The sequence below is a fragment of the Scedosporium apiospermum genome, assembly GCF_000732125.1.
Source record: "Scedosporium apiospermum strain IHEM 14462 chromosome Unknown SEQ_SAPIO_0154, whole genome shotgun sequence".
NCBI lineage: Eukaryota > Fungi > Ascomycota > Sordariomycetes > Microascales > Microascaceae > Scedosporium > Scedosporium apiospermum.
Genome location: NW_015971855.1, coordinates 1,112,564 through 1,354,710, shown reverse-complemented (window position 1 = coordinate 1,354,710; position 242,147 = coordinate 1,112,564). Strand labels below are relative to the sequence as shown.

Below are 242,147 nucleotides of genomic sequence, written 5' to 3'. Positions count from 1 at the left end.
CGATGGAGAGGACCGACGGACTGTGCCGCGAGCCCCTTCCCGGTTCCTTGGCCTGGCCTGGCCTGGCCTGACCTGATCCCGCTTAGTTTGCCTCTTCCCCTTGGAACCAGAGCAGAGCATGCTTCAATCAAGGGCCAAACCAAGCTGTTTCTTTCATCCATGTTTGTTGAGGGCGGGGAGGAGAAGAGAAAAATAATAAAAGTAATGGAAAGATAGGCCGAAGGCATGCAGGCCGGGGAACATGGGTATGCAGCTACCCGTCGCCACAACCCAGCCCAGGCGGGGGAAGGGACAGGGCGAAAAAAGAAAGAAAAAATGAGAGAGAAAATTCAATCCCTCTTTTGGCGTTCCAACCTTGCGTTCGTGTGTTTGGTTTACGACAGAAGAACCCTCATATAATACCCAATATTAGAGCGTCTTACGTCTGGTCCGGGACGGGATGGTTCCCCACTTCCTGCTATAATTGAAGTGTTTGTCCCATCCATCGATTGCGTTTTATTAGTTTACCAGTTCTTGACGGGACGGGCACGGGATGGCTGGCGATCCTGGACCATGGGAACGCTAAGGGTTCTACTGACCCGTGGTCTTGGAGACCAAACGAGAGCCGAGATCGACGGGATCCTAGCCTTTTGGCGTTGGCCCCTCCCCCTGTTGAGCCCAACTCATTAAAATCACAGGAGTTAGAAGAGCCAGCCTGGCCGTGGGTGGAAGAACGCAGTATGCTGGGCGAGAGTCCGGGTTGTGTAGGAGAACCCTGAAACTTAAGGCCCGCCTTCTGCCCCCCCCCCCCCCCCCCCCCCCGGGAGATTACAATTGCGGCTGCAACATCCAGATTTGGGATAACTGGATGCCGGGACACCGAGATGCCCATGTATTATCAGGTGAGATAGACCTTGACGACTTTCAAGGATGAGCTCGGCTTATTGGGCATCGCTCCTCTCACTGCGGGAAGAGACTCTCTCTTAGTTTTAATGAGTTTAAAACAGGCGGGGAATGTTGCAATCAAGGAGACAGGACGCGTCAATGTGCCCTCTATTTCGCATCAAACGGTTTTCTCCAATTCCTCCGTCCATCCCGAGGCCAAGCAAGCAAGCAAGCAGAAGCATAACAGGGTAGTAGTGCCAAATGGGACCGGAGCAGGGGCAGCCAAGGAAAATTTCTTGCATAAGGATCAAGTGTGGATGGATGGGCAGCATCCAGTCTGTGATGTACATGGCATCAACGGATGTGTTCGGGATGGGATAAACACACTACACAGCGCACGAACTTCGCAACGTTCACCCCATTCCGCTCACAAACACCATCCAAACCCCACCTGATCATATCAACGACTAGCGAGTTCAAGGCATGGACCACTTCGGTCTCGAGAACTGCTCCTTGGAAATTGGTTCGCAGCTCGCCCGCCCGGCCCTTTATGCCTCGAGAACCGGGCATGAAAGGGCGAGGATGATGGGCACGAGCACGGACACTTGCACGCCAGGACGAGCACAGGCACAATGCGATCCTTTCTTCGTTTGAAGTATTAATAAGTATCTGGCATCTCCGATGGCTCAAGACCTTGAGTATCATCCGTCGTAGGAACCCCGAGCTTGTACTACGAGGCAGGAACAAATCAGTGATATTGCATCCGTGCGCGACGTCGTTAATCTCGGCGTTGGTGAAGATGAACAGCAAGCGTGATATAAAAAGTGGAACTTTGTCGATATGTCTCCGGTTCAGAAAGACGGCGAAGACGTCATCTCAAGCGTCGCCTGGCTATGTAGATATCTTACGTTACATACGACGTACTTTAAAGGCTGCCTCGGGTAGAGCTGCATGGCGTATCGGTATCAATATCAATATCTCCAAGTCATGCCATGAAACCCCGCCAGATAAACCGAGGTCCGGTCCTGATGCTCGTATGCTCCCGCAAGAAGTGACTTGCCGGGCCTTTTTTTTTTTTTTTTTTTGGTTGGGGGGGGTTAGATGAAAATATCCTCGTCCTTTCGAGCTTGACTTGAATCTCTCTGGTTTAGTCAACTTCGTACGGCACTTGCACTTACTCCCAGACCGACACCGACAAAGGCGGTCCGGCTATCGCCAAGATAGGTCCGTTGAGGAAGGCCCTCCTTCGCAATTAAGTCAGCAGATGCAATGCAGCCGGGGATGCTAATATTAGGAGACCATATTCTGCGAGTGTGAGCTGTCCAGTCCCAGCGGGACTTCTGTCGACGCTTCAGGGCTATGTCTGTACCCATGCCCATGCATCACCACATGGATCGAATGTCTTAGGGGACAGATGTGAGGAAAATACTACTATGGACAAAGTAAGATGTATTACTTGTCGGCGGGCAGATATGGAGGAGGGCCTGAACTCTCTCATGTTTGCAACCCTGCTTTGCATCTCTACGAGTTGGTTCCCTCAGATGTGCCCTATTGCTTGCCAAGGCCAGTTCTCCATGTTGCATTACACCTCCTCGTTCCCGCCTATCTCCTTGTCCTTCAAAGACCGCTAGCTATTAATTGCCTCTCGTTATTACCATCTCCACTCCCTGCACTCACTTAATCCGCTACATCGAACATGCCTGCTCTGCGCTCCCTGGCCAACCCCTGCTCATCAACGCCCCACCTCTTCCCCCTCATCTATTAAGTGTATTGGTGATGAGGAGAGCCGTTAATGCAGGGCATACATCTAAATGTACGGAGGGTCCCCTCTCCTTGAATGTGGGGCACCGCTGCGACCCGTCGAGTTTCTAGACTGATGGTTGCAACAGCCCAGTCTCTCTGATATTGAAGGAGAGGGCTTAGGATATACAGGGGGCGTGCGAACAATAAGAAGAAAAAGAGGGGCTTATGCAACGGCGAAGTGCGGTGGGAGAAGGGGACATGAAGAAAACAGAAGGACTCAAACACTCTCGTCACGATTATCACTCGAGGCGCATAAACACATATTGAATGATGAGCTGGCGGGATGAAGGAAACACCCGTTGGTATCTTGCATGAACAAACGGCAACGGAAACAACAAACAGGTTGCTTGGCGAGCGACCCCATCTATCGTTCGTTTCGGGAGCTAACCTTGAAATGACCCCGTCTTCAGTCCTGCATAGCTTGCTTCTTCTTGTGCGAAGTACATTCAAAGTATTACAAAGTAATGCCGTCAAATCTGTCGGGCGTTTTCTTCCCTAGGCCTGGCGTGCCCCGATTTGACACTCGTCGTTTCTCGTTGGCTCCCCCAGTCTGTATCCCATTTGACGAAAAGTGCCTTTTTGTAAACTAAACAAAAAGAGGCGTTTTGATCTGCCACGGAGACTAAAACTAGTATTCCTAGAATGGTGGATAGGCAACTGCATTCCCGGAAGCGGGTGCCTCCTTTGCCGTCTTCCGGTTGGATTGATTCAAAAACCGCAACTTCGTGAGCAGCACGACGGGATGCACGCTGGATGCACGCTGGATGCAAGAACGAAGAGAACCACTCTGCCTCTGATAGGACTGGACCCTCCATAACCATCCGTCTCCATTCCGTTTCGCCCACAAACGTTCCTATTCCATCCTTGAAAGATCATGCCTCTTTCCGCGCATTATTGAGGCTAGTCGTATCTGAGAAGGGTGGCGGGCTGCCCACGGGTTTGATTCCGTCAAGAAATCGAGAAACGTTGGCAGTGTAAGTGGGGCCTGGATTTAGTCGATTTAGTCCAGTCCACCAGGAGAGGAACAGCACACGGAGAGAAGCATCGCGTTTCTTGGCCCTGCAGAGTTCGAACGTTTCCCAGGCCTTTTAGTGCGCAGCGTTATGTCGGCAGTCAGACCAGAAAATGTTCGATTGATGGTGACATTTCCCCATGCCATGGTGCTCTATATTTCGCTTTGTTTCCAATTACTCCACAGGTATCAAGGGTTCGAGGTCCCATGAGGGGGGCATGTATCATTCTCCGCGTCGAGATTGGCACAAAAGGTTGCAATACTAGTGTAGTACGCAGCAGATAATGCGAAGAACAAGCCTGTCCTTGACACCCGGAGTGGACCGGGTATCATTCCCCCCAGCCTCGAATACTAAGGACAGGTTTTAGGCGTTGGAGAATGTAGGATTCGATCCATTGCCATGTCGCGGATGTCCAAGGTCTCCACACTCCCGCAGGCAAGGGACGAGGAATGAGCCCACAATGGCATTAGCATCATTTGGCATGATTTTGACAGCTTATTAGCAGCTCTCCAGCTAGTTTACTTCACACGTACACTAACTACCTGTGGGCGTTTGCGTTTTTATTGTGAGATGATCGACTGTTCAAGGTACCGAGACAAGGGCTCTCTGCCAGTCTTCGGAGCAGATGCTCCTACGGACTAGCTGCATGCGACCAAGGCCAGCACTGCCCAGTTACGTCCTGGACTCTCTCCGAATCAGCGCCAAAAGGATTCGAATCACGTCCAACAAATGCACGTCTGTCGGGCTTGCTTGTACAACTCGAACGCTAGAAAACCCCCGGCCCGCGTAATTTTCCGTAGACCAATTCCTTCGCGCTCGGAGAGAGAATCGCCCCAAATCACAAAAGATATCCTGTTCTCGCGACGAACCAAACCATCGTTGTTTCTCCAGGAAGTTAAAGAACGAGAGAGAGAGACTCTGTCCAGATAAGATTGTCGTTTGTTTCAAAGTAGGTAGTATTAAGAAGAGAACAGGCCTAGAGCCTATCTTGGTTAGACTTGCGAAGCTAGAGCAAGAAAGTCAGTGCCCTTGGGTCTTGGGGTTCCCTTGAAGGGCGCACGGCTGTGCTCTGTGCTTCTCATCTCCTGTTTGCGGCCCAGAGATGCCGTGCCGAACCGGGTCCCCGTTCTCGGTGCGTGTGCCTGTCTCGGAGAATCAAAGGTATTCGGGGGAGGAGATGAAAGGGCTCAAGCTCAAGCTAAGCTCAAGCTCAAGCTAAGCTCAAGCTCAAGCTTCCCTCCTTGTCTCGTCCTATCCGTGGGCGCCATTGGCGTCGCCATCGTATCCTCCAAGCTAATTGCTCCAACACTACGAAGTACCACTGGGTACACTATTAAGTGCCTCGTACAGCGTGCGGGGCTGGAAGAATGTCCACAATTTTACCAATAATTGGGGACAAGATTCTCTACCAGGGCCCTGGCCATTGCCATCAACAGCAATGTACTTCGTAAACTACACTGTGTAATGTAGTATGTATTGTCTGAGGATTGGGATTGGTTCTTGGTTGCACGTGCAATTTCACGAGGTAGTGTACATTCCAATGTCCCATCAAACAAGGGCCCCTGGACCTCAGTACGATGACACTCAGTCAGACACTGTGAACTTGAACCACCCCCAAGCCAAGGGCACTTGATGCCAGGCTGCTGGGTACGAACGCCTCCGTAGGAAGTCATTCAGTCCGATCATTCATTAAGTTGATCGATTCCACCCCTGCCAGGCTGCTCGTCCACTAAGACGATAGCAATTACGAAGCAAACATGGCCTGGTCAGGCCTCGTGGAGTTGATAATGAGCTGGACAAGGCCCTGGAGTGCCCCGTGCTGTCGATGGTTCAACTTGAAATGCCCCAATCACGATCGCAAGTACTTGGAGATCAATCCAATTTCTCGCGCAACATTCACCACCCACCCCGGGCTACTGGGCCCCCCTCAAATCTCCTCCCGAATAATCATACGTCGGGGCGTGATAGCTTCATCTCGTGCATGTTTGATTGATCGGTCCCGCCCCAGATAGCGCAACTCTAGGCCTATAATTAAACTAGTTTAGCGTTAGTCCCGCCCACTAAAATAAGGCACTCTCAACGGCGGACGTCCATCTCATGGCTTCAAGGTTGGAACTAACACCCAACGCAGCACAGACCTCGCGAGCTTAATGATGCTAACGTCCGGAGGAGATTGGCTTCAGAACTTTAATCTCTTGATGATGATACCCTTGACGGAAAGAGCGTGCCAGTGTCAACCAACCGTCCATCATCGCGAGACCTAGTGTACTACATCACTTCGTAAAAGTCCTGCCAAAGATAAAGGAAATACAATGAGCATTGACCGCGCCGGATGGAGGCGTCCGGCACCATCGGCCAATGTATTCTTAGACGACTCGATATATTGGGATATTACGTCCGTAAGCTCGATGTTCAATACCAAGGACTGAAAGCTGCGGCTCTCACCATCGCTGACGACACCAATCTATAAAGTACGAAGTACAACTAGTACAAACTCCGGCGGTGATTAGAGAGAGATCACGTTGATCAAAGTCGGCGATAAGGCAGCAGGGGTTGCGGTGGGCTCCGATGTCACCTGGTGTTGGGTCGAGTGAGAAAGACGCGCAGACATCGCCGACCATCTCGAACTACCATTTCGTACTGTTTGCTACAAGTTGAGGCTTTTCTTCAAGGGACCCATGCCAGTGTTGGAGGGTTTGGGACAGGGCCTGGTGCCCTAAATTAAGAAACCCGGTGTGGACTTGATGTGTCCGATCCATCAACAACTTTCGGACAAGCATAACTTAGGCCCTGGGCAAATTCTCAATATCCCTGGGAGGGCAGCAAGGAGAGAGTGATCGACCCTTGCCCTTGCTCTTGCGCTGCTTTGCATATGCCCCCTGGACTTTGGGCTGGAAGCAAAGTAAAATGTGCAGAGTAGTACGAAGAAGTACGAAACCCCAGCCACGATTACCTTCGTCTGTTGGTGAGGAGCAGTGGTCGAAGTCATACTAATACTTCATAATAACCAACCACATATTCTGGAGTCCTTGGATGTATTCTGGACCTCTTTATCCGGCCGCAAATCACAGATCTCAAAGCTTGCTTCGACGTGCCTCAACAGGCTAGTGTCGACACTAGTCTCGATGCAAATACCTCCTTCACACTCGAGGAGGGTGAAAGCAAGGCACAGACAGGCTCACATCATACTAGAGAGGACTAGAAACGCAGTGTTGGCTGCTTAGCTGCTTGCTGAGCACCATCGACGGACGGCATTCACAAGCAGGTAAGCAACCTCCAAGAAGAGCATGGATGCTCTGTCCTCGCCCCTCCATCAGGCAGAGCAGCCAATCAGGCAGGGGGTTTACCCGATTTTCTGGGGGAGGGATGTCAAGGTCTCCAAGGGGGGAGGGGGAGATCCAATGCCATTGGCAGAGGAGATATTCGAATCTGGAGTAGTCTTGTGTGACACGAGCTTGTTGGGACAGCAGGGGGGATGGGAAAGGGAGGGTAAGAAAGCAAGAGAGAATCCGGTGATATGGGCATGGAAAATATTGTTCCAAGGTGGCGTTTCTGTTTCTTTTTTGTCCATCCTGGATACCTCGCAGTTTTTCCCCCAACCCAGGTAGTTGGAGGGTTGGTGGTGGCTCGTGGACAGGGTATTACGACTAGACCCACGATCGTGCGAACCACCCTCCTAATAAACTAAAAAAACTTTATGCAACCACGCGACGAAACCTCGTTGGCTGAAGCCAGTTGTGTTTTTCTCGCTCGTTGGATATTTTTGATTTTGTGGTGGTATAACATTGCAGATGCTGGCTTATGGCACCGAAATCCTGGTCCAGTAAATGTGATCGAGAATGCGTCAAATACTTCGTACTCGACTCTCGATGATTCGAAGCACGACTGGGTGATGTCAGAAATCCTTCGGCAAACTTGGTCCTGGATTATTGTTGTGGTAGTTGACAGTAAGCCGCAGCCATCCCACATGCCAATATGCAGCATCTGGAAAATCACGGCTTTATCTCTCAATATCGATCATTTGCTTCCCATCTTTTTTAAAACATTGCTCCAATCCTTCTTTTCCTGTCTTGGAAGGATTCCATGGTACAAGACGACACGAGGAGGGTGTGAAGAGAGCTGGGTGGCATTGCCCAATCGATGCAGTTTCTGGCTTTATTGAAGAAGTTCATGTCATGCGCAGTCATTGCAGAATTTCCTTGTTTCCCTGTTCTACCTCGCCCGCCCTGTCTTGGCTAGCATAGTTCAGTTTGCCTCGTGTGGTTGTACGAAGCACGGAGTACATCTTTGACAAGCGGCACGAACTTGATATCCTTGACCTACGATCCCGAGCAATCCCACATCCTTGTCGTGTCGTCCGTCGTCTTTTGGTTTGCGCATCGGACCCCGGTCCGGCTAAAGCCCGCCATTCAATAGGCATGCGCGTAGTGTACGAGGTAGTGTACGAAATACTGGTCATATCAAGGTGTTCCTCATCCAATGCAAGTTGAAAGGGCTGAAAGAGCCACCCGACCATCACCGCTAGTTTAAGCTTGGGCCATGGACTTTTTGCGCAAGCTAAGATATCAATATTGAGCTATGCCCCCCGCCCTCCCCCGGAAGAACAGCTTTACGTAGTAGGAACAAGGGTTCGTTGAAACAGCAATCGCTCGAAGCTGTCTCTCGAGGGCCCCGAATTGGGGGTAATTAAGTCGCCATGCTAGCGCACCGTGAGTTACGAAGGAGCAAACGAGGATGAGTCTCGGCTCTTAGCTGGCGGAGTCTTACCCCGTTCAAACACGCAAACCGGTAACTTACCTGATCCTGGTTAACAGGGCGGGCCTGTGCGGCGGTAGCAAATGCATGAGACCTTCAATTGTGGGCGAGGGAAGAGGGAAGGGAAAAAAGAGTGGAGAATCCCGAGGCCGGGACGATACGTGAATACCCAAATGGCAAGGTACGAGGTACTTCGCAGTGTACTTTGTACTTCGTACCTCATCTTCTGTGTCAGCTTGTAGCTTACATTCTTCACCGTACTACTTCGTAGTATTGAAGGAACAGTGCGGAGAAAAAGTTATGGTCGAGTCTAAGTCGCTCTTGCGATGGAGGTGGACAAGACGAAAAGCAAGAAGCACTTGGCTGCAGCGTGCGCCCGAAACCATTTGATGCTCGACGCAAATCGTACAGTAAACTAGCTTTAATTGGTTGCACTGTTTTAGCACGAAGCAGAGATCCTGCGCCTTCCCTGCAAAATATGCGTGGCAGGTGCGATGCACTTGGTAAGAGCTGGCAAAAGTGGTCGAGGTTCCAAACATCGCTGCAGAAAAATGAGGCACAGGGGGGACTGGACAGACGAAAAAAAGTTCGGACGCGAGAACAGTCTAACGATGCAGGAGGAAAACCACTGAACTCCGGATTCGAGTACAGGTTACAGCCAAGCCCAGATAATCCACCAGTCTTCTGCTTGTCCAGGTACCAACCCAAAGCATCACCGACAAACGCAAGATGCGCGCAAACTACTGGCGAAATTGAAATTTTTCTGCATCTGAATGGTGGTTTAGATCAAACTGATGCAATAATGTGGTGGAGGCCAGAAATGAGGGGAAAAAAAGTCTGTGAGCTCCGCGTCCCTCTTCAGCCCGAATCCCTGGCTTTCCCTTGTTTCTTTGTTGAGGATTGGGGCGACCGAGAAGCGGGCGGATGGCGGGCGGGCGGTCGCGGCACCTTTGATGAGGTTCTATGGTACTGGTAAAAGGGAAGCAGAACTGGTTTTTGGGACTCTTTTCTCCTTGCACCCCCTTCTTTCAAACATGCGGGAAGAGTCGGTGGTTGGGATCTTTTTTTGTGGTATCTCTTCTGTGGGAACATGAAGGGGGAAGGGAAGGGTGATCGACGGCATCCGTTCCAGAGCATTGCGCGTCTGGTTTGACATGCAGACGTATATTATATATCATTGGAGGTATATAATGGCGGAGATCTATGCCCTTTTCTCCAAATGTCAAGACAATTTTTGAATGAATTAGAAATCAGTCTACACTTTTGTCCTGTCACTGCTGATCTCGATATCAATTCGAGTGTGACAGGCGAGATCTGAAAGGGAACACTAGAAAGGCCTCAGTCTAAGCGTCAAAGAACGTCTGATCTCATCAAAAGATGGGACCCACCCCTTCGCAATACACACTTCGTCGTCCGCAACGAGGAGCTAGAGAGGAGAGTCAAACTTGGCATTGGCAAAAGTTGAAAAGATCAACGGGTGATGCCCAAGTCCAAAGCAAGGCAGAAAAAAAAAATCACCGATGCTTTAACTGCAAAGTTCCGTGCCGTTTTGTTGCTTGTCAAACGGGCACTAACATTACAAGGGAATTGCTTGTAATCGAACGAGAGGGTCTGGCGATCCCCGCGGAAGAACCGGGTATGTCAAGGCGGCTGGTCCCTCCGACCCGTATGGGTCAAACCGGTTATTCTAGGGTGTGAGGGAGGAGGAGGATAGATCAATGTCGAGTCTCGTTCTGTTTCCTACTCAGATTCGTGCACAAACACTACCGGGCGAAGTAAGAAAGTAAGACGATGATATCCTCTAGCGTGCCCCATAATCATATACTTGAAGCAATCCGCCAGTTGGCGATGCTATCGAGACCTTGGACCAACACATCAAATTACGTACTTCGTAGACATGGTGCACGAGGCAATGTGGAGCGTGGTGTAGGAAAGTCGAGGCATTTTTGCCAAGATCCAGGTCCCGTGCGTTGGAGGCTTAGAGCCTTCGAGACAAGGGTTGATGAGATTGGGAGATGGTTCGGAAACAGTACCAAACAGTCCAAACAGTAACAGGTTGCCTCAGCAGTAGATCCCGCGGAAGAACAAGGAGGAAAAAGACAAGGAGACTCAACTCGAAACTAGTGTGGATGTGTCAAGGAATTGGAGATTTTGGGCATTTTCTTGGGTCGACGACCGTGACACTCGCCGAGCACATTGCAGCCACAAGCAGGGACCATCGTTCGTATCCAATTCTCAAATGTTCCGTGTGTTTTATTTTACTTTCTTGATGACGGGGAACTTTTCTCGCTTTCCATGCCGGACGGGACCGAGCTGCACGCACACCCATCTCGCTTGTAGTAATTTGTTTCCGCCAATGTGTCCCGTGTAGCTCAAGAAAAGGACCTTGTCGATCTGGTTCTTGATAGGGAAAGCAGAAGATCAAATGCCATCTCGCCGAGTCAAGAGTCGTCGTCAGTCCACTACAAAGGACAAGAAGAGGCTTCATGGGAACCCCATTTCTACTCGACTCTGGTCCAGTCTCTATTTCAACAGGGCATTGGATTAATATGCCAGTCCCTCTTGTTCGTGCAACTTCTCGGCGACGGGACATTTAAGAGCGGTGTTAATGGCGTGTCCAGTCTGCTGCACGTCGTCGTCCTGTTGGTGGGTCGCACATTCGCTACGGCACGGAGATGGGTGTGAAGGAAGTGGAGTTGATCGAATTGTGGACGCTTCCTTTGATCAGGGACGACCTGGCTCGGCTGCATGGCATCCATCAGCTCCATGTGAAAGGAAACCATTACTATTGTGCCGGGAGTGGCTAAGTATTATTAGTTTACATGTTCATTGTTTGAGAGTCTTATGCCCCCATTGCCTGGCATCCTCGATGTGCTTCGCTCGCTCCTGCTACCGAAAACGTGAGCCCCATCTCAAAGGATTGATGCGTTTGCGATGCATTTGTATTGATTGATTTGGCACCTTGTCCCTGCGCGTGCCCGTCATCGATGGAGTACTCGTAGTGCCCAAGACGAGGCCGCATACTCTTACTCTGAGATCTCTTATACATTTGGCTGGCATAATAAGCCTGACATCACTTTCCAGAATTCTTGTTTATTCGTTCAGTTTGAATAAATGGGCATAGTTATTGCTAAATGCCGGGCCACCATAATTCAATCCGACATCAATGGGCAACATCAAATATAACAATGACAAATACGTCCATGACGCCCACGGCGCCCGCCCTCGTCGCTGTCGTACGAGCTTGGATCTTTCGGCTTGGCTGTGAGCTTGTACGATCCACAATAAGAAGGCGACGGAGTCAAGCGATCAATCATCAGATTCCTTTTGGTCCTGGCCCTGTTCATTGGGCTAAGAAAGAACACTCGCACTGCTCAACACTAGCGATCGAGTTTTGCAACGTGTGTTCTGATTCAATGGGCCATTCTGATCCTTTTTCTTTCCGTTCTCTCGCCACTCTCGGGAAGGGTTTTCCCACTCCTCATCCTATAACGTCGTCGGTGTGATCTACTAATAATATGTCAATGTAATAATAATCCGTCGCAACAATAATACTGGTCCTATAGCCCTGGCCCGCCAGCCCAGGCCGGTCCAGCCAGGTCGACGTTAGCGGGTACCACACCTCGATACCACAGATCAATCAATGTTCCTTGTTGTCAACTACATTGACACTCCTCTCGCTGTTATTATTAGTGCGTCTTGGAGGAGTTACAGCATCGATATGCCTCATTTGATTGATCCTGCCTCCTTCCCTTCCCCTCCCTTCCCCGCCCTCCACTTTAAGGTCCCGTAGTGTCCGCCCCAAGAAAATCGTCCCTAGGGACTGTCCGTCGTCCGTACTGGTCGCTGGTCACTGGTCTGGGGTTGTATTGGAGGAACAGACCTGGTCTCAAGTGTCACCCCAGCTGGATGCCAGAGGTTACAGGCGTGATTCTTCTGTGCGAGGACGATGGCCTCAAGACACTAGGAAGTAGAAACCGACCAGGTCCAGTCCAGTCCGGCCCAGTCCAATGTCCCCTTCAACATACGAAGCAAGTATCAATGTATGTAGTCTGGTGTAGTTTATGTACACTCTCCACTCGCTGGATTCATACAAGTGCGAGGAAGAGGAGAACTGACGCTTCTGCGGCCTGTGTCCCTGTCGAATTGATTGTCGAATTGATTGATGTACGAAGTACACTACCAGACCATCCGTCTCGCCGCGTCCGGCACGATTTCATATAACCTTGTCCCCTGTAGCCACACTCCCTCTTCTTCCCGTGCGTGCGTGCTCTTCCCTGCAGGCCGTATTTTTTTTCTGTTATTACTCCCACAAAATTCTGCGTCTTTCCTGCATTCCCGCCTCTGACCGTCTTCTCTCTTGTCTCTTTTCCCTCTCTCTCGCTCCCTCTTCCTCTCTCACCCACTGCTACCTCGAAAAGAGTTCATCCATTTTTCTCGACTTCCTTTTCATCTGCCTTCTCTCACCCTCTTTCTATTGTTTTTATTGCGAATCCTCGCTTTTCGCTGGTCGTCGTGTCTCGACATTCTCTCGCTGTCCAAAATCCTGTGTTGCTCTTAATACTGCGCACGTATTGAATCCCTGCCTGCTTCCGAATCCCGTGCTCTTCCGGTTTGCCGACCAACCCGCCAGGCCAGACCTACACTCACCTACACACTCACCTACACACACACGCCCATCGCCCGTCGGCCAATCCGAAGCACAATTGAGAATTTCGGATCCCCAGCTCACAGCCAACACCCGACGAAAAATCCCGTCGATCGCACATAAATACACTTCGAATAATAGCTGTTCTGGAGTCGATTTTCTGAGCTTTAGGTGGAATTTATACCTGGAAAAAGAAAAGGAAGGGGATACCGTGGGAGCTTTCGGCGCTTACAATTACGAGTACAAGGAACTTGTGGGTAAAGTAACCGAGCTTTGAGCCGTCAAATTGCTTGTGAAGGAGTCGCACCTGCCCGAACGACAGACAGCCTAGTCTAGCCGACTCCAACTTGGAAAGCGCAACCGCGATACCTACACGAGTTTCGGAAGGAGCCACGTTTTCTTCGAGCTAGCTTCAAGTCACGCCTCTCGACGAAACCTTCGCGCTTGCTGTACAGATCGACCACGAGGAGACCCCGTTGCCCGAATCGCCAACCGGTGGAGACATTTCGAAGCTCCGGACAATAGCAATTGTGCACGATTGCAGCATCTTGTTGATCGCTTACCAGCTTACCAGAGCGGAGACGATCCAGTCCTAAACCATCAAATTCGACCGGGAGAGAAATCCGTGGAAGGGGAAAATAAAGGACGCCGTAGGAGGTATCGTCTCGGCGAGTCAAATGAGCAATCCGGCCCACATCTCGACATCGATATCCTCAGCCGCTCGGACATTGTCCCTGTCCATAACCCAGATCTAAACCCGGTGCCAGTACCAGTGCCAGAAGGGGCAGCTCGGTTTCCGTGCCATTCATTGTCTGCACTTGCAACCATCTATCTCTGCGCGCTGTATTTGCCTCGGACAGTAAATTCGGCTACAGCTTCCCGCCAGTGCTCCGATCGCATTTGCACATCGATTGTCGCCAGGGGAGTCTCGTTTTCTTTTTTCCTTCCCGTCTCTGGACCGGCGACTGCAGCCATCCGTTGCGCAGCGCGTCTGTCCTGTGTCGGTTGACTTTTTCCCCGCCTCGTATATTTCCTTTTTCTGACGCACCTTCCCTGCCAAATCCGTTCTTCTTTTTTTTCCCTTCAATTCCACCACCTCCCGGCCTCCGGACAAAGGAGAGAGAAAAAGGAAAGGAAGAAAAGGAAAGGAAGGTAAAAAGAGAGGAGAAAAGAAGAGAAACACAAGAAGAAGAAAAAAAACAAAAACAAAACAGAAACAAAGAAGAAAATCGAAGCGGAAATGTTTCAACCGCAGCCGACGCCGTTCGCTGCTTCGTACTTCAACTCGTATGGTGGAGTCGCGGATTTCTCCTTCCCTCTGACGCTGCAGAGCCTACAGGGGGCCAGTGCTGGTTCCGTGTCTCCAGACTCAGTGTCTGGACACTCCCACGCGGGCTCTGCTACCGGCAACGCCAGTGTCAACGCCAACACCAACGCCGGCCGCAGCCACTCGCAACAACCTCCTCTTTCCCACCCTCTCTCCGCTCACCACCACACACATCCTCAAGGCCACCCTCATCCTCATCCTCACGGGCACGCCCGCGCCTCCCACAACCCTCACGCCCATAGCCATCTCTCCCATTCTACTCCCCAATCATTACTCTATTCCAACTCTCCTCACGCTTCCACTTCGGCCTCGGTTTCTCCTGTCGCGTCTTCGCATGGTCACCTTAGCCCCGCATCTCATTCCGTCCCCTCGCCTTTCGGTTCAACCACTTCCAAAATGGACCAGAACCAAATCCTCCAGGACGAGCTTGCCGCGCAAGAGGCTGCAGCTCGAGAATACCATCCTCGGTTAGAAGTAAGTCTGCCCCGGTCTTTTTTCTTTTCTTCTTTTTTTCACGATGCATTCCCCTTTGCTACATTCATACCAATCTTCGTATTTTTATTCCCAATTTGTGTGCTTTGGTGTTCGAGAGAATTAGCTGCAGGTAGCAGATGCGCTTGGTCGCGACTTCTCATCTTATGTTTTCACAAATTTTCAGCACTTCAAAGCTCATCAATTAAGTGAACCATCACTAACAACTCTTTCATAGGGACCACTTGTTGGTGAGAAGACTTTAAGCACAGCAATCTCCAATGAATATGCGAAAGCAGATCCTGTTTACGTGGAGAAGACTTCGGTAAATACTTGGTCCCTTGTTGATTTGATCCTTTCAATGAAAGAGTATACTAATTTGCTTCTTTTTTTTTTCTCCCCTACCTAGGCGCTCCCAAACATGTATTCGCATTATCGTCCCATCCAAGGTGATGGCAATTGTGGGTGGCGAGGTGAGTTTTTCGCTATGACATCTTCAATACACCCTCTGCGTAGCTCTCTAAGGCTACTTCGGCACACCTCTTCGTCGGATCGACTCCCCATCAGAGTTGCGAGTCGAGGATTTGTTGGCTGTCTCGTGGCTTCCCGTCGAGCCGAATAGATCATACTGGCCTTACTCTCTCATATCTTGCTTACTTGGTGGACAAAACGTAACTGACAACTCTTACTAGCGATTGGATTCGGCTATTTCGAAACCCTAATACAGAACGGCGATCGGAATGATGTCGAGGCTGAAGTCGCCAGGATAACAAGTCTCAACCAAGTGCTAATATCCGTCGGCTATGACAGGTTTCTGTTCGAGGACATGGTCGAGGAGACGATACGTCTTCTCAAGGATATTGCGGCTCACATGGTGGATCCGAACGCGGCCATGGCTATCCTGACGGATCGGTTCAACGACAGGGATTGCTCCAACGCCATCATCTACCACCTCAGACTCCTTGCCTGCTCCTGTCTGAAAACGTATCCCGCCCCTTACGAGCCGTTTATCCCTGAGGGCCTTGGCGTAACCGGCTATTGTTCCGAAGTCATTGAGAGGGTGGATCGTGAGATTGAGCATTTGGGCATTACCCTCCTCGTCAACGTTCTCCTGAAGCCCATCAACTTCGTTCTCGAAATTGCCTACCTTGACCGGAGCCCGGGAAGCCAGGTCAACATCTACCGATTCCCCGATGGTGTGGAGAGTCAGGATCCCTCGCTTGGCTCTGTGATTTACCTCCTCTATCGCCCGGACCATTACGATCTCCTCTACAGGACCCCGATCAACATTCAAATCAACCGAGCCATGTCCTTTACTCATCAAGGAATCGATGCGCACCAACGCCTCGACACTTTCTCGTCCGTCGACTTTGAATCGCTGGCTGTACTCCCTGGTTTCTCGTATGCCGCAACCTCGATGGCGCCGCTCGATTCTCAGTCGTTAGCACCGACCATGGCCGGCAGTTTCGTGCCGGTCCCACCGCAGCCCCAATGGATGCCGCCGCCCGCTGCGTTCACTGCCACCGTGCCCTCACATACGGTTCCTCCCCGGCAGGCACCAGTACCCCCCAGCGCGCCACCCGTCGAGCCTGCGCCACTTCCCTCGCGACCCTCCCACGTATCCGGCTCGCTTGCGCCTCCTCACACGTCGGTTCCGAGCCCTCAAACGACGTATCATTTACGATTCAGCCAGGAGTACTACAAGCTTGAAAACTCGACGTTTCCCGAGCCGAATTTCACCACGGCCATGTTCAAAAACAGCCATTATAACAAAGCACATTACAATAACCCCGACTTCCACCCCGAAGAATGGACTCCAGACGACGACTGTTTAGAGAGAAGTGGTGGAAGTGGAGGGAGAGCTAAGAAGTCGCGGCATAGGCATGATTGACCCGTGGTTTTAGGCCACCTAGGGAACCTTTGTAGGCGAAAAATGCAGGGTGCTGCTGGTGTGGATCAAAGCTGGTGACAATGCTGATTTGGTAGTGTCCGAGCAACCGAAGGCACTCTTTTTCTGCATTTTATTTCGTTCCCTTTTTCTTTTCATGCGGAGTTACTGCCCATATCTAGCTGCATAACCCCGTCATTTCTTTTCCCTTTTACCTCGATCGTTGGGCTCCTAAAAAACACCGGCGTGGGGATGGGGAGCAAAACTCTGGGAATTGCTTTTTATGTCTCAAAGGGATACCACATGTATTGATTGGCTTCGGAGGGTATGATGATGATGTACGTTATCCTTTCTTTTCTTACTTCTTTCTGTCTTCCTTTTCTTCAATTTTCTTTCTTTTTTTCCTCCTTAACGGGAAGACAGAACATGAAATGATATGTGAGGGGACGTCTTACTTTTTTCAACTCCCTACTTGCTTCTTTTGCCTTGGACTCGACTTTGGTGCCTGCCTCGTTGCCTTGGGATTTTTCTCTAATGTTGGACATCGCAAAAGGGGGGGGGTTTCAAAGGGTAAATGATGGCGGCTATCTGAATGTTCTTTTTTTTCCTGTTCTTTTGCCATTTTTTTGATATCAGATCACATTACGGCCTCTTGCTGGTTTGTGCTCTTTCTTTTCGTTTCTTCACGAGGAAATACCACCTGGTTTTCGGTTTTAACGCCAGGACAGACGGATTCATAGCACCGGCGTTTTTCGCTCCCACTATCGTCACATCTTTTTTCTACCACCTCCGACCTTCTTTTCACTCATTCGAGGTCGCTGAGGAGTTTACATCGATACCTTTTTCCCTTTTCTTGTTTTCTTTGTTCTTCTTTTTCATGCCTCTCGTTTTTTTCCTGGGTTGAAGTGGACAAAAGGCAGTCCACGATTTTTGAAGGGAATTAATAGGGATTACGCTTTATTCTATGATTTAATTCCATCTCCACTCGGCTGTCTCCCATTCCGTGAGGTCTATCATTGAGATTTACACGTATTCGTACAAGGTGTCCGTATATAGACGAAGGAAAAGATATAAGTCATCCACGATCTATCAGACGTTGGGGAGATGCCATCATCCTCCCGCCTCTAACCTCCTCTTAAACTCGGCACACCACGCCCCCGCAATAACTTCCAGATCCAGCTCCCTCCTCACATCCTCCGTCGCGTCAGGACTTAAATCAGCCCCAATCTCCGCCGCAACGCTCGTCACATCCCGATCCGGAATCCCGCAAGGCGTAAACCGCGCCCAGGGATTAACCCCCGCGTCCCCGCTCGTAGGCACGGTAATATTAAGCGCCAATCCCAGGGTAGTGATATGCCTCCTCAGATGGATGCCCAATGCGGCAATCTTGCGATCGGGCGGTCCCTGACGCGTATTTCCGCGAACCCACACTCCGGGGTTTTCCTCGTCGCGGAAGGTGGATATGCCGAACCGTTCGCGGAGCACGGAGGCGGTTGTATCTTCGAGGAGGGAGGCGTATGCGCGGACGGAGAGGTGCTGGTGGTGGGGGGAGCGGAGGTCGATGATGGGCCAGAGGACGAGTTGGCCGGGGCCGTGGTAGGTGGTTAGGCCGCCGCGGAGGGAATGGTGGATTTCGGGGGTGAAGAGCAAAGGCTGTCGTTGTTTAGCAGGAGAGAGGAAGGGATCGTGGACGGAGAGAGGCGCCGAGAGGGTCGTGAGCTGGGAGGCGGGCAGGGAGCGTTGGCGGCGGCCGAGGGTGTAGGTTGGCGTTGGGGTGAAGGAGAGCAGGATCGCGTTGGGGGCGGGTGTTGTTGTGGGTGAGGCTTTGTGGGCGTGGTGAGGGGCTGCGAGGGTGGTTTGGAGGGACGAGGCGAGGAGGTAGGGGGTGTAGGTTGGCCATTGGGTTGGGAGGTGGACGTGGTGGATGTGGAGGTGGCGCCGGCGGGCGCGGGGGGTTGTCGTCCGAGGTTTGGGAAGTGGTCGGCGGGGGAAGGGGCCGCGCATCGGGAAGGGGTTCGGGGGGAGCTTGGGAGCTCCGCGTCGGAATCCTCTTCTGGGTTGGGGGGTTCGGCGTCGGGAATGGTGCGGCTCGGGGTGGGAGGTGCGGCTCGGGGTAGGTGGTGCGGCGTAGGAATGCGATCTAGGGCGACACGGTGTTTTTCTCTGGGACTGGGATTACGTTCGAAAAAGGTAGCTCGGGCCGGCGGGACGAGACTTGAAAGTGACAGCAGGTGGCAGGTCAAGGTTGGACCCTGACATCAAGGACATGACATCATTATTTTATTTTTATTTTGCCTTCATTTTTCTTCTTCTTTTTTTATTTTTATTTTTCACTTCCTTTTGGACAAGCACTACGAAGTAGATCGTGGACAATTGGATGTACTTGTAAATTCTTGGCAATTCTCACTGGGGATCTACGTGTTTTGAAATGCCGTGCCGATTAGGTCTGTAGAGCCAGGATGAAGGAGCGGGCCGCGGCGTCGTGGGGAAAATGACCACGCGGTTTGGCGGGAAGGTGTGCCAATGTGCGCTTGCAGTGCGCTTCCCTGGGCAAGAACGAGAAGTGGCTGGGCAAAGGAGGACACGTCATCTTGGGGAATTGCTGAGTGAGGATTCAATGTTGTGTAATGGTCGCGGCGATGCTGGATCGGAGAGATCAATCGTAATGGTGGTGGTGGTGGGGAGGTGAAAATGTGGGGTAATGATGAGAAGCTTGGGTGATCCTGGATTATCTCTGCTCTGGAGGCATGGGCGGATGGGAGATGCAAAGAGCTGGCGATTAGCGCTTAGTCACATTACCAAGCGCTAGGCAAATTGATTTCTGTCTCTATCCCATATTACCTTTTCTCCAAAAGGGACTTCTCGCCTCGTAAAGTTTATTCTTGCTAGTTTTTGGCCTGGACCCTAAGGTGGGAGGGGAGACCGGTACTTCTCTCAAGAGTCGGAGGGAGTTGGTTTACATTCAGTCCGTTCCAGCATCGAGCATCTGGAATCGGGCATAGAGAAACGGGGAGCATTGGGAGAAGACAGCGGGAGACAGTGGCTCGCGTCGTGTGCCTGGCTGGCCGATGAGTTTCGTGGAGGGGCTCTTGTTGATGGAAATCGGTATCCGGCATGCGGGTGGGTATGTGGGCATGTTCGAGCCCGGCGTTATTTCCTGCCCTTCAGGGACCATTCGAGGACATCCTTTTTTTTCTCTCTTTTTCTATTTTATTTTATTTTAATTTTTTTATTCCAATTTAGTTTTTTTTCCCTCCAGAGGTCGGGTACACCCAACCTACCGAACGCAGGAATTGTCCGGTTTTTGACAGAACTCAATCCCCAGTTCTGTTGCCGCAAAGTTATCGTCAATTCGGCAAGGAAGCAGAAGATGTCAAGAAACCCATTGAGACATGACAAGGTCGGTGACTCGGCTGATTAGATCCATTGGTGGATCAATAGAGTGATGACGACTTGAAGAGGTCCAGCCACAGCCACGTACACGCAAAGTTTACTCTGGTATCGACCCAGACGACATGGAGGAGACTATAGCTCTCTTGAGTTCCTAGCCAATCGCTAGCCCCATGGACTTTAAACCACATCCTGCATCCTCGCAGCTCTTCGCTTCCCAGCTCCATGTCGATCGATCTTGGTCTCCCGCCACCTTCGTCATGTGCCGAGTTTTTTCAAGTCGCCTGCTCTCCACCCACACGCCACCATTTCTACCTCACCACACCACTACGAAGAAACAGACAGACCTATTGGCAGTTGTGTACCCCGTAGTGTACTCCGACGGGTCGATTTCTTGGGAATGCGGATACTTGGTAGACGATAACATAGAGAAAAGAGCAAAGCCCCGGATATGCGTGGCACACGTCAGTCATCGTCGTAATGTACCCCATCAAACACACTTGTAGTACATCATGGTCTCAATAGTTTAGACTATCGTGAGGACGTCGTGCAATCGCCCAGTCGCGCGGTGTCCCTGTTAGACCAGACCCTGCGTACCGACGACTAGTACTCGTAGACTCTAGGCCCGTGTTCGCCATGTTCCTCGTTGACCCCTCCCAGAGACTTTTCTGTCGAGATGCAACAAGGTGACTCGACGAGAACTGTTGCATCATCAACCTAACCTTAAGAATACTCGCTTCTGTCCACAGTCGTCTTCGGTCGATATCTGCATTCTCTTCATACGTAATGCTTTTCTTAGCTTTTACGCTGCCTTCACCTACTTGGTACATTTCCCTGTCAATTTTGCATTTTCTATAGCTCTTAAACCGAGACCTCGATCTTCGATATAATTCGCCTTGTTTTCCTCCTCCCCTCTATCAAACCAATTTCTCAAGCTTTGGAGGAAACTCTGCACACGAGACTGAACCCTTTGTCTCACTTGATCCCCTCGTACCTTTTTCTTTCCCCTTCCCTGCCACGCACTTTTTTCAAGGTAAGTTTCGGCGTTCGCGATCACCTTAAGCTTTGGGTCGAGGGCTTGTCTCACCTGGCTCGACCCTGTTGGATGAGCTCATGGTCTATCCTGAGTCAGGCAATTGCTGGCGCGATGCCACAAGACAGATCTTATACCGCGACATGTCCAAACGAGGCTGACACTCTTTTCTTTGTTCTCTCTTCTCTCTAGTGCTTCTCGGTTACCGCCCTCATCTCTGCGAAATCTAACCGTCGCGAGATTGAACTAGCTGTGATACGAAATCCAAGAGCCAGAGCCCGCAAAACCACTGCAACCATGCGTCGTATGTCCAACTCTCTACTCGACTTTTGTACAAGATAAATTGAAATGGCGAAAGAGAAAATAAAATATAAAAAATAATAAAAGCTAACAAACCATTTCCCCCCGAAGGCGCCCCCTTAGGCCTCGCTGGTCTCCTCCTCACCGCCACCGCCCTCCTCTTCCTCTTCTTCCTCATCCTCTCCGGCGTCACCAACAGCACGCCCCTCAACAAGACCTACTTCCTCCAGGCCGACACCAGCGGCATCACCGGCGCCCGCGATGTCACCCGCTGGACCTACTTTTACATGTGCGGCGAGGAGAATGCCAACTGCGGCAAGGCGAGGCCCGCGCCGCCGTTTGGCAAGGCCTGGGATGCTAATGCGCAGAATGTTCCCCAGGAGTTGATGGGGTGTGTTAATCTTTTTCGTTATAATTTTTTTTCCCCGTCTTTCCCATCTGCTATCTTCTTCGTTTCTTTCCACTAGCTGCCGAAGATGTCTGGAGGAATACTAACACGATGGATATAGCTCACACGGAGGCGACACCACCTCGAGCTACTACTTTTACATGTGGCGCTTCGGCTGGGTCTTCTTCCTCATCGCCCTCTTCTTCACAACGCTCGCCTTCCTCTCCAGTTTCCTCGCCTGCTGCGGCCGCATCGGCTCGCTCCTCGCCAGTCTCGCCGCGCTAACCGCGCTGATCTTCTGGACCATTGCCGCCGTCCTCATGACGTACGTTCTCCAACCCCCCATCCGCCCTACACATTTTTTTCTATCAGGCCATTTATTAACAAGAACGCTAGTGTCACCTTCGTCAAGGCCCGCGACGTCTTCCGCCGAAACGGCCGCGACGCACACATCGGCACATACGCATTCGCCTGGACCTGGGCCGGCTGGACGGCCCTCCTCCTCGCCACCCTGCTCTTCTGCGCCGGCATCCGGAAGAAGAAGGAGAATCGCGTGCGTGCCGCCGATGATGGCTTGGCCTACGGTGGCGCCACGTACGATGCGGCGCCTCGTCATAAGAGGTGGGGGAGGAAGTCGAAGGCGCGTGATTCTAGGAGGGTGAAGAATGAATATAATTAGGCCATCTTTTTGAAAATTTTTCTTTTTTCTGCTTCTCGCGCTTGAAATTGAGTCTAAGTTGTGAAGGATGAGAAGGGGTGAGCATCTCGTACGTTGCGGGACGGGAGGATCTCGAGCTTTTCGATCCGTTTCCCTGATATGGACGGTGTTGGTCGATGGCGATGTATGGATAATGTATTTGATGGACACTCTTTAATGTCTATTCTCCTTCTTTTCTCCTTCTTTTCTTAAGAAATATTAATCCAAGAATGACTCAGATTTTTTCTGCCTTGTTCGATAGGGACGATGATAAACTGCATCCAGTCCCGCACATCGAGAGTCGCGAGTGCAGGATAACGCGACTTTTTACTCCCGCTGCTATGCCCCTCAAAAGGCATAAAGGGGAAATGGACATGGTCACTTAGACTATTCCTCAATATCCATACAATCATTTCCACGCTCTCCAACTTCGATGGAATACTCGCGGCTATACTCGCTATCGCTTGCGGAATCACTATCGTCCTCGCCCTGCGACGAGACTTGGGCATCATGCCACCTTAATAACGCTAGGACATGGCAAAGCGCGGCTCGTCTGCCTTCGCTCGACTGGAGGTTAAACCACCTCGTGCTGCGCATATAGGCGAATGCTTCATTCTCTTCATCCTCGACGATTTCCTTTTGCGCCGCCTCGCCCCTAGCATCTAGGTACTCTAGATAGTCGCGGCCAAATCTGAAGTGGATGAAGCGTACGAAGGTACTGGTTGCTGCGATGAGGAAGATACTATCAAGAGCATAAGTTAGCGCCATCCGGATGGGCTTGATTGGGTGCAAGTGCATTACTCGTTTGGTAGCAACGTCCGGTTTTCTTTCCACGTTATGACTGCCTCGCCCAAATATTGGGCTAAGCTCTCATTTGAAACAACAGGAATATATCTCTCCGTTTTCTCATCGAAATAGAGAGATTTAAAAGCTCTCTTTGCTTCAAGTAGAGCGAGGTATGGATGTTCGATACCCCAGCCATCCCTAAGCCAACGCATTCTGCAGATGCCTCCATCGTCCTCAGCAGCAACGAAACTTCCTCCAGCAATGTGAGTAGTGGTCAACTTGCGCTCCACCCGTGGCCGCACCTCCCTATTGGCAACCACGCCAGCCGAGTATTGCAGGAGACAAAGGTGCAGTGCATGTTGGAGGAAACAAGTGATGAGATGAACGGTGACTTCTTCCGGTTTGCTTCGTCGAGCCTCATGCCCATCCTCATCGACATCATTATTTATATCGGCATCAAATTCTGACGAAGAATAGTGGTCGATTGGAGAAGAGGACCCTTGAATCGCAGTTGCGGAACTGACATAGCCCCTTCGATCCACCTGTTTCCTCTCACGTTGAGGGTATACTCTCTCCTCCTCAGCGGGGTCTACACGAGCGGCCCGCGCAAGTGCAACCCAGAAGAAACCATCTGGTAACTGCATGAGCTCGCCTTCAGTCTTTGTGTAGAGGCGGCTCGGGTTTTCTCCAATAAGACTTTCAGTCCAGGAATGGCTGAGCTTCTGGTGGGAAGAGAACTGGTCCTGTTTACACAAAGGACAGCGGTCGCCGTGATCATCTTCGAGAACTGGTAGGAAGACCGCCTCCTCTTCGCGGAGGAGAAGTCGATAGGTAATCAAATGACGAAAATTCCAGCGACTCGCAGGGCTCCTCAATTCTTTCGGATCTAGCTGCGAAATGACTTGTATGTCTCCGTGCTGTGTGGATAAAGTCTTCAAATCCGCGGAGGTCTGGGCAGAGTACAACTTATATTCCATCATGAATGAAATAAAGATATACCGAGGTGTATCTAGTCAAACAATTTTAAACGAAGGGGCAGGCGATAGAGACATCACGATGAGGAAACTAGACTCGGATTAAATGCTCGCCTGGGAGGCAAAAACCGTCAATGATCAAATGTTGGGCAGGATTCTACCGGCACCCAAAGACTATTATTCTTCGCCTGCCTGACGGGATGGAGCTTCGTGAACACCATCCATCGCCCATGTAGACAGGCTAATGGCTACATTCTGGCCGGAACTGATCACTGGAATATGCATACTCATCCCTTTTCACTCCCTTAGGTTTCCTCGGTTCAATTCCTGTGGATGAGGGAGGAAATGCTTTCTTGCGCAATTCGATAATATCTCCTGAACTTGAACCGAACGATGTTGTGTTCGACGCTAAATTCAGGTACGCCTTTTAATGGACCCTCTGTGTCGGTTAAAAGAATAACTTATCAACTGGAGATAATTCACCCGCATAAACTTGGAATCGATAATATTTACTTATCCGAATTTTGATCTCATTTCAGGAGTACTCGGTGCACGCGAACCAAGCGGCCTTCGACACGACCATCAACCAAATAGTAGTCTTATAACCACCCCCCCAATCTCCCCCCTCCCCCTACAGGCATGTCCTCGTCTTCCATGGGTTTTGAATCTAACGCGAAACGAAAGGCGGAAGAAGAGCTTCCTTGCCCTTGGCTGCGGCAGTATCGACTTGATTCGCCCAGCTGCTTATCACCAACGCCCCAGGAAGTAGCTCTGCCAACCTCGTCATCGATCAACAACATCATCCGACAACATCCCCGAGTCCGTTTATATGTCACACCATTACACTGGCAAATGCGCCATTTGGAGCTTCTAGGCTGCCAGTTTGTTCCCGAGAAAGCCCGACGAAGACAGAATGGGGTCAAATCGGCTCCTGAACGGAGATGTAGATACAGCAACGCAAAGGAAACCCGCTCCTGTAGTGAGATAGTGTCGCCTAGACATCAGCAGCAGAGCGACGCTGCGACCTCCTCGACCGAGCCGGCCATTCGTGCGGCAGATCACCTACTTCACTCACACTGGAACAAATTTAAGACTTTAGCAGTTCATGACCTCCTCAACGACTACGAAATCCGACGCATTGGGTAAGTGGCGGGTTGAGGTGTTTTGTATTTGAATGCTTTGTTAATTCCCCTTCATCATGTCAGCTTCGACCTATCCTTCTGCTTCAATCGTCGCAAGGTTGCTGCTCTTCGAACAGACGGCATTTTCCACTCCTCATCTGACTCCGCCGACCCACCAACTCTTGCTTTTCTGGACCTTGAGGCTGTGGGATCGCGCCGTGATATGTCAGTTAGGATTTCAAGCTGCAACAGAGTGAATCTTCCGGTCGATAATCTCCGGTGGAAACACCAGCAGCGTCTCCGACCAACCAAGGAGATAGAGGACCCATACATCGCCGCCGTGCTGATCGCCTTAGCCCAACAGCGGCGGTGCACACAGAGCGCAGGCGCAAAGGCGAACGGGGCTATTCCAGAGGTACACGTGGAATACATTTCCCCTACGGGGCCCCCGCCGATTCCTCCACGATTGCCAGGCGATATCGCGATAGGCCAACAGGCTGTGACGGACGCTAAAGTTCATGTTCTGGCTCTTCCCGCAACGGATGAACGAAGCCTTTACTTCTACACAGCTCTCATCCCTTCTGCTTTCCTGAACCGACTTGACAGGCCGTCGCAATGGTTCTCAAGTAGTCCTGTTCTCATTTCGTACTACCGAATTCCTCTCAAGCCGAGGGAGAAGATGATACGTGCAGTCAACAGAGCGCTGTCTGCGGTACGCAACAAGACACCGTGATTTCCACATGTCTCGTCTGAGGCATACGTCTTTGACCTCCGACTCCAGCGAAACGGGCTCGGGGTGCATGAAAACGAGCTTGTTATCCACCTAATTCATGATCTCTTGGTCTTCCGCGGGCTTGTGGTCATACGAACCAGGATGAGCAAAGTACCCGTACTCACCCTTCAGATGTTGTAGAGAGCATTGAACGAGGGGAGCCCACCAGACGTTTACTATCACATTGACAACCTACTAATCCTAAAGCGGCACGCGTGTTTGGATTCCGAGGTTTTAAAAACAACTCTTATTCTCACAACCTTATGAGTCTCGTGTTCGTTCATTGAACAAGGCGCTGTCAAGAAAAACGAAAGCGGCCCGCTGGCCGGACCAGGTTGATCATGGATCATCGTCCCCCCTTAGAATCAGTGGATGGAGGGGCTGGCGGGCCAAAGTGAACTGGCCCTTGAAATATTGGGATCCATTGCTGACCTAGCCCAGTGTTGATACATTGAACCCCGTCTCTGGAATTCACGTTCTGGGGTCCCGAGCCATAGTTGATTATCGTGAAGGATCCTCGAGCCTGGTTTGGAAGTGACGGGGGAATTTGCCGCACTTCATCGAGGGCATTTTGCAGCTCTTTGATGTGGGCTTTGGTCGCATGGCCGAAGTTCTGTACTATATCGATAACAGCTTCGAGAAGCTCCATCGTCACAGCTTCGACTCCCCCTCCATTTCGAGCGGTAGCCTTGGCGTATCGACTGGTCGCTGGCTCATCGGATTTGTGGGCAACGCTTGAAAATAGCCGGCGCAGGCAGAGAACTTGGCTCTGGCAGTACTTGAGGGGATTGAGGATATATTGGGAAGATCCGTGTTGAAGGTTAGGGTTCGATTTCATGCCGTTGAAAGTCGCAATGAGGGTGAGCAGCTGTTTCGCGACATCCCCAAAAGCTGGCGGCGGATGGCCTTGACCGTCGCCATCGCCTTCGCCAAGCTTGTTTGAAATTTTCCGAAGTAGATCGAGCTCAACGCCTATCTGGCCGACGATGGACTCAATTTCGTAGCATTCGACTCCAGGGACATCCATGACGAGATTGTTAATGGAGTTTGATTTTGGCAATGGTTGGGTAACGAGATTACTTCTGGAAGGCGAGTGGCATGGCTCTTCACGGGAAATATATATCGACGACGACTACCCCTAAACTATGAAGATAACCTCCGGCGTTGACATACGTCCTGTTACAGTGAAGGAGAAGGCACTAGACGAATATCGCAACAGCTCCTTGCTTCATAGATTGACGACCCCATGTTCCAGAGACTCGGGGGGTGAGGTAGCGCCACCGACTAGAATCTAGAATTATCTCCCGTTGATTTAAAGCTGATGCCTCAGTCGATACCCAGATTGCACGCATAAATGTCACATTGGAAGGGCGGTTACGCAGACCGACGGCAATCTGTATTGTATTGGCCTCATTGCCAGGCCATGCAAGGCAAGGGCTATTGGCCTGGCGGAACATCGAAACATGGAGTTGGGTAGTGAGGACGTTTCAAAGAGAATGACGGGAAAGAAAAGAAACAGGAAACAACGAGAAGACAAGACAAGACAGAAATCGAGCCAAGTTAAGTCTGTTCTTTGTTCGAACCAGCATCTCAAGTTGGACTTGGGTGAGAGTGTTTGATAGGGAGGGGGAAAAAAGAGGAAACAGGAAACAGGAAACAAAGGAAAGACAAGACAAGACAAAAATTCGAACCAAGCTAGGTCTGCTTTTCGCTCAAGCTGGACTTGGACGAGAGAGCTTGATATCTCAACCCGATTAACCAAATCTTAAGACCAGTAATCTCAATCCGACTCGCTAGCCATCATCACTCTCTCCCACTCTTCCTCACAACGAAAGCTCCACGAAAATCACTTCTCCTCTGCCACGAAACCCGCCAGGCTCGCCGCGTTCTAATCGGTCTTACACCGGTCAAGCGATGTCCGGTGCAGAGATCGTCGGCATCATCGCGGGGATTTTTACCCTATTAGATGCTTGCGCCCGGGTTCACAACGCCGGTAAGAAAAACAGCGGCCTTCCATCAGTGCTCGGCGACATGGCCGGGAGGATTAAACTCATCCAAGACACGCTCCGCACGGCTGAAGAGGGCCTGACGGAACACAGGCAAGACAATGACATGGAGACGGTGGTAATGCCTACTCTACAGGCTTGCAAGAAGAAAGCGGAAAATTTAGAGTGTCTCCTCAGGGAGGTTGCCGCGCGAGAGGGGACGTCATGGTTCGGGAGATGTTGCCTAGCAATTCGGGCCCTTCGGAAGAAGAGGGCAGCTGAGCGTCTCATGAGAGGGATACGATATGACGTGGATCTCCTCACCGGCAATTATACCGTCAAGGCCCTAACCGGGAATAACACCGGGCAGCCCTCGGAGTCGACAGAAGAAGCTGCATATTCTCCATTACCGCCTCCATGCCCGGGAAATGGTGCTACTATCGGAGGCGTTTACAACTACGGCACCGGCCCCCAGAATATTCATTCGGGGAGTGGAACCCAGATTAACAACAACGGCTCTGGCTCCCTGTTCAGCGGCACTTTCCAGGCGCCATTTCACTTTGCCCTTCCACCATAGCCACCTGCGCCCCGTTGACTGGAATGAAAAAGGAAAACAAGGACGGGTTTCCTATCTCATCTTTCTTATGTCTGGACACGCATCGAGAACGTCATGTACTGTTACCATCCATAAATGCCTCCGTCTGTGTAACAAATATTATACAACCGAGGTCCTGTCGCGTTTTCCTTCATTTCCTAGCCACCCCTCTCTGTATTCAGGCCTAAAGTTAAATGGTCTCCTACCTCATGTGGTGTCTCCATGCGTTCCGAGGATGTGGTCGGTGATGTGTTGAATCGCCGATCCATGTCGTCTAGGTGATCAATGGGGGTTGAGAGATCTACCTCCGTGATGCTGCACCAAAAGACCCACACCAGGATAACAGCCAGGAAAGTGAACAGAGTCTCGAATAGAGCCCCGTCCATTCTTCCCGCAGTGCCATTACATATGTGCGGGCTAATCGTGTAATTGAAAACCTGACCCAACGCAAAGAGAAGCGCGGTGCCGGATAGGGGCAACAGGGGTACAATCCACCGTAGAACACCTAGAACAAGAATCACGTTCAAGATGTAAAACGTGACGATGAATACCAGTGGCGCGAGCCGGTATAAAATGTAAAGTGCCATGTGTCGGTTCGGCGGGCTGTTAACTTTGCACCCACGGTGCGTACCCCGACCATCCGAAACCAGTGTCCATGGTTATATAGCCGGTAATAATCAGAAGAACGAGAGCAGAGGGAATAATCATGATTTTTACCGAGAGACAAGTTATACACTTAGCGATCTGTCACCAGACCACAGAATTAAGGAGGAGGACCCAGGAAATGGCAATGGTGAAGCCAAGGTGCAAACTTGTGAACAACTGGCTTGCCTGTAAGCATAGGAGACAAGATACAGACCGGCAATCTCCAAGTAGAGAGAGAAGAGAAAAAATATCAAGCATAGTTTTGCTTACCATTCGGGTAGTACTACCTACTGGCAATCCCCACTGAAAAGATTTCGCAGAATGAAGTGAGCGAGTAGCCGACTAAGAAGAGCCGCATCTCGCTGTTTCCAAATCAGCACAACAACCTACAGATTTGCATTTCCATCAATGAGAAAGCCGATTACTGACGGCCGGAGGCCACCGATCTCATAAAAGAACGTTTATATAAGTGTGTGGAGGCGGCGATGGCGATTCCACATAACAATATAGTGCCTTCACAACAGTCGGTATTGGCGCTTGAGCTTGACATGGGGTCAATGGCGATTCAACCTATATCCCCCAAGCGTCTACCACCAGGTAAAGGTATTCCGCTCAATTCACAGCCTCCCCATGGCCCAGTTTGATTGTAATGTATAGATAAGACCTTAAGATGAAGTTGTTAGCAACGAAGCACAGAACACGCTGCCAGTGATATTGCAAGCAGTCGTCCCCAGGAAATGGCCACACCTTGGGAATCATAAACGTACATTGCACACAGGAAGGGTGGAATCTCGGCAGAGGTCCTACGATCCCAAGGAATTAGTCCCACGTTATAGAGAGGCCCAGTTGCCCAGCGGCGCGTAGCTTGCGACCCACAAAGAAGTTACCAAAGTTCGTAGACCCCATTGGAACTAACTAGATATGCGGCTGGAAAATGATCATGAGAATGCCTCACCGAAAGTTGGTTCCCAATAATAATAAGGCAATTTGAAGACACAATACCAAGACTAGATCGTCCGTTTTAGTACCGTGCCTTCCTCCTCTACAGCTTGGCAGCCAGATGGGGGATGAAGAAGCGGTCATAGGGAATGAAGTTGATCTGTCAGAGATATGTTAGCAGTCAGTCGTGTAGTGAGGTGTTCTATAGCTTCCTAGGCAAGCCAACGCCCTTGCCGAGGAATACAATCCCCAAGGAGAATGGAATGATCGTTCGTAACAAGACTTCGAAATTCCAAACCAAAACAGGAAATGTAGCACCGGTAATATATACAATCTCATTCCATAATCCTATTATCAGGGCCAATCTACCAACTGGGCAAGATAGTGTAAAGCTGCCATGCTTCCTCACTATCGCTCCGTAGCCGCCTGAGCCTACTTTGACTATGTTCATCACAAGGAAGCTATTTTTGTAAGCTTTATAGTAGATCCATTCTTGATGTTACAGAATACTGAAAAAAATACTTTTAGAATAAGATACAGGTATATTGCGAGGTTTAAGGATAAGCAATGACAGTTCAGACTCTTACAGTCCAGGCAAATAAGGCCACAAAGCGGTTCCTTGTCCTGGCCTCCCTGAAACGTCCAAAGAAGGGAGAATAACCCAACAATAACGAAGCTAGAGCACAAAAGAGCTATGGAATGGTAGCTTGAGAGTTGTTATAAATCATGTTCCTATTTCCACATCGATGCGCAAAGACTTAGGTTGAGAAGAAAGCTGCAGCTCAGGAAGATAAAACCATATCTTTCCATAGAATGATTCAGCTAAAGAAGACATTAAACTACCTAGAAATAGCTATCATATATATATATATATATATATAGGCCAGATAGCTAGCAAGGAAGGATAAGGGTTGGCTTCGACCTACCTCATACATCGAGGTTATATTAATATCCTAACTCACTTATAAAGCATCAACACTCATTAAAAACGAAAACACCCCTTTCCCCATTCATACCACAGCCAACTCCACCTACTTTAGAGTCTGGGAAACTACAGAAGTCGACGATAACGGAGAAGTGAGCCGAGGACAAGCCAACTGCAGCTTTCATCCCTCCCTCCCACGCGAGCACGCACACAATCGAAAATGGAGCAATCTAGAGAAAGATCTGCGGCCAACCGCACTTCGCAATCCCCAAGGGAGGCAACATCCCCTGTTGGAGACCAGGCTGGGTATGTGAGGCAAGACAGGTTTACGATTGTGAGAAACTTCGGTTCCGGAGCTCAAAATGTGAACACTGGATCAGGTATTCAGAATATTAATACTGGTGGAGGTACCCAGCACATCGCCTGCATCATTGGTAACACAATGCACTTTCACAGAGACCAGGCTGAGGATGTGGGGCAAGCTGGGTTTACTATTGTAAGAAACTTCAGTTCTGGGGCTCAAAATGTGTATGCCAGACCGGGCATTCAGATTATTGCTGCTGGTGGAAGTTCCCAGCACGACGAACATTCCATACAGATATCAGCACCTCCAAACGAACTGACATCAGTGCTACCTCGGCGTGAACTCTCTGATCTAACATCTGACTGCTTGGCCAAGCTGTGGTTCGCCGGGATCGACAATAGAACCGATGGTATAGAGTCAGCTGGGACATGTGAATGGATTCTTGACCACCAGGCATATAAGGACTGGACCGACAGCGATCGAGCCTTGCTCTGGATCAAGGGGAAAGCCGGCCTGGGGAAGTCAACATTGATGGATTTCATCTTAAACTACCAGTCAAGAAATGATTCGCTGCCAGAGGGGCTGGATTTCGCCTTATTCTTCTTCTTCCAAGACCAGGGAAACCCTCTTCAGAAGAAGTCGTTTGAACTCCTCCGGTCTCTTCTCTTCCAGATCCTTTCGCGGCTTCCTGGCATGCTGCGTAACTTCGTCACGGATTTTGGCACCCAGTATGCTGCTGCGGAGAGGGCTGGCGAGGGCTGGCATTGGTATCTAACAGATTTGCAGGATGCTTTCGAGTCATCGCTCTGTGAGATCTTAAAAACCTACTCGGTCTGGTTATTCATCGATGGGTTGGACCAATGTAGTGAGAGGGACAGAGCTGATCTATTCGAAATGCTGAAACATGTCATCGAAAAGCTCTCTCCTCAAGCCAGCAATTACAGGCTCCACATTGCCATAGCCTCGCGTGAAGATGCGCTTCCCCTGCCGATAAGCAAATTCGAAATTTTCCTCGACGAGATGAATCGCAATAGCATCTCGGCCGACGCAGGACGCAAGCTATCCGGAAGAGAGAATCTCGACGGCCATACGTTGGGCGGAGGAAACCAGCCACGGGGCCGTGGTAAATCTCCTCGCACCGCTTGAGCCATGGTAAGCCCGCTGATCACTTTTATGGCTCCGCCATGTTTGCAGTACGAGAACGTTTGGAGCCTCATAGAGTTCTCAGCCAAGCAGACGGCTGATACGTTTGGGTGACCCAAGTAGATGGGGGCCCAGTTGATAGATATCAGATAGGGCACAGATTGTCATGGATTTCTTTTATTTCGTGATAAGCAGAGGGGGTTTCTGGATATAGACGGCATCTATGTTGTACTCTCAATGTTCGAGTTTCTGGTGCATCGGAACATGCGCCAGCTGGCCTAGTGGCTTCGAGTAAATGCGAGCGTAGTCTTGGTGCTAATTGATTTGTATTTGCTACCCCGCCAAAGATATCATCACCAAAATTTTGAAGAATTTCTAATGCCCCGCATTGCTGCTTCCAAATCTGAAAATTTACCTCCCTCCAATTGTTCCTTCCTCAGCGTCGGTCCTGATTACCAAGCAACAACTTATTGCCCCGACTCTCCAACCGCTCCTTCCTCGTGCGTACCTCCTACGGTATAGAGCCGAGGACTAGGAGAATATATATCACCGCTGTTGGGCTTCTGCGTCGCTCAGTCCTCCTCCCACAGAACATCTCGACGTCATACTCCAACCCCGCCATCAACTATCCATCCCACCTTTTCGCGAAATCTCACCTCCTCCCACAACCACCCACCATGTCCTCCAGCCGCGACAACGACCCCAACCACCCCGACGATGACCCCATTCTCGCCCAAGATGAAGTCGACGAAGAAATCGCCCTCGAAGACGACGGCGACGTAGCCATGGACTCCGACGCCGACTCCGACGCCGAAGAACTCATCCTCCAAAACGACTCCATCGCCTACTTCGATCGCCACAGGGACTCCGTCTTCGCCATCGCCCAGCACCCCGTCTACCCTTCCCTCATCGCTACGGGAGGCTCCGAGGGCGAAGACGACGATGCCCCCGGGAAGGGCTACGTCATCGACACCTCTGCCGCGCCACAGCGTCCCGTCCTCCCTGCCAGCTACAATGCTGATCCTTCCGATCCAACCGCGGGCGAACGCCCAGGCCTTGAAGCCCTTTTCGAGATTGATGGACATACGGATTCGATATCAGCGTTGGCGTTTACTCTGCCCAAGGGCGAGGTGTTGGTCTCGGGCGGCATGGACGGAAAGTTGCGCGCGTACGCCGTGGACGTCAAGCCCGGCCGACCCTGCAAATTTACCCTTTTGGGCGAGACGCAGGAGGTTCCCGAGGTGAATTGGATCGCTCCCTGCCCTTCGCCCGAATACCCCAACACCGTGGCCCTCGGCGCCGTCGACGGTTCCGTCTGGGTATACACCATCGACCCCTCCGACTCCGCGAATCCCCTCCAGATCACCCAGTCCTACTTCCTCCACACGGGCTCCTGCACAGCAGGCGCATGGACCCCCGACGGCGCCCTCCTCGTCACCGTCTCCGAGGACGTGACCCTCTACGTCTGGGACGTCTGGGGCCTCGTGGCCGCCAAGGGCCTAGGTAGCGACAACGGCACCGCCGTGTCCCTCACGGGTGCGGATCAGCGCTTCGCCGTCGAGGGCGGGTTCTACTCCCTTGCCATCGAGCCCAAAGGTGCGTACGTAGCCGTCGGTGGCGTGGGCGGCGCCATCCGCATCATCAGCCTTCCGCGCCTCTCGCAACAACCTCAAGCTCGCTCAGGAGGCGCGGGGGGTAAACAAAAAGCCAGAGGGGCGGCAGGCGGGGGTGAATCTTCCGCCGGCGGTCAGATCCTCGCATCCATCCAAACACAAACGGACACCATCGAGACCCTCGCCTTTTCTACGCTGTCTTCTGGTGCTGCTGGCGCGGCTGCCCAAACTACCCTGCTTGCTGCGGGAAGCGTCGACGGAAGCATCGCCGTCTTCGACGCGTCGAGACGCTTCGCCGTACGGCGACACATCCAGCACGCGCACGGCGAACACGCCGTCGTGAAAGTCGACTTCGTAAAGGGCCAGTGGCAGCTCACCTCGTGCGGCATGGACGGCGTCGTGAGGAGGTGGGATCTTAGGGCAGGTGGCTCCGCGGCCGGTGCTGCGGGTGCTGATGGTGGTTTGATCAAGGAGTGGAAGGGTCACAGGGGAGATGGCGAGGGCGGTGGTGTTTTGGGTTTCGTGCAGGGGGAGACTGGGGAGAGGGTCGTTACTGCGGGTGATGATTCGGTTGTGCTTGTTTTTGAGGCGTGATTTTTAGGTTTTGTTTGTTTCGGGATGAGATGTCTTTGGTTGATTAGAATAGAGGGCCAAGGGAATAAAAATTTGTCTTGTTTGTGATACCACATCCTCTTTTCACGCATGCTCTTTTGGTAAGAGAGAACCACACTTCTGGTAATCAAATATGATGAAGTCTATTCTGTAGAGGATCTGTATCTTATTTTCCTCTATTTAATATCAACTACAAGAATCCCCCGTTTTCGAGGGTCTAGGAATGTCCGGTTGAAGCATGGATCGATCGTTTCCCAAGACCATAATTTTTCCCCTTCTTTCTTCTAAAGAATCATTTCCCAAAAAAAACCAAAACCCAATGATGATGAAATCAGAAAAGCAGATAGTAATAGTGTAAAAATGCCCCAGGGACGCCGGAAGTTGAATTCTGTGTCGGTCCAGAATGGGTTGACGAAAGAATATGCCGTAATATCAAGCCAAGATCATTTCCAAAAAGCGACTCATCATGCTCTCTTGTCGAGGTTATGTGAGTTCAAACAAGGACGTCGGGTCTACTGTTTCGTGGTGTCCTCGACCGGAGGGCAAGTGCAGAAGAGGTTCAGATCGCCATAGGCTAAGACGCAGTCAGTCGGTCAATCCACACCGAAAAAATGATCTCACAAGTTTGAACTCACTATCATCCACCCTGGCAACGCTAGGCCAGAACTTCTTCTCCTTAAGCCACGCCACAGGATACGCAGCCTGCTCCCGCGAGTAAGGCCTATCCCACTTGCCTTGTCCATCGCCCTCCACGATATCCGACATGGGATGCGGCGCCATCTTCAAAACGTTACCCTCCCTCGGCACCTTGCCCTCCTCGACGTCGCGAATCTCCTGCCTAATCGCCACCAACGCGTCGACGAACCGGTCGAGCTCCTCCTTGCTTTCGCTCTCCGTCGGCTCGATCATGAGTGTGTTGGCGACGGGCCAGCTCATGGTCGGGGCGTGGAAGCCGAAATCTTGGAGACGCTTGGCGATGTCGATAGCCTCGACGCCGGCGGATTCCTTGAAGGGCCGGGCGTCGAGGATGAACTCGTGAGCGCAGCGGCCGTGCTCGTTGGTGTAAAGGACCTTGTAATGGGGCTTTAGGCGGGCGAGGAGGTAGTTGGCGTTGAGGAGAGTGAACTTGGTGGCCTTGCGAAGACCGTCGGTGCCTATTATTTTAGTTAGTATTAGCGGATTGGGGGCAGGGGGGACGGCGAAGGGTAGGAGAAGGAGACATACCCATAAGCTTGTTGTAAGCCCAGCTGATGGGCAGAATGCTGGCGCTACCATAGGGCGCGCTGCTAACCATCGGCTGATCCGCCTGAGGAGACTTGGCAGGCAGGAAAGGAACAAGATGTTTCTTAACACAGATTGGGCCAACACCGGGACCACCGCCACCGTGGGGAATACAAAAGGTCTTGTGAAGGTTGAGATGGCAGACATCGGCACCAATCTCGCCGGGCGAGCTGAGACCAATCTGGGCATTCATGTTGGCGCCGTCCATGTACACGAGACCGCCGTACTGGTGCACAATCTCGCAGACCTTCTTGACTTCGGGCTCGAACACACCGTACGTGCTGGGGTAAGTGATCATCATGGCGCCGAGTTCCTCGGCGTGCTTCTTGCACTTGGCCTCGAGATCCGCGAGATCTAGGTTACCAGTGGTGGCGTTGCACTTAACGGGGACCACGCGCATTCCCGCCATGGCCGCCGAAGCGGGATTCGTTCCGTGGGCAGAGACGGGGATAAGGCAGATGTCACGCTTGGGGCCGGGCTGCGTCTCGTGGTACTTTCGGATGACGCGGAGACCGGCGAATTCTCCCTGAGCGCCCGAGTTGGGCTGAATGGAGGTGCCGTCCATACCGGTAATGGTGGCCAGCTGCTCCTCCAACTCGCCAATCAGACGCTGGTAGCCGCGGTTCTGCTCGGCAGGGCTGTAAGGATGCTGGTTGGCAAATCCGGGGAGGGTAATGATTTCCATCTCGGTCGTTCCGTTAAGCTTCATCGTGCACGATCCTAGAGGAATCATAGAGTGGACAAGCGACAGATCCTTGGATTCGAGGTGGTAGATGTAACGGAGGAGCTCGGTCTCGCTGTGATAGGTGTTGAAGACGGGGTGGGTCAAGAATTCGGAGGTACGCTTGACAACAGAGGGTATTTGGATTGACGAGGACTCGCCAACCTCCTGGACAGCCTGCTCGAACGCCTCCTCATAGGAGACGGACTGGTTCTTGGTAGCAGACTCCTTGAGGACCTTCTCGAGGAGAACTTGAAGATCCTGCGGCGTCAGCTGCTCATTCACACTGATTCCGACATCGCCATTGCCAAAGTCTCGCAGGTTACAGCGCACCTGGCGAGCCCTCTCAAGAATAGCCTGAGCTTGCTCGCCAGCCTTGAGCACAACGGTGTCGAAGAGGACGCGGCCCTGCGGGTCAAGCGAGCTCTTCTCGGTCTCGATGCCGTAGAATTCAGCTACGGCCTGTACAAGACGAGCCCAGGTCGTAAGCTTCTCGGCCTGCGCCTTGAGGCCGCCAGGACCGTGGTAGATAGCGTACATGGCATTCATATTGGCGAGGAGCGCCTGAGCAGTGCACACATTGCTCGTCGCCTTTTCTCGCCTAATGTGCTGCTCACGGGTTTGCAGAGCCAACCTCAAGGCGGGGTTTCCAAGGCGGTCCTTCGAGATACCAATCAATCGTCCAGGCATCCTTCGCTTGAGGTGTTCCTGGACCGAGAAGAAAGCAGCGTGGGGACCACCAAAGCCTAGAGGAATACCGAAGCGCTGGGCGCTGCCGAGGGCGATGTCAGCACCCCACTCGCCAGGAGGCGCGAGGGTCGTGAGGGCGAGGAGGTCGGTAGCGGCGCTGAGAAGGGCGCCCTGCTCATGAACGGCATCGGCGAGGTTCTTGAAATCGTGGACGTGGCCCCTCGTGTCGGGGTACTGGACCAAAACACCAACCAAATCCTGACCCAGGGCCTTGATGGTCTCGAGCGCCTCAGCCGAAGATACATCTACAACCTTGAGATCCAGCTTGAAACCCTCGGCTCGGCTCTTCATCACAGCAAGGGTCTGGGGATGGACACGGTCGGAGACGACATACGTCTTGCCGGGACGCTTCTGGCGAGACGCGGGCAGGGCGTGAAGCGACATGGTCATGGCCTCTCCGGCGGCGGTACCCTCGTCAAGAAGACTGGCGTTTGCGACGGGAAGTCCAGTAAGATCCGACACAACAGTCTGGTAGTTCAAAAGACTCTCGAGACGGCCCTGGCTGATCTCGGCCTGGTAGGGCGTGTAACTCGTGTACCAAGCGGGGTTCTGGAGAATGTTCCTTGCAATGACTCCGGGCGTGATGGTCGGTGAGTATCCAGCGCCAATGAAGTTTGTGAAAGTCTCGTTGCTCTCGGCCATCTCAATCGCCTGACGGGCGACATCTCGTTCATCCAGAGGACGGCTCTTGGCCTGAGAATCCTGGTTGAGCAGCTCTCGAGACGTAGACAGAATGTTGGCGGGGATGACCTGAGCGATGAACTCATCAAAAGACTGGGCAGGCGGGGAGAGCGCCTTGAGCATCTCCACGGCCTCTCCATCATCCGGGCCAATGTGCCTGCGGGGGAACGTATCCGACTCAGTTACCATGAGCGGCCTCACGCGCTCAGTGAAGACGGCGGCTCCATTGCGAGTCGACGTCGACAGGTACGCCGCGGACCTCAGAACCGGGGAAGGGCATAGCCTTGTCGTGTAAGTTGCGAGGCGCGGGGCCTTTGGCAATCGCCGCAATGTCAATCGTCGCATCGCCATTGTAGTGATGAGGCGGCTTCAATGAGCTTCCTCCGAATTGTGCTGAAGAAGCACGTGGCCGTATATCTAGGGTCTTTCTCTTTAGAAAATGAGTTTTTGCTCGTTGAGGAAGCCCGAGATCGGATCACCTCGGCTTACTTCGAGTGGGTGGTGGGGAGTTTCAACAAGAAAAAAAAAGGGCCCGCAAGACCTCGAGTTACTCACACCCGAGACGAATCAATTCAAGGCCACCGCAACAACACCATCCGGGGTAATGATGCGTGCTGGAGAACTGGGGCGAAAACAGAGAGCAATTGATAAAATAAGGTGGACAAGAGACGTCTGGGCCCAGACAACCAAGCTCTGTGTTTGGATCTGGTTCCTGGAGAAGAGGGATGGAACGTTGGAAGTCAATTGATTCTTCTAGTGCAGATGACTCCAAGCATATTTACTCCGACGTTGAATGCTAGCAAAAGGTCTAGACCGCCTGAGGATGAATACATTACAAAAAAGCTTCTTATCTCCGCTGCTGTTCCTTGTCCCTTCCCAGCGGATGTGGACCCCGATTTCTCTTCGTTCCAGGCCCGCGTCCAGTGCTCTTGCCGCTTTTTGTGCGTGATGTGGGGACTTCGATGGTGTAAGTAGTGTAACGAAGTACTGGGTAGACTCGGCTGATTCCGGGTACCGGATATTGGATATCGTCACAATTCGCCAGCACAAATCATATCAAATTCCGCGATATGTTCGCATATGAAAATATGCAGCGGCAAGCGTCGGTTTATCTTCGGCTGAACCTTGCCACTCCCATGCAAGGTACGTCACTCGCGGGTTTTTGGGTTTGTGAAGAAGTAGTTCACTTTGCTGAAATTTTTCCAAGCTAAAACCAGAGCAAGGCGAATATCAACCACGACTTTTTATCAATCGCGAACCGCTGCATACCGAGATCCCAATTCCCCGATAACTCCTTCTAATCTAATACTACCGCCAAAATGTTCGGAGGATGTATGTGATGACTCACAAATGCTGAGGAGAGAGGAAATCTCCGAGGGATACAGAACCAGTGACTGACAGCTCTTTCTTTCGCAGTTGCGCCCCCCCAGATCTCCGAGGAGGAGATGAAGCACTTCGAGGCCGAGGCTTCCTTCACCGTCCAGCGCTCCCTCGCCGCCGCTGTCTTCCTATACCTATGTATGATTTCCTACGTGGATAAATCGGACCTTGTATCGCGGACGCCGCATGCTGCAGGCAGCACAGCTAACCTCTTTCCTTCTCCCTAGCTCCATACGCCATCGATGCCGTAAAGATGATGTTCTAACCATCCGGTCGTTGAATATACTCGAGGGGCGAGAATACGACCTGGCTACAAACGGCGACTCCCAAAACCTCCATATCGATGGACGGCTTAAGTACTCCAGCGCTAGGGAGCCGCATCTAATAGGCTGCCCAATGGCAAAGGAACGAATCCATCCACTTTACGAACCAACCATTTCTTAAACTTCGAAATTCGTGTATTACTGGCATGTAGGAACATAGTTCACGGCTACAACGGGGAATCAATAGAGGCGATAATGTACATTACATAGCGTTGATGGACAAAAAAGTCCGGTTATCATTTAAAACCATCCAGCTCTTTTTTTTCTAACACATAACTCAACGCACACGGAAAACGCCTTTTCAAGTGGTGATATCTGTCATCCGCTCGGTTGGTTAATTAGAATGCGTAGTGCTTCCCCCTCGAGCAAGAAATTGTAGTCATCGCAATAAGTAAACTCTAAGGGGGTTGGTGCGGTTTAAACACAGAATTCCCCGTCCCGTACATCATCACGAGGTTGAGTCGCGATCCTTCTCCCACTGCTCAAAGTCGTTCTTGATCGTCTCGACCTCCTTCTTTAGGTGAAGAAGCTGCTTCTCATAGTCCTCCAGCACCTGCATAAACCAGTTAGCACACTTTCCATCTTGGCTGAGGGATCACGAAACATACCTTCTTAGCCTTGATTTCGGTCTCTTCATCAAGTTGTTCCTCATCCCTCGATGCAGGCTTGTTAATCTCCTGCGTCAAGCGCTCGGCATATCCCCTAATGACAATAAGCCTGCTCCACAACTCCTCCTCCTTGGCACTCAGCGCAGGGTCCTGAATCGAAGCCTCCAAAGCCTTAAGCTTAAGCCGGAGGTGGTCCTCATCTCCACTTAGAGCATATCCCCGATTCCGCAGCACCTGAACCTTGGCAGCCAATCCTATACAGCGCTCCTGCAGCACCGTGTGACGCCGCCTGGCAGCGGCCGCTCTAACGCTAGTCTGGAGATCGTGTCGGGAAAGAATCGCGTCGAGAGCGCCGTTAATCTGATGTAGCCTCGTGTTAAGATCGGCAACGGCTCGCTTCTGCGTCTTTAGACGATCGGATAGACCCGTAAAACCGGCGCACATGACGGGGATGAAGCCCGGCGCGGGTTTCTTCTGTAGCGCCTCCTCCCATTCGCGGGGGTTCTCGTGAGGTAAGGGCTTGTAGAAGGGGATGTTAGACTCGTCGACTTTGTTGTAGAAGTAGTGCTTGAACACGCAGTTGGGGTTCGCGGGGTCCCATTTTTCCATGAGTTGCTGGATCTGTTCGGTTAAAGGTTTTTGAACTGTCGCGTATATCCGTTAGTATCCCTAGGGTGGAGGGAGCTTGACTGCGGGAGGATGGATCGAAACATACGGGGAGTCTCCTTCACCGGCTGCCAGAGTGAGCTGGACAATTGCGCTTGAGATTGAGCCAAAGTGGGAAGCTGCGGCGCCTGCTGCTGTGGTTGTTGGACGGAGGCAGCCAGAGGGGCGGCCTGGCCAAAGATAGAACCCTGCGCAGGGGCGGCCTGTTGTTGTTGCTGCTGCTGCTGGGACGCTCCAAATATCGACTGGCCCGCGGGCCTCGCAAATATAGACGACATCGTGGATGAAGGTGTGAAGGGGTTGGGTGGAGGGGGATGTTTATTTTGATGGCCGTGGTCGTGTCGTGGAGAAAGAGCCGCCGAGATGCAGCGACTAGATTAGCTTGGGGAGAGCTTCATGTACTGGACTTCGGATATCTCCGACCAGTATTTGGAAAATGTAAACAGACGTCGTTGGCGTCGCGGTCGGAGGGGATATGGAGGGGAAGATGGTGTCTGGGTTGGAGTGGATGGCAGTCGGGAGCTCCAGGTCCAGAGCTACGCGAATTTTGAGGAAGGCTGAACTGGTGCGAATTTCCCGTGCCTGGGCTGCACCTTGACGACGATCTCCCAGTCAAAGTCAAACTCTCACTCCAAGAAATTCAGAAGTTAAACCTTCTATAAATGAGATAGGCTTTCGAATTGATTAACGTCTATGAATTTCTAGAAATATTCTGATAATTCATGAAATTTCTCTCATCTTGCACTTGACTGTGGGAATGGTCGAGCTTAAGTGACGAAATACGCACTGTGCTATCACACGAAATTCGGCCCCGTCTCTACAGTGTCTTTCTTTCAAATTGAAGTCTTCTCACACTGCCAAGCAGCCTCATAGAATCCGACCAATCAAAGGTCGCTTATACAATATTCACCCTCCAAAGTTCCCGACATCATCCAAAAGCTTCATCAATCCAATCCGAAAAGCCTCAGGACAACCCCAGCAGCCCTCGGTCAACATGGCGTCCCGACAGACTCAGTAAGCCCTTCCCCAATTAGCGAGACTGGTCCACATGTCAATTGGCGTCATTCTCCCCGCCCAGACGCCCCCAACCGCCGGCCAGCCGACTCCCGAATCCCCGTGAGCGAAAAGGCTAATCTTTCCATCTCCCTCGCAGGTTCAACCAGCAGGTGCTCATCGACACCACCCCTCTCCCCGCGTCGATCCCCCCGGTCAAGGAGATTGGCGCCACCTCTGCCCCTCTTCTCTCGGCGGCTTTCTTCATCGGCGCCCGGTGCCGCGACTACAACGATGACTACATGCAGTGCAAGACCGAGAAGCCCGGCCGTGGCGAGCTTGAGTGCTTGAAGGAGGGTCGAAGGGTCACCAGATGTGCCGCTAGCGTGTATGGAATCCCTTTCCACCGTATTTTCCGATGCCGGTCGCTGCTTGCCGTTCATTGGCAATGTCAGACCCGCAGGGTTGGGCGATGGTTTGCCGGGGCCCTGATTCGATGCGAAAGGCTAACGGTTTCTTGGGATGACTAGACTTAAGGATATTAACACACACTGCCTGAACGAGTTCCGCAGGCATTGGATGTGTCTCGAGGAGGGAAATCAGCAGCTCTGGCAGTGCCGCCCGGAGGAGTGGAAGTTGAACAAATGCGTCTACGAGAACCTTGTATGTGCCTCGGGAATCACCTCAATCAACCGAAAGAACAAAGAAAAAGAAAGAAATGCTAACCCCGTCCCAGAAACTTGAAAAGGTCGTTCCCGACCAGCCCAAGAACTCCACACCCGTCCACCTCAGGACGAGGCAAGTCCTTGCCGATTTCCCCCTCCTTCGGTCCCAAGGAGAACCCTTTGTTCCCCCTAAGGCCGATTCCAAGGACTCTTCGTAACGGAGAGCCAATTTGTCTCACTACTACTACTACCTTTCCATCATTTGACATAGACGTCGAACTTTGATGTGTTTGTTATACATACATGTAGCTTGTGGCGGGGCGGGTATGGATATGTACATAGGTCCATCCAGCTCTGGCTCTTAGTCTCGAAAATTAAGGTTTCGCTTTAGAATTCATTTGTACTCTCCTACTTTCGGTGAGGCATCTGAATATGTCAATATGTGAACCCCGGGCCCTACCACCCGCTTACCAGAATCTCGTGCTCGCGGGAAGTATCGCGGGCGTCATGAACCCATGTAGGCAAGCGGCTTCTCCGGGAGGAAGCAGGGCACTTAGATATTCCACTAATGACCGACACTTCTACGGAGTCCGGCGGTATTAACGGCACGCAGTATCAGCATTAGGACAGGTGCCTACCCGGCCCGGGTGCGTGACTGGTCCATCACCAAGCACTTCCCAGGCACCTGCCTTTGTTTTCCCTGCCGAGTCATTACGATGATGCCTTTCGATTCTCCTGGATCCGATAGTGACGACGATGGTTTTGGATAACAGTGACTCACCGAACCATTGCCATTGTTTTATTCTCACGCCATATCAAGTAGAGATCTTTTCACATCTTCTTTAAGATCCTAGCTCTTCAGTCTAGGGACCTCTATCAACCCACGTCCCATACGCCATCCTCAAAGATTAAAACATAAGCCGAAATATGTCATGTCGTTTCTGAGAAACCAATCCATTAAAAACAGGAGTCGACAAGGTCTAAAACGCCGCTTTAAAGGAGCTGTCTAAGATGCTTTCAAAACGTACTCCATCCATACTCTCGCCTCAGAGTTAGCATCAGCATTGACGGAACATCAGGCTTTCGGGACAAACCCCTGTCCGAACTCATTCGTCGTCGGACACGGTTACGCCTTGACAGAATCGCTCCTCTTCTAACAAGCACGAGGGAGATGACGAAACAGGAAGATTCGGATTCAATTTATACAAACGGATACTTGCTGAAGAGGAGACAATATTGGTGGATCCGTCCAGGGTGACGGAATGGTACATACCCGGACGCCGTGCGATCGGAAGGAAAACAAGAAAATCAACGGGTTTCCGTATATTAACATAGTAACTCAAGACCAATCCATTCTTCCAGACTACCGCGTTTCGTCCTGAATTTGTGGCGTTGTCTTTTGGAAGCACAGCTTGGATTTTTTTTTTTTTCTTTATCCTTCCAGTGCATATCAACTGCCTAGAACGACAGGGAAGCCTTGAGAGTTTCTATCAGGGTTACATACACTCTTTTCTAGTACCTGTTACCCCAAAGATTTTCATTCCTCTCACATCTCCTAATCTCCGTCCTGTTATGCCATCCGGGCGGAGACGGTTAACACGCCGAACTGAGGCAGCTTGGGAAGAAAGATACTCATAGAACTTATCACAATGGAAAGAGCAAACCCGCGACAGTAGCTCTGGAGGAGGCAATATATGCCAAACATGGCATGTTTCCACCCCGTGAGACATTGGAGGAGGATGGAGCTCTCTCTCTCTCCCCTTCATATAAAATCGTCACTCACGATGCCTCGAAGCTGAGTGGGAGGCTGCATACAAAGAGCCACAACAGCTGGGAGCAGCATTAAGTTCAAAAGGCATGACTCCCCCACGTTCCTTTACTCAAAGTCAGTATGAGCTGGCTCACTCTACTGAGGAAATGGGCTGGCCGGGCGCGACAGCGGGGGTAGATAGATGCATGGATACCTGTGGCGTGGCATGGGCTTGAGCGCCTTGAGTGAATCTCCGACATTCAACGAAGCCTACGCAGAGCTGGAGTCTCCGCTTATTTGTTCGTCCCTTATCCGCAAGAAGTACTCCGTAGATCAAGAGACCTTGAGATTCCGCAGGCTCCCTCCATCTTAACAAGCTAGGTGAGGATCTTAACTCGCCCAGCGCTGGAAGTTCAGACGACTCGGCCCTTCAGCCCGTTGGGAGAAACCTGAAGACTGGGGCTCCCGAAAGACAGTTTCTGCCCTTGGGCCCGTTAAAAAACCATATCTCTGGGTTTCAGGTGTACTTAATTCGAGTTAGAGGGATCATTCCAATGCGTAAATGTCCTTCAGGGTCCAAATCATCAGTCTGCGACGGAGACCCGCTCCGCTCCTTTGCAACTGACTGCATGTCGGCCGTTTGGGGAGTAGGAGATGACATGGTGCGGCTGCTGCGGATTATCGGATAGTGCAGGACGACATGCCCGCGGGGGACGATCCAGATGCCGCCATTAAGGTCAGGAATCTCCGGATGTGCGATGAGTATCGACAGATAGTTCAGTATACAGATGTCCCTGAAAGGTCTAGGGTCTTACGCCCCTCTCCATCTCGACCAAACAAGCGGTGCTGAGAGGAAACACCCCCAGGGCCTTCAAACGCTGATTCCCCTACGAAGTAAACACCAACCCGACTGACGTTCAACAACCGAGAGACAGTCCACGGAAAGGACTCCCTTCCGAAACTAGCTGAACCCCGCATCTAGGGCACAACGAGAGGCCCGCAGCTCCGTGGTATCTCTCAGCACCACAAAATCGCCTCACCGACACTAAATGACAGCTGATATCAAACCCTCTGTTTCAAATTTTTGTGGCTACCTCGATCACTTACACCAGGCGAGAGAGAGAGAGAATCAAATGTTCCTACACCCGCTTCCAAGACAGTGTCGTTGTTTTCTGCTTAATAAACTTGGCGGCTCTCAGCGTTATGGTTGGACGCCAGACCATCAGATCTGATCTGATAAAAGAGCGCAAGAGGGGAAGGGGCCTGGCTCGAGGAGTGCAGGTCGCGATGGGACGCTGGACAAGACCCGACGGAGGTCTCATTGGTGGAGAGCTATCCGGGCTGCGACATTGAGTCGGCGAGAAAGAATCAGTAACAGCTGTTATTGAATTCCCTTTTTTCCCTGTCTTGTTTAAACCCGGGAACGAACTGTCATCCCTGCAAACCGTCTCATCTCATGAAACTGTTTGTCCCTTGTTCTTTGTTTCTCAGGCAAAAATCCCCCAAGAAGTGGAGAACGGAAAAGTCAAGTGTCAAGTATTAACCTGAGCATTCCGCCCCTCCATGAGATCAGATGAGATGAGAATCAGAAACAAGGAGGCAAAAAGCAGGCAGGGCAGTTATTGCCGGTTATTATTCCCCGCCCGAAATATTACTGCGAGTATCTACCCGGAAATAAGTGAGGATAGCAGACGATCCTAGTCGGGGGCGGGTGCGGGGAGGATCAATTGATGTTACTTGGGATTAGATAGACAGAATATCGAAGCTGTAGTCTACTCCTTCATACATGGTGAGTATAGAATACTAATAGAATACTACATATCGGCAGTAGGGGTTGATGAAGGGCGAAATGGCCTGGGATGAGGAGCATCATATTTGCAAGTTGAAAAAGCTAAAGATCTCTGCGTCTTTTCTGGTTGTATTTCTTACACACGAGATGATGGGTTTAATCCCAACTCCTCCTGCTGGGTACATGCAGACACCTAAATATTCGCCAACGAGGAAAATAACAAAATGGAGCTCTAGACATGCACGGGTGACGGCATGCAAAAGACGGGATCCAAGTTCCCAGGTGACTCCCAGCGGACATGGGCGATATTGGCGATAGCCATTCCACCCAGGTATGTGGCCCATACGTGAAATGGAGGGCTCGGCATTTCTTGGATGGGTTTCTTCCAATGAGAAAATACCCGGCCGCTTAGATTTGATATCACAATCTATGAAGATGGGCTCTGGTATCTGTTGTCCGTCGCGTGGGTTGATTGGCCTTCGCAATAAATTGTCAAATGCATCCGTAGTGTTACAGCATATCTCCAAGTCCCGCGAAGAGGCGGTAATACATTTATCCCCCAAGAAGACGTAGCATTTGCGACATTCTTAAGAAAGACTCCCCTCATCCATAGTCAAGAGATGCAGGGCAAGCTTGATGCTTCAAACAGCGTACCCGAGGAAATGGAACAGCTTGCCGGCCAGGTGAGCTAACTCCTTACTCCGTTGTCTCACCATCTGTGGGCTCATTGGAATTTTTTGAGATTAGCCCGCTCAAGGCATTCCCAACTTTGCTTTTCAACCCCGCTTCGCGTGTTTCGGAAAGGATCTAGAGAAGGAACAAAACAGAAACAGAAAACTTAGGGGACCTGATCACCCGATAGGAAAAGTGAGAGACAATGCGAGGATTTTTTTTTTTTTTTGTGACGCATCAGGCAGGAAAACAGGAAACAACCAACTACTGCCTGCCGGTCGTGAGCCTAACGCCACGCACTTATAGCCAACCCAGGTTCCTGGAAAATCGGAGCACCGTGATGGGTCCACGTCTGTCTGACGTGGTCTTCGATTCCGTAGTCTGAGCAGGCTAACCTTCCTCTTGCGCTGCATGCAGTATTAGAACGAGCAGCAGGATAATACGTTTTGAGCAGGAAGAGCCCCGAATGAATGTCTTGTCCAATGTCTGAGATCCGAGAGAGACAGGGGCAGCAGTGGCAACAAGAAGGGCTACAGGCTTGTAAATCGCTCAGCACGCCTCGCGGAAGAGTGTGCTAGGGCATTCAGACGGCGTCGTAAACTTAAATCTCATCTGCAAGGCGTCGAGAACTCAACGAAGTTTATACAAGTAGATGGAAAATATCGGACGCTGCAAACACGGAACACCGTGCCATCGAATCATTGATAATACCAATGAATGGAGCGCTTTGTACACTAATATGGGCGAGTCCAGGCGGCGACCGGTTCCAAGGGGGCTTTCGTCAGCGCCGACGTTCAAAGTCCTCGGCGCTTCGACTGAACAAGCCAGAAGCGCCGTGGTTTCAAAGTCGGTCATTAGAGACCACTCGGAGGACCAGCGTCCTCAGACATGGTGGATACCCTGAGCCAGAGAGCAATAAGGGTTCCCATAAAAAAATTGAGATGACGGAGTTTCGAGACAAATTGGAACAGCGGCAGCTGGGGTGAGTTGCTCCAATTTTCAAACGGGTGTTCGCGACTTTTCTGTGATGGATGATGCCTCGAAATGAGAGGCTCATTTTCCGTAAAATCCTTCATCCTCGCGGACCAGGGTTTCCTGTGTTATCGTATCCCTGGCCCGGCGTACTGGGGGGCAACGACAAGGAAGCACAGCGGGATCGTGGGATCGTGGATCAGCCAACGCTAAAAATCATCAGAGAAAGGGAGGAACGCCCACACTAATCTGGGTCGTCGATTGACTCTGGAGACAGCGAAATTAGAGCTGTTTCAGGATCAACTGGGATGATCTGCGCCTGTGTGGGGAAATTCGCAGGTGGACTTGGAAGATGGTCGCTCCTTCTCCCATTGGCTCGTGGGGTTCCTGTTCTGCAAGGAACCGGCCCAGATCATTGGATGGAATCATGATGAAGGCCTAATTTGGCCCCTTCCGTCCCTGGACTGGCGGTTCAGAAGGGGAAGGAGAACAAGGCCGGGGAGTGTGGCAAGATGAAGGAAGGGGTGGTTGTATTGAGATGACCACACCGACACTAAAATCAGGGGGAAGGCGCCAGCGACTTCGTTGTCCGAAGAGTATTCATGTACCATTTGGAGACGAAGGTCCCATTTCTGGGAGCATCCTGGCTCATTTTATCACTATTGATATCGCCGCCCATATCGGGAGCGAGCCTGGATTCATAGAATTGACGACCTTTTCCATATTCAAGGTGTTGAATGTTGCTGTCCACGGCTCACATCCTTCAATTACGCATTCGCATTGGCGGCATCAGAAGTATCAATCCTCATGGAGATAGAAATTTCGTCGAATCCATAAGATGAGAAGATGCCAGGACCGGTGTAGATTGAATGTCTGCCCCATGCCGACGCTAAAATTCTCACTGCAGCAGGATCTCCTTCGTACGCAGCGATGGATCAATATGCTCAATGTCCTTCGTCGGCGTTGACTTAGCACTTTCACCAATTAAACCCACTCTAGGGGTTTCTAATCGGCTGTTGCTGTTGGGCGGACATGATTGCCCCTTCCTTCGTCCGTGCCGTCTCTCTTGAATTGGAGGGGGATTTAAGGAAGATGGACCCGGTTCGTCTGGTAATTGTCGAGATGGGTAGAGATTGCCAATTTTACAGCGTAGCAGGGACTCGTTGGTTTAGACTCAAACGCCCTTGTATTCACGCACTCGTAATCGCCCTACCGGTACATCAGTAAACTGGGCGGTATCTGGGCACGGGGGAGCGGTCAGGGGTTGGATTGCATGCAGGTACCATTGAGCATTGGGCAATTCACGATGTTGCCTCGATCAATTCGTACTCACGAAGTAGTCTTTCTTGATGTACACAGGTAATTAGCATTACTACTGAAGTATTTCGCCAACATTCAGACCACCTGTTCTACAATCATAACCAAAGACTCCTCCATTCGTTTTCAGCTCCAGCAAACCCCGAAGGCGAGAAAGGGGTCCTTGCGAAGCTGCTGTGTCAAGTGAGATCCGGATCCGGACACACCTGCACTATTGACACTGCCAAGCATAAATCCAAGACGCGAGATCAACATAAGGTCCGAGATATTGGTGATAAAATAACATCAAGACCAGTTTCCTTCTTAGTATAATACTTCGGACAAGTCAATGGGCTAGTGGTGCTCTGGGAAGGTTCAATGTTGCCCCTCTACGAAGTAAAACCCTGTTGCTGGCGCTTGATCAAGTCCCACGCTCGATTTCCAAGGGTGCGTCTCCCTTCCACGACCCTTTCATCAAAGGCCCTAGCGCCCCAAGCTTCAAGGCACAAAGTAGACTTGACCAGAGGATCGTCCAAGTAATTGTTGCTGACAATGCTCCTTCATTTTCTGAAGAGTATGTTGTACCTTCGTAGTATCTACTTATTTCTAGTAGCGAATACACAGAGTTCTCGAGTACCATATACCAGAGGGTGTAGTCGTACGCCCCATTTCCGAATCCACACCCCCCTGGCCATCAACCATCAACAATGTTAGTTCAAAGTACACAGTTCCAGCCCGTGTTGTGCCTTCCATTTCGTCTTCTCTGGATGGACCCCAGCAACCTTGAACCCCCTCTAATAGTCGCGGCTTGGACACCGCACCTCTCTCCTCAAATACTAAACGGGCCTGAGACCACCTCGACCGGCCTAGTTTTTGTCTCTTCTTCTCTTCTCTCCTCCAACCGTCTGGTTTTCCCTTCCCGTGGTCCTCACACGCCAATATTCTTTTTTGTGTCCAGTCGAGTCACTCCTTTCTTAGACAGGCACAGTCCATTCCTTTTTTATATTCACTTCGTCTCCCATCCCTCCATATCCCTCTCGCCGGCTTTTTCGAGTTGAACAAGGCACTCCCGACTTCGGTGTAGTGAAAAGACAAGGCAGGATCTAGCATCCCCAGTGATATCGGAGCCCGGAGCCTTCCCTTCCACCACCATATCCACGACTTTAGTCGAATCTCCAAACGACCAAGGTACCTTGAAGGACCTGTCATTTTCTGTGATATCAGCAGTGCTGTCGATCCCCAGCTGGAACTGAAAGCAAACCGTGCGACTCCAATTCGCCGAGCATCCCTTTTACGTCAGGACAAAGACTTCATTCGACTTAACTTCGAACATTATCAAAGGTAAGCCGACAATGGAGTAGACGTCGTGCGGAGGACGTGTGGAACAGAGCATTCAAGCACGGCGGGGGGCAATGAACTGGTCAAAATATAAAAATGTGTCGAGGGATTGGCCCACCCCGGCAGATGTCATGGGGAGAGATGCAATGATACAAATGTGAGGAAGATACTCACATACAGAAACAGGTTTATATATCAGACCTGAAATCGTTCAAGATGAAGGCTTCTCTCGCTCTTGCCGTGGCCAATGCCATGCTTGCTCTCGCCAGCCCCGTCCACAAGCGTCTCTACGTCACCGATCTCGACATTAAGACCGTCACGGTCTTCGTCTACCCCGACGGTTCCCCTGCTACTCACCTTGGCCCTCAGCCCACCGACAAGGCTTTCGTTGTCTTCGAGAACATCGCGAACCCCCAACCTACCCCCGAACCCCAGCCCGAGCCCACTCCTGCTCCTGCCCCCGAGCCTGAACCGGAGCCGGCGCCCGTTGCTGAGCCCGAGCCTGCTCCCGTCGTCGAGACCCCTGTCGAGCAACCCACCGCCGAACAGCCCCAGGCGCAGCCTGAGCCCGTCCAGGCTGCTCCTGCTGGCAGCGCCCAGGAAGCCTCGCTCAATGCCCACAACGTCCACCGCTCCAACCACTCCGCCCCCGCCGTGACCTGGGATAGCAACCTTGCTTCGTACGCCCAGCAGCTCGCCAACACTTGCAACTACGGCCATGACACGTAAGCCATCCTGCTCTCTTCGCTTTTCCCCATCCTCGGTCAGCTGCTAATTTGAATCTAGTAAAATTGGTGGCGGTGGTTATGGCCAGAACATTGCCATGTCCGCTTCTACTGGCGATCTCCCCGGTGACGCCGATGCCCTCCAGCGCGCCATCACTGGTCTCTGGTACAACGACGAGTTCAGCTTGTACCCCAGCTTCGGTGCCAACCCCGACATGACCAACTTCGAGAAGTGGGGCCACCTTTCTCAGATTGTCTGGGCCAGCACCACGACCATCGGCTGCGCTATCTCCTACTGCGAAGCCGGCCAGCTTGCTAGCGGCATGCGTGGCTGGTTCGCCGTCTGCAACTACGGCCCTGCCGGTATGCATATCCCTCCCCTCTGTGACTAGTATTTGGAAATTATCCCTAACTCATTTGATAGGAAACGTTCCTGGCGCGTACGCCGAGAACGTCAAGGTTCCCCTCGGCAACCCCACCGTCCTTGCGTAAGAAGGAGCATTTCATGGAAGAAATAAGAAATGAACGAAAGTAGGCATTGGAGGGTCTTCCAATGCCTACGCAGATCGGCGGCACATGAACCGGTCTCTGCATGTTAAAAGACCTCTTGTTATGATGTTCACTTCTGAGATGTAGTTTACGTACCTGCCGTACTTAGCGACGTCGCATTTTTTCGATTCTTCCGCTTTTTACATGCTTCGTCCAACTTTTTGCTGTTTGCTCGGCGGTGAGCCCCATCAAGGGTGGTCGAAACAATGTGGCGCACATGAATGTGCCCCGTGATAAAAAAGGAGGGGACGAGGTTGTTTTCTTTCCTCGACCCCGAACTTTTTTATTCTATTTCTTTTCTTTGTCTACGGACCCTCTTATTTTTCTCATTTTTCAAATTGCATTTTGCATTTTATCAGATTTGATGTCTGCATATTTCTTTGTTCCAGCTGGTTCATGGGTTTAAAAAGGTTTTGAGATTTAAAAATGGGAGTGTTTGGAGTTTTTACACGACGAGTTGTGGTGTCGTATGGATCGTGAAGCTGTCCGAGGCGAGGTCTTAATCGTGTCGTAAGGAAGTAAGGGCGAGGCCTAAGATGGTGTAGAGATCGTGATGTGGGCTTGTGGGTGGCCTGGAGTCCGATTTGCAGGATTCCGAATGTGTTGCCTTGAAGCATCACGCCGCAGTAAAACATGGAGACGTCCAACAGTTTCTCCGAGCCGGAATCGGCCTCTTCCGGCTCCGTTTCCCCAACCGACGCCGGAAACAAGCTCCGGGGACTACGAAGTGGTTTTCTAAATTCTTAGGTGGGATGCTCAATCCTCTTATCGGCCGGGGGCAATCATACCACCGCGTTTGAAAGAGTTTGGGGTTCGTTAGCAGTTCAAGATCTTTTTTTTAGCGGCGATCCGCTACGGCTTTGGAACTTGGAATTTCTAGTCGTTGAAGGCTTAGTCTAGGCCCATCTGGTTCTTCAAGAGGCCGATTCTCTCATCTTTGAATACCACCCCCCAAACATCGGACGCTCGAGGGAATGAAGAAATTGATGACTAGTTTCTAGTTAAATGGCGGTAAGCGCGGGCTCCAATGAAAACAAAGTGTAAGCCAGTGAGAAATGTTGCAGCTACGAAATCGGCAATCGAGGATTCTAGTTTGATGGGGGCTGTGATAGCCTCATCGTCAAATATATGGGCGGAGCTGCACAGGTGCTCTAGTTGCTCGGCGACTCCCCACACTGGACCCAGGCGGCGACGTGGAACCCGTTCTAGTTAAGCCGTGTCGGGAAGGCAAAGGGAAAGGTCGAATGGCGAGAGCGGCCGACAAGGCGTAAGGTTCTTTGGTGATAGATACTCTTGAGATGATGTAAAGGCTGTCTCGGGCGATGCTTGGAGGCTCACGGGAGCGTCTCCACCTCCACGTTGGCCACTAGATAGGTTCGCCAAGATATATTGCACAATGGTCGCATACTGCTGTGCTGAATGGAGAAAGTGGTGGGAGCATAACGGCTTGGCAACTCTTCGAGGATCATCAGCAGAAGCGATTATCCTTAGTTCTCCCCAGGATAAGCACCCGCAGCGACAGGATTGAGGATTCCGCAGGGTAAGCATCCTATCGCTCGTTACACGACATCCCTCCAATACCAAGGGCGGAGGAACATTCCAGGACGACGCAGGAAAATCGACCGATTCTGCAGGTTTGAAATTCCAGAATGGTTTGTTGTCTTGAGGGTAAGGATGACTCGAATACTCAAGGTTTAGTTCTATTATTATTCCATTGACGGCAGGTCGGAGCAGTCAATTTGACCGTTTCATCCGCCATCAAACCATTCATTGGTCGCCGATGCGCCAAAGTCCCCGATGGCCGGGCTCTTCACTCCGGGGATGTCAAGCCACCATCGACCGGGACCCAAGTCCTGTATGTCGCACTCCATTCCCTCACCTGGACCGAGCATACATCAATAACTGGCTTGAGCCCGACTTGGCGCAGCTTGATAGCGTCGATAATTTTGTTTTGTCGTGCTCATGTCGCGCCAACGAGGGTATTATTAGAGAATAATGATACATCTAACCAATAAGTTATCCCTCTCTCGTCTAGGCTAGGAGAAAGGGGAAAAAACCGAGCCATACGAAGATATTGTTAGGCATAAAAGCCTGTAAAACTGGTGATGCAAGTCGGAGCTGCGGGCTGATAGTCCATCCGAGAAGGAGTGGGGAGTCGCTCCGTGGGGGCCATTTTTTCCCCAGACTCGGGGTATTCCTGTTTTTTCAATTTCCAATTTTTAATATATTACTTACTCCCTTGATATCGGGATTTTTACCACAGCTTGGTGCTTGTGAATGGGAAGGAAGGAAGCAGCTGGTAAAGTGGTATTTGAGTGGGCTTAAATGGTGAGATTCCGGGCAGGATGAGGCTGGGCATGATGGGGACAGCTGACCTTGACAAACAAACTCGGGGTTGTATTATTCCTTGTGGAACCGAGGCTTGGTATGGGGTCCCATGCTTTTGGAACCTTAGCCAAGATGAGGAATGAGTGTTAATGAAGGTTGTAACGGCACTCATATATGGGCCAACTTTCCTCTCGACGTGGAGCAATGGGTCGTCTTTTCTTTCTTCACATCCTGGTATGTACACATTGCAGACTCCGGAGCATACTATCTCCGAGTGGAGGGGGCATAACGCGATCGAGGAGACTGAAAACGAACTTAGACGCTTACAAGCATCAGCATTGGTGGTGATCCGCGCATACAACACCATCCCCGTCCATGCAGACTGGCTGGATGCTTATGCTTTTAATACGGTTGAAATTGTCGATCATATAGTTTTTCGACTTTGCCCTTAATAATCTCGAGGTTGCAACCGGATACTACAAGTTAAAAAGGTTTATCTCCTGCTATTTTTGTGCGCAGGCCAAGGACGTTTCTGCGCTTCCACCCAAATCTGTTTACACGCCTTTGCGCTCTTATAGCCTCAACATGAGCACCTCATCTCCATACTCCAGCCGAGTAACTAAACGCAAAGACGGACGAACAAAACCTACCAGCGACTGGGAAACCAACTGGCTCATCACAATATCCGCCGACTTCAGCAAGCTTCCCGACGCCTCTCGGGCCCGCCACCACGACGGCTGGCAAACCATGACCAGTCCCGTATCCGAAGTGATGGAGGATGCGCCTCCATCTCACATCCCCACGCCGCCACCTTCATCGACGATGTCCACGGCACACGATGTCGAGATGGAAACCATCATGAGGGCTAGGCTGGGCGTGCCGTATCCAGAGCTGTTGTTGCCGATTCCGACTCTGGAGCTTGACTTTCGGTTGGCTGTCAAGTTGAGGAAGGCCCGGTGTATGGTTAACTCAGGCGACGGAGCTGCGAAGGAGTTAACCGTTGTGGAGAGTGGAACATGGGCTGGATCATTTGGCAAGGGGGTTGTTAGAGTGAGTACTCCCACCCTCCTGGGTGAGGATGTGAAAAGAGAGTTCCAAGTCGACGTGGACCCCTTCATACTAACGGGGAGACATAGGTCGGCGGGCACGATTTACAACCTTCACAGCTAGCTGAGAAGACGAGGGCGAGACTCGACACCGCTTTTGAGCTTGTCACGGACGACGAGCCACCTGCGAAGTAAGTTTCTAATGCCCCTGGAGATAATGGAGATGATAAATATCCCTATTTATCTTGGCTAACGAATTTGGCAGGTTGGAGTTGCGAACGCGGGGCTACATCTCCTATCTTCCCGGCGCCCTAGAGACTATCCTTCAAGGCAACATCGACGACACGAAGAGCTACACTTTCCGCATGGTCATGTCACTTCGGACGCAGGATCCGAGATATGCCGAGACTGTAAACCTGGGACTATGGATCGGATCTGGAGTATGGAAGGACGATGAGCTGATATTGGAGTGAGATGCTTTTCTTCCCCCCTCCCCCCTCCTTGTTGGTCTCCCCTCCCTGGCTGTCTGTTAAACTAACTTTTATCTACAGTTCATATCGAGTTTCTTAAGGTCGCTTCTTGTTTTTTTCATTTATCGTTTTGCATAGCAGAGGTGTCCGGAGTTGATGTCGAGTTATCTTCACAAACTCCTCTTCCGGTCTACTATACCAAGAAAGTCATCTTCCATTCTAAGTCGGGCACTTTTTCTCACTTGGAGAAAATATTGTTGTTGAAACAAAGCATTTATTTTATACTGCTAGTTGGAAAAGTCGTCAATTCGTTTGAAATATTTTCTATCGCATCCAAACCTTCCCATCCTGTCTCGCTGATGCTCTCCTTCTCAGAATGCAGCTTATTCCCATTCCTCTTTACACTTTCATGCAGATATGAATTTCTTTCCTTCCCATTTTCATGTAAACCAATCACACATTCTGTCGTCGGGGAGCACCAACGCTAGGATGCTCCACCCTATCGGTCCAAAGCTTGCGCGATGCACTGAAAGAGAAAGATGTCAGTCCCATAGTCAAAGATCAGAAAACGAAAGCACCGCAAGCCGGCGCAAGAACAAACTTACCATCCGGTGATACGCGCCCCTCATAGCCAGCAACTCCACATGCGTCCCCCTCTCAACAACCTGACCCTCACTGAGCACGAAGATAACATCAGCATTCTGCACCGTCGCCAACCTATGCGCGACAACAACCATCGTCCTCGCCCCCTTCATCCTCTCAAACACCTTCTGAATCGCCCTCTCCACCTCAGAGTCCAAACTCGCCGTCGCCTCATCCAGCAGCAAAAGCTTCGGCCGGCGGACGAGAGCCCGCGCGATGGCGATGCGCTGCCTCTGCCCGCCCGAGAGCAGGACGCCCTTTTGGCCGACGCGCGTCTCGTAGCCTTCGGGGAGGGAGATGATGAAGTCGTGCATCTCGACGGAGGTGCAGACTTCGTGGAGAGTGGATTCGGAGATGGTGGACGGGTCGGGGACGCCTGCGAGGATGTTTTCGCGGATGGTGCCGCTGAAGAGGTTGGATTCTTGGGCGACGAGGGAGATGCTTTGGCGGTAGGTTTGGAGGGGGATGGTGGAGATGTCGGTGTCGTTGAGGTATATGGCACCGGCGTTGACCGAGTAGAATCTGGTTCCGTGTTAGTTGATATGCGGGAGCTTGTGCGAGGAGAAGTGAGGGGGATTTCGAAGACACCTTTCGAGGAGAGAGACGATGCTCGTTTTCCCGGCTCCTGCATGGTTTCTGGTTAGGGTCTGGCCTGGCCGTGAAGAGATAACTTGCTTATTAGCAGGCAACTTACCGGAAGCCCCTACGATAGCAGCAAATTGCCCTTGTTTTATCTATTGCGCAAAAGGTTAGCATCGAGCTATCGTAGACAGGTGTGATGATGTTCTTACAGTAAGATTAAGGCCATTGAGAACAGGCGCATCTCTAGTGGGATACCGGAACCAGACGTTTAAAAACTCAACCCTCACGCCCCTCTGCGAGTCACTATCCACGCCCGCCTCGAAACTCTTGTCCTCATCCTTGCCCTTCCGGGAGACTTGTTTCTCGACGGTCCCCTGTCTCGGGGGTCTTGAGGCAAGGATGCGATTCGCGGCTGCTGTGGCCTGTGCGATATTAGGCGCGTAGCTGAGCCATTGTCCCGCAGCCATGCCGCCTTGCATGACCGCGATGTAGACGACGAGATACTGGAAGGTTACGTACTCGCCTTCAGCGAGGAGCTTTCCGCCATACCTAAAGAGAGTTATCAGCATTGCAAGGCCTCATTTATAAGTAAACTTGTTCGAATCCCCCCTCAAGAAAGGAGAACTTACCAAAGCATGAAGGCCATGCACAAGAGCTGCATCCCATCACTCGCCGCAAACACTAATGTCGAATACTTTGCCTTGTGCCACGCCTTATCCAAATGCCTATTTAGCAAATCCTCATACCGATCCAAAATCCCCTCCTCCATCGTAAACGCCGTCACCGTCCTTGCCGCCCCAACAGCCTCGGTCGAAAACCTCGCACTCTCTCCAAACACCGTCCTGTTGGTCTTTTCAAACTTCGACTCGTACCGGATGCGGTAGAAACCGGCTGCGAGGACAAGGGGCAGGGAGCCTCCGAGGGCGGCAAGGGCGAGTTTCCAGCCGAAGTAGAAGGAAAGGATGATGCAGCCCGTTACGGCGAGGACGGAGATGAGAGCGAAGCCCATGTTTGTGCCGAGGAGCTGTTGGAGTTGGGAGGGATCTGTGGCGATGAGGGCGGTTAGGGCGCCGGGGGAGTGGTCGTCGGTGTCGAAGAAGGAGATTGGTTTTGAGATTATGTTTTTGAAATATTCTTTGCGGTAAGTTGCCGTGATTTTCTAAGTGACTGTGTTAGTTGAAGAAGAAGACGAACGACTGGAACGGAGGAAGCTTGAAGTCACTTACAAAGGCGAGAGTTGTCGCCGATCCGCCTAGGATGCAATAGCCGAGCCCAACAGCGCCTGCTAGGGCTGTAAACATGAGACACCAGAAGTTGATGTGGGCTCGGAGAGCTTCCCCCCAGAGGTAGAATCCGGTGAGTGCATTGGCAAAGAGGAAAGCCTGAATCGGAGTGCAAGCTGAGAGAGGAAGTAAATAAGTTAGTAGCTCTCAACAAGAGGTGGAGGGACAGCGACAAAGAGGAAGAAAGTAATAAACTGGAAAGGACCTAGGGACTTACCTCCCGCAATGAGAGCCCCGAAAAGCAGAGCCGTATACCAAGGCCACTTCTTACCCTGCTCAACAATCAAGGTACCAAAGCTGCCGAAGAATCCCTTGGGCACATACTCCCCTTCACCCCCATCCTTGGTCTCGCCGCTAGTAGTTGTCGCATCCGACTCCATAAGATCCATGCTCTTGTGCTTATCCCCCAGAATCAGCATCTCCGCCAAACTGACCCTCTCCAAACTCCTCACCCACTTATACTTATCCTCCTCATCCTCATCCTCCCCAAGATTCATCTTCTGCGCCGTCGCAAGCTTCCAATAAGCACCGCCAACTTGGGCCATTAACTGCTCATGCGTGCCCTGCTGCACGACCTTGCCCTTGGCCAAGACGACGATGTTGTCGGCCTTGCGCACCGTTGAGAGACGGTGGGCGATAGTGATGGTCGTGCGGCCTTGGGATGCCCGTTCGAGTGCCGCTTGGACGATTTGTTCACTGCGCACATCGATTGCGCTCGTCGCTTCGTCGAGGATGAGGATTTTAGGGCTACGGATGAGGGCACGGGCGATGGCAAGGCGTTGGCGTTGGCCACCGCTTAGTTTGATGCCGCCGTCTCCCACTTGAGTTTGAAAGCCCTTGATGGAACATTACGAATGTTAGATGTTATGTTCGGAGTGTGCCTAGGCTTGGAGGAAGAGGGTTTAAACCAATTTACCTCTGGCAGCCGAGAGATGAACTCATCGGCAAAGGCTTCACGACAGGCTTTCTTCACGAGGGTGGTTTTCTTCTCTTGAGGTGCGTCTTCCCAAATTGTTCCGACGAGACCGTACTCGATGTTCTTTTGGATGGTGTCGTTAAAGAGGAAGGGCTCCTGCTGGACGAGCCCGATTTGCGATCGCCACCATCGGAGGTCCATTTCTTTCAGGTCGACACCTCCGCAAGTTATCCTTCCGTTTCGGAAGTAGTACGTCTGTATCCCATCTCAAATTAGCAAGAACTGGCCATGAATCATCGTTTGACTTTCTTATTGTTCCATTCTTACCTTTAAGTTCGTCTTCCAGTCCCCATCAAGCTCATACCATCTCTCAATTAGCCCCACAATCGTACTCTTCCCGGACCCCGAAGGCCCAACAATGGCCGTCGTCTTGCCCGCAGGAATCCTGAGATTGACTGTGATGAGAACCTTCCTGTCGTGGCGCGCGGGATACGTGAAATTGACGTTGGTGAGCACGATGTCTCCCCTCGCCGAGACTTCGGGGGCTTTCTTTCCTCCGAGATGGGGTTTGGGAATGTCGATGCCATTGAAGAGAGCTTTGGCGGCTATTGAAGATCTAATTGCTGCCGAGATGGGCGCAGCTAGGCCGCTGACAGAGGCGATGATCATCATTGTACACATGAGGACACTCCATGGAAAGACATGCATGTTAGAAGTGGCGAGGGATGGATTAGAGAGAGGGGCTTCCCTGCACTTACATGACGAGGGTTCCAACGCTGGGTATCTCAAAGTTGAGATACATCTTGATGGCGAAGTAGAAGGTAAGCGCATATGTCCTGTAGATCCGCGTTAGTCTAGAAAGAACTAATGAGGCTCCTCCCTCCGGTAAATATATCCACACTTACGCATATATCGTAAAGAAGACTATCGCCATGGTTAGAAAAGTTGTCTCATATTGAAAGCGTAAATTTTATCGTCTCAGGGGATATGGAGAAACTCACCAATAGCCTGCTGGATAGCCACAATCTTTGCCATCCCCGCTCCTCTCTTCCTCGACTCCCTCACCCAACCGGCATACCTCTCCGCCATCTTCGCTTCAGCACCGCAAGCCGCCACCATCCTGACCGAGTTTAGCGCCTCCCCCGCTATACTCGAAGCGGCCATATCCGACTCCTCGACGCTCTTCAGCTTCCGAATCATGAACGGCATCGTAGTCCCATACGTGATGGCAATCACGACCAATCCGCTAGCGGACACTAAAGTCAACTTCCAACTGTGGGACAAGGCGATAGTAAGGGCGATTATGACAAGAGATAGGGCCGTTACTAGGGAACCAAGCTTTTCGCCAATGCCGAGCTGGACGGTGTTGGCTGTGTTGGTGAGGATAGCTGTCATACGGCCTGCCGGTAAAGCATCGAGCATGGAGATGGGTTGTGGGAGGACCGAGGTGAGGTAGGTGAGGCGGAGGTTGGCGGAGATGCGGAGGGAGTTCATTCGGAAGCCGAGCTTGGTTTTTGTTAGTATGGAGTCCCCGGAGGAGGGGGTGACGATTGGGAATGGACCCGATGGCCCTCTTTCCTTACCATTGAGCAGTATGAAAGGACGAATTTGCCGATGAAGAGATAGACCATGTATAACCTGATCTTGTCAGTAGGCACCCAGAATCTTTCGATTAGTAGCCCAGGAAGATAGAGAAATGACTTACACGCATTCTCGCACTTCATTTTTGAATAGTTCTCGATGTCTTTCCGTTGACGCTGTTGGGTCATAAGCCGTCGCGGCAGTTACAAGTCGCCCTTTGAATAAACGTGTTAGTACCAAGGGCATCCTGTTCGGACGTCGCCCAGATTCTGGAGGACCTACCAAACACGATGCTCGCCAAGGGCATGATACAACCGGCTGCCATGGCGGCGAAAACAGCGAAGGCAAGCCATATCCTATCCCTCGTCGACGTGAAAGTAAATAACCTCTAGAAGCCGCCCATCAGTTTTCATTCTTTAACAGAATAGCTCATAAGTAACATACCCAAAAAGTAAAGAACCGCTTCTTATACTCATCCACCTTTGTCGGCGCCTTCTTAGTCTCGGCCGGTTTTGCGACAACCTTCTCATCCACCTTCCCAGGACCGACTGCCACCGCTGGCGCAGCGGCAGCTATTCCAGCCCCAGAACCAGCCGATCCCGCGGGCGCAACACTAGCCTGAGACTGAGAAGCGCTCTGAGGTCCCTTGAATATCGCGCCCCACTTCTTCAACGAACTGGGCGACCTGGGACTCTCAGGTAAATCCGCCAAGGTAGGCTTCACTGCGGCAGTTGTCCCACTGGCTCCAGCTATCGGGGCCGCAGCCCCCACGAGTCCCTTTGTCGAGGCGAGGGAGGCATATGATGGTTTCTGGGAGACCCCGGCGCTTGGCGGGAGGGACTCCGTTGTTGTTTGTATGGATGTGTAGGAGGTTTTGGGAGCGAGCGGGCCTGGGTTTAGGGACGCGCCGGCCGGTGATGGGGTTGGTGTCGGGGCCGGAGGTGGGAGGGAGAAAGAGGCTGTGGGCGGAGTGGAAGGGGTTGTGGTAGTGATGGCCGGGGGAGGCACTGGGGCCTCGGAGGGGGAGGGTTTGGAGTTATCCATTGTTAGGCACGAGAGCCTTGGGTAGCGGAATGAAGCTACAGCCAAGAGAAGTCACGTACACGATGGGGGTATCTTGAGATGAAAGAGTGAATGGCGGCACTACCTGCCGAGCGCAAAGGGAAAAAACAAATAAGTTGAGAGAGGAAAACGAGCGAGGCTTGATGGGATGGGAGAAGATGCTGGAGAGACCAGCGCGCTAGAGTCTTCTTGCCTCCATCACCGTTCAACAACTTTCTCTTCTTGTTTCTCTCGACTTGAGATTGGACTTTGTGGCAAGGCACCGAAGCAAAAGTGACTACTGTTTCTAGAAGGCGGATAGAATGCGAAGGACAGGCTGGTTGATAGATAATTCTGTAGTAGCCTCAGCAGCGTGGGTGTGCAGAGCTAGCAGAGCTATCTCTTGCACTGGCTACTACCGGGAATCTAGCCTTAGAATTCTACTCTGTTTACATCGTTTTTCCAAATTCTCGTGGGGACATACGTACATGAAAAGAGTGCAAGTGCGCCAGTACCGCGAAGGATGGGAGCAAAGATGTTGTTGGGGTTGGGAAATCAGGCAACGTGAGCAACGAAGCTCTTTCGGCCGAGCAGGTTCTACAGATCTTTCGATTCGGCACTGTTTCTTTAGAAATGGAAGACCTCGGAGTGCCGGAACAAAGCGAGCTCAGAGGCAAGGGTGCTGACCCTGGATTAGGCCCGGAGAAGTGGACGCTCAATTAATTCTTGAGCCTTTCCAACCTCGCCTGTCAGATGGCGTTCGGATGACACAGGCCGAGAGAACCGGATGATGGGCGGCGTAGTTGCTTTGCAGACATTACGCAGCATCCAAAGAGTCAAAAAGATATACAAGCTATTGGTGAGTTGAAAACAGTATTACAGCAATATGCATGGCCGTATAGAGAGCAGGAGGCGTCTTCTAAAGAGAGTGTGGATTAACCCGGGCAATACCAGGCACCATCAAGGGGCACGAAATTCGGATCAGATCTAGTTATGGCAAAAAAGGTACGATGTGGTGTGCAACCGGCTCATATGTCATATAGATGACTTGTATGCTTCGACCAGAATCTCCTTGTCCTCTTCACCTGCTAGTGCTGGCTCATCACTCATATTGCCCTTTTTGGTGTGGTCCGTCCCGGCATGCCACTCGGTGTTATAGCCCGTGTTATAGGTGTTCCCCGGAAGCGGGCGCGAAGAAGGCAAAACTCGCTTCCCTCCCATTTCGAACGTGAGAATCAGACCGAGGGGAGAAGGAAAGAAGAAAGGCGATGGAACGGCTTCCGTCAAGCATCAAGGCACCAAGCCAGACACGCGTTCATAGATAGCAATCTCTCTTCACTTTCAAGAGTTTGCCCATTCCCTAGGCCACGGGCTGAGAGTGTTATGATGTGGCTGGGCCTACGTACGACTCGACTTCGGAGGTTCTTTGTAACGAAAATGTATATATCTTTTTATCTTTCGATATTAAATCAAGTCATTTACAAGCAAGAGGTCCGATGACCCTTCTTCTTTTTCGCCGCCCCATAGATATACTTTGTCCTTTCAACTGCAGACTGGGAGTAGCCCCGTAGTCCAGATCTGCTTAGGGTTAATTAATTTATACAGAACATCACCCAATTCCCGCTTCCACTGCCATGCGCCGCCCCGGCTGTGGTCTTCGGCTCATTTCATCTCTTTCTCGACCTTGAGCGGGTTTCAAGGGAAGTTCTAAACGTGGCATTAAAAATTGGGAAATTCAATGGAGTGGAGGGCTGGTCTTTTCAGCCTGAATGATATCAACACACCTTGACTGATCCGTATAAATGGGATTGATGTACGAAGTAGAGCTGTCAGTATGGAGGAAGGGGAGGATCAATACCTTAATCGTACACCTCATACCCTTGTCAAATCTCTCTATTGTTCTCCTTTATTCTTCTCCATTGCCTTTTGTCTCTGGGAGCAGGAAAATGAAAGACTGCTTATCTGAGGAACAGATCCGCGACGGGGAGGACTGCGTGGGTCGGACGCGTGTCTTTTCCTGTAAGATTGATTTCTTCCCTTTCGCCCTCTTTTCATATGCATTCCCGCTTCGGGTAGTCGTCGCGGTAGTTGCGTTGGCTCATTTATATTCTCGCCTGCTTAAAACCGCCCTAGGAGGAGGCTGAAAAACGAGACAGCAAACGTCGATGGCGACAATGGTGAACCCGCCGGGATGAAAGCGGCATCTCATCCGGGTCCTGCATACGCAAGCACCGTTTAATGGCCCCCGCTCTCTCTCCGGCCAGTTGTAGCTCGCCATCCTGAGTCTATATGGCCTCTTTCCCAATGTGCTCTATTCCAAGTATCACAAGCTGTACAAATTGACTATCGCTCTCGGGGTGAACGAAGCTCATCCCGAAGGTGAGCTGCCGTAACGCCAAATACGTTCGTCCGCATTCAGGCGAGCTTCATTCCCTTCCACATGTCCCAAGAGGGCGACCCCCAATCGGCAGGCCTTACCGGTTTTTCCCCCTTTCCCGTTACAAGTCCCGGACGAGGTGGTCCCAACTCTTAGGCTGCTTTCCCCCGCGTATCTACTTTTTGCTTAATTTGAAAGTGCCAAGCCGACGGAAGATTTACCTACTGAGCCGACCTGTCAGGACATTCTCCGCGGTATTATATTATTTCAGTCCTCATCTAATGCATAAACCGGGGAGAGTAGCTCTCCGATGAGGGGTCCCAGGTCAGGGATAGCTTCTCTTTTTGGGGTACTCTCAGGAGCCTTCTGCGCATGTATCATGGGGAGCTTGGGAACCCATGTTCCGATTTTACGGGCAAAAGGCCTTTTGGATATTTATAACTCTATTGATACCTTTAAAAGTGACAGAAAGGGGCTGCGTGGTCGTGAAGAGCGAGACAGTTGAGAAGAACTGGCTCTGAAAAAGGAAGGCGGAAAACGAAGGAGTATTTTATAAGAGCGCAAGCTAGTCGAATCGAAGATGTGAAGTGAAACCGTGGAAGAAGAAGAGAAGTTATAAACTTATAAACAACGAATCGAAATCTGAGGCGGAAAGAAAAAGAACATTGAAAAAAAGAAACCGAGGGGGAAAACATCATAGGTCTAATGCAGTGATTCGATCCATCCATCTACTGAACCTGAGCCATCATGTTCCTGAGTGTATCGCCCAACTCCTTTACCAACGTCTTCTCTCTTGGGAGAGTATGTCCTTTTGCCGTGTCAAAGATGTAAGCCGTGTCCGCGTCGCAAACGTTGTAAAGCGCCATAGATCCATCGAGATAGGGATCGAGCGAACCGACTAGCATGACAGACTTATCAGCAACATTGTTTGGTTTTACTAGGTAACAAGGAAGATTAAAAAGTGAAAACAAGAAGAAAAGACTCACTGATGTGCGTCGTCGGAACCTCAATCATCAAATCCGCCTCATCAGCAAGCACCAAGGTCAAAGTCTTAGGATGCAATGGCGGCCAACCCATAAAGAAAACGCCACACTTCAGCATCGGCTCAATACCAAACTCCTTCTTCCGTACTTGCTCGAACAGCAACAAAGTCGCCGCCAACATGGCACCCTCGGAGTATCCGATCACGCCGTCAAAGGGCCCGCTCTTTTCCATGATCTCGTAAAGGTACTGGATGGCTCTCACGGTGCTGCGCCGGCAGTCGGCGACGCCCTCGCGCATGAGCTCGCGCATAGTGTCCTCGGGGGTTTCACATTCGGGGAAGTCGCGGATGCGGGAGAGAACGTCGGCGCCTTCGACGATGTCTGGGTCATCGGGCTCGATGAAGCGGTGGTAGGGCGGCTGGCCGAAGAATTCTTCGAAGCCTTCTGGTGGCATGGCTTCGCAGTTGCCGTTGATGAAGTGGAATGTTGCGGATTCATCGGAGGTGAGCTCTGTTACGATGGGGGCTGGGAAATTGGGGATGCATGTAAGTTTCTCGTGTACAGTAACGTAGTGGAGAGAGAGAGCTTTTGTCTGGTTAAGGTGGACATGAAGCGAGCACTGGGGAAGCCATATCCGTACCGAGTTGAACCTGGAATTTCTTCGGAGGTTGTTAGTATTTGCGATTCCTCAGTTCAACAGCCAGTGCTCTTCTTTTCGATCCATTATTCCACCTGAGCGACACGCAGTGGCCCCCCCACTCAAGGCGAGAATGGTAGCTCCATCGCATTCCCACTTGCGGTGGCAAACCTGTACACCCCGACACTCTAAAGTGGGAAAGACATCATCTCAACTTACATCCGAGCTCCCGTAAGAACCGGGAAGACACAAGAACCTCATCTTGACTGTCGAAGCTGAAGCCGAGACCCGAACTGAAGGTGAAGAAGAAGAGAAAATACTAGGCCCCTGCTACCAAGCAATGGAAGATCGGCACCGACGTGTGAGGTCAGAGGTGACCTCCGATGGGATGATGCCGCGGCTGGTGCGGGGGAGGGGCAAAGGGGTGATAGAGGGGTGACGGAAGACTCAACCTCTCCCTCAGGAGGTGTGGGAGGAGAAAAGCAGAGGAGGAAGAAAGGAGGAAGTTAACAGGATCAGGTCAAGCTACGTTGGAGTAGATCGTAGTCACAAGAAACGGGTGACTATGTAGGCTGAGGCTCTCTGGGGTCGGGATGCAAAAACGGAAACTAAGAAGTGGTGTGGAGGGTGCGGACCAGGTACTGATAGAGATACGGGAGGGATGCGAACGAGGTTCAGATCCGGAAGATCATGCTCTTGGGGAGGTACAATGCCTCAGAACCAGCGAAGCAATGAGAAGGATATAAAACAGGGAGGCCAATCTGCTGAAATGTGCCCTGGGAGATAGAAGCGAAAGGGGAGATCAGACTTGTCAAAAATAGAGCTCGTTTCGTGTAAATATGACTGGAATCAGAAACGAGCCAGGGAATCTGTAATGCCTGCCCTAAAAAATACGAGGCTGATTCAAGGAAAACGGAGTTGGCGAAGCAGCAAAAGTTATATCAAGTATAAAAAGGAAAAGAGGGGAAAAAAAAAAGGTGGGAGGGCTAACGGGTTGCATAGACGAGCGATGAGAACAGAATATCACCGACTCAAGAGAAAGAAGGCTTCAGGAGAGACTATGGGAGGGGGGCTAGGAGTTTCCACGATGGCACCGAAAAGCAGAGACGAGGTTGAGATTTTAAGACACGACGGGCGGATGAAGTAGTCAAGACCCGCAAGGCGGCAAAAGAGAAGCACCCGCACATAAAATAGCGTCACCTATAGTTCGTGAAGGGAATTAAGGGAACGAGAAGGAAAAAAAGAAGAAAAAAAGGCAGTGAGGCTACAGCATTTGACACCTTAATTCAGGAATCAGATACTATCATACTGACAGAAGTCTAGCAAATCCACCTTGCTCTGTAGTAAAATAGCCCTTCAGTCATCCGTAAGGCGCGGAATATCTATTCTGAAATACTCATTCGGATTTTACCCCGGGTTGTGACCTTCCCAGCTGGGCAAGGTGGACTCGAATGGCTGGCGTTGGATATGGGGAGGACAGACAAGGCTATAGCAGACATGGCTATAGAAAACTGTACAGAAGAGGTCTCGTATATTATCGATGATATCCAATGTAGGTCCCAGACAGGCAAGAATTAAGGCGGAATTCGACATGTAGATCCCGACGTTATTAAAGCCCGCATTTCGCCGCTTCATGGCGACGAATCGTGAGCAAGAGGTGGACAAGAGAGTCGACTGAAGGAGATGAAGAGATGAATACATGTAGCCTGATGACCCGAAAGCTGGAACAGGTACTTAAGCTACTGTCATATTGTATGGCATGGGTATGGTATGAAAGAGGGAAACTCACTCTCTCTATCGGTATGCCGTCTACTACATGCTCAAGAAAAGTAGCCTACCGGTTCTCTTCAGAGAGCGCCCGCTCTCTCTTTACATTTCTGGCAGTACTCCGTATTCCTGATTTCGCCGTCCGCCGGTTCTACGAATTGGGCTCAATGTAACCCCCATCCCAATTGCCACCTCGGCGTGCCAGTCTCCACCCCTCCCGGCCAACCAGAAACTTCATCGGAGACAGCACGCGGCGCGGAGAAGGCGAGGCACGGACAAGAGCCAGAAGGCGAAGAATCTGGGCAATATCGGCCAAAAGCTTGATTATTCCTGGTCATCTGAGACCTAAATCCGTTTCTCTTTTCATCACTTTCCTTATGCGATCTGTGACATTTCGCCTAGCCAAGGCCTTGTATCAGACAGAGTGGATGCCCTCCCTCTTTCTCTCATATTGAGGTTTTAAGGTGGCGATCAGGAATATGCAAGCTCATGCCGATCCGTAGTTTGAGTCTTATCCGTGGTGAGCAGATTTCCTGGTCCAATGTCCAGATTGTAGAGGTTCCTCGAGAAGAGTAATGCGGGGAAAGAGGAAAGATCGGGACTTTGACCGAGAACGAACCTGACCGTGATGGCGGGACGAACAAACATAAGCACGAGCACAAGTCTCGTCCTTTTACCTGGCTTGGTTGCCGCTGCAGGGTCTCGACGTGATGATGGATGCCAAGCTGCTTTTCCTTCTTACGATTTCTACGTCTTCTTTCAGGCTCACTCGCATCCTGTCCTGTCGTGTCTCGTTTTACCGACATCTCAGATCCGGTTGACCCGCAATAGATAATCGCGGGCAAGTGCACTTAGTCTGCCTACGTCAGTCTCAGAGAGAGGTTACGACAACAGGTTGACGACATCGGAGCAGCAGTTAACAGGAGCAGAAAAAGAAAGAGAGAAGATAAGGGGAGAAGACTTGAGCCCTGTCGATGCGTCTTTGTGCATCCTCTCTTCAACATCCGGGTCCGGAGAAGTCGATCCCGCTGTCAACGTCATCCTCCAAAGTTCCTTCCCACTCTACTATCTATCTGTTGCTGCATGTGGTGATGGAAAATTTGCGCGGAGCGCTCCGAGTCGGCTCAACGTTCCGCCAACATCGAATGAAGAAAAAGCAAGAGACGAAAGAGGGCGCACCGGTAAAAGAAGCGGGAAGCAAGAAGATGCTTTCTTCGTGTGGGAAGGGGAAGATATGAGAGTGAGAATAATAGAAAGGAACGGTAGGTTAATGTACGTGCGTAATTGGGCTGTCTGTTCCTGACGCGTAATAACCGCAGCCGAGAAGAGAGATGCCATGCCATAACGAATTTATCTGGATTCGCAATATATAGATTGGGTCTGGCGAGTGTGAGTATGATTTTATCGTGCGGCGGCATCCTTGCCCCCAAAATCGTCTTCTCCTCATATTAGCAGTTCGAATTCGCCCTCGGAATTCTCGCGGTGTATTCCTCGAGGGGAAAGTATGGAACCATGTATCAAGACATCTATTTGGCTCCCCTCAAAAAGGAGCAAGAATATTGGGCAAAAACAAACCCGCAACGAAATGAGATATAGCCGAGTGGCATGTAAGACAGGAAATGTTTGACGGCGCAGCCGAGATATGACCAGCGATCAAGAGCGAGCATGCAGAGCACTAAAGATCAATGCGAATCAAGCATTTACGAAGATCCAGATCTCAGTTGCTTGGCAATTGTGATTAGTAAATACAAAATTCAAGATTGAAGACAATTGCATGACGGGTTTCTATAGAACGATGATCACTATAGCCACTATAGCCCAACACCTATACTTCGTAGACCTCGCGGACAATCGCTATAGACAGCAATGGATCGCTATATCCAGACCACCTCCCTTGGCCGAGTCAATCATCCATTTTGCTTCTCATTCTGCATTCTGCCAGCCATCCAATGGATTGATCCCATCAGTCTCTTTTCCCCGGATCAAATTTATGCAAAACAGAGATCATCGCGGACTCTGCCTCCATCATCACAGACTTTGACAGCCAGCAATATATTGATTCTCGGCTACAATCCCACTCCAATGAGTGACTCCATCGTTGCCTCCATTGTATTGATACAATGGAATTGTACGACACGAATACTTCTGAGCTTATAACCGCAAGTGCGAATGCCCGGTCCCGTTCACGGTTCACGGACGGTTCTCGCCCGCTAGGATATGCGCGACTCCAGTTCGTCGTGCTTGGGACACGTATGTGCACTCGTACGCCTCAATCCACTCGATTATTCCTCTTGCCCAGCGAGAGCGTTGCCCTGTCAGACGAAGCTCCTGGCTCCATCCCATGATGTCGACGCTCTCTCCCCGTCCACGTTCCCAGTCCCACCTTTGTACACCAATATCGTCTTCTTCCAACTCTACCCCCATTTAGGAACCCGGCCGCATCCCCATTTGTCCGGAACAGCCGTCCGGCAAGCAAGGTACGAACGCATGCTCCGCGTCCCACTCCCACTACCACCACACCCCCTCAGGTCCGGTTCCCTTCTCTACGCTTCTCTAACCTCGTTTCCTTTCTCTTCCTTTAAGCTTCTCTTCGGTCCTTGATCCGAGCTGGGCACTTCCGTATTAACACTTCCTCCCCACTGCCCGATGTGGGCCCGGACAACAGAACCTAGGGGATTTTTCTTTATTCTTTATATATATTTTTTTTTTACTGTGCCTTTTTGGTCTAGCCAGCCTTTCTGACATGTAACTCGTGTAAGTTCCAAATGCCCGAGTCATAAAACCATTGAAGCTTGAAAAGATTCACGCCCCCCTTGATCCAACCACCCTGTCAACCCCGGATCGACTGTATGACACCTCGCGAGATTTTCTGGAAGACCAACGGTGTATCATCAAGGATTCACGCAACCATTCCTTTCTCCCAATTACGCGTTCGTCGGGGAAGCTGATGAGCTAGCGCCATCGACATGGGCGATCACGAATCTCTTTTCTGTGTAGATCTCATCTATCGCATCACATATTTTTTTTTACCCGACAAACGGAAACGCAGCAAGAGGGGACCCAACATACAGACAGTACCCAGACTCGATGGGCCTGGCTAGGCTCGGATATCGTCTGGGTTCATTGCATATCTCTCATCCCTTACTCACGATACTGGATGTAGACATACAGCATTTTTCCTTCCCTTCCCCCTTCCCATTCCATGTTCTCCGTCCCCTTTGCCCCTCTAAGAAACCGAGTGTCGTCAGCTCATTTGGGATTTATATTAATCCCACGATCCCCACACACACACCCACACGCATGCGAACACTCACGCTCACGCTTCGCACATTCACGCACACGCAACCCCGAACTACAAGCAGCACGTCCAGTAACCCTCTCAGAGAACAAGGAGTCTGTCCGAGTTGCTGGTTTCCCTCCGTTCCAGTAAGCTCCACTCACCGCATCTCCCCTTGACCCTTCTAAAACGTACCACTCTGTGCCTAACACTTTCTGTCTCCCCAAAACTACCCACTTACACGCCCACTCCCCTCTACCTGTCAGAATCTTCCTCCACCCCCCCTCCCTGGCTTCCCGTCTCCGCGTTCATTTGCCGCGTCTTCCATGGAAAGCCCACCAAGTAACTACACTATGTCTGCAGGACCCACGTCGGTCATGATCGGCGCCGTCCTTGTAATACGTAGAATGGACAAGGCGGAGGGCAGAATCGACCCCACGAGGGCGGATATGCCCCAGCTAGCGTGGCCCCAATATGTTCTCCATTCGACATGCAGCTTGACACCTGGAGCCCCCTTGTTTAAAATATCCGTATGCTGAGGGTAACGTCCCTTCCGGATTATGGTGATAACGTGGCTTGCTGCTTGCTGGGTTCTCGTTTTTTCCCTTTTAACCCAAGTTAGATGAGGCTGGAAATTCAGAAAGACGTAAACCCAGGGTAAAGACGACGACAGCCAAATGAGGAGCAGAAATGGGAGAAAATAATAGGGCCGCTCTTCGGAAACGAACTCCGTCCACGTCTCCCCCTTTGGCCCGTGTAAGGCGCGGCCTTGTATATGGTCCATAAAGGGAAATAGTCATAGTCGAACAAGAAGAACTCCCTCGTCGCTCCACTACTTTCCCAGTTCCAGTTCCAGTTCCAGTTCCAGACCCAGTCTCAATTCGATCTTTATAACCTTGGGTTTCGAATATTAGATTCCACACTTTCCCACGCCTTTCCCCCGAGTACCCCAAGTTAGACTACGCATACGCATCCAAGAAGAGCTCGTTTCCGCCCGACATCAGATGTGTCAATAAGAGCGGCGAGCTAGCATTGTGCAGTTGCTGCCCTTCATATATCTTCTTCACATCCCATTTATCAAAACTGGCCCTTATTCTTCCAGACTTCTTTAAAAAGAATCAAAAAGTCTTGGCAAAAGGGAGCTTCCACTTCCTTTCCTTCCCTTTCCTTTCCTTGCCACACACACCTCTATTTTTCATTTCTTTTTCTTATTTTATCTCTTGACCCTTTTTATTATTGCTCTGCCAATTGCCAAGTTCTACATGCACCCCGAATTGAAAAGCTTTGTCATGTCTGTCTTGGCCTGAAGAATAGAACTGCTTGGTTCTCCCTCGCGCCGGGGAGTATTCTTCTCAAAACCTTCAAACGCCTCTTCCCTCCTTTCTCCTCCTTCTCTTCCCCAACCCGCCTGTCAAAGAGAGTCTTTTGTGTCCCTCGCAAGGACATAGCTGCCTGCCTCTTCGCCCCCTCGGCTCTTGGTCAGACAAAATCCCACGACCATGTCTCCGGCAGCAGACTCTACTCCTCCAACGCCGGTCAATGGCAATGGAAACACCAATTGGCAGGATGACTATAGCTTCCTGACCAGCCTCGAGGGTCTCCTCGGTGGCCCCGTCGGAGGTAGCACCATCCCCGGTGCCTACCCCATCACCATTCCCGATGGGTTTGAGCCTTTAACCCCTACAGACAACAATGGCGGCATCTCCAGCGCCCACGGCTTCTCGGGCGTTGCCGATTGGAGATTCGCCAACGGTCACACAAACGGCAACGGCACCACCGCCCATACAACCTACCCCAGCGCGCCGTTCACCAACGGCGTCCGAGCTCCGCCAGCGGTCAACCCTCCCACCCCCGCTGCCGCCAACAGCACGACCACCAGCACCGGTCCCCACAAAGTCATGCCCATAGCCATCATCGGCATGTCCTGCCGCCTCCCCGGCAGCATCTCCAGCCCCGCCGAGTTCTGGGAACTCATCGCTCGAGCCCGCGGCACCTGGTCCCCCATCCCCGAGAACCGCTTCAACATGGCGCCCTTCCAGCACCCCAACCCGGGCAAGGCCGGCACCCATAACCCCGTGGGCGGGTGCTTCCTCAACACTGATTTCAAGGCCTTCGACGCGCCGTTTTTCAGCTTGACCGAGAAGGAGGCCATTTCGCTCGATCCCCAGCAGAGGCTGCTTCTTGAGTGCTCGTTCGAGGCGCTTGAAAATGCTGGCGTGCCGAAGCAGAATATTGTGGGCAAGGATGTTGGTGTGTTCATTGGTGGTTCGTTCCCGGAGTATGAGTCGGCGTTATTTAGAGATACAGATACCATTCCCATGCATCAAGCGACCGGTAAGAACAGCCTCCATTCTCCTATTTCCTTCGTCTTTTTTATCTCGATATGCTGACATGTTTTATTGCCGTAGGTTGTGCATATGCCATGCAATCAAACAGAATTTCTCACTTCTTCGACCTCAGAGGTCCTAGTTTCACAACAGACACTGCATGCTCCTCGAGTTTGGTCGCCCTCCACACTGCCTGCCAGAGCTTGAGGGCCGGCGAGTCTAGCATGGCTTTGGTTGGTGGATGCCATCTTAACATGCTCCCGGAGTTTTGGATTTCATTTTCAAAGTCTAGGTAAGAATAACTCATGATCCGTGTAAGCCTCCGGGTTCTAACGGGATGATTGTGTTGGTATATAGACTTTTCTCCGACCACGGTCGGTCAATTTCTTTCGATGCTAGAGGAACAGGTTTCGGCCGTGGTGAAGGCTGTGCCATCCTCATTCTCAAGCCTCTGGATCAGGCTATCAAAGACCGCGACTCCATCAGAGCCGTCATTGTCGGCAGCGGCATCAACCAGGACGGAAAGACTCCGGGTATCACTATGCCCAATGGGGAAGCCCAGGGTAAGTTACTCCCCGGGAACACTTTTTCCCCGGATAATTACCAGGACTAACGAGATATCAGAGGCCCTCATGAGGCAAGTCTACACCAACTCCGGCCTAGACCCTAACGACTGCGGCTACGTCGAAGCCCACGGAACCGGCACTAAAGTCGGCGACCCCATCGAAGCCCGCGCCATCCACAACGTTCTCGCCCAGAAGCGCTCGCCCCGCGACCCCCTCCTCATCGGCTCCGTAAAGTCAAACATTGGCCATCTCGAGGGCGCCTCGGGCATCGTGGCCGTGATGAAGGCGGCGCTGATGCTCGAGCGCGGCTTCATCATCCCCAATCACGACTTCAAGATTCCAAATCCCAAGATCCCTTTCGCCGAGTGGGGGATCAAGGTCCCGCCGGGTCAGAGGCCCTGGCCCCGGAACAAGAAGTATGTTAGCGTGAATAACTTTGGATTCGGTGGAACCAACGCCCACGTCGTGCTGGAGAGGGGCCCGTTCCTGGCTCAGAGGGGCCGAGACCGGTTGTTCGTCGATAGCAAGCACGCGTTTTCCACAAACGGCCGGAAGCTCTTCATCTTCTCTGCCAATGACAAGGCTTCCCTGCAAAAGGTCACTAAGGAGCTAGTCATCTACCTCGAGCAGCGGCCCGAGATGTTCGAGTTGGACCTCATGGCCAACGTGGCCTACACCATCTGCCAGAGGCGCTCTATTCTCCAGTGGCGCCTGGCCGTCCCCGCCTCCAACTCTTTCGAGCTGGTGGAGCAGCTCTCGAAGGAGCAGTTCACCCCCGGAAAGGAGACCGAGCCGCTTCGGATCGGGTTCATCTTCACCGGCCAGGGCGCTCAGTGGTGGGCCATGGGTCGCGAGCTGTACTTCGACTACCCCGTCTTCCGGGACAGCCTTGACCGCGCCGATACGTGCATGACCTCCATGGGTGCCAATTGGTCCCTCATCGAGGAGCTCGGAAAGGACGCTGCTACTTCTCAGGTTAACCAGGCACATATCAGCCAGCCAGCGTGCACAGCTATCCAGCTTGCCTTGACCGACCTGCTCCGATCTTGGGGTATCGAGCCGTACGCGGTAGCCGGTCACTCCAGCGGAGAGATCGCCGCCGCATACGCCGCTGGTATCTTGACCTTTGATGCCTGCATGACCATCGCGTACCACCGAGGTCGCTTGATCCCCGTCCTCAAGAGCAAGCACCCCGACCTCCGCGGCGCCATGATGGCCGTCGGCGGAAGCAAGGAGGAGTTTGCCCCGCTCCTCGCTGACCTCAAGACCGGGGAGGCGAGAATCGCTTGCTTCAACAGCCCGTCGAGCTTGACCATTTCCGGTGATGAGCCCGCAATTACCGAGTTGGAGAAGGTCGTCCAAGAGAAGGGCTTGTTCAACCGTCGCCTCCAGGTCGACGTTGCCTACCACTCTCACCACATGAACCTCGTAGCCAAGGAATATCAGCAGGCGCTCCGCAACGTCGAGCGTCCTGTATCCACAAAGGTCAAGTTCCACTCTTCTCTGCTCGGCAGGCTCGCCGATGGCACTGAGCTGGAACCAAGCTACTGGGTCCAGAACTTGACCTGTTCTGTGCGTTTCGCCGAGGCTGTGGATGACATGGTCCAGCCCTTCGGCGAATACAAGACCGGCGTCAACATGCTCGTCGAACTCGGTCCACACTCCGCCCTTCAGGGCCCCGTAAAGCAGATCCTTAAGGTCGCGGGCGCCAACGCCGCCAAAATCCCTTACGCGTCTGCACTCGTGCGAAAGAGAGATGCCGTGGAAACCGCTCTCGAGCTGGCGGCCAACGTCTGGATGAAGGGCGCCACTCTGAATTTCGAGGCCATCAATTTCCCCAAGCCTCCCGCAAAGCCACCTGTGCTGCTTACGGACCTGCCGCGCTATCCCTGGAACTACCAGACGGAATACTGGCACCGTTCGCGCATGTGGGAGAAGCACGCCTCCCGAAGCGCCCCGCGAACCGATATTCTCGGGACTCTTGCCAACTACTCCAACGACCTGGAGCCCACCTGGAGGAACATCGTTCGCTTGGATGACCTTCCTTGGCTGCGTCATCACCAGATCCAATCCCTCACCATCTTCCCTCTGGCTGGATACATTACCATGGCTTTGGAGGCCGCAACCCAAAGGGCTCAAGAGTCGGACATCGCCTTCGACAAGTTTGAACTTCAAAATGTCACTGTGTCCGCTCCCTTGGTACTTCCAGACGAAGATGTGGAGATGAATATCACCATCCGGACCGTCGAGGAGAACGTCTGGGACGAGTTCCGCATCTGCTCCTGGACCGCGAGCCAGGGCTGGAAGGACCACTGCAAGGGCCTCATCGGTCTGCGGACCAAGGAAGTAAACAGCGTGAACGGTGACAAGTTGACCCAAGATACCGAAGCAACTCTAAGGGCATCGATTGCCGAGATTGATGCTGCTGCCCAGAAGACCATCGACACCACCAAGATGTACGACAATCTCTGGACGCTCGGTGTCGCCTACGGCCCGACCTTCCAAGGCATCGAGAGCTGCAAGGCCGCATCCGGGTACTCGTCCGGAACCCTCAAGGTCGCAGATGTCGCCAAGGAGATGCCCAACGGCCATCTCGTCAGCCCCATTATCAACCCTTCCTTCTTGGAGTCCCTTATCGAGATGTACTGGCCCATCCTCGCTTCGGAGACGTCATCCGCTCTCGATACCATTTACTTGCCTTCTTCCATCGGACGGATGACTTTTTCGAAGGACGTGATCCCGCTCATCAAGGAACCTAACAGCACTCTCCAGGCGTACTGCCGTGGAAGCATTTCTGCCTCCAATCCCAAACCCGCCAAGGTTTCCATGTTCGCAACCATCGCCGATGCGAAGGAACCTCTTATTACCTTGGAAGATCTGACGGTGGCCCCCATCTTGGATCGTAAATCTCAATCCAACGGAAACGCCGCGAGGGAACTTTGCTATAAGATGGAGTGGGAACCTATCCTGAACCCCATCCACCCCACGGATGACTTCGAGATGGTTGAGCCGCTAGAGTCCAAGCACACGACGGAGGACATCGTCATCATCCACGGCGATTCCGACCTCCAAAAGGACACCGCCGCGAAGCTTGCCGCGGACCTTGAAGAGGCCACCGGCAAGAGGCCCGAGCTCGGCACCCTCTTCGAGAACAATGCCAGCGGGAAGATTTGCATCTTCCTCAACGAACTTGACCAGTCTGTCCTCACTACCGTCACTCCGGAGCAATTCACCGCCATACAGAAGATTATCACGTCCGTCCAGGGTATTCTGTGGGTTATCCGGGGCGCTCTCAGCGGGTGCGAGAACCCGGATGCGAACATGGTTGTCGGCATGAGCCGCAGCATCCGATCTGAGACTCTCCTTCGCTTCGCAACTCTCGATCTTGACTCCAAGACGAGGCTCTCCGATGCCGACTCCTGCAAGGCTATCCTCGAGGTTTTCAAGTCCGCGTTCGGGTGTCGCGCTAGTGCCAGTAGCGAGCTTGAGTTCATGGAGCGTGGAGGTGCTTTCTTTACGCCTCGTATTGTTAACGATCCCGAGATGAACGAGTTCGTTCACAGACAGACCAAAGAAGGTGTCCTTGAGCCGACCGCTTTCGGACAGGAAGGTCGTCCCTTGAAGATGGTTGTCGGTGCAACCGGCGTCCTCGAGAGCCTCCATTTTGTCGATGACCAGATGCGAAACTCCGATCTCGCTGAAGACGAGATCGAGATTGAGGTCAAGGCCATCGGCATGAACCATAGGGACGTCCTCGCCGTGACTGGCAAGCTTCCCAATGAAGAGTTCGGGCAAGAGGCAAGCGGTATCGTGACTGCCGTGGGAGCCGCCGTGACCGATATCCACATCGGCGACCGCGTGGCCGCCCTAGCCAGTAACGCCCTTGCAAGTTACGCTCGCACCAAGTCTCATCTCATTCTCAAGATACCTTCGGAGATGACTTTCGAGTCCGCTGCCTCTCTCCCAGTCGCTTATTGCACCGCGTACTACAGCGTCATTGAGCTCGCCCGACTCTCCGAAGGTGAGAAGATTCTCATTCATGCTGCAGCTGGAGCTGTCGGTCAGGCAGCCATCGCGATAGCGCAGATGGTCGGCGCAGAAGTCTTCGCGACCGTCGGCTCGGCAGAGAAGAAAGAGCATTTGATCTCGAAATTCGGCGTTCCGGAAAGCCACATCTACTACAGTCGCGACGCCAGCTTCGTAGATGCCCTCCGCCACCAGACCGGCAACAAGGGCGTCGATGTTGTTCTGAATAGTCTGCGCGGCCCAGTAGCGAGGGAATCCTGGCGATGCTTGGATAAGTTCGGCCGCTACATCGAGCTTGTCAAACAGGACGGTGCTAACACCGTCAACGTCGAGATGACGCGCCTCCAAGAGAACATCACCTTCGTCACCGTTGACATGTTCTCCGTCATCTCTGAAAGACCCAAGCTTATCAAGAAGCTAGTGAGCGAAGTCAACAAACTCCTTCAAGAAGGAAAGGCTAAGACCCCGTCGCCGGCCAATACATTCTCCATTTCTCAGACCGACGAAGCTTTCAAGACCCTTCAGGAGGGCAGCTTCTTCGGAAAGGTTGTTATCGCTCCCAAGGCTGACGACACTGTCCAAGCTCCAGCCCAAAAGTTGAGCCAGCTCCTTCGGCCCGATGCCACCTACGTCCTCATCGGCGGTACTGGTGGATTGGGTCGTGGCCTAGCAAAGTGGATGATCGGCCAAGGAGCCAAGAGCCTTGTCCTCGTTTCGCGCAGCGGAACCTCGACAGGAAAGGTTGCCGAACTGATCGAAGACGCCAAGAAAGTTGGCGCGACCGTCACAGTCCGCGCTTGCAATGTTGTTGACCGCGCTTCGGTCGACACGCTCCTGTCCACCGGTGTTGAGGGGCTCCCACCAGTACGGGGTGTCGTTCATGGATCCATGGTTCTCCGCGATGTCCTGTTCGAGAAGATGACCCACGCGGAGTGGGTTGACGTCATGGAATCCAAGGTGCACGGCGCCTGGAACTTCCACCGTGCTCTAGCTAACCAACCTCTTGACTTCTTCATTACCTTCTCCTCCGTTGCTGCGTCGGTAGGTAACAGAGGTCAAGCAGCGTATGCTGCTGCCAACGCCTTCTTGAACGCATTCGTGCAGTACAGGAGGGCTCTCGGTCTTGCAGCATCCTCCATCGACCCTACGGCAATCTCGGACATCGGATACCTCGCAGAGAATGCCGAGGCAGCCGCAGAAGTGGCCAAGAACTTGGGAAGTGACATGATCTGCGAAGCCGAGGTACTGGCCCTTGCCGGTGCCGCCATTAACGGCCAGCTGGAGAAGGCATGCAACAGCCATGTTATCACCGGCGTCCGCATGACCCCAAGCATGCAGCCGTTCTGGACGCAAGATGCCAAGTTCAAGCACCTCCGGGAAGTCATGGAGGCGCAAGCAGCCGCGGAGGCGACGGCTTCGTCGTCAACGGCCATCTCCTATAGCGCCGCGCTCAAGGCGGCCAAGACACCCGAGGAGAGGGAGGAGGTTGTCTGCAAGGGATTGGTTTTCAAGATTGCGTCTGTGCTGATGATGGAAGAGGAGGAGCTTGACATTACGCGGTCGCTTTCTCACTACCCGCTTGATTCCCTCGTCGCTATCGAGATTCGTAACTTTATCACGAGGGAGTTCGAGGCCAACCTACAGGTCCTGGAACTGCTGTCGAGCGGGTCGATTCAAACGCTGTCCAAGGGAGTTTGCGGGAAGAGCAAGTTGATTGTCGTGTAAGCAGTGGCGAGGAGACGAGGGGACGATGTGATTGTGTACGATGAGGAGGCTGCATTTTTCTGTTGGAGTTTTCCTTTTTTTTTTTCTTTTTATCTTTTCTTTTTTGTTAAATAAATTTCTCTGCGTGAAATCCTAGATTTCAACGCAAACTAGACTGTTTACTTTGGGATAGGTTTTCAATGGCATTAGATATTGGCATTTTACACCGTCGAATCGTATTCCTAGTGTGTCGTAACGATCGGTTGTGACCTTCCAGAGAGTTGTTAGCAGAGCCCAACTTTTCCTCGGGAGAGTTTGCATGGCCTTACAGGAAAGTTCGAGAGTGGTTCCTCAATCGAAACATTGCAGAGCCTTCCTAGACGGCATGAGCCAAGCCGGTCCAGTCGCCCTGTGCGCTGAGCCTAGCCTTCCTGCACCGCCGCAAGCTAGGACGATGTGAGGCCTGGATGAGGAGACAAGATGCTCTCTCATGATCGGTAGTTATAATAATCTTTTCCCTCCCCCCACTCAACGTAGTTTAATCGTGATCTCCAAACAACTGAGCTTCCTCACACGGCTCTCATCCTCAGCCTCAGCCTCATCTCCGGCCACAATATCATCGACAGTACCAACAGTCTTCGTCTTAATCGAGACCGCACAGTCCTTCTCCTCAGAGAACCAACTCGCCACCTTTAGTGTCTTCTCAACAGCCTTCCCCGTACCTAACACAACGACCTCCGCACCACTACCTTTGGTTCCGTCCGTCTTCTTCAGGGCTTCTACCCTCGCGCTAAGGTGCATCCTCTTGTTGGGTGGCTTAGAGCCGCCGACGGCAGCTTTATCCAGCCGCTTGCGAACACGTTTCACCACCGCCATGAAGCGGGTTGAAGAAGACACGTAGATGAGACGAGAATTTGATGAGGCGGGCTGTTGCTGGCGCACGAGCGGTCTCTTTTGAACCTTGCAGCCTACGATGATGATGAGCAGTGAGAACGGGTACGGGGGGCAGGGGTGACGCTGGTGAGCTTACCCTTGGGGACGGGCGCAAGTTTAGTTTTAGGAGCCGGTGTCATCTTGACAGATTCTCCTCGAGCATGCGTCTTTAGCTCTCTTTGAAATGAGTCCTATCCTTGCCTGCCAGGCAGACGTATAAACGGTGTCGTGTCAATGGGTAGCGGCTGATTGGACTTGAACCGACGACTTGAAAAGCCACTAAGTCTTTGCGGAGACTGGGAACTCGATTCTAGAATAGGGTTTATGGATGCCACTCAAGTTAGGGTATGAGTTTTTCGTACGAATATATTGCGTACGGAGAGTGTTGCTGCGCGTGGCTCTCTCAGCGATGGTGAGATTAGATTTTCGCGAACTTCAAGGCAATGAAGAGGGTCGCTTCAGCGGGCGGGCATCTGCTGTCAATTGATCAATTCGATGTTTTGGCTGGCAAAATTGCACATGCTCGGAGGTACATACGTCACTGTCAAGTCTGTCCGTCCCACCACCTGCAGGCACCAGAATAGCCAGCTGTAACCCCCCAAGCTCCCTTAACAGCTGCACTGGCGCGAAGGAGCACCCGAGCTCCCCAGGTACCTCCAAGCTGCATCATGCAACTAAATGTCGAGCCTGTGACTTCCCCACTCGAACAACATCCCACATCGCAGCTCTTCAACAACCTCGCCGCCGCGCTCGCAAAACCCCCATAAATGGTTGCCTACAGTCATTTCCAACATCCCTAGGCACATCTATAGCCCCAATATACGTAGCCAGCCATGTCTCTAGGACCTTTCCCCTATCCGCCCATGACGGACGAGGAGCGGGAGGAAAAGATAAAAGAGACCAAGGTATGCCCTCACGGTCGTTCTCTATGCCTTTGCCTAGCTCCCAAGCCTCCCCCGTCGAAGCCCTCTCCCCAATATCAATCATATATTTTTTTTCCAGTTCCTCTTTCCTGGTTCAGCAATGCTGATCAAGGTCGTAACCGACCAACAGCGGAACCACGTTCCATGGCTCATCAACTACATCCGCGAACGAGAGCTCCCGCCCATAAAACAAACCCTCGACGAATGCTACGCGCTGCTTGCCCCCGTATTGCCAGGAACTACTCTTGTCCTCAGTACACGTCGTAACGAGCTTGTTAAGGGCACCGTGACACGAGTCGGCACCCGCATTGTCAAGGCCGTATGTTTTCCGTCACATCTAACGTCTCTTGGAGAGAGATATAAAGTGCAGAGCAGAAGCACATGGATCCGACTAACACTCTCACCCCCGCTTCCGTAGAACGTCCACCTCCACCTCCAAACCCAGCACCCCCAAACCATAACCCTCAACTCCGAAATCCACATCTCCCAACTCGACACCCTAAGCCGCCAAATCGACGACGCCATCCGCGCCATCTCCGTAACCCTCACCCTGCCCCCCGACCCCCAATTCATAAAAGCCCAGCTCCGCGCCCTCTCCCAGCTCGTCTCCGACTCCGCAGCCATCCTCAAGGGTCCCCCCCGCGAAATCCCCGACACGGCATGGACGACGCGGTCCTGCGCCCCGGAACACTTTGACCCGGACCCGGGGAGCCAGATGAGCTGGTACTTTGGGCTTCAGGACTCTTTCATCGTCCTGTGGATTCGCATACTTGAGCCTGTTAACGCACCCGTGCATCTGGGTACGAAATTGGGCCTTGCTATCGGTACGGTTAAGCGCTTGGAACACGACGAGACGGGCCTTATTTACGATTACGTCTATAATCGCAAGGATGCCGACGGGAGGACGCCGAAGCCAAATCTACCCCCGAGGTCACCTACCGATCCCGTGCCCCCCGAGGTCGTGCGCCCGGCTGCGTCTCCTTCTTCAGATCCGTCGAGTTCGGCCTCCTCCAGCGGCCAGCCCTACGAGGTCATCGTGCCGGGCGAGTATACCCCCGTCTACGTCCGCGAAAAGGTCCGGGTCGAGACGGCGGATCCTAGGCTGATGTCGCTCTCTGCCAAGCTCCTCTCGGTGAAGGCGACCCTCGCGCGAATCGAGTCGAACCTCGAAGTAGTGCTTGCCAATCTACCCAAAGAGTGAAGTTGCCATGGGCTCTGCATGGAGTTGGAGCTCTCTTTTATTTTTACGTCTTGTTTTCCTTGCTTGGTCATTATTCGTGGGAGTTCCTGGGGGGATGGGAGGGCGTTCTGCTTACGGGATCTATTTAGGGAAAAGGTGTACGGGCGTCTTATAAGGAGCAGCCAGTGCTTTTTGGCGTCAATCAACGATGGTGTATTTGAACCAGCGAGAGGTCAATTGGGTAAGCGAAGTCTACTGTCTGTTTACTGCCCTTCGCCTCGCATTATTTGGGAATACAATTAGAACACGACGTAGCGACAGGGGTGTCACAATTATAAGCGCCGAATAGCAGATTCATATATGTATCAGTTGATGTTCATGTATCAGTTGATGCCTTTATTCTCATTGGGGTTTCTGTAAAGTATGGAAATCGATATGTGCAGAAAAGGCATACACCCTAATAACCTCGCCTGAGCGAGTCCGCAAACGCCGCAATCACCGTCGCCTTATAGTAGAGTTCCCTGAACAACTTGTTGAAAAACAGAAGGAAACGAAAAAGAACCATGCAAGGCAATGACAAGGCCAAGAAAGAAAGAAAAAGAGAAACAACTGGTCGAATTTGAAACAAAGAAAAAAGCAAGCCGTAGTCCTGGACCGCAGAACATGCTCCGTTAAGTCGAGTTGATAAAGAGGCGATCAGGAACACATCGATGCTGGTCGTCTCGTAGCTGCCGCAAATGTAATCGTTGTCTGCTCGGCATCGTTCAAGCTTCAAGAATCAGGACCTCTCTAGGCAACTCCGTAGAAAACGGCCTCTGTGAGGACACTGCGTCGATGACTTAAGAAACGGGCGACCACGGCATAGGGATCAAGATCCTAGACTTCATCGTCTGGATCAAAGGAACAGTCTTGTGAACCGTCTCGCTCCAGCCTTCTATGCTCCAACTCTGCTCACGGCGGACCTTGCGTTCCTCAAGGTTGGCAAACTGCCAGAGGTGGTGGACCGTGTTGAGGTCGCCAATCTGCACGAACCAGGCGCCGACACCCTCCATGACCTCACGACGAGCCTTGAGACCACGTCGCCAGTGGGTCTCCCACTCAAGCAGGTTGCCGGGGTGCAGGGTATACGATCGGAGCTCGAACACGCCGCCGAGCTTTCGGGGAGGGGTCGTGGGCCAGAAGGAGAACTCCTGCATGAGCGAGGTATTCTGGCTTTTGATCAAGGTTCGAAGCTTCTCTTTGAAAGCGGGGTACTCGGGGTGGGACGCGATGAGGTGTCGAGATTCGTGGTATCCTTGATATCGCTGATATTCCCAAATGTGGACTGGTAACAAAAACAGAAATCAGTTAGCTTAGTTGACGCAGAGAGTGCCGGGTATCAAGATTGGCAGGACTTACCAAAGGTATCGCAATCGCCAACTTCAGTCCTCCAGCTTCCGACCAGGTGAACCTTGTTATTCTCCACGCCGGCCATCTTGGGGTACCATTTGCCGACGAGCTCAACATATTCGTCAACCTTGTCAGGGTAAACCTCGTGAAAGACAATGGAGTGGACGTATTTGCCTCGGGCCAGAACAGCGCTGAAGCTGGCCTCGATCTGGGCGTCCATCTCCCTGCCCTCCTTAGTACCGTAAATAAGGTTGGTCAAGCGACCCGACTTTCGGTGCGACTCCTTCTGAGCGAGCTCCGCAGCTTTCTCTGTAGCAGCGGTACTTAGTGAGCCGAGGCCCTGGGTGGTGAGACCAGGAATATGCTCCTCATCTTCGGCGTCATGGGGGGGTAACTGATGCTTCAACGCACCTGCATCTCGCAACTTCCTCGCCTCTATGAGCTTCTCCCGGAACTGCTTTTGCCTTTGATTGAACTCTTCGACGCTTTCGTGGGTAGGGTTGATGTCGCCCATGGACGGGGTCCTGCTGCTGGCACGAACTGCCGACGTCGACAGGCATCGAACGCCGGAGCTCGTGCTAGCTCTAAAAAGCTTTCCGCTAAGCATGGTAGCGATGATAGGGAAACGAATTGGATAATGCCGAATTTGACGGGAAAAGGAATATCGCTGTAGTTGAACCGCGACACGACCTCTCCTCAGAAACGGAGTGAATCGCTAGCCAAGGAGAATAACAAAAACAAACCAAGGCTAGGAAACACGACCCGAGCCGTGAGGGGTTTGAGGAGGAGTTTCCTTTGTTGTAATTCGGAGCGTTTGGATTGGACTGTTGGGCGGCAGCGGAGCGGCGAAAGAGTTCCAAGAGAGGCAATGGGCAACGGCAAGCAGTTATACTGTGTTCAGCAGCAGATATACAGGAGAAGCTTATAGAGAGAGGCCTGAGACGAGATGCGCAGTATGGCAGTATGCGGATGTGTATGCTGCCTTGGGTTTGGAGGAGCACGGGGATGCGGAGTGTAACTGTAGAAGTCCAGTGAATAGGAGGGCAGGTGTAGTTGCTAATTGGATAGAAAGCTTGAGAGAGGCAATGCAACAACTTGCCGATGGGTTGTCACCCCGCACTTTGTGATGTAGGAATGGACGGATGGAGAAAGGAGAATCTGATGTTGTACCACAACGGACCAGGGAATTGGCAATGGCAAAGGAGGGGGTTGCTTTGAGGAGAAGCAGAGGGCGGGAAGAGTCAATGGTGAGCTGATGGTGTCAAGGGGAGGGGGGAAGAAGGGGGAGAAGGTCTTTATCAATGGAAATGGGAACAGGGATAGGAATGGGAATAGGAATGGAAACGGGGCAAGAGCTATGGAGAAGGGGGAGAGAAGGTAGTTTAGGTCAAAGGTGACAGTGCCTGCCCCGAGTCAGCAATGAGCAACGAGCATCAGTGTCAGAAACTCTCGTGGAAACAAATCCTGGTCTGGTGGAGCAAGGCGCCCCCAATCTACGTATATGCTACGACCACTACCGCAGCAGTTCGCTCTCTGTTTGGCTCTTCGAAGCTGGGGGTGGCAACGCTAAAATGGGGAACACGGGGTTGGCTGTGGCTATTACAGGCTATGATTGTATGGGCGGGCAACCAGGCATCAATTGGATGCATCATGGATGTGCTCTGGCTGGTGGATGGTCATAGCTTGGAGCTGATAAGGGACATGCGAGATGCCAGAACGGGAGCTTGCTCCAAAGGTACCTCCCCACAATTGCAGTTTCCCAACTCTAACTTGTCGCTGGGGGACAAATACCGCTACCGCTGTAACATGATGTAATGGAGTCTCGTGATTTCCACGAATCCCCACTTCGATGAGCTCGTGTGAAAGGGCTGGTCGAGCCGAAACTGAGTCACATGATAATGGACCTAGCTCAGGCCAGTCCGGAACCGGTGCCGTCGCAGCTTCGCACGATGTCCAATCAACAGGCCCACACTGTCTCATTTGCCGTCTTCCACTGTTCCCTGGCGGAATGCTGACTCATCCTCCCAATTCTTCCAATTGACGCCTGGTTTGCAAGGAATCAACAGACTGCCTCGCGGTCTTTGCCGGCAGCCGAATCATCAAAAACAGCTCGTCCAAGAAACAATCCTCCGTCGACCCTTCAAGCCAACAACTACGTATCCTTCGTTTCTAGTCGGACACCCCCCCAATAAGAAAGTCAAGATGTTCTGGTTCGGTGCCAACCCCATTAAGAAGTTCTCCACGCCTATCGGTATGTCAATTACGTCCGCCACGACGGGAGCGAATTTTTCCCCTTGGCCCATCTTTGAGGAATATGAAGCTAATCCGCATCCCCCGGAAACAGTCAGGCCGATGGCTCCCTTCTTCATTGCCGGTACGCGATAAACTTTTCGAACGGATCGAACGGAATCCTCGCGGATGTTCTCTACCAGGGATGGATGCTAACTTGGGACGTTCAAGGTCTCGTTGTCGCCTACGGAATCAATGCCGCGCAAAACTCCATGATGCAGGGTACGCAGTAAACGCCGCCTTCCAGGACACACACACACACGCATTCGCCGACGACCAGATCTAACCCTGAGAATAGGTGCCGAGTGGAAGAACGACCCCCGCAACCCCCACGCGAAGCCCTCCCACTAAAGCGAAGGATATTCTGCCGGAAATGCATTAGACTACTCTTGACCCTCTGGTTTGCTAAGGGTCCATGGACCGGGGAGGGATTGTATCATAGACGCAAATATCCGCAGCTTGCTGCCAATTGACTTGGCTTCACCGGCCAATTGCACATATCCCGTCCGGAAACCAGAAACCTCACCGTCGGTTTGATCTCGATCTTACGTTCTTGTTGAGACCCAATGCTACTCGTGATTGGAATCTGCAGCTGTCCCTCGATTACCACGGCTTCTTCAGCAGGTATCTAGCTAGTTATGGGCGAACGGCCTGCGCTGCTGCCCTGTCTACCTACTGTCGTTAAATCCCCCCCGAAACTTCTCCCATCCTCCGCCCCGAGCCTCACGGCGTTTCGGAACCTCGGCGTATCTCACGTGACTTGGAGGAATAATTCAACTGCCGTAAACGTCAATCTTAGTGCCTCTTCCAACCACGCCCTTCAGTCTCACTGAGTGAAAAGCGGGTTGCTACTTACTTTCCTTCTTACGTCCTTTTCGACCTGTTTTGCTATTTGTAAGGATCGGGGGCGAGTTCGTAGATCATCAATCTCGCTCACATTCGCTCACCCTGCCCGTAAGTGCGTAAAAAGCACCACTCTCCGATGCAATTTATAATATCAAACCTCCCCCCACTTCCGCTAACAATATCTCAGGACCACATAATATCGGCGAAGAGCCCTCAAGGCCAACTGAAGGAAGGGATCCTTCGTTAATGTTTTTGCTCAGCCTCTGTGTACGGAGGCTGACCCGCGCATCCACACCTAGTTTTACCCAAACCTTCATCAGACGCGCAAGCACCATGTCCGAGTCTGCGACGCCGACGCCAACCCCGTCCGAGAGCGGGCCTTCCCGTCCTGCCTCGACGCAGCCCCAGGTCGGGAAGAAGGGGAACCAAAAAGCGCCTAAACCGCCCAAGAAGGAACTCAAGGTCCTCATGCTTCATGGTGCGTAACCTTATCCCGTCACATCTCAGACCAACACCCGTTCAACCCAACATCTTACCTCAACCACCCCCCTTCACATGAACCACAAACACACCTAACATCACTCAAAGGCTACACCCAATCCGGCCCCCTCTTCCGCGCAAAAACCCGCGCCCTCGAAAAACTCCTAACAAAGGCCCTAACCCCCCTCTCCACAACCCTCACCTTCCTCTACCCCACGGCTCCCATCCGTCTCCGCCCCTCCGAAATCCCCGGCTTCACACCCTCCTCCCCCACCCTGGACCCCTCCGACGCCGACGACCAGCTCGATAGCTGGGCGTGGTTCCGCCGCGATCCGACCTCCCCCGTGGTCCACGGCCTAGACGCCGGAATGTCGGCCGTCGCGGACGCCATCCGCGAGGCGCAAGGGGTTGATGGAGTGGTTGGGTTTTCTCAGGGCGGTGCGCTGGCGGCTATGGTCGCCGCCGCGATGGAAGAGCCGAGGAGGACGCCTCCCGAGGGCGCGAAGGGTTGGGCTGAGAAGTTGAAGGGGGCGAATGGTGGGAGGCCGTTGAAGTTTACGGTTGTTTATTCGGGGTTTTATATGCCTGTTGAGGAGGTCAAGTGGATGTATGAGCCGAGTATACGGACGCCGACGTTGCATTATATTGGGGGGTTGGATACCGTTGTGGAGGAGTCGAGGAGTCGGGGGTTGATTGAGAGGTGTGAGGATCCTGTGGTGGCGGTGCATCCTGGTGGGCATTATGTGCCGGTTTCGAGGGAGTGGATGATGCCCATTATCGGATTTATTAGGAAGTTTGCGGAGGAGGCTGAGCCGAAGGAGAGTGAGCCTAAGGAGAGTGCGAGACTCGCATAGACAACTATAGACATACACGTAATAGACATAGAGATACACAAGACGGGAGGGCCATTCAATATGCCTGAGAAGGTCGAGACTTTACATATGCACGGCACATCTATAAAAGTGCTTCACAGTAGTGAACAGAACGAGACACACAAGTCGAGACCATATCTATGAATGGTACATATCAGTCCAGACGGAGGACCGCCTCTAGCCTGTAATACTAGTACACACACGTTTTTAAGACGACTCCTAGGAGGGACAGGCCCAATTCGCCCCATCCATCCCTACCATGCGCCTAACCCCTCAAGACCCCCAACTCTGGAGATATCACTTTACCTTGCCTTTCTTGACTTTGCCTGGATATTAGCCATCATCTCCTCCTTGGTGATGAGGTGGTCGATCCTCTCAAGCAAGCCCAGCAAGCTCTTCATGTTGTAGCTCCACTCGTTAAGGATATCATCAGCATCCCGCGGCTTAGCGAAGCTAACGATGCGCGCGGGCCTGTCAATCTTAGCGTGGACCGTCTTCGACGTAACCAACTCGCTAATGTACTTCTCCGTCTCGTCCTCAGCGAGATCGAGGAGCTCGGTAAGACGGCCCATCTGGATGCGGGTGTAATACTTGGCCACGACGCGCACGTTGTGCTCGATGACTCGCTTTCTCAGATCCTTCCATCGCTGGTGAGCCTTCTCGTCGGACGACTGGCCTTCTTCGGCGTCGAAGACGTCGGTGCTGCAGAGATGGGGGCCAAACTTCTTGGCCACCTCGGGCCAGCGCATAAGCTCGTGAACGGTGAAGAGTTTGAGAAGCTCGGCATCGAGGGGAACTTGGGAGTTTCGTGTGTCTCGGAGAATTCGTTGGAGGAGGTCGTGTTGCTCGTTATCATAAGGAGCCAGAATGACAAAGTAGATGATTCGTTGGAGGACCTGACGGAACGAGCAGAGTTAGTTTGGCGCCAGGCCAAATAGCAACAGGGAGAAAACGACATCAACATACGGGATGAAGCTTGGCCGGGTCTTCCTCAACGGCCTCCGTATCCAAGACCTGCCTGTAGTGCTTGCAGACGTCAAGATACTTGTCGTCATGCTTGGCCAGGATGATCTGCTGCTCGTAGTAACGGAGCTTAAGATCCGTCACATCATCCTCGACCTCTTCGGCCACCTCTTCTCCCCTAGCCTTCTTCTTCTCCCTCTCCTTCTTTTCCTTCTCAAGCTGCTCGGCAGTCTTCTTTGGCCTTCTCGCAAGGTACTTGGTGCTAATCTTGCGACTCAAAATACCAGCCTGGGTCCAGTCTCCAGTCTCGATGCAGAGAGCAACCTGTGCCAGGATGAATTCGACCTTTTCCCTCCTGTCCATGGACCCGAAGGTCTCAACCTGTAGCTCACAGAGAACCTCCGTGGCGCCCTTGACGTCGCCCTGCGCCTTCTTGATATCGGAGAGAATCTTGGTTACTCGCGCGCGCTCGACTTCGACGAAGATCTTGCCCTCGGTGACGGTGCGCAGGGCCTCGATGACGGATAGCTTCGTTTCTAGGTTGGGCGTCTCGTCGAGGAAGCCCATGACGGTTTGGACCATACGGGTAATGGCCTGCTTAAGCTGACTGTGCTTCTTAGAGAGAACAAGGACTTGATCGTTCATCAAGCTCCAGTCGCCTTTGTTTTTGCATATCGTAACGATTCCAACTAGTACTCGGGACGTAGACGCAAGATCGGATGCCTAGAAGTGATGAATGTTAGGTTCGATCTCGAGTATGTATCGACGAAGACGTCGTCACGGTAGAGGAGAGGCGGAGCTAACCTGTCGGGTTTGTTTCTCGAGGGCAGTGAGTTTCTCAATGGCACCTTGAAGATCGGACTAGAACACAGATATCAGCAAATCCGCTCTGGGATAAGCGCCAACGAATGCCGAGCCCTACCTGGGCAAGTTCTTCAGCCTTGGGAAGTAGCTCATCGACCTGCTTGGAGAAGTCCTTCTCCGGCTTGAGAGCAGCTTCGGCCATGGCGACAACGGGTGGGGGTGAGAAAATGGGAATATATCAGAGATGCTGATTGGGTGAATGGGGGAGATACGAGTCGAAGGGCGATGGCGATATGGGATGTGTCGGGTATGGTTGGTAATTTGTGAGGTTTGGATGATGCTTGTTGATGGTTGGAGCAACAGGAGCTCGAAGGTGGGAGGCTGCTGTTGTCGTAACCAAAGCTCTGCCTTGTCTAGATTAGATTCGCAGGTGGTGACGGCTGTCAATTTTCCGACAGGTGCCCACTCCCTTCTTCCTCGGTGAGCCAAGCCCGGTCAACAAGACCCTGTGGCTTTCCACCTCTACGATGTAGAGTTGCTGATAAAAAATGATAAACTACACTCCAAGAAGAGGACAAATACTTCCGAGTCATGGGCTATTAATGTCACAGGGCCTAACAAGAATATGGGCACGGGGGACTTCTTCATAGATTACTTAGGCCACGTCCTGAGAATCGTTAGTATGGAGTTTCGAAAGCTCTGAAGTGCACGGTCAACTATGCTTCATAATATCTAGCAAGGCCAAAATCGCAAAGATCAATTTCATAAGTTCTGTATATGGTATAATATGCTCCTCAAGTTGTGTGCCCAAGACGTATATGTTCTGTTCGTCGGAAGAAATCCCAATCAAAAACGCCGATCCCTTGAAGTCCGTCCGAAGAAAAATCCAAATGGGGTTTTCTAAAGTAGATATTTCTAGTAACAAGAAAAGCAAAACAAGAAAGAACGGACAAGGAAGACTCGGGAACATAAAATTTAACACTTGTTCCTCCAGTTATCCTTGACCCAGTGGGCCAGGAGCTCGGTAAAGGTCTCCTTCGTGTATGACCCGACATCCTCATTGGTGTAATCGCCACCGGCAAACTTGAGGGCAACAAGAACCCACGGAGTGATGAACTCAATAAAGACAAGGTCAACTTTCTCCGGAGTGGAGTCCACCGGGAATGCAATCTCACTTTGAATGCAGTTCGGGATGTTAAAGTACGGGACAGGCGCGTGGAGAGTATCATCGCCATCCTTGCCAAAGTCGTCCTCAGTCGTGTAACCCTCAGTTCGCGTCCGCCGGTCCGTGTCCTTGTCCTTGTCATCGGTATTGTCGCCAGCCAGCCTGTATTGCTCCGCTGCACCTGGCAACTCGAGTCCGGGACCCGGAATGACGGGCAGCATGCCCAAGTCCTTGCCGGACCACTTCTCCGGTACGGACAAGTACCTAGGATCGAGGCCACGGTCGGTGAAGATGTTCCCGCCACTGTTCAGCAAGGTGATAACCTTGCTCGCGATTTCGTACGGAACATCGGGGATATACTTCAGGGTGCTAACAAAGGGGCTCACGAGAAACGTGCTATCTCGCGTGAAGGCGCCCTTGAAGACGTCGAACCGAATACCCCCGGTGTTGAGAATTGCAAGTCTCGGGATGTCAGCTCTCTCCTTATTAGTGGCCACGCCGGGAAGGACCTCGTTTCCGATCCAGGTGAATATGCTATCTTCGGCGTCGTGAGGAGTGCGGGTCAGCCAGAGATCCTTGGGAGCACAGCCGTACTTGTGGTCCAACTTCAGGATCTTTCGAGCCCTCGTGATTTGTTGACTGACGGCTTGGCCCTTTTCCGTATGGAAAGTAGCGTTGTCGAGACCGGTATGGTGGTACATGCCGTAGAGATTGTTGTCGATATACCTGCGGTGGACCTTGAAGCTGGAGCTAATGGAAGGGTCTTCAGTCTTCTCCTTCTCCTTCTCCTTGATCTTGAGGCCGTCAACGGACATCCAGCCAATAGTCTCGAAATATCGGCCACTTGCAATGCCAGCCGCCTTGGAGTCAAAGTTGACGGCGTCACGGACATGGGCATGGCCGCCGAAGAAAAGAATTGGGCTATTCCAGTTGGCTTGGCGGATAGCTTTATGGATAATTCTGAACTCATCCATCCTCAATCCCACATGGCCAATAACTACGAAGAGATCGACGTCTTCGCGGATCGCCTTCTGGAACCATTCCTCCTTGACAGCCTGCTTCACTGGTATAACGACGGTGTTATTGTCGTTTCCGGTGAAGTCGAAGAGGAATCCAAATGCGGCGATATCTATGCCTTGATTCTTGGTCTTGAATCTTCTATATCGTCGGGCCATGGGCTCCTGCTTCCCAGTCTTGGGATCGATGTAGTCGAGATTGGAGGAAATATATTGTCCCTTGAAGTTGGGGATATTGCGCGTGACCTCCTGCCGGGCTGTTTCCGCGACGTAAAGCTCGTGATTCCCGCTGCATATGATGTCGATGTCTTGCCCCTTGACGATGTCATATGTGAAAAGACCCTTGGGATCGGACGCATCGTAGAGGCCGTTGCCATCTACCCGATCGCCGGTGTCAACAAGGAGGAGGTCGGCGCCACGTTCATCAGCCTTTCGTCGCATGTGATGGGCGAACGAGACATAGTCTCCCCAATCGGCGGAATACTGGGCTCTGTTGAACACCAAGGTATACGTTAGTCTTGGGCTCCCTCAAAGTCGCCGCTGCTGCCTAGAAGAGGGTACTGGTAGTGGGAAAAAGAAGCATATCCGCCTTCTTCTCAGTTTGTTCGACTATACGTACTCTTGAAGATGACCTGCATGCCAGCCATGCGTATCCGTAGTATGAAGGAAGTTGAGCTGACCCCAGTGCAGGTCACGAAGCTCAGCTTTCTCAGGCTTCGCTGCTCCGGGCTGCTCCGCCTGAACCTGCAGGATGCCGGCGACGGCACCGCAGAGAAGGGTGCCGTACTTGCGCAGCATGATGCTCAACAGTCTCGAAGGTGTATTTGCGTGTCGATATAGAAGAAGACTCGGAAGGGATATGTAGACCTTGGTGGTGAAGAGGCGAAGTAGTTAAAGTTAAAGCATATCCACGAGCGGCTCGCTGATAACGATCGATGACGCTAACACGGAGAGAATGACGGTGGTTGGCGGAAACAGTCAGAACAAGGACATGCACTGTGCCATCCCGTGACACACGTGACAGACCACCGTTTCTGGAGGGACAAGGGTGGGGAGGTACATTGCTGACACAGTGTAAATGGAAGACCATCAGGGTGTCTGGAGCCTGTTGCCGAAAAGCGGCCCCAGGAACAAGTCCAGGCCTTTGCAGATATCGAATCATGAGCCCAACAGCGAGGCACTCGAGGAACAGCACCCTCCAAGAGGACGATGGAAATACACTCGTCATTTTACATTGGAAGTAAAGACGAAGAACTCTTGTGCTATTAAGCAAATTATTTCGGAATGTTTTTCCACAAAAAGTCTCAGGACCTTCTCTTCCAGCCGATAGGTTTCTACCAACGAGGTGTAATCGCGCTCGAAACTGTTAGTCTTGCAAGGTGCTGCTGTCACGCAATGACGAAATCGAGTCTTGGACCATGGTCTTTTTCATTGGGCGAGGCACTTGAAAGGTAAATGAGCAATGTGGAAAAGATAATTGTTTCGGACTTTTCTCCATATACTCTTACCTCTGCTCGCCAACAATCTTAACGTTATTTTGCGTTGAGAGGGCCGGAGTTGATCTCACAGACTCTGAGAGAGAAAGAATAAAAGAAGAAAAGGCCTCAGGCCCCCAAGTCATCAACAACAACACAGCATCACCTCAGAACAACGTGGCACACATAGATGGACATGTCACTGGCTTTTCCGGCTTCCCCAACCTTACCCCGAAGCTCTGCCTCAACACAATGTATATGGATGACAGAACATCGACGGCTGAGCCAATACCGTCCTCACGCACTCATCGCTTTAGACACAATTCCCTTTACTCTACGCTGCCTTAACTTCTCGAATGCCTTCCCGGGGTGAGTTATTGACAGCCAGAACCAGGTTTTACTCTCAGACGCTACAGATGTCGAAGCCATCTAGCACAGACAGTGTTAGTCTTGGGAGGCCATCAGGTAAAATCGTGGATTCAAATACATATCTCAGCTGGAGTCCCACTTGTTTCTTACGGCTCTCAACGCGCTGATATTCTGCCTTATATTGTCTGTCATACCTCAAACAGGGCTATGCTTTATTTGTACGATCAGCTAGATAATACTTCGCTCGCGATCTAACACAGAGTGAACGCGGGTGACGAAGCGACCTCTCTATTTCACTAAAAATAGCCCCGTCATCAGAGAGACGCGACTGTCGTAGTTCCTGAAAACTCCTCATTCAACGTCCCTCAATATTCCCGGCAATATCCAAAGCATTTCAATGTGCCCGAGTGCTAAGGAGTTTGTCCGGAGTCGAGATCATCAGCTGTGACGTCCCATCTCTGGGCGTTCGCCTCCTTCCAGCGCGGTCCCGTCTAAACCATCTATCACCAAGTCGCGCCCCCAAAATCTTCGCGTGTTAGTTCTCTTGTTTTCGTCATTAGACGGACAGTCCATCAAAACCTCACAACACCATGGACTTATTTCCCGCGCATGGCTTTCGGTCTCTCAAATACCATACAAGAAATGTGTTCCCTTCGAGGCGGAAATACGTCCGGTGTAAGTGTTAGCCGCCATTCTTGAAAGGAAAGAAAAAAATGGGAACGTCCCTGGCTAACTTCGCTTGGAAACTACTACTTAGTGCCCGACGATCCGTACGCCGAAGCCAACGCACTATCCGTTTTGAAGAAGGTAGCTCGCATGACGGCTAAAGGCCTTTGCTGCTTGTTTCTACAAGCGAGGTATCTTGTTCCAATGGAGGCAGAGGCTGTCGATTGTTGGATGGTATTCTGAGAGGGGACCGAGGAAAGGATGGATGTTTGCGCACACTTAGACCTCCAAGATATCTTGTTGTAAATAATACGATTATCCTAATGTCGTTTTCCTGGGCGGCCGCAGACCAGGAGAGCGATTCAAGTTCGATTGTTGCAGGCTGGCCACGCTTGATGCAGGCTGGCCACGCTTGATGCAGGCTGGATCCGTCGAACCAAAGAACCATGAATAAATATATGTCGAACAACACTAGAAATATAGAGGATAAAGGATAAAAATAGAGATGTAAGAAGCAAAAGAAAAAGAAAAAGGAAAAGATGAGAAAAAGGAAGCAAATGGCAAAAGATTAATTGAAGGTGATGCCCACACCTGGGATCGAACCAGGGACCTCATCATTCACCAGCTATACTAGTGATGCGCTCTACCACTGAGCTATACGGGCTTTGGTCACCGAATGTGCTTGTTGGATGGGGCCGATCGAAGTGGCTTGTTATAGCAACGGCGGGTTACATGGGCGCAGAAAATCCCGTGCGACATATTGAATCCAGGTTTCGAGGCTCAAGAAATCCAAAGTTTTGATGGATACAGTTGATCGACAGATACCCCAATTGCTCTTTCCTTATTAATCCACCTACGAAGGTACAGACACCTCGAGAACAAGATTGTGGAAGGGAGTGCTGAAGAAGGAAATATGCAAGTCCGCCTATGACAACTCCTATTTTCAGCGTCTTGTCATGCCCTTGGACTGGCTGGTTCGGTTGCTATCATCGACTTTGAGTTGCGCATTGCGTGTAAAACGGCAGGGATATAGAAGCCCGCCAGGACCCGGAGTTGAGAATCGAAGAGGACTGAAAAGTTGAACTTGAGAATTCTCCAAGAGTTCCCCCAATACAACACTGAACTCTCCGATCATTCAGAAAGGGCCCTCCTATCCTGTCGTATGGATGGATGCCTTGCTAACCTAGGGAATCGAGAAGGTAACTCGACTCTCGAAGGCTGCTTGCGGAAGAAAGGACATTTTTCGGTCTACGGTTTATTGAAACAGCTAAATATAACCCCTAGGAGTAACACTCCTTTGTCCTCCGGCTCGCGCATGAATATCGTTCTAGCCTCTGACAACATCCTTAATCTCGGATCTTCGAAGGTCACGAAACTGCTCCTCGACCAGGTCCCAGGGGGCGCATTCGTGACCCAGTTTGTTCTCGGACCTGCAATGGTGTCGTTCCACACAAAAGGAAAAAGTCGGGAGCCGGCGATGGAAATGCGCATGTAATTAACACATCAATAAATAATAAATACAGGACCGCGAGTCTTGAATGTCTTTGTTTTATATTAGTTGGCGTGCTTACTCCGTGTCGAGCGAGGGACGAGGAAAAAGCAAAAAGGAAGGGCAGAAATTCCAGACGATTTTGGAATCCTCGAAAAGGAAGCCAAAAAAAGAAATGAACTTGTCAAACGACCCCGGTAGGATTCGAACCCACAATCTTTAGAGCCGAAATCTAACGCCTTACCATTAGGCCACAAGGCCGTGAATGACTGAGTTCCATTGGTTTAGACCCTCTCAGGAGGGACCAGATATGGGATCCGACGAGTCCGTCTCGAAAATTTGAAAAAGAGAGGGGCAAAAAAGTATGAGAGGAATAAAAGAAGAGCCTGAAGAGACGGGCAAAAATGAAGATCACTGCCCACACCTGGGATCGAACCAGGGACCTCATCATCTCACTAGCTCTACTAGTGATGCGCTCTACCACTGAGCTATACGGGCCGAAGTGCTTAATCTCTTGTTTAGCTGAGCTGTTATTGGTCTATAACAAGGTCACAGAGAGGGTTCAATGTTGGAGATAAGTTGCGGATTTGTGGTGTGGGTCGTTTGCTCCTGCACAATGCACTTGGTCGAGTCTTGGTAGGGTCTACGAAGTATCTAAACTATGATTAGTCCGTCCTTGTCCAGTGAGTCGTGCGACAGAAGGTGTTAGCCAAGCCCAGCCCAGACCCCAGGGGAATTTTTACTGGTGGAGCCACCAATTGTCAGAGCGGACGTCATTGCATTGAACCAAGCTGGAAGTGACTTTTCGTTGCAGCCATCCACCATCGTCTCATCACACCTCTCTTCCTTCGAGTTCGGCCCAACATTCACTCGTCAAGGCCAATTGCGCATGGCCACATGATTCCCACCCGTCTTCGCGTTTTCCGCGCGCCGGCGCAATTATGCCGACCCTCCTCTCTTCCCCTCCGACAATGGCGCGCACTCTCCACAAACCACTTCGTCCATAAGAGTATGGCCCCGTCCCTCTTAACACCACCATGTCTCCCGTCCTTTCCCTCCAGCTCCTGAATACTAAATACACCGCGCAACAGTCCCGCCAGAACTCCAACCCGCCTCCTCCACCTTCAAGTTCGCCGTAAAAGACAACATCGCCACCCTCGGCTCCCCAACAACATGCGCCTCTCCGTTCCTCTTCACCTACCAATCCCCGTTCGAAGCCACCATCGTCCGCCAGCTCCGGTCCCGCGGCGGCGCCCTCGTCGGCAAGACCAACATGGACGAATTCGGCATGGGCTCGCACTCCCTTAACTCCGTCCACGGCCCCGTGGCCAATCCCAATTTTGCTTCGGTCGGCCCGCCCCGGTCGGCAGGCGGTAGCTCGGGAGGCAGCGCCGTAGCTGTGAGGTTAAACGAAGCCGACGTGGCGCTGGGTACGGATACGGGGGGTTCGATTCGCTTGCCGGCTGCCTATACGGGGACTGTGGGGTTTAAGCCCTCTTATGGCATGGTCTCGAGGTTTGGGGTTGTGCCGTATGCGAATTCGCTGGATACTGTGGGGTTACTTACAAGGGATGTGAGGAGCATATATGATCTCGTCATCGGTTCCGGGCTGATTCGCGAGCATGACCCCAGCGATCCCACTTCCTTAACGGAGGAATCTCGAAAACGATGCGCCGAGACGCATGGCCACAACAACGATCCCACCCCCCTAGACAACCACTTCAAGTCCCCCCGCTCCCGCGCCGCCATCACCATCGGTATTCCCAAAGAATACTGCATCAAGGAACTCGACCCCCTCATCCACGCCGCCTGGAAAGAAGCCGAGTCCCTCCTCAAAGAATGGGGCGCCACCATCGCTCCCGTCAGCCTACCCACCACCGAAGTCGCCCTACCAGCCTACTACGTCCTCGCACCGGCAGAAGCCTCCTCCAACCTCGCCAAGTACGACGGCGTGCGCTACGGAACGCGTGGGGAAGCGAGTGACGGCGCCGGGGAGGTCCTCTACTCGCACACTCGCGGGGAAGGGTTCGGCGACGAGGTCAAGCGCCGCATTCTCCTAGGCACGTACAGTCTCAGCTCCGAGAAGATGGACAACTTCTTTATCCAGGCGCAAAAGGTGCGCAGGCTCGTACAGAGGGACTTTGATAGGGCGTTTAAGTTGCCAAACCCCCTCTACGAGAACGACGAGCCGTTTGATCTGAGCGACATGGATGATGACGTCGCGTTGATGGATAAGAAGGGGCCGGCGCAGGTGGACTTTTTGCTCTGTCCCACGGCGCCGACTTTCCCGCCGTTGATTGGGGATATTCAGCACCAGACAGCCGTGGATTCGTACATGAATGATGTGTTCACCGTGCCCGCTAGTCTTGCTGGCTTGCCTGCCATTAGCATTCCTGTTCCTGTGAAAGGAGCGACGCCGGAAACCGGCCCGGTTGCTGGGTTGCAGTTGATTGGGCAGTATTGGGATGACGCGAGGGTCCTTGCTATTGCTCACGAGCTGTCGCAGCGTCTACCTGTAAAGATATAGATGTATGTTACAATATCGCGATCGGAGATGAACGGAGTTTGGCATCGCAAGATAGATGGCAGATCTCCTTGTATATATATTTATGTATGGGTATCATTAAAGAAAAGCATGGCTCTTGTAATAGACAACAGCGGAGCTCTCAGGATATTGTCCTAGCTATTTTCTGTGCCTCTTGTCTTGACCTAGACTCTTCAGATGATGTGACCGCCTTGCGAAGTCCGGTAGTCGAAGTGTCACCTTCACAGGCTCCCCCTAGATGTACGGCCATCCTTCGCTTTCTGGCCCCGGTACGAAAGAGCATCGCCAGAGTGAGGATTATTTTCAAGAGCCGGTAAACCGGGTCCCGCAGCACCCATTTCACGAGGGACTGCGACTGCGGTTCCGACTCCACGATCTCGATCTCGGACCTCGATCCATATCCCTGTCGCCCCGGTCCGAGCCCCTATCTGAAACCTCACCCTCCGACGTAGAATCCCTCCCATTCCTCTTCCTCTCCTCCTCTTCCCTTTCTTCTTCTTCTTCCTCCTCCTCCTCCTCCTCCAGCATCGCCTCCACGTCACTCATCGACCTCGGTTCCAAAAGCTCCAAATCCTCCAACACCTCCCTCCTCGGCATCTTCCACAAACTCGTCCCACAAACCCTCTCTTTATTCAACAAATCATCCACAAACTCATCCATATACGTCAATGCGGCCCCCTGCCTTCCCTTCCTCCTCAGCTTCCTATAATCCTCCAAATACGGCTCCAGCGCCAAATACACATCCTTCGCCTGTCTCGTCAACCTTACGTAAAACAGCGCCAACGCCCTCAGGTACTTGAACTCTTCCCCGCCTAGACCAATGTACTCGGCTAGTATCTCGTCCGAAGGGGCAAGCTGCAGAAGCTTGAACGCGAGGCACAGGAAGGGCGTGGGTTTTTGCGAGGTGCCGTACGTGCCGCCGATGAAGGACACGTGCTCGACCACGCGGTCGACGATGTCGGCTTCGTTGAGCGCGAAGCATTGCTCTTTGTAGAAATAGGAGTCGATTATGCGGTCGCGGACGGCTTTTTCCATTATGGTGGAGGGGTTGAGGCCGTTGGGGGCGAGGGCGGCGGAGGAGCCGCGTTCGTCGATGAAGCGGCGCTCGTCGGCGTCGACGGTTTCGCGTCGTTTGGACATGGTTGACGGATGTTAGGGTGTGTGCTGCTTTTTATGGGCTTATTTCTGGATTGTTTTGTAAAACTCTCGATTAATTCGGACAGCTCTGGCTTCTGGGTGTAATCGAGGGAGGGAGTTGTAAAATGCTTGAAGCTCTCAAAGCTTCCAATTGTCCTGGATTCTTAGATTGGTGGGGTTGGACTTTCGTCTCTGTGGCTTATCGATAGTTGCCCCGCGAACCAAGTAAACAGGGACTTATGCCCGTCAACACTCCTCATGTCTCGTAAATGCGTCATGGGACGACACCCCTCGAGGAATACAAGTACGACACTTCTAATCCATTGATTCGCATCGACAAAAAGCGCCTGTATCGAGATTCAGAAAGAAGATTTCATCGCGGCCCTTTGTCAAACAAAAGTCCCCGTCGCAAACGGCACAGAAAATGTATCAACCCAGATACCCCAGCGCAAGGCGAGGGAAGCCGCATCCATGGCGAACCCTCCTCTTCACGTCCTCGCAAGCAACTATCCTCCTCACATCCGCAATGTGTTCGTACAAACTAATCCCCACTCTTTCAATCTCCCGGAATTTTTTGTTTGCAAAAACAAAATGCCGTGTTTTCTTTTCGATGCGGCTTCCCGTTTTCGCAAACAGAACAAGCCCCGTATTACTCGTGAGATGTTGGTTTAGAAAAGCTAACATGAAAGGTCCCTCGTTTCTTTTGCCAACCTAGTCCTGCTGTTTACTAGCATCCTCTTCATCAGCGGCTGTGTGATCCAGCAACGAACACTGCGAGATATACGTCAGGGTATCAAGATGCCGAAACCCTCGCCCAAGATTTACCTGCCCGACAGGTTCAAGCATACGACGACAGAGCTGGAGGACGGTACCATTGTTATTCTGGCGGACGACCACGTTGTACCGATACAAGAGAGGAGCAGGCCAGCAGCTGTTGTCGAGATAAGACCCACCGAAGAGGTCGTTCCCGAAACAACACCTTCCCGGGGAGAAGATAGCCCTGCTGAAGTGGAAGTGGAGGTGGATGTATTTGGCCCCCTGCGAAAGGGAGAGACAAGACGGCCACCGGAACCGGAGGAGCCTCTCACGGAGAGGGAAAGAAACCTACAGCAGCAGCTCGAGAAGAACCAAAAGAACCCCGATCCCCTCGCGGATGACCAGAGTCTCGTCAGTAGGGCTGAGCGCAGGCGGCTGATCAAGGAGGAGATTAAGAGGCTGTCCCACGTTGAGGGCCCGGCGTATCAGCGCCGACTTTGGTGAAACTACTATCTAGTAGTACACAGAACGGTTATCGACCATCTCCGATTCGGACTGAATCAACCATCTTCGGATCGTCGATCTAGGACTACTCCCTTGGCCCGTCTTGGGCGAGTGGAGAATGCATAGGGTATATATATTATGGGCGGAGTTTATTTGTTTTAGGGAATATTGGCACACGAAATGAACAATATGAAGACTAAGTCGATTCACTAGTCAGATCAGGCATCAAGAGGAACGGTGATGATTGGTTTCACAGGTCAGGAAAGAAGGGTAGCAGTCAGGTCCTTATCACAGAAACATCAAAGGTGGATTGGGACCACAACCGATGGAGGGATTTACAGCAAGTGTTGCAGAAGAAATCTCGAGATCAACAGATATTATGTTGCGAGAAATATCAATGTCCATTAAAAAGATATCAAATGCGTGTATGACCATGACCATTAGTTACAATTAGAATAATGTATCCCCCCCAAAATGGATGCGCCAAATGCAAGAGATCAATCATAAAAAGATAGAAAAAAAAAAAAAAAGGAACCAACCGTCCGTCCGTCCGTCCTGTCCATTTCCCGTGGTTTGTCCCGTCGTTCCCTTTCGGCAGTGTCCCGCACTTTTTCGACTCGTCATTTGAGTTGTGATGTTTCCTTTCAACCCGACTTGACACAACCGCTCCCCTTCTTCGTCCTCAGCCCGACCAAGTCCCTGCCTAAATTCTTGGGTCTTCTCCTTCTCTTTTCGCCGTAGTCCGCATTTCACCGGTCCATCCATCGGCTCATGCAGCTTACTTCACCATCCTCCTCTCTTCCCCTCTTCTGGTTCGATCGTTTACCTGATCCCTGTTGGCGCTCTTGGTTTCATGCATCCCGCCATTGGACATGTCGTCGGGTAGCAAGCCGTAGCTCATCGACGCACCGACTCTCATCACCTGATTTGAGTGAAAAGAAAAGAAGAATTTGGTTACTATTTCTGTATCTCAATTTTTTTTTCGGAAGGGGACAGGGGGTTGGAGAGGAGGGAGGGTTGTTCCCTTGCCATCTCGACGCTTTTGGAAGAAGCAGCAGGATGATGGAGGAGGGGTGCAGCATTGAGAGGGGAGGAAACTAAAGATGGCGACTTACAGTGCAGAGCTTGCATCGATCTCCGAACCTGGTCACCGTCGTACGGCATTGGATGGAGCCCTATATGTAGGCATCAATGCAAGTGTCAGACACGGTCAACGTCGTTGATAAGCTCGGGGAAGGGTTGATGGATGCGATAGCCGCCCGTACATAGTAGTTGGAGCAGTAGTATGTCATTGTCTCGATCTTAAGACGTAGAGGTCTTCTCTTTCAAATCGAATTGATGAAGAAGAGAAGAGAAAGAAGGGCAAGAGGCACTTGGGGACCCCCCGAGGAGTATTCTTGAAGACACAGAATAGCTTTCTTTGATAGAAAGTCAAGAGAGGCTGATTACCCTCAATTGCATCAGAGATAATAAAAGAGCTGTCTGCGAATAGCAAAGCTGCGCCGAGGGGGAGTAGCTTGGGACGTAATCGATTAGAGGCAAGCTAACACGAGGAAGAAGAGGGGAAATATGGAGAAATCCAAAGCTTAAAAAAAGGGGGAGGCGTTGTCTTTTCTGGTCTAGAGAGAGCTTGTGATCTACTGTAGAGGAACTATACCCGGGAAAGAGGAGGACGAAAGGGGGAAGAAGAAGCTATGATATTTATAATAGTTTGGGTGAGTGAATCGCGCACCGAACGACGACAAGAAGGCCAGTGGGCACCGAGTTGGGCAAAGCGTTCGGATTCTCGGTTTTTAGCAGGATTGACTTGACAGATATGACTGATTGTGAAAACCACTGCTGCTGCGGTTACGAACGCAGATGCATATCCTTGACAGGAACCCACACACCCTTTTTTCATCCGTGGACAGGAGGAGCAACAGGAGAAAACGAGAGGGAGTGGAGGGGAGTGGATGGGGAGGATGCATAACCGAAGGGTGTGGGAATTGATTGCGGGAAATCCAAGAAACAGGAACACGCCATGTGGAAACAAACCATATCCATGGGAGGGTTGGCAAGGTCTCTCCTCGTACGAAGTGGTGTAGTTGTTATAAGCACGTATGAGCTTAGCTAGGATCTTTGACAGAAAGCAGAACCACAGACAGCTTGTAGAAAGAGGGGAACCAGGGTAGAGGGTAGGGTAGCTTCAACCGGCACCTTCACCGATGCGGTTCCGGCCCACCATCTCCAGGATCCTGAATCGTAAGTCTAGTCGAGATATAGCTAGCTGTGCCAATAAGTTACGCCCAAAAAAAACCAAGCTAAGATAACCAGCGTTGAGCATCGACCCGGACGGCATCACAGATCCGGACGGGTCCCCAGATTTGGCTAAGACAAGAAAGAACTAGGTAATACCTTTTATCGTCCCTCCGGATTTCTGTAACGTATTAGTAGCCGCATTCCTGGTTGTTATGAGCACTCGCTTTGCCGGTGTTGACGTTTCGAAACAAGAGTCGCAGCTGTGGAGGCGGTCGTGTTAAAGTCGTGTTACGAAGGAGTTGGCATGGGCTCGCCCGTGGAACTGGGTCGTATTGATGGGCGTGGACGGCACATTCTGGGAGAGGGGGTGGTACAAGCCGCTGCCAACCAGCCAGAACTTGATGATCTCTTACGCTACTTCGCACACGCCCAACAAGCTCACCCGTGCTTCAACCTAGCAGTCTTCTCTGTGCGAAGTTTCCCCGCAGACACGGACCCCGCTCCAGTCCCCTCAAGCTAGATAACAAGGGCGCTATCGATATCAACGGCGAAGTACGAAGTCGGAAAGGTGCAACAGGAGGAGGAGCTGGGACAAGTCGCAACATTGAACTGATAATAGACTGGAGCATAAAGTCCGAGCTATCAGTGATGGGTATCAATTGATCCTGGACGCTTAGGCACACTCTCCCCCTTCCCAACCCTCCCAAGCTGCAGCTCGTCCCGAGTCCGTATCCCTGTACGGATGAATATCGCTCGTCCCTCATGCAGGTGCGCATCAGCCCAGCCCTTTTCGAATGTTCTTCGCTCGTCGCCGACATTTCCGTCGGAGCCTGGCGGTCGTCGTAAGCTGCAGGTATGATCTGCTGTACGAGCTAACATATGATTTCTTTGGACGAGGTTTGGGAGAGCGCATTAGGATCTCATTCGGGCAACACAGCATGTAACTAACTGATCAAGGCATTGAGGTAAGCTTCAAGCAAGCTACAAGCCTTGCAGACACTTTTACACACAGCAATCAGGTAAGCCCAACTGAAGAGGTTTGTTGCCCTCTTTCATCGATTCCGTCGTTCATCGGCTTTTCTTGTGCCAAAACGGGTGCTCCCCTTCTTCATAGCCATCGCCCTATTGCATTGGAAGGATCTGCAGCGTGCTTTGGCTTCTTGATTGCATCGATGGTGAGGGTGGATCAATTTGATGATCTGGAACCGAGGCAGCGCCCCCTGCTCTTCATTGTCCTGGGGCGCCCAAGCTGTGGTTCTCGTGTTAGAATTGTCAGGCAGCCGCTGCAACCGTAAATCGGCACTGTTCTATGATCTGCATTTAGCGTCTCTGGTTGGTTGGATGTCTCCAACTCCCTGCTATGGCCACTACCGGAAACAGCTCTTTACACGGTGTTTAAACACAATTCCCACATGATACTCCACTCGACCCAGCTTCTCTGGTTTTACTCTGTGACGTGAGTACGAAGTAATCGCAGCTGTGATGAAGTGAACTACCTTTTGACTTGTACTCGCCCCACTTGCCCAGTACAGAGTACTAATTTTGGGAGCCAAACGGAAAACGCTTCATCGAATCACCAGATTTCCGAATCCCAAGCAAAACCAACGTCGATCCCGCGTCCCAATTGATCAGTCCACGAACAAACCGACCAAAAAGCTCACGGCGTCCTTGGCTTTTCGTGTTCTCGAAACAGACCACCACCCAATCAACCTCACACGCCGCCTCCCGTCTGCTCTCAAATATTGGTTCAATTATCAAACAAGAACCAAAAAGGTTTTATTGCCTTCTGAACCGAAGCTACCTACCCTGAGGGATCGAAGAGAGGGAAAGAAAGATATGGCCGTTTTCACTTCCAAAAAGTACCGGTCTGCCGCCGACCTCAACTCCGGCGCCGCCAAGTACCGTCGCGCCATCGCCAAACACCCCTTCCTCACCTTCGGCCTGCCGTTTCTGACTATCATCATTGCCGGGTCGTTTGTGCTGACCCGTGCCACGGCCATTCGGTACGAGAAGCACGATAGGAGGGTGAAGCAGATGACGAGGGACGAGGAGTTGAATGTGCGCAAGAACCCGCGCAAGGTGGATTGGAGGGATGAGTACCAGGTAAGGAACAACGGCTCACCTCTGTTTTTTTTTGGGTTCTGTGGCCTTGTCTCCTCGCGGAGATGCGTGAGAAAACTCTGGGCTAAATATGTGTAATGTTGCAGAGATTGAGAGCGGACAAGGACCTCGATGATTGGCAGCAGAAGAGAGCCGAGCGTCTTCCCGGTGAACCCGATGGTACGATGTAAGAGCGAGGTTAGCTGTCGCTATGGGGATACTACAGGGGAGGACGACGTATCAACCTTACAACAAACCGTCCTTTCCCCGATTCCCCACGGGGTTGACAGGCCGGGCTTCAGGGCGGCTGGCTGACCGCATACTGAGGAGATGTTGAGGACCCTCGAAGCCGACCTTGGCTAACATCGCTCACTTCTGACCGAACTCCTCTCCCCGCTCACCCTCCCTTTCAGCATAACGTTGATGGTATTCGGTCTTTCATTTTTACACTCTTTTTTTCGGGGGTTGCGGGGAAGCTTTGAGAATACCCATTCGTTGGATGATTGCCAACGCCTCCGCCCGATTGATAGCCTGGTCATGTACGGCATGGATGGCCCATATCTGCCCGCCGGCCGGCTCTGGGGCAGCTGCAGGTCTGGGGTGATGCAATGGCAGACTAAGACAGACTGGGACATTGATTTAGCGAAAGAAGAGGACGTATATCCTCGGTTGTTGGGTGTGGTGGTCATGTATTGACCAAGATCTAGGGTCATACATGAGCCCATCTAGAAGATGGCAGCAAGAACTTTGGGCCTCATCATGGTTAGGTCCCATGAGCTCGTTTGGATGCATGGTATAACCGGACGGGGAGAGGAAGGAGGCTATCATCGGCTACTGTACGATTAGTTGTACAATACTGTTAGTATTAAAAAAAAGAAACAAAGCCATGTACGATATCGCACCAAAGCACTTTGCGCCTGTTTTCGTGACCATGTGGAGTGTAAGCTCCAGCCTCCAAGACGGACCTTTCGTTCGGAAAACCGACGGCCTCCGTTGGAGATGGGTTATATCAGCATGTCGACCTCAGAACCGGCATCCCTTCCGCCAGTGTTGGACTGAAATGGCTGAATCCCCGGCGGCTTCTGTCCAACACCGCGTCCGGATAAGCTGTAACCCACCATTACCTCCTATTACCTATGGGACGAATGAAGTGTTCAAGGCCAGGGAGTAAATCTTGCCACCTCCTGAACCCCTCGATGCGAATGACGTCAGAGAGATCATAGTAGAGCGTGTGTTGGCTGGCAAAGTGGCGCGCCCTTCAAACGAGCTCACATCCTGCATCTCCGAAGCCAGGCATGGAGCGGTCACAGGCAAACATGGCATTTCGATGCGGAGAGAGGAACGTCACATTGGACACAAAGAAGAGATTTGAAGCTATATTTCCACTGCCGACTACCTGTCAGCATCACACAAGCATTAACTCGTCCTGAAACACTGGGAACCACACCAGTGACGTACAAGGCGTGAGATTCCAACGTCTCGTCACCACACCCATTCATCGCCGTAAGCAAAGACAGTACATCCAGCCTTTTTGGCTTGCCCGGTTTTACGGGCACCTGCATTCTTGCTATTTACGGGTAGCAACATACTAGAGATTTGGAGTTGGTGTGTTAAGTTGGTGTCCTGTATGTACTCTCCTCTGTCTAAGTTTATCAACTACGGCAAGGTTTGCGATTTCGTCGTTTCAGATGGCGTGGAGATGCTCCAACTTTCAGCTGGGAACCTCCCCAGATTCCTCCGACTCGTGTGCTCTAGATGGCAAATATAGGGACCAAGGAAGGTCCAAGTATCCTCTACCGGTAGGAATTTCCCCACAACGTTCACGATACAATGGATACATGGAGCTGGTTTACCTCCCATGTGGAGGGGGGGTTGAAGGGGGTTGAATCGAGGATCAGCTTGCTACGTCGGATGGTAATCCACTTCGAAAACCTTATGTGTTGAGCCGTATATCCTGTATTGTAACCTCGTTCGAACTTTAAAAGCATAACCTTCACAGCGGGCGCTGGTATGGAGCAGGTGAAACGAAAAGAGCTGATAAGCATAAAATCGTCACCTCTAAGAAACGCCGAACACTAACCTACGTGTTCCCACAACGAGCCAGAGAGTCCAATAGTAGGGAGTCACCCCTTCACGCTCCCATTAAGAGGGTTGGATTCTCAGCCCAGCAAGGAGACTCCACCACAACCTTAAAGCCTCCATCTCCACCTCGACCCTTTTGGCCCTCCCCTCTCCTCCTCCACTATCTTTGTGCTCCGCTGATGAGTCGAGGCTCGACCCAGATAGCGAGGAAACGGTTCGAGTTTAAATTTCCCAAATCGGACGACCTCACGGCTAAAGAGGGCCGTCCAGGGAGGGCGGTGAGCCGAGCTTGGGAGTTGTAAGTCCGGGGAAAGAGGGGGCAATGTCCCACCGCCCCGCGCGTCGTTGTGCCGGTAGCCGTTGGCTCGACCTCCGGCCTTTACTTGGATGGGGACACTCTTCATGGATTGGGATAAGCGTGGAGGCAATACGTAATACTAGGAGTTATGGGGCCAGATCTGAACCATGCCACTTGATGATGGAAGCAAAGTGTCCGTGATGCTGGCAGAACGCCCGTGCCGTCTGTCCCACCTTCTCTGATGATGGGAACGCCATCTGGTATTTTGTGGATAGATGTCAGAGGGCACTGACTTTGGGAGGGTTACATGGGATTGCAAGACAAGCTCCGGAGCGGGCAAGGCGCTCGATGATGGTGTAGGACTTTTGTAAGCAGGCACACTCGACAGGTCCGTGAAGAAGAGCTATCGTTACCAACTGATGCTGTGTAGTAGAGCAAACGGCCCTCTTAGTGTGGATGCGGACTTACGTCGTTGGAGTGCTGCTCGATGCGTGAGAGCCGTCTGGTCCCTCCCCCTCACCCTCCCCCCTCCTACACTTTTCACTAGTCTCCACCAAATCAGGAACTACTTGGACGAACATAGTAATGGAGTTCATTCCCGCTGCTGGCGATAGGACGACGTATGTGCCTTGCGGAGAATGGTGCGTGGGCAAGCGTAGCATCTTTGGGAATCTCCCCACGATAAGCGAGTCAAAAAGGAAAGAACATATCGGGGAAGGAAGAAGCAACGCGGGATTTACACCGACATCCGCTAATCGTTTCCCCAGGAAAGTCATGAGTGGGCAAGGAGCTTGACATCGTGGCATGGAATCACCTCTTTGCATTTTGGGTTTTTGCTTTTTCATAAGTCACTCTCTCATCTCAGTGTCGCCGCCCTCCCCTCCCTAAGCGGCGGTCTGTATTCTATCATGAATCTGGCAATTTTTCCATGCAGATGTGCGAAATTACCGTCCAAGACATGCATTCCCTCGTCGAGAGAAAACCACGCACGCTATTAATGTACTGTAAGTTAAAGTGCTGGTATCAGTCTCACGATGCATCTTCGAGACATGCCAATTTGCAAGAAGCGGAGTTTCTCAAGATGCGAAGCTTTTCGCTCTGTACTTCATACTTCGTACTTCGCAGTCCAAGTCTAAACTTAGATCGACTGCTTTCGTATTGTGCACGAATAAGGCTTTGATATTCAGGACTTGAATTTGACGATCAATTCTGTTTTCGGGAGGACTCTTGAATGCTGTGGCTTTAAAGTGAGGAGCTAACATGAGAGAAGTACACAAACTACACACTACACACTCCACCACATTTGCAGCTTGTGTGTCCGTCCTTGCTGTTGCCCTGCGCTAGCCAGCATACTTTGATGCATCCACATCATCCACATCCATATGCACCTACTTTGTACGCTTAAACACTTTATTATTAGCGAGATGCATGGAGATGGCGAAAGTGAGGGGTATTTTACGGATCACGGAGCAAGTCGGCGCCTATTCATCTCTCCCTCAGAACTTGGAAGGGATCATCGCTCTCGTTTTCTCTTGATGTAACACACACGCACTCCACAGAGTCCACACACTCTCTCTATCTCTCTATCTCACACTCACCCTTTGTTCGTCGAAGAGGGGCAGGTTGATCAACGCTTCCCCGCAGCCATACTAGTAAGCTCATCAGTTGATCCGTCTCTCGACCGGTGTCTGGTCCGTCCATGTCTGACCCGGCTAGCCTTGAACTTGATCGCCATCATTAGCCCTTTCTCGTCACACATTCCAAAACCACAAGCAGCTGGCAAGTTTGACCAGGCGGGAAGCAAGGACCAGACCCGAAACTCTATTCACTCCCTGCTGCGTTGATGTGGGGAAAACATACAAACCCCCCGGAAAAGATGCTTCGGTGGTACATGGGGTGGGCACGCTTCGTAGATGGCATACTTCTTACTTCAGAGTTCGCACGTACATCGGGATTGTGATGACGGGCGAACTGTGATGAGCGCTGTGATGACCGGCCACTCGGTACCATGAGGATGGAATGAACAGGTCCGGCCCCCATGGTACACCTCAAGCTTCAAGCCCAACTCTGGCCCTGCAGTGAGACTCCACAAAATACAGTTGAGCTTGAGAAAGAGGAGGCGAGACGACCCCTCTTCAGAGTCCAGACCCTGTGGAAATGCTCATCTTACTGGAGGTCAGCTGGAGATAATTTGAATTTCCGGTTACCAATGCAAGTTGAGGAAGAAACCCCTCAACCCAATGGATCATGGGGTACTTCGTACATCGCCTCGAATTCAAATTCCCAAAATCGTCAACAAGACATTTGTCAAGTCCCATGTATAGTGTCCACAGCAAGCTCCTGGCCCCTGGAGGTGCCTGCAGGGCCTAAACTATCATGCATGCAGGTACAGCAAGGGCCAAAAGTCTAGCCTTTTAGGCAAGCCAAAGTTAGATCCTTCGTAACGCAGGACGAAAAGACGAGGGAGTAAATTTGATCCATCAGTGTGCATCGTGCCCTGCAGTAGTTGGACTTGTTCGTCCTGCAAGTCTTACAAATTGCCAACTGCAACATTGGGAGTGTGCATGACAGACTGGGAATTGAGGAATTGCCCTTTCCGCAATCGATCATGGGTGCATCTGCTTGTACTCGTGACGCCTGCGATTGAGGCACTTAGTTTACTTCGTGCTTCTGCCCCTGTAAATGCTCCGAAGAGTAGATATCCAGGCCCAGCATCGGATTCAGTGCCACCAACGCAATGAGAAAAGCCTAAACCGGGGTTTCTTGCAAGACCGCTGTCGTTGATGCCCCCCCGGACCTATCCGTCGCAGGGTGTCAAAATCTGGTAATATTTGACTGATCGGCTGATCAACATATCCCGGCCAATCGAGCAGGGGGGCCCGACCGCCGTCACACAAAGATGGTGGACGTCCACTACCCAGTTTGTATTGACATTGGGTGGGTTCAATGGTGTTCGGCGATAAGCTCTTTACGAAGCAGGCTTGAAGAGGAGAAGGCGAACTCCGTGGTCCCGAGATCCCCAAAAAGGACCGCCCCTCCCCTCCAACACCGAGACCCGCGGATGGCCGAGAATACGGGGATGGACTTGGTGAATATACGAACGGGGGTGTACGGATTTAGCTTGCGAAGTACGGTGGAAGCTCCTATCACGACACAACGTTTCCCACCTGACACCTGCGTGCTTGTGTATTCACCGCGCAATACTCACCAAGTCCGTGGTTACATATCGACTCTTTACGCAACATTCCATTCCGTACGTCTGTTGTGCTTTTTCCAGGGGAAATGGCCAATCCCTCGTGCATCGGGCTTAAAAAAAAGAAAGAAAGAAAAGAAAATCCAAACGCCTCCAGATTCGAGATCGCCCTCGACCGTGCGGTATCCGACATCCTCAATTCGCATCGAGGGGGTGCGGATAGGTCACAATATCCGGTCTGTAGTTCCCCCTCCTCCCTTCCCAACATCCGGCGCTGTGCTCAACAAGTGAACATGTTCACGAACGGAGATATACCATTAAACCATCTTAGCGTCGAGGCCAAGCCCACTCCCGCGCCTGCCACAATTTTTTGGTTTGATAGCCAGTTGATATGTTGATGGCGATTTGCGGGGACGGCGACGCTAGATACTCGAACTGAGTTAGTAGTGTATTACGAAGTACGAAGTAAACCACGACGGCGTTGAAGCAGAGGGGAGATGGCTTTTTCGTGATGCCTTTGGGCTGGTGCCGCTAGTCCAACTTTGTCTAAAGAGGTCGACAATATTCATTGCGCGAGCACCAAGTCCAGTCTAGCCTGCCTCTTGCCCGCTCCTTGCACCCCTGGTCCAGCTGGGCTGTGGGTTTCTTGGTCGACCAGGAGGCGGTGAGGCTGGGTGCATACTTGGTAGCGTACTTGGTATGCGTAGTTGTGCTCCAATCAGGACGTGAGGGAGAGGCACTCCTACACTCCTACGCTGGGCCTACGCAGGTCCACACACCCTTTGCGATTTTTTTTTCTTGCTCTTAGTTAAACTGCCAAGCCCACTCCCTCGATGCAGGGCGATATCGAGGCAAGGGGAAATGGAGTGCAAGACTTGATCTTTTTCTCTCCGGCAAATCCTGTTGCAGGCATTAGTAGATGATGGTAATATGTCAATGATACGGCGGAAAGAAAGTTGCAGGCATTAGGTTTAACTCGCTGTCAGACATTTGATATTAGAGCTGGAGGTCCCTCGTCCATAATTCCTGGTTTATACCGAATATCCGCCCGGTCCCTTCACGCCACCGACCCAAGCGGCAGCACCCAAACCCAATGCCACATCTGCAATTCCTAATCATCATCGTGAGCCTCCTTGCTGGCTGGCGGATATATGGAAGTATGTGAGAGCAGCCCGTTTCAAAATAGCACAATGCAAGGCGAGGACAATGCGTGGATCGTGAGTTTGCTTCAGATTGCTGCACGAAAGCACGGAAATGTGCCGAGTCACATTCCATCCGAATTTTTTCTTATTTTCTTAAATTCTTTTTTTAGTCGATACGACCGTTGTTCCGCAGATGAACGGTTGTGTTTACCAAGTCATGACTGATGATCGACAAGAGGGCATCAAATTAACGATGACTGGCAAGCAAGGTTCTGGTCTAGGCGTGCTGAAACACCCTTGTAAAAGGTAAGTTGGGGCGAGCTGCGCTGCGTACGGAAAAAAGGCACTGACAACGGAATTTTGTCCACACCAGGCTGTATTTGGGTCGAGGTACGATGAAAAGAGCATACCAAGATTCCAATTCTGTTACAAGGCGCGAGTGAAGCGGCAAAAGTATCGATCAAATTATATGAAGCTGCCAACTTACCTCGTACGGAGGTACAATAGTTAAATCTTGGCCTCTTGGCCTTTTTGATACTCAATCCTGCGGCATCTTTGAAGCAAATCGCCAGGTCCACATTTCAAGCCGCGGTTATTAGTCAGAAAGGGTCGCTGATGAATGATATTGGAGCGAAGTAACGAGGTACCCATCCCGAGACCCGGTCGTTCCTGATTGTGAAGGCCCCGGATCCCCTGTATGACGTAGAAAGTACGGATCACAGGCGTGACTGACCACGACTGACCAAGGACGAAGTATCGTCAGTGATTAACTTCGCACTATCGTAGTACTAAATGTGAAGAGGACCAGAGCTCAGACCATAAACCGTCACAACCAGTATTGAACCTTCTGACGAATGTGATTAACGGTATCGTGATCAACCCCAGCCCGGACGGCACAATGTCGCAGCCTTAGGGGTCACCAGACCGACCGGACCAAACATCACATCCGTTGTCTCATCACAATATTCTTTCCAGAAGCGATCGAAGCGGTCTGCAATTAATCTCGAGCCGCCCGTAACAACGGCCTAATACCCGTAACACTGGGATTTTTCTGTAATTTAACTCTCGATATTTCGCGCCATGTGTCTCAGTTCTGACTTCACTTCTTTGCACGATTTGCTTAGTTTTTCCCTTCCGTCGCATGCCACTACCGTTGCTTCTTCCTTCGTTGCCTGTCCTCTCATGAGACATCAATGTGCAAAGTGACAAAAATACAAGTCCGATATTCCGCTCCGCGGCCGCTACGTCTATGTACTTCGTAGCGTTTAATGTCTCCCGTCCCACTAAAAACCGGTCCAAAGATCAAGGGGTGGTTCAGGCTCGCCTGCCATCGGAAATACCGTTCGCCTTCAATCCAGGTACCAAGCGGCAGAGGACAGCTTTCCAACACACAGCGACGCCTGGACCAAATGTTCACATCAAATCTCGGCGTTGTGAAAAGTGCCCTGGCTTTACTAATGCTGCCAATACCGGCCAGCCGCTCGTTAGTTGCTTAGATTTACCGGTCTAGGCCTGTGAAGCGTAATTAGCATTGGACTACGAAGTGCTAATATATCCGTTCAGCTTGCTTCAAACAGAGTTTATTCCATGGATTATGTATTAGAGCCGAGAGAGCCCCAGCACGGGTGGGTATTGGACTCTGTGTACCTGAGAGAAACACGTTTGGTTTAGACTGAAAACGGCAAGAAAAGCGACTTGCAGAAGGCTGATCTGTGAAAGCTGTAGGCAGGTACCCTGTACGGCTGTCGGTCCACCTGGAATGAACCTCTACCTGGGGCCTGGAAGTAAAAAATCTCGTAGCCTGGTGACATGAGCGGAGAAAGGGCTGGACTCGCTCATCCACCAGGAAGATCGACGCAGGGTGAAAGGATGGGAAGTACCGACGACCTCGGGACACCAGGGCCAGTGGGGCTTGGCACAAGTAAGGTACCATCAGGGACCCATCTTGAGTCAGTCATGAATATTTTTGATCCCATGTGCACTCTTGTTCACGGCTGCCGGAGACTGTGGTGGAGACCGACCCCGGGGGGTAGGAATGTACGAATGTACCTCAGTACACTTCTACAGCGAGCCCTGGCTCCACACACCTGCGCAGCACGTAATATTGCAGCCCCCAAGTACCCTTTGTGGAGGGAAGTCCGCTCTTACAGCTAGCCCAGGCTATGATGTATTGATGTACGTACTCCATACACGAACAGACACCCCTGCAAGAAGGAACATCGCACATGTACCTTTTTTTCTGCCCCTGCCTGATAGCCTCGAACATGATGTACGTACTTCGGGTCCGGCAGCATCGGTGGCCCATCCACATGTTATACATCTATATATCCTTCCTCACCCACCCCTCCTTCCTCACAGCCTTCACGATTCCTCTCGAATATCAGACAAGGTCGTGATATATCTAATATATATACACCGGGCAAAGACCCTTTTCTCTCTCACACATATCCTCCTTGATCTTCCACTATAACAACGAGCTCAATTCGCTGCCCTCATACAGCAGCTTACTCTTCCACATCACCACCACATAACCACCAACCACACCAGAACGATGATGTTCCGGAAATCCCACGAAAAGACACACCAAACAACACCAACAGAAGAGAACACCATGACTTGCCGATTCCGCGTCCGGAAGCCCAAGTCTCTCGAGTCCGTCTCGAGCGCTGACACGGCCTCGACGGTGTCGATGCCTCGCACGCCCGTCTCCCCCACCAGCACCCACCACCGCCGCTCCCGCGTCGTCGAATTCGATCCCCTCAACCTCCACCCCACATTCAAGGCACCCCCCAGGCTCGCCGACAGGCCCTTCATCCACGTCGTCGACCACGATGAGCCTCGGTACCACGCGCCCCAACCCCGAAGGATAGCTCCCAAGTTCAGCGAACTCGAGCTTCCGTGCGCCACCGATTCTCTCCGAACCGATCACGATAGGGACGGCGACGCCGAGGAGGAGGTTGAGGAGGTCCCCGATTACTTCGCTCTTAAGCTTGCCATGCTCCAGAGACCTACTCTGGTTAGGAGTCGCTGGTCCGAGTCCACCATCAACACCACTGTCAGCAGCGACGACGAGGAGGAGACCGAAGAAGATGAAGAGGTCGAGCTCACCACCGAGTCTGACTCCGAGGCCGAAGAACAAGTCATGACGCCTACCACCGCCACGGCGCCTCCTCTCGAGTACATGTTCAATGAGGAGCGCGATGTGAAGCCTGCTGCCGCTCAATGGCAAAACTTTTCTTACAAACGCAACACCGTCAACATTACCAGGCGGAGACCGCTTGGCGAGTCGGACAACAGCATCGACAACTATGTCAAGCGTGGAGGCTGGAAGCGACGAGGCATCGTCTTCCAGGCTCACGTTTCCTCTGACTGCATGATTGAGAGGCTGTCGGCGCAGACCGTCGGCTGAAAGCCATGCCCTCTCTCACTTACACTCACTCAACTCTTATCACATTCCTCCTCATCAGTCTTTCTTTCCTCTCTCTCTTACTCTATCACTCTCTCTACAAGCCTATTCTCTTACATCGGCAAATCACACCTTATCTCACACAAGCTGATCGGCACCGACTTATACGAGGCTCAGCCACGACCACCCATTTCCTAAAAGTACAACATTGATATTATACCCACCACTATTTTTTTTTTCAGCTTAGCCCGGCGTTCCCGTTGGATTTTTTATTAACACATCTCACTGGCGCAACACTATTTTCTTACGACACTCATGTATCACGATTTCCTTTCTTCTACTTTTTCTCCTTACTTCACTTTTAACTATTAGATTGGAAGCCTTCACTGGCCACATCCGTTTACCACTACTTCTATTTCTTATCATATGTATTTGATGTTTCCGATTGATATGGGAACACTTGAAAATAGGGAAGGACAAAAGAGGTCTTTTTATTTTCCTGTCCTGTTAATTTTTGGCATAATCCTCCTGTACGATATACATCCGCGAAGGAAAAGAACAAAAATATTCGAAGAATACAATTTAAAAAAGAAGCCGTATTCAAAGCCTCAAAAACTTTTCGTTCCCAATTTTGATAAAAAAAGTGACTATGTGTGTGCCAAGACTGGAGTTGGTCGCGGGGCTAATGCTTCGTAACAGAGCAAGAGCCCACTCGTCCTCATCTCGTATCAAGCTCAGCCCACACGATGCAAATAGATGGGGAAACCTCGTGGATGTGGGACGAAATTAGCGGTGCCGCTGCAGCGGCTGTTTTAGAGCCGAGGACCACGAGGCCCGTGGAGCCTCGCCAAAAAAAAAAAAAAAAAAAGTCCCGGATTGCCATATGCACCGAGAAGATAGTATGTTAATAAACTACTTCTTAAAGGGTTTGGGGAAACAGTCCGTTGCGTCTCGTGAATGTGATGATGAACACACCACTTGGGTGCTATACATGGAGGTTATCAGATGGTGACCTCGGGGAGACGGGAGATCGTGAATACACAGGAAATCGGCCATTGCTTTCACACCGCCAGATGGACGGCACAGTGAACGAGACATCTACTTCGGCAGAGTATCTACTTCGTAACGTCTGTCCATCAAGGCGGGAGAGCAGCTTCTTCGGGACAGGTACGGTACGGACTCTCGTCGAATCACAGCAAGAGACGATCAGTTTTGGATTGAAGCTAGCTTAGTTTCCCAGCCCTCTCCAATGTATTGGGAGTGAACCGGGGACATCCCAGAACGTCAGGGCTAGGAACATCGTGAGAGGAAGAAAAAAAAAGAGAAAATGAAAAAGAGAAAAAAGCAGATCCTTTGCTCCACATGACCTTCATTCCGCGGTCGGTGTTCCAATTTCTCTAGACGTGGTGTTTTTTTTTCGTTTTCGAGGATTCGGCGTCGTGGAAAGTCTCCTGCTCCTTGCAGGACCCTTACTTCGTACTTCTGCGTCTAAAAGTAGAATATGTACGAAGTAGTAGCTGGGGCAATCCAGGCACACAAAATAAGAGCGCTGGAATTTGCGATATTTCCAACGCAACCTCGAAAAGGAAAAAGGCCGATATCCGTCCTCTTACAACAAAGTACTGGAGACTCTCCCAGGCCACACAAGTACGGAGTAGTTTATTACCTCGTCTGAAAAAGAAGAGAAAAGAAGCCAAAGACAAACCCCGGCTCTGGCAACTCTTGGAAGCTGTCCACATGACGCCGTGTCTTGGCCGACGTAGGATCTGCTCCCAGCCTCGAAAAGAAGGAAAAAAGACAAGGGTTGAAGAACATATTGGACTTGGCATATTGTCCCCAGACCCCACTGATTTTCAGGATTTTGGCCAGGCCATCAATCATTAGGTACTACCGATGCTAGGCCACTAGGCTAGGCTAGCCAATGGCGAGCAATTGGTCATCTTCGATCATGGAAGTCCCTTGCAGGTTTGGTATCTCCGAGGAACGAACATCGTGAAAAAAGGACGCGATGAGAAGCTAGAGGCTGATGGTTCCCGAAGCTAACGGCGACTGCAAATTTTCTCTTCAAGGTTTTGAATGTCTTGAACGGGAAATGAGAAAAACAAGCAAATTTTTTTTCTACTCTCTCTTTCAAAGCAAGTCGAGATGCGGAAGTGATCAAATCCCTGTCCTTCAGGTCCGAGAAAATCCCCGCCGGACATTCTCTGGGTCCGAATCGGCGCTCGTCCGGAGTTTACTAAATCCATCCAACTTGTTTTCTTCCTCTCTTCAACAAAATTGATATCGAGCAAACTCCGGATGCGCTGGATGCACTGAAACTCGAAGAATGACGCACATGGTTGATTCTGATACAGATTCGTAAACCTTTTGATGTCGGTGGCAAACATCAATCTAGGCAGGTTTTTGTTTGCCTCAATGACAGCATTGATGTTTCACGTTTAAGTTGGTTTCCAAGATTGACCAAAGAAAACCAACATTCATGGAAACATCAATTCTTCCCAGATGATCCGAAGGGAAAGACCCCACACGGGCTCCATTTGGATGTTCTGGCCGATGGATCTTCCTGATTTTTTTTTTTATTTCCTTCCTCTCCACGATCGACCTCTTCGGAGACTCCATTCGTTAGCCACAATACTGCTTGGTATCCAATCCGAGGACAAAGGCAGCTTCGAGGCCTCAGTTCGGGGTTTTCTTTGTTAATGCAGCTGATATCCCACGCGCTAGGAACTTTTTTTAATTTTTCTATCGCCTACACCGGTAATTGTAGATTTCTTTCCTCTCCGTTCTGGTAGGCCAGCCCGATCTTCCAATTACCGCTACCACATTTGCATTACATTCCTTTTTCTCTGTTTCTTCTTCGTGATTACCATATATTTTCTTCACCGCTCAGTGTTGGTTCCCGCCAACCTCGATAGTGTGGGGGGTCTCACCTCCCTCCAACTCCAGAAGAGACTAAAAAAAAACCATCTCTCCCCGTTGGTGGTTTTTCCAAAAATCTTCGCTGCAAGGGCTTCTCGCAATGGGATAGGCTCGGAATGCGTTAAACCCGACCTCGGAGAGACAGAAAAAGAAGAAAATGTGCGTGCACCAACGCACCCCTCATGACCTCACGATAACTTTTGGGGATGGTGTCGTTGATTTCCAAGACCCCTTGCAGAAGTGCGGTAAAGGACGAAGGTAGCTAAAGTAGAGGATACTTTGCCCCGCGATGGAGTGCAGGGGGACCCAGTCTGAGGTTGTACCCAGTGACTTGTTGAAGGTCATCGTCATTGAAGTTCTCGTGAGTCTTGGCGTAGGCCAAGTTTAGGTGACATTGACGATTATAAATTGGAAAATGGTAGAGAGTGCGATTACCAACGCCACACGATTTGCAATCTTCAATTTCTAATGTACCACACCGTAGGCTGCTGCTTTCCCTAGGGCGAGCCATAACTCAGTGCCTCAGATTTATTGCCTGCTCGAGCGAGATATCCTACTGCCTAGCCAGCCACTGGAAACATCAACGTTGATAGACTGCCGCCTACGAAAGGAATCGTGTCATAAGAGGGTCCACGAAAAATATGGAGCCGTGATGGATCCCACAAGGCGATTGAAAGTTTCAGATCTCCGATACGGGATGCTTCGTACGAAGTTATTTCGTAAGGCGCAGGTTAAAAAATACGAATGACGCGGACGCCGGACTTGCAGGGTTGGTTTCCTTGACACAACGGCAACGGGTAACGGTGTGGGGAGAGGTGGATATATCGAATATGACAGGTCGAAACTTCGTTGGTGTCTTTTCTCCCCTTCACTCTTCGTTTCCTCAGTCCACAAAATGCACGGGCCTGCGAGAGAAAGAAGAACAGCCAGCCTAGCGAACGGGGACCAAAGAAAGTCTCTCATGGCTCACATCGGCGTTTACCGACTTTAAACGACTTCAATATGGTACGAGGCCCACGAGGTAACATCATCGGGCTACGGACCCAGATTTTTGTTTCCTCCGCCGCCCGCTGCCCGCTGCCGTCTCGTCTCCACGTCCCCACGTGCTACTCGCAAGGTTGGAGTTTACCGATGCCAGGCGTTTGTTCACTGATCCGATTCCTCCGGCGAGAGAAAAAGTGTGATATTGATAGAGTCAGGCCAGTGTCGCAGAGGACCTCTCCGCTCTCCGACACCCAACGGTCTTCCGAAGTCTGGCCGCGGAGTTATGTCTCCCTCCAGCGTGGCAGTCGAACTAGAGGCAGGCACTACTTCGTACAAAATGACATCAACACACCTCACCGAGGTAGATCTCACAAGAGGTTGCATATCGACCCCATCAACTCCATCGTATTTGACATCATCGCCGTCCTTTAGCGTACGCGGCGGCTTCCCTCTTCGAGCTTTAGTGCAGCTCTTTCCAACCCGTCTTATTCTGCCCCTTGGGAACACCTCGTTTTAAATGATCTGCACCACGAGAACTGACATCATGGTTAAGAGTCAGCACATTGTGCTTATCACAGTCGTCGCAGTCACCTCGACTTCGTCAAAACCCAAAAATAAATGGTGCCAACAAACCCAAGGTTTTTCCTCGTCCCTTGCATGATTTAGTCACAACCACGCCATCGCGTGCCGTTTCAGGGACGGGTGGTTCCTGATCAGAACTCAACTTTCTTGACATTTGTTCCTGTTCATAGCCTGGCATGTAATGTACGCATAGTTTATGTATCTGTATGTATGCGTATGCAGTTTATGTACGAAGTAGGCGATATGTATCTGCATCCACTTTATCACAGGCGCATCCAAATTGTCCAGTTCGACCCATTCGGCGACCACCTACGTCAGTGCGTTCTCATCTCCTTTGCGGGCGCTCCCACCGCCAAACGCCTGGGCAGCTTCCGACTCTACGACTGGACAGTGCTACGAACCTGCGCATTCTGGCCTCCATTCTAAGGGCTCATGAGGGAGGCATTCAAGACATGCAGGTGATGGAATTAAATATATTCGCTGGCAATGCCTTGCATTAATGCCCTTCTCCCACACGTTTAACCCGTTGAAGGTGCCCAATAGCTGGCATGAGACATTTGGTCATGCTGCCCTTGGGAATAAGACACTCTGCAAGGCACCAGGCGCTAATTTTGTCCCAGGTGAGTTGGCTTCGGGATCACGATCACGGCAGGGCTTGAAGGAAAAGTATCGATCGCTTCTCGACCTGGCGATCGTGGTGGAAGCTAGGGCTGGGGGATGAGGTTGACCATCACCCGAGGTATCGCTTCTGGAAAAAAAAGGTATCATACGAGATTTTGAAAATTTTCTTTTTTTTCCTCCCTTCTCGATTGACCTTCCCAGAACACTAGTTTACTTCGCTGGTTGGAAAAAGATCAATGATTGATCCAAGCGTTCGTTGTTAGTTACGAGATTCGTTCGGATGCCGGACGCCGAACTTTGGCAAGAGACTTGCCTCCAGGCCCCGGCTTTTCTAGAAAAGCAAAGGTAAGCCCTAGCACTCCGTATACTCCGTACGCCATAGAACAGAGAATAACAGGTGACGCGTCGTTAAAAGTCCAGCCTCCTCTATGTCTATATGGGTGCATAATTCGTCCGAAGATCTACGAAGCAGTTGCCTTTGTAGGCGCAGGTAGGCAGCACCCATTTCATCAAGCCCCATCGACGGAACAAGGCCGGAAACTCCTCCGAAGTACTTAGTAGGCAGCAAGTGCCCTTCACACCTCGGTACTTGCCTGCCAGACGGATATTGACGTCATATAATTATATTTAGGATTGGCCTGTGAAGCGCCATGGAATCCTTCAGCCTTGGTGTGGGGTGTTCGACTCGTGATATTGAATGTGGCATTGGGCAAGTCGATCAATGTTAGCAGAGCATGCTAGGGCCTGTGCACGAACTATGCTCAGTTTACCCTCGGGCCTCAAAGCTTTATGAAGTCTTCACTGCCTTGATCTTATGAAGGACAAGTCCCGAGGTAATCTGGAAGAAGCTAGCATACAAACTTGGAGAGGTCAGCCGAGACCAAGAGGACCAAACACAGAGTGTTAAGGTGGAGGTCCGGCTTGGGTGTTGTAATAAAGTCGAGCTGGAAAGGTTCATTGAGGATGAGTGCTCTACGATATAAAATCTAAGAAATATGAAATGCAAGCCGTTACGGAAATCGAAACGCTCCAGCTCTTGTTGAGACCGCCCGCCCCTTCTATGTAGATTCCTCTTGCCCATCGTAATACTCCAAAACTGCATCAATACATCTCCACAGCCGCGCCTCTGCCACAAATCGCGGGTTCATCTTGGATGCCAAAACTACCTTGCGCGTTATTGCCAGTCTCCTGACCCCAACTACATCAAAGTACTCCTTCTCCTCCTTCTGAATCTTGCTTTCAGGCTCGTCATCGGCTGCGAGTTCGCTGGCTAGCACGTGGGCTTCCCGCGTCGTGCTTCGCGTTGCCAAAGTAGCAGCTAGGGTATTGGTGTCGTCTCCTTCATCTCCAGGAGTTATAAGTTCCCGAGTGCGTGCCCAGAGTGCCTCCAAGTGGTGGTAATCTTGTAAAGCGTCCAGCTTCACCAGGGTCGTGAATCGCGATACCATCTGGCCAACCTTCCAGTCATCGGACTCGATTACACCCTTCTTATTCTCACCCTCGAAGCCGGAGCGGAAGGCGATTACCAGGGGTAAATCTAACACCAAATCCCTGGGATGTGGGAGGCCTGGGGTGGCGAGCAGCTGGGCCGGCGGAACAGTAGAAGAGAACGCCCAGTCAATGACACAAGTGATGTTCAAGTCCTCATCAACGAAGAGGTTCTGGATGCTGATATCGTGGTGGTAGAGGGGGAAGCCGGGGGACAACTGGTCGGTAGGACGGATCATATGGGGGATAATGGAGTCGCGAAGGACGTCGCTCGCGAGGCAATATTGCAATCGATTTACGCTCGATTCTACTATCCCTTCAAGGGTCGCGAAATCATTCCAGCGATCGGTCGCGGTGTAGTATTTGGCGTAGGTGGGATATTCTTGCGGGACGGGGATGGGCGCACGAAGGACATGGTGGCCCATTGGAAGTTCTTCGGCATGTCGCCGAAGCGCTGTGGCGAGAGAGAGGTAATAATCCTCTTCACTAGAGAATGGGCCACGCGGGAGATTCTCAATCGTTTCGCGGGACGAGAGGACGTGTCCCGGGGAAAGACATTCGCCGATGTAATAGCCCTCATCACCCTCAAACAGTGATCCTATTGAAGGGAAACGAAGGCTAAATAGCTGGCGAGCGTAGCGCCCAAGCTGTCGCAGAATCTTTTCTTTCTCCTCTGTTGACAAAACTCGTTCCGGCGTCGAAAACCCTTTCGCCTTGGGGAGTTCATGGGTATGTGTTCGCCAGTCGAACGTCCCAAGGGGATGGCCACAGGCCTTGCTCATTAGGATATATGGAATTCCGATATCATTTTCGTGGGAGGCGCTGTCAGCTGTTAGCTCAAGACACTACATGTAGCCTAAGGCTTGAATAAAATACCAGTAATGGAAAACCTCCGGTACAGGAATAGAGGTGTGCTCCCGGATGTATTTCAAGGTAGCGGCCTCACTAGCCAGAAGACGGCCAGCGGCATCCCCTTGAAGAGCAGCAGCATATCTTGAGGACGGAGCCCGAAACCCCCACTCTACGCCATCATCGAACTCAAGAAATATCACAAAGTTGAACGCTCCTGATTTGGGTGATTGAGACTCGTTACAGGTGCACCCTCGACCTCGGAGCCGTTCCGCTAATTTGAGAAGGTGCCGAAGGTTGAAGTCGGCATGGAAGTAGATGTCTCTCTTCCGGCGCGAAGAAGCCATTTCCGATTTATACCATCCAGCCTTATGGGGCTAAGAGACCCTCTGCTTCCCGCACAGATTCAGGTAGCCCCCTTCCAGAAACTTAGCCAGGACATAGGCCAGGTAAGACGGTCTAGGAGTTGGTGACATTCGGGCTCTGTGAAGAAAAAAAACGGGGGTGGAAGAAGAAGAAAAGGAGGGAAGCATCAAAAGGAGGTATCCCTTTCCTGCCCAAGTCGTTTATTGTGGCTGGGAAGTCGAGAGAGCGGCTGCCCAATGAGCACTCGAAGACTGTTGCCTAGGGTAATGTTGCACAAACGGGGTTCAAACGCGGATCGCATGGGCCATACTGGGATTTCTTCATCCCGAATTTCTTTTCGAAAGTCAGCTTTGGTAGGAATTCGTATTTTAATCTAGGAACGTCTAATGCAGCATAGGTCTTGATGCAGAAGCTCGATCATCTCAGCGCGGAAATCCGTCAACTCCTGCCTTTACAGTACCTAAGTACTGATCATACGTAGCATGTCGTCGGAAAATCTGTTCTCTACCCCGACTTTTCCCTTTGGCTCCAGTTTGATATCAGAAATGATATCTTTACCGTCCCCACTCTCTGTCTCACTCCAGGGGCCATCCTCGTCGAGATCAATATCGTTATCATCATCGGATGACGGAAAGGCACTCTCATCTTGTGTTGTATCATCTGTGCCACGCTTTCTCTTCTTCCCTCGCGCGGAGACAGAACGCCGCCCGCCACCGCCGTAAAGACGTCGAAGTTCCGTCGTAGTGAGCCTCTCGATGTTGTACTCCGCCTCGCCTTTATCGTTGAAGGAAAGACGAATAACTTTTCGCGCAGGGCCGGAGGTGACGAACGGTTTGACCTTCAACAGTACAGCCCAGGCAAAACGAGCGAAAAGGTGAGGGCGGGAGCGTGGGTGGAGATGCCGTACAATAATGTTATGGTAGGTAGGCCACAGTTGAGCTGCCGGCATAGAAAGAATACACGACACGTATGGAGAGGCCGCCTCCTCGCTGCCGGTTTCGACGATATCAGGGACAAAAGCAAACCACTTATCGTCAAAACATTTGTGCAGATCTTTTCTCAGCGGGAGGATGTTTGCCTCATCGTCAATGTTCTTTTCGGCTCCATATCGCACCATGCCATTGTTGGCAAACCAATCTTCTTCCTCTTTTGGAATGAGATGCGCCCTCTTAATGGCGTAAGAAACATTGGTTATGCCACAGCGACTGGTCGTGCGATCATCCGATCCCAAGGTGTCTGTCCATGAGTCCGGGATACGGTGATGCGGAAATTGCCAATCTTGGAAGCTTGGGACGATGGGGTATTCGTCTAATAACAAAAAATTAGCAAAAAATGCGCGAACTTATTGACCGGCTACTTTACGTACCAAGATCGGGGATTCTAAAATAATACTTGCTCTCCGTCAACAAACCGTCCGGGCTTGTGGTCACACGGTGCCGGCCATCTCTGTCCAATGTCAAGTAACCAGCATCAAAGGAGTTTCCGGCCACTATCTGACACGCGAGCAGGATCACCCAATGGCGCACACCCAATGCGTCCGAATCCCTTACTTTTTCGACCCGGGGAAAGGACAGCAGATTGTTTGAGTACTCGGGGTAACCTGGGTGATGAATCCAGATTTCATCTATTGAGAGTTTAGCAGGCGGCAACTCCGCAAGGAGTCGGGGAGAAACGTCCACGGCCATGCCGTATGCTGAGTCTTGTGGTGGATGCGTGTATTCTGATTGAGAGGACGGCCAGGATGGCAAATATTGATGGAAGTATGAGGAATGAGGATAGGGTGTGTGGAAGGGAGGGGAGCATGAAGAACCTGGAGGAAGAAGGCTAAAGATAAACTCTGGAATGCATCATTGATGTTTCGAAACTTCGACCGAGGAAAGAGCTCCCACGCCATGATCGCTCCTTCTCCATTACTTCACACTTTCACTTTGAGGGAACAACATGGAGTCACTCTCTTCGACTGAAATAATAAGTCCGGAAAAAAAAAATCCAGAGATAAATAATGTCCGGTGCGTACACAGGGAAGTAAATAAATAGTAAAACCAGAAGAAAATACAACCAGAATGATAATAGTAATAACTCCGAGAAACAGTAAACTTTCAAACTGAGGTGTTGACTTAACTTAGAAATGCTTGGAGTAGAAGAAAGTGTCGTCCATGAGATAATCTCTCGTCAGCGGATCACGTGCAATCTCTGGACATCAAAGTCTCCTCATAATTGCAATTAACCCCACTACAACGCAACCCGCAGCACATGTCAACCTCACATATCGCAAGGAACACAAAGTTACTTCGGCTCAAAATGCCTTCAAAAGTAATTATTATTACGGGCGCCAGTCGAGGCATCGGACTAGCAGTCGCTAAATGGCTATTAAACTCATCCCACCGCGTAGTGGTTACAGCACGATCCCGGGACCCCTTGGAATCGCTCAAGGCAGATTACCCGGGTCGTGTTGAATTTGTAGCCGGTGACATTACAGACCCAGAGGCAAGAAGAAACGACACTCCTGAGAGATTGCTCCCGTCCGCTCCGTCGTAGCGTCTACCACGACCGACAACACTAACAAGTAGCGTAGATTGGTAGGAAACTGACCTCGCTCGCCGTCGACGCATTCGGCCAGCTCGACGGCTTGGTGGTGAACCACGGAGTCCTAGCTCCTATTGCCCGAGTCGAGGACGCTAGCCTGGAGGAATGGAAGAAGCTCTACGACATCAACTTCTTCAGCGCACTAGGGCTAGTATGTCCTCTCCAAGTCCCGCTTCCGCTTGGAAGACACTAACAGCCGGTTCACAGCTCAAAGAAGCAATTCCTGAACTGCGCAAGTCCAAGGGTTGTGTGGCATGGGTATCCTCGGGAGCAGCGGTATCCTGCTACACGGCATGGGGTGCGTATGGAAGCTCCAAGGCCGCCCTCCATTCCTTGACTGGACACCTTGCGGTGGAGGAGCCCGATATTACGAGCGTCAGCTTCAGCCCCGGGAGAGTCGATACCGACATGCAGCGTTTAATCCGCGAGGCCGGCGATGCGATGAAGCCCAGAGACTTGCAAGGCTTTAAGGATGCCTTCGAGAAGGGCGACTTGTTGAAACCAGAGGTGCCTGGGCATACGATAGCCCGCTTTGTGGTCAACCCGCGGCGGGATTTTACCGGAAAGTTCTTAAAGTGCGTCGTCCCACCGACAGTCCCAGATGCTTAGATGCGCGGATCACGCACGCCTGCTAACAACAAGAATAGGGTGACGGGGCCAGAGCTGGCTCCCTACAGAGACGAATAAATATCTATTACAGACTTTGCACGAGTTAGTTTTGGTCTTTATGACATAGTTTGGAAAGACAAGAGTAAGACGAAGAATAGGGGGTCAAGTCAGACGAAAGATGAAAAGCTCGATTTTTTAATCCACACGTGGATTTCAGTATTAGCATGGAAATCGGGTTGCATCATGAACCAAATATATCAATAGACAGAAAGAGAGCCAGTTTTTGCCCTACCTTACTTGAAGATGAAAGAGTTTCCATGATCAGCGTCGAGTCTTCCATGGAGCCCACCGGGTCTTGAGCAGGATCATCATGACACCACTATTTGAGACCAGAATTAGTATCGAAGATTTCTTTTGGATGGTCCATTGAAAACTCGTGGCAGCCGGAAGAGGTTGATCAGGCTTCATGAATCCGTCATCAAATAATCGGTATTTGATAGCACATTGAAGAATTCTTCGACATCATGTGGTTTCCGGCTGTGAGACGTAGAAAGACCGGGAGACGCTTACAGGAACAGGCCGCCGTCAAAGGCTTCGTTCTGGGAACTTGAAACGAGTTAGCTTTATCCTCGTAGCGTATCCGGTTACAATGACAGGGTTCGAGAGCACCATCAGAAACGTCTGTTTGGCTTGACAAGTCGATCACCACAGAGGCCGCAGCCTCGTAAGCCTGGGGCGACAACATATCTCATCATGTAGTGCGTCGAGTATAGAGTAAGGGAATCTGGAAGGATTGCCTGCCTACCTGAATGAGGCTCCCAGGAGCTTGCAAGGATAGCAGCCGGTTAGCGGGAATGCTACGAGTAGCAAACAAATAAACGAGCCATCCTTTTAAATGATACACGGACGGAAGCCGCGCGAGCAAAGAATTGGGTTCTCTTTCGAGCACACCGTTGAAGGGAAAGCTTTGAGGCTCTGCTATGGAGGCGAAGGAAGAAGAAAAAATTGGCCTCCAAGAAAAAAAGCTGCGACGAAATCTCTTTTATTGGACTGGAGACCCTTGTGGCCCGTGCGCGATCACCTCTGAGGCTCTCTTCCCACCAACATTTTCATCTTAGCCACTTGACGCCACCTGAAAACAGGCAAACAGGTCACACAGACCAGGCAGCCGTTCCAAAATCTCTCCCAATGAGTCCCAAGGTCTTGGAGCCCCTTTGTAGTTTGTACATTGTAGCCGGGGGGTTGCCCAAATTGATCTGAAGGCGTCTCCAACTTTAAAAGCTCGGGGCCCCTCACACACATTTTCGCGAGTCTGATAGCTCCCCTCGAATCTCGTTTCCTGTATTACATCAATAACCTTTTCCGACATCTCATCAGAGCAACCGGACGCGTCCTGGCCGACATAATATCGAATCATTGCGTTCTTCACTAACAAAGCGAAAAGAAGAAGAAAAGAAAAGGAAAAACAAAAGGAGGTTTTTTTTATTCTTGTCGAGGGAGCTTGTTGGGAATTCGGGGACCGTTTTTTTCCAAAGGAGTGCATATTATTTTTCTTTTTTTACTCCTCCCAGTGCCTCTGACCCGAAGGTCCCTTTCTTCACCCACACCCACGGATCCTTGCTATTTCGCGTCGCCCGAGGACACTACAGGCCCCGCAGTCGACGCTACCCAATAGTGTTGTCCTCTGGGAAGCTACCGACAACCACTACGACGACCAGAGACCGTTGCTGGAATCCTTTATGATGTCTGATCACGAGTTTACCGGTATGTATGATGTTTGATGTTTAATGTTTCTCTTATCTGTTGTTGTCGTCATTAGTCTACGCGTGGCTATTGAGGGTTGGGCCTTCTTGAACTCAGGCCATGCCGTTGGGCCGCCAGTGGAAGTGGCAGTGGCAGTGGCAGTGGCCGTGGCACTTGCGCAGTTGCGCTACGTTCCAGGGCTAGCTAGTGCGGCTCATTATTTAATGATCTTGGCTCCACTTCCACTTACACTTACACCCTGCATTGCTCCCTTTCCTGCGCTGCAGCACAGCTCTGTCTCTGCCTTGTCCTCTATAGCCATGTTCAAATTGGCTGCACTGGTCGGGGATGGTTTTGTGCTTTCAAAGTGCAAGATGGAGCTCTTTTCCAATCCATCATTCAGCCTGACCTGATCCAAACGCGAAAGGTGGCGTCGGGTGACTCCCTACCGTCCTCATTCACACACTTGCTACTGCATAGGCGTCTAAGAAGGTACTCAATACTAAATACTAACTTTAAATCTCCTAGCAAACGACGAGCTCAGCCTTCCCAAGGGTAAGTCAAGCACCTTGCCTCTCCCTATAACGACTTCCATCCGCTAAATCTATCTAGCTACCGTCCAAAAAATCGTCACAGAAATTCTCCCACCTTCCAGCGGCTGCAGCTTCTCCAAGGAAGCTCGCGATCTCCTCATAGAATGCTGTGTCGAATTCATCACCCTCATCTCCTCCGAAGCCAACGAGATCTCCGAAAAGGAGGCCAAGAAGACGATTGCCTGCGACCACATCACCAAAGCACTCGAGCAACTTGGCTTCTCCGATTATGTGCCCGCCGTCGTCGAGGCGGCGGCTGAGCACAAGGAAGTCCAAAAGGTATGCTTCCCCCCCTCCTTCTTTTACTGGGATTTTTCGGATCTTTTGCCATTGTCGATTATCATATGCTAACTTGGATTCATAGGGCCGTGAGAAGAGGGGTGATAAACTCGCACAGAGCGGGTTGTCGCTGGAAGAACTGGAGAGGATACAGGCGGAGCAGTTTGCACAGGCAGCAGCACGACACAGCTAGGCGCATTAGGGCTTGACAGATGGCTCGGAGGGAAATCCAAAAAGACAAACAAATGAAAAATTCTTCTACGGTTTTTTGTGGGGGCAATACGGGGCGTCAAGGGGGTCGTTTGCAGGTTTTCGGAGTGTTTTCATCCTTTCTTTGTTCCAAGGCATATATAGCTCTTTTACATTATGGCACGGCGTTGGAAGATGCCTCGTTTTTGGGAGACGAGAGCTTTGTGGATTACCTACCTAGTTGATGCCTGGTCATGAATTTATGAAGTTTAAGTCTCGAGTCTGCGGACTTGGGTCTGTCGACTTGAATGTTTCTATTCTCTCACCCTTGGCCAAGGCTTGTGATGATCTGTGTACAGCTTATCAATGACACTGGTGAGTTTGGCTTAGAATGAACCTTGGCAAGATCAATTGAGGCATGCCCTCAAAGTAAGCCTAGATTTAAATTGGAGCAATTGAAGACCCTCCCCATTTCCACTGTCTCGCGACTCTTCCTCGCCGGGACGTCCGAATCCAACATCGGATCCAACTGCCCAAATCGCTTCAGCGGCAGCAGCGCGTTTTCCACTTTCGGCGCGGGGCACTTTTTACCCCACCATCAATGACTGAACTTCAAGCTTCACGTTTCCTTATCTGGCTTCTCTCATTTTCAACAACACCGGAGGTATTTTATTCCAAGCCAGAAAAGAAAAAAAAAATGTCCCTCTCAAATTCCAAAGTCACGGAGCGCGAGCCCCTCGTAAGTTTCTCGATCTAAAAGACCAATAACGAAGACCGCAATTGAAGCTGAATTGACCATACCCCGCGCCGCAGCCCGAGAAGGACGCCGTATGGACAAAGTTGGTCAGGTACGTAGCATTGGGCTCCGAACCGACTCATCAGCGAGACAAGAAGCTCAATTGCCTCCTTGGATACCTTTAGGATCAAGTATCAAGACGCCCATGGCCAGCCCCGGACGTGGGAATCAGCCGAGCGCACGACGCGTCCTCAAGGCAGCGATATTGATGGCGTTGGCATCGTCGCGATCCTAGAGAAGCCTACAGGTTAGCAGAAGAGTAACAACTCTTCCATATTTCTTTCCCATTCTTGTTACTCATTTTGTGCGTCCCGCGTCCTTCTCCATAGGCCCCGAGATTATCCTCCAGAAACAGTTCCGTCCCCCCGTTGAAAAAGTCACCATCGAAGTCCCCGCCGGCCTCATCGACCCATCCGAAACCGCCGAAGAATGCGCCATCAGGGAACTAAAAGAAGAAACGGGATACGTCGGCGTTCCCATCGCCACCTCTCCCATCATGTTCAACGGCAAGTCCATTCCCCCCCCCTTTTTAAACCTCCCCAGAAACTGTAGCTCATAACGTGTTCCTTTTCATTCGGTTTGCCTCCCCATGTAGACCCCGGTTTCTGTAACACGAATCTACGCATGGTCCACCTCACCGTCGACATGTCCCTCCCCGAGAACCAGAACCCCAAACCGGCGCTCGAGGAGGACGAGTTCATCGAGGTCTTCGTGGTGCCTCTGTCGAAGCTCTGGGAGGAATGTAAGCGTCTCGAGGCCGAGGGCTGTGCCATTGATGCGCGGGTGGGCACTCTCGCTGAGGGGGTCGAGTTGGCCAAGAAGTTTAGACTTTAGAAAATGCACTTTTAGAAACAATTGTTTAAAATGTATGTATTGCCTAGACACATTTATGGGACTAAGAGAGAATATGCCTCCGTCTACGCGGCCGTCGCGGCCTCTCATAAGATCTCATCATTTCGTAAACACTAGAGTCTTCACAGCTTACCCTCCCTCCGCAGACCCTCCCACAAGGCCACAGCACAAAGAGCCTTAGCATCCCTCGAAGCCTCCCGCCAAAGATCCCTCATCGGCACGAGCTTCAACGTAATCTTCTCCCCCTCATCCCTCAAACCCGTCAACTTGCCGCTCCACTCCTTCAACTGATGCCGCGCAACACGCTTCTCATGCATAAAGATGGTGATATGCTCGTCGCAAGCCCCCGGCGAAGGAAACATCGCCAAAGGCAACGCCTCCTCTCCGGAGTCCGCAGGTTTCGCAAGATCGCTGAGACAGGTGAGCTCAGACTCTGGGATCTCGATACCAAGCTCCTCCTGGATCTCCTTCGCCGCGGCGCCAGAGAAAGATCCGTCATCGACCATTCCCGCGGGTAGCTCCACCATAGCCAAGGATCCGGCCGCTGCGCGCGGCTGAACCGTCAGCACAGCATACCGCTCATCGGACTCGGGTGGCGCGTCATCGGGCACGAGGAGGACGAGCATGGCGACGCTGGGTCCGCGGAGGAACACGGCGCTAGGCAGCTTTTCGCCGGCAGCGTTGGCGAGGGTGGCGGCGAGTTTGACGAAGCCGAGGCGGTTTTTGGCGAAGCGGTCGACGGCTTGGATGGTGATGGAGTGCAGGGTGTAGGGGTCTGCGTGGAAGGGGTGGTTGGGGTTTGTGCTTTGGAGCTTGAGGGAGTTGGTGAGCGTCGTGAGCCAGTTCTGGAGTGAAGTTAGCAGTTAGATTTCATACATGCACTAAGTGTAAGTCTTGGTTACTGGTCAGGTAACGTTGGGATTGTGATTCGTTCAGAGACTAATTAAATTTCTTAATTTGAAGTGGGAGATTTACATTGAATGGTTTAAAGGTCGAGATCTCAGTCTCTGTAAGGCCCTCGGGAAGGGTTACGGGTATATCGAGCTGCTTATGCGTAAAGGTCGTCATCGTCGCGATGTTGGGGCGTACTCGGTGTGAAAGCCTTTGGAAAGATGAACAATGATTGAAAACTCGGAAAGGATTTGGGTTCGCTCTGCTTTGGCTGGGTGAGCTTAGAATTCCAATTCCACGGGCAAACCTCGACGACATCCTCTGCTATTTATGCAGGGAGAAGGATGGCCAGACGCTCTTTCCTTCTTTCCCGCAGCCCAGTCTAGGGAGATAAAGAAGACAAAAGGAAAAAAGTTGAAATAATAGTCGGCTGTGATTCTGGAATGGGTTGGTGACGCAAACGGCCGTCATCGATCCACATCATGGATAGTCGAGGCCAGAATCACGGCCGTCTCAATTGATGATGCTGGTTCTGTCGACGGTTGTAATAGTGTAGAGTGGTGTAAATAGCGCCTCGCTCCAGGCGCCAACGGTGTAACTCGTGCTGCAGGTGCCTGTATCAGGTGAGGCTTATTAAGGCGCGTGGTGCATGAAACGCCAGGCTGCTGGCTCTCGATCAGGTCTGGCTTGGAGCTGGTCGCTGGTCGCTGGGAACAATTGATCAATCAATTGATCTCAGTCCATGCGGGTTTGTCCAGTTCCATTTCTAGTTCCTGCAGGCGCTACAACTGCGCCCACACACCGTTGCACAATTTCCACTTCTTCTCCTCCTTGCACTCGCCGCAAGGCTCATTCAGCTTCTTCGAGCCGAGGACGGCTTTCCGTGGTTGGCCGCCGCACCTTTTATCATGAGATGCCTCTGCGACGGCGCAGAACGTCTTGAAGCATTCGGTGTCGAGCAGTTGTTGCGGGTGGCCGCAGAGGAAGACGCGGTTTGCCGACCACTCGGCGCAGCCTTGTTGACTATTTTTGTTTTAAATCGATCTGTGTTAGGAGCTTGGCAGAATAGTTTGTGAGGATCTCGGGATGGAGAGGCGGATATGCATACCATAAGACTGACATCTTTGTACGCGAAGTAATGGAGTATTATATCAAGGGGCGCTGAGAGTTCGTTCCTCTTTGAAACAGTGAAAGTCAATGTTCTGTAGCTGGGAAATGTCGAAAAAGAGACTAGAAACCAAGTCAATACTGGCTTGTTGATATTTACTCCAAAAAGGGGATGTTGGTGCCTAGGTCGAGGGAGTTAGTTTGAGTCCGATATGTGCGGTTTCTCTGCATTCCAGTCACTCGTGCACTTGTGCACCTGAAGCATTGCGCCACCACGCGATTCAGATTGATTGATTGAATTGATCTTTTGACAATGGTCGCGTACCCCGAGCGACCCTTGCTCCATCGACGTCAGCTCAACATAATATTTGTATGACTTGGGAAACTGCGAAGTGGAATTATTGACGTTCACGTGAGAAGTCCTGAACTGGCATTAGATCCCATTGTAATTCAGAAATAGGGGGATGACGATCATGAGGATCACCTCGAGCTTGAATATTAACATCCCAGGCGAGCATGCTTATACACGAGAGTTGCCTACGCCATTGTGTAAAAAAAATGTATTGGAATAAACCTCCCATGCGAGGAATATCGGTATCAACGCTAATGGCATCAAACACCCCAACGCCCTGTCAATAATACAACGCTATCCGGCTCTCGCCCCTCAGTCATGGCCGTGGAAACGACCATGGCCATGTCACAATCCCCAACCTACACCGCCCAGTACACATCAACCTTGACGCTGTAGACATTGTTCACCCACCCCGGAAACCTCGTCTTGGCCCACACAGTAATGACATCCCCGACCTTCAAATTCCTCACGAACTCCCCGTCGCCCGTCTCCTTCCCCCTTCCGAACAACACTAGATCGTCGGCCTCGTCAGACTTGGGATCGATGTCATCGAGCCAGCTCCACGTAATGGTGTGCGTCATCGGCGATCGACCCGCGACCTTGTTGCACTGGATGAGGTGCTTGGAGTCCGGCAGAAGCGGGTGGTGGAGGTGGATTCGGCCGTCGACCATAAGTGCCGGCTCGGGGTATACCGATCTGAGCTTGCAGTATGGAAGGAAATGGTCCGGCTTGTCGACTGGGCGGTGGCTGCATGCTTTTCCCTCTTCCTCGTCGATGCCTAAAAGAATAGTCAAAATAAGCGTTCTTGCCGGAAAGCTCAACTGGTCACAGCAACTGACATTTGCCTTCAGGGTCGAACCGCTCCAGCCCGGCTTCGAACCAAGTGTACGACCCGTGATACGTAGCGCCATTGGCTCCGCCGCCCCAGCCTTGATCGCGGCTCTTGATGGTAAACACAATCTTCCGAACGGGGTTCCTTAGAAGAGGCATGGCTTCGCCGAGACTCTGCTCAAAATGCTTAGGTTCGCACTCCTTCCTCATGACCTCTGCCGGGATAGTTCCGTCAGTCGCATAACGGTCCGTTAACGGGTTACGGAATCCAACGGGTGGTGTGCGGATCTAAAAACAATAAAACAAAGAAGACGGCTCCAATTAGTTTTCATTACAAGTCAGATCGAGGGACGAAGAGGAGGGCCCCGGGAGAGGGACGCACCAGCATGGTATTAGCATCCTGTCTAAACGCCTTGGACTCGTGGCCCGTAACGGGATTGCGATAGTCGACGTAGCTATGCGAGCATGGCCAGTACTCTGCGAACTCGACGATGCTATCGACGATTTCGGGAGGCAGGACCCTAGCTTTTTGGATCATAGCCTTGAGGACGAGAACATCAATCGGCGACGGCTCAAAAGGTCCGTCCTGCTTCGGGCTCGAGAGACTCATGGCTTCGATTTGGTGGAGGATGTAGTCGTATGCTTGTTTGAACATCGGGGCTTGGCGAGATGCGAGCTCTGGTGATCTCCAAGGATTGGGCAGTTGAAGGTGAGTGAGGGAGATGTTGGGAGCAAGCAAGATAAGTAATTACTGGGTGTGTAGCACGGAATCTACGAGACGAGGGCGCGGGGGACGTTATTGAGCAATCGCTGTATCATCCCAATTGGTAGTGCCTGATGCTGGTGATAAGACAGGATCACAAACTACGTTGAAGTAGCTCGGGAATGAGGTGTGATGTTGTTACCTATTGAAATGGGACTTTTGTAGCACATGCGAACGTTACCAGAAACGCACCACTCTGCCGATACAAGTAATTAGAACCCTCATAGGAATGCGAATAACCGTACCTGACGGCATTTTGGTTCCTACTTGTATGGCCCAATACCTCATACAGTTCATGATAATGGCATCGAGCATCAGTATCATTGGATACCGGCAGCGGGACGATTCCACATTTGGCGGCCGCGATTGCTAGCGTCATGACCTTCTTCTGGTTCGGTTGCTATTTCTGAAGCATGTTGGACAGCTCTTTCCGACATTATCACCAACCACGTCACTCTTCGCTGGCGACTTACGTCATGCCCGAACAATCGGATTATGTCATCAGCTACATTCCATTGTCAAACAAGCCAATGGCGTCTTAGCCTGCATTGCGCACAATGAAGCGCCCCACCCGCTTAAACCTGCAGTCCGATAAGAGAAATCCCACCATCCTTATCGCCACGTGAAAGCACATCATCGCCCAGGTTCCCCATCTTTTCTAAGCATCCCGTGTCAATGGGCAGGGGCAGCCCTCGAAACGGTAAAATGCCTCCCCAGCTCGTGTAATTTCTTTCCCTTGTGATTTCTAAGCTGTTTTTGAAGTTTCTCTCGAAGGTCATGTCCTCGAGGGTTGGTGTTTTGTGATTGTAATTGCCTCTTCATGCTCCCTTCTTGTTTGAACGAGTGCTTCCATCTTCCTCGACTTACACGAGCAACCCCTACACACGCGACCACTTAAAGAACCACTCCCAAACACAGCCAACTCCATTCCCATGAAGGGGCAGAGGCTTCTACAATCCGCCGTGCGCGGCGCCCGATCTCGGCGACAGCCTCTCTCAATTCCCTCCCAACACAATCTCACTCACAATGCCCCCATATCAACTTCCTCTGCCCGGGCCTCTGCTGCCCGCCGCCCCATCACCACCCAAGCCGTCCGCAGCGGCGTCGCAAGCCCCAGCATAGCATCCAACCCCGCCATGGCCTTCCCCTGCCTAGACAAAATCGAATCCCGTTCCGCCAACCTCGAAGCAAGCCGCAGCTCCAGCGGGCCCGAACCCTCCTACACCTCCGGCGCGGCCCTCAAGTACCACTGCGACCAGCCGCTCCTCCTCGACTGGGGCGGTGTGCTGCCCGAATTCGACATCGCCTACGAGACGTGGGGCGAGATGAACGCCGACAAGTCCAACGTCATACTCCTGCACACGGGCTTATCGGCGTCTTCGCACGCGCACTCGACGAAAGTGAATCCCAAGCCGGGCTGGTGGGAAAAGTTCATCGGTCCCGGTTTGAGTCTAGACACGGACAAGTACCATGTCATCTGCACCAACGTCATTGGCGGGTGCTATGGTTCGACGGGACCCTGTAGCATCGACCCGGCTGATGGGGACCACTACGCCACGCGGTTTCCCATCTTGACCATGGAAGACATGGTGCGTGCCCAATTCCGCCTTCTCGATTTCCTAGGCATCGAGAAGCTCTACGCCAGCGTCGGTTCTAGCATGGGCGGCATGCAGTCTCTCGCCGCCGGGGCGCTCTTCCCCGATCGCGTCTCCCGCATCGCTACCATTAGCGGTTGCGCCCGGAGCCACCCCTATAGCATCGCCATGCGTCACACCCAGCGCCAGGTCCTCATGATGGATCCCAACTGGAACCGCGGCTTCTACTACGGGAAAGTGCCACCCCATGCGGGCATGAAGCTCGCTAGGCAGATCGCCACCGTGACGTATCGATCGGGTCCGGAGTGGGAACAGCGCTTCGGTCGGAGGCGCGCGGATCCTAGCAAGCCGCCCGCCCTCTGCCCGGATTTCCTCATCGAGACTTACCTTGACTACGCGGGGGAGAAGTTCTGCCTCACGTATGATCCTAACAGTCTCTTGTACGTTAGCAAAGCGATGGATCTCTTCGATTTGGGAATCGAGAACCAAATCGCGACCCGCAACCGCCGCGCCGCTCGTGAGGGCCTCCTCCGAGCTGGTGTCTACTCCCCATCTTCTTCCTCCGACCTCCAGTGCACCCTCACCCTCCCCGACAAGCCCTACGAGGAAACACAAGAACAATTCCTCACCAACCATAACGCCGACCAACACTCCTCCCCGAACCCCACAGTCGAACCGCAGGGCTCGAGACCCCCGGACGACTTAATCCGCGGCCTCGCCCCCCTCCGCAACATCCCCACCCTCGTCATGGGCGTCGCGAGCGACATCCTCTTCCCCGCCTGGCAGCAGAGGGAGATCGCCGACGCGTTGACCCTGGCGGGGAATAGGCGCGTGACTCATTATGAGCTTAGCGAGGAGGCGAGCATGTTTGGGCATGATACGTTTTTGTTGGATTTGGAGATCATTGGGGGGAACTTGAAGAAGTTCTTGGGTTGAGGATTGAGGTGTGTCGTCTTAAGAAAGCGGTGTAGCGAGGTGGAGTGGAGGTGGGAAGGGTGAGGTTTTTCCTGGGCCTGGAAAGGTTAGCTTGGGGTCTGGGGAAGGTGGGCCTCTGTGTTTGATTGCATTGCCAGCGATATCTTCAGCAGCACTTTGCGTATGTGGGAGCATCAACCTTTTTTTTTTTTTCTTTTTCTCTTTTTTTCTCTTTTTTTTCTACTTCTATTCGGTCATGTCAAAGCGACAAGGAAATTTGGTTTATACGGAGGAATTGTGTTTAGATATTTGCATAGAAATGGAGTTACGGCTCATTGGTCATACCATCAATACCGAGGTATATACATTTGATCTTCTCTTGTCTTTCTAATCTTGTTGACAATCTACGCGGAATCCTCCACTTTTACTATGTGTCTCCATACTTTCGAAAATCGATTCCCAGAGAGGGATAAGAAAAGAAAAGGGGGGAAAAAAAGTTAAGTCTGAATAGTTCAAACAAGTCGCTCAATCTGTTCCGTTTACCGATCCATGGCATGCCCCGTTGAGTGTCCCGTTCCTGCCGTCAACAACGCCATTCTCACCAGGCTTGCAACAGCCGACGAGCACACTGGCTTCGTTCTTGGAAGAAGGGACATCGATGGCCGGGTTCGACGTAAAGAAGTCGGCTGGCTTGAGAATCATCTGGTGGATCTCGACAGGCCTACTCGAATCGTCAGTCCACCACGACGTAAGTTAAGAACGGGCGCGTGAGACGGAGGAAGCAAACTTACATCACCGGCCAATCCTCCATCCTCGGGTTATGTGTCAATCCAAACACAGCCCATACAACCGGTCCACACCGATTCCTCGCTCCCGCCATCGCGCTGCCCTCCTCGCCATTCTGACCGACATCCGCAAGGACATCACCCGTCCTCGCCGCCATATCCACAACACCTCCCGTCTCATTCCGGCTCTGATTCGTAAACTCCCCACCCGCCCAGAGCTCGCCATCCCTGTACCCGGTTATCCAGACGTGTCTCGACGCAAACCCAGCTCTCCTCGCCTGGATACTCCCCTCTTGGGCGAGAAGAAGCTGCGTCGGTGACGGAACGAGCTTGTAGCCCACATTCCTGCTCGTGATGGGATTCTTGATACGCGCGTTCTCAAGGCGTACGATTCTGTTGTTGCGTGGCTCGGCGATGATTCCCGTTGGTTTCGATACCACAGTTCGTTCGATAATATACAGGTTCCCCTGGGGATTTGTCTGCGGGTCTTGAGGTCGGGCTAGCGTCTCTTCCTGGATGATGACGGTGTCCGTCTCGGCGTACGAATCAATGGCTGGGTCGATCCGCACGGCGAAGACATGCTGGTGGTTCTGCGCGAGGACACCAGGACCGACGAGGGCGCCATATGGAGCAGTCTTGATATTCGGGTCGACGGCCACGACGCTGACTACACCGGTCGCCCGGGTCTCGATGGTGATGTTCCCAGCTACGTCGAGCTTAAAGGCAAAGATGTACTCGTAGTTCGCGAGCGTCGCGATAAACTGCACGACTAGCTCCCGTAACCTTGCAACGACAGCGCGAGACGTTCGGAAATTCGTGTGCTTCCATCCAATGCCATTGTCTTGCTCATGGAGACAAACTACCGACCGCGAGACCTCTGGCGTCCCATCCGGTTGGCCTACAAGCAATGCGTCGAAGTAGTGAATGGCACCAAGGCAGTCGCAGCCAAGCTCGAGATTGTTAGCAGCGCGGCCGACGCCGCCATCGCCCAGATCAAAAGCTTGCTTCCTGTGAAAAGGATAACGGGGATCGGAGTAGGGAACGGCCATCTCGCTGTAGCTAAGGCGGTAGAGTACGGGACGCCCGTCGTAGCATAGGTCGTGGAGCACGGCGCCTTCGCGAGCAGTGAAGCCTAGGCGGAAGCGCCACTTCTGCCACTCTACAAGATTGTCCTCGTGGACGGTAAACGAGGCGCCCTGGGGCTGAGTGATGTTGATAGGCTTCATATCCTTGCGGAGAGGCGGATCGAGAAGCTCCGGGACGTACTCGGACGGCTTATTGGCCTCAAAGAGCTTGATGGGAGGGTCATCTTTGCGCCGCGGGGAGGCGAATATCGTACCTGGTTCGACGCTCGTGGCGAGTCTGTCGACCCGCACGATCTCCTTCGTTACCCAATTCATGACTGGGATGATTGGAATCGGATAGGCATAGTGGTTGGCATCGGGATTCCCGCTCGAGTCGTCGCGTGCAAAGACTAATCCTTGCATATACCGGTCGGACGGGTCTGAGTCGTCAGGTCCACCATATGGCCAAGGGTCAATGGCGAGGGAGAAGTTTGGGGGAAGCTCAAACTCGGACATGGCCGCCTGAAAGAGGGAAGACTGGACACACAAATCGTAAAAAGCCGCAAATTCGCTCCTAATGAGAAAAACAAAATTATCGCGTGTGAGACTAACAATCTCTCAAAGGAGAGCAGCGGCTCTTTCGCTCAAATTCTCTCTCCCTCCGTCTCCTTCAAACTCCGATTAAAGCAACGTACACTGTGAAAGAAGGATTGCTCCCGACAGGAGACTCTTCTCTGCTAAGCTCACGACTAGAACTCAAGTCCACGATGGACTGTGTGTACTGAAAAAAGGTGATCCCGTTCTCCCTCTTAACAACATCGTACTGTATTCTTGCCAGCCGAGGCGGCTTAAGTGTCTGGTCTGAAAGATTTCCAGCATGCTCGGCGACGAGATAAGGAACCAGATCTGCCTTTTTCGGTTCCTCGAGCTGTATAGTTCGGAAGTAGAGTGCGCCGGGGTCGTCATGGCTGGCAAGTAGAATATCTCGTGCCCTATGGAACTCGGGCTCGGTGAGCGGCGCCAGAGGGTGCCGAAATTTATCTGCAACCGCGGACCTCGCGTCCGCTAGCCTCGTGCTGCTCATGGTTGGGGTGATAACGACTGATAACCCGCTGAGGCCACAAGCGTCCACATTCGTCAAGGGTAGGGAAATCTCATAACATCTGTTTCAAGCTCTCACAAGGTCACGGAGCAAAAAGAGTTGATCCAGGGAGTAACACGCAAAAAATTGATGTAAACTCTAGCAGAAAGATGCAGGAGGATGTTAAAAGGTGTTATTTATGACCGCCCACGCTTTTGCTTTCGCTCTTCGCTCGGCTTTTCACTCGGCAGGAGTGCTTGGATGATCCAATCTCCAACCATTGTTCCTCGGGTTCTGCATCAAAGTCCCGTTCCTTGACCGCGAACCAACTCGGTTAGCTCAACCTGAGGCCTCCGATAGCACTTACTCTGTTGGATTTCCCATTCCCGCGCCAGCTCATCTAGCATCAAAAATGCAACAATTGAACCATGGATGCGGGACGGAGGAGAAACTTTTCTAGGTGCGTGCACGGCATGTGAGGTGGAAAAAAATCTAGGTGCGCAGAAGTCCTGGATAGTTTCCTAGGGCTTGGCGACTGGGAGCCAATGGGGACGAGGGATTGTGCAGAAAGAGAAGAAAATGTGAAATTTTGGCGTTGAGGTCAAACAGAAAGAGGTAGCTCTACGCAAGGTAGTAGCAGCTCGGCAAGCTCGAGGTCTCGAGCCAACGCCTTATGCGGGAGGGCCAGCCTGGATCTCGGGCGGAGACAAGGAGGGGGACAAGTCAGATGGCATCCCGACTGATGCCACATTCAATCAACGGTCAACGGGAAAGCGGAGGCGCGAAGGAGGTAAAGGCGGGGTTCAAGATAATAGTAGTAGATTTTGGCCGCTGTGCCCTGGCCTAGGTCAACGACGATCCCGGAGGGAGGGAGGGATGGTGGATGCTGTCGGAGCATGTACGAGGCCACCATTGAGGGGGGAGACCAGATGTGTGTGACCGCATATCGGTACCGGAGAACGCATCTCAACAAGATGTGGCATCCTGTATCAGTACAGCCTGGTGGCAGAGAGTTGTCTTTCAACATTTTCTGGACAATGGCAAAAGATCCGGATTTGGGTGCAGGGCAATGGTGTTCAACGCGGTCAGCGGGTTAATTGATGGCGAAGGTAAATGGCTAGACCTGATGAGGGAAGTCCTGCCGATTAGCTCTGCCAGATGACCGCTCCATTGCACCACGCTCACACTTTCATCCCTTCACACTGAAGCTGTAGCCCTTGCCTATTTGTTGGTTTGCTGGCGATTAGATTCTCTGATCCATTATCATGTGCGCCATGGTAGGAGCGAGCCAGCACGTATGTGCTAGCTAGCCTGGCTACTGCACGCTGTATGTATCCTGTAAGCTGGGGTCTTGCCCTGGGTCAATGTATGACAGAAGCACATAACGCATAATACCGTAACAGTCGGATGGGCGGTAGGACCATTCTTGATATGATAGGTGAATAAGTTAGACAGTAGACAGTTGGACAGTTAGACAGTTAGACAGGTGCACCGGGTGGGCGGAAGCGAAGGTATTGAGGGAAAGCAGACACAATCATTTAGCGAAGGCAGAGCGGAAATGTTGAGGGCTCAAATTGCATCATGATTGAGCATCGAGGTCAAGATCGAGATATCCCAATGCTGAGTAATCCCTCTACTACAATTGCATCACGGGTTGCTCAACAAGTTGTGTGGAGGAAAGAGGTCTTCTCAACCCGCTCCTTCCTCTGAATCCTGTGCTGGCAAATGGGCTCAAAGACGCTGCTACCTCGAAGAACGTTGAACGTGTGCCAAGTGATGTCAGCTCGACATTCTGACCAAGAATCTCCGATTCGAAAGGATGGATACAACTATCCCCATCTTTAATGGAACCAACCGGCCTCGACCCATTCTAGCCAAGCCCGAAAGTCGGATTATCACCAAGACATCAATCAAATGCAGTAAAAAGCTAGCCATGCGCCTGTCGTGTACCGGACTGCCTGGGTCTCTGTTTTAAAGACAAGGAAAAAAATCTCTCAATGGCGACTTAGACACTGGCTGGCCCCGGCATGGCGGGAGTTCCGACATGGGAACGTTCTCGGACTTTTTGTTCCGAATTCTCGTTTGAAGCGGCTGTTCTAGAGTGACCCGTCGTTGACTGGACGCCGCACCTCCACCATGACACCTCTTTGGCATTGAAGCTGCACCCGGTTACCTGCAGATGTTCCGACATCAGACATGGAGTGAGCTTGCGGGACACACACACACAGGCATTTATATCGCTCGGTTCCGAGCGAATTGCACCCCCCCGTGCAGGATCCTTCCGAGTCGTGCAGAAGGCTACGGTAACAGCAATAGTCACATCATGATATCAAGAGAAGCCTTCCCAAAGGAGAAGCGAAAATAACTACAAGAGGATGCTTCGGACATTCGAAGAGTTGGCACTTAGCTTGCCCTCATGGTAATATCCGGATGCCATTTTCTATATTCATTACGTTATTTTCTTTTCTTCCCCTCCTCGTCCGCCTCGTATTCCGTCGACTTGAAGATGTCTTCAAAAACCTCAATGGAAACAAGATACCGGAACCTCATGTGGGGATGTTGAGACAAAGACAGACGCCACCACCTAACCCGAAAACAAGAAATACCAAGTGTGTAAGTCTGCACGGCCTGGATCCGGGCAATTAGCTTTCCATCCGGGTGTTTTGTTCGGGCTGTGGTCGATTCAAGGAAGGTTCCGCATCTTGAAACCATGGGAAATTCTATTTTAACACAATTGAACCCAGTTCCGGCCAGTTGTCCAGTCCGCGCCAATAATATCTGTATTCCCGGAAGGCCACAGAGTGAAACGCCAAACAGACCAGTTCCGTGTCCGGGTGCTTTCCCCGCCACATCCATGGGGCGACATTAGCTGATGCAGCGCCTCTATCGGGTGGGTAAGGGCAACACGGCTGACTGTTACCACCCAAAGATCTTTCCATCTTCTGTCATCACGGAGCAGGACCGCTGGCACTTCCCACCAACCCGTAACGAGTAAGATGTTGCGGGGATGAAGCGGAGGCGTTTGGGTGGGCTGGTGCCGCGTCACGGCAATGGCGTGGGCTCAGCTTGCTGGAAATCGCGGGGCGCGGAGCGTAGGGTCTTGGAAATATCGGTATCCTTTCTAGAGAGTTTTGTGCCAATGTGTCAGAGTGAGCTCCCTTCTCTTCGCCATCTACTGATTGCGAAACGTGAGCATCGAAGCTTACGCGGCGGGGAGAGAGATAAGGTTGTAGAACACGTGGGATGCTTCTTGGTGGACTCGCGTGTCGGACGACACATGGAAAAGAAGAGATCATCTTAGTTAAAACGCAGTCAGAATGGAGAAGGGTCACTAGGATTTACACTAGATATCATCAACTCCAGAAGCCTCGATCTGCTCGTCTCACTAAGAACCAATATTTTCATCCGACCTCCCTTCGGCCGGGCTGAGGTCTGAAACATGGACGGACAACACAGCTTCCCGCCTCAGCGCAGTTGCCAAACAAAAATCGTTCGGACGGAGTCGATATCTCACGAGTATCTGGTCTTTGGTCGTCCGTTTGATATGAGCAGCACTGAGACATACAGCTACTAGAGATATTGCGAAACTGCACGAGGTTAAAAAAAAAAAAAAAAAAAAAAAAAAAAAAAAAAATTCGTGCTGCGAATTTTAGGCAGTTGGAATCATGTTTTGAAATTCAGGAATGGATCACCCTCCCGCCATGCTCCCTTTGCTTCGGGCGATCCTCCCGGGCGGGTGTGGTTGCCGTGAAGATCCATATCATCACAACCAGGCAAAGAATTGAAATCTCCCTCAGAGTCTCATCGCCATCCCACTCCCGACTATGTGAGACGAGTAATAGTGTGCGCAAGGCGGCTCCCAAGTAAGAGCGGTTATGGTACTTGTATAATGAGGATCTACGAGCAAAAACTTGGAAGAGCTAGAAGTGCGGTTGAAAAATCGGAGATTTGGAAGGTGGATTTACAGCGTAGTCTGTGAGCGGACGTTTCAGATATCAGATCGGCCTTGTTGGGTGGGTGTCAAAGAGATTGATGAAATGGGGTACGAAATGACTCGAGGCCTATCTCCAAGACCCGCTGTTGTGGTCGATGGCACTGACGAATGACAACTTGCTGTCACAGATCTAATTTTGGAAGCAGGTTTCGAACTGAAGGGACGAGCCACTCGTGTGGACTTTGAGATGATGGCTTGGTCTGCCACTGTTTTCAACGTCGATTTGCAGGGCGTGCTTTCGCGACGACAGGTGCAGGAACTGGGGAACGAGATTCAAGATTCGTAACGACGATTACGAAGTACTTTTTCATCTTTGTCCGCTTCGTTTGAGAACAGAACCCTTGTCGATGACGAAAGATCTCATTTTGAAAATGGATCAAGTCGGGGGGACGTTTCGGAGCCAATTCCACATCCTTGTGGATACATGCGGGTTTATGAGATTTTGAACATCCATTTTTGTATGAAGCAGAGGTCAATACGAATGAGCTACTCCACAGAAGCCCGTATCGTCAATACGAGGAGAAGTCACTCGGGAGATTGACACTCTGTGGTCTACACTAGGTTGGTGCTTGTCTGATAACGGAAAATGGACACAAAGTCCACTAGGGTTATAACAGGATGCTTGCCCTGTACCAAAAAAATCCCATCGAGATGCCCTTATCAAAGGGGGTTGAGCGTTGGGCGTTGAGCACTGATGCAGTTGAACTGCAAGGGAGGGCGAAGTAATATTATCAAGGACGTGGGGGAGGACTGGGGACGAGGCAAGACGAGCAATTCATCATTGGTACCCCTTCCCCTGAACACTAATTAGCACTTGACGTTTCGACTGACTATCTTAACACGTCTGCCAATATCACCTTCAAGCCCTGTTGCAGGGTCAATCTTACTTTAATGTTCATGTTCCTTCTTGCACATTGGTGCTGACCTGCTCAATCTCCATCTCTCACCATGTCGCTCTCTGGGCGGCTCCCCAACTTTAACCAATAGGACGGGTCGAGTTCGGTGTTTGCCTCTAGCTTCGCAGAGCCCGCTAAATCGGGTGCGGATTGTTTGGCGGGGAGAATGCTTCGTCACGACTAAGACTTCGTACTCACACGAGACGGCAACGCCGTTTCCTGGGAGTAATACGGGTTAGCCACAAGTAAAAGATTACTTTATACCTCAGTAGGGTCCACTAATACTGTTTCCGTGTCCTATTAATACTTGACCTCGTCCGTTGATTTGATTGATCTTGATACGGTTGATGTAATAATGCGTCGATAGTGCTGTGCTGTTTGCTGGACGGCCGAGTAGTGTACTTTGTACCTTGTTTCAGCGTCCCGTCGGTTTCTAGTTTCCAGTTTGCAGTTTGAGCCCCCAAACTCAGATTGATTTTTGCTAGTGCTCAGTGCCACATGCAACCTGCAGCAGAGGCAGGACTAGGAAGAGGAAGACTAGGGAGCACTAGAGCGTAGTGTTCATCTTAGTCCGCCCAATCCCAGCTGAACGAAACAATCAAAATCAGGGAAAAAGTTAGTCGTCACCAGGGGACGACTCGGCGTCTTGGATTTCGTCTTCTCGTGTTTTTCTTTCTCACCGTCAACGCTCCCTTCTGTTAATTTCTTCTGTTCTGTTCTTTCTCTTTGGTTTTCTATTTTATTTTTATTTTTCTTCTTCTTCTTTATCGAATCCGTCCTTCGTGGTCTCGGTCCTTTTATTTTCTTCTTGCTTTCATCATGGTTATCTGCATGGTGTAATTCGATAGCAGACGACCGACCATTTTCCCGGTTTACCCCCTTCCTCGCGGGCAGCTAGCCTTCTGTCTTGCAACTCTTCTTCGACGATTCACGAGCATCGCTGTTTCTCGTCTCGTTGAGGGTTACTGGGCAACCTTTTGCTTCTCTGCCGGATTCGCTTTTATCGGTGCTCGCGGATTCAGCCTTTTCCACCCCACGACCTATCTCCTAGAACCCCCCCCCCCCCCTTCTCATTGACAAGCGTAACGAACCCGAAGAGGAGCACGCGAACGGGGACGACACGGACTCCGAGATACAGACACAATGCCCTCCTTCCGCCGGGCCCTCGTGGCCGCCGCCTTCCTCCTAACCCTCCTCTTTCTCCTTACGAGATCCCACGAAACCGAGGCCTCCTTAGCAGCCACCAAGCCCTCCACCGCCAACGGCGCCGAATCCTCCCAGAAGAAGCCCGTAGCCTCTTCCCAAGCAGCAGGCACCACCGCCAGCCAGCCTGACAACGAGCCGCCCTCCACCCAAAAACCCATGATCGACCTCTCAACATTACCCCTACGCGAGCAGCTCGCATACCAATACCCCTACAACCTCCAGTCCAAGTTCCCCGCCTACATCTGGCAAACGTGGAAGCGCACGCCGCAAGACCCCGACTTCGAGTTCCGCGACCAGGAAGCTAGCTGGACTGACGAACACCCGGGCTTCATCCACGAGGTCATCACCGACGACGTGGCCCTCGCACTCCTCAGCCTCCTCTACGCCTCCGTCCCCGACGTGCTCGACGCTTACAAGTCCCTCCCGCTACCTGTCCTCCGCGCTGATTTCTTCCGTTACCTCATCCTCTACGCCCGCGGAGGAATCTACTCTGACATTGACACTTTCGCCCTCCGGAGCGCCCTCGAGTGGGTGCCCACCACCATCCCCCGGAAGTCCGTCGGCCTCGTCATCGGTATCGAGGCTGACCCGGACCGCGAGGACTGGGCTGAGTGGTATAGTCGCCGCATCCAGTTCTGCCAATGGACTATCCAGGCGAAGCCCGGCCACCCCGCCCTGCGCGAGGTCATTGCTCGCATCACCGAGGAGACGCTCAAGAGGAAGCGCGACGGCACGCTCTTGAAGACGATGGATAAGAACGTCATCGAGTTTACAGGCCCAGCTGTGTGGACCGACGTGCTCTTTGATTACTTTAACGATAAGAAGTTCTTTGACATCAAGGCCACTGGCGCCGTTGTGGATTGGCGCAACTTTACGGGTATGGAGGTGCCGAAGAAGGTTGGCGATGTTGTGGTCTTGCCTATTACTGGGTTTTCTCCTGGTGTGAGGCAGATGGGGGCTAAGGATTATGAGGATCCGCAGGCCATGGTGAGGCACGATTTTGAAGGTAACTGTCCTCTCTTCCTAGAATGAATTCCTGTCTCAGGAGGCACCCTTTTGTGCTGTCTGTTGCTAACGGCTTATATATATAGGCACCTGGAAACCGGAAAACGAGCGCCATATTGGTGAAATCTTTGAAGACTAAATCCTTTTCCCTCGACAAAAACTAAAACCACCCGTTTGCGTTCTTGTATTATTCTTTTTTATCCCGTCCTCTTTTGTTTTATATACATATTCTACTGGGCTTGAAGCGGACACCACCAGCTCGCCCTAATGACGCGCCACGAAGCTGTCGAAGTACACGCATAACACATCCGCACCACCACCTCCACACACACCTCTTCCACCGAAAATCAGACGTGGTAGTCTCCAGAGACTCGCCATGATTTTCGGAAAACCCCCCTTCCACGAGATAGGGGGCATTGTATTACGTCAAGAAGGGCCCCTAAAAACCCACGAAGCAGGGCATAGCTATCCGCGAGAGAAGCGGATCTTTAACGCGGCCTTCTACTTCTTGTTGACTTTTTTTCCTCTTGTTCTTTTTCCTGGAAATTTAGATTTTTTTTTTATAGAACAGGGGCAAAGGGGGCGCATGATTGTTTCATCTGTTTTCTTCTTATTGTCCCGGCATTATTTTGCGTGAGGAGTAGAAATACCGTTAGGATATCCCCTTCAAAAAAGGGATGATGTGTGAGATATCATGGGGTCGAGAGATGAGGTTGGAGACCCTTGCTTTTGGACGAGGGTTAGTGAATGAAAAGAGTTGAAAAATTGTACTTCTTGATTCTTGTAAACTCATTTGATGTTGGCTGTATCAATGACCGTCGATACTTCCCGATGACATTCGCGATCTTTTCTCACGAGGTGTAGGTTCCCAGCACGACGAATGATAAACTAAGTTCTGAGTCACAAACGCGAAGCTCGACGCCATGATATCCAATAATCACATTCATGTCTACGTATTCTCCCTTTCCATTAACTCATTTTCTCTCCTGCCGTCTTTATAGCCCTAGTTTTTTATATGCTGAAAACCGCCCAGAAGGAATATCGAGATCCAGTCTGTTCACCTCGTCATTTTCCTTTCCCCCCCGTCGTTTCCTCTCCGCAGCATTAATTACCTCTGGTCTCGTATTCCCTTCCTGTCTTTAAAGGGCAAGTTCTGTATCGCTTCTCCACCCAAGCAAGCCTGGAACCTCGAAATCGCAAGGCCCTGCGGTATTAGAAAAAAGAAAAAGCAAAGGACCTCATTAATCACCCTCATTAATCACCCTCATTAATCGCCCACCACCCCTAATTAATCCACCTGCTTCTCGCAGCCAATCCTCCCTAAAAGCTCCTTCCTATCGCTATGCCCGGGCAGGCTCACGCCAGAAGACGTAGCCTGCCTCTTAACGCGCTTCCTCCTCTCCCACCCCTTGAGATCGAGATCCTCCACGCCGACCTCCTCCTCCAGCGGCTCGAGGACCTCGACTTCCCCATCCTCGTGCTTCTCGCCACCCTCATCGTCGCTCCTCACGTCCTCGGCCGAGCCGCCGCTAACGACGCGCACAGCAACGCGCACAATCATGAAGAACCATAGGATGGTAAGGACCTGCAGGGCGAGGAGGGAGCCGAGGAAGGCCCACCTGACGGCGGGGGTGAAGCAGACGCGGCCCTCGGGGTTCAGGAAGGGTTCAATGAGGTAGGCGTAGTCGGCGGGGGTGTCGTTGGGGCCGGTCAGGGTCTTGGCGCTACCCTCGAAGCATCCGCCGGGGATGAGGTCGGGGGTGTGGGCGTAGATGGACCAGCAGACCATGAGGTAGAAGATGTGGCGGGCGAAGACCCAGGAGACCATGAAGACGCCGAACATGATGTCGCAGATTGTGGTGTAGCCAGTGTACTTGAGGCACTTGGCAAGCTGAGGAGCAGAGACAGATCAGTAACTGGGTAGCTAGACTGGCAAATGAGCACGTGAGACGCCTACCGGAAGGAAAATGTCAACAACATCCATGAGGACGAGGACAAGGTTGCCCACGCGGGTATGATGGTAGAAGTAGGAGGAGCACAGCAAGCCGATGGTAATAAAGTGGTGGGTTAGCATCTGGTTGTGATCCTTCCGTCGCTCCTCCATGTAGATGACAAGGATCTGCTGCAGCCAAAAGGCCCATTGAGCCAGCACGTAGCCCTTAATCAGGCCGGGCAGTTCCCTCTGGGGCCAGTCAGTCCAGAGCTCGTGGAGGTTGAGCCAGTATTTCGAGTTGTAGTAGATATACTGCAGGAAGTTAGAAAGGAGAGGCTAAGCATTGCTCGGGGTGTGAGGAATCTCAAACATACCACGCCGAGGGGCCAGAAGATGGTATAATACACGAGTAGCCAGGCCTGCTCGCTGAATCGCGCCAAGTCCTTCCTCTTGGAAACACCACCTAGCTTCGCGATGGGAGCGAGGATGTACTCCATGACGCTGGCACGCAGGCCGGTGAAGAGGATGATGCAGAAGGTGATAAAGTAGCCATCGTCGAAGCCAACGCCGTACTTTCCAGTGTCAGGATTAAAGTACGAGTATGTGACGAACTTGGAGGTAACGGGTCTCGCCTTGGGGATGAAGGCGTGGGCGAGGAGGAGGAGAGCAATGAGGTTGAAGGCGAGGCCTGCAGGAGAGAACGCGAGCGTTGTTAGTGTTTTCTGTCATCTCGGGGCAAGACGAGAGAAACAAGGCTATTATTTTGGAACAGAATGCTTCCAGAACGTCAAGCGAGACACCGATGGTTGGAATTGTGAGTTGGGGAGACAGTGGTGGGGTTCGAGACCCGAAGTGGCTGCGCCAAAAGCTTCATCCAAATGTCGAGATGCCCTGAAAGCTTAAATAAAAGCTAAGGCCAGGCCCAGGAACAGCCATCTCCCATCTCGGTTTTCGCGACAAGGGGGTAGCGCTAGCCATTGACTGGAGAGCGACAATGCATTGCAATGAAACCAAAAAGAAAAAAAAGGAGAGGAAAAAAAATCTCCAAGGTGTCCGAACATACCGATCTGATTCTCAACAAACAGGCGCGCTAATAGCCTGAAGCTGCTTTCATCCTTCCTCTTGACTCTCCTGACCAGAACGTTCGTCCTCTGCTTGTAAAGGGGCCCGTACATGTATTCCCAGGCCGCGCGAGGGGTCACCGTCGCCGCCTGCGGTCGTCGCGAAGACGTCGCCATTGTCGTTATGGTGCGTGAATCGTGTCTGTTTCGTAGAAATCGCGTTGAGGGGAGTGTTTTCGGAGTATATTTAGAAGCAGTCTTTCGTTTCTGTCGTCGTTAAGAAAAAGGGATTTCGTTAAATTATCAGCCCCGAACCTCGGTCTTCCCCTGGCTTTCTGTTGCTCTTTTCTTTTTCTTTTTTTGCTCCAGAAGTTGTTGCGCTAGAGTGTTGGAGCGATCGCAATACTTTTTAAGTATGGCGGGTCAAGTAACTTCGGAAATCGAAAGTACTTGTACGAGCTGGGGTTGGCCTGGCCTGGTGCTAAAAGGGGGGCAAGACACAGCAGCGAAGGAGGACGCCCAGAGAAATTGGTGCGAAGCAATTGGAGGAGACGAGGTCGGATGAGAAGATCACGGGGAGAGCAAAGATAAAGAGCAGAATGAAGAATGGAGAAGAACAATTGAAATCAGAAGATCGAACCAGCTCCTGCGGGCGGGTCCGAAGAACAGCGACGGCAGGGGAGGCGAGGAAACATCAAAATCGAACAATGGATTTTGAATTGGGGGGGAGCGGGATTCGAGGATGAGGAAGTTCCAAGTTCATTTGGACATTTGGTGTTGCCTTTTTGCTGCTCGAATTCTCGTGCTGCATCAAAGAAGGCGGTCAGGGGTTACTTGCAGTTCTGATGTGGACGGAGGAGCTTGGCTTGGAACCGCTTGAGATGTTGCGCTCTCTCCTATTACGAGGTACCGCCCGAGCTTAATAATAATTTTTTTTTTTTTTTTTTTTCCTTCCTGCTTTTCAACAGTCTTTTTTTCTCGTCTTGTCTTTTCCCTGTCTTTTCCATTGATTTTGTTGCTCTTTGTCGGTCTGTTGCTATGGTTTGCTGCTGCCCCTGTTCTCCCTCCTGACAGGGGCCCTTCTGCTTGCATTTGTACTTGTACATCCAAGATCAAGCATTGAGGAATTTCCAAGGGTCGCCAGACCGTGCCGCCTGCTTGACTAGGGACGAAGTACCTCATAACATCGAGTCCCTTCAGCACCTCGGAGCCGTGCTAAGGGCGATGTACACTCGGCCCGTCAGTTCCCTATCGTCCCTAATAATTGATCAGTCTACCTTTCTCTCAAGTGTTGATGGACCCCAAAAATTCAACATTGAACTTCACCCCTCCTCAAATTAGCTCTAGTAAAACCCGTCCCAGTTTTTAATTCTGTTGCCTGTTGCCCAGTGCCCACCGTCCCTCAAATGCCAGCCCCATGGGCTATGGACCATGTCGCATTAACCCGACCCGCGCAATTGCCGACGCTGCTATTCGTCGGTCCATCTTGCTTCCTCTCGATCCAGCAAGTAGCAGCACCCCAATCGGACACGCACCTGATCTTGGCCCCTGGACACGGACAACGGGGCGTCTGGATAAACCGAGCAGTCCGTGGAGATCAGATTATCCCAATTCCTTTGATCATTCCATCATTTGCACTTTCCTGTTCTTGGTCTCTAACCTGCGAGACCAGAGCTGGCACTCCTAAATCTATCTTCTGATCTGTTTTCTGTATTTATTAAACCACGGTCCTTTTTGGATTCATTGTAAATTAAAACCGACGGACTATTTGATGTAAGGGTTCAAAGCCCAGGCTCGAAATAGCAGCTTTGCGCCTCCATGTCCTATCCCGGGACTTTCCATGCTGAAATCTATTCTCCTTCTCGAGGCTTCCGGCCCAATCTGTCAGTAATGCATCGGGAGGGAGTAGCTATGCCTGCGGTCAGCTTGAAGACGTGCATTTCAATGCCACATATTGACCTTCAGCACACCAATCAGGTCCATCACCCTGGAGAACCTTGAGTGTTAACGACTGGGGAAGCTTGGGGATCTTACACCGCACTATCATGTCGTGTGGAGAATACGCCAAAGGTATGGAATAGCCATGGCATGGAAGACCTCGCACGCCTCAGTACCGGATTCTTCAAGTTTCATTTATTACTTTGTGGATCGTTAGTCGTATTTTATACTTGCGTACGAAGCTCTCTCCAACTGACAGGGCGGAATTGACGTGTCACAACATCGAAGAATCGAAGATGGTGATCAAATCAATGACAATGGACGGCGAACTGTATTATGTAATACACCTCCCATTTCAATGCCCAATGTCTTAACGACAATAAGTTTATAAGGCGACCAAGTAAACATCGAGGAATCGCGTCGACCTCTCTCGCGTTGCTCCTTTCGTTTAGGAGGGAAATGGCCGAAAACACACCCCAGACTCTCGCCATCCCCCCGGGAGAGAAAGAACGCAGACAGAAGTTGCGTCTTTCGGACTTGAAGGCCCTAAAGGTTCTACGGAAGGAACTCCAAGTTATCGGCAAGGAGTCGTGCATTATCACGGCTGACTTCCTCGAGCGGCATCAAATCGAGGTGCTGGATCCCTTGGACCTCGACGATGAACTTGGCTTGGGAGACCGACACCCTCGATTCTTCGCACCGATCCCCATCCGTGAAGCCAGCCGAGCCGTCCGACGGTACCGCAGGAAATACCCGAGAGATTGGCCCAAACCCTGCACGTATAGCCCTGAAGACCATTTTCGGAACGGTCTCGCGTCCTGCTCCTTTGACATAGACGCCTATCAACGCTGTCATTACTTGGTGGGGTCATCCTTGATGCTGGATTCTCGCCCTTGGAAGTCAACGTTGGTGTCAACCCGAGTTCTGCCTTGCTGGAGAAAGTTGTACTCTAAGAGATGATTAACTATGTTCTAGGTATCTCAACGAGGATGTGAAGCTTCTAACTGAGGCGTGCATTCCTAGCCCGCACGATTTATGTCCTTTCTCAGTGGTCCGTTGTTGTCGTCTTGCTGATGATTCTGCGCCGCATATGATCGGGATCTCCCACGAAGGCTACCTCCCAACAGAAGAAATGCATGTGGGCGAGATACTGTTTGCAGTCACACTACTTCGAGATATACTTAAGCGTCAGGTTCTCGAGAATCATTACACAATACCTGTGGGTTTATTCTTTCAAGAACAGCTTGAAAATCGGGAATCTGTGTTGACTAGAAGACTTGCACCTTGCCGCGGCTAGGTTCTGATTGCCAATTTTCTACACGGATGCGTCCGCATCTCCCAATTTCATTTCAGAGGAGGTAGATTACTTGTCCGACAATCAAAATATCTGGAATATCATTGCGACAAGGCTAGACACGAAGTTTACAAGACGTTGAGTTGGTTGGCGGGAGTTGCAATAGGGTCAACACGATATAATCCCCTCGCAACTTGCGAGCCCCCTACCAGCAAGCCAGCGTGCTTGCCCAGCTCTGCTCTCTCCATGCCGCCTATGGCCAGATCATAAGGATTACTCTGGTTTCCACCATACCATCATCCCTTTTGCAGGTATAGGTCTTGTTTTTTCTTCTATGTTCACTTTTGTTTCTTTTCTTCCCCTCCTTTTCCCTCTTATTTTTCTCTCTCTTTTCATGGAAGCTAAGGCTTTCTCGGCTAGTGGAGTCGGAGGAGACAGCCCAGCTTAGAGTCCAGACTCTAGAGTCCTAATCCTTCTGTCATCCCCGAGGCAGGCAGCTCAAGATGTCATTTGTCGGAGAAGCGCCGGTTTCCTCCATGGGCGGGTAGGTGGGTCACATAAGGCGAGGCCAGTCTCAGGTAGTGGACCTAAAATAAGTACTCGCAGCCCGGAACCGGTTGGGCTCGGAGTACATCAGGCCGTGTCATCTCGCATCAGTTGTGCCAGAACACAATGAAAGGAATTGTTTGGATCGTTGGTAGTATTATTTCCCCACTCCCAGATCCAACCTCCATGGGTCGCCTAATGGGCCATCCTATGCCTCAAGGAACCATTCCATCCGAGGGCTCTTGACCGCGTTCGATGTCGGCGGCAACGTCCCCCGCCCCGGATGGCAGCAGCGAGCTTTGCGCCTCGCCAATCGCGCGTCTGGGTAACCGCCGAACAGCGACATCCGTCGGTTTGCCAAGGCCGAGATTCAAAGAGGCCGACGTCACCAATCCCCGCCCCAAAGATACGCGCCGTAGGAGCCGCCCTGAAACGCAACGCATCAATTGTTGGTGTCATCACCGAGACGCCATTACCCAATCGCTCGATGATGGCCCGGCTAGTTTTAGCACGCATACCCACCATCAATTGAGAAAGACAGTCAATATTTTCGAAGCGCCAACACTTCGTTACATACACGCAATGGCTGTGTTGGGGCTGGAGGATGACGCATCTTCTTGCTCGAAGCCAGCATCTAGAAAATGCATATAATAATCGACAGATCCTTGACATGGAGTTATGTATGAAGGATGCTACAAAAAGTTCTACTCACTACAGCAGCTCCCACTCTTATTGCCTTCCCGCTTCCATTATTCTTGCCTTGCCTTTATTTTTGGTCTTTTTAGTGTCCCTTCCTACATCGTTGCCTCCGTCAAGCCTTGCACCATCGCCAAACATCATGGCTCGAGCAAGTGGTATCCCCGGAAACTCGACAGAGTGGGAGGATTGCATGCATGACGAGGGCCTAGATTCCGGGGAAATCAAGGTTTCGGATATATCCTATAGGTCGGCGTCAAAGCTAGATTCGCGAATGTTTCTCTGCCTGAAAATCTTAGTGGGGAGATATCACCCCAGCCAGCTGAACGTGCAGGCCATCGTCGACGCATCCTATGAGCCGCCGGATTTCGAGCTTTTGAAAGACGTTATCGACAAGTGCGACGGGCAAGGAGACCCCTTCTGGGTAAAGGGCCTTAAGCCGAATTTGTTCAGCCTCCACCAGTACTTGACACATCTTGTCATGAACTCGGAGAAGATCGAACCTGATGATGAGGCTTCCAAACTCACAATCTTCCAACAGTACCTGCAAAAGAAGAATGAGAAGAAGGCGATAGCAGCAATGAAGGCACTCAGCGTCAGCAGCCCCCCTCCCGGGAGTACCGCATCAACTTCGCCGCCAAGTGCGTCATCGACTTCATCGTCAAGTGCCTCCCCCGTCGTAGCCGCCTCGCCTTCGTCGAACCCTCAGGCTCAATACGAGGCTGTAGTGAACATGTCTCTCGTCGTCTTTCTTTCCAGCATTAGGCTCCACTCTACCGAGCTGGAGTCCGCCTGGGTAGCCCACTGGCATCCGGATCCCAAGGCCTTCGTGCTGAAGAATTCTCAGGGTCAACAATTGCTTCAGGCCCGAGTGGACGGCTATCTCTCCCGGAAGGGCTCGAGGGATGCCTTTGCAATCCTCGAGACGAAACCGTTTGTCCGCGAGGCCAAGCGCGACGACATAGAAAGACAAGAAGGCGCCCAGATGGCGGCCTGGATTGCGTCTGACCCCAGATCCAAAGCACCTGGCGTCCTTAGGAAAGCTAACGAGCGTGATATTCGACGGTATGTTGTTTCCTACCCTTGGCCCCCTAGCCAAACCACAATCATCTGGTCTTAACCTCGATGGGGAAAGACACGACTACAGAGGCCTTTACGCTAACCATCATTCTTTGCTATTAGTCGGGTCCTGATTTCTCAGGATAGGCACGAGATATATGTAACCATTGCAGAGTATGACGTCGACTATGTCGAGTACATCACGGATGAGAGGGTCGGTGGGCTTGCAGGCCGCAAAACTCCTCCCTCGCCGTCGCGCCCGCCGGTTAAGAAGAGAGCAAATTCAGACTCTTCGTCGGAGTCGGGTGCGTCATCTCATGCATCGTCCCACCCGCCGTCCCATGCGTCGTCCCATGCGTCGTCTAAGGGCTCTTCGCACGGTCGTGGACCGGACGCGGGCTTCCTGAAGATGAACGTGTACGGCCCTTTCCGCATCAATCATGCAAGAGAAATGAAGAATCTTGCGCAAATTGTTACACATCTCTGCGTAGCTCTTCTTGCCTGAGCTTCTTCTTGCCTTTAAAAAAGGTGGAACGTGATGGTCGTCTTTGCGGTCTCGAAGTCGGGGGGCATAGGAGATATTTGTGGCAAAGGACTCAAGATTGACGCTCCCCCTTGGCAATCCCTTTCCTACCAGGCGCCATCGCCCGCGTTTGTCTCCTCGTTTGTCTGCTCGTTTGTTGGTTTTGTCTAGTTTGCCTCCTCGTTCATCCGCTTGTTTTGTCTACTCATTTATCGACTGCCAAAACTTGGAGGAGGTGGTGGCCTGTTGTTGTGGGCGGGCAAATTTATTGATTGTCATTCTCAGTATTACTCTCATTACTCCCTTGCTTGTAAAAGTTTAGCCCTAGCTGTTTCATTCATGCTATCTCCATCCAAGACTCGAAATGAAAGGAAATAAAACAGCACGGAACTCTGGATCCATCAGCAGAAGAAATCCCCCGACCACCACTGTCGGCTCCGAGAACGGTGAATGACTCGAGCTCCGGAACCACAGGTGAGAGCCAACCAATGATATTGATGCCTCAGTCGTCAGATACAGTGCGAAAGTAATCCGGTTTTGGTGCCAAACAGTGCCCAAACGTGCTCCATTCAGGGCCAAGGAACGGGCCAGGTCAGCCACTCACACTGTACGTAGATTACTCGCATCGGAGCTAGTATTTACTGTGTACTTCGTATACAGCGCCGATTTCCGACTTACTAAGTTTAACAACCACATGACGCCAGCATTTCATTGTTCAGAGGAAGCTGCCTTCCATGTCCCCACCTAGTTTACCTCATCCTCCAACATCATCCTCAAACAAGGCCTCAGCCTCCTCCTCAGCAACAAACAACCCCTCATACGTGATCCCTCGCAGACCGAGTGTATAACTATCGATCCGGCTCTTGCAATCGGAAAGACAGCAGGTCTTCCTTTTCTATTTTTTTCCGACATAGAAACAACTAGTCGCTTCCACGAAGCAGATTCGCCATGTCGAACGCAAAGTACACGCCTGCCCCGACGCAGGACCCCGATGACTTTACCCAAGCGCCCCCGGGCTATCAGGCCGAGGCGAGCTCATCCACCAGCGCCACCCCGCTCTTCGCCGGTCCGCGCTCAAGCGAGGACAATATTCCCGATGACTTCAAGGTGAGATTAAAAATATTTCCATTTCACTTACTTCCCGAAGCTTCTCTCTTCCCCCTCTGGGAGCTTCTAGGCTGACGTGACGATCTCTTTGCGCGACAGTTCGGAGGATCCGTAGCCGAAGCCACCATCGACATCCGCAACCAATTCGTCCGCAAAGTCTACGCTATCCTCTCTGCCCAACTCATCGCGACCACCGCCCTCTCCGCCGTCTCGTTCTTCTCCACCTCGTACAAGTCGTGGATCCAGTCCAACCCGCTCCTCCTCTGGATCTCCGTCATCGGGTCTTTCGTCTTCCTCGGCCTCACCTACTGGAAGCGCAAGTCGTATCCCACGAACCTCGCCTTCCTGGCCCTGTTTACCGCTGCCGAGGCGTACACCATCTCCGTCGTTGTGTCATTCTATGATGTCTCTATTGTGCTTAACGCACTCATCATCACTGCTGGCATCTTCGTCTTCTTGACTGCTTTCGCTTGCCAGACGAAGTATGACTTCACGAGCTGGATCCCCTACGCTTTCGGCGCGCTCTGGGGCCTCGTCATCTTCGGCTTCATCTACATCTTCCTGCCCTACTCCAAGACGGCCGATCTTATCTACGGCGGCGTCGCTGCTCTCATCTTCAGCGTCTACATCCTCATTGACACTCAGCTCGTCATGAGGAAGCTCCACGTCGAGGAGGAGATCGCCGCCGCTATCAGCTTGTACTTGGACATCATTAACTTGTTCCTCGCCATTCTTCGAATCCTTAACAACCAGAACAACTAAAATCCGCCGGGTCGCCGCCTGCCGGTTTTCTGTACCAACAAGACAAGCCATCCAAAAATAGGGCCAGTTGCGACCAGAAGAAAGCAGCACCCTCCCCATCGTTAAGATAAGAAGAAGGACATGAATCAAGGTCGAAAAAATGGCTGGCCGATGTTGGTGCTATGATTTGAGAGTTTCTTACGACTTCCCAACATCGTCTTTTTGCTATCGTCATCGCCAAAATCTATACCTGTCTGGCTGATCGCTTCATGCGCAGCCATACATCCCCTACAGAGACATCCCCACCCCTTCATTCCAGGACAGTCGTTTTGCTTTCAATATTTTGCAAGCGCTTTTGTATTTTCAGGGAATCACATGGGGAAGCTAATTCGAGCGTGTCACGCTCAAAGATCCAAACGTCAGAGTCGGATCATGGTGGGGGAAACCCCTCCCAGCCACTTCCTTAACATGGGTTCAAAGCTTGCAATCGGTTTCTGGAGTCTTTTTTTGCTTTTATTTGACCTGTCAGAGAACCTGTAGTCTAGCTGAATCAAATCATGTTTATCAAGTCGATGAGGATACATTGATGTGGCTTGAATCATCGTGATACCAAATCAACCCCGATCAATCACAGGGATATCTTTGAGACAAGTTATGTCCCTTGAATTGCGAAACTCGGAAAAGGTCTTCATTGGCATTAAAGAAAAGTAAATAAAGGAATAAGAAAGGACTAAGCTAGGAGGGCATTTGTAGTTTTGTACCAGTATTAATCCCCTCGAAATGAGGCAGGATCTAGACCACAGGACGAGGACAAAGGCTTTGAGGCTAGCTTCTGCTTCCATAACATGTAGCATACGCGACGACGACCTAGATCCCGAAGAGTCGGAAACCATCCGGAGAAGACAAGCCGGTAACCCGCAATCAGAGCGAAATCCACCTTTTCATCCTCCATCTCCAAAGTCTCACCAAACTCTCGCAAGATCCCCCATTGCTGAGGCAGGTTGTGCACCATAGATAGATATAGTACTGATTCATCTAATCCTGCAGCCTCCCATCTAGTCAACTACTCTTTCGTCGTCATCGCAGCTCCATCTCCAAGAGAAACAAACCTCTTGACGGGGCTGCATTTTTTGAATCGTTCGGTATCCATTGACTGAATAAGCTGAAAAGGGGAGAAGGTGACAAATAATACGAACAGAAGCTTGGAAAAAAAAAAATAAAAACGGAGCAGCAGGGGGAATATTGTAACCTCATCTCACTTTCTTGGGAATCGGGAGGGCAAGAAAAACCAACGCCAGTATAGGAAAGATAGACCAACGTCGCACGATTTTTCCGGGGACACAAGAAAACTCCGGATAGCGCATACAACACTATCGTGGAAATTAGTTGCCGTCGCCGTTGGCTTCGTGTTGGTTGGCAGACGCCGCGGCAGCAGCAGCAGCGGCTTCCCGTTGCATGCGCGCCTCGATCTCCCTGAGCTGAGACTCCCTGGCCAAGAGTTCCTGTCGCTTCTCGTTGATCTCGCGTTGTACCTTGACCTCGATCTCGCGGAGCTTCTCTTCCTCGCGGCGAAGCTGTTCCTCCTTGAGGCGGACAGACTGGGAAGCAAGGTCCTCGGGGTTCATAGAGGAGTCACTATCATCACAGTTAGTTTCATTGTCAGGAATTAATGATGCAGCAAACAGTAGAGATCGAGAACGGAAAGGAAACATACGCTCCAGCACCACCCTCGACGCTCTTGCTAAGCTTCTCGGTACGGTAGTTCTCGTAAAGGAAGTCGTGGGTGATTTCCTTGAGATCGGCGAGATGGCTGTGGAGGAGGGCGGATCGGATGGCGAGGAAGTCGGAGTGGCGGGGATTGTCAACCTCGACAACACCCCAGGGGTACTGGCGGGCACGGACGGTTCGGCCGCCGATCTCGACAATATCCTCAGATCCGACGATAGCGAATGGCATGAGGCCTCGAAGTTCGGCGTTCTCCTCGACGGTGTCCTCGTCGTCCTCCTCAATATCGTAGGGGAAGTTATAGACGGGGATTCTGTAGTGCTCGATATCCTCCATGACAAGCTTCTTGGACTCGGCAAGCTCGTGTGGGGTGAGAGAGTCGGCGCGGCCGATAACGGGGATAACGTTGACACGGGGGGCAAGGCGCTTCATCAGCTCAATATCGAGCTCACGGAGGCTATAAACCCACACAGTTAGCAGCTAAACTTTTGTCATTTGTTGAAGACGCGCAACGTACCCATGGCCGGTGGGGGTGATAAAGTAGAGCAGAGCATGGACTCGGTTATCTCTGAATCGGGGATTACGCTTAATCCTTGACTCCTCGGCCAAAATGTCATCATATTGGCGCTCGAGATAGCCAACAATCTCCGAAAAGCTATAGTTCAAAGCAAGTTAGGGGACAGCAACAGACAGGGGCGCGGCCCGAGAACCGGAAAAGTGCATGCTACATACCTGGCCTCATTGTCGATCTGATCGCCGAAGCCAGGAGTGTCGACAATGGTCAGCGAGATACGAGTACCCTCCTCGTCGAGTTCTATTTTATCCCTAGTCAATTGATATCCCTAGAATGGCTGATAATTCGGAGGGGAGACGTGGCAGACGAACCAACAGTGATGGGCTTGATCTTGACACCATCCTCAATGTGGGCAGAGTTGGGGTCGTCGCTCTCCTTGTGAGTGAGGACACTCTTATCGCAGAGGGTGTTGACGAAGGTAGTTCTGCCTGTAGAACCCGGGTGAGTTAGATAAACAATGCCCATAGGGATGCATAGAGCTTAGATAGTGACGGGTATGGAGGGTGGGCGGTCAACGTACCTGTGCCCGAAGCACCGCATACCATAAGGCAGAACTGGATACCCTTCTTGACGTTCTTCTTTCTTCGGATCATTTTCTGAGGATGGTGAGCTCGTAGATTAGCTGATGTTTTAAGCTGCAATGGAGTGGCAGTTGTGTCGAGGTGGAGAATCACGAAGCCCGGTCACGGAAAAAGGAGGCCAAGTCGCGGTGAGGAGAGGTGTTGCACGAGGCACCGTCTGAAGGGGAGCGGTGCAGGACAAAACAAGTTGGCGAAGGGGAAGGTCTCTAGTAACATACGATAGTCGAAGACATCAAGTTTGTAGAATACTAACAAATAAGTTTGTAGGCGACGAGCGGAGCTTCGACGTCTACGGGTATCAGATGAGGATGTTGCGCAACGGCAGGGGGAACCACAGCAACACGGCGTGGGGAGAGGTTGGGGATATGTGTACAGAAGGTGGTACACACACGCAAAAGTTAAGGGAGGGAGGTAATTCGGACTCTGTCAATCGAACCCCCCGACGATGATGACTCGACGACGGCAGAAAGACAAAGGGGAAGAAGAATTGATGATGGTGGAGGTGTTGAAGTTGAGTTGTTGATCTGGGGTGGAACTTGGGAGAGTCGAGAGGATCCAAAGGGGGAAAGGAGGATGGAGAGAAAAACGGCGCTGGGAACTTTCAAGCAATTTTACACAAAATGTTGCGGCAGGACCAATTGCGTCTGGTCACTGTCGGTGGCAGGCTGGGAGATTCAGGGGTGAGGGGAGATGGGGCCTGGCTTGGGCTAAGGGGGAAGGCGGACCTTTACTGGGCTAGCCACTGATGGAAGGCGCTGGCTGCTGGACTGGGGAAGGCCAGATTATGGATAGCACGAGATTGATGCTCAGACCGTTCTCAACTGTATTATTGATGTAGTGTACTTCGTACTTAATGGAGGACGGAGATATTCTCTGTACCTGACCACTGACACTTGTGTGGATGGTTAGGTACCTGGAGGAATTACCATCCGCTGTACCAGTACCGCCCCCGTGAGCTGTGACCGCTGCAAGAAGCGCAACATTCGTGACAGTTAATGTACAGTACAGTCCCATCGAAGAAACAATCTCCCAGGGTCCAGGGATGAGACCTCAGTACCGAACTGACCACGATCAATGTTTCCGTCTCATGTATTAATTAATTTCCTCAGATGGAAGAGCAAAAAAAACAGCAGAAGATGAAAAAGAAAAGATTCCACCCATTGTGCCTTTCTTAATCTTTACGAAGTATTTTGGAGCTTCTCTTATACGAAGTAAACTCGAATCTATTCAACAAAGTATTCATCACTAGATTCTTGGTGACATGTTGACCCTCTAAGTGTGCCGATTCCCCCTGAAGAGTACTTCGTACTCCAATTAGCTCTAATCTCCTTGTTTGATCCCAATCTGCCGGTTTCACCTCGGTTAAATTACAGAGACAACACAGACCGCTTTTGACAAGCGGCAATCGGGTGTCTGGCAGCTGCGGAAGACAAGGTCGGCTGGCAGTTGGGAGACAGTATGAAGTTGTCGTACGATCAGAGTGGACACAGTATACAAAGGTACGGGATACATGAATGATCAAGGTCCATCCATAAAATCCACTTGCCCCCGGGAAAACCGTTTTAGCGCATCCCCAGTGTAGCTAGACCTACAACATCGAACTGCAGGTTGCCATTCCCGTCTCTATCAAATTGATTGATCGCCCCAAAAGAATGAATCCGCCGTCACCAGTGCCTTGATCCGAGTATTAAGGACCATCCATCATCGAGCTTTTTTTTTTTTTTTATTAATAAGAGCTCGGGATTCTCATATAGACTGTTTCTCCAGCATCCAGAAACAATATGAGCACCGGTGTTGGGTAAACAACAGCTTGAGACATTGGTGCTTAAATTCAACATTCTCTTTCAGCGCTCTCTTCACTGCAGCAACAACGCTGCCCCAAGCAATCGTCAGGCTGTGGACAGACAGCTTGAACGCAGTACTTAATTCGTGGCAGTAACTCCGCGACCTTGCATTGCATTTGATCCCAGCTCCACTTCCATCATCGATATCGTCTGCCTACAGCTCCCCCTGTCAAATCGACATCGTGTAAATCTTGGAAGCACAACCCGTTTGCAACAGCGGGAAAGGAAAGGGTCGTCGTTTCTCTCGTTTCCACTATGATTCTTACCATGCTGCCTGGATAGCACCGGAATACCTCAAGTGCAACAGCGCCCATCTTGCCTTCCTCGCATCTTCTTACCACCACCGACTCTCACCTCTCACTCTCACTCTCAATCTCACTTCCCCTCACAACCGAACCAGCTCCGACACGAGATAAACGATCCCTCAAGAAGGGTATTCGTCACCGCCATCATGAATACCCGCCCGAATATCGAGTCGCCCAACACAACCCAGGTCCTCTCCGTGTCCTTTAATAATGACTCGAGTTGTTTCGCTGTTGGTTTGAATACGGGCATATGTGGTGCGTCCAATCTCAGCCTCGCATCGTCACATAAACCCTTCGCCTCACGACCTTTTATCTAACCTCACCTGCTTCTAGTTTTCCAATCCAAGACATGTCTCCTCAAGTCCACGAGAGGTATGCTTGCCGACCCATGATGCTGCTTAATTATAGCTAGCTCGCCTCCCATCTTCCATGCTGACGGCAGGGGCCAGACTTTAACGCAGGTGTTGGCCTGGTGCAGATGATGGGCACAACCAACTACCTTGCGCTTGTCGGAGGCGGCAAGTTTCCCAAGTTCGCAAGCAACAAGGTACGTGTGAACCCGCAAACCAGAACGATGATCCAAGTGTTAACTTGGACCCAGGCGATCATCTGGGACGATCTGGGTGGCAAGGTCGCGATAGAGATATCCACCCTCGCTACCGTCCGAGGTGTCCAGCTGTCGCGAAGCAGAATCGCCATCGCGCTCCAGAACAGCATTCGTCTCTATAGTTTCGAGAAACCTCCTAACCTCATCTCCGTCTATGAAACGGCGGACAACCTACTAGGTCTGTGCTGTCTGACGGACAAGTTTCTGGCATTTCCAGGCCAAACTCCAGGACAGATTCAGGTCGTGAATGTGATTACTGGTAATATCAGCATCATCCCAACGCACTCTTCGGCTTTGAGGGCCATTCAAATCAGTCCAGATGGAGAGCTGCTCGCGACTGCCAGCGAAACAGTGAGTACCTCTTTATCTTTCCTTTGTGTCCCATTAACATGTGAATATCTAACATCTACGCAGGGAACTATCGTCCGAGTGTTTACAACAAGTAGCTTTGCCAAAGTCGCTGAACTCCGCCGGGGCATCGATCCCGCTACCATTTTCTCTCTCGCCTTCAATCCCTCTGGAACCCTTCTCGCCTGCACTTCAGACAAGTCCACTCTTCACATATTCGACGTCCCCCATCCCAAGAAACCGCCGAAGAAGCCCGCAAATCCAGTCCCTGCACCGAGCACCGTGCTGCCTGGAGCCGGCGACGGCGACGGCAGAGGAAAATGGGGCATCCTCGGGAAGATCCCCCTCATGCCCAGGCTCTTTTCGGACGTGTACTCGTTTGCGTCTGCGCCCTTCGCCGCGGGAGACGAGACTCTTATCGGAGGACTGCCGCTCTCGGAGAATACGACGCCCGGCACCGCGCGACCTGCCAAGGGTATCATCGGATGGATTACCGAGGAGAGTCTAGTTGTCGTTGGTGCGGGCAGAGACGCACGGTGGGAGAAGTTCGTGATCGTAGTGGGTGAGGATGGGAGGAGGTACTGTGTGCGTGAGGGATGGAAGAAGTATCTAGGAAACGGCTAGTAGAAGTCCCACTACTTGTTCCTTTTTTTTCTTCCATTGTATGAGGTACGGAAGTTATTGTGGATTATGGGTTGGGATATGGGTGATTTGGCGTTAGGATATGGGACATGGTTTGGAGGCTAGGTTGGGAACGGCGTTTTACTGTGATTTTAGCGAACCATTACAATTGCAACTAGAGGATTTGTTTTCTCTCTTCTTCTCTTCTTTCTTTTTTCCTCTATTTCCTTACGCAGAACATGAATGCTGTTAGGTGGGTATTCTTCCTCTCGGGGGTGGATTTGGGAGGATATATTAGTTTAGGGTGATCTACTCCTGCTTCTCCTCCTCTCCCTATGATGCCGTTTCTCATCCCTCTCTCGTCGGCGGTCCAGTGAGCCATCCCTTTCTTTCCGTCGCTTTCGCCGATCTATTGACTCCGCATCACCCTCTTGGTCGTCCTGCCGCCTCTCCTTCTCCTTTTCTCTTCTTCTCCGTTCACGCTCCTCGGCGTAGGGATCTTTACAAGACCCTTCCTCTCCCGGGCTCCTCCGCCTCTCTCGATCCCTCCTCCTCGAGTCTCGGGTATCTGGGCTACCATCACGTCTCCTCCTGTCCTCTCTCTTATCCCTCGCGCGCGATTCCTCATCCTCGTCGCCGTCATCTCTCCTAGACCTATGCTTCCGGTGTCTGTGCCTATCCTTATCCCTCCTCGACTTCTTCTCATACCGCTCCCTCGCCTCCTTTATCTCCTTCTTCTTCTCCTCAATCAAAAAAGCCTTCATCGGATCATCCTCATCATGCTCCCTCATCAACTTCTCCAACTCCCTCTCCTCCTCCAACATCGGTCTCCCCCCATCCTCCTCCTCCTCCCCTTCCCCCTCACTACTCTCCTCCGCATTCTTCCCCTCCATCCTCAACATCGACCGCCAATCCACCTTTCCCTCCTCCGGATCCTCATCATCCCTCGGCTTATACCGCGCGTGATCCACGTGCATCACGCGCCCTAATATCTTAGCCCCGCCGAGGTTATCCACCGCCAGTTCCGTGCTGCGCTGGTCTTGGTACTTGAGCCAGCCGAAGCCGCGCGACTTGCCCGTTTCCTTGTCACGCGCGAGCTTGATGAATACGGGCTCGCCGTATTGCGAGAATATTATTATTATGTCACCTTCGGAGAGTTCGCTGGGGAGGCCGCCGAAGTAGATGAAGGCGGTGTCGCGGTAGTCGGCGTGCCAGGAGGCTTCTGGACGGCTGTTGGTTTTTGAGTTAGTATTAGCTCCGGGAGGAGAGGGCGGTTTGGGGGGATGTGGATAACTTACATTCCATTTTCTAGTTCCCTTTTATTTAGGGCTTGTATTGATCGGATCTTGTTCATGGTGGAGTGAGTTTCCTTTCTTCCTTCTTGGGAGAATAGAAATGGAAATGCAAGGCTACCAAGATTACCTGCGAGGCTGGAAAGGCTCTCCAAATTATGAGGCGCAGATGTCATTCCTAGTGATGCGTGGCGAAATATGCGTTTATGGAGGAAGTGTAGGCAGTTATGTATGCAATTGCATGTACTGAGGTACCTCACTCATTTTGAAAGGAATCTGGACGACAATATCCTATCCTGCCAGTTACCAACCATACTCCCACCGGACAGCACAACCCATCCAGACCCGAGTTTCACGCTGGAAATATCCTCCCCGAAGAGAAGCAAACGAGCCTTTTTAGATTTCGTCCCAAAGAAAGACCAGTAGATTATTCACTACAGCTTTTATCTTCTAGATCGGCGACGGCGATGGCCTCTTCAAAACTAGAAGTATCTATCGAGGGGATCAAGCACTAGTGTGCCAACTTTGAGCTTGGATCTGGTACTCGGGACAGCATACTTGGCCGTGGGATGTGTATCCAATTCCTCCGAGGCTCGCTGGTGCCGCGCAATTGAGGAATATCTCGTCTTTGAAGGAATATTCTTCTCCTTCCGGCTCTTGGGCGCCATTCTTGAGCCCGTGCAAACTCAAATTATGTCTAAGTTGGTTCGGCGATGGCCCGGGGAAGGAGAGTCCTAGTCCTTGCGGGCGTCATACATGAGGTTGGGTAAGCCTCCTTTCTGAAAACCTCATTGCAATTGTGCAGATAGGTGTTGTTCGCGATCTAGTTCAGATCTCTGTAATGAGGGTCCTCTGTGACATTCCAAAACGGCTCACCTGAATCTAGAGCGGCATCTAACCGTGTGACTGGTATGGCGTTTCAACTCGTCATCAGAGGCAGAGCAAACCCATCAGGGTCACGGCTGCATCTCATCTCTGGCGCCGACCTACTGTGCCTCCTCGAGCCGAGGCAATTTTCTAGGCGTAAAGATCGCAATTTCGACAGTCGCGTTTCTGCCAGTCCGATCCAACACGCCCTCCATCACGTCGAACACCCTCTTCAGTCGGAGTAGGCGTTGCAAGCTGAGTGATATCTTCACTAACATGGGTCGTCCTCTGCGCTCGTGTTTGCAAAGACTTCGATAACTTCGCACAAGTGCCCTCGGCCTGCGCTTTGGAAATTGCACTGTTCATGAGGCGAAACCTGCTGATCTATGAAGGAGCGATGGGCATTCTCTCGGGCTGACTGACATGACGTCGCTGGCTGCTCGATGGCCATTTGACTTGGCCAGATGATTTGTCCCAGACAGACAAGAAATGCGACGGGCTCAGAACGATTATTTGCCAACAACTTGCGTAGGTAGATCCTGCGATTGCCGCTATTTTTTCGACTTTTGCCTCGTACACACGGCGAAAGTGTATGTGTACACCTCAGTCGGTGGTCAAGCAACCCGTTAAGTCGGTCGATTCTGGCTTCAGAGTCAAAGAAACTACCGCGTGTATCCTCCGCCAACCCGCACGTGGCCAGAGCGAGGACCGGTTCGTGAGTTACGTGGGCTCCTGACGGTCAAAAAAGTAAAAAAGAAGGAGAAGTGGGGGAAAAAAAAAATCAACAGATAATAGTCGAGGAGTGGGCGGTGCCATGGTCGCTTAATAGGAGACCGTGGCTCAGATATTTGACGAGGCACGAAACGTGTAAACAGTTAAAGCTGCGGCGGGAAGTGGTCGTGTGTCCCAAGAACAACGTGTTTCAGCCTCCGAATGACAGACCGACAGGCAGTCAAGCAGCAGGTTCACAAAATCTATTTATCGACAGCATGAACTCCTAATTTGCGGAGGGGCGGTGCTGGTGAGCATTTGGTATTGGTGCGTTGGATGTCGGTCCGAAGGTGCCTGTCTTGGGCGCCTTGCCTTCAATGCATTGGACCTGCTTCTAGGGCCAGCCAATAACGAAACTGTCACCCACGACTGCCAACATCATGGCTTGGCGAGGCTAGCTTTATCACACGACGACGGCGAACACCTTCCAGTGATTTGGGTATGTTGTTCGATCTGGCGCAGCCCACACGGTCCTTTCCGTGGGCTTCCAGGCACCAAGACCCTATTTTACTTTCAACATTCTATTGGCCGATGATCGCGGATGCAGTTCGTCCATCATTTGGCTATAGAATAATGAGGCGACTGCCATTTCATCAATGCTCATGTTTGGGCCCCGCTGGCCCCCACCGGCCCCCAACATCGTGAATATCCACTTCAGTTTCCCGAGATACATACATTTCATTACTTGTGACAAGCTTGATGCTCTATTCTCTGCCTTGTGGCCCCCGGTCTGCCTTTCTTTCGGATGGGAGCCATTCTTGACTAAGGTAAAGCTCGAGCAGGCACCGCCTCCATGATGCCCAACGCGCGGGCTTCGGCTTCTTGTGATGAGATATTTCACGGGGCGTTTTCTGGGTCTCTTCGAACGGCCGAGTGATGCCTGAACTCGTGCTGGTATGCTCTGGTTAACAGCGCTGCTAGCATCATCAATGAACTAACTCGACATTCTAAGGAAGAAGACACTCCGACTCTGAGTCAATATAAGAACCTCGTGAATTCCGATGGTTTGCCGTAAATGTTCTTGGGAAGCATCCCAGCCATCTACATCCTTCAGTCTTCACGTTCTAGCACGAGCAATCCACCTCCACCTCACAGCATCTTTGTTCTGACTTAGACCGATCACTCGTCCTGCCTTCGTCCCAAACACCCAAACAAGCCCGATAGCCTTGGAATCCCCATTGAATAACGATTGTTCAAGGCCGAGTCCCGTCCGAGTCCCGTACTCATACTCTGGTTAGTTCAAACCCCTGGTTTCGAGGAGAAATCAAGATCGTGTAAAACAAGGTGTTTAACCAAGTATACATAGATACACCAGACAGCATGTGTGTCCATACTGTTTACATCCACCGGGTCTGCCGCTGCGTTGATGCGGTCTACACACGGCCAACAAATTGTGATGGGGACTGCACACGGACGCCAAGTAACACTGTTGTCAAGTACTCTGATGCAGCATGCCCGAATCACCCACGCCCGCGATGATAGCTTCAACATCACATGGTATCAACCCATCAGAGTTGTGGGGATGTCATAAAGAGAGTCAAGGCTACATATACGCCTGGGAAGGTGAAGGGGACTGTTTTCTGGCTATAGGATATGTAGAATTGTGGGATATGAGATGTTAGAGAGGATAGCACAGGTGGAGAGGACTGTTGTATGGTGAAGGAATATAGGATATGGGATATTGGAGAGTGGGTAACACAATATACAGTCATTCCTCTTTAGATAGACAAATGTGCTTCTACAGTCATTCTTTACAGCACTTTCAAATATCGCTTATTTCTTTCCTTGATAAAATATGGCTCCTATGAAATAACCGCAGAAAGGATAGTCTACTGGGTGTCTGCAACATCAGTATCCTCTCCGTTATTTATGATATAATTGGCATTTTCTCTCCCAGCCCTATCCAACTGCACAGCGTGAAACACCACCGCGTTGTTGACAACCTCCTCGGCTGTTTTAAGCTCAAGCACTGGCGGGTCTCTATTTCCAAACTCAACGTTATATTCATAATAAAACCCCACCCATTTATCTCGAATTTGCGGGGTATCATACGTCGGCCACGACATAGAAGCAGAAGAACGAGGCCAGTATGAACCGAAGAGCTTGGTGCTCAGCTCTTGGTGGACCTTTGCCAAGGCGGGTCGTCCTTTTCGTAGGATGCGCGTGAAGCCGTCCGTATCTAATACGGGCTCCATGAAGGGGTCGATGTGACGGAGTACATTCCGATCTACCTTCACCACGACCCGTATTGGTGCCTTGGGAAGAGGGAGGGTAATGTCAGAGAGAATAGAGATGGGCATCTCGAACTGTCTAAGATATTGGTCAGTTGGCAGCGAGGACAAATGAGAAAGAGGTCACTTACATGAATTTTCATAACTGTAATCTAAAATAGAGCTCGAGTTCAGCGAAGAGGTGATGAGAGAAAAAGTACTTCGCGGGTCTCTAAGGGGGTGCGGGCTCAAGCCAAACTGGCAGGCAGCCTTGCTCTCTCCTAGGAAGATGAGGCAACCGTCACTGGGTGTGGCTACCCCTCATGTATGAAGCAGGAGCCAATCATCGTCCTCACAGTTTGGCGTTGGTTGTTACACGAAGCAGGATGCAGGGGAATCTACTCTTTCCTACGAAGGAACTAACTGGGAGAATCATGACAGTTCCATTCCAGAGCCATGGTATCGTCCCTTCTGATCGTTCTGGTCAGATTCTCTCGGCCACCCAATCATCCCCTCTATCGTAATTCTCTTCGCCCGTTGGGTTTCGCAGCTTTGAAGCGGCGGAGACAAAGAGTAGCATCCCAAGGCGTGTCGCCGCCGCAAGACGATTCAATAGCTTATTCTTAATGAAAGCTTCTTCGAGGATAGTAAATGGTCGTTGCGATCAACCGGAATATGCGCCGTGCAAGGTTGTCTGCAGGAGCTGCACGAGCCATGGGTCGCTCAGGGTCACCGAGCTGGGCTCTCTGAGCTTTGTAAGATCATGGATGCTTCAAGTGTCACTGCCAGCGGCACTTGACTTTAAGCAGCTGTAATATCATCGACGAATTATTACCTTCTATATATACATATATATCTTTTTTTAAAAAAAAAATTTAATAAATAAATTTAAATTTAATTATTTAAAATAGTTATAAATTTATATAAAATTATAAAATTTCTTAAATAATTAGTAAATTTTTCGATATATAAATTATATAATACTGGGTCTTTGCGCACCAGGTTCTGCTCGGAGGCGTGCTATCCTGAGGTTCTGAAATTAGCCCCCCTTTGGCCCCAAAGGTACTTCTGACTTTGTAATTCTGACAGCTGCAGACGGCTTTTGTAACAGGGCAGGACAGAACCGAAATCTCGACAAAGGAATCTTCTCCAGAAATCGGTCCATCTTTCATGAGAGGAACCCAACGGCCGAATCAATTCGAAAGAGACGAACCTCGCCATCATTATACTTGCCATTCCCTTCCACCGTAGTCTTGAATATACTCTCTCCCTCTAGTAGAACCCGCCCCCGACGAAGATGATCCAACATCTTTTCATCTAGAAGAAACATTCCCCAAACCAGCCTTACTCTCGTCCTCCCCGCCTAGCGCGACTGCAACGCGTTTTCTCCCGGATCTCTCCATCAGATCGTCGATGCGAAGGAGATTATCAGTCGTGCTGGTTTCCTTGCCCCTTCGATTACCTACAACCGCTTCGGCCCTGAGTTAAGGTCTACATGTTGCCATTATCAGAGGAGCCGCAAACATGACCGCAACGGCGAACCGCATCTCGACTTATACTTCCACCTCTGCCTTGTCAGACGGGCGCAATGGGGAGCAGAAGAAAGATTTATGGACATCCATGCTCGATTCGGTCGCGAGTGGGAAGCGGTTACCCGAGAAGAATATCCTAGTCTTTGGTATGTAGCTTCCCCTTGGACTCACGGCATTTCCTGCGAAACCGGCTGTCCCCTAACTTTGCTCAACCTCTCAGGTGGCTCCCCCGAATCCCAAAGAGAATTCCTCGACTCCCTTTCCAATAGCGACCCAAGGCGGTTGATCGACCGGCAGCGTATTCCCCCCATCGCTAACAACTTTGCCCTCGGATACACCTACTACGACGTTCTCGACTCCGACCAAGAGGGTTCGTCGCCTTTGCTCCCCAACCCCTGAGAGAACCGAGCCCAAGCTAACCTAACCTATTCCTCTCAAAACAGACACCCTCGCTCGCATATCCCTCTACCTCCTCTCGACGCCCTCGCCGTCCTTCACCTCCCTCATCAAACCCCTCCTCACACCCGAAACCATACCAAACACCCTGATAGTCGTCCTCCTTGACTGGAGCCAACCACACCTATGGCTGCGCCAACTGCGAGAATGGATCCTCATGCTACGCGATATCCTTCAGTCTCTGGATTCGAACTGCGTCGACGCTATGCAGGACGTTATGATGTCGTGGAGAGATCGCGGAAGGGGAGGCGGCTCGGTGAATCTTGATGGGACGGGCGTGGCGGCGGCGGACGATGACGCTGCTCTGCCTTTGGGCCCTAGTGAATGGGACGATGGCTTGGGTTTGCCTCTATGCGTCGTCTGCCAAAACGTAAGATTTTATCTTCCAACTGTTACTTGGTCCTGGAAAACCCCAGATCGCTAACCCAAACCAGGCCGATAGAATGGAGGTCCTAGAAAAGAGCCAGGGGTGGAAAGAAGCAGACTTTGACCAAATCCTCCAATATCTACGAACCATTCTCCTAAGACGTACGCCCCAACCCTCCCCCAACCAAAAAACGACCTTTGATCCGCAAAGTACTAACTAACTTCTCACTCCCAGACGGCGCATCCCTCATCTACACAACCCCCCACCTCCCCTCCCCCCTCCGATCCCTCATCCACGCCAGCCTAGGCATAACATCCCTCATAAAGCGCGAACCCCTCCGCCACAACGTCATCGACCGCGATAAGATCCTCGTGCCGCCCAACTGGGACTCGTGGGGCAAGATCCGCGTGCTCCGCGAAGGTTTTGACGTCGAGACTGTCAGCAACGGCTGGTCCGAGGACATCCACCAGGACTGGCCGCTTCCCAACTCCTCAACCGCCCGCGACCCGTTCCGAGACGAAGAACCAGAATCTCACCAGAACCAGCTGTCGGCCCTGTTCCACTACGAGGACTGGGTTCCTGATGCGAGCGCGGGCGCACTCCAGCTTGCGGGGCCGGAACCCTCGGATCCTACGAAGTTGGAGGTCGTTTCGGATGATCCGCAGAGGTTTTTGGCTGATCAGGGGAGGCTGCTCGAGATGATGAGGGAGAAGACGGAGGAGTTGGAGAAGAAGGAAAGGGCTGCCGCCGCTGCCGGGAACACGCCTACGAGGGGGGGAAGGAAACCGTTGGAGGATCTGGACCTTGTTAAGGCGGGCATGGGGGGCAGTGTGGTTTCGGATCATATTGGGCCGGTGCAGTTTAATATGGGTGGTATTCAGGTGGACGCTGATGACATGGTCCAGAGGCTGAAGGTATGGGACACAGCGCGCCCGGTTTCTTTTTCCTGCTTCCTTGCTTCCCCCCCCCCTCCCCCCCCTTTTTATTGGGCCAAAAAGAAGAACTATTGCTAACGGAACGGCCAACAGGACCGCCAGGATTATGGCTCCGACCCGACCACCCCGCCTGCCGACGGCGTCCCTCCTTCACTCGACAATACCGCCGGCCTGGAGGCCTTCTTCCTGAACCTCACGAAACGGAAGCCTGGTGCTAGTGTGACGGGGAGTCCAGCCAGGGATCATTGAAACTAAGAAAGAATGTCGTTCTCGTCGTTCTCTAGAAGGAGTTTTGGTCGTCGGTTCTTTTTGTTCTTTGGTTCCTGGGGCGGGGTCTAAGTCGAGGGGAGTAGGGGGAAACAAAAAAACGTGGTAGGGTTTTGGAGATTAAGGGGGAGGGGGAAGGAGGGTTCAAAACACTGCGTTTATTCCCCGAGAGGAGAGAGAGAGGAGGGAAGCAGAGGAAGAAGAAAAAGAAGAAGCATAAGAGGAAGATGAAGAAGGGGAACAACCCAAAACTTTTTTTTTAAACTGATACCCGTCTTATAGAGGCGACTTTACTTTTTTTTTTTTTTTTTTCAGGCCCTCGTAACCAATTCACATTCGCATGTTCCCATTTGTTCAAAGAAAGGAATCTCCCGAGGCTAAGGGAGTAGATATAAGAATCTATTATACCATTCCAACAAAAGCTTGTATCCAAACCAACACCAACACGCCAAACTACTATGTCCTGGAGTTCGCGAGATACTGTTGAAGAGTAAATTCATCCATTCTATCAGTAAACTAGCCCTCCGGCAGGTTAAAATGAAGATAAACACCAGGGTAAAACACATAGATATACCACATTTCAAAAAAAAAAAAAAAAAAAAAAAAAAAAAAAAACACAAGGATATATAGAAGAGGAGGAAAAATGCCAATCCACCGACACCAAAATACCAATGGAGTGGAAAACAGAAGCGAACCAAGAATAGAAGACGGGGAGAGGGGTATTCAAAAATGCTTGCTACCAATCTGTCCTTCCCGCGCCATGATCGAGCCCGCCGCCGTGAAGCAAATGGCCTGTTTAAAAAAAAAGTAAGGAAAACTCCAGATATGACAAAATATTGAGGAGTGTGTTCAACCTAGATCCAAGGAAGTGGGAGACCACGCTTGCAATCAGCTCTGTCGAGTGAAGGAACTTAGATCTTTGGACGTGAATGGCCTAAACTCCTCTCCCTCAAGGCAGTAGATCCCGTCCTTGCCCTCCGCCAGTTTCTTCAGAGCTGGATTCTTTTCCAAGACCCACGAATCTTTCCCGCTGATCACCGAAAAGGCCTTGAGACCCCCGCTCGGAGCGCTATTGAGAGCTTTGAAAAAGTCGTCAAAACTAACACTGCCCGAGGCGACACCAGCAGACTCCTTGTTCTGGCGCAAAACCACAAAGTTCAGACCACCGAGCCGTAATATGGTGATTCCGGTGAGGAGCCCAGGGAAGAGCCAAGGATATTGCAGGATCTCTGCTTCGAAAGCATTGACCGTCTCCTTCGCAAGCAATGTATAGGTCTCGTTGGCGGTTATGGAACCAAGCCGGAAGAGATTAGATGCGCTCACGGCATTGATTGAAGGCAACGACGTGTCCATGCCATCCTTGAGTCGGAGAATGGCCTGCGCTGAGTCGGCTTCGGTCGAATAGAATGCTCCGCAGGATGCTTGCAATGCGGCGTCGATCGTAGTGGCATTTTCATCCACTTTCGGGGCATCGTAGAAGAGAACCAGCTGGATTTCTAAAGAGAGGAAAGCCGGGTTAGTATGTAGCGTGTTATGGAAGGTAGAACAAACAAGATGAGACAACTTACGCTGGAGTTCGTCCGCCCACTTCAGCCACTGGTCGTCGAGCGTGGCCTGATAAAGGTCAAAGAGCCCCTCGATCAGGTAGGCGTAGTCTTCGGCAAGACCCTTGGTATCACCCCTACTACCATCGCGATACACCCGGTAGAGAACGCCCTCCTTAGCATCCCAAAGCTTTTCCTTGATCAAGACGGCCGCCTTCCGTGCAGCATCCAGGTATTTGGCGTGATCTACGCCCTCGACGTATTGCAAGCTCGCGGCGGCCCTCGACAAAGCAGATATAACGAGTCCATTCCAGGACGTGATAACTTTGTCATCGACGAAGGGCCGGACGCGGTGCTTCTCTCGGTGCGCGCTAAGTTTGGCCTTGGCACTTTTGATGATAGATTTTACTTCCTCAATTGGGACCTTGAACTGCTTGCTCAGATCTGTTACATCTTTCCCGATGTAGAGGACGTTTCGGTTGATGAAGGCGTCATGGGGGTCCTGATCCGGTTCTACGTTTCCATGTTCCAGAACGTTCCAGTACGCCGCAGCGATGGCGCTATCGTGGCTATCGCCAATCACCGAGTCGAATTCTCTCCTCGTCCAAACCTGGTAGGCGCCTTCCCGCAGATGCGTGTCTCCCTGTCTATAGTACGAGTCGGCAGCTTCGCTGGACACAAACCCTCCTTCGGGCAGGGAAATCGGCGCGCTCGATAAGTACTCGGCCAGCTCAATCACAATCTCGAAAAACTCATCCTGCTTAGACAAGCCAGAACTAAGCCATGCGTCGAGGAAGGCGGACAGTAGAAGCGCATTGTCGACTACTAACTTTTCAAAGTGGGGGATACTCCAGTCGGACGTGACCGAGTACCGGGCAAGACCCTGGCCGCCGACATGGTCGCGCAATGCGCCGTCGCGGATTTTACGGAGGGTGAAGAGTGCCATCTCGCGAGCATGAGCGCACTGGGTTGACCCGACGACGTCCTGAACCTCAGTGGGTAGCTGCGAAAGCTTAAGCAGGAACAACAATTTCGCCGGGGTCGGGAACTTGGGGGCGATGCCAAAACCGCCGTATATGGGGTCAAACGTGCCGGCAATATGCCTGTAAGCCTCCTCAAGTTGATCGATATCGAGTTCAGTCGAATCATCAGGTTGTGAGGAGGCAGCTAACGCAGCCTCCACGTGCATACCGAGAGCAGCGCTTGGCGGGGCCATGATGGCGGGGAACGATGCCCTGTGTTCGATTGTGCGACCAAGGGTTCCCTCTGCAGCAAACTCGCGAAGCTGCGCTAACACGTCCTTGGCCTCCGTACGGCACCTTGTCTCCTGCTCCAACCAAACTTTCCTGAGCTTCTTGAGTATGATCAGGAAGTCCAGGCCATCCTCGCCTTCAGTCTCTATGCTTCCCGAGTCCGAGTCCGTGCCTGGGCCAGGACCAGGCCAATAAGTACCCCCAAATACCGGCGCAAGCTCAGGGGTGAGGAAGAGGTTGAGAGGCCAGCCGCCGGCTCCGTTTACGGCCTGCACGTAGTTCATGTAAATGGTATCGACGTCTGGACGCTCCTCTCGGTCGACAATGACAGGAATGAAATAAGAGTTCAACAACTCAGCACACTGGGGGTGTGCGAAAGCTTCGGTCATCATTAGGCGGCAGTCTAGACAATAAAGGTAGAAAGTCAGCTCCCTCTGCATCTCCAAGGGGACAACGATAGTCGAGACGACGTTTAGACCCATAAGTTCACGGGTGAAAGAGAGCTCAGTTCAAGGAAGGCGCAGGAGGTCTTACTTACAATGGCATGCACTATAACCGATGTTTAAGAAGACCATCTTATTCTCAGCCTTGGCTCTGGAAACAGCCTCATCGTCTAGCAGCTGCCAGGCGACGCGGCTGTTGGCCTGTGCCGAGACATAGGGACTCTTAGAGGCCGCGGCACGGTTCTTGAGTGGCTCTGTCTTCGGCTTGTCCATGGTGCCAGTACTGACGGCGGAGTGAAGCTGATCGGGTTGTCAGACGTCGATGGCCCCTTCTTGGGTAACAACGAGGTTGAAAATAAGTGAGTTGCGCGGGCCAGAAATAAGATCCAAAGCTGAAAGGACCGGTTATGAGCGGCCAGGAGGAGCTCGATGGTGAGATGCCGCTAAGAGAGATGAGTGGATTCTGGGTTCATTTATCCTCTCCCAGTATTTCGGTAATGGGCCGCTTCGAAAGAAACGGGTTGGGTGTTAAGGCTGGAAGGCAGACAAACCAGCAAGTCGAGTGGAAAGCTCGATGCGACAGGTTTCCGAAGGGAAAGTTTTGTGACCTTGGAGGGGTCGACAGCAGGTTGGTGGGCGAGGGGAGAAGAATATAGAACAATAGAACAAACTATGTGGGGGGTGGAAGATGATACGTCTTGGCAACAGGGATGGGATAGAATAGAACGGGGGGGGAGGGGCAGAAGCGAAGACCAGAACCTGCTTGGTCGCTGCCGGTGGGCACGGATTGGCAATGACACTACGAAGTAAAGTGCATAGGCTGGTGGCATCAATGCGCTAGTGTCGTGTAGAATTTGTTAGATCGTTCAGGTGAGTGAGGCTAAGATCGTCGCCGACAGCATGAAATGGCACGGGTTCCACAGGTTTTTTGAGAAGACTGAAATCCTGCTATGCGATGTCACCGACGCCGGACGAACTTCGCATTTTGTGTGCCTGAATCAGGGAGTGGTGGAGGAGACTCTGACGTAAAGCGAACTTTAACATCCAAGATTCGAATGCACTTACACCGACCAGATCCAACAAAAGCAAGGAGAAAACCGATCATCTGGTTCGACAGTTAGATGAACATCTCCTACGAAGTAAGCCGCGATAAGCTGGGGAAACACATCCTCTCCCGCAAGACAGAGACACCTTCCTTCCCTGGAATTGATAGACACCCTCGGGGACTCTTGCCGCCCCTCTCCGGGACTGTGGCGGCTTCGGGTGCTCATTCCCCAAACGACCAGACTCATCGAGTAGCTCTTGCCTCACCGAGCATTTTTGCTCTCACTAAACTACTGTTCAGCATGAACGGTTCCAACGTCTTTTTGCAGATCAATTAAATACGGTGGGGTCATAGACAGATAGCCTTATCGCTGAGAGGAGGTACGAAGTAGTACAGTAGGCGCCTTCTAAGTTTTCTCTTTAGTTTTCTCTTTTTTTCCTCTTTTTTTCTTTTTCCTCCCCCACATGAAGCTTCTGAAGAACACGCACTGTGAGACTGCGTCATCGCGGCTGCTACCGAATATCCAGGCTATGACGGAAGAGAACGTTGAACCTTTTCCCCATCCTACGAAGTACTGCATGCGCACCACAATCTTGGAAAGTACAGGTTTTTGACGTACCAAAACCGGTCATGCTTTATAGTTCGTGCCGGCTGCCGAACAAGCGTAGCGCAGCACTTGTCATAGAGTAAGCAGCGCTCAAAGCTAATCCTCGAGTACTTTGCTGGCTCCGTTGATGTCTTGATGGGTACTCAGTTATCGAGGTTTGTCAGATTGGTAATGTGAGCGTCGACAAGTTGGGTCGGCCGGTATGAACTCGACACTTCTTCACCGCGTCACGCCCCGGCAAAGGTACCCGTATCTCCGCGGTTTCCCCAGGATATTCCGGCACCCGATCACTGGAACGCGGCTGGTACAAAGAAGAACCGCCTATCATTTCCACTCGATAACTCTCGTTAAATATTAATACTGCTCAGATATCCTGGGTTTTTCCCCTTTCCTTCACAGTTCCCCCACGTAATTCATCACCGCCTTCTGCTTCCTCCTTCCTACAACATGTGTAACCTTGCCAGTAAAGCCTCAAGCGAGAACGCTCACCGATATAATCAGACCAAAGCAATGCAGCAATGGTGAGAGCAGACTGTCAACGTGGCCAGGCTCTGATATCATACACTCACCGGTCCACCAAACGGATCAAATCCTTTTCAACTTCTAATGTTGTCTGTAATGTGATATATACACAGGACATTTCCTCGTCTCGCTCTCACAAACTCGTATTTCACCACTCAAACTCAAGTGCATTGAAATGAAATCTCTTTTCAGAATACGCAATGTGAATGTGACGGGATGCATTATTTCTCAAGCTCATTCGATGATGGACGCACTACAATGTGGAGAGAGGTTGAAAAAAATAGAAAGACCTCCATCTCCCGAGGAAATTCATAAGTAAAAAGAGTCTCGAGCTGATAAACCACGCGAGCGGAAAACAAAGGCCAGAATAAAATAACCTTAAACAAGAACAAGAGGGATGCATCGGACACGAGAATAGAGGAAAGAAAAACATATTTAAAAACTGGGCTCCAGGATGGGGGGAACCTTGTTTAAAAGAAGAAGAAAGCCTCGAGAAAAAAGTATGTCCTCCACGTTCAAAACACGGGCCCATTATTTCATTTCCCAACTAATACACATGGAACATTTGAAAAAAAGAACAAGAAGAAACTGGACGAGGAAAACACACATGGCGCCACGGGGCCTTGGTTCCTCCTCCACCTTCTCACGTTTCCCCCCATCCGAGCTTGCCGAGCAGAGTCGGAGCATTGTCCGAACTCTATGGCGAGCCAGGTACCGGCAGGAGTTCTGACCGTCTATTATTACTCTTCCAGAAGTCAATTGATTCGATGATATCCCCACCCCTCTCGTCTTCGTATGCAAACAAAATCTGTGGGGAAGATGTCAGTTAGTAACGCTCCTGCCGGATCCAACAATAGAAGAAGATGGTGAAGAAACTCACTTCATGAGTGCTGCTGTGAAGCATCCTAATATTCTTGTGAGGCACAATATGCACCGCACCGCTCTCAATATCCCTAAGCTCAATAAAATTGGGCTCGAAACCGAGGATCCAGGGATAGCTGAGCGCAAAGCTCTGCGGCGATCCCTCCCAGTCGATCCTCCACTCCGGCCTCGCTCGCCAACCGTGTTTGTTGACGAAGAACGAGAACTCCGAGTAGTTGAGCAAGAACTCTCCGTTGAGACGCTCGATGTGGATGGGCCTGACGCCTTCCTTGCGGGCCACAAAGTCGAGAGACGTGTCGGCCTGGTCGAGGAGGGACTGCGTCTCCAGCGTCTCCAGCGAGACGACCTCGAAGCCCTTGGGGCAGGCCACGCATAGCTTGGACTTGAGGAAGTGTATCGACGACGATTCGGCGGGGATGTAGCACTCCTTGAATGGCCGTAGCTCGTCTTGGCCGCCGCCAAACATCTTCCCGAGACCCTTCTGCTTCTTCGTCTTCGCCATCGCGTCGTTGGGCTCGTAGACCTTGACCGTGGTCGACAGCGCCGAGGACTTGACAACGCACACGAGGTGCCGTCCCAGGCAGATGCCCGCCTTGAAAAAGTTGCAGTGGCTCTGAATCTTCTTGGGCCGCCTCGCGAGCGCCGGCTCGTTGGGGTCGAGAGCTGAGAGGCTGTACGAGAGGAGAGACTTGTTCGACAAAACAAGGAGAAGCTGGTATTCCTCCAGGATCTCAACCTGTGTCACGCTCGGCACTTCTAGCACCCTCTTAGGAGCAGCATCCCCGGCCCTGCGGTCTAATACGTAGATACCGTTATTCGTGCCGATAATGAGCTTCCTTGAGCCATCTACAAAAATTTCATGTTAGTTACTAAATAGACTGTGTTTCCTACGCGACGCCTAAGCGCCGTATGTGGGAGAAAACTTACCAAACGGCGTAACACAGTTGACCTGGTTCGTGGCCACAAAGTAACCGCTCGAGACATCCGCCGTGTTAAAGAAGTCGGCACGAGCCCGCAGCCGTTGTTGCGAGTTGTCGATATACTCGAGCCACTTCTTACGCGCTGCCTGGTTCGAGGCATAGAGTGTAAGCTCGTAGCCATTCTTGCCGAGATGGCGGAATGTGATGGGCCAGCCTTCTCCCTTCTTGGAGTCCGTATTGTTGGTTCGTATCGACGGTATCAAGCTCGAAGAGGAGCGCTTGACGGCGCCCTGCTGCGGGATGACTTCATCCATTTCCTTGATGTCCAGGAGCTCCAATGGAATTGGCTATCACATTGGTTTTCGTTAGTTGATAAATTGCAACATGATTAAATGACAAGAACTAGGGAGAGTTCTGCTTACCCTTCGATACGCCTTGATCTCCTCGCCCTTGCCAGCCTGCTTGATGCGCACCAGTAACACGGCATGGTCGAACAAAAACGCCGTAATCTCCGTAGGGTCAGTAGGCGACTTCTTAAACTGGCTCTTAAACACAAGTTCGCGCCCTTCCTCGGTAAGCCGAAGGTCGACCTTCTCGTTCGGCCGGAACCGGAGTTGTTCATGGAGACGTCGCAGGTTGAAGCGATTCTCGGCCTTTCCGGATTCCTTGTTAACACGGCTGAGAAGGTCTCGAATCATCGTCAGCACCTTGGGGATGTCGTCCTTATCCGGGTTGTCCGGCTCCGTGTACTTAAGCACGTTCTCCAGAAGTAGCGGATAACGCGCCAACCTGGTCGTGGGTTTCGTCAGGTAACCGTTGAGCTCTAGCTTCCTCGACTCCTTCCTCCTCTCGATCTCGTCGACGAATTTGGCAAAGTACGTGTTACATGACCGCTCATTCTCAAACTCGAACTTAGCCTCCAGCTGTCTCGAGCCGTACACGATGAAAGGCTCGAAGTACGGGACAAACTCGAGGAAGATGTCGGCGATATTGCGTACGACGGGGTTCTTTTGTTGCCTCTCCGTCAGAGCCTTGGCGAAGCGGGAACTGACCGTGTGAAGACTGGGATGGTCGATGATGTTGCTGAAGATGAGTTTCACCACCTTATCACGGCGAGCGATCGGAATAGGAGACACCTTGGACCGCAATGGAGCAATCCAGAAGTCGCGGAGATACTCCAGGTCCTTGACGAAGTCTCGCTCCGTGTAGCAAATCTCGGAAATAACCTCCTGCCTCTTCTTCTCCCGCTCTCCCACGCTCTCGGCAATCTCCTTGGGCACCGAGTTGATCCATAACTTCTGCTCGTCCGTTTGATCCACGTCATCCAGGTTGGCATGGTCCTTCCTCAGACCGGGCTGGATCTTGAGGTTCAACCTAGAAACTTGCTCCAGTCTCCTAGGGCAGGCGATCGAATAGCACAGTTGATCTCGTGTACACGTAGGCGAGTAGCACTCCGACAGAAGGACAAAAACACCATTCACTGGAGGCTTATCCTCGGGCTCTTCCATCAAGGTCTCTCGGAACTGGTAGATTTCATTAGACGAATCTCGGAGTCGGTGCTCGTACGTAACGTCGTGGAAGAACTTTTGCGCGTCGAGGGAGCGACCGAGCAGGAGCGCGAGGTTGCGATCGGTCGTTCTGATAATATAGGACAAGACATCTACAGCCTCAGCACCGCTGAAGGCATTCTTATATGTAAGTTCGTTCTTCGTTCGGTCCCCAACCATGATCTTTCGTCGGAAGCATTCGGCAACTCGGGAGAGGAGGGCTGGGTAAACGAGAGGGGCTCGGATCTTCGCCGTGGGGGGACGTTCGCTATCAATGGACTTGCTAGCGGATGATCGGCTGTGCTGGTGCTGTGGTTGAGAAGGGGCGGTTGGCGTGGAAGAAGTAGAAGTCCGCGTCGGTGTGGTCGCAATGACTGTATCCGCCTCGGACGGTGTTATGGTGGGCGCTACAGTCGACGCCATGGACATAGTCCTATTGTTGTCATAACCGGATGACGAGGCCATGCTAGCCGTCCTGGTTTGAGATCCAGGTGCGGCATATCCGCCGTGGCCTCCACCACCCACGGACATGTAGCCGTTGCCCTGAGGGTCAGACGGAAACCTTCGGTTTGGAATCACCCGCCCACTCATCGTTTGGTGAGCATCCCTATCTTGAGGGTGATAACCCGTCATGGACATGGAGCGATCATCGCCGCGTTCCGGAACGACTCGGCCCTGGGCCGTGGTCCTCGCCGAGTTTGGATTATAGGCATTATATCGAGAGGGATTGGCGTGAGACTGGTAGGACGCGGGAGGAGGATGGTACATCTGCTGTCGCGAAGACGAGGCCAGAGACTGGGTTCGATAAGGGTCACCGTTCATCCCCGGCATCGGAGGCCCCCCGCCGGGATGGAACCGCTGTGTCGCAGCCCTAGGAGGACCATACCCCTGAGGAGGACCGGGTCTCGATTCGAACCTGGGAGGGGGGACTCCTTGGGGCGGAGGCCTCCGTTGTTGCATGTATTGGAGAGCTTGGGGGGAAGGGACTTGATGGCCCCCTGAGACCGATCGGGGAGGAGGAGGATAGTAACCACCAGACACTTGGTCAGGGGGATACATCCGATGCTGTTGGTCGGCATATTGGGAGGGATGGGGCGGGCGGGGAGGAGGCTGTCGGTGTATCTCAGGTCTGCCGCCAGACATGGTCGAATATGTAGACGTCATCGTATGGGTTCTATCATCGGCGGACATCATCTGGGGCGGAGCGACGGAGGAGGTCATGGTATGCGATCGACCGGGGGGAGGGGCGGCGCCGAAGATGTTCGAGAAGGCAGCCTCCCGCTGGTAATTGGCCGATGAGTTTCCTCCATATTCCCGGGGACGATGCGGCGGACCTCGATCGGAAGGATGGTGGTAATCGGCCATGGTTGGTCTACGGTTGTCAGGAACAGGGAGAGAAAATCAGCATCTTGGTTCCTTCTAGACTCGAAATGGTTGGCACATATCAAACGCCACTCGGGCCCCGGTGCGATAATTTGCAGGCAAGGGGGGATGATGGCTGGAAAAGAGGTGAAGAGTAATAGGACAGGTAGAAGGAAAGAAAAGGGACAAACAAAAAGAAGAAGAAAAAAGTAAAGAAAAGGAGACTCGAGGCCTATTGTCAAAGGGAGGAAGATGGAGGACAGAAAGAAAAGCCAAAGGGGCAGGAATCGATGAGGGAGCCAAGACTAAGAAAATGGTTGGATAGCCTAGGGGAATGATCCCATACCTTTAGATTAGGTCTGCCAAAGGCCCGGATTGAGGAGGGAGCAAGGGCAGCTGTGGCCTGGCTAGCTGCCCCAAACCTGGTGATACAACTCGCTTTGGAAAGCCAGACTTCCCGCCAGAGTTATTTCCAGATACAATATTCGTTTGACTCGAATTTCGAATTTGGGTTGTGAATTGATCACCGCAAGAAAAGGGTGGTTCGCGGCTAGGGGGGAATATTTTTGTATTCTCTTCCCCTTGGGTCTCCCTCGATTTGGGAGGTGACGTTATTGTGCCTGGGCTTGGGCCAGGAGAGATTTCCCCCCGTTTCGCTCGTTTTTTTTTTTTTGGGCGCGCAGAAGGATCGACCTGACAGCAGATTCGGGGGGTAGCTGCTGACCCTGACTCGTCTGTTCGGGGAAGGGAATGGGGGAGGCCACGAAGGCGTCGGTCGGCGTCGATGGGCGAAGGGAGAGAGGTTGAGGGTTGGCGAGGATTGATGGAGGGCAATGGACCGGCCAAGGGCAAAAAGAGCCTGCAGTGTGATCCGACGTTTGGAGGAAGTGGAAATTGAGTTTATTGAAGATTCCAAAAAGTCTGGAAGGGTCACGATCGGCTTGGCCCCTCAATCTCTTCAAAGTTGACTGGACGCCGAACTGGTTTACTGCACAGTGACCGGGTCCGGCGTTTTGGTTGGTTGGCTAGGCTTTGAATTTAGGGGCGTGGGCCCTGGCTCAGAACTGCGAGTTGCGTTCAGGGCTGTGGTGAGACGGTGCGCCAGGCCAGGCCAGGCTTCGATAAGGCACAGAGAGGCTGCCACCGCCTCAACCGTGCTATATAAAGGAGCACCCTGGACCCGCAGTAGCGTAGCAGTGTCTAATGCAATTAATTTGACAGTGACGTCCAAAGACATATATACTCATCTACGGGCGAAGACGACGTCAAATGTATGAAGCACGGAATACAGAGAGTTTAGGCGTGGAAATGGGAATCTTTGATGTACGATAGCGCACCTACTTGGTCTATTGGAATCCTCCGGGGATGCAATTACTCGGAGATGGCCTTGTTCGAAGCCCTTCGATTGTTTCGACCGTATCCTATTCCCAACAGTGAAGATACAAATACATCGACTATGTCAATCAATGACTTGCAATTACCCGATGATCTTCGATATATAGAAAACAAACCTCCAAGAGACAACCACGCAGATAAGGATATAGGAACTTAAAGAAAGAAAAAAAAAACGCGTTTAGAAATAAGAACAGCTAATACCTAGATTCGAGAGCCATGTATTTCCCCTGATCTAGCCTCAGAGAGCCAGCCTTTCACAGGAAAATTAAGAGGGTTCAGCATGAAACCTCAAACCCATTTAGCTTGGAAATTGGAGCATACGAGTTCCTTCACTTCCACCTGCAGTGGTGACCTCACTCCTTGACCCTGAAACCTGCCGAACAACCCGTGCATCACGTGAAGAGGACACCTCCACGCTCCCAGGCGATTCATCATTGGAAAGCTGCAGGGAAATCTTGCTTACGTACTCACGCGGCAGATCCAAACTTGGAACCAAGCTTCAATGACACCAGGCATCCGGTAACAGCACTCCGCGATCCATCCAGCTCTCTTCGTTGCTGAATCCACCACCCCCGAACCTCTTCCCGCCCCGATCGTGTCAGCTCCCTCCAAATCCGGATTCAAGATAGTACACGATGGCGGACTCAGAGATGGCCCCCAAGTTCGCGCCCTTCGTGGGCATGGTATGGTCATCCAAATCCCTCCTCTGACCCTCAAAGCTAGTCCTGCTTTCTTGTCAACCTCGACTTGAGAGCGTTGCGATATGGTCAATCCGGAAGTCTGGGCTAACAATAGATGATGCTATGTATAGGCCGGTATCGCCGCAGCCATGACTTTTGGCAGTACGACTATCCCCCGCCCGCACCTAGCCCTCGTCACCGAGAGAAGCGCAAGAGCAGCTTCACCTTGCAAGCAACGATGTTGCTCCAACGACTTCGAACCGTCAGCTAACACACAATGTCCTTGTTTCTAGCCATCGGCGCCGCCTACGGCACAGCAAAGTCCGGAATCGGTATCGTCGGTGTCGGTACATTTAGACCAGACCTCATCATGAAGGTAAACAGAAACCCTTGAGCTGGAATCGAAGCTTTCACCCTTCCCGATTAAGCGCGAGTTTGCTCAAAGGAATTCGTTACAAATCTAGTGTCTCGTCCCCGTCGTCATGGCCGGTATCATCGCAGTCTACGCCCTCGTCATCGCCGTCCTCATCGCCCAAGATCTCAACCCCCCATCCCAAGCAAACTACAGTCTCTTCAAGTACGTCCCCGCGTGGCCGAAGTCCTCTCTTTTCAGGAGAAACCTATACCCTGAAGTGGGACAAACAACTTCGGGGAAAGCTCTTTATCTGATGCTAACTTGCGACAAAAAATTTAGCGGTTTCATGCACCTCGCCGCGGGCCTTTCCGTCGGTTTAACAGGTCTCGCGGCTGGTTACACCATCGGCAAGGTTGGTGACAAGGGTGTCCGGGCTTATATGGAAGAGGGTAGGGTCTTTGTCGGGATGGTTCTCATTCTCATTTTCGGCGAAGTCTTGGGTCTATACGGGTATGGTCAACCCTCAACTCAAACGCCCCGGCTAGCCCTGTTGTTTCCTTCCTTTATGTGTTCTTTCTATGCGGGTGGTGAGCTAACATGTTTTTCAAAAAGGCTCATCGTCGCTCTTATCCTCAACACGAAGAGCAAGGGTTGATACCTTCATCGGAATGTCAGAGTACGAGAAAACCTGCTGCGGGGAAACGCTCTTCCCCGCTACGCATATGGTCTCCAGTGGGAACCAAAGCATACTTATAATCATTACATTTTGGCAAAAGAAAAGATTGGGCGGGTTCATCCAACCATGCGAGGGGTCTAGGTCTCCAGTCTCCTCCCTGTTACCACTATTTTTTTGTACTAGGGGAACATCTAACGGCGTCACTGCGGAACGGGCATTGAGATTTTTTTTTAGGGTTATTCATTTCCTTCCAAACTTGTTGTCTTAAAAACCTATCTCCAGAGCGACGACTTGGCATAATACAGGGCCTTTCCTCCCCTTTCCGTTGCCGTGAAACGACGAAATGCAGATGAGGACCCTCGAAGAAGCAGAGTGAGTGAGGAACTATGGCTAAACTGACTTGACATAAAGAGGTGAATGATTCCTCGGATGTGAACCATCAAAAATGAAACAAGAACCCTGAGAGAAAAGAAAAATTCGAACCATGGACGCCGAGACCGAACCCGACTGAATGAGATAGAAATTCATTTCTTAAGCCATTCCGTGTGGCTTGAAAAACACATATCAAATGCTTAGAAAAGACGACCACTGATGCGCCTCATGAAGCCCTTGCGCTCGTCCCTGTCCATTGGCCTTCGGAACCGGGACCAGGACCTTTCGCGTTGTTGCCAATCATTCATTTGAGCTGAACCACACCAAAACAATTAGCCTTTAACCTTAACAGAGGAAGATTGGGAAGCCACACAAGCCTCCAAGATCACTTACAGAGGTACAAATCCCAACGCCGACTCTCGCCAATAAGCGCCGCCTCCCTCTCTCTCGCCAGCCTCTCAGCCCTCGCCGTCCTCGCAGCCTCCTCGCCTACTAGATTCGGATCCTCATGCGGCCGGCCGTCGCTGCTACGGAAGAAACTCTCAACGCCGCTCAGGCCGCTTCCGCTGTTGGTCCTGCTCATGCCGGAGCCGGGTCTGGCGTGCGACTCATGCTGCAGCTCCTCGGTGACGCGGTCAAGCATGAACTGGCGGTTGATGGAGGATCCGACGCGGGAGTTGGCGGCGGCGACGCGGCGTTGGGCCACGCTGTGGTAGTGGCGGGTCGTGGGGTTGGCAGAGAAGGTAGACCAGGTCGGGATGCTGAAGGCGTTTAGGCTCGGCATCGGCAGGGGTGTCGTCGGTACGGGGGGAAGACCCCGGCGCTGGGGTTGGTGGTTGGAGGTGGCTCCATGGTGGGAGCTAGTGAGATTGCGGGAGGAATCGGCTACCGCCGCCGAGTATGGAGGGGCGCTCTCGGTTATTGGCACGGTAGAATGGTAGGAGGGAGCTTCAGAGACTAACCGCGGGGGCAAAATGAAATAAACGTCAGTAAACTATATTTAGAATTTATGGATCGGCGGCGTCTGGGGTAAAGCGGAAAGTGTGGTGATGATGCTATGACCTCAATAAATCGCAGTCGGTTCAAAGTGCAACGGGGTCACACTGCCAGCTGGCGAGGGGCGGTCAAGTCTCTCTGAGTGAGAGCATTTACACGGTTCGGGAATATACTAACCATACGACGGCGCTGCGGAGCGGATAGATGCAGTTTCGAAGTCCTCCGCCGTCAAGGTATCGACTCCGGTCGCCAGATGTCTTGGGCCTGCGAAGGCAGTCATGGTTGTCAAGGGCGGCTGAAAAAGATGCCGGGCAGGCAGAATGCTGATGTTGATAGGTGAGGCGGGGTAGAGAAAGATGACAGGAGAAAAAGAGCAGCGATGGGAAGCACGCGAGCAGAAATCACCATTTAAATCTCTCGACAAGAAGGCCGAGAGGAGAAGTTTAGAATGAGGCAGGAACAATGGGAAAACAACGGCACGTTTGTGAGTAAGTGGGAGTTCGGGATTATTTATCCGTTTTGTGATGTTGTCCTTGGACGCGAGACATAGAGGGAAAGTGCGGTGGATGCAGTGATTTGGCAAGTCCAGTTATCAAAAGCAGGTTTCAGTGTTGTCACGTTGAAGTAAATGGAACATAGGCAAAGGAAAAGAAAACAGTAGTAGGAAACATAAAAAAAAAGGAAACCAAAGAGAAGAAGGGGTACAAAAAAAATAAAATAAAAAAGGTTGAGCAACTTTATGTTTCCTCCGAGGAGAGAAGTCAAGGTTGGGAGGTGGTCAAATAGTATGTGAGTATATATCGACAGTTGTCGTGGCAAACGTACCACTGGCTGCGGTTCTTGCTGCTTTCAGCTGGTCTTTCACGACAGTTTTTGTGAGGAACACGGTGTGGGCTAAGAAGGATCCAGGGCAGTGCTGTTGGAGTTCCTTGGCAGACGCAAGTCAGATGAAATATAGCGATTCTAACGCCCCAACTACACTACGGAGTTACGCCCCTCTCTGAAGCTAAGCTGCATCTCGAAGACCGTGCTTTCTAGTGTACGCATCCGGTCTGGTGGGTACAAAGCCTCTTCGTACAAAGTGAGTTAGTGGGACGGATGGGGGAAGAAACAAGAAATAGACGGGCAAGTTCGGCGAGCCAGTTAAAGATGCAACCCGGCTTCTCCTGCGACCTGCATGCGTTGGCGGTGGAATGCTTTTGAGGGTTAGTGTTACCAAAGGATGATGGAGGGGAGGGGAGACTATTGATAGGGTGCCAAGGCAGGTGGGGGAAGCGTCACGACACTAGGTTTGAACTAGAATGGGGGCGGGTATGGTGGTAGAAGCATGGTAGAAGTAAGGGGACTGACAGATAAGGTGGTGTAGGGCAACGTTCGGGGGGGACGAGGATGCAGAGAGTGGGTGGACTTGAGAACGGGAAAATGGGAATATATTTGGTGGTGAGGTGGTGCGCGTGGTACTCCAGAGCTGATAATGGGAATTTCTGACAGCCCCGTGTTCGGGAATCGGGATTCTGGCTGGGCAGCCGGGCGTATCGCGGGAGGGATCAAATGACGAGCACTATCAGCAACATGTGAAGGTGGTTGGGATATGGAGGCTTGGAGGGGTTGGCATCGACCAAGATCCTCCACATTGCAGTTGAGTCTTTCTCGCCGAGACTGGATTGCGCGATAAGTTCGCAACAAGGCAGGTTTAGTGGAGGGACTAACATGGACGTCGTGCGAAACCGGGCATTCGCAAGCAACGAAGGAATCAAGATCTTGGCGGGGCGAGACTTCCTGCACGAGTCAAATAAGGGACAAAGTCTACCAAGGCCACAACGTTGCGCTCAAAGCTTCTTGGAAGTGGAGACGAACAAAATCCGAGCCAGACTGGCTTCTCGGGGCAGTAGCGCGGCGTAGTGTAAACGTACGAAATCTGGAAGGAACGAGTTGCCCAACGTGGGTTTGATGCAGGATGCACGACGTCGTGTACCTCGCTCCTTTCCCACCCTAGCAAAGAGCGGAAGGTAGCGAGGGAAGCAAGGAGACAGTTTAGTCCGAGTGAGGCAGCCCATTTGTGAGGAATCATTCCAAACACGACAAGTACCACCCACTCGACATCATAAAGTTCCATACGTGAGCAATAACCCGGATGCTCTTGCCGTTGTTGTTGTGTAAGTTTTGCGGGGTAGTTGTATAGCGCAGTGGCTACGCTACAAGTACAACACTACAATCTTTGCACTATTGAACACTAATTGTTGATCTTCGCCTCGACTGGCGCGTTGACCCTGGCAAGCGGGGATCTGTCAAGTCGTGCGAGCCGAAGATGGTACGAACTACGAAGCAGGCGAAGGTGTCTTTCCGGTTCCTGCTTGCGTCAGTCCTTTCATGGTTTAGGTCCAGTTTTTGGCTGTCCAAGACGCAGACGAGGACGTTGGCTCTCACTTTATTAGTATTAGCTAAGCCATCATTGAGCAACAAAGTTCGAGACATCTGAGACAGAACCCTTCTCCGCTTCATCTTCAACTTGTCGGTGAGGAAGAGGAAGGATTCCACATCACCACACGAGGGTTGGCACTGGGCGGTGACAAGCCATCATACGATGAACCTCGAGCCACGGTTGAAACAAACGTAGGAAAGGCTGCACGATATGATAATGTCATCGTCTACACATTTAGACAACTTAAAAGGTTAAAAAGAGGCACGAGACAGGACCACACGTCGCTCCCGCCCACCACCAAGCGAGCCAAACAAGCCACGCCACAACGCCATTCGTCCCACGCGAATCATTAACCACCTCTTACATGCCATTTCCACCACACCTCGCCCACCCTCCAACCCTTAAAACGTCACCACAGCCAGACCTTTTCATCACCCACTAAACCTTATCCCCTAACCTTGTTTGTCCCGCCTCCTGCCGATGGCATCCAACAACTCTAATCCGCCTTCGACCTTGACGCTGTCCTCGCCGTAGTACTCTAGCCACCCGCCGAGAGCTAACTCGGCATAGACCTGCGCATCTTCGACGTCGCCTATCTCGAGGTACCCCCGGGCCATGGAGTCGTAGAATCCCGCTACCAATGGGAACAGCCCTTCCTCTTCGCAGAGCCCCACGAGCTCGCCCGCCTTCTCGATCGCCTCGCCGTGCCGACCGGCTTTTTGCGCGTCGGTGAGCGCGTTGCGCGTATTGGCAATGGCCATGCGACGCGCATCGGACCCCTCGCGCGTTGCGGTGTCTGCGAGACAGAGGTGGCAGGTACAGTTGAAGTTCCACGAGTCTTGCAGGTATTTTCGACGCTCTTTGTAGGGCATGCCGAGATAGGCGTCTAGCGTGAGTATTTGTGAAGGAGATGTTAGCACAGAAGGGGCTATCCCAGATATTATGAGATTTTATGTAGAATGCCTCGTACAGTTGATGTTAATCTCTTCTCCGGGCTCAATATCACGGTAGGCTGCTACCTCTACCGTTAAACTGCGAGGCGAAAATCGGTAGAACGCACTGCGATATTTGGTGTTAGCCAGACAGACTTCTCGCTCAGCTATGAATGCGCCCACTTACTTTGGCTCGCAGGCGTGGTTCATTCGCTATTTAGAAAGAGAGATTAGAACTTCGTCCCTCGCTCCCGTCTATACCTTTACATAGAAGCTGATTTCTTCTAATTATTTCCGAGTAGATGCGGCCTCACAATACAAGAAAAGGAGCAAACTCACCGAAACCTCTGGAAAGAGCCCTAGATGCGCTTCCCCATCCGCCATGAACACGTTACAAGAGTTCGTCGTAAAAGCATCGAGGACCTCGTCGCCGCCAGTACTTTTCGCCAGATCCAACACCTCCGCCCCCGTCTCCCTCGGTAAATTCTCAAACGCAAGCTTCACGACCCCCTTCCTCATCCCCGGCGTCAGCTCGCTCATCATGCCAGCCTCCACCAGCAACGCAGGATAATCCACCATAAACACTTCCCCCTTAACAATGCGCCGCCTCGCGATGACGCCCTTCCCCTTCCCCGGTAGGTCCTCCACCGCATAAGCCGGACGGCCCGACTTCGAAATACTGGGCCCCGTCGAAAATCGTCCATAAACCCGCTCTAAAGACATCGGCGAAGCCTCGAGATCGTCGAGTCCGCCAAGCCCGACGATATTAGCCGCCGTCTCCGGCCGCGTAACCAGGCTGAGACCCGCTCCACGGAAATCGTGGGTGGAATACACGCAGCGGACAGCTTCGCCGTTCGTGCTCGTCTCCACTATTGACGACGAGCGGCCGGATTGGGTTCTGGAGTGGCGGCATTTCAGCGGCTGGAGCCACGGGGATGCGTCCAGCGCCGAGGGCGGGCTCGTGTCGTCTACGGCCAAAGGGCACGATGTTCTCTCGCGACTGTGAAGTGGGCCGGCAGGGTTCCAGAGGCATTTGGGTCCTCCTGGAATGGGCTCGGCGAGGGTTAAGTGAGGTGTGAGGCTTGCGAGGAGGAGGACGAGCCCCGTTGTGGAGCTTGCTCGATGAGAAGCCATCACCGCTAGTATGGGAGTTTAAAAGGAGCTGTCTCTACGCGCATCGGTGATCTTCATGATGGGAAGCTATCTGGGACTTTTTGGGAAAGGAAATAATGAGGCCGAGGCAAGCATTTATAAGATCCGGAACCCGTTACACATTGCTTGAGCTTTAACATGAAGATGCTATCTCTCACTTTCTCTCACTTTCTCTTACCCGCAGTCATCGTTTCATCTTTTCGCTTCCAAAATTACAGGTGGTAAATCATTTGCAGTTAGCGACCACATTGCATCCTGTTAAATTAAATTGTCAATCATAAAAGCCGTCACAGTCTGGGGAATCTCTGGGTCGTTTTGGTGTGAGGGATGCCGGATTACCACTTCGGGGATAATTAGCATGCCAAAACTACAAAAAGGCTTTAATATTATATACTCGACTACCCTTTGAGAACTGGGTGCGAAGCACGATTGTCTAAGTGGTCATGACATCCATTGATCGATGTCGGAAGCAGTCTTGGCCTCTGAGAGACGACGTCTCGGCGAAGAAGGCATATCCTCTGCCCTCGTACCTACTATTAACATGAGCAAGGAATTCTAAAAGATCTTTGAAAGGATGGCGGGCCTATACTGTTTCTCATCTGCTAGAAGACGGTGTCCGTTGAAGTCTCCATAATATGGCAGTGACCTGCTTCTTGACAATACCGATACGGATCACACCTTGGCGATTCCGCTGGCCTCCATTATCAGTCAAGTTGATCCTCAGCAGCTCAACTATAGTATCTCACATAATAATAGAATACATAGACACCCGTAAAGGATTCAATAATACCTAAAAATCATAGATCCCTCGGAGCGAGCTCTATTCCATGCGCCGCTAGCGACGAGGGGGTTCGAAGAGGCTATTCTCATCACTTCAAACTGCAATCTTGTTGTCAAGTGGTCTCATGATATCGATGGCCTCTCCAATATTTCTCTAGTTAGAAGCCCAGGGAACAGGCCGTCGACCCGGTTATGTGCTCGGGCTGGCTCGCCATTTTTTCCCCGTTGCCTTTGTTGATACCCTCGATATCATGGCCTGAGAGTTGAACATGGCTAGAGCTTTTGAGAACTAGCTAGGCCGAAGTAATTGCCACTGCGGGAAGGAGGTCGGCGAACGAGTGACAAGGAGCAAGTGGGCCAAGTTCTGGATTCCTTGCGTGAAGCTATCTGAGGATAGATCGAGCTATTCAAGCGACAATGAAGCTTCTGTAGGCTGTATGTTAAGACTGACATTGACTTCCATCACTGATGGCAAGTAAAATACCTCTTTAACAATTAGGGGCAAAGAGGAAAAGGCTGAAAATAGGAAAAAGAAAAGAGAAAGAAATAAGGGGAAGGAAAAGACCGGAGAAAAACAGCAAAAAAGGCAGAAAAAGGGTGGCTGCAAACAGTGTTGCGCTCTTCCTACTCCTTGCCCATACCTTCCGTCCCACTCACTTGTTCCCACCAACCCTTTCCTTTACCATAAACTCACCTTTTCTATTATTATTATTGTTATATCATGATCCCTCATCCCCATTGCCAGGACGAATGGATTCATAACCACGGCATTGACCACCCCTTGCGGCTGTTTCCATTTACCGCACTTAGGAATGTTCCCGTCATCGAAGGCGGTAGCGTTATTACTTCAGGGTACGCTGGGCGCGCCCCTAGCGATGGGGGCTGGGGTGGAAGGGCTGAATGTTGAGTTTCGAGTGTGAATCGTTGCCGAAGCTGGTGGGATCCGTCAAGGCTGTTGCGGAGATGTTTGCTGTCGTGCCGAGGAGGTAGTCTAGCATGCTCTCAGTAAAGGAAAGGAGGGAAGAAAGGTGAACGGATTGGTTTCCTCACGATGGCCATGATATACATGATATACATGATTTCCACCTTCCACCAAACCATACTCCTCCAAATCACCTCCCGCCTGCCGCATCGCTGTTGATTCCATCCACCTATGTGTCCGAGCCTGTTCTGCAGTGAGTCTCGTCGATGGCGACGACGCCATAAGGGAGGCGACGAAATCGACCGCCGTTTCGGATACTCTAAGATCCCGGAGGATTCCCCTGGGAAACACGATATGCCCTTTGTGGTACTCCACGAGCTCTGAAAGGGTGAACGTATTAGTGCCGGTCAGTGCCTGGAAAACAGTCTCCCCAAAGGACCACATATCTGCCGAGTAGTGGTCAATACGTTCGCGATCGAAATTGCGCGCTGTCAGTAGTTCTGGAGGCATGAAACTTGGTGTCCCTCTGATGGTCGAACACCCTGTGACATCTTCGATCCGTTTACTCAGACAGAAATCGCACAACTTAACCGACCATGGTTCTGGAGGAAGACTGACGATGAGGATATTCTAAAGTCAGACAGATCGTCAGTATGGCCTGACTATGAGTGGATAGATATATACCCTACCGCCGGCTTAACGTCTCGATGAGCAAACTGTTCTCGGTGCATCCATGTCAGGCCAACCAGGACCTGTGATGCCACTTCTTGGGCTTGACCTTCAGGCATACGACCGTTCCGGCATTGTTGGAGGTATCCCCGCAGATCGCCAAGTTCACAGTATTCGGTTGCTATATGAAACTGGCTAGGACTTTCATACCAGCCATGGAATTTGACAAAATAGTCGGCGTACTTGATTGTAGTTGTCAGTCAGCTAGCCAGCCACCTTGGGGATGAAGAATCCACCGACCTTCTCCTGAGAGAACTTGGCCAATGCCTCCAGTTCACGCTTGTATAACTTCAGGTTTGACTCGCGGTCCTGTTGGGGAATATGTACGATATTCTTGACTGCTCGAAACTCGTCTTGACTGGACGACCCCATCCCCTGGTGTTTGCGCTGGAGACTAATTATAATCCCAGATCCTCCCTGCGCCAGATATCTCTCATGGACCCATACCTCTTTTCGTCTCACCCACTGGCCCATGAGCCAGGTATGAACGATACAAGTTTGCTTTCCATCATGCTCGAAGGTAGTAGATAGCCTGGAATATTTTACCAAGCCGGGCAAGTCGCCGCCATGGTCGAAGAGCATTTTTCTGGCCGAATATGTGGCGTATGGAGTCGATTTGCGATACGCTCTTGTCGAGCTCTGAGAGATCACAACGTATGACGTGTGAGTGAAGCGCGCCTAGATTCCTTCTTTCCTACTTGTAGAGAAAGAGGAGAAAAGAAAAAGAAGAAGAAGAATGCGAAAAAGACCAGGGCTAGGCAGGCTGCGGACGGCCAAGGCTGTGGGCTGTCGACTGCCACCAACTCCCGAGCGGGCTGGGGAATCTATTGGGCTCCCATGCATCGGTATGACCGGCCGCTGATTGGTTCCTTTAGGATTCCCCATTTCCCGTCGAAATAGAGACGTGAGAAACGGCAGGGTTTGGGTTGATGTTCCCATCCACTCTACATCGCCTCACTGCTGAATGTCGCTTGCGAATGGTGTGGTGATCGTTCTCTCACACACTTTCACACGACAATGAGTGCTGAGCTGATTCTCGCAATTCCTCCCACTATAGACCTGTGTATAAAGTATTTTTATTACCTGCCGTAGTCCGTGTTCTTCTCTAGGAGATATATCTCTACTAACCACAAATGTATCTCATAGGTATGGCAAACACCTCAAGAGGGTATGCTCATCGTTCAAGAGCGCTGAAACTGAGATTTCGGAATTCGTCCTGCGAATTGAAAGCGGATGGATCCGTGTTGAGCAGCAGCTGAACTTTCTTCGGAAAGTCCAACACCTGATGGAAGATGACCACCTCAGGATACACCAGCGAACTCTGGGTATCCTCTGTGGCAAGCTCCAAGTGATTATTTCTTTGCTCCAAGGGCTTCTTAAACAGAAAAAAGATGTCATAGATGATGAGGACAACCCCATTTATACTCCACGGAGGTTTAAGTACGCTCTCACAAACGGAAGTCTTAAACAAGCAGTGGAAGAGTTCGAGACGTGGCAGAGGACTGCGGATATGTCATGGTTTCTACTCATGAGAATCACCGACCCGAAAATAGACGCCGCATTGACTCAAGGCGACTTAAACACGGCGACTTATATCCCGTCAACTCTTGCAATTCGCGCTGGGTTCCGCACAGAGACTCCCGATACAACCAACACACCAAGCCTTAGGCTCCCCTCCGAAGAACTCCATAGACTAACGAGTTCTGAAATCCCACGATGCGGAGCTCTCCTCGCGACAAGAATCCGCTCAACCGGAGAACTCATGCGATTCATCCTCGACAGAGTCGACTCCAAGCCCCGCTCCGCATGTCAAATCGTAATGAAAGACATCCGAGATCTCGCTCGCAAGCTCCAGCACAACGAGCCAGACACCTTCGGCCTCCTTGCCTGCCATGGCTTCGTCGCAGAGTCGGACAAGTCCGAACCGGACCCGATCGTGGACTTCACTCTCGTCTTCAAACTTCCGCCGGAATACTCAAATCCACGGAGTTTGCGAGACCTCCTCCTCGATCGCGCAGCCCCAGCGTCGCTTAGTTTCCGTCTCAGCATCGCCAAGTCACTAGCCAACGCCGTAGGCCATGTGCACACATTCGGCTTCGTCCACAAGAATATCCACCCGGGGTCCGTGATTAGTTTCGATACCGTTGACGGAACCAAGCCTCCGGCCGTGTTCCTCGTCGGATTCGAGAACTTCCGGAGGGACCAGGGCCCCACACTGCGTTTTGGCGATGACATGTTTGAAAGAAACCTATACCGTCATCCATTGAGACAAGGGACTGATCCCCAAAAAGACTACGTGATGCAGCATGACATATACAGCTTGGGCGTCTGTCTTCTCGAGATCGGCTTCTGGAACAGCTTCGTCAACGATAACCCGCAGGAGAGAGGCGCCTATGCTTCTCCTATTCTCGGCTTGTCGGAACTGCGAGGCCCGCAGCTGATCACGTTTCTTCAGACCCAAGGAAAGGAGCATCTACTATCTCTCGCTGCCTCTCGGCTCCCGCAGTTTATGGGAGATAGATATGCGGATATTGTAAAGACGTGTTTGACATGCTTGGACCCAGAAAACGAAGACTTTGGTGATCAACGAGAGTTCGAGGATGAGGATGGCATCCTCGTCGGAGCCCGATATATCGAGAAGGCAAGTGTAATTTGATTCCTACTTTGGATTTCACGGAGCTAACAACTTGTAGGTCATTGTTCGCCTAAACGGACTGTATATGTAATCCGAGCCTGGGAACGAGGTCTACTTGTCCCCGTTCTTTTCTATTTGTCATGAATATTGTACATCGCCGAGAGGATCGCCGCCGTTTCCAGCGCACAACGCCTAGTTCATCTTATTATACCTTTCCCTCGCCTTATCCTGCGCCGTAGTCAAGTACTCCGCATAGCTATTCTTCGTCTTCCGCTGTGCGAGCTCCGCAGCGTCCCCGAGGTTCCCACCCTCCGCGCCGAGACCAACACCCTCCTGATACGCGTTCGTAGCGATAATTTCCGTCCTACCCTCACCGTTCGCACCGAGGCCTTGTCCTGTCCAGCCCATCTTGGCAAGCATTGCTGAACCCTTCGAGGGCGCTGGTGCTGTTGCTGGCGCTGGAGCCGGTGCTTCGGGTTTTGGCACCTTTTGCTTCGCTAGCTGGGGTGTTGGCTTCTTGGGTTGGTTGAAGGCCTCGCGCCGCTCCTTGGCTCGGTCGCGGTACTGCTGCGACTTTCCTTCGTCGTTCGCCTTGCCCTGTTCCTGAAGCCTCTTATCTCGGGCCCCGAGACGCGGCATGGCTGCCTTCACCTTCTCATCGTCGGCCATGGCTCTCTTGTGATTTCCAGAACGCTCGTGGGTGTCCAAGTCATCTAAGGACTTGTACTTCATCATGCAGAGTAGACAGCAGACCCGATCTCGATCTACGTACGAGACGGGAGGCTCCGACTTAGTAGTCATGTTGTTTGGCGATGCTCCTGCGCCGTCATCGGCTGGGGTTGCTGGAGGAGCGACTGCCAACCCTCCGAGTGATATCTTGATGGGTCCCTGCTTTTCCTTTGGTGGCATTGTGGATGTACTAGACGGCTGATTTTGCTGCCGAGACGATCCAGACTCTGATGCACCTTCGTTGCCCGAAGCCCGCTCATCACCAGATCCAACGGTACCATCTGTACGCAATTCCTCATGTTTCTTCTGCCACATGGCCATCTGTCCCGCCATGGCAACCGGCTTCTTCGTCACCCCAGAGGAGAGATTCCCATCAGCCTTCCGTTTTTTCGCCTTCTTGGCTTCAGTCGAGACTGAGGCGCCTTCCGCTGCGGGATCGGCCTTGACAGGTGGTTCGGCATTTACCACGCGCTGGTTGGCAAAGACTCGAGGATCCCAGTACTTTACGCGTAGTGCTGGGTTAAATAAAGGAACAAATGAAAACTTCTCCTCCTGTGGCGAGGGTTGCTGTAGCTCGGGGATAAAAACACCCATGTGGATTGAGCAGATATTCACCGAGGCGCCGCCAATAGTGAAGTTCCGCGACATCCTAAATTTCGTCAAAGCTGCCGCAGCGTCCTCCAAGGTCCAAAATTCGGCGAATCCATATTTCAGCGATTGACTGTCAGATTTGTCGCGAATGAGGAAGACTCGGTGAAGGGAGCCGCGGCGAGCGCCGTAGCCACTTACGTCTCCCGTAGGAGCGGTTGACTTGAGCTTAGCCGGAGCGCCTGCATCCTTTGAAGCTGGTTGCTTCTCGGCGATTTCAAGCTTCTTTATGCCAAACTCAAGAACTTCTTCCGTCACGCAGGCATCTAGGGGATAAATAACCAGGAACTGGGATGGATCGTTGGAAGCATCGGTCTCGCCAGTTAACATGTGCGTATATCCAGATAATATTGCTGCGGTTCCGTTAGTCGACACGGAAAATCTTGGAATAGATTGATGAGAGGACATACATGAAGACTGCGCAAATCCGCACACCTTGCAGCGATTCCGGGATGCGAAATTAGAAAAATCACACTATCCATGGTTAGCACTTGGCGTCTTGGTAAATCCGGCCGGGGAAACCCTACAGAAGGACATGTCCACTGCTCAGAACGCTCAGAACGGGGCTGTCGCCGATCGCCGTCATCACGAGGTCTTGCAAAATGAAGGTACAGCATCAGTCTGCGGGGCTCGGATGCATTCCTGGTGACCGTTGAGTCGACAACGAGCTCAGGGAAGTGCCTGTCCACAAATCTAACTGCCAGATCGACTGTCTGGAATTGTACGAATGCGCGACGGGAGCCTGAAGGGAGACATTAGCTCAATATACCGGCAAACAGCTAGCGTCGGCTGATGAAAAGGTTCCTTACCTCCAGAGCTGGGTATTCGAAGCTCAATGATATCGTCGGGAGAGATCAAGGATGAGTTCAGCAAACTTGATTGGAACTGGAAATGATGGTTAGATTCGTGAAAGAACCATGGAAAGAGGCCGAAATATGGCGGAGATTCTGTTGCAGGTTAGACCGGTGGTCGCTTACCTCATTTGCAGAGATGTCGGTAGGGAGACCCTCTAAGATGACGGTATCACTGGGATTGCCGGGATGACGTGACGGCGAGCGCGAATAACTTCGGCTCCTACGCCGGCTTCGCGGTCGACGGTGACGCTCATGGTCTGAATGGGAATCCGACCGGTGTCGGTAGTGTCCGTGCTGATCGGAGTAATAGGGGTCATCATAGTCCGCATCCCCGCGTGAATCACGCTGTCGCGGCCTCGAGTCGTTTTGCGAAGGGCCTCTCCGATCGCGGTAATCCCTTCCGTCGTCGGAATATCCATAGTGCCTTCTACTTGCGCCATCGCGATACCGTGCTTCCTCTTCAGGCAGGTCGTCGTAAGGCAAGTCGATCCTGGGTGGAGGAGATCGAGAGTATCCTCGTCGTCCCGTGGGCAAGTTAGCTTACAGCTCAAACCATCCCTAATTCTGGCCACTTGTGATTTTTTTTTCTCTATCACGGGCATCTAAGATGCCATTTCTGCTTTCGACGTGACTCCTCCATGGGCTCAGTTCAAGCTTTACCATGCCGCTCTCGATAATAGTCGTTTTGTTCGTCATACGCCCCATCTCGTGGGTCATCATTTCCTCGTCGCTGATTGTAATGATCGTGATATCGGTCCCTCGTCGGGGATCTCCCCCGCTGTTCGGGATGCATGGTGGCTTTCGGGTCGTTGTCTAGATGTGTATTTGAGGAAGGCCTGTCACTTTCGCAAGGCAAGGCTGTTCGAACTGCAGCTAGACCATCTGCATCGTGTAAGGAAGGGGTCGCAAAGGTCTAATTCAATAACATGTGAATTTGTGACTTTTGAAAATAGCAATTGTGTCTGAGAGCTTTCAGGTTGTAATATTTAAAATAAGCGGCAATGTGCGATGAGTCTGGGAGTGGGAGTGGGAGTTGGAGAAAGAGAGTTCAAAGGAATGAAGCTGCTGGAATTGGAGTGAAGTCATCGTTAACCAGTGATTAACTAAGCGAGGTTGCCCGTCTGTTGCCACCTGACAATAAAGCCTCCACTTCCACTAGTGACACGCCCTGGTTAAGTAGTATGTAGAAGAGAAGAGAATGCCACTCAATGAGCTTCCCACTTCATTACTTCATACCCTCTCACCAACTGCTACAGACAAGTAGTATAAGCCTTCTAGAGAGACAAACCATGTACCTAGTACATGCCTAGTTGGGCTCTTATTTGCTGGACAATGTATCATCTACGGATCTTGGGATATCAATGGCGACGAGTCCTAGAACTGTGCTGTCAAAGTGTTCCAGACCCCAAGACGGGAAGGCAAGCAGTTTACCCAGGAGAGCCTTGGGGAATGAAGATTAAGATCCAAGTTTTAGCTTGAACTTTGAAAAGATGTCCATCACTGAAGAGAGGATCCATTACCCCCGATATAACACTTCAGCGTCCCATGTTCGAGTTTTATTATCAGCCACCTCAAGGCTTTGGAAGGGCGCGTGGCATGCGTGGATCGGTCGTCCAGCTTGTGCGGGGCAAGGCTGTCGAGGAAATCTGCCCAATATCTCCTCTTATTCCTTTTACTTCTTTTAATTGCGCTCAAGACTCATCGCCATAGTCTCCTTTAGAATTCTGGGGTGGCCAGTTCCCTTAACCTCCGGCTTGAGCATGTCAGATCCTTTCAGCGTCGCCAGCGGCGCTGCTGGCATTATCTCTCTGGGTTTCACGATTGCCCAGGGGTTATTTCAAATTGCTGGTGACATAGGCTCCGCCGGGCAGGAAATTCGAATCTACGCAGAGGAGATTAACGCATTCTCCAAGCTGCTCAGATGCGTCAAGACTGAGCTCGAGAGCTCAACCGATGTCTCCCTAGACCTTCAGAGCCTCCTTAAAGACGTCACTGACATATGCGACAGAGTTCTGACGCCTCTTGATCGCCTCCAAAATACGCTGAAGCCGCTTCTCGTCCGTTTTAAGACCAGCCCTGGAAAGATTCGGCAGCTACGAGTCAGACTGCAATGGGTGTTCACGAGCAAGGACAAGTTGCTCTTCTACCGCGAGGCCTTAAAAGGGCAGTATCAGATTTTGGACACAGTACTCGATGTGATGATCCTCCAGACAACGAGAGACCGCAGCTCACAGAATATCCAGTAGGTTCTTTCCGTCCACGGTTGCCTATGGTCTATCTCACAAATCGCTAGTATTATCCACCTCTCCCTTGAGAATTCAATGGCAGCTGTAGAGCTGTCTCACCGTGCAAATCGGCAGTTAGGTCTCGGAATACGCTCAGAAGAGTTTTCGCCCGATACACTCGCTGTGAGAGCGATACAGTTAGCCAATGAAACCATAAGTGATGCTCCCGAAGAAGGATCCAATCCAGGGGACTCGCATGAAACGACTTCAGAGGATAAAGTCGCTTTGATGAGATTCTCTGCTAGTTCAGACGACTTCGGTGAGATGCTCAGTGAACGAGATGTTCAAGCTATCGACGAGCAGATTGAGTGCGACTTAAGCTCCGAATCACTAGAGTCAGCACAGGATATCTGGCATGACACGGGTGCTTTGCAGAGGAAAGTGCTGCGACTTGCTTCACATACACTGTGTTCCAGTCGGAAAACTTACACAGAGGGGACCACTACCTCAACTCCGCCGTCGCGGTCCGGAATCGAGTTCGAAATGCCGGTCATATTCGTGTGCCCGCCGAAAAACACGGACGGCCCTGTTGTCGGTAGCGAGATCCTCTACCTCAATGGTACGGATGCCAGCTTGATCGCAACAGACACCAATCTCCAGAACGAGATAGCGATGCACGAGCAGTTCTCGATCAAAGGGATCGGTACTACTGAAAATGAGCACTCGACGTGGGCAACCATGCTGAACGAGCTGCAGCGCATGGAGCGCGATAGCATGGCCTGGGAGGAGGAAGAGTACACGAGGATCGGTGACGACAAGCGGCCACGGGTTGTCTGGGATGACCATACCATGGCGGTGGCGTTGCAGAAAGAGCGTCGAGACTGGGGCACCATGCCCAGCAATGTCAAGAGGCCCTATGCTGTAACTAGTATCTGCCATTTGGTCGAGATGGTAGCCATGCTCGGCCTGCACTGGAAAGAGTTTGACCAGTCCCAGGACAGGTACCGAGCTGAAGGCAACGGTTGTGTGCTGACTGGCGCAACCCTGGCAAACCTAGGTATCGTGTTCAACTTTCGGATCTCCGGAAAACGCAAGTTCCGGGAAAATCGCCTCATCCCGGCGAACGAGGTGAAAGGGCTTTGTTTCGGTGTCGTTCCTACTATCTATCAGGGCTTCAATGATGCAAGTAGCTCGGAGCCTCTAGATGAAGGGCTCTTCAGTGACCTCAGTGTACTCCATCTTGGGAGCCCACAAGAGATAGCACAGACGCTCATACTACTGGGTTGCAATCGCGCCACGACCAACTATATTTGCAGTGAGAGATTCAACCACACGCATTTGTTTCCTGGTAGGCTCAACACTTGATTCTTGAGATCTTAGACCGAGCCAGTCGCTGACTCGCACTTTAATAATAGTGGTATTTGAAATCCTTGGCATGCTGGGTCAGACATTTCACATAAAAAACAGCTGCTTCCGCATGCTACCGAATCCAACCTGCTATCGCTGGGACGACAAGTATTTCTCAGTATGCCGAATTTTGTGCGAATTCCTAAACCAAGTGAAGAAAAATTTCGTAGGCCCATTCGAGTTCATCGAGCGAGCTGAGGAACTTCTCTCGCTCATTGGCAATCTAAACCTGCGGTCCTTCTCGCTGCGCATCCTAGACTCGCTGCATGAGGCACTTGACGAGTGCGATTCCATACTAGTCCGGAGAAAGAGAGAGGTAATCCGGATCGTTAGACGCCATCTGCAGGAGGCCTTACTCCCCCGAGATGGTTCGCCTCACTTTCGTGGGGTGAACGCTGCGGGTCCTAAGGAGCGCGAGAGGGTGTTTATGGAGAGCTACGTCCGCATTGGAGACATAGTATGCGGTGAGGAGAGGCTGAAGTCTGACGCACAGTCGATTTGGTGCACATTGGTGTTCCGGATGTTGTGTTGGCTTCTGCTACATGACTTCCACGAAAAAGACGTCCAGATTCCCAAGAGCGAGCTCTTTAGCAACCAGCTGCTAGTATACATCGCATGAGCTAGCGAGGTGATGCATTGGGGTCTTTCGATACGAGCAACGCCATCACGGTAGAATGGGTAGGCTGTTTTACCTTTGAAGTCTCTGGTGAGAAGATGGTGTAATCTGAACATGCATCAAGGCGACGCGTCCTAGGCTTCTATAGAGGCGATAACATACCTCGCTCCCCATCTTCGTTTCGGAAGGAACACCCGTGGAAAGAGGGCGAGCCGATGGAGGAGGAAGCCCTCCTGGTTATGGGCTAATAACAGCGCCATGCCGGTACCTGCCCTCATCATGTTCATTCCTAGTATGTCCGCCATCGCGAACCAGAGCATCCACCAGGGTCTGAGGCTAGTAAGCAGCGCCAGCTACACGGAGGTTGAGGCGCACACGGGCCATCCAATCGATGTCATACTCCACTTCGACCCGCCGGTGGGGATCTGGCTTGGCACGGAGCTGTTGACGCTCATGAGCGTCCAGGTAGACTGTCGGAAGAAGGGGCTATGACAACAGCACGATATCTCCCCGCAGAGGGCTGCTCTGCGTAGCCGCGTTTATCCAAACTAGAAGGCGCAGGCAAGGACGTTGGATCAAGTCGCCTAGAACTGCACAGGACAACGACCACCAACGTCAACGACCACGCAGGACAGTCGGGAAAGAATATTGAAGGCGGGAAAGAGGAGAAAAGTTGTTAATTTCAGGGTTCGGGTTTCGGGGAAACAAACAGCCGTAAACGAACTCGAGACAAACAACGTGTATGTTATACCTCAAATACACTGTCCATCGTGGTGGAGAAGACACCGATTTCGCTCCTCGCTGGAGCTGACTTTGAATTTATCTTCGAATTTGAATGATGTAATAAATTAGTTTCCAACAATTTTAACCGTCTCAAGAGGTTGATGCTGGACATTGCGGCGACCATGGACCCGAAAGTGGAAGAAACATGGGACCTCTCTGAAGACGGGTGCTACGTCGCCCTCACAAACAGCTCCTTGGACGTCAACGCAGTAATGGACAAGGTTCGAAGTCCTGCTGCCGGAGCCATTGTTGTCTTTGCTGGTATGACAATGTGGAGAGGAGAGAGATGGTGACGAGGGGATTCTGCTAACCCGCCCTTTTTCAGGTACAACGCGGGATAACTTTGCAGGAAAGCCCGTGAAGGAACTTAAGTACTCCGCCTATCACAAGCTCGCCCTCCAGACCATGCTATCTATCGCCAAGGCTATTTCTAAGAAGCATTCCCTGAAAGGGTTCGCCATGGTTCACCGACTAGGTGTCGTGGGTATTGGCGAGGAGAGCATCCTTATTGCTGTTTCTTCACCACATCGCCAAGCAGCTTGGAGAGCTGGCGAGGAGGCCCTGGAGGAGTGCAAGTCAAAGGTTGAGATTTGGAAACTGGAGCAGTTTGAGGACGAGGAGGGAGTCTGGCGTGCGAACCGAGATGGGACCATGGGTCAGCGCATAGACGGGACATAGAGACTGAATCTTTTCACTGAGACACGCTCTCCATCATTCACGACCTGCAATCAGTGACAGCTTTGGCTTGCAAGACTACTTTGAGCCCATGACTCCATCCATTTCCGGACCCCCACTCCCAAGTTTCCGAGTTCATCCGCGGAGATGATTCGCAAGAGGAGCTATGGCCTGGATGGCCTGGCTGACCCCAAATTTATCAGCAATAGCGGGGTCCCACTAAAATCTTCCGTATTTAGGCGCCCGGGGTCACCCTGAACCGGCGAGCTTGAGCACGGTAATTGAGACCCGCACAGCTCATGCAGCGCTCCGATTGTGTGATTGTTGGAGCCCCTCCCCACTTCCGACCACCTGAGACCAAGACTTCGACCCTGGTCACCTTATGTTTTCTTCTCTCTCTTTTTTTTTTTTTTTTTTTTGCCCTTGGATCTGGACAGCTTCACCTTGCTGGCCTCTTCCTAGCTGTGATCAATAGCAGCGCAGCAGCCGGGGGTGAATTCTCCCCATCTCGGTATACTCCCGCGAATTGAAGTCTGCCACTCCACGCCATGTCTCGACTTGCCGCCGTCCAGCAAGAGCTGGACAACCCCAGCGACGGCATCCCCCTCAAAGCAACCAAGAACCACATCCACGCCACCTGGGCGCACACCTTCTCCTCCGTCCCCGAGCTCTACTTCCAGCCCGAATCCGTCGCCCAAGTCCAGAAACTCCTGCGCCTAGCCCACCAATGCCGGCGTCGCGTCGTCGTCACCGGCTCCGGCCACTCGCCCTCCCACCTCACCTGCACCTCCCACTGGCTCGTCAACCTCGACAAGCTCTGCGCCATCCTCGAGACCGACGAGAAGACACATCAGGTGCGCGTGGAGGCCGGAATACGGTTGCGCGATCTGGGCGACGAGCTCGAGAAGCGCGGCCTTGATATGCGGAATTTGGGGAGTATTAATGAGCAGTCGGTCGCTGGCGTGATTTCCACGGGGACCCATGGGAGTAGTCTGAGGCACGGGCTTGTGTCGGAGAATATTCTCGCTTTCAAGATTGTTCTCGCCGATGGTTCGATCAAGGAGTGTTCTGCGACCTCGAATAATGAGCTCTACCGAGCCGGTCTGCTCTCTCTTGGTGCCATAGGAATCATTGTCGAAGTCACCTACCAGGCCATAGAAGCCTTCAATCTTAGTTGGACCCAAGTTATCGACGCGGATCACAGGCTCTTCTCCTCGTGGAGCAGGGAATTCTGGTCGCAAAAGGAATTCATCCGCGTCTGGTGGCTCCCGCACACCCGCCGCGCTGTCATCTGGTCCGCCGACAGATCCACCGAGCCCACCTACGACCCGCCCGTCAGCTACTACGACGGTTCTCTCGGCTATCACATCTACCACAACCTCCTCTACGTCGGCCACTTCTTCCCGCGCATCCTCCCCTGGGTCGAATGGTTCGTCTTCGGCATGCAATACGGCTTCAAGAACGGAACGACCAACTCCGCCATCCAACCCAGCCGTAAGGCCCTGCTGCTCAACTGCCTCTACTCTCAATACGTCAACGAGTGGGCCATCCCACTCGACAAGGGTCCCGAGGCCCTGCGCCGTCTCAGCTCCTGGCTCAACCACCTCAAGCCCGACCACCCTGACTACTGGGAGCCTAAGATTCCCTTCTCCGCTGACGGCATCTACGTCCACGCCCCTCTAGAGGTCCGCGTCACGAACTCCGCCCCCGCCACCCCCGAGGCTTTCGCTTCACGCCCTTTCCTCGACTCTTCCATGTCTGACGGCCCGACGCTCTACCTCAACGCTACCCTCTACAGGCCGTACCATACCAACCCTGCCGTTATGCCCAGGTACTACGAGGCTTTCGAATGGCTCATGCGCGACCTCGGCGGACGCCCTCACTGGGCGAAGAACTTCTTGGCCGACACGGCCGCCATCGAGGAGATGTACGGCGAGGACCTTGTCAAGTGGCGAAAGGTTCGCGATGAGGTTGACCCCGAGGGTATCTTTGTCGGGCCGTGGCACCGCGAGAAGGTTCTTAGGGGACCGATCTTGCCGTTGGAGGAGAGGAGGGGAGAGGTTGCTGAGACGAAGGATCGGACGGGCGCGACGAGGGTGGTGTTCGATGTTCCTGAGGAGTAAACAGTTGTTGTGTTGTATTCTAAGCGTCTTGTTTGAAGCGTTCGATTATTTTGTTATCACGGCCTTTTCGTCTTATGTTCTGAACAGCCTTTGAACTGTTTCTTCTACTGCTTTTCAGTCACTTCACCAGCTATTTACCAGTTTCATGTCCGTTACGCAAATGAGAGCATGAGGAAAAGAGAAACAAGACAATTCGAACAAGAAAGTAAACGCCTTTTACATGAGCTGCCCCGGAGTAGAAAATTCCCTAAGTACCTCGAAGCCGTTCTCAGAGATTCCCAGGACGATCAAGAGGTACTTCTTCAGACTGAACGTGCCAAAACACCAACCAGAAACTGTTTGTTCCCATTTTCTTCCCCACCCAGAACGATTTCACCAGCCCTCTCAGCCCTCGTAGCTCGTCAGTATGGGGAGCCACTGAGCCATTGTCACTTAGGTATCCAGATCAGTTGGCGACTCTCTCCATAAATTTGAAAAATCTCGGCCACCCTAGCATTTCGAGGTATAAAAAAGACAATAAGAAAAAGAATTAGAACACCAGCCATGATTCCCCAAACCTAGAGATCCCGACTTTAGGATTGAATGTTGGAGTAGCAAACATCTTCATTCATGACCTAAGACCGTAGATAGTATATAAAAAGATAATAGAAAATAGAGAAGGAAAATACAAAACTGTATATACGCGGAAGGAGCCGACCGAGCAGCTCTCTCTCCCAGTGTCGATGTGTTCCAAGCCCCGAACCTGTCCAATACTCCCATAAATGACCCCGAGACCAACGAATATTAACGGGAAAAGAAACGGGCAGGGGTGCTCTCAGCATTATACATAATAAAAAAAAGGGAACGGCAAGTGTTTGCCTTCCTCCCGGTTTCCTCCTCCTGAACCCATGGTATCAAACAAACGCCAAGTTCTGGCCGTGGTGTAGGAGCGCAGCCTCCCCGTTGTGTCTTGCTACAAATACACCCCCTTTTTTTCCAAAAGAAAAACCAACATGAATAAAACGTCGGGTATCCCACATCACAGCGCATAATTCTCCGTATGCAAGAAAATCTCCTCAAGCATATCATCCCCCCAAATCTCCGCCTGCAACCTCGCCACCGTCCTCGCAACCCCCTCCCTCATCGTCGGCGGCCCACAAACAAACACCGCCGTCCTCCTCCCCAAGATCCCCCTACCCTCTGGAGCCCCGCGAGCCCACTCGCGAAGCATGTAGCCCAGGTCGGGCCGGCCGTACTCTACGCTCCAGCCGCCGTCAATCTGGTGCGGCACGGGAAAAGCGAAGCGCATGAGGTTCTTGCGGAACTCGGTGGGGGTTTCGGAGAAGCCGAATTCGAAGCCGGAGGGGGGCCCGAAGGTGCTGTTGGGGCGGGGTTGGTTCCGGCCGGGGAGGTTGGTGGTGCGGAGGTGGGCGAGCTCGGGGGCGCGGACGGGGAGGGGGTCGTTGGTGGTGTTGTCGTCGTCGGTGACGGTTGGGGGAGGGATCTTGCGGGGAGAGGGAGGGGCGTAGTTGAAGTGGGGGCCATCGGCGCGGGGGGCGAGAGGTGGGAAGTGGAATTCGCGCTTCTTGCCTGAGGTGGTGTCTTCGTCATTGTTGTTGAAGTCGCCGGACGGCTTCTTGTCGTTGCTAAGTGGAGGCTTCACGTCGTCCTGGGGAGAGTAAACCCGGATGCCGGGCGGCGGGCCCTCGGGAGGGTTAGGGATTGGGTTAATGTGCGCATGGGCCTGGAGGTGTTTGGTTTGGGGCAGAGCGGTGATCTTGTCGTCGTTCTCAGCGCGGAGCTCCCTTTCGCGCTCCGGATCACCTTGGGCCTCAGCCATGATAAGAGCCGAGTTACGCTTCGATGCAATGCCCGCAACGAACCCGTCCAGCTTGTCATGGAACATGTTGCTCAGAGCACGAGCTCCGCCCTCGTTAGCGGGTCCACCGATGCCCATGCGCGGTGGGCGGGTAGTGGCGGTCACGAAGAACTTGCAGGTTACACTCTCGGGCGGAGCCGAGTCGCGGCAGATGCGAAGCTCCTCGCGGAACCAGTCCATAGCCTCGAGACGCTTGATAGCCCAAACGACGACGACCTTGCGGGTGATGGCCTTGCCGTCTCTCATGCGTTTGATCAAGTTAAGGAGCTGAGACATGAGGGCCGTGATGCCGCTACCACCAGCGATGAGAATGCAGGTGTCGAAGGCGGCAAGGTCTCGACGCATACCGCCATAAGGACCATCGAGGAATGCGCGGTAAGTGTGGAAGGGGCCCTTTTCAATGGCCGTCTCGAGCACACGGCGGGTGAACCCACCATAAGGCTTGAAGACAAGGACGCAGTCCCTGTAATCCTCACCATACTCGGAGGGAAAGTCGTCACTGCAGAGTGATGAGATAGTAAAGGGATGGTTCTCAAAGAATGAGATGCCGGGCATACGGAGGTAGACGTATTGGCCCGGCTTCCACCTCATCTGGGTGGGGATGGTAATCTTGATGGCATTCTCCGACATGAGTGTGATGGCAGCTTCATCGCCAACCATGAACGCAAACCTCCACGGCCTCGTCCAGTTAAGCTTGAAAAAGCGCATCATGTAGCAGAAAACCCAGATGGCGATGGAGGTGTAGAGATAGCTCCACGAAGCCAGGAAGTTCTTCGTGTGCCAGAACAGCACGCCGAGGTAAACGGCGCCGACGGGAACGTGGAGAATCACGAACAGCTCGTAGGCAATTCGACGGATAAAGGGAAGGGAGGCGACGCAGAGCCAGACAAGGGGAACCAAGCAGGCAATTCCGGTACCGTAGATAATGCCACTGCCACCGGGGAAGAGACGCTGGAAGATGACCATCCCATCGTCGTTCCAGACGGGCTGGATGTAGAAGGGAATGGCATGGACCAACGACAGGAACAGACAAATGTATCCTGCCCAGCGGTGGAACACGTTGAGCCGTTCAGGGCCGATGCCGATGAGAATGGTCAGTAGGTTTGCTTTCATGCTCGTCGCGATAATCCAGGGGGTCATCGCCACAGCAATCATGCCGGAGCGGATAGCAATCGGAGGTGAGCCGAACTCAATACTCTCCCAGTAAAGAGGCTGCTTTAGGAAACAGAACAGAACCACAAAAATGAGAGTAACCAAGACCGTCGTAAGCACGGCTAGCGACGAAAAGGTGAATCGATGTTTCCGCCACACAATATCGGGGATCGGTCGGTAGAAAATCCATCGGAAGAGGGCCAGAGTATCGCTGACAAAACCGAGAGAAGACATGTTAGCCTTGGGTCGGAATTCCTTCTCCTCGGCGCCGATCTCCGGGAAGAAGACGCGGCCATGCTCGTTTGTGCGCATGGCATTCGCGTAATCGAGCTCGATGTTGTAGGCCCGCTGATAGTGCTCCTCAACTTCCGCCTTGTACATGGCCTGTCGGATCTTATCTTGCCAGAAGTGCCAGACTCTCATAAAGAGAACGAGGAAGAGGAGGCCGACGGCGTAGTAAGTCCATCCTAAGCCGTACTTTCCAGACTCTATCCAGGGATCGACGGTGTTCGCTTCGACTAGACCTGGAGGACTCGTCGGGGTCAGTGGAATGAAGATGCGCTTCGCCAATTCTACTAGTGTGTTTGTTGTTGATTGCGCCGCCTCGACGAGGCCGAATTTCGATTGGGGACTCATGGTTTGTCGCGTTCGCGCTGCGAGGACCCACGATGCTGGCAGGATATCCGCGCAACCTAGGTGCGCTTGACCATAGGAACTGGATCTCGACGTGTCTCGATTGTTGTACAAACGGCTTGGGTGGTGAGATTCAAAAAGCTGAGCGGGCGAGTTATTGGGCCGGCCAATGCAGCAGGGAAAGCTGGAGGTTGGTGGAGATTATTCCTTGGTCGTCCGCATTAAGGTGTAAGTCGGTCGCAGGAGAGTCGGCCTCAAGCTCGGGGTATAAGACTGGGGGAAAGCGAGGGTATTCCCACACTACACTCTCGGAAAAGACGAGAGAGAGTAGAATATCCGGGAATTGAAACAGGAAACGCAAGAACCCAACAACGGGATTTGGGATTGGGATGGGGGCGAAGGGGGAAAGAAGAGGGGGGTAAGTGAGAAGTGGCCGGAAGTGGAGGATATAATAGAGAAACCCGGCAGAAGCTCCGTCGTACAATGGAATGTGCGAGTGTGGCTGCCCTTGGGGGCCGAGAGTCTAAGCTTTATTATTCCCCCCTCCTCGTACAAAGAAAAAATCGACTCGAGGAAATCGTTCGAGGTGCAGAAGAACAGTTGGTGGCTTGTCCAATTCGCTGAGCGGTGCCTGCAGGAGCAAGGGTGTTTGTTATCTTCCCGCCGCCTTTGGGAAAAGCGTGAAGGTGCAAATGCAGGACCGCACAGCGCGGTGTGTTCAACAACAGGACGAAGTAGTAGCCAGCCAAAGAGAGGATCGGAGGACTCGAGGATTGCCCAATGCGTTCAGTCGAAATCAGATGAGGGCAGAGAAGAGTGGGATATTGTCACCCATTTTGGGGGCGAGAAGCCAAGCTGGGGTCGGAGAGCTGTGGAAAACTGGGCAAGACTGTTGGTCCATCCAAGACTCCGATGCACCGTTCCCGGCGAAGAGGGAATGTACTGATGCAGTGAGATGGGTTCAACCGGCCAGGCGCCTGACCGCAATTCAGCATTGGCTGGAAGGAAAATTGACTATGGAGATGTCACACATCCAGTCCAAGAGGAACGGGCAAGGTGTGGGCGCTTGTCCTCGCGGAGAAGCATGCTGGCGATAGACCCGTGCAGTAGTGAGTACCCTAGTGGAGAGTGCCTAGACTGACTATTGCTAGATGCGGTGATGGAGACGACGAACGGACAACAGTGAGCGGCAACTGGAAGAGACGTGCAGGGGGGGCTGGCACGCGGAAAGGAAGAGGGGGCATGGCGGGATCTGCAGGATGCCCACCCGTAGAATCTACGAAGTACGTCTTACTGGACCTCCATCGTGAGTAACCCATCCTTACGCTCGCTTTCGCTGTCGACAAGAGAGCCGAAGGGCCCGGGCGTGCAGATGGCAGATAACTTGTGCGGAACGAGGGTTATTAGACAAAATGCTAGTTTATATGGATAAAAATGAATATGATGTTTAAATGTTTAAACAAGGAACGAGCAGGACGGCAGATAGCGAGGTGAGCGGAGAAGCAAAGTGCAGCGGAGGATACATTAACAGACAAATACAAGTACGAAGTAGATGAGCGAGGTCAAGGGTCGATGCACCAACATCATGGGAAAACGCCACGGACGAGACGAGACTCCGCTCTCGATTCTCGATTCCTTGTCGTTAACGGCCAAGGGCAAGGAAGATCCCAGGTGAGGTGATTGATGTGGTGAGTCCCGCATGAAGCAGTGAACAAATCCCACAGCCATCAAATCAGAGTGCTCTCAGCAGCAAGAACTCCACTGCATTCTAGATGAAAGTACAACAGGTATTGTGCGCGCACGAAGTGGAGTCCGCACTCTGTGACTGGATTCTCGTACTTTTGCGGGTTTACAGGGCCAAAGAAAAGAATCGTGTTGGTCCGAAGGGGAGAGGAGGAGAGGGGGCCAAAAAGTGACGAGCCGGGAGATGGGCAGATCGGAAAATCAGCAGTCCAGCGAATGGCGGGCCAGATGTTGAGAGTCGAGCTTCTTCTGGCTCTGATTTGGGGGCTGTCAAGGTTCTGGTTCTGTGATGTGATTCGGGGGCCCACCAGCGTTGCAATCTACGGGCGGCAAGATGCAGGACGTGATTCGCCAGGGTCCGGGTGTGGAAAGGTGTGCTCAACCGTGCATCACTGCATCCCCCGGTTCCACTCCAGACTGATCCGGGCGGCGGACGCTGCATTGAAGAGCTCATAGGCCAGGCCCGTAGGGGTTCTTTATGCTCTGGTGGAGTCGTCGTGTCCTCCAGCCCTCGAGCTGTGTGAAAAGCTGTGCTCAATCCCGTCGAATTCCTCCGTGCCGAGAGCTCTTCCACTGCCTGACGAGTTGCGAAGGTCAGCTTTTGCCGTATTATTCTCTCCCAACCGCAGGTATACCACCCATGTGCCCGATAGAGTCGTACTTGAAGTCTGAAAGGTCGATCAATCACATCCTTCTGCGAGCATCGTACGAAGCATGTCCGCTGGGCTCAAGATCTGTATGATTATCGACAAAAATTCCTACTCATTCGTACCTTTCGAATTCGGTCTCTTGCCCTCCGCTTGATTAGCTTGGCACCTCCAACCACCGCGGAGAATCATTGCTTCGTACTGCGTAGTATTCCACGAAGAACAGGAGTTCATAATATCCGCAACCGCGGACGAGGACGAGATCACTATTTCATGGGTCCATCCTTGCTTCCTCAGCTCTCGTCATGGGCCGCCCCGGCTTGGCGTAATCGATGTTTAGACAATCGGCGGAAGTTCGGCATGGCAGAAGCTCAGACTCGATTGAAGACGATTGATAATAATACTCTCAAGTCTCAATTAATACTCGAGGTCGTTGGTAGAAATTCCGACGAAGTCCTGTCTCCTATTACAGACCATCATCGCGACTGCTCCCTCAAATCGTCAATCGTCGACTTCAATGTTGCAAATGTCAGCACCTGCAAGACGTAATAATTATCAGTGCAGCCCACGAAGACTCTGTTTCTCTTCCTAGAGTAATACTCGCATGAGCCCGGGCGACGACACTTCTATTATCGCCATACTCCCTCAGTATTTAAAATAAATATATAACAAAATTAAAGAATTTTTTATATAATTATTACTATTTATTCTTATAGTGTGATACTTTCGTCATTAGTTGAAGTAGAAAGTAGCAACAATGATATCTCGATCAGCCTCGAATCTCTCGGACCATGATTGGCCATTTTGAGACCCCCACTTCCCACAAGGCTGCTCTGACTTTCAGATTGGAAAATTCAAACCAGCAACCAGCAACAGAACAGCTTTGTGCCTTACAAGATCCTAAGCCTGCAGACCTCCCGTGTCTCTTTATAACCGCAGAATCGACCTTTGTACACCCGATTTCATCTCAAATCGCAGTCCAATCGCTACAGGCATCTCCGCAACACTCAAGCCACCCGAGATGACATCCGAAGCCCCTCAGGGCTTGCCGCGAGCCACCTTCGCGAAGCTCTCTCCACATCCCTACCTCCTCGCCAACCTCGAGCCATCCGATAAAGAAAGGGCTCCCGCTCGAAGCAATGGCCGTGCCCCATGGGCCGCCCGCCCTCCCACCGTAAACAACTCCAGTCTCAACCATGCTCAAGGGAGCTCGCTGGTCCGCATTGGCGACACCACGGTCATCTGCGGTGTGCGGGGCGAGACGATATTAACCTCCGATATCCCGAATTTCAGGCCCTCTAACCGAAAGACCGAATTGATAGACTACGATTTACTAGTGCCAAATCTTGAGCTGGCTACGGGTTGCTCGCCCCAGTTCCTGCCTGGCCAGCCGCCTAGTACTCTGGCGCAAACGCTCAGCACGCGTGTCTACTCGTTATTACATGCGTCCAACCTCATCAACCCAAACGATCTCCGAATTTGGTACAAATCCCCCTTGGCGGACGAAGATCAAGAAATGTCCGACGACGAGGAAGACGACGGCGGTGAGGAGAAGGCGAGGGTTGTGGCATATTGGGTGCTCTACATCGACATGTTCTTCATCTCCTTCGACGGAAACCCATTCGACGCCGCATGGGCAGCCATTGTAGCCGCCCTGCGCAACACCCGTCTCCCCCAAGCCCGCTGGGACCCCGACCGAGAGATGATCATCTGCTCGAGGAAGGACCCCAAGCCGCTGACCATCAACACTCTACCCATCGCCTGCACCGCTGCAATTTTCACCGGAACGGATACGGATAGGCCGGGCGACGGCAAGTACTGGCTCCTTCTGGACCCCGATAAGCTGGAGGAGAGTCTTTGCGACGAGACGCTTACCATTGTGGTGGACCGGAGTGAGGGGGATACCAAGATACTGAGTGTTGCGAAGCATGGAGGTACGGTTGCTAGTCCACAGCTATTACGTGGGTTTATTACGGTTGCGGAGAAACGGTGGGATGAGTTTCAGTCTGCCATGAAGGCGTCTTCTTGATACCCGGACAGAGTTGGCCAATAAAAGTTATGAGTTTCACTACGTTCTCCCTCGTCTGCCTTGATCTTGTGTGTCTGTTTATAGACCTCCGCACTGGAAGGGAGATTGCATTATCTTTGTATTAATCGTAGCCTGGTGGTAAAGGCAACCTTGGGCAACGAAAGAATTCGGTTTGTACAATCGAAGGATTCAATAATCGCCATGGCCAGGTTCCGACGCATGTTTCCCTCACTTATTATGCCTCAGCCAGGCGTGAAAAGAAAAATAGCACAGAAATCCAGGCCGAGTTTCGATATAACACATACGCAGCCAACCTCCAAAAAAAATTCTACGACATGACATGTATCGACCATTCGAACCACTCTTTCAGACGTTATTCTAGAGCAGTAGATACTGGCAGACAAGTAAAATCTTCATCTACCGCTCAAGTAACCAAACATCTAGTGAAAGACGGTTTGTTTGCAGCCCGGGACGCAGCGAGATATTCGCGCCCCGAGAGACTTGACTTGAGCGGATGAAAGATATGTTGCGAGTCGAAATTTTGGCCAGAAACAAATGTGTGCCGCAGAAATACTCCTTTCTCTAAGCTTGGCGCACAGACCATTTCGGACAGTTGGCGAAAATTGCCGAAGTTTAGCCCTGGTTCCTGCCTTTTCTTCTCCACCACAACTTAATATTTCATCACCAACTTCTCCTCTTCCTCATTCTTGTTGCCTGCCTGCAAACGTCTCCGGAAAGAGTGTGTTGCAATCATGGAGTCCCTATCAGAGACGTCCTGGGATGTTGTCATCTGTGGGACGGGGCTCCAACAGGCCCTGCTTGCGCTGTAAGTTTTTAACAAACCCTCACTTGCGATCTCGCCCGTCTTTTATTGTTTTTCAAAGCTCAATCTGACCGTCCCAGCTCACTTTGTGACTAAAACAACCCCAAAAGTGCCCTTTCCCGTTCCAACAAAAAGATACTCCATATAGACCCCAACGAGTACTACGGCGGCCCAGACGCCGCCCTGACTCTCCAAGAGGTCTCCCGCTGGGTAGATGACCACGCCTCCTCGTCAGACAAGGACGGCATCTTCAAATCAGCGTCCATCACAAAGGCCCTGGAGTCGGAAAGCTTGCCCTCTCGAGCCTATTCCCTCTCCCTCTCGCCGCAGATTATCCATGCCCGCTCTGCGCTGCTCTCGCAGCTCGTGTCGTCGCGTGCCTACCGCCAGCTCGAGTTCCTCGCCGTCGGATCCTTCTTCGTCTATGAGCCTGCCACAGAGGATGGTGCAAAGCCTTCGCTGACGCGGATCCCCTCGACGAGAGAGGCCGTGTTCTCAAGCTCGGCGATTAAACCAAAGGCGAAACGGGCTTTGATGAAGTTTCTCAAGTTCGTGCTAGACTATGAGGGTGAGCCGCAGTCTGAGCTGTGGAAGGCAAGGGCGGACGAGCCGTTGGAGAGCTTTCTAGAGTCCGAGTTTAAACTTGACCCGGCGCTCCGTGCTTACGTCGTCACCCTCACTCTGAGCCAGAGCGGGAAGATCTCGGTCAAGGACGGCTTGTCCATCATCCACCGCCACCTCAATTCTATGGGCGTGTATGGACCAGGCTTCGCAGCTCTTTACCCCAAATGGGGTGGAACGTCGGAGATTGCCCAGGTCGCTTGCCGCGCTGGTGCTGTCGGCGGCGGAGTCTACATGCTCGGCATGGGCATCAAGGCGCTGCGACAAGTGCCTGCAGAGGAGAACGATGGCGCGACCCTCGAGATCGAACTTGACAATGACATCACTGTCAAAGCTCGCTCGCTAGTCCGTGGTTGCGGTGAGATACCCGCTGCCGAAACGACTGTAAGCAGGTTGGTCACCATCATCGGTTCGCCCCTCAGATCGCTCTTCGAGGCCGTGGTGGAGGGATCGCCCACGCCTACCGTCGCTGCCATCGCTTTCCCGAAGGGATCGTTAGATGGTGCCTCGGACCATCCAATCTACGTCATGGCTCACTCCAGTGATACTGGGGAGTGTCCGTCCGGACAAAGTAAGTTTTATCTCTTTTCCTCTTTTAAATTCTTTTCTCCCCGAAGTGTTATGATGATCCTCTTTTTTGAATACTTATCTACGTTGTCTGAGCTTCGCGTTGAAGACAACATCCTCTGACAACCTGACGCACTTGAATTTACCTTATTCCCATTATTTCTGCTTCACTATCATGTGGAATATAAGCTAACCCAAAGCTTCCAAGGCATCCTCCATCTCACCACCCTCTCCTCTCCCAACTCTCAACAAATACTCTCCAACGCTCTCTCGGCCGTCATCATAGCCCTCTCTACAGAAGGAGAAGAGTCCCCAAAGCGTCTCTACCAGTTCTCCTACGAACAATCCCAAAGTTCCCCAGACCTCTCCATCGACGGAACTATTATCACCCTTCCCTCTCCTCGTCTAGATCTTGCGTTTGATGACGCGTCTCTCGATCCTATCCGTGAGACGTGGGACGCGGTGAATCGGATTTTGGGCGAGGGTGATCCGGGTGATTACATGATGTTCGAGGATAGGGAGGGCGTGGATGAGGATGATGAGTTGTAACGCTCGTATATTTTTCGTAGCTGTAATTTGAGGGTGGCCGGTGGTTCTGTTTCATGCACAAGGTTAAATAAGGAATATGAAAGTATAGCAAACATCCAATGTCATTACGCGAATCAATGAGAATGAATGAGACCGTGTTGGTTGATGAAAAGTAAAAAACCACTTTATTGAAGCTCCCGATTTTTCGATCATTTAGTCCCTCTCATAACAACCTTGATTCCCTTACTTGACAACGCCAAACTTGATTCCACCATGCTCAAATCGCAGAGATTCGATGGAACTAAACAAATGAAAAAAACGAAAAACCGTCTAACCATCTTGAAACCTTTGCCCGAAATGATCCTCACTCTCTTTTCCTCTATGTCCATAAGACCTCTCTCAGTATTCCCGAACGCCCTTGAACAAACCAAATGCTGAAAAGTCGAATCAAGCTCTTAACTCCCAGAACAACTTGAAAAAGACGAAACTTAAAGGAAAGGAAAAAGCATCTCTCCTCAAGAAGAAGAAACACCTCTTCAGATATCATCTCCCTCCTCAACCGCCTTCCCCTCCTCTGTAACCTCGACAACACGCTCCACACCCTCGTCCTCCACCTCTGCCTCCGCCTCCGCCTCAACCACATCAACCCCAATCTCGATCCTCCCAAACGGCTTCCAAGGCAAACCCCCCTGCCTCACAGCAACCTCCCTCCTTGTCGCCAAAACCAACGCATGATAAAACGCCTGCGCAGCCACCTCCCGCCCATGCGTGGCTGGATCGGCCAACTCGTCGAAATCAACCCACTTGCGTCCATCCTTGGCCTCATCCGCGCGACCGGACACTTTAGCGCGCTCGACGACGTAGGCTAGGAAATCTTGGCCGGCCTGGTCGACGGCCCTTTGCATCTGCGACTCGTTCATGGACGCGAACTCTCCAAAGGACGACGAGTCGCGGCCGCTGTGAGCGTAACTGTTGTCATGATGGCCGGGGAAGAAGTCGTCCGAGGGGAGGTGGGGATCACTGAAACGCTCAATGTCCGGGAGGACGCTGCCGCGACCTACGAGCGGACTGGCGCTGACTTGGCGGCTTCGTCGACCTGTACCTGTGATGCTCTTTACGGCCGAACCAGGAACGGAACCCTGACGGGACCAGGGCACGCCAGAGGATGAACGGGGCTCGGCGAGACTCTGGGCTCGTCTACCGACTTCCGAAAGAATGTCGTCGCCCTCGATGGGCAGTTGGATCTCGTCGCCGAGGGGTTGCTCCTGATAAGTATCCGTCTTCTGCTTCACCCTACGACCTTGCTCCTCTCCCTCTTCAGAAAATGCCTCCGATGCAGATCGTCGACGACGACGGCCATTTTCCGATTCGGGCGAACGAAGGTGCTCAATGCTCGGAACGCCAAGCACGGTATTTCGCAATGCGTCTCCAGCAAAGAACTCGGCCAGAGGATGCTGAATACCAACAACTCCTAGATCCCGTCCGACATCGGCAATGCCAGTTCCAAACGTGACAAGGAAGGCATTCTTCTTCGCTCGTACTGTATGCGTCTCTTGAGTCCGATAAGCTTCAGCTTCAGCCCTCTCGACATAGGTGGATCCCGTGCTTTTGTACTCAGCATCGTCGATCTGGGGAGGCGCTACATCGATGAAGGCACGTGCACTAGGAAGGCGACGACGTGGGCCTCGGGGGGCAGCTGATTTGCGCGGGCTGGAAGCTTTTGCGGCCTGTTGTTCCTTCTCTCGCTGCTCTTGGGTTTGAAAAGCTTCCGCGTCGGGAAGCGGCTCCTCAACCATCATGGCATCCAAATCAGTAGGGACTTTCGTGGCTTGTGCACGAGGCTCTGGCTCTTCGAACCGAATCTGCATCTCCTCTAGCTCGGCGATACCAGGAATTTGAGAATCCGGACCAGGCAGCGGTGGAAGCTCGAATTCGCCGAGCTCGATTAGATTGCCCTCAGCATCAACCTCAAACCCGAACCCTCCCTCAACGGGAAGCAATGCGTCGTCATCACTAAAAGGGACACCACCTGCTCCAACTAGCGATTTCGGGCCGGCACTGCCTGGTCCCTTCAAAGGCGTGGGAAGCTGCTGGCTGCTCTCGCCAGACTGAAGAAAATCGAATCGGAGGGAATCAGACGACAAAGAGCCAAAACTCCCATCGAGGGGACTGAGTTGCGAAAACATCATGGACGAGCCTTGGCTCCCGCTTCCGTGCGTACGAAGGAAGTCCTCTAGGTCATCAAAGCCCGTAAGATCGATCTCAGGCATTGTAATGTTGTCAATGTTGAAGTGGGGATCATCAGGAATGATATTCTGGCCACGTCTAGTATGTTGGAATGCAGTTAGCCACAGGCTCACACAGTCTCATGAATGGATCTGGAAAGGGGAGGAATTACTTACGGTGCCTTCCCTGCCTTGGGATCCGTCGCATTCATCGCCCCGATCTGGATATCCAGCGCCGCCATAGCAGAGCGCATCTTCACGGCATCGTCAAGTACATATCGGCACTGCTCAGAGTACACGCGCGAAACTCCGTACAAGAGGTTGCTTTGGAGACGGAGCGCGAGAGGGGCGCCGGGGTCGATGATCTTTTCGCATGCCTTCTTGATCTGGACGGCTTTGATGGCCTTGCGGGAGATACCTTTGGTTACGCCGCGGCGGCCGATAGTCGCGACGCACCTAGAATGAGGGGGAAATGGGTTAGCTAGCTATTCTATCCTAGACTCTCTTCGTAGGGATGGGAGGATACCAGATGGTGGCTACGCCATATTGGCGGCTGGTTAGAACTGAGCAGAGATGTCAGCAGATTGGTCTCCTAAACGCTGGTGAACGCGACAGGATCTGGGGCATGCGAACTATCGTGGCTGTAGAACATGGTACGCTAGCGCGAATGTCGATATCTTATGGCTTCTCCCTCGCACTACTCTAAGGATAGACTGGCCAGAGACCAGAGGTCGAACTCGGCGGGCTTTCGTAGAGGTTTTATCGAGCGTAGTGAATTCTCTGTCGAATAGAATTGACTGCGACTATGGCAACTTGAATCTCGAGCCTCATACGGGTCGGACAATGTGTTGGGGGAAAGGAATTGTGGTGAAGAGCGCCTCGTCTGCCGAAATGAGGAGTCGATGGTGGTGTTTTGACAGCGGCCATCTCGAGTTCGCGTCTACCATGATGCGACGGAAGATGGAAACGGAGGAAGGAAGCTCTCTCTAGGTGCCATGATGAACGGAAGGAGCGGTCGTGGTGACCACTCCATCGCTCCTTCCGTCCCGTTTACGCCGACTCTAATACCAAGACATGCAAGACACGAAGGGTGAAGTTATGGTCAGAACACATTAGCCCCTAGTGTCAAAGTCCAAGAATGCTTATTATGACCCAGTCACAGATCAATGGCTTCACCATCCAGCAGCATAAACGTATAGCAATTACTATCATCTATGAACACCCTAAACACCAAACCTGGTTGGTCTACCCCAAGACGCAGCACAAAAGCCTCCCTATATCCTATATACCAATTCCGTCCATAAATTAGTTAATACTCCACAACCTTCAACATCTGCCTCACTCTCTCAGGGAGCTCGTCCGGCGCGATGATGCCCAGCTGTAAACAATCTCCCAAGAAGAAAAAAGCCCGGTCCTGCGCGTAACCAATATAATCGAACTCGTCATCCTCGCCACCCTCCGCAGAATGCGCACTTGCCCTATCATCTTCGGAGACACCGTCGGCGGCCGCCTCCTTCTCCGCTTCACCGTCGGTGGCTGCTGGCATCTTGGCCTGGATAATACCCCAAGCTACCCACTGCGCGCTATTTGCCGCACGCCACAGCCTCGTCTCATCCATCAGTTCCCCGACCCTCTTCTCGCTCTGTTCCTCCCGCACCTTCTCCTCTTCCCTCCAGTTGCTCTGGGCTGAGGCTCGCGCGTCCAGCATGAAATCCACGATGGAGCTCACCGAGACGGAGTGTGGTAGAGAGGGCGTGTCCAAGGGCGTGAGTCTCGGCGTCGATCCGGCGTGGGGAAATTGCGGCCGATGGTCGACGTAGGCTTTGACGAAACGGTGCTGCTCTTCGGGCGTGGGATACTTGGTCGAGTCGCAGGCGAAGGGGGCGGTGGCGTCGTGATAGTTGTAGCACCACTCGGTAAAATGATTGGCAAACTCGAGACCTACGACATTTGCGGCGGCATACTCGAAGTCGATTACAATGAGCTGTTTGTGTTTGTTGGCTGGTTGTAAGAGGGGTGATTTCTGATCGTCCGGTCGTACTCGGAGGATATTTCCATATTGAGTCTCCTCCAGTTAGCAGAGTTCCATGTAAGGGGGGGAAGAGGGTGAAAGAAAAGAAAGAAGAAAAGAGCATACATCATTGTGCGCAAACACGAGCCGCGACCTCAAAGTGTTACCCTCTCCGTAAAACTTATCGACATGCTCGCGATACTTTTCAACAATGGCCTTGAACTGCGCCCACGGGACACCGCATACACGGCCCCTGATCCGCCAATTCTCGACCGGTCGTTCGGGGCCCGCATCCTCGGACTCGAATAGCGTATCAAGAGCAGAAGCCCGCTTTCCCACACTGTCCAGCCAACGGTCCCAGTTGCGCCATACGTTGGGACCGGAATCTCTTTCAGTATCTAACAGCTCAACTCCATCATGCAGCTCCCTCATACGCTTCGCAATCTGCTTCGACGTTTCGGGGTCGCGCAGGTCCCTGGGGTGGAGTGCGGAAGCGTTAAAGTATTCCTCAAATCGCCCATTGGTAAAGGTGCCGAGAAGCCGGGGCCCAATCTTCTTCTTCGCTAAACGGCGCAGGACGGCCAGCTCGGTTTCGCGGTCGATCAACTGGTCAACCTGGGGGCCGTATATGCGAAGGAGCAGCTTCTTGGGACCCTTCTTCCCCGTGGGTGTCCCCGCCCCATTCGTTCCATTCGTTCCGTTCGTAGGCAGTAGATCCAAGTCCTTGGGAGGCGATACCACGTACACGGCGTTCGTTAAAGCCCCACTTAAGCGCTCTACGGAAATTTTCTCTCCGCCGTCGAGAGGTACAGACCTCCAGCCCTTGAGTCGGAGAGTATGGGCAAGACGAATCACCTCGTTCTTGAAGGTGATCCAGGCTTGGCGTCCCCTACTCTCTCGTTTACTCAGAGTCGTCGACGACGACAGGTCTTCGGTACTCGCGGATCCGCCACTATAACTCATCGTTTTGGAATTGTCCAGGACAGCCTCGCAAGCGGGCACAACGACGTCTAAATCGAACTGGTCCGTATCGGACGAAGGTACTCGTTGGAGTTGCAGTGTCTTGGTTTGGCCCCTCCTAAGTCTTGGGGATGACCTCGTCCTATGCATGTGGCCCATGGAAGGAATCGATGAAAGACCCATAGCAGCCACGCTATCCTCTAATATACGCTGGAGACGGTCGAAAGACACCTCACTGGATTGAGAATCGATCGAATCGGCCCTATCACGATAGGAAATTGGCTGCACATCTTGCCCATTCGTCTGCTCGTCCACGGACTGGATGTTACGCAGAGGGTGTTTGCCGTCCTTCCTTCGGGAAATCTTCTTCCGCTCATGTTCAAGCCATTCCCCCACTCGCGCTACCAGCAATTCCCCAGCGTAATTGTTTCGGGGCCGGCCGTTAGATCCCTGCGACTGGAGGTTAGGCGTTGAGGCCGAATGTGGTACGGTTGTCGTGGCGGCATTGGGGCTCGCTGGGGAAGCGCCGTTCGAGTTGGCTACGGAGTTGAGAGGAACTGGGGACGAAGAGAGTACGGCAGTGAGCGATTCAGCACCATCGCCTTGCCGTGAGGGCAGATCTTCCGCAGCTGACGGGCCCAAGATGGGAGACTTGGATGAATTAGTTGGGATAGGCATTCGGCCGCTTAGTCTCTTTGAACCTAAGCCGGCATTGAATTGCTTTCGCGGAGAATTGTCGTCGATGGGGGCAACTTCAGGATCCGTGTCGGCAATGTGTACTGCTATAATAGCAAAATTGTAAGTCAGGGTCTAGTCCTAGTCTATAAGCGTATGTGGTCGTGTGACTTGAGCTAAAAGGGCCGGGTTTCATCTCGACAGCGAAGCCGCCTCTTATACGGGATACGGCAGGTATATATATATGGGAAAAGGTACATCTCAGGTGTCTTTGTCTGGGCCATGAAAGCAAAGGGCAAAGGGTGGCACAATCCGAACTTGGAAACTCAAGCCAGGCAGGGGCGTTCAAGTATCCCGCAAAGTACACAATTAGGATCTTAAAGATGTCGCCTCAGACTCGTACCAGGTCTTCAGTCACTCGACTTTACACTTAATCACCAATGCGGCAGGACAGCACGCAGTCAGAGAACGTTGCACCACTTGTTACATCGCCGAAAACAAAGAGGTCAAGAAGCCCTCCAACATTGATGAGAAATACTCTTCTGGCTGCCGGAGAAGATGAGAGAGCATCATAAAGGCGAAGTGAAAGAAGCCAAACATTTCTGTTGGAGGGGGAAAGGCGAGCCGAGGGAGTGTCAGATAGAAGAGGGGGGTAGTGGGATGAGCCTACCTTTGGGAGTAGAGGCGCTGGATTTGAGAACCTTGCTCCCATCGTTGGTTGTCGAAGTTTTAAGAACGGGCTTCAGCCCACTAACCCGTTCTCCGGGAATAATCGAGGTCATGGTGTGACTTCTACTAAGCGAATGAGGATGAGAGTGTCTGCTTGTCCACACACCCTCTGCGCAATGGGCGAGCGCTCTGGGTCGACAAAGGTGTTAAAGGAGAGCAAGATAAAGGCCGGCCGGTAGTGGTTTGAGTAGGACAACAAGTGGGGGACGAGTTCCGATAGGCGAAGCTGATGGTGTCCTGGGGGCGGGACGAAGGAGTATTACGACTGGATAAGATAGTTGAGGGCAGATATTCGTGAGAGAGGGTTTGGCAATGGCTGTTAGGAGGGGCCGAGGGATTGTTTCTGGCCGTGGTGTCGCGTGGGCATTCCTCTCAGGTAGTATCGGGAAGAAAGGGAATGGTGGGCGCTTGCAGGTCGATTAGGGTCTGTGGTCGGTCATGGATCCGGGGGCGAGGCCAGTTAAGGGAAATGAAAACTAATGCTGGAAAAGCTGTGGTCAATGTGGTGTCATACCCGAGGGTCTGCTACTCTAGTGTAGTCTCGCAGGAGGAGGGTCCAATTCCAATTTGACGTCGAGGTTAGTTCGGTGGGTAACCGTGGGTTTGGACGAGAAAATAGCGTTTGTCGCGTGTTCCTTCTCAATGATCTACGTGGGCAAAAGAGAGCTAGTGCGGTCTGGGAAGGAGGTGGCACGAAACAATATGGGGTAACGGTCGTGAGCCTAACCAGACAGGATTAGATTGAGTTGATCGAGTCCGGATTGGAGAACCAAGTTGAAGAAGCAGGGGTCATGTGAAGAGATAATAAGATTGTTCAGGTATTATCGGGATGGCAGGCAGCAGAGTAACCAGAGCCATTGAGAGGGTAGGGCAGGGAGATAAGAAACTAAGGATATTGAGGAATCCAATGATGGAGAGTTGAAGGCTTGAAGTTGTGGAAACTGCGCCAAGAGCCGAGCGATGTCGTAATACACGCGAGTCCACAGACAAAGGTACTTGGCTCGCACCTCCTCCAAAGTACTCTACAGACCCTCATCATGTCGGCGCGCACTTGACCGAGATTTGCATGTGGGAGAGGAGTGGCCAGTCGGTGTCCTTGTACGAAGTACATTGAGCCGTCAATGGTGTGATGGGCGGTGCAGAAAACATCAATTCAATCGTAGAAGTTACACATTGCAAGTTCTTACGGGCAGGATACCCAGATCAGCGGCCCTCAATAATGTAAGTACTCCGTACAGGGTACCGAAGGTTTCTTCAATTCGGCGGGGTCCAATGTCTTCTTCGCTCGATTTTTCTGATTTCTCATCACACCAAGCATGGAACAGACGGGAGAGCGCGGCGTGGCTTCGATTGCCGCTGGGCTCATGATGCCCTCGACTCTGTGACTGGTAAATAAAGAAGAACCCCCAACCTAAACCCATGTTCAGAGAGAGTGGGATGGGCTGGCGTTTTGGATCGGTGACGTCGTTGCGTCGATACAATTGTAGCGTACCCAGACCCTGGTGGGGGCGCGTGCCTGCTGAAGACAAAAGGGTGCATTCGATGTACTTGTACTTTGTACCTCGAGACTTTCATCAGCCAAGAATATTCTGCGGATTTGTTTCGGTTCTGCAGTCCAACATGGATCAACGCAAAAGTTCGATTTGAAGAGCTGTCTGCACTTCGTAATTTATATTAAAATGCTCGGTGCCTCACCGATCCAGCAACTGCATCCGCTCGGTCACCCTTTTCAGCCTTCGTACGGTGTCGTTGAGGCGGTCTAGCCATTCCCCTGCATGTCAAGAGATAGTCTTGTGCTGTTTCCATTCAAGCCCCCCAGAATCTCAAATTCGTCACCAACAATTTTTGTCAAGGTGCATACGGGACAGGTCACACGGGAATCGCCTCAAGACCTCGTAAACTAAACCATGCAGTTTATTCTCTTCAGATCTTTGGGAAAAAAATCATTCTCACTACAGCTAATGTGGCGAAAATCTGCGCCCCAACGAACGTGTCCTCAACTCTATCTCACCCGCGCCAAGGAATACGGTTCCAGAAAGACCACTCCTAGCCGAGGATATCGGCCTATTCCATTCTATTCCAAAAAAATCCGGGTATCTTATACAAGAAGGTGATGTGAATCTGGCTCTAATAGTAGAAATCTTCAAGCCTACCAATCACAAATGCCCCCCGAATCCTTCCTGCTCCATGGCCCATTGCACCGCCGCCTTCACATCGTCAACGATAATCTTCGGCTCAAACTCCACAGGGCCCGTCGTCTCCCCTGGAGGCGGTCTCCACACTCCCGTTCTAACCAGTACCGACTGCCAAATCGTCCCCCGAGGGCTCTGAAACTCGTTGGCGCCGCGAATATCGCTGGCGGGGTTATCTCCCACCATGTACACGTGACAGAGATCCGGGAGCTCGTCCTTGGCGTGGCCGCCGCGGATGAGTACCTCTCGCCGGTGATCGTTGAGCACCCGTTCGGCAAACTCGTACGTCTCGCGGAAGGGCTTCCCGATGGTCTTACTCCGGAGAACGTCACCGCCTGTGATCTTGGACCAGATACCTGCCAGCGCGGCTTGGAATGCTCCTTGGCCGAGACGAGGTTGGTGGTAAGTCGTGGCCCAGAAGACGTCCGGGTTGGAAAAGTAGAGGCCGGGCTGTTCGTGGTTTCGCCAATCCTCCGGCGTCGGTTTACCGTTTTTGTGGGAGAGCGAGCCTAGGACGCCGTTGTCGGACATCATCAAGTCCATGATGATCTGCGAATCTAGCGCCCAGTCCCGAGGGTCGTTGAAGACGAATATGGCATCTATCTTGAGAGCATCCTGAATGTTCATTTTCCCATCCCACACGGGCTTGGGCAGCGGTCGTGCGGTATCCTTGTAGACTTGTTCCATCAAAGGATCGAATGGCCATATCTCCGGCTGGGCTTGTAAAATATCGGCGGGAATGACTACGTTCTTGAAGCCGTACCTATTCGCGGAAAATGTCCGCGTTAGTAAACCACCTAGAGAGCAGAGGATTTTTGTAGATATGCACAATCGCTTACGTCTCAGCAATTTCCCTGCATTTCGAAGCATCCGAACCCGTCACCAGAATGGTGCCATTGCGGAGCTTCTTGCCCTGGGCAGCTAGTTGCTGAAACGGTGTATGGGATTGAACAAAGTTGTCCGTCGTAAGCGGCACTCCGAGCTTCTCGCTGAGATCGGCGACTCGCTCGGATTCATGCTTGCCACCGCCGTTGGTAAGGAGGATGAAGGGAATGTTATTATCGTGGAGGAACTGCAGCGTTTCGCCGGCTCTGGGGATCGGTTTCGCGACGTGGAGGAGGACGCCATCGATGCTGGATTAAGAAAATAATGTAGTTAGTTAACCCTAGTTCACCGTCCAAAGCCATCGCGTGCACTTCGAGTGATTGTATTAACCAATGCAAGATTACATTGCGACGTGGTGATTGGGAAGAAGGAGTCTGAGTGGGGTGGTGGATGGGAGGACTCAAGTGCATACTCGAAAGCAAAGGCAAACTTGGGCGGATGCCCGAGAGGAAATATGCTCGAAGGATTGCTCGTCGACGTATACGGCCTTGTGCTAACGGCAATTGGAGAGCATTGGCCTCTCGATTGCCATTTCGATGCCGACTCGATGGGCAATTGCCGTCTCGTTACTGTCGGACAAGTCGGTAAGCTCCGGGTAGCTACTCCGTGGATACCTCGACCACGGGCGGGGGCGCGTAATAGCGCATGAGCAACGGAAGCTCTCATGTTGACAGCTTCGAATGTGATCCTGATCCTACGGCTGTATTAAGCAATAAGCCATTCCCGGGAGATATATCCAAGAAGAATTGTTGGGGGAGGTTGGGGTTAAGCAAAGAAGAAGGATTGGGTGATGATCAACGAGATCGAGGTTTATCGGTTGATAATAAAGAGCGAGCTTGACTCAGAGGGCGATGACGTTGTGAGTGACAGGAGTTACCAGGGGTTTGCTTGGCCACTAAGTCCGGTTAGACTGAGTGTAGTGGAAGACGGTAGAAGGCGTTTCGTCCAATCCTTGACTCACGGTGTTTAAGAGAAGAACGAACACGTTGAATTGTTTCGAACGTTATAAATAAACTAGCAAACTGGCCATTGATGCCTCACGAAGTCCAGCCGGTAAAGTTCAAGTCACCAGACGTTATTCTCATCTAGCAAGGGGCGGAGAAGTGTAAATCTACTAGTTCTATTGTACATAGATACAGTACAGAGTGTGCAGTAATAGCATACACACAACCAAATGGAGTGGAAAGGTCTGCCCCTCCGTCTCTATATGCAACATCTTACAACAACACCTTTTAATCCTTCAACACTACAGCCATATGCTCCTCGCTTAGAACTTCTTCTGTCCCCTCCAGTCCTTCATGTGGTCAAGAATAACCTGTGCCCCTGCCGCCGGCGAATGCTGCCTGCCAAGCGCCTCAACGAAGTCGCCCTCGGGATCCATCAGGTAAAAGTACACGCTGTGGTCCACCAAGTAGTCCTGGCCCGGCTTGACGTTCGGCGGCGTGCTAAAGTATACCCTGTAGGCCTTGCACATGCTCTTGATCTGGTCGTAGGTGCCCGTCAATCCCACGATCTTGGGGTGGAACTCGACAAGATATTCCTTGAGCTCCTTGGGTCCGTCGCGGGCAGGGTCGCAGGTGACGAAGACGGGGATTAAGGAATCGGGGCGGTTCTCGTAGACGATGTCGAGCATCTCGGCCATCTTGTCGAGCTCTTCGGGGCAGATGTCAGGGCAGTGGGTAAAGCCGAAGTATACCTACCGGGTGACAGCCATTAGCGTAAAGACCTAACATCCGGGCTGCTTCGGATCTCGCGTATCATAGATTTTTTTCTTACCAGAGAATACCGCCCCTTCAGATCCTCATGCGTGAACTTGTTCCCGTGCTGGTCTAAGAGCTCAAAAGGCCCACCGACGAGGGGCTTGCCCGCTCCCTTGGTGGCCTCTGCGACACGCTTGCGCTGCATGCGCTGCTTCTCAAACTCAAAGTACCATACTAGACCGCCGCACGTAATGACAAAAAGAATGCCGGCTTTCCAAGAAAAGGGCTATACGTGCGGATGATGTTAGCAGCTATATCTTTTCCCCTGCTTTTCTAAATCCTCCCAGACTGCCGGTCGCAACATACACCAATGGAATATCGGCTCTTCGCTTCCTCGACAGTCTTGTATGTCCTCTTTTGCGTTAATTGGGGCTGCCTAAACTGTTGTCGGAGTATTTGGCTGGCATTGGCGACAGGTCGAGCTTGGGTGGATCGGAGAGCTCTCGTCGAGATGCTCCGTGCTTGGCAACAAGTCGACTGACGAGCAACAGACTGGAGAGATCTCCAGCCGGCTGCTACTGCGCGTGTCATGGTTGGATAAGTCTGGCCGAGTGTTCAACGAAGAATTGGGCCGGGTTTGTTGTCAGTCGTTCGTCGAAGATGGTGTGGCTTCAGGGAAAGCTTTCTTCAATTTCAGCATCAGGCGATTTGAAATTCATTCATCCCACTTCCGGTCGGTGTGGGGAAACTTCGGCTAAAACACAGGCTCACCGAGATCACTTTCACTCACGACCAGAGGCTACAGCACTCAAGTTGAGAACTCATACTGAGCCAGACATTCAGATATTAAGCAAAAAGTCAACGGTTCAGATATTAAATTTTGCTATATTGATACATTAACGCCCATCTAATCCTAGTTCATTCTCTCAGAAATTTTCACTCTTATTCTTTTGGGGGAAGGCTCATTGGCCTTTGATGCTTCACAGACAGGTTCTTACCCCATTACCAGTGTGAGGATCAATGAAAACCAACACATCGCAAACGCAAACTCGTGCATGAGTACACGACCATGGAGCAAACAAACACTCCACAGAGCCAAGGCACAGATGAGCCGAGGTTCGAAGTGATCCAAGACGGTGATGGGGATATGGCCAGCAGAAACACAGATTTCAGCCATCCAGAACCCATGTGGATTCCTCCCACTTCTACACCTGGTCGATCTCCCATTTCTATGGACAAGATTGACAACCCATCTACCGAAACAACTCATTCGAATACTTCCAAACCTACGATGCCTAAAAAGAAGGGTCTCGCGTCAACCGTCAAAAAGGCTCCCAAACGCGCCAAGGGCAAGGGAGGCCAGGCGGCGGGCAGCGGCGCGACCAAGGGAAAGTCCAGTACCCCCAGTGGCGGCGCAGCCGAATCCGAAGCAGAGTCCGACAACGGCCCGTACTGCATTTGCCGCGGGCCAGACGACCACCGGTGGATGATTTTCTGCGACAAATGCGAAGACTGGTTCCACGGCGAGTGTGTCAATCTCGACAAGGAAACGGGCGAGACCCTGGTCGAGAGGTTCATCTGTCCCAACTGCACAGACGGAAGGCGCTATGTGACGCGCTACAAAAAGACCTGCTCGCTCGAAGGGTGTAGGAAACCGGCGCGCATCTACGGCATCAAGGACACGAGCGTTTTCTGCTCCGATGAGCACGGTCATCAGTGGTGGGAGAGGATGGTGTCCTCGCTCCCGAAGAAGATTAACGTTCCCCCGTCGGCGGGCGATACGCTCACGCAGGAAGACTTTATGGCGCTGTTAAGTAGCGCTCTCGGAGGCGTGGACGAGACCACTGGAACGTGGAAACTTTCCAAGCACCCTTTCATCCGCGAACCCGGTCTCGTGCGGCAATTCACCGGCAAACCCGACGAAGAGGTCCGAAATGGTGACATCCCCCTCAGGTATCTTAGCGAAGAGGAGGAGCTCTTCGTACACGCCTCCGCCACGGACCGAGTCATGCTCGCCGAGGAAATCATCCAGTGTAAGAAGATGCTCCAATTACTAGACATGGCCAACGACAGGCACAAGGCCGCCGTCTCGGCCGGACGCTTCACGCCCGACGTATGTGGCTACGATAACCGCCTCGATACGGTGGCGGTCCAGGCCCCCTTTGCGGGCTTTTGCAAGACCCAGGAGGGAAAGGCCATTTTCAAGGCCGGACAATTGGGGGACCCGACTGGCGCCGACGACGAGGACTCTATTGTGAGGGGTATGTGTGAGAAGAAGCGCTGCAAGCCGCACCACGGATGGTATAATATGCTATCAAGGACGGTACGGGCGCAGATCAAGAACTTGGCGGCGCAGGCGAAGGAGAAGCTAGATGAGGAGAATGATATCAAAGAGGCGGCTGAGGAGAGATTCTTTCGGAAGAAGGCGGAGAAAAATTGGGTTGAAGTGATTGAGGACGAGGAAGAGCTGGAGGATCCTCATCCCGTTTCAGATTCGGCACGGATGGACGTGGATATGGAGTAGTTGGCAGCGTTTGAACTTTTTTTCTTCTCTTTTGTTTGTGTACCTTCTTCAGAATGGAGCGATGGTTTGTGCATAACGTTGACGAATGGTCACTTTCGTAAGGTATATGGCAGGCAGGGTGGGATACGGAGTTAAGCGTGTACTAAAAGCATAACATCCTCGGTATGGTTCATGACAGATGAAGCGTGTTGACGCCTATCTCTTGGTGAATAAAATGTATCTCGAAGAAGCGAATGAATGTACTCGGCGCCCCGAATGCAGTTTTGCGCCTTCTATTTATGCATCCAACTTCAACCGCTCCAGCATTTCATCAATCTTCCTGTGTAGGATCTGATGGTTTATAGCATCTAAATCGAACTCATCCTCAACTACCTGGCCGTCCAACGTGCGCATGGGTCCGACTTCAGCTTCGGTTCCCTCTCTAGGCGCGCTTGCCACCACTTGTTCTCCCTCTTTATCCGTCAGGTTCACCTTGTTTTCCATCGCCTCCGCCAACGACGCATCAACATCGCCCTGCTCCTCCATGATATCTTCCAGACCCGCGTCCTCGAAACGCAACCTGAAGCGCTCATCTAGGTAGTATCGAATATCGTCCAGCAACTCGATAGTATCCGTCTCCTCACGCTTCTCAATACGCTCGGCGCTCTGACGGATTAAGTCCGCAAACTCTTCGTCGTCGATGTAATCTTCCAGTCGATATGCCAAATAGCGAGCCGCGAATTCCTCCAACCTCTGAACGCGCAGGTCCCAGGCGGCGTGAATGACGTCGTAGATGTTGATCGGTTCCGCTTCCACTAGCGCTGCCGGTCCGCCCGCCGGCCCGGGAGCGTGCGTGCGGTCGACAAGAACGTTGGAGTTGCCACTACCAAGGGCGCTGATGATTGTAGCAGCCTTATTCTTGAGCTTTTCGAGGAAGAGCATGTCTGCTGTGTAGAGGAGGTCGAGGGCGAGCTCGAGAGGGCAGTTCATTTTTTCCGTGTAAATAAAGGAGAGGATAATCTCCAAAACCTCAGGAACGCAGTCTATGGTGATGACGTGGAGGTTCTCGGACTCTTGGGCCTCGAGGAATTCGCTGGAAAACATGGTTTCGAAATACAGACTTCGGATGAGCATGGCTTTGTGGGCCGGGTAGAGAACGACCTTCCGGGGCCTGGAATCTTTCGCGCCGGACATATTGGACACGGGTCCGACAGGGATAGAGTTGGATTCTTGGGCAACCGCCTGCTCCGCTGATCCGTCCTCCTCGGCCTCGGGCTCTTCTTCGTATGCTGCTAATAAGCAATCCGCGAAAATAGAATTGCTCCGCGGCCATTGAACTTTAGTCAGATCCTCCTCGTTGATAACCATTCTGTGGCCTAATATGGAAGTATCGAAGAATTTTTGAATTTGTTCCTGCGCTCTATTGACCTCATCTTGATACCTTTGCCGCACCAGCCGCCGGTCATTCATGGCCAAGATGGTCTCCCATAGCTGATCGATCTCGAGATCTTTGGTGATCTTGAGGATACCTCTGAGCACCTCTTCTTCTGTGCTCTCGCTATTGGTTGTGACCAAATCCCTAGGAACTTCTTGGAGGTAAAGATACTGAAGCACAATCCGGAAAGATTCAATGGGAATCGAAGGTTCGATCTTCCAAGTTTCCGTAGCCGGGAACACGGAGAGTTTTCTCTCAAAGTACGGGCTTCTGGAGGATAATAGGAACTTATGAAGTCCAAAGAACTGGCCATTGGATGTGACCACGATATCCGAGGTTCTTGGAACGTCTCGGGAAAGTAAGGAATTGAGATGCGCCGACCAGGTTTGGAGGGGGTCGGTCGATTTGCTAAAGTCGTATCGAAGTAAGAGGTTCCGGATCTTATCGTTGAGTGCGTTGTAGACGCAACGCTCACCCTGGAAGGTATTGCGCTCAGCCAAAGCACCTAAATCTGTGAGTGAGAACCTTGTACAGACCCAAAGAATGAGATTCAGAGCACACCATACCTGATTCCAAGAGAAGCTCGACTAATTCATAATGTCCACACAGACTCGCCTAGCTTAGGTCAGATTCTCTCATATAAATATGAAATCCCGGGTACAGAGAAGAGAGCCGGGTGACTTACAAGAATTAAGGGAGTGTAATCGAACCGGTCCCTGCCGTTGATATTGACACCCAAAGAGATGAGCTCCTGACAAGTCTTTAAGTCACCCCGTCGACAAGCCTCGATCAGCTCATTGAACTCTTCACTCAGATCCAAGGGGTTCTCATCTCTCAGGAGGCCACTCTGTATCATCTCCTTTTCTTGGTAGAGCTTGAGTTCGAGCTCGTGCTTCCGTAATACCGGCTCGGACCCTTCCTCGAGACCGGCGAATCGTACCTCTTTGTCTTGTAGCCGACTGCCACTCTGACCGCCCCCGCGACCGCCCCCCCGACTACCCCCCCGACCGCCGCTGTGAGTGCCCATGTTGGATAGCAGCCAGTCCGTTCCGCACAGGCCCAAGCGATGAAGATAAGGCAGGATATATATAAAATATACAGATAAACAAGGACGACAGTATATACTAAAATAAAATATGTTAATGTAGGACGCCAATATATTTTAGGGAATTTTTAAAAGATAAAGAGATCCAAGATCTCTCAACTCTCAAGTGGCGATGGATCTGGGTCAATATCGAGCATTATTAATAGCGGAACTTTAATTGTTGTGCAACCAGAACAGTGGACATTTGATACATTGGATTGTGCACCGAATCAATTCAACCAATCAATTTCGACACAACCACGTCGGTGGAATCCGTTGCCGGAGCGGGCCTTATCGATAGCGGCAAAAAGTCGGCATCACGTCCATACTCCCTGGTTGCTGTGACACCGGCAACTTTTGTTTACTCAGCAGGGGTATCGTCTCAAAGATTGGAAGGCAGCGGCATCCGAGGGCAACTTGGGCTTAGTTCAGCTCGGACTTCACTTCATTCACCGTTGCTTGCACACCTTCAAACCTCCGACTCTTGCAATCTCCCCACAACAACACAACAATTCCTTTCTTCATCCTCACAAAGTGGCATCACTTGCCTTTTGAAGTGTGGTGAAGCTAGATTTTGTTGTGTTTTCTTCTTTCTTAACCCTTTCTTCCCTTCTCCTTCGCCTGTTAATTCCATGGGCATTTGCACCTAGTTCAGAATCTTTGTGACCGCATTTCAGACATTGTTCAACATGTCGACTACAACTTCCAGCGAGTACGATGTACTCGAAAAAATTGGTAAGCCCTTTCGTGATTCTAGTTGCTTTCAATGGCACAATAGGACAAACCACCCTTCTTCAATCTTGGTTCTCCAAACCTCTGGTTCTGCTCTAACTGCTGTCACGCTACAGGCCATGGCTCGTTTGGTATTATCCGCCGGGTAAGGAGGAAGTCGGATGGTCTCATCCTCTGCCGAAAGGAAATCAACTACGGCAAAATGTCCCAGAAAGAACGAGAACAGCTACACGCCGAATTCCAATGTCTCTCTAGCCTCCGACACCCCAACATCGTCGCCTACTATCATCGTGAGCACTTGAAAAGCCAGCAAGAGCTCCACCTGTATATGGAATACTGTGGAAGCGGCGACCTAGGCCGGGTGATTAAGGACCTCACGAACAAGGGCCAGAGGGCTACCGAATCTTTCGTGTGGGCCACCTTTTCACAACTCGTCTCGGCTCTGTACCGATGTCACTATGGCGTTGACCCTCCCGAGATTGGGTCCGATATCCTGGGTATCATTTCCGGGGCCCAAAATCAAAAGGCACCAGAAGGTGGTGTTGTGATTATGCATCGTGATTTGAAGCCCGAGAATGGTAAGCACTAACACGGTTCAATTATTATTCTGTGAATTGGTTTTCTTACCTTTTTTTCGTTTTTCCTTAGTCTTCCTCGGCAAGGACAACTCAGTCAAGTTGGGCGATTTCGGCCTGTCCAAGATGATAAAATCACACGACTTCGCCTCAACCTATGTCGGAACCCCCTACTACATGTCTCCTGAGATTTGCGCCGCAGAACGATACACCCTCAAGTCGGACATCTGGTCTTTGGGATGTATCATCTACGAGCTCTGTGCTCGAGAACCGCCTTTCAATGCCAAGACTCATTACCAACTTGTGCAGAAGATCAAGTCGGGAAAGTACCCGGCCCTGCCCGACTGCTACTCCCCCGAGCTTTCTTCCACAATCCGAGAATGCCTCCGGGTCAACCCCGACGAGCGACCTTGTACTTTCGATCTCCTCCAGCTTCCTATCATGAGATTGATGAGAAAGGAGAAGGAGGTGTCTGACATGAATAAGACCCTCAGGGCGCGGGAAGCTGTTCTGGCTGCCAAGGAAGCCGAGCTCGCCCAACAAGCAGCTGCACTTGAGTCTACTAAGTCGCTGATCCGTGACGAGATTGACGCCAACCTCCGGAGGGAATGGGAGGTCAAGGCTCAACTAGAGATCACGAAACACATAAATATAGAGCTAGAAAACCTCCATCGACAATTCGATATCGAAGTTCGCGCCCAAGTAGAGGCCGAATTGAAGAAGAGAGCGGCCACCTCTCTCAGCAGCACAAATCCTACCACACGGTCCGACCTGATGTCCTCACTCAAGTCGACCCAACAGTCATCCTCGTCTATGGCGGCAGCGGATAACAGCGAGTTGGGAGCTACCACAAATACCGAAGTCACGGAGCCAGATGTCCCGAGTTCGCCGCCTAAACGAGTGCTGGGAACGCCCATGCGTAGAGTGCAAACGATGTTTGCTGGCAACGCCGCGACTCCGGGAGACGTAGAGATGTCGGAACCGTCTCCCATGGCAATCTCCTCTCTATCACTGTCACCTCGCCGCAACCCCGCGACGAAGGCCCCTACTCTCGGTGGTGGCATCTTCAAAGCCAATGGCCACCAGCCTAACCCGGATCTCCTCTGGAATGTCCCTCGAGACTGCAAGACGCCTGATTCTGACGATGAGGATCTGATTCCATCCCCCACCAGGAATATCAAGTCTAACAAGAACCCCTTCATGCTCAAGAACCGCCCCATTCTTCCATCGAAGATTTCCAACAAGCCTCTCCCGTTGATTCCTCCTATGCAAATGAGCCCAGAGGGCCCCAAGGGTGGTCTCCAAGACCGCCCCGCATCGCCAACTCGCCGATTGAGTAAGATTCCATCGGCTACATCGCTTGTGCACAGAAACAACGAAGCGGGCTGCCAGCTCGGCCGAAAACCCTCCATCAAGAAGGAGGACCTTCCTCTCGGCAAGATCGCCGCTAAGAACAACATCCGGGGACGAACCTTGGTTGAGCTTCAGCAGGCCCGCGCCGGTGGCCGACCTCTTTCGGCCGTGATCGCTCCTGGTGCCGAGAATGTTAGCCCCAAGAAGGCGTCCAAGGACAAGCTAGTCGTGAGGAGGGCTAGCGACACCATTCCTGGCTGCGTTGCTGTCTGGGATCCCGAACGAGATGAGATGCCGAGTCCGTTTTTGGTGAGGACCAAGCCGCGGGGCCGAGTTTAGAATACCCACCCGCTTGCTACACAGGCTGGTTTCGAGTCTCCATTGTAATGGTGGACCGTGGAGGGCTGGGAGGCTGGGGTATGCTCTGTCCGATGAGCTGCCTATAGTGGATCTTTTTGGTAAAGATCAGGAGCGACTTTCATCGGAAAATTCTGCGAGGCACACTTTTGCCTATCCATTCTTTTTTTCCAAAAACAAAAACAACCATTTCCTTTGTCATATCCATGAAACATGGTGGATTGAGCATACGACGATTGGGGGCAGGAGAACCGGCGGAACGATGGAAGGTCTGGCAAAACACTAAGTCGCCTCTCTACGGAAAGAGCAAGATGAAGGCTAGGAACGGGTTGAGACCCTCGACCTCATACGATATATATACCTCCCATGAGCACGACTCTATGACGTGGAAGCGGACAGGACTCCTTCCTTTCAACGGTGGGCCGGTCTGGGGTGGTCTTACGGGGAGGAAGCGGTCTCCGGTCATGAACCATGAACACTGGCCAAGGCATGGAGAGAAGGGTGACGAACTACAGGAGTAATGGGATGGGCGATTTAAGAGATGGTAAATGAGGGTGTATGGGTGTTTGACTTTCTGTATAAAGTACGAGCGAACGCATCACTGTGGCGTTTGGCGAATGGGGCCTCCACGCTTCTGGATCGGAACTGTTTATAGTTCCGCATCTCATCATTCTTCTTCGAGATCCGAGGCCTGGGCCGTTCCGCTCTGTGCGGCCCCAAGCCTTCGGATCACATTCATTGTTTGATTTTTGAATTTTTTGGCACTTTTGTTTGGGAAATTGTTTGGGCTTTTGGAGCAACCAATTCTTTGTCGATACTTGTTGATATATGTGCATTGTGGTCTGCTCACCGGCATTCCCGTGAATATAAAAATTATACCCGTTCATGTTTTGTGCATCCTCCTGTTATCAAAAGCGTTGGTTTTCTGATCTTGATGCTGTCATTGTCTCAGATGTCGGAAGGGCAGATGTCTCGTCGAGCCGAGACCCGGACCCGTCACAACCGTTGCCAAGTTATTGTCATCCACGCTACGACTACGAAGTGCATTCGACAGCAAAAGCAAAGAGCTGTGACAGAAGAAATGACACGCAGTCAGACAGGAGAAGTCTTCACTTCAATGCTTGGACGCTACTGTGCTCCCGGCCAAATCGGGGCAAGAATGTCTCGGTGTGAAGCCCCAAGTGGGGACCGCCCTCATGGCGACGTCCGAGATCCCAAACGCCCGATGATGCCGCCTTCGCGGCTGACGCGCATCGTTGTTACAAAAGGGAGGGCGGGGACGGAGGATCTTCTCCTACGGCGGGATGATGAGCTGCTTACTGAGAGGGAGTATTCGGTGGGAATCGGGAAACCTTGCTTTTTTTCTTTCTTTCTTGTCTAGTTGTCTAGTTCATTTCCATGTCATTTGGTGGGAAAGGCGCGGTCATCACAGGCTCTTTGTTTCGTCTGGTGTCAAGCTTACGGGGTCGATGCACAAGGTCACCCAGGCCATGGAGAAGTAGGCGAGTTGAGAATGCCGGGTTGCAGATATGCGTGGATACGAGCATCACATCGGCAAACACTCACGCTTGTTCATTGGGCTGCTGCACCATATGCAAGATCCGATATCAAGAACAAAACCCTTGCTTTTTTTATTGCCGATTTCAAGAAGAGACAACGGCAGGGATCGAAGATAGGGTTAACAGACACCTGGGGAGGGACTTGCAATCCTCATGAGAAACAGGAATATGCGGGCGCTGTGTGGATTTTTTTTGATTCAATGACCAGCAGGTAAGACATGGTGCCATTCTGATGCTCGTTGCTTTTTCGTCTCCTTGCCCGTTGCCTCCCGTCGGCACGGTTAAGAGGAGTGCTTCGAGACTAAACTGCGGCGCTTCTCCGTTTGGGGGATGAAGGAAAGATGGTGTGCTTCCTTCCGCTTGGCGCGACTGTTTCGATCTGGCATTTACGAAGGAGGCTTGCCACTTATTCCCCAGATGTTTCTCTTTTCAGAATTCATTGAATGGGATCTAATTTTTCCTTGGTTTATTTTTTTCTTCTATTATTTTTTTTTATCCTTGACACGGGAAGTAGGCGGAAAAGAGTGTGCGCCTCAGCGGATTCTCAGACGAACCCGTGTTCAAATCCTGGTTCCAGGCGCCCTTCGCCTCACCGCAAGGGTTCCAATCCAATCAACCCGCTTGCAAAGTAATAGAAGCGAAAACCCCCCTCCCCTTCTCTCTCCCAGCTGTCCTAAAGGCTCGTCTGTCCCCCGGCCTGTTGACTGGGAATGACGGTGGGTGTCCTGTCAAAAACAAATGTTTAGGCCAAAAAGCCGGCCTCCTCTAGATCGAGTACAAACACCGTTATCTTGAAGCTTTGATAGGTTCAAATACGGAAGTGAAGGGAGAACCCAGCCGATCTTGATCCATCGTATGGGGCATGCATGGCTCGAGCCACGCCCAGATTTCTTGATGGCCAGGCCACCTTAATGTTGGACCTCTTCGCCGTGTAGTGCACGCCCCTCCCCATTTTACCCAACGTGGTCAGAACGTTTTAGGAAAAGCAAAGAGAAGGAGTGCTGTTTGGTGGAGAGGGAGGGCGGGCGGATGGGGAAGGGAAGGGGAGGGAATGGCAAATAACGGCGATCGACGGCGGTATTTGCCATTTGCCTAGGGCTTGCAGCTCGCGTAGACATGGTGCATCGGCAATAACGTCGACGAATGAGGGGCTGAATCGAGAGACACCTTTTCTGATTATTTTCTTTTTTTTTTTTTCTCTTTCTATAGTAGTCGATATCCATAGATTGGGGACGAAATGGGTAATAGTTGCGGATTTAGGTGACCTTCCTCTGTGACATTTTTGTCATGGCGCCCTTTCTTGGGAGCTGGATGAGAACATCAATAGCTTGACTTGAAAGGAAGCCAAGGTCATGTCTTCGAGCAGACAATGGCCGGCGGTTCTCGGCCAGTCCTGGATATCGACTGCGCAACGGAGATCAGATCAGAGATCAGAGTCGTATTGTCCAACCATTTTGTTTCTCTTCGCACCTACGGTTCCACTCCTCGATATTCATCCTGTGTGGAGACGATGCATGGTCGATCTCCCATCAAGGGAGGGAACAATGTGCTCTCCCTCTGCCAGTCCCAAGTCTCGGCAACATATTATCGCCGATCTCGAAGACTCCATCAAGGAGTCGCTCTGACACAAGGGTTACGAAACAAAAGCATTACGGCAGGCCTTCACTTTGCAGTATTCACTTCGCCGAGACCTCACAGGTACGCACTACACTAGTTCAACCAGTCCGCCGTCCTGCTCCAGACTGTTCGCCACTCTGCACTTCCACTGTGGCTATCACATCCGAATGGTCCGGGCCAAGGAAGAGCCTCTTCCTCCTGTAGGGTATTACGACCACGAGGGAAGGGGGCGTGTGCAAATCTCGACTCAGGTTCAAGTTGCCACTAAAATCTGTACGCACGAAGTACGATTTGGGGAAGGGAGGGGAGGAGTGAGAGACCTACGAAGTATGGCTTTCCGCAGGATGAGGATGGTGTCTTCATCACGCACCATGGCGATCCATCGTTTACCCTCTGCACTGCATGGCCCGCACTATTACTCCCGTAGCTTCAAAGGTTGAAGCTAGCAAACTCATCGTGCAGGTGTGGTGCTGCATACGAGCAGGTGGACTATTTTCCAACTCACCCGAAGTTGAAAGTATTTTGTTCACCCTCCTTTCCACGTGTCGACCGTCTGTGCCCAACCGCTCACCCAGAAATTTTGTCTCCTGGGCTGCCGTGAAAAGAATAAACTTGGTTT

The 242,147-nt window shown here is 51.8% G+C and overlaps 47 protein-coding genes and 16 pseudogenes across 47 annotated transcripts; 34 read left to right on the top strand and 29 right to left on the bottom strand.

Annotated features, from left to right (window-relative positions):
- Nucleotides 1-14,323: 14,323 nt before the first annotated feature.
- On the top strand, nucleotides 14,324-16,772 carry SAPIO_CDS10131 (uncharacterized protein; the record flags this gene model as incomplete). The annotated part of the gene is made up of 4 exons (XM_016783776.1): nucleotides 14,324-14,884; nucleotides 15,120-15,206; nucleotides 15,291-15,354; nucleotides 15,574-16,772. The coding sequence occupies 4 exons, from the start codon at nucleotides 14,324-14,326 to the stop codon at nucleotides 16,770-16,772; spliced, it is 1,911 nt and encodes a 636-aa protein (XP_016639214.1).
- Nucleotides 16,773-17,879: 1,107 nt separating this feature from the next.
- Nucleotides 17,880-18,773, bottom strand: SAPIO_CDS10130 (annotated as a pseudogene; the record flags this gene model as incomplete).
- Nucleotides 18,774-21,489: 2,716 nt separating this feature from the next.
- Nucleotides 21,490-22,559, top strand: SAPIO_CDS10129 (uncharacterized protein; the record flags this gene model as incomplete). The annotated part of the gene is made up of 4 exons (XM_016783774.1): nucleotides 21,490-21,496; nucleotides 21,604-21,883; nucleotides 22,002-22,205; nucleotides 22,253-22,559. The coding sequence occupies 4 exons, from the start codon at nucleotides 21,490-21,492 to the stop codon at nucleotides 22,557-22,559; spliced, it is 798 nt and encodes a 265-aa protein (XP_016639213.1).
- Nucleotides 22,560-22,964: 405 nt separating this feature from the next.
- On the bottom strand, nucleotides 22,965-23,375 carry SAPIO_CDS10128 (annotated as a pseudogene; the record flags this gene model as incomplete).
- Nucleotides 23,376-23,539: 164 nt separating this feature from the next.
- SAPIO_CDS10127 lies at nucleotides 23,540-23,830 on the top strand (annotated as a pseudogene; the record flags this gene model as incomplete).
- Nucleotides 23,831-25,442: 1,612 nt separating this feature from the next.
- Nucleotides 25,443-26,191, top strand: SAPIO_CDS10126 (uncharacterized protein; the record flags this gene model as incomplete). The annotated part of the gene is made up of 2 exons (XM_016783773.1): nucleotides 25,443-25,479; nucleotides 25,596-26,191. The coding sequence occupies 2 exons, from the start codon at nucleotides 25,443-25,445 to the stop codon at nucleotides 26,189-26,191; spliced, it is 633 nt and encodes a 210-aa protein (XP_016639212.1).
- A 385-nt stretch (nucleotides 26,192-26,576) lies between these two features.
- SAPIO_CDS10125 lies at nucleotides 26,577-27,257 on the bottom strand (annotated as a pseudogene; the record flags this gene model as incomplete).
- A 1,004-nt stretch (nucleotides 27,258-28,261) lies between these two features.
- SAPIO_CDS10124 lies at nucleotides 28,262-28,792 on the top strand (annotated as a pseudogene; the record flags this gene model as incomplete).
- A 2,747-nt stretch (nucleotides 28,793-31,539) lies between these two features.
- Nucleotides 31,540-32,769, top strand: SAPIO_CDS10123 (annotated as a pseudogene; the record flags this gene model as incomplete).
- Nucleotides 32,770-33,443: 674 nt separating this feature from the next.
- Nucleotides 33,444-34,973, top strand: SAPIO_CDS10122 (annotated as a pseudogene; the record flags this gene model as incomplete).
- A 530-nt stretch (nucleotides 34,974-35,503) lies between these two features.
- On the bottom strand, nucleotides 35,504-38,775 carry SAPIO_CDS10121 (putative glycine dehydrogenase [decarboxylating], mitochondrial; the record flags this gene model as incomplete). The annotated part of the gene is made up of 3 exons (XM_016783772.1): nucleotides 35,504-35,565; nucleotides 35,627-36,145; nucleotides 36,216-38,775. The coding sequence occupies 3 exons, from the start codon at nucleotides 38,773-38,775 to the stop codon at nucleotides 35,504-35,506; spliced, it is 3,141 nt and encodes a 1,046-aa protein (XP_016639211.1).
- Nucleotides 38,776-40,575: 1,800 nt separating this feature from the next.
- Nucleotides 40,576-41,679, bottom strand: SAPIO_CDS10120 (putative nuclear pore protein NUP57; the record flags this gene model as incomplete). Its single annotated transcript, XM_016783771.1, has 3 exons — nucleotides 40,576-40,680; nucleotides 40,736-41,379; nucleotides 41,451-41,679. The coding sequence occupies 3 exons, from the start codon at nucleotides 41,677-41,679 to the stop codon at nucleotides 40,576-40,578; spliced, it is 978 nt and encodes a 325-aa protein (XP_016639210.1).
- A 716-nt stretch (nucleotides 41,680-42,395) lies between these two features.
- SAPIO_CDS10119 (uncharacterized protein) lies at nucleotides 42,396-43,277 on the top strand (the record flags this gene model as incomplete). Its single annotated transcript, XM_016783769.1, has 4 exons — nucleotides 42,396-42,415; nucleotides 42,555-42,782; nucleotides 42,925-43,057; nucleotides 43,131-43,277. 4 exons carry the CDS (start codon nucleotides 42,396-42,398, stop codon nucleotides 43,275-43,277), a joined length of 528 nt encoding a protein of 175 aa, XP_016639209.1.
- A 7,815-nt stretch (nucleotides 43,278-51,092) lies between these two features.
- Nucleotides 51,093-52,093, top strand: SAPIO_CDS10118 (Uncharacterized protein; the record flags this gene model as incomplete). Its single annotated transcript, XM_016783768.1, has 3 exons — nucleotides 51,093-51,601; nucleotides 51,663-51,964; nucleotides 52,026-52,093. 3 exons carry the CDS (start codon nucleotides 51,093-51,095, stop codon nucleotides 52,091-52,093), a joined length of 879 nt encoding a protein of 292 aa, XP_016639208.1.
- A 2,970-nt stretch (nucleotides 52,094-55,063) lies between these two features.
- On the top strand, nucleotides 55,064-55,997 carry SAPIO_CDS10117 (uncharacterized protein; the record flags this gene model as incomplete). Its single annotated transcript, XM_016783767.1, has 3 exons — nucleotides 55,064-55,528; nucleotides 55,615-55,715; nucleotides 55,790-55,997. The coding sequence occupies 3 exons, from the start codon at nucleotides 55,064-55,066 to the stop codon at nucleotides 55,995-55,997; spliced, it is 774 nt and encodes a 257-aa protein (XP_016639207.1).
- Nucleotides 55,998-56,493: 496 nt separating this feature from the next.
- Nucleotides 56,494-62,042, bottom strand: SAPIO_CDS10116 (uncharacterized protein; the record flags this gene model as incomplete). Its single annotated transcript, XM_016783766.1, has 14 exons — nucleotides 56,494-56,520; nucleotides 56,600-57,158; nucleotides 57,225-57,261; nucleotides 57,331-57,370; nucleotides 57,428-57,767; nucleotides 57,848-58,377; nucleotides 58,445-58,617; nucleotides 58,719-59,337; nucleotides 59,418-59,672; nucleotides 59,745-60,105; nucleotides 60,176-60,253; nucleotides 60,323-60,341; nucleotides 60,419-60,923; nucleotides 61,443-62,042. The coding sequence occupies 14 exons, from the start codon at nucleotides 62,040-62,042 to the stop codon at nucleotides 56,494-56,496; spliced, it is 4,143 nt and encodes a 1,380-aa protein (XP_016639206.1).
- Nucleotides 62,043-65,144: 3,102 nt separating this feature from the next.
- SAPIO_CDS10115 (uncharacterized protein) lies at nucleotides 65,145-66,297 on the bottom strand (the record flags this gene model as incomplete). The annotated part of the gene is made up of 4 exons (XM_016783765.1): nucleotides 65,145-65,314; nucleotides 65,403-65,924; nucleotides 66,040-66,058; nucleotides 66,256-66,297. The coding sequence occupies 4 exons, from the start codon at nucleotides 66,295-66,297 to the stop codon at nucleotides 65,145-65,147; spliced, it is 753 nt and encodes a 250-aa protein (XP_016639205.1).
- Nucleotides 66,298-72,579: 6,282 nt separating this feature from the next.
- SAPIO_CDS10114 (putative polyketide synthase protein) lies at nucleotides 72,580-79,724 on the top strand (the record flags this gene model as incomplete). The annotated part of the gene is made up of 4 exons (XM_016783764.1): nucleotides 72,580-73,414; nucleotides 73,489-73,699; nucleotides 73,765-73,970; nucleotides 74,032-79,724. The coding sequence occupies 4 exons, from the start codon at nucleotides 72,580-72,582 to the stop codon at nucleotides 79,722-79,724; spliced, it is 6,945 nt and encodes a 2,314-aa protein (XP_016639204.1).
- A 507-nt stretch (nucleotides 79,725-80,231) lies between these two features.
- On the bottom strand, nucleotides 80,232-80,776 carry SAPIO_CDS10113 (Uncharacterized protein; the record flags this gene model as incomplete). The annotated part of the gene is made up of 2 exons (XM_016783763.1): nucleotides 80,232-80,671; nucleotides 80,734-80,776. 2 exons carry the CDS (start codon nucleotides 80,774-80,776, stop codon nucleotides 80,232-80,234), a joined length of 483 nt encoding a protein of 160 aa, XP_016639203.1.
- A 693-nt stretch (nucleotides 80,777-81,469) lies between these two features.
- On the top strand, nucleotides 81,470-82,760 carry SAPIO_CDS10112 (uncharacterized protein; the record flags this gene model as incomplete). Its single annotated transcript, XM_016783762.1, has 3 exons — nucleotides 81,470-81,541; nucleotides 81,639-81,878; nucleotides 81,978-82,760. The coding sequence occupies 3 exons, from the start codon at nucleotides 81,470-81,472 to the stop codon at nucleotides 82,758-82,760; spliced, it is 1,095 nt and encodes a 364-aa protein (XP_016639202.1).
- An 818-nt stretch (nucleotides 82,761-83,578) lies between these two features.
- SAPIO_CDS10111 (uncharacterized protein) lies at nucleotides 83,579-84,735 on the bottom strand (the record flags this gene model as incomplete). The annotated part of the gene is made up of 2 exons (XM_016783761.1): nucleotides 83,579-84,063; nucleotides 84,138-84,735. The coding sequence occupies 2 exons, from the start codon at nucleotides 84,733-84,735 to the stop codon at nucleotides 83,579-83,581; spliced, it is 1,083 nt and encodes a 360-aa protein (XP_016639201.1).
- Nucleotides 84,736-87,596: 2,861 nt separating this feature from the next.
- SAPIO_CDS10110 (Uncharacterized protein) lies at nucleotides 87,597-88,597 on the top strand (the record flags this gene model as incomplete). The annotated part of the gene is made up of 2 exons (XM_016783760.1): nucleotides 87,597-87,741; nucleotides 87,852-88,597. The coding sequence occupies 2 exons, from the start codon at nucleotides 87,597-87,599 to the stop codon at nucleotides 88,595-88,597; spliced, it is 891 nt and encodes a 296-aa protein (XP_016639200.1).
- A 320-nt stretch (nucleotides 88,598-88,917) lies between these two features.
- Nucleotides 88,918-90,584, bottom strand: SAPIO_CDS10109 (26S proteasome non-ATPase regulatory subunit 12; the record flags this gene model as incomplete). The annotated part of the gene is made up of 4 exons (XM_016783758.1): nucleotides 88,918-89,511; nucleotides 89,582-90,301; nucleotides 90,383-90,439; nucleotides 90,501-90,584. 4 exons carry the CDS (start codon nucleotides 90,582-90,584, stop codon nucleotides 88,918-88,920), a joined length of 1,455 nt encoding a protein of 484 aa, XP_016639199.1.
- A 773-nt stretch (nucleotides 90,585-91,357) lies between these two features.
- SAPIO_CDS10108 (Uncharacterized protein) lies at nucleotides 91,358-93,361 on the bottom strand (the record flags this gene model as incomplete). The annotated part of the gene is made up of 2 exons (XM_016783757.1): nucleotides 91,358-93,053; nucleotides 93,183-93,361. 2 exons carry the CDS (start codon nucleotides 93,359-93,361, stop codon nucleotides 91,358-91,360), a joined length of 1,875 nt encoding a protein of 624 aa, XP_016639198.1.
- A 4,142-nt stretch (nucleotides 93,362-97,503) lies between these two features.
- On the top strand, nucleotides 97,504-99,089 carry SAPIO_CDS10107 (Glutamyl-tRNA(Gln) amidotransferase subunit A, mitochondrial; the record flags this gene model as incomplete). Its single annotated transcript, XM_016783756.1, has 2 exons — nucleotides 97,504-97,561; nucleotides 97,654-99,089. The coding sequence occupies 2 exons, from the start codon at nucleotides 97,504-97,506 to the stop codon at nucleotides 99,087-99,089; spliced, it is 1,494 nt and encodes a 497-aa protein (XP_016639197.1).
- A 357-nt stretch (nucleotides 99,090-99,446) lies between these two features.
- SAPIO_CDS10106 lies at nucleotides 99,447-100,247 on the bottom strand (annotated as a pseudogene; the record flags this gene model as incomplete).
- Nucleotides 100,248-101,042: 795 nt separating this feature from the next.
- SAPIO_CDS10105 lies at nucleotides 101,043-101,504 on the top strand (annotated as a pseudogene; the record flags this gene model as incomplete).
- A 4,074-nt stretch (nucleotides 101,505-105,578) lies between these two features.
- On the top strand, nucleotides 105,579-106,033 carry SAPIO_CDS10104 (uncharacterized protein; the record flags this gene model as incomplete). Its single annotated transcript, XM_016783755.1, has 2 exons — nucleotides 105,579-105,845; nucleotides 105,950-106,033. 2 exons carry the CDS (start codon nucleotides 105,579-105,581, stop codon nucleotides 106,031-106,033), a joined length of 351 nt encoding a protein of 116 aa, XP_016639196.1.
- Nucleotides 106,034-115,108: 9,075 nt separating this feature from the next.
- On the top strand, nucleotides 115,109-115,966 carry SAPIO_CDS10103 (annotated as a pseudogene; the record flags this gene model as incomplete).
- A 6,161-nt stretch (nucleotides 115,967-122,127) lies between these two features.
- On the bottom strand, nucleotides 122,128-125,457 carry SAPIO_CDS10102 (uncharacterized protein; the record flags this gene model as incomplete). Its single annotated transcript, XM_016783754.1, has 4 exons — nucleotides 122,128-123,379; nucleotides 123,434-123,623; nucleotides 124,250-125,080; nucleotides 125,139-125,457. The coding sequence occupies 4 exons, from the start codon at nucleotides 125,455-125,457 to the stop codon at nucleotides 122,128-122,130; spliced, it is 2,592 nt and encodes an 863-aa protein (XP_016639195.1).
- A 616-nt stretch (nucleotides 125,458-126,073) lies between these two features.
- Nucleotides 126,074-127,045, top strand: SAPIO_CDS10101 (uncharacterized protein; the record flags this gene model as incomplete). The annotated part of the gene is made up of 4 exons (XM_016783753.1): nucleotides 126,074-126,127; nucleotides 126,348-126,509; nucleotides 126,566-126,933; nucleotides 127,006-127,045. 4 exons carry the CDS (start codon nucleotides 126,074-126,076, stop codon nucleotides 127,043-127,045), a joined length of 624 nt encoding a protein of 207 aa, XP_016639194.1.
- Nucleotides 127,046-128,709: 1,664 nt separating this feature from the next.
- On the top strand, nucleotides 128,710-129,775 carry SAPIO_CDS10100 (uncharacterized protein; the record flags this gene model as incomplete). The annotated part of the gene is made up of 4 exons (XM_016783752.1): nucleotides 128,710-128,731; nucleotides 129,239-129,265; nucleotides 129,323-129,582; nucleotides 129,668-129,775. 4 exons carry the CDS (start codon nucleotides 128,710-128,712, stop codon nucleotides 129,773-129,775), a joined length of 417 nt encoding a protein of 138 aa, XP_016639193.1.
- Nucleotides 129,776-130,468: 693 nt separating this feature from the next.
- SAPIO_CDS10099 (uncharacterized protein) lies at nucleotides 130,469-131,401 on the top strand (the record flags this gene model as incomplete). The annotated part of the gene is made up of 5 exons (XM_016783750.1): nucleotides 130,469-130,510; nucleotides 130,585-130,619; nucleotides 130,693-130,814; nucleotides 130,897-131,115; nucleotides 131,163-131,401. 5 exons carry the CDS (start codon nucleotides 130,469-130,471, stop codon nucleotides 131,399-131,401), a joined length of 657 nt encoding a protein of 218 aa, XP_016639192.1.
- A 140-nt stretch (nucleotides 131,402-131,541) lies between these two features.
- SAPIO_CDS10098 (NUDIX domain-containing protein) lies at nucleotides 131,542-132,487 on the bottom strand (the record flags this gene model as incomplete). The annotated part of the gene is made up of 2 exons (XM_016783749.1): nucleotides 131,542-132,264; nucleotides 132,395-132,487. The coding sequence occupies 2 exons, from the start codon at nucleotides 132,485-132,487 to the stop codon at nucleotides 131,542-131,544; spliced, it is 816 nt and encodes a 271-aa protein (XP_016639191.1).
- Nucleotides 132,488-133,092: 605 nt separating this feature from the next.
- Nucleotides 133,093-135,255, bottom strand: SAPIO_CDS10097 (uncharacterized protein; the record flags this gene model as incomplete). The annotated part of the gene is made up of 4 exons (XM_016783748.1): nucleotides 133,093-133,333; nucleotides 134,133-134,547; nucleotides 134,609-134,888; nucleotides 134,983-135,255. The coding sequence occupies 4 exons, from the start codon at nucleotides 135,253-135,255 to the stop codon at nucleotides 133,093-133,095; spliced, it is 1,209 nt and encodes a 402-aa protein (XP_016639190.1).
- Nucleotides 135,256-136,295: 1,040 nt separating this feature from the next.
- Nucleotides 136,296-137,894, top strand: SAPIO_CDS10096 (annotated as a pseudogene; the record flags this gene model as incomplete).
- Nucleotides 137,895-138,398: 504 nt separating this feature from the next.
- Nucleotides 138,399-140,806, bottom strand: SAPIO_CDS10095 (Copper amine oxidase 1; the record flags this gene model as incomplete). Its single annotated transcript, XM_016783747.1, has 3 exons — nucleotides 138,399-138,594; nucleotides 138,665-140,296; nucleotides 140,418-140,806. 3 exons carry the CDS (start codon nucleotides 140,804-140,806, stop codon nucleotides 138,399-138,401), a joined length of 2,217 nt encoding a protein of 738 aa, XP_016639189.1.
- Nucleotides 140,807-146,836: 6,030 nt separating this feature from the next.
- On the top strand, nucleotides 146,837-148,043 carry SAPIO_CDS10094 (Glycosyltransferase family 32 protein; the record flags this gene model as incomplete). Its single annotated transcript, XM_016783746.1, has 2 exons — nucleotides 146,837-147,905; nucleotides 147,991-148,043. 2 exons carry the CDS (start codon nucleotides 146,837-146,839, stop codon nucleotides 148,041-148,043), a joined length of 1,122 nt encoding a protein of 373 aa, XP_016639188.1.
- A 1,149-nt stretch (nucleotides 148,044-149,192) lies between these two features.
- On the bottom strand, nucleotides 149,193-151,075 carry SAPIO_CDS10093 (uncharacterized protein; the record flags this gene model as incomplete). The annotated part of the gene is made up of 4 exons (XM_016783745.1): nucleotides 149,193-149,795; nucleotides 149,862-150,149; nucleotides 150,212-150,525; nucleotides 150,901-151,075. The coding sequence occupies 4 exons, from the start codon at nucleotides 151,073-151,075 to the stop codon at nucleotides 149,193-149,195; spliced, it is 1,380 nt and encodes a 459-aa protein (XP_016639187.1).
- A 4,439-nt stretch (nucleotides 151,076-155,514) lies between these two features.
- Nucleotides 155,515-156,936, top strand: SAPIO_CDS10092 (uncharacterized protein; the record flags this gene model as incomplete). Its single annotated transcript, XM_016783744.1, has 2 exons — nucleotides 155,515-156,437; nucleotides 156,555-156,936. The coding sequence occupies 2 exons, from the start codon at nucleotides 155,515-155,517 to the stop codon at nucleotides 156,934-156,936; spliced, it is 1,305 nt and encodes a 434-aa protein (XP_016639186.1).
- Nucleotides 156,937-157,902: 966 nt separating this feature from the next.
- SAPIO_CDS10091 (Transmembrane BAX inhibitor motif-containing protein) lies at nucleotides 157,903-158,823 on the top strand (the record flags this gene model as incomplete). Its single annotated transcript, XM_016783743.1, has 2 exons — nucleotides 157,903-158,061; nucleotides 158,161-158,823. 2 exons carry the CDS (start codon nucleotides 157,903-157,905, stop codon nucleotides 158,821-158,823), a joined length of 822 nt encoding a protein of 273 aa, XP_016639185.1.
- A 1,361-nt stretch (nucleotides 158,824-160,184) lies between these two features.
- Nucleotides 160,185-161,694, bottom strand: SAPIO_CDS10090 (uncharacterized protein; the record flags this gene model as incomplete). Its single annotated transcript, XM_016783742.1, has 6 exons — nucleotides 160,185-160,437; nucleotides 160,517-160,984; nucleotides 161,045-161,182; nucleotides 161,260-161,341; nucleotides 161,413-161,529; nucleotides 161,622-161,694. The coding sequence occupies 6 exons, from the start codon at nucleotides 161,692-161,694 to the stop codon at nucleotides 160,185-160,187; spliced, it is 1,131 nt and encodes a 376-aa protein (XP_016639184.1).
- A 2,283-nt stretch (nucleotides 161,695-163,977) lies between these two features.
- SAPIO_CDS10089 (Uncharacterized protein) lies at nucleotides 163,978-165,410 on the top strand (the record flags this gene model as incomplete). Its single annotated transcript, XM_016783741.1, has 5 exons — nucleotides 163,978-164,086; nucleotides 164,165-164,203; nucleotides 164,281-164,378; nucleotides 164,433-164,789; nucleotides 164,853-165,410. The coding sequence occupies 5 exons, from the start codon at nucleotides 163,978-163,980 to the stop codon at nucleotides 165,408-165,410; spliced, it is 1,161 nt and encodes a 386-aa protein (XP_016639183.1).
- A 296-nt stretch (nucleotides 165,411-165,706) lies between these two features.
- Nucleotides 165,707-166,761, bottom strand: SAPIO_CDS10088 (uncharacterized protein; the record flags this gene model as incomplete). The annotated part of the gene is made up of 2 exons (XM_016783740.1): nucleotides 165,707-166,637; nucleotides 166,706-166,761. The coding sequence occupies 2 exons, from the start codon at nucleotides 166,759-166,761 to the stop codon at nucleotides 165,707-165,709; spliced, it is 987 nt and encodes a 328-aa protein (XP_016639182.1).
- Nucleotides 166,762-172,071: 5,310 nt separating this feature from the next.
- On the top strand, nucleotides 172,072-174,086 carry SAPIO_CDS10087 (uncharacterized protein; the record flags this gene model as incomplete). Its single annotated transcript, XM_016783739.1, has 6 exons — nucleotides 172,072-172,225; nucleotides 172,300-172,449; nucleotides 172,523-172,905; nucleotides 172,970-173,063; nucleotides 173,137-173,816; nucleotides 173,931-174,086. The coding sequence occupies 6 exons, from the start codon at nucleotides 172,072-172,074 to the stop codon at nucleotides 174,084-174,086; spliced, it is 1,617 nt and encodes a 538-aa protein (XP_016639181.1).
- A 906-nt stretch (nucleotides 174,087-174,992) lies between these two features.
- On the bottom strand, nucleotides 174,993-177,617 carry SAPIO_CDS10086 (uncharacterized protein; the record flags this gene model as incomplete). The annotated part of the gene is made up of 3 exons (XM_016783738.1): nucleotides 174,993-175,600; nucleotides 175,673-177,304; nucleotides 177,440-177,617. 3 exons carry the CDS (start codon nucleotides 177,615-177,617, stop codon nucleotides 174,993-174,995), a joined length of 2,418 nt encoding a protein of 805 aa, XP_016639180.1.
- A 2,598-nt stretch (nucleotides 177,618-180,215) lies between these two features.
- SAPIO_CDS10085 (CNH domain-containing protein) lies at nucleotides 180,216-184,232 on the bottom strand (the record flags this gene model as incomplete). Its single annotated transcript, XM_016783737.1, has 4 exons — nucleotides 180,216-180,326; nucleotides 180,399-181,246; nucleotides 181,328-181,667; nucleotides 181,743-184,232. The coding sequence occupies 4 exons, from the start codon at nucleotides 184,230-184,232 to the stop codon at nucleotides 180,216-180,218; spliced, it is 3,789 nt and encodes a 1,262-aa protein (XP_016639179.1).
- Nucleotides 184,233-186,259: 2,027 nt separating this feature from the next.
- Nucleotides 186,260-187,314, top strand: SAPIO_CDS10084 (uncharacterized protein; the record flags this gene model as incomplete). Its single annotated transcript, XM_016783736.1, has 6 exons — nucleotides 186,260-186,307; nucleotides 186,436-186,466; nucleotides 186,598-186,680; nucleotides 186,769-186,881; nucleotides 186,999-187,169; nucleotides 187,272-187,314. The coding sequence occupies 6 exons, from the start codon at nucleotides 186,260-186,262 to the stop codon at nucleotides 187,312-187,314; spliced, it is 489 nt and encodes a 162-aa protein (XP_016639178.1).
- A 593-nt stretch (nucleotides 187,315-187,907) lies between these two features.
- On the bottom strand, nucleotides 187,908-188,983 carry SAPIO_CDS10083 (uncharacterized protein; the record flags this gene model as incomplete). The annotated part of the gene is made up of 3 exons (XM_016783735.1): nucleotides 187,908-188,020; nucleotides 188,101-188,664; nucleotides 188,881-188,983. The coding sequence occupies 3 exons, from the start codon at nucleotides 188,981-188,983 to the stop codon at nucleotides 187,908-187,910; spliced, it is 780 nt and encodes a 259-aa protein (XP_016639177.1).
- A 2,594-nt stretch (nucleotides 188,984-191,577) lies between these two features.
- On the bottom strand, nucleotides 191,578-193,191 carry SAPIO_CDS10082 (uncharacterized protein; the record flags this gene model as incomplete). The annotated part of the gene is made up of 4 exons (XM_016783734.1): nucleotides 191,578-192,011; nucleotides 192,096-192,184; nucleotides 192,245-192,270; nucleotides 192,397-193,191. The coding sequence occupies 4 exons, from the start codon at nucleotides 193,189-193,191 to the stop codon at nucleotides 191,578-191,580; spliced, it is 1,344 nt and encodes a 447-aa protein (XP_016639176.1).
- Nucleotides 193,192-196,925: 3,734 nt separating this feature from the next.
- SAPIO_CDS10081 lies at nucleotides 196,926-198,296 on the top strand (annotated as a pseudogene; the record flags this gene model as incomplete).
- Nucleotides 198,297-198,467: 171 nt separating this feature from the next.
- SAPIO_CDS10080 (uncharacterized protein) lies at nucleotides 198,468-200,946 on the bottom strand (the record flags this gene model as incomplete). The annotated part of the gene is made up of 5 exons (XM_016783733.1): nucleotides 198,468-200,005; nucleotides 200,215-200,394; nucleotides 200,462-200,537; nucleotides 200,630-200,659; nucleotides 200,731-200,946. The coding sequence occupies 5 exons, from the start codon at nucleotides 200,944-200,946 to the stop codon at nucleotides 198,468-198,470; spliced, it is 2,040 nt and encodes a 679-aa protein (XP_016639175.1).
- A 1,320-nt stretch (nucleotides 200,947-202,266) lies between these two features.
- Nucleotides 202,267-206,215, top strand: SAPIO_CDS10079 (uncharacterized protein; the record flags this gene model as incomplete). Its single annotated transcript, XM_016783731.1, has 8 exons — nucleotides 202,267-202,748; nucleotides 203,037-203,859; nucleotides 204,199-204,256; nucleotides 204,309-204,595; nucleotides 204,763-204,816; nucleotides 204,893-205,219; nucleotides 205,633-205,798; nucleotides 205,863-206,215. The coding sequence occupies 8 exons, from the start codon at nucleotides 202,267-202,269 to the stop codon at nucleotides 206,213-206,215; spliced, it is 2,550 nt and encodes an 849-aa protein (XP_016639174.1).
- A 545-nt stretch (nucleotides 206,216-206,760) lies between these two features.
- SAPIO_CDS10078 lies at nucleotides 206,761-208,335 on the top strand (annotated as a pseudogene; the record flags this gene model as incomplete).
- Nucleotides 208,336-209,353: 1,018 nt separating this feature from the next.
- On the bottom strand, nucleotides 209,354-211,981 carry SAPIO_CDS10077 (annotated as a pseudogene; the record flags this gene model as incomplete).
- Nucleotides 211,982-215,389: 3,408 nt separating this feature from the next.
- SAPIO_CDS10076 lies at nucleotides 215,390-216,397 on the top strand (annotated as a pseudogene; the record flags this gene model as incomplete).
- Nucleotides 216,398-217,149: 752 nt separating this feature from the next.
- On the top strand, nucleotides 217,150-218,957 carry SAPIO_CDS10075 (uncharacterized protein; the record flags this gene model as incomplete). The annotated part of the gene is made up of 3 exons (XM_016783730.1): nucleotides 217,150-217,223; nucleotides 217,331-218,412; nucleotides 218,617-218,957. 3 exons carry the CDS (start codon nucleotides 217,150-217,152, stop codon nucleotides 218,955-218,957), a joined length of 1,497 nt encoding a protein of 498 aa, XP_016639173.1.
- Nucleotides 218,958-219,472: 515 nt separating this feature from the next.
- On the bottom strand, nucleotides 219,473-225,589 carry SAPIO_CDS10074 (uncharacterized protein; the record flags this gene model as incomplete). Its single annotated transcript, XM_016783729.1, has 5 exons — nucleotides 219,473-221,261; nucleotides 221,339-221,617; nucleotides 222,493-223,145; nucleotides 223,299-224,914; nucleotides 225,478-225,589. 5 exons carry the CDS (start codon nucleotides 225,587-225,589, stop codon nucleotides 219,473-219,475), a joined length of 4,449 nt encoding a protein of 1,482 aa, XP_016639172.1.
- A 2,103-nt stretch (nucleotides 225,590-227,692) lies between these two features.
- On the bottom strand, nucleotides 227,693-229,279 carry SAPIO_CDS10073 (uncharacterized protein; the record flags this gene model as incomplete). Its single annotated transcript, XM_016783728.1, has 3 exons — nucleotides 227,693-228,491; nucleotides 228,568-228,861; nucleotides 229,026-229,279. 3 exons carry the CDS (start codon nucleotides 229,277-229,279, stop codon nucleotides 227,693-227,695), a joined length of 1,347 nt encoding a protein of 448 aa, XP_016639171.1.
- Nucleotides 229,280-229,880: 601 nt separating this feature from the next.
- On the bottom strand, nucleotides 229,881-230,904 carry SAPIO_CDS10072 (SCO2 protein; the record flags this gene model as incomplete). The annotated part of the gene is made up of 3 exons (XM_016783727.1): nucleotides 229,881-230,309; nucleotides 230,390-230,599; nucleotides 230,680-230,904. The coding sequence occupies 3 exons, from the start codon at nucleotides 230,902-230,904 to the stop codon at nucleotides 229,881-229,883; spliced, it is 864 nt and encodes a 287-aa protein (XP_016639170.1).
- A 478-nt stretch (nucleotides 230,905-231,382) lies between these two features.
- SAPIO_CDS10071 lies at nucleotides 231,383-232,837 on the top strand (annotated as a pseudogene; the record flags this gene model as incomplete).
- Nucleotides 232,838-233,113: 276 nt separating this feature from the next.
- SAPIO_CDS10070 (putative btb poz domain-containing protein) lies at nucleotides 233,114-235,278 on the bottom strand (the record flags this gene model as incomplete). Its single annotated transcript, XM_016783726.1, has 3 exons — nucleotides 233,114-234,756; nucleotides 234,818-234,866; nucleotides 234,937-235,278. 3 exons carry the CDS (start codon nucleotides 235,276-235,278, stop codon nucleotides 233,114-233,116), a joined length of 2,034 nt encoding a protein of 677 aa, XP_016639169.1.
- Nucleotides 235,279-236,024: 746 nt separating this feature from the next.
- SAPIO_CDS10069 (G2-specific protein kinase nim-1) lies at nucleotides 236,025-238,334 on the top strand (the record flags this gene model as incomplete). The annotated part of the gene is made up of 3 exons (XM_016783725.1): nucleotides 236,025-236,070; nucleotides 236,184-236,645; nucleotides 236,716-238,334. 3 exons carry the CDS (start codon nucleotides 236,025-236,027, stop codon nucleotides 238,332-238,334), a joined length of 2,127 nt encoding a protein of 708 aa, XP_016639168.1.
- Between the last annotated feature and the right edge of the window lie 3,813 nt (nucleotides 238,335-242,147).